At 44.1% G+C, this 230,523-nt stretch overlaps 5 protein-coding genes, 4 long non-coding RNA genes and 2 other non-coding genes across 71 annotated transcripts; 4 read left to right on the forward strand and 7 right to left on the reverse strand.

Annotated features, from left to right (window-relative positions):
* Window positions 1-10,982: 10,982 nt before the first annotated feature.
* On the reverse strand, window positions 10,983-12,623 carry LOC146405568 (uncharacterized). The gene is made up of 2 exons (XR_014838008.1): window positions 12,484-12,623; window positions 10,983-11,208 (listed from the first exon to the last, which is right to left on the reverse strand). It is a non-coding gene; the product is annotated as an uncharacterized LOC146405568 (long non-coding RNA).
* Window positions 12,624-13,123: 500 nt separating this feature from the next.
* MXD3 (MAX dimerization protein 3) lies at window positions 13,124-17,509 on the forward strand. Of its 4 annotated transcripts, XM_085009175.1 has the most exons (7): window positions 13,124-13,209; window positions 13,518-13,622; window positions 13,888-13,993; window positions 14,661-14,690; window positions 14,821-14,935; window positions 16,760-16,943; window positions 17,019-17,504. In XM_085009175.1, the coding sequence occupies exons 2-7, from the start codon at window positions 13,553-13,555 to the stop codon at window positions 17,132-17,134; spliced, it is 621 nt and encodes a 206-aa protein (XP_084865301.1). In that variant the 5' UTR covers window positions 13,124-13,209; window positions 13,518-13,552; the 3' UTR covers window positions 17,135-17,504. The 4 variants fall into 4 exon arrangements, with proteins under 4 accessions (XP_084865301.1, NP_001231033.1, XP_005661505.1 ...); NM_001244104.1 differs by having other exon boundaries at window positions 13,146-13,622; window positions 17,019-17,509; XM_005661448.2 differs by lacking the exon at window positions 13,124-13,209 and having other exon boundaries at window positions 13,486-13,622; window positions 14,661-14,935.
* Window positions 17,510-18,006: 497 nt separating this feature from the next.
* PRELID1 (PRELI domain containing 1) lies at window positions 18,007-22,553 on the reverse strand. Its single transcript, NM_001244208.1, has 5 exons — window positions 22,256-22,553; window positions 21,447-21,672; window positions 18,951-19,064; window positions 18,758-18,836; window positions 18,007-18,539 (listed from the first exon to the last, which is right to left on the reverse strand). Exons 1-5 carry the CDS (start codon window positions 22,345-22,347, stop codon window positions 18,391-18,393), a joined length of 660 nt encoding a protein of 219 aa, NP_001231137.1. The 5' UTR covers window positions 22,348-22,553; the 3' UTR covers window positions 18,007-18,390.
* Window positions 22,554-22,614: 61 nt separating this feature from the next.
* Window positions 22,615-27,656, forward strand: RAB24 (RAB24, member RAS oncogene family). Of its 5 annotated transcripts, none has more exons than XM_021078048.2 (9): window positions 22,615-22,714; window positions 22,984-23,132; window positions 23,216-23,284; window positions 23,487-23,565; window positions 23,671-23,738; window positions 23,825-23,924; window positions 24,148-24,198; window positions 24,310-24,372; window positions 24,491-27,656. In XM_021078048.2, exons 2-9 carry the CDS (start codon window positions 23,016-23,018, stop codon window positions 24,553-24,555), a joined length of 612 nt encoding a protein of 203 aa, XP_020933707.1. In that variant the 5' UTR covers window positions 22,615-22,714; window positions 22,984-23,015; the 3' UTR covers window positions 24,556-27,656. The 5 variants fall into 5 exon arrangements, 4 of the variants coding, with proteins under 4 accessions (XP_020933707.1, XP_005661504.1, XP_084865290.1 ...); XM_005661447.4 differs by having other exon boundaries at window positions 27,479-27,656; XR_002340069.2 differs by having other exon boundaries at window positions 23,825-24,198; window positions 24,491-24,839.
* Window positions 26,045-201,714, reverse strand: NSD1 (nuclear receptor binding SET domain protein 1). 49 transcript variants are annotated; one of them, XM_085013743.1, is made up of 25 exons: window positions 185,704-186,020; window positions 183,664-183,777; window positions 182,834-182,923; window positions 124,511-124,646; window positions 111,824-111,996; window positions 107,352-109,923; window positions 91,338-91,462; window positions 89,234-89,504; window positions 87,537-87,646; window positions 80,687-80,762; window positions 79,410-79,528; window positions 78,576-78,727; window positions 78,331-78,474; window positions 74,352-74,475; window positions 67,517-67,717; window positions 65,001-65,180; window positions 55,858-56,014; window positions 53,006-53,211; window positions 49,550-49,662; window positions 47,205-47,474; window positions 45,063-45,179; window positions 43,862-44,003; window positions 37,043-37,149; window positions 33,937-34,141; window positions 26,045-32,459 (listed from the first exon to the last, which is right to left on the reverse strand). In XM_085013743.1, exons 13-25 carry the CDS (start codon window positions 78,463-78,465, stop codon window positions 30,829-30,831), a joined length of 3,588 nt encoding a protein of 1,195 aa, XP_084869869.1. In that variant the 5' UTR covers window positions 78,466-78,474; window positions 78,576-78,727; window positions 79,410-79,528; window positions 80,687-80,762; window positions 87,537-87,646; window positions 89,234-89,504; window positions 91,338-91,462; window positions 107,352-109,923; window positions 111,824-111,996; window positions 124,511-124,646; window positions 182,834-182,923; window positions 183,664-183,777; window positions 185,704-186,020; the 3' UTR covers window positions 26,045-30,828. The 49 variants fall into 49 exon arrangements, with proteins under 49 accessions (XP_084869869.1, XP_084869871.1, XP_084869852.1 ...); XM_085013745.1 differs by lacking the exon at window positions 185,704-186,020 and adding an exon at window positions 185,224-185,256; XM_085013726.1 differs by lacking the exons at window positions 78,576-78,727; window positions 185,704-186,020 and adding exons at window positions 184,908-184,934; window positions 184,981-185,193.
* On the forward strand, window positions 92,122-96,429 carry LOC146405569 (uncharacterized). The gene is made up of 2 exons (XR_014838011.1): window positions 92,122-93,514; window positions 94,636-96,429. It is a non-coding gene; the product is annotated as an uncharacterized LOC146405569 (long non-coding RNA).
* LOC146405570 (uncharacterized) lies at window positions 151,462-172,968 on the reverse strand. The gene is made up of 4 exons (XR_014838009.1): window positions 172,860-172,968; window positions 167,696-169,081; window positions 161,189-161,516; window positions 151,462-152,069 (listed from the first exon to the last, which is right to left on the reverse strand). It is a non-coding gene; the product is annotated as an uncharacterized LOC146405570 (long non-coding RNA).
* On the forward strand, window positions 168,973-178,010 carry LOC146405571 (uncharacterized). Its single transcript, XR_014838010.1, has 2 exons — window positions 168,973-172,223; window positions 173,781-178,010. It is a non-coding gene; the product is annotated as an uncharacterized LOC146405571 (long non-coding RNA).
* LOC146405572 (U6 spliceosomal RNA) lies at window positions 191,623-191,724 on the reverse strand. Its single transcript, XR_014839300.1, has one exon. It is a non-coding gene; the product is annotated as a U6 spliceosomal RNA (small nuclear RNA).
* A 15,966-nt stretch (window positions 201,715-217,680) lies between the features above and the next one.
* FGFR4 (fibroblast growth factor receptor 4) lies at window positions 217,681-229,878 on the reverse strand. Of its 6 annotated transcripts, none has more exons than XM_085013757.1 (18): window positions 229,764-229,878; window positions 226,681-226,715; window positions 225,582-225,845; window positions 225,409-225,489; window positions 225,122-225,288; window positions 224,438-224,561; window positions 223,594-223,784; window positions 223,330-223,468; window positions 222,530-222,723; window positions 222,277-222,422; window positions 222,069-222,190; window positions 220,718-220,828; window positions 220,439-220,629; window positions 219,667-219,789; window positions 219,510-219,580; window positions 219,135-219,272; window positions 218,477-218,582; window positions 217,681-218,378 (listed from the first exon to the last, which is right to left on the reverse strand). In XM_085013757.1, the coding sequence occupies exons 3-18, from the start codon at window positions 225,616-225,618 to the stop codon at window positions 218,235-218,237; spliced, it is 2,085 nt and encodes a 694-aa protein (XP_084869883.1). In that variant the 5' UTR covers window positions 225,619-225,845; window positions 226,681-226,715; window positions 229,764-229,878; the 3' UTR covers window positions 217,681-218,234. The 6 variants fall into 6 exon arrangements, with proteins under 6 accessions (XP_084869883.1, XP_003123730.1, XP_084869884.1 ...); XM_003123682.6 differs by having other exon boundaries at window positions 226,572-226,715; XM_085013758.1 differs by having other exon boundaries at window positions 226,330-226,715.
* On the reverse strand, window positions 226,359-226,417 carry MIR7138 (microRNA mir-7138). The gene has a single exon (NR_128454.1). It is a non-coding gene; the product is annotated as a microRNA mir-7138 (primary transcript).
* Window positions 229,879-230,523: the final 645 nt, after the last annotated feature.

The following is a 230,523-nucleotide window of genomic DNA, read 5'->3' on the forward strand; positions in this document are numbered from 1 at the left end:
AGGAGGCAGAGAGAGGGAGGAAGAGGAGGAAGTGTTGGCAAGAGTCTTTATTGTGGTTTCTGCAGGAGGGAATGTGTGAGGCATGGTAATGAGGCTTAGAATTGGCTAATTGGAATAGTTTCATCGGGATATAGGGGCTGACCCAAGCTGTGTGGGAACTGGCTCTGGGGTGATTAGGATAGGGGGAGAGTGACCCAGATTGTGAGGGTGGTGGTGTGGGCTCTGGGTTGGTTGGAGTATGAAAAGTGTGCTGGTGGGTGAGTCACTTGCTGTCTCTGGGAATTGGATGAGCACGTGAGGTAAGATGAAGCTTTGATTCCTTCAGGGCCTTTGGGCTCACTATAGTGCAAAACTGCACTGTGATTTGTTACTGAAGGCAAAAGTCAATAATGAAATTTAGAAATGACAGAATCAGGAGTTCCTGTTTTGGCACAGTGGAAACGAATCCGACTGGGAACCATAAGGTTGCGGGTTAGCTCCCTGGCCTCGTTCAATGGGTTAAGGATCTGGCATTGCCACGAGCTGTGGTTTAGGTCACAGACTTGGCTCGGATCCTGTGTTGCTGTGGCTGTGGCTGTAGGCTGGAGCTCTGATTCGACATCTAGCCTGGGAACTTCCATATGCCTCAGGTGCGGCCTTAAAAAGCAGAAAGAAAAAAAAAAAAAAAAAAAAAGACAGAATCAGCTGCCAAGAAGTTGGTTCACTGGATGCATAAGGAAATTCAGAGTTATAAGAAGTAAGTAAAAGACATTCTCCCTTGGTTATTGTTATCTGTAACAGCTAAAATGAAAGCAAGAGAGCGGAGTTCCCATTGTGGCTCAGCAGTAACAAACCTGACTAGTATCTATGAGGATGCAGGTTTGATCCCAGGACCTTTCTCAGTGGGTTAAGGATACGGCATTGCCATGAGCTATGGTGTAGGTCGCAGATGTAGCTCGGATTCTGTGTTGCTGTGCCTGTGGCTGTGGCGTAGACCGGCGCTGTAGCTCTGATTCCACCCCTAGCCTGGGAACTTCCATATGCCATGGGTGTGGCCCTAAAAAGCAAACAAACAAACAAAAAACCAAGAGGGAATGTTGGGGCAGATCCTGAAGATCCTGAGATTGGGCCACACTTGGTCTATGCTAAACACTAGTCTCAGGGCCACTATGAAAGGGAAAAGTGATGCTGAAACAACAAACAGTGGAATGAGTCATGAGAGAGCAAGGGAAAGAAAAGGAGGATCGTGGGGCTCATTCCAGCGGCATGCAAATCTTTCCATGATTATTAAGAAATGGGGAGTTCCCATCGTGGCGCAGTGGTTAATGAATCCGACTAGGAACCATGAGGTTGCGGGTTCGGTCCCTGCCCTTGCTCAGTGGGTTAACGATCCGGCGTTGCCGTGAGCTGTGGTGTAGGTTGCAGACGCGGCTCAGATCCCGCGTTGCTGTGGCTCTGGCGTAGGCCGGTGGCTACAGCTCCGATTAGACCTCTAGCCTGGGAACCTCCATATGCTGCAGGGGCCCAAGAAATAGCAAAAAGACAAAAAAAAAACAAAACAACAACAACAAAAAAAACAAAAAAAAGAAATGGGATGGGGGTTCCCTTGTGGTGCAGTGGGTTAAGGATCTGGTGTCACAGCTGCGGCTCTGGTTACTGCTCTGGTGCAGGTTTGATTCCTGGCCCAGGAACCTCTTCATGTCGTGGATGTGGCCAAAAAAAGAAAAAGAAGAAATGGGGAGTTCCCGTCATGGCGCAGTGGTTAACGAATCCGACTAGGAACCATGAGGTTGCGGGTTTGGTCCCTGCCTTTGCTCAGTGGGTTAACGATCCGGCGCTGCCGTGAGCTGTGGTGTAGGTTGCAGACGCGGCTCGGATCCCGCGTTGCTGTGGCTCTGGCCTAGGCCGGTGGCTACATCTCCGATTCAACCCCTAGCCTGGGAACCTCCATATGTCGCGGGAGCGGCCCAAGAAATAGCAACAATAACAACAACAAAAGACAAAAGACAAAAAGACAAAAAAAAAAAAAAAAAAAAAAAAAGAAGAAATGGGATAATAAGGCAGACGTTTATGGGGTCAAAACATAGGTCATAATCCAGCACTCTTGGAAGTTTTGTGGACTGATGAGAATCCCAATATTGAAGGGCCCTCAGCAAGTCGATTTACCCTCATTTGGAGGAATTTAAAAAGCTGGAAGGCAAAGGTGGCTAGAGGCCTCTAGTTACTTGGGGCAATGGTCCTGCACTATAATCAAGATAAGGACAGACTACTACTGGGGACTTAAGGCCATGTGAACTTGAGTGAGTAAAATGGTCAGAGGATGCAGAAGAGACTTTGCTGGGACTCCTTGCTACAGGACCCCCATGCACCGTAATTCCAGAATCTGTACACGAAGTCCCAATGGTGCTACAGCTGGATTGGGAGGATATAGGAATGCAGGGGTCGACGGGATGAAGAAAGTTTGGATGAAAATTGGAAAGTTAGAACCAACTTTGTGAAGTGATTGCATCTGTTTTACCTGAATATATTGTGGGGGTGGACTTTGTGTCTGATTGGGGAAGGCTTCCCCATAAGCATTGTACAAGAGAAGGCGTGGAAGTCTGCCCTTCCAGTGCTGATTGGACGTGCTAGATGGGAACCAGTGAGATTGCCTGAGCCTGTACAGGTTAATTTGCTCTAGGACAGCCCGGTGTGGAGTGCAGACTGGAGCTGAAGGCAAAAGCCTGTGAGTGCCATCTAGTGGCAACTTCTGAGATATGAGACCAGAAAATTCTCTTTGAGAGAAAATGAGTACTAACCAGCTTGCTATTGGATTTTGAAAATTCCCCAGTGACTGAAAGACATAAAATAACTTTGAAAATGGAAGTACCCACAGTGCTATGAGTGATGTTGGAGAAATGCTGTGATCGGGAGGCTCGTGCCCAGGAGAGTGGAAATGGTTTATACAGGAATGTGCTACCTGTGAAGGAGTGGCAGTACTCATTCTTTTCCCCCAGGGCTAACTCTGGAACTATCTGAGGAGCTGCTGGATCCTGCAGCCACAGGGCTAATTGGGCAGGTGCCCTATGAACAGCTACCCACCCCCCCCCACCGCCTGGCCGATCAACAAAGAGCTGCTTGGTTAATGGACTGCAGTTCTGCAGGGAGTGGACAGACAGCTTCCTGTTTGGAAGCTTGCCACTCTGATAGGAGAAGGTAAAAACAAATCAGCTTAGGGGGCCAGATTGCATCTTTCCTAGCAGTCATGGAAGAATTGAACAATGGTTAAAAGCCCCTATAGGAATTTCCTGGTGGCCTATCAGTTAAGGACTTGGTGTTATCACTGCTGTGACTCTGGATACTGCTATGGCATGGGTTTGATCCCTGGCCCAGGGAACTTTTACATGCTCTGGGCATGGTCCCCCCCAAACCCCCTATATTTGGGTTTTTACCAATTCACAGACAGTGGCTAGTGGCCTAGCCATGTGGCCCAGCAGAGGGCAATAGAAAACTGGCCTGTGAACAGGATGCCTCTCTGGGGCACTGTGCTATGGAAACCACTGTGGGAATCTGAGGGGTGCATTTAAGGAAATGTGACACTCATCAGAAGAGTCCCTTCTAGATTTAGAAGAAGATTTGAATTAACGAGTAGGTTTCCTGGTTTTGCTCACCTGAGGTGGCCACCTGGGTATGTGAAACATGTGAACACTGGGGCTGCGGCCATGCAGAGCTGGGCTGTGTCTGCACTCAGTCCTTTTGCACCCTCTGGGGCACAGAATGCAAACCAGGACTGTCTGCCAACAGGAGAGACAGAGGCTAAAGACAAACTTCCCGGGGAGGCCTCATGTGTAGCTGTTAAGTCAGGCTGATGCGGGTAAACCTGGAATCGGGGGACAAACGGGTCCTGACAGGAGCAGACAGTTATTCTGCACTGAGCTCTGGAAATGCTCAGGCTATAATAAAAGGACTGAAACAGAAGATACTAGAATGATTTGGACTGCCAGGTCCCATGTCCTCAGACGAAGGAACACTTTTTTTTTTGGCTTTGTCCACAGCATGTGGAAGTTCTTTGGCCAAGGATCAAACTTGCACCACAGGAGTTCCCGTTGTGGCTCAGTGTTAACGAATCTGACTAGGAACCTTGAGGTTGCGGGTTTAATCCCTGGCCTCGCTTGGTGGATTAAGGATCCGGTGTTGCCACCAGCTGTGGTGTAGGTTGCAGGTGTGCCTTGGATCTGGCATTGCTGCAGCTCTGGCGTAGGCAGGCAGCTACAGCTCTGATTTGACCCCTAGCCTGGGAACCTCCATATGCTGCGGGTGAGGCCCTAGAAAAGACAAAACAAAACAAACAAACAAACAAAAAAACAACCTGCACCACAGCAGCAACCCGAGCCACTGCAATGACAACCCGCTGAGCCACACAGGAACTCCCAGGAACGCATTTTATAGCCCATAATGTCTAATAGTGGGCAGAGAACTACCATCCTCAGAGTTCCTTTGATGGAGAAATAGACAATTGAAACTTTTTTTAAATTGAACCTCAGTTGATTTACAATATTGTGTTAGTTTCAGGTGTACGGTAAAGTGGTTCAGTCATACACACACCTGTTCTTTTAAAAAATTCTTTTCTGTTATGGGTTATTACAAGATACTGAATGTAGTTCCCTGTGCTACACAGTAGGACCTTATTTATCTGTTTTATGTATAGTAGTGTATATTCCCAAACTCCTTTGTTTGTGTGTGCTTTTTAGGGCTGCACATGCAGCCAACCTATGGAGGTTCCCAGGCTAGGGGTCTAATGGGAGCTACAGCTGCCGGCCTACGCCACAGCCACAACAACTCCAGATCTAAGCCTTGTCTGCGACCTACACCACAGCTCATGGCAATGCCGATCCTTTAACCCACTGAATGAGGCCAGGGATCGAACCTGTGTCCTTATGGATGCTAGTCAGATTCGTTTCTGCTGAGCCACGATGGGAACTCCCCAAACTCCTAATTTATCCCTTCTCCCCTTCCCCTTTCATAACCATAAGTTTGTTTTCTCTGTCTTGTGAGTCTGTTTCTGTTTTATAAATAGGTTAGTTTGTAGCCTTTTTTAAGATTCCACATGTAAGTGATATCATATGATACTTGTCTTTCTCTTTCTGACTTACTTCATTAGTAGGATAATCTCTTAAGTTCATCCCTGGTGTTGCAAATGGCCTTATTTCATCTTTTTATGGCTGAGTAGGATTCTCTTGTACGTATATCCATTTTCTCTATCCAGTCCTCTGTCAGTGAACATTTAGGTTGCTTCCAGGTATTGGCTCTTGTAAATAATGCCGCAGTGAACATTGGGGGCGTGTGTGTCTTTTCATATTGGAGTTTTTGTCTTTTCTGGATAGATGCCCAGGAGTGGGATTGTTGGATCATATGGCTACTCTATTTTTAGTTGTTGAAGGAACCTCCATACTGTTCTCCATAGCAAGAGAATTTACATTCTCATCAACAGTGTAGGAAGTTCCCCTTTTTTCCACATCCTTTCCAGCATTTATTATTTGTAGACTTTTTGATGGTGGCCATTCTGACCAGTGTGTAGCGATACACATTGTAGTTTTGATTTGCTTTTTTCTCTCTTAATTAGCGGTGTGAAACCTTTTTTTTTTTTTTTTTTTTTTTGTCTAAAACGAAGAAAATAAAGGGTGAAGGGCTGGCTTACATGCCATCATGAATGTGTGTGCTCACTCTCAAATGAGGGGGCCAATGGATGGTGCTCATGAGATGAAGTCCTCTGCTTTGGGGAGTGGGTATTTGCAGTAGAGGGGTTGGGAAGGATGCTGGTATAACTATACTTTTTTCTCTTTCCTTCCATCACCTCAGCCTTTTGTGTCCCACCTGATGAGTTGGTCCTGGCACCAGGGCTGCACCTGCCGGTGCCAGAAGCAGGGATGATCCCTAAGAAACTGTAACTATACCTTCCAGGCTTTATGTCAGGCTTCCTAAGAGTCTGATGGGTTGGGGTTGTGGTTTTACCCCATCTGGCAGAACTTGGGCTGACAGTGGATGCAGCTCTATTGCTTAATGATCAGGACATCCCACCAGCTCTGCACCTATTTGTTTAACCCAACCCCTCAGAGGCCTGAGGGAGGGCAGGTGCTAGACTAGACATGTATTTCTATTGGCAGTCTGGGCCAGCACAGAGGCTGAACCCAGCACCCTTTGCCACAGTGGGAAAGCTAGAGTTAAGAATGGAGAGGAGGAATGGTAGCTGAGTGTAAAGTTGAATGGTTAATGCAGTGAGAGAAATCCATTGTTACACTGCTGCCTCCAGATAGGCTCTGAGTGAGAGGTTATTATCTCTTAGCTCCATTATACCAGAGGCCTGAAAGTGTGACAACATATGTTGTAGAGACCACTCCTGCTTTTGGAGCCTAAAAAAAACTGAACGGAAGTCTGCAAGCCTGAATGACATCATCACTCTGGGAGACATTTCTGCCACTGGACTAATTTTTTTTTTTTTTTTTTTGCTTTTTTAGGGCCACACCTGGGGCATATGGAGGTTCCCAGGCTAGGGGTGCAATTGGAGCTACAGCTGCTAGCCTATACCACAGCCACACAACGCCAGATCCGAGCCATGTCTGTGACCTATACCACAACTCACGGCAACACCAGATCCTTAACCCACTGAGTGAGGCGAGGGATTGAACCTGAAACCTCATGGTTCCTAGTTGGATTCATTTCTGTTCCTCCACGACGGGAACTCCTGGACTAATTGTTAATGGCTGAGTGGGGCTCTGGTCATGTGCCAGAGGCCTTCAGGTCTCCTCTCCTGCCACACTGCGATGGGGTGTAACACTGGTCTTGTTAAAATACTGATATTCATAGTCAGGTGTATTGGGAAGTTGAGGTAAAACTCCCTCAGGAAGTAAAACAGGTGGAAAATGACAGGCCTGAGGGAGAACTCGATTCACCCAATGATCAACTAATTTCTTTGCTAAATAGTTCTGCACAAGTTTATCATAAGATACAAAGGCGAGGAGTTCCTGCCATGGCACAGTGGATTAAGAATCTGACTACAGGAGTTCCCTTTGGGGCTCAGCAGTTAACAAACCCGACTAGGATCCATGAGGATGTGGGTTTGCTACCTGGCCTCACTCAGTGGTTTAAAGATCCAGCATTGCCATGAGCTGTAGTGTAGGTCTCAGACTTGGCTCTGATCTTGGTTGCTGTCGCTGTGGTATAGGCTGGCACCTGCAGCTCCAATTTGACCCCTGAACTGGGAATTTCCATATGCTGCAGGTGTGGCCCTAAAAAGACAGAAAAAAAAAAAAAAAAGAATTCGATTGCAGTGCTTGGGTTGCTCTAGAGGTGTGGGTGGGTTTGATTCCTGACCCAGGGCAGTGTGTTAAAGGTCTGGTGTTGCTGCAGTTGTGGCTCTGATTCAGTCCCTAGACTGGGAGCTTCCACATGTCATGGGTGTGGCCATAAAAAGGAAAAAAAAAAAAAAAGATGCAAAGGGGAAAATGAGTAATTGAATTAGTACACAAATATGAAAATGTATATACTGGCTTTATAAGACAGGTGAGTTTTTTTTTTAAGTCTCTCCCTACCTGGACACTGGCCCCTCCATTGTTGGGCAACAGGATCATTTTGCTTTAAGAGTCTTGGCCAAAGGCAAGAGGTGACCTGTGTCCTAAAGAATTTAACTTTGTGGAGTTCCAGTTGTGGCTCAGCGAGTTAAGAACTTGACATAGTGTCCTTGAGGATGTAGGTTCTATCCCTGGCCTTGCTTAGTGGGTTAAGGATCCAGCATTGCCCCAAGCTGCGGCTCAGATCTGGAGTAGCTGTGCCTGTGGTGTGGGTTGGCAACCGCAGCTCCAATTTGACCCCTAGCCTGGGAATCTCCATGTACCGTGGGTGCAGCTATAAAAAGAAAAAAAAAAAAAAAGAATTTAGCTTTGCCCCCAAAGAAGTCTGACTTTTGCCCTCAGGTCCTGGAGATGTTTTCCCTTGGGCTAGCCAGAGAATAAGGCACAATTTTGGGTGGGACCGCACCTTAGGGTGGGGACAGGTCACACCAGAATCACCACACAGGTGATTTAGGGTGAGGCTCTGGGTCATATCAGTTGACCTGGAAACTGAGCTCAACCAATCAATCATGTCTACATAATCGAGCCCCCAAAATGGAATACTGAGGCTCACAATAACCTCCTGGAGTTCCCACTGTGGTGCAGTGGGATCATTGGCATCTTGGGAGTGGATGCAGGTTCGATCCCTGGCCTGGTGTTGCTGCAGCTGTGGCTTTGGTCACAGCTGCGGCTGGGATCTGATCCCTGGCCCAGGAACTCCATAAGCCTCGAGGCAGCCAAAAAAAAAAAAAAAAAAAAAGATTAACCTTCCTAGTGTGCAGTACCCTGTGTACATTGTCACATGCTGATAGCAGGGAAGTGCCATGTTCTGACTACACAGGGAGAAGGAGCTGAGGTTCCGCTTTTCATACCAGACTCATCAACTTCTTCCCTTGGACAATCTTAATCTGTATTCTTTCCCTGTAAGAAACTGTATAATATAATTTATACAGCAGATGTAATGCTTTGAGTGGGTTCTGTGGTCTGAGCAAATTAACATCACTAACAGTGGTTTTGGAGAATCCCCTGAATTTGCAATTAGTGTCAGAAGTGACGGTGGTCTTGGGTGGACTGTATCCCTTCTAACTATATGGCTGGTTAAACTTCTCACAAAGCTCAGGTGAAGAGGAATCTGAATAAGCCTCTCCCTCTTATTACCAGATAGGTAAAGTCTTGGACTCTTAGGAAGATAAACAGAACAAAACAATATTACTTTGATATGGTTATACTCCATTATATTTCCCTTTCCTTTCCTTTCCTTTTTTTTTTTCCCCTGGCTAGGCCTGTGGCATGTGGAAGTTCCTGGGCCAGGGATCGAACCCACACCCCAGCAGTGATAATACCAGATCCTTAACCTCTGAGCTACCAGGGAGCTCCCTTCCCTCACTTTTATATTCTAGAATCAATAAAAAATTATAAGACATGAAAAGCAAGAAAATGTGCTTTATAAGAAAGAGAAGACAGGGAGTTCCCGGCGTGGCTCAGTGGTAATGAACCCGACTTGTATTCGTGAGGACGTGGGTTTGATCCCTGGCTTCCCTCACTGGGTTAAAGGATCTGGTGCTACCTCAAGCTGTGGTGTAGGTTGCAGACGTGGCTCAGATCTGGTGTTGCTGTGGCTGCAGCATAGGCCAGAAGCTGCAGCTCCAATTTGACCCCTAGCCTGGGAACCTACATATGCCGCCATGCGGCCCTAAAAAAATAAAAAAAAATTAAAAAAAAGCACCAGAGGCAGCTTACCACACAAAAGAAAGCCTTAGCTACCAACACTGTGAAAGGCACAGAAGCGAATTAGTGCTGGGGTATGAAAGGGACATCAGTACACTAACCATAAATATCTACAGCATTGCTGCGTTATGATGACGGCTGTACAACTATAAATATAATAAAATTCATTGAGTTAAAAGGAAGGAGTTCCTGTTGTGGCGCAGCAGAAACGAATCTGACTAGTAACCATGAGGTTGTGGGTTCGATCCCTGGCCTCACTTAGTGGGTTAAGGATCTGGAATTGCTGTGAGCTGTGGCGTAGGTAGGTCTCATACTTGGCTCGGATTTGATGTTGCTGTGGCTGTGGTGTAGGCCGGCAGCTGTAGCTCCGATTAGACTCCTAGCCTAGGAATCTCCATATGCCTCAAGAGCGGCCCTAAAAAGCAAAAAAAAAGAGAAAACAGAACCCATAGACGTGTCCCCCCCAAAAAAAACCCCCCATGTTGGAATTAACAAACAAGGACATACAACAACTATTATGATACAATTAATTATATATATATACAATTATATACAATTATATATACAATTATATATATATACAATTAATTATATATATATATATACAATTAATTATAAAACCAGGTCAGATTGAGCCCTAATCCAGTGACTGGTGTCCTTATGTGAAGAGGGAAGTTTGGGCATTCTTGTCATGGCTCAGCAGTAACAAATCCGACTAGTAACCTTGAGAATGCAGGTTCAATATCTAGCCTCGCTCAGCGGGTTAAGGATCTGGCATTGCCGTGAGCTGTGGTTTCGGTGGCAGATGTGGCGCAGATCCTTGCTTTTCCATTCGGCCCCAACTCCCACCTCCCCTCCCAGTGCAGCTCTCCCCTGCAGGGAAGAAGGTGAAAGGAATCTGGGGAACAGCAGGAGCCATCTCCTCAGGCATCTTGTTCACAGTGTGGGAGAGGATGGAGAGCCTGGGGCTGAACCGGGCAAGGTGGCTGGGTGGGGGACTCCCTTCTCCCCTCCCACTCAGGACAGATGCAGGCTCTGTCCCTCAGAGCCCAGTGGTTTCTGACAGAACCTGCACTGAAATGTAGGCAGCATACCCACAATGACTTTGGTGGGCAAGGCTGAGGGGTGGGGAGCCCGCAGGGAGTCTACAGGGCTTCAGCATGCAGCCTGGACCATGCAGGGCCTGGGGGTCTGGGACAGAGGTTCTCAGACTGCTCACTGCTGAGGGGGCAGGAGCACTGGAGGTCTCTGCCCAGTCCTGCCCCAATGGTGCCTTCTCAGCAGGGCCCAGAAGGGCATCCAAGGGCTTGGGCAGGAGCCCCATTTTCCCCACATGCCCTGCTCCCTGGGAGGGACTGCTTTCTCTTCCTCTGGCCAGGGCCCTGGCCCCATTTCATGGGAGGTCTGAGGCCATAATGGTTCCATAGCTTGACTCCTACCCTCCTAGGATGGAGTTGAAAGTCCTCAGCTCCCCCCCGCCCCACCGCCTCACTTCCACAACCTCCAGTTGGAACGGCTCTAACTCTTCAAGAGCTCCCTTCCTCCCTCTGCAGGGAACTCTCCTCCTTCAGAGTATCCACTCTCTGCATCCTGCCCCTACTCTGAGGCTGGGCTACCTGGATCCGGGTTTGTGCCTCCACTGTGTGGATGCTGCCTTTAGTGAAATAAAATTGGAAATTCATTCACAAGTCTTGTAACACCTTTCTTCAGGCATAATGAATTGGAGGTGGGGGTTTGGGGAACCCATCGGCCTGTTCTGGGCCCTGCCAGCCTCTCCAGTGTCAGCCTGCACCACGCTCTTGGATCGCTTTATACTGGCCACGTGCATCGGGCTTCTTTCCATCTGCACACATTCCTTTCAGCCTCAGGGCCTTGGCACCTGCTGTTCATGTATCTGGAAATCTTGTCGCTTGGCCTGTGTGCCGTGATCGTATAGTAGTTAGTACTCTGCATTGTGGAATGCTCCTCGGTTCCTCCTCCTCCTACTAAATGTAGGTAACTCCTACTCACCCACCTCCCCCAGAAAAACCTTCTCTGACCTTCCTGATTAGGTCAAATGCTCCTAAGGACATGCACTTACATTGTATTTTTCCTGTGAGGACCTGTCAAAGTGTATCTCTACTGTGTGATGACTGTGTCTCTTCCCCCCTCACCTATGAGCTCTGCAGAGGTGTGGACTATATCTGGTTGTGCCCATCCTTGTATTTTCTAGGCCTCAGTACAGTGCCTAGGGTCCAGCAAGTGCTTAGCAAATGTTTCATGAGTGAATGGGTGGGTGAAGGGGTGGACAGTCCCAAGCAGCAGTTCTTTGATCATATCAGTAATTCCTCTGGGAATGACCCTTAGAAACTCAAACGTTTTTTTCGTGGAGTTTCCATTGTGGCTCATTGGTAATGAAACTGACTGGTACCCACGAGGACTCAGGTTTGATCCCTGGCCCAGTAGGTTAAGGATGCGGCATTGCCAGAGATGTGGTGTAGATTGCAGATGAGGCCTGGATCCTGAGTTGCTGTGGCTGTGGTGTAGGCTGGCAGCCGCAGTTCCAATTCAATTTGATCCCTAGCCTGGGAACTTCCATATACCGCAGGTGTGGCCCTAAAAAGACAAAAAGTTTTTTTCTCAAGGATCTGAGGACTGACTGCCATGTGCTATGTGTTTACCCAGGACTGTCTCTTTTTAAAGAATCTAGGGATTTCCTGTTGTGGCTTAGCACTAAGGAGCCCAACTAGTATCCATGAGGACGCAAGTTCCATCCCTGACCTTGCTCAGTGGGTTAAGGATGCTGCCTTGCTGTGGCTGTGATGTAGGCCTCTAGCTATTGCTCTGATTTGACCCCTAGCCAGGGAACTTCCATAAGCCGCAGGTGTGGCCCTAAAAAGCAAAAAAAAAAAAAAAAAAAAAAAAAAAGAATCTAGTTCCTACTTCTCCATCCTCTCCTTTTCCGGGTCACAGACCCAGCCCCAGTCTGGCGGTAATGCTCCACCCTGTAACAGCTGCTTTCATCTTCAGGTCTCCACCCTTAGGCTTCACCGCCCCCTCAGGTGTGACGACACCTCGTGGTGCTACCCATAGAAGTCACTGCATCTTCTTCAGGAGGCTATAAAGTCACGTTAAAGAAGGGCCCATGGACTCCGAGTAAGACGACCAGGGGCCCTGTGGGAGGAAGAAGCCTGCATCAGGTTGCACCAACCTTAAGACACCAGGAGCTTCTACAAACTGCACACAGCATAGGCATGGGTTCAGATCCTTCAAAGACGCCGTCCCAAGGCTTCTCGATCCTACAGGAAGGAAGGCATTTTCCTGAGAAGTATTGGTGACAAGAAGAATTGGTGTCGGCTCCAGAACCCTAGCAAATCAGTTCTCAAGTTGGTACCCTTCTGATGTTTTCATAGCGACAGTAGCTTCCCTGCAGATGAGGGGTTGGAGGAGCCGGGAGACTATTCCCATCCGCCACAGTAGGAAGCTGAGGCCCAGTGGGCGTTACGGGGGCAGATGGCAAGCAGGCAAAGGTACAGACCCGGGAGCGCAGGAGCCAGATCCGCGCCCCTCTTCCCTGGCGCTTGCGCACTGCGGGCCCCATTCCCCGCTCAACTCCGCCCTCCTCGCTCGGGTTTTCAAATTTGAAACCTGCTCCTTTTCCCGCCCGAACATGTTGACCAGCGGCGGGAGAAGGCGGAACCGCGCGCAGCCAATGGTGCCTCAGAGGCCCCCCAGCCCCGCCCCAAGGTGAAGACAGCTGGCCGCAGGAGGCAATGGGCAAATGAGTGAGGGCGCCCGTCGGGCCCCGCCTCCGCCGTGCCCACGTGCAGCGGCGGAGCCAGGGGCCTCCTAGAGATCACCCGCCCCCAAAGCACCATTCTGTGTTCCGGCCTTTCGCCACCAGCACGGGGCTGGGAACTGAGGCCTAGAAACGCAAGTAACAGACGTGGAGTTGCTGAGCGAAGCTGTAGGACGCAGCAACCCTCCAGCCCAGGAGTTTGTCCAAGGGTCGGGCCTGGAGCCGAAGCTTGTAGCAGCCCTACAAGTCTGAGGGGGCGGGCGTGGTCGCGTGGGGTGGGCCGAGGTTCCCCGAGGTTCCCCGGCAAGTTTCAGGAGGGCGGGGCCAGGAGCTGGGCTGTCCCGGGGCGGGGCGGGGCGTCCTGGGGGGCGGGGCCGAGCGCCTGTGTTTGTTGCGCCGTGTCAGTTACATTGTAACAAAAGTGGTGCAGCCGCTCCTCCGGCCAGCACCGTAGGCCAGCCCGCCGCCAGCTGTCGCGGACATGGAACCCGTGGCCAGCAATATCCAAGTTCTGCTGCAGGCGGCCGAGTTCCTGGAGCGCCGCGAGAGAGGTGAGGAAGAACCCTTGGTTCTACTCGAGGCAGCGACCTCGTTGACATGGGCCTGGGCTGGACTTGGCTCCCAACTTGAAAGATGCATGGCTTTAGGGCAGTAGTTCTGGGGCACCCCTCCCTCACCTCAGAGGCGTCGGGCAGTGTGGTGGGAGGGCTTGGCGACATAGCCCTGTAGCCAGAAGGCCCTCCCTGATCCTACTGTGCCAGGGCCGCCCGCTGGTGTTAGCCCCAGCCTGACGCGGGCGGGGGTTCTCTCCCGCAGAGGCGGAGCATGGCTATGCGTCCCTGTTTCCGCACCGAAGTCCTGGCCCGGTCCACAGGAGGAGGCGGCGGTCCCCCCAAGATCCTGGCGCGCTGGACAGTGGGCGGTGAGGAAGGCTGGGGACAGCGGGGACCTGGGGTGGGGGATGGGCGCCGGCCCTCTTCGGGCCCCTCCACTGCCCACTTCATCCTTGTTGCTTGAATCGTCTGGGTCAGGTACCCTCCTCTGGAGGTATTCAGACTCCTCCTGCCGTTTCTCCCCTCCTCTCCCGCCCCTTAACACTCTTCGTTCAAGGACTCTTTCTCTGGTATGTTAGGAACTGTAAACCAGACACTTCTGGGTCTTGCGTCCCCTCACACTCTTACACTCCACACTCTTACGTCCCCAAGCTTACTCCTTTGCTGTCTTCTCAACCCTTTGCACATGCTGTTCCCCCCAGTTGGAATGCCTCTCTGTCCACTACCCATTTTGAATAACTTGTGTTGCTGGGCTTAGTTCAGTTGTCACCTGTGTCCAGGAAGCCCTTCCTGATTGCTGCTGGGGTTCTGATTTGGACCCCACAGTCACCTGGGCAGGCCTCTGTCAGCATTTGGCCTCCTTACTCTCTCTGCCTCTGCCTGGCGACTCAGGTGCCTGAAGCCAGTACGAGCTCCCCACAGCGGGCTGGTTTGGGGGACACATCTGTAGTGAATTTTGAGCCTCTGGGAGCCCTGGGAGTGAGGGTGTGGGCAGTAGCTGACGCCCCCTCACCCCATCCTCCCTGGCATTGGCAGGTCTGTGCATAACGAGTTGGAAAAGCGCAGGTGAGTCCCAACCCTGCCCTGACAGCACCAGGCCCCAGGAACTGCCTCCCTCTGGCCTTCCCTCCCCTGCTGTCCCTCATCTGGCCAGCAAGTCTGGGCTGGCACTGCCCTCTAGACCCCTTCCCCGCAGGAGGGCCCAGCTGAAGCGGTGCCTGGAGCAGCTGAAGCAGCAGATGCCCCTGGGGGCTGACTGTGCCCGATACACCACACTGAGCCTTCTGCGCAGGGCCAGGATGCACATCCAGGTAAGGAGCTACCCTGGCACCCTGGGGCCAGCTTGCCAGGATGTGTGAAGCAAGGCAGTCGGGAGGGGCCGGGTGGAACTGAGGAGAGAGGTCTGAGGTTGTGGCCCAGCTGTGAGACATGGGGCTGTTTTCTCTGTGCTTTTAGTTTCCAAATTTGTTAGGTAGGAAGAAAAATAGAAAATAATTCAGAGGATTGTTCTGAGGCTTTAAGCAAGTTCTTCCAATAAATGTTCACTTGTTATTATAGCAATTATTACTTGGATCCCAACTGTGGGACCCTGGACGAGTCACGTAGCCTCTCTGGGTTTCATTTCCTCCTCTGCATGGGAGGCATTCTGTGACGGGTCATGTGTAAGGGTCCCTCAGAAGGTAGAGAGCTGGTTCTCACTCTTCCTCTCCCCCATCCTTCAAGGCCTCCTGCTCTGGGCAGTCTTTCCTGACCCTGTTTTGGGAGGCAGCTCCAGGGGCTGGGAGGGTGAAAGCCCTGAGAGGACACCAGTGAACCATCCTCCAGGTGCCCTCGCTGCTGCCAGGACTGAGCTCAGCGCCCCCTAGTGGACGGGAGTGGAGTGTGCTGACTAGAGCACAAGGCAGCTCTGCATGGTGGGGACTAGAAGTGCCTGGGAAGCGATAGAGAGAGGCCTTTTCCAGCCCTCTTGGCTCTTATGACAGAGGGAGTAATGGAGGTGCAGCCGAACTGTTGAGAGGCAGAATCAGAACCCAAGCCTGGGTCTCCTGACTTGCATTTTTGCCTTCAACAAGTGAGCACCTGCTCTGCCAGCCCTGGCAGAGACAGATGGAAGTGCTGTGCAGCAAGTAAATCAGTGTGGGCCTAGATGCCCACATTCCCCTCATTGTGGCTGAAAAACACCGGGGCTGAGTAGCAGGCTCCAGTTTCTCATATGGAGTTTGCCTTGCTTGGTTCTCAGAGGGGCTGATGTGTGATGTGTACTTAGATGCTGGCTGGCCTGTGGGCAGGACCTAGGGATTGCTCCTTCCTTGAAGCCTTGTCACTCCTTTCCTGGACTCCCTGCTTCCTGTTTTGCCTCGACCTGGCCCTAGATTCTTTGCAGCACATAGTCTGACCAGGTCTATCTCCTGCTGAAAACTTTCCATGGCTTCTGACAGGACAGTTTCCGTTTATTGCTTCCTATGAAACTCAAGTCCCTTCACAACACAGGTCCTTGTCACTGGTTTGCTGTTTTGGTCTCATCTTTGTCCATTCTCCACCAAAAAAGCTGAACTCTCCATGTGCTTCCCATTTTCCCTCTGCCTGGATGCTTCTTCCTCCCCAGTTTTGCCTGGGCAGCTCTTACGTGTGGCCAAAAGTGAGATCTGAGGAGTTCCCTTGTGAGGCACTGGCTTAAGGACTTGACTTTGTCACTGTGGCTGCTGGGGTTGCTGCTGTGCAGCAGGTTTGGTCCCTGGCCTGAGAACTTCTACATGCTGCAGGCATGCCCTCCACAGGAGATCTGGCAGCAGTGGGCCTGTTTCTACGTGGCAGTAATTAGCTGGAAACTGGAGCAGCCACCAGTGCCTGTTGCTTGACACCAGCACTCTCCTTCTTCACATCACTTGACTGGGCCTGAGAGGCCTTTGAGATTGTGGTGCCCTCCCAGTCCCACCCATCTAGACAGAACTCCCTGGGCATTTATGTGGGACAGAAGGGCAGGAGGGTCCAGCTTCTTGCAGGATGTGGGGCCCAGATCTGGTGAGCCTGAATGGAGCAGGTGGTCACCACGCAGCCAGTCTGATGTTGAGTGGTGTTGGGGTGAGGCCTGAACCCCCAGGTAGCCAACCCCAGCCCCTAACTCCTGATTGCAGAAACTGGAGGAGCAGGAGCAGCGGGCCCGGCGGCTCAAGGAGAAGCTTCGAAGTAAGCAGCAGAGCCTGCGGCAGCAGCTGGAGCAGCTCAGGGGGCTTGCGGGGCCTGGTGAGCGTGAGCGGCTGCGGGCAGACAGCCTGGACTCCTCAGGCCTCTCCTCCGAGCGTTCTGACTCAGACCAAGGTAAGTGCCCTGAAGCGGAGGGGTGGAGCGGGCTGAGTAGCCCCTGGTCTCCTGACTGGCCCCCTCCCTGCACAGAGGAGCTGGAGGTGGATGTGGAGAGCCTGGTGTTCGGGGGCGAGGCTGAGCTGCTACGGGGCTTCAGCGCCGGCCAGGAGCACAGCTATTCACACGGTGGTGGCGTCTGGCTATGACCTTCGTTGCCGGAGGGGCCTCTATGCTCAGACCACCCTTGGCTCTGCCCAACTGGAGTCCTCGCCGAGCCTCCAGGGCTGCTGAGAGTCGCCTCCTGTTGGAATGGACTAAATGGACCTTGTGTGGAAACAGGTGCTCCCCCTACCCTGCTGCTGGCTGCCGGCAGCCCCTCCTAGGACAGAGAGCCCTGCGGGGCAGGTGGCTTGGGCCCAGGCTGCCCTTCCAGGCATTTTTAGTAGCACTTGGCTCTGCTGTCCATGGGGGCAGGGAGCCTTTTGGGCCCTCACGTTCCTTCCTAGACAAGGGCCCGCCCCTGGCCTTTGCCCCACATGTACTGTTCAGTGTTTTCATTAAAAGCCCCTTTCTTAACTTCCTGTCCATGGTCTTGCCTGATGAAGATGGGGGAACTCCTAGCCACAGACAAACCAGAAAAGAGGAAATGAGATCCGCAGCCACCAGACACTGCTGACCACACTGGGCAGTGTCCCTTTGCTCCTCACAGCTTGGAGGCTGCCTCTCCCCACTTCACAGTGGGAACAAGACTGAGTGATGTGACTTGCCTGAGTTTTCAAACCAGGAAACAGTGGATTCAAGAATCAAATCAGGAGTTCCCGTCTTGCAGTGGAAATGAATATTAGGAACCATGAGGTTGCGGGTTTAATCCCTGGCCTTGCTCAGTGGGTTAAGGATCTGGCGTTGCCGTGAGCTGTGGTGTAGGTCAGAGACGTGGCCTGGATCTGGTGTTGCTGTGGCTGTGGTATAGGCCGGCAGCAACAGCTCCAGTTGGACTCCTAGCCTGGGAACCTCCATATGCTGTGGTGCAGCCCTAAAAAGACAAAAGACAAAAAAAAAAAGCTTTCTGACTCCAGACTGGGGTTGATTAAATTCAACAGTATTTATTGAATGCCTGTTATGTGCTAGATTTTGTTCCAGGTATTTGGGACACAACAGAAAATAAAACAGGTCCCTGCCCTCATCGAACTTATAGTCTAGCATTTATGACTTCACCTGGACACCATGACCATGGGCCAAGTCACTGCGCCTCTGCCTTCAGCCACGTGATGCAGGAATAAGGAGGCCCAGCTCAGGTATGGGCAATTGGCCTGGTGCGTTGGAGATGCCAAATGGGACAACACCCCCTGCCCACCACCCAAACAGCCGGGCTGGAAGTTGACTTTTAATAAGTACAAGGGGGAGAGGGCACAGGGACTGGGGCCAGTGGTCTGCTGTGCTGTCGCCCCAGGGCCTGGGCTGGCTACACAAACTGCTGCTGCTGCTGCTGCTTCTTGGTGGCTGCCTTGCTGGCAAGGTCCTTGGCCTTCTCTGTAGCTGCCAGTGCCGTCTCTTTGGCCTTCTCCTTGGCTTCCTTGGCTGTTTCAACAAGGGTTTTGGGAGGGGCCTCACCTGGAGCAGAGGGTGGGGCTGGTTCAGAGAATGCCATGAAGACCTACCTAACCACCCCCGGGACATTCACCTCCTCTGCCTCAGGCCCTGCAGGAAATACTCAGGGTCCAGATGAGTTGCAGGCGGGGCTCAGAATAGGGTGTGACAGCCCCAGGCTCCAGCCCAGTCAGCGCAGCTAGGACTTGACCCTGGCCTCTGCCTGTGCCCAGAGCGCTCACCTTGCAGCTTGGCCAAGATGTATTCAAAACCCTTCATAGTCTTGGTCACGTTGCTTTTGAACCGGGCGAGACCAAATTCCTGGCAAAACATGAGAAGGGGAAGGCTTCTGGGCTGCCCAGTGACCCCTCAGCCCCAACCCTAGGTCAAATGCCCTGGCCCCCAGAGCCCTGGTCCCCCCACAACACTGCTCACCTGCACAGCTCTGGAGACACCAAATAAGCTAGAGGAGACCCAGGCTTCCCGGCGGATTTCGGTCCAGCTGTTGTTATCAGAGTTCACACGGTAAACACATCGTTCCTCCACCACCTGTACAGTCAAGTCAGTCACAATAGTGGGAGTCTTTCACTTTGCCAGCTCGCACATAAATCTGATCCCCATTTATTCCTGGGGAAGCAATAAAGTGAAAACTGATTCCCTTTCCTTACTGTATTCCCAAGCTGCACTTCAGAAAGAGAGTAAGATGATGAAAAAAGTAACTTTGCTCTCTAATATCTTCTCTGACACTTCAAACTAAAATATGGACTCTCGGGAGTTCACGTCCTGGTGCAGCGGAAACAAATCCGACTAGGAACCATGAGGTTATGGGTTTGATCCCTGGCCTCGCTCAGTGTGTTAAGGATCCAGCGCTGCCATGAGGTGTGGTGTAGGTTGCAGATGTGGCTCTGATTAGACCCCCTAGCCTGGGAACCTCCATGTGCTGGGATGCAGCCCTAAAAAAAAAAAAGAAAAGAAAATATGGATTCTTGAGTTCCCATTGTGGCACAGCAGAAGCAAATCTGACTAGGAAACACGAGGTTGCGGGTTCGATCCCTGGTCTCACTCAGTGGGTTAAGGATCTGGCATGGCTGTGGCTGTGGCCAGCAGCTACAGCTCCGATTTGACCCCTGGGAACCTCCCTATGCCACAGATGCGGCCCTAAAAAAAATAAAAAATACGGACTCTTGAAATCAGCAGAGGGCCTTCCAGCTCCACCCTGGCTCTTTGTCTTTTTTTTTTTTTCTTTTTTCTTTTTAGGGCTGAACCCGAGGCATATGGAGGTTCCCAGGCTAGGGGTTCAATAGGAACTACAGCTGATGGCCTATGCCAGCCACACGGGATCCAAGCAAGGTCTGCGACCTACACCTCAGCTCACGGTGAAACTCTTTTTTTCTGGTCTTTTTATCTTTGTCCTTTTACATCTAGATATGTGCAGTGTTTTTAGCCTGCCTTCCACTCACTTTGGCTCTTGAGCTCTTGGCACTTCAAATAAAAGTGAAAATCTGGCCATCACCACAGCTCTCATCATCAGAGGAGGAAGTGAACCTACACTTCCAAGAGAAACACTTAAAAAACATCGCTCACAGCTGGAATGACAGAGATTTCTCAGGGCTGGGTCTTGGTAATTTACAAAGCACAGAGATAGTGCCCTCCGGGCAGTCAGCTGTGAGGCCCACAGATAACTCTGGGGCAGAGAATTAAGGTGCCTCCTCACTCGGTGACTTTATAGGATACTTCCCCTCTCTGAACCTCACTTTCTCTTTGTGCAACAGACAGTAATACCCACCTCCGTGTGTCACTGTGAAAATTAGCTGAGAAAGAGAGAGTCCTCTGAAAGCTTCCAGGGTATTCACATGTAAGAAATTACTGTAAAGCTCCTTAAACTAAACCTCAGGTTTTGCAGACGAGGCTCAGATCCCTTGTGGCGCAGCAGAAACGAATCCAACTGGGAACCATAAGGTTGCAGGTTTGCTCCCTGGCCTTGTTGAGTGAGTGGGTTAAGGATCTGGTGTGGTGTGAGCTATAGTATAGGTCAAAGACATGGCTTGGATCCTGCATGGCTGTGGTGTAGGCCGGCAGCTGTAGCTCCCATGGACCCCTGGCCTGGGAACCTCCATATGCTGTGGGTGCCGCCCTGAAAAGACAAAAAAACAAAACAAGAACTCGGCTTTTCAAGCCTTTTTCTTTTCTATCATTTTAGGGGCCACACTTGCAGCATATGGAAGTTCCCCGGCTAGGGGTTTAATCAGAGCTATAGCTGCCGGCCTATACCACAGCCATAGCAACAAGGGATCTGAGCCTCGTCTGCAACCGACACCACAGCTCACGGCAATGCCGGATCCTTAACCCACTGAGTGAAGCCAGGGATCGAACCCACATCCTCATGGGTACTAGTCGGATTCATTTCCACTGTGCCACAATGGAACTTCCTTTTTTTTTTTTTTTTTTTTTAAACAAAGCAAGAGATCAAAAGTATGTGGAGCCCTCTTCTTCTGAAATCCCTTACATAAGATAGATAAAAGACTCCCCTAGTCAACGTGGGGCAAGAGCCCCAGGTCCTCTCCCCTCTGAGGCAGAGCCAAGCCAAGGCACCATTATGGTTTGATGGATTCCTGTTTGAAAACCCTGCCTCTCTCGCTCAGCATCACTCCTATGACCCAACCTATACACTTGTCAGAAACAGTATGAATGCTCTGCATTTAGTACTTGCAACAACTCTGTAAAACAGGTGCCCCTCCTCCACTGTATGAATGAGTCAAAAGGCAGGTCCAGAGGAGCTGACCAGCTCAAAAGACAATTTGAGTTTGCATTCTAGAGCCATCACTCCTCAGCAATCCATATCTACTTGGATTGCAGAAACTCCTTCGTGGCTCCCTAGTCACATGTACCTGCAGCTCTCTACTTTTGAGGGGACCGAGAGAGGGGTCTCACCATCAGCCGGGCGTGGTTGATGTTCCAGGTGAAGGTGGTCATGGTCTGGTTCTGTGGGTCCACGATAGAATCCTCCAGGATGTACACTGAGTGAGCAACATTGGCAGGAAACAGTCGCTCAGCCCAGCGGGGCATCCTGTTTGTCTTGGTCAGGAGTCGCCGGGACAGGAGCTTCTGGTCAGGGGTCACTTCCCGGTGCACTATGTCTTCCGTCAAGACATGTTTGCTGCAGGTGTCAGGGTGAAGGTGACCCTCAGAAGGCTGGCCCTAAGACACTGCTTGTTGGGGTTCCCATCTGGAGCCTCCAAGCCCAGAAACGCCATGCCTTTCCCCAGACCTGCTGTGTGACCTGTATTGTGGCTCAGACCTAACTATGAGCCTATCCCAGGGCAAATTCCAACTCCCGCCCCTTCGCTGACCTGGATTTCGGGGCCTCCCAACAGGGCTGGACTTCATGATTTATTGCACCACTGGAGAGAGTCACAGGCAGAGTAGAAGGCAAGCGCCCGGACTTCCAACCCCAAGATCCCTCCCCAACTCCTGTGCCGCCGCCTTTTCCTGTTTCACCATCCTGCGATGAGAGAACCTTAGACTTGAACCTCAAGTAAACCACTACCCAGACCCAGCCTTCTTCTAGTACCTTGCAGGCCTAGCCTAGCCGCTTCACCGATAGGGTCGTTTTGCCCTAAACATGGCCCCGGTTCCGGCGATGCCCCCACCTCAGACTCGAAGTCGAGTCTTTCCTGGCCCCCTACAATCCAATCTCCAAAAAGCAAGGTGGGAAGGTACCTCTTTATAGGGCCACGTACCTATAGGGATTCGGGTACCGCTGCCAGAAGGCAGCAAACACTTGGTCCCAGGAACTCCGGAGCACGCTCTGGCCCAGGAAATACTTCACCATCGTCCCGGCCGGGGCGGGCTCAGCACCCGCGCAGCATCAGCCGTGCGGCGCCCGGGGCGGGGGGCAAGCGGAGGCTAGGCTGGAGCTCTTTGCCCGGCTACCAGGCTAGGAGGTCAGTCACCACTGTGCCGCGCCCAACCAGCCACAGCCGCCGCCATGAGGAATTATCAGGCTGCGCGCCACTTCCGGCGCAGTCTCGCAGAATCCACCTCTTCCGGCGCCTGCCCATGTGACCCAGAGGTTCCGCCCCTACACCCCCTCCCACCCGGCGCCGGAATCGCGGCGCTGCGGGCTGGAGGCAGGTTGAAGGGTCTTCCAGCCTCCGTAGGGAATCCGTGCCCCAGCGGCCTTTAAGCCAGGCGGGCAAGTGAGTCGTAGCGCAATCGAGCGAGCTGGGCGGCGGCGTGGCGCCGTTGAGGGCGCTACCCCGCGCGCTCCTAGGCCGCCCCGGGTCCTGGGCTCCTCGAAGGAGGATCAGCGCCCGGGGCTGAAGAGCGGGGGCGTAGGGAGGCTCTGCCGTCGTTCAAGCTCGTAGCGGCGTCTGGAGCCGGAGGTTGGCGCCTGGGGTCGGGAACTGAGTCTTGGGCGCTGCTCGCCGGAGCGGAGATCCGGGTTTGCCCCCTGCCCCCCGCTCAGGACCGAGACGCGGGTGAGGCGACCCTGGGAGCATGAGCGGGCAGCGCGTGGACGTCAAGGTGGTGATGCTGGGAAAGGAGTACGTGGGCAAGACCAGCCTGGTGGAGCGATATGTGCACGACCGCTTCCTGGTGGGGCCCTATCAGAACGTGAGTGCGCCCGGCTGGGCCCCTGGCGGGTGGGAGGGGGCTAGCCCGCACCCACGTCCCTGATCGTTTCTTTCTGGTTGCAGACCATTGGGGCCGCCTTCGTGGCCAAGGTGATGTCCGTGGGGGACCGGACGGTGACTTTGGGTATTTGGGTAAGTTCTCTGGGCAAGTTGTTCTGGGAAAACCTATTCCTAAGGAGGCGTAGGTTCTGTCAGTAGACTGATTTGTAGCCTCTTAGAGGCCATTTCTCTTCTCTAGACCCCAGCTTAAAAACGGGGGTCTGGAGGATGTGGTATTAGTTTGCAGTCTTGATCAGTAACTCAGGCCAGCGCTGAGCCTCCCCCTGCCCTTCAGGACACAGCAGGCTCTGAGCGCTATGAGGCCATGAGCCGAATCTACTACCGGGGCGCCAAGGCTGCCATCGTCTGCTATGGTAAGGAGGGATTTGGCCTGTTTCTGGAATAAGGGGTGGGTGCCAAACTGGCCTTACAGAGCAGCCCCTGACCCTTGGTTGTGTTTTCCTGTGTCCCATACCAAGACCTGACAGACAGCAGCAGCTTTGAACGGGCAAAGTTTTGGGTGAAAGAACTGCGCAACCTAGAGGAGGTAGGTGCCTACACCTCACCAGACCAGGCAGGGGCTAGGGGCCTGGTGGTCCAGGGGAAGGACCCTGACCTTGTTTTCTGCTCCAGGGTTGTCAGATCTACTTATGTGGCACCAAGAGTGATCTGCTGGAGGAGGACAGAAGGCGTCGACGTGTGGACTTCCACGACGTCCAGGACTATGCAGACAGTAGCTGTTCCTTGGTTCCTTGGGTGTGGGGGAAGGAAGTGGCTGCTTGCTTGGGTCAAGAAAATAGGGGCTGCCTTGGCTACCAACAGCAAGATCCCTGTGGGAAGCCTTTCACTGACCTTGAATCTCTGGGGTCCAGAAGATTCCCTGTACTGCTGGCCTTCCCCTTTGTCAGTGCGCACCCAGTTCTCAGGTATGAAGCTTCAGTCACTTCTCTTTACAGATATCAAAGCTCAGCTCTTTGAAACATCCAGCAAGACAGGCCAAAGCGTGGGTGAGTGTTGGCCAGGACTCACAGCAAAACAGGCAGGGGCAACAAAGGAGGCAGAAAAGAGCCTAGAGTGCTGGGTTATTGGTCCTCAATGATCACTCTTTTTCCTGCCAGACGAGCTCTTCCAGAAAGTGGCAGAAGATTACGTCAGTGTGGCTGCCTTCCAGGTGATGACAGGTGTGTCATTCCCTAGCCCTGTGGAGACTTCCTCTAGGCCTACTGCATCTGGCCCCCTTCATGAGTTACCTGATCCCCCAAAAGAATGATGCTCAGCTGCCACCTCTCTCTTTGACAGAGGACAAGGGAGTGGACCTGGGCCAGAAGGCAAACCCCTACTTCTACAGCTGTTGTCACCACTGAGTCACCATTCACCTGGCCTGGGGGAATTAAAGGAACTCCCCCAGAGAGGCTGGACCTAGCTCTTGTCTGGGCTTGGGTGATCAAACGTCTGAGCTACCCCGGGGCCCCATGGCAGCAGAGGTGGCACCTGCCTGTGCTGGCCCATGGAAGAGAGGCAGCATTGGACTGACTGAGGGGCACAAGGAGGATAAGGGCTGATTTGGATCTCAGACTTCTGCCCTGGACGTGTCTACAGATTAAGTGGCTTCTGATTTGTAAATAAAATCAATGCACTGTGAATCACACTCAGCCCCCTTCCCTGCTGTGTGGATTGGGTGTCAAGACACCTAGCACTTTCTGGGGCCACCTGGCTGGCCTCACTTCCTATATTAAGGCTCATCCCGCTCTTATTTTCTTTTGTAATCCAAGTACCTTCACCCCAGGGTTGCAGCTGTGATAACGGAGAAACAAAATGGCCCTTTCCTATTCTTGGCAGCAGCAGGGGCGGGGTGGGGGTGACAAAGAGAAGCTGGGGTTGGGCAGTGCAAAGCTCCCAATTCCTTCTTCATCCTAAGAAGCATAAGGAAGGCACTGAAATGGTATTCAGAGATCAAAAGGTCAATCCCTTCTACCTCAGGCTCTGGCTGGCTCTCTGGCGTCCGTCATGACTAGGTCCATGAGGACTAGGCCCATGAGTCATCCCTGTGGCTCAGATCGTAAGATTCCCAGCAACACCCTACAATGTGGCTTAATAGTAGAAAAATCATAGGCTCTGCAAGACTTAGGAAGGTCTTATGGATCCAGATTGGGATCCAACACAGCTACTTAGAAAAGGGACTTAAATTTGGCCAGTGTTTCTGATCTGTAAAATGAGATGACCGCTACCCAGTTCAAAGACGGTAAAGATATGAATAAGAGTAACTGTACGCTAAACGCTTGTCTTCCCATACTCTTCCTTGGGACAACTGAGTTCAGGACTAAGTCAGAAGGGGAAACATACTCCCAGGGTTCCTTTAAAGCATATTTTTAGTACAAATACTTCTGAAGGATCAGATGTTATTGTAGACAGGGCTGACCCTTCCGGGTATGGGAGGCTCAGCCCTTGGCCTTTGCTTTCCCATTTTAGGCCTGGGCCAGGTCCTCTGCAGTAACCAGGACCTAACTTGGCCAAGACAGTCAGACTCGCACTCAGAGAGTACTTTGGTTCCACTTCCTTTTTAAAAACCAATTCCTCAAAATACCCTTCCTTCGTGGGTTATGGAGGCTTCCTGTGTAGGGACTGAAACTGACACCAGCCACTCCCCAAAGGAGGCAGACATTCTGACAGCTTTGGGCTACTGGAAGGTAACCCACACCACTCCCACTGGATGCTTGGAGGAAGAGCTCAGCTCTGTGTCCCCAACTGGGAACTACCTCAAGGAACGGCTTTTGCTCTCCTTCCAAACCCATCCTCCCTCATGTTAGGCTACATCTCCCACGGACAACAAAACAAAACACAGGGCAAGGGCCATAAGAGTAAAGTTAAACTTTACTTTACAGTAATTTTTTTCTATATACAAAGAATTACAGTACATGTTTATGGGGACTCCTAGCACAGGGCTCCCCTCTTTTTCACTAAGAGTTTCACTTACAGCTGACAATCTATGGGGATGGTGGGGGGGACAAAAGTGATGGACCTCAGCTCTAACCCCCTCCACCCCTTTCTGAAAAATATAAAGATCTTTATTGTCAGCTTGTTTCCTTGCCAAGACTTAAAAAGCTGCTCTTCCATGAGCTCCTGTGTGCTGCACTTGCCCATCTTAAACACTCTCACCTACCACGCACACACAGGCACAGCACCCACCTCAGACCTGGAGACCGCCTGTTCTCTGCCCCTACCCTGGAAGTCGAAAGCACCAAAACCACTTATTTCTGTTCCTACTCCCTGGGCTCACCTCCTGTCTGCAAAGCTTTGCCGGATTTCCAGGGTGTTAGACCTGAAGCCTCAATAGCCTGATGTTTTGAGTCATGGGAAAGTAGCTCTAGAGAGGGTACACAAAAAAGTTTAACCTGTGCTGTTTTTGCTTATGTTGATAGGAAACATTTCTTCCCAAGCTGTGGATTTCTACTTAAAATAAATTCTTTCCACTTCTTTAAGAAACATTACCCTTAATCTTCATAAGCAACAGAGGTGCTCCCATGAGAGTGGAAGAGGTAGAGAGGGGCAGAAGGTAGCCTAGGGAGACCCCACACCTGGAGCTCTCTACCAACTTGTTCAGGCAACGTGGACAGAGGCTATGGCCAACGTGACACCAGCCCTGAGAAACTCAATGTCCATCCTCATCTGGAAACAGTATCTCTCTTCCACCTCTGGACTGTGCTGTGCCACTTCAGGGTTGGGTGCAGGATACACCAAGGCTCTACCTTCCCCTCCTCTAAGAGAGCCTCAAGGAAACCGGTCTACATAAAATCTCCTCTTAAACGGGAACCTGGGTTTCTCAAGTCACCAGTCCCTCAACCCTTGGCAGTGCTTATTTATACCAGGAAATTAGCACCATCGTTACTTTTTGTGTGTGTGTACAAAGCAATTACCTATTCTTTTTTTCAGTTTATACTACAGCAACCTCTGGCCCTGCTGCACTAGCCCCATGAAGCTCAGCTGAGAGCTAATTGGCCACAGCCGATGAAAGTCTCATGCAGCAGCTACCCAGCTCTAAATGATCTGGAATGTCTAATGCATGGAACAGCCCAAATACCATTCAGCAGGAAATGGGACTTGTGACAGCTCCTTTCCTGTCATGATCTCAGAGAAGTCAGGATAATGGATTACTCTGACCTCTTGGCTGGCAAACCCCAAGAGGATGACAATATCCCCCCAAAAAAGCCTTAGGAGAAAACCCACTCTGTAGGAGCCGAGGGAAAAAAATCTATCCATGTTTAGTGCTCTCCTGATTCTTCTCCACAGGGGAAGCTGCCAGGACCAGACTTCCTTCCTGCCACTCTGTTCTCATGAGGCAACCTAGGAGTCCAGCTCCAGTGAGTAGACGCTGCCAAGCCTGGGAGAGGATCACTGATGCACTTCATGCCCTGACTGTAGTGTGAGGTGGAGGATGTGAAGAATAAAATAATTATTTTCATCAATACTAAAGATGTAGGTTTGGTAGTTGTTCAGAAGAGGATCAATATAGTGATTTAAATCACTTCAAACTGAGTAACTTCAGGAGGAAGCAGACATTTAAAACTTGGATGCTTTTGTAGCAATGACAACTATTTTGCTATCAGAATGAGTCTGCTCCACCAGAGAAGCAAATGAGGTTTGAATTCAAATTTCAGCAGTTTCTAGCTAGGAGAGATAATTAGTTCTCTAGCTACCTAAGGAAGCTATGGTTTCCCCCTCAGAAAGGCTTCCTGGGGAACTGCCTTAGAGGCAGACTCTCTTGAGATCCTGATTTCCAAGCCTTTGGTGAAATGCCAAAATACCATCTGACACAAAGATCAGGAGTTTCCAAATCTAAAAGTAAAGATTTCCTTTTAATTGCCAGTTCACACTCCCTGGAGAGAACCCCCTAAGGCTGGCAAGGTCACTACCCCACACATTGTCATGCAAGAGCCTCACTTCCCAGAAGTCCTTCTGACTCTGCATATGACTGTGCAGCGAGTGACTGCTTTCAGGATGTTAACAATCTAGTATCAGATGCTATCAGCAGACCCAAGAGCAGACCTTACAGGCAACCTAAGAGAGTCTTTCAATGGCCCTCATGAAAGCCTGGCTGTCTATCCATCCATTTAAATAAAGAACTACCTCCCTCCCCTAAACCAAGCACAGTTCAGAAGTTGTTTCCTAGGCAGGTCTGGAAGGAAGCTTCCAGTGAATGGTGGAGAACGGAGAAAGATTGAAATAAAACCACAAAGTGGCCCCACCTTTCCGTCACTTCTTCCTGTCCTGTGAGACACATCTAGAGTGGCTGTCAATCAATTACCTACCAAAGCCTACTTCAGGATCAAATTTCTCCATGTAAAAATTTTACATAGCCTGCACACCCTCCTGCAAAAAAATAAAAATAAAAAAAAAATTCACAGTTTATTTCATGAAACAAAGAGCTACGGTAATTTAACACACAACGTAGTGAAGAGATTCTGACAGTGCAGTGCGGATATCTTTTTCTGATCACAACTACAGATGATAGGAGAAAAAAGGGCACAGGACTGGCACCAAGCAAACCCTACTCATACAACCTAAGAGATTAGGGAAAGGGACCTACGAGCTGCAATTATATACTTATTATTCTCACACATGATAAATACTTAATATAATGAACTTTAATGTTCTGGGTGGATTTCTTTAAAAATATCTTTTCCATGGTTTAAAATTTTTTAAAAAGAAAATAAGATGCTTTGTTTTCTCTTCCTCTTGAACAAAGAGCTTTTCCTCTCTGATGCTGTGGGAAGAGAGGATGAAAGGGGAGAACTAGGCAGGTGGAATCTACAGAGGAGATTCCGAGGTCTAAGTGAGATGCAGGAATAAGGCCCCTAAACTTGGGGCAGCCCTGCCCAGCCTCATGCCTCTGCCTGAGTTCAAATGTCTCAACCCCAGAGACAGACTTTGGGAAATAAAAGCAAATTCTTTTTTAAATCTTTATATAAAGCGCAAATGCTTCTATAACAACTATTGTTCCCTCCTCAGAAGTGATGGGAGTATCCTCAATAGAAACTCACAAGGAGGAAACTGGGACAAATACAGCATCCTGTTGAGGGTGTAAAAGCCATAACTGAGACAGAATGGCCGGGAGACATTTAGGCCAGGAGATGGCCTATTGGCTAAAGCTGCTGGCTAAGTTGGCAAAGCAGAGAGGTAAACATGTTTGGTCTAGGGACAAAGGTGGGGGGGGGGGGGTGAATGGGAAGGAACTGGCCAAACAGGATTTCCTGTTGGCAGTCAGTGAGCTGGGTGAATGGTAGGGCAGGGTAGCACCAACAGATTTCCCAGCCCTTGGGCCCCAGCTCAGGGCAGCAGTAACAGATAATCAGCAGTTATGAGGAGTCATCTTTTGACTGGACATTGCTCTAAATGCCGTATCTTGCCAGTCACAGGGGAAGGGTTCTGGCTTGCCTTTTGAGCTCAGTCAGCAGGCAGGTGCTCTCAATACAGAGCAGAGCAATTCTCAGGGAGAGGGTGATAGAATCCTATCATAGGGAGATAGAGAAGAAAACTTCCTCCATTCAGGTAGGAGGGCAAAGGATCAGGAGAGAATTAATTTCTCATCAGGATCTGGCATTCTCCCTGAGCTGGTGATGGATCTAGCCCAGAGCTTGCCAGAGATTCCCTAGGTCTACTGCCCGAGACTCTGAAATCTGAAAGCACCTGAGTGTTTGGGGAACGGGCATGGGGTAGGTTGATGTAAAAGGAGGAAAATCTATAGAAAAGAAAGGTAAGCTTGCCAATTGCCTTCTTCACTGAGGGAAAGCTACATCCTCATAGAGCCCAGCCCTCCAACCAGCTACTCCACCAAAGACAGATCTTTGGACTTGGCATAACTCAGACAGAAGCACAGTGGCTTCCCAGCCAACAGCCCCACTTGGCTTTGATGCAGCCCCTTCCTGCCCATAGAGAGAACCTCTACATGAGCATACATGCACATGCACACAGGCACACTCGACCAGGAGACATCTCAAACCACCACTTCTGGGGCCACAAAGAACATTACAAAATGAGCCTGGAGCCCCAGGGCCCCTCAAACTTTCTGTTACTTCCTGGTCAAAGGTTCTTAAAAACAACCTGGGAACTCAGACAAGCATGTTAGGCTCACAGACAGCAGGTCTTATTTATCTCTGTGTCTCCTGCCAGTGACTAGCACCAGGCCTAGCAGACATGAATGCTCAATAAATCACCACTGGTTTGAATGGATATCATTTCCTCCCAAGGGTTCAGCAGGTACCCTCAGTGGGCCTCTGGGGGGCTAGAGAAATAGCTTTGAGGGCCCCTCTACCTTCCAACCTGACCAGCGGAATCGAATCCCATGCTTGACTCCAGAGTGGACTTTTTATTTCAAGTTCACCATGAGTAAAGGTTTGGGGAAAGAGATCCGAGTCTGTCTGTCTCCTCGGCTGGGGCCCACTGGATTTTCATACATGGTTCATACAACCACAAGCCCCCACTTGCTAATATCACAAGAGTTCTGAGTGTTGGGATATAAGTAAAGAATAACAGTGGAAAAGTGTTGTGGGGGGGAGGTGTCTGTTTTTTAAGAGGGAAAAACATTTCCCTTCCCCAAGAACCCTGGGGCAGCTGGTCTGGTCATGTGACATTTACTGGTATTATTTCTGTTCTGACTCTGCACACTTATGACTGGAAGGAGCCTGGTTAAGAGCTGGAAGTGTATTTTGCTCTGGTTTAGGGTCTTGCCCTCTTCCAAGGGACCAGCAAGTCTGTGCCAATGTCTGTGTGCTCCCAGAGGACCAGCAAGACTGTGCCAGTGTCTGTCCAGCCACCATGGGCCAAAGCCCTGGCCCTGGTGAGGCCTTTCCCAGGGCCCAGGGATTCTGCTCCGTGGTTGTCAATTTCTTCTCTTCAGTGGAGAGGGAGGATGGAGTTTTCCCAAGAGGCCTGAAGGACTGCCCACTCTTGGCAGCAAGTCCAGGTAGTTGCTGGCCTCCGACCAACTGCTTCACCTGCTTCACTAGGCCTGGTGCTTGGCTGGGAGGCCCTGTGGTCTGCTCAGCCCCTGCAGGTGCTCTTCCTGAGGCCTGAGTTGTTGGCTCATATAAAAAAGCCTTGGCAGGGGGCTGAGAAAGAAGTCTGGCCTGGGTGAGTGATTTAACAGCTTGCCAGGGGTGTTCCGGAGGGGCCGCTGCTTTGCTTGGTGGCAGAAGGACAGGATCTGATACACTGCTTCTCTCAACAGCTCGTGGCATCTGTCCCAGACATTTGCTGGCAGGCCACGAGGTCGACTCCAACACTGGCATCTTCTCATCGGCCTGGGGTATGATGTCATGGGGAGAAGCTGCCCGTTCCTTCTGGCGAGGAGTTAGGTCTATTAGATCCATCACCAAAGCAGCTCTATTTTTTGACTGAGTATTCTGGTCCACAGGCCTTAGTGCTTTTTCTTTTGCTACCAGGGTCTGGACCACAGCTGATAGTACTTTGTCAGGAGGTGGGAGTCTCTGGGACAAAGAGGCATGGGATTTGTCAGGGGGCCTGTCTGAAGACTGGGGTTTGGGACCGCTGGTGACTAGCAGTCTGTCTGGCGGTGGAAGTCTCAGGCCAGTAGGGACTGGGGTTTTCTCTAGTGACTGGGGCCTTGGGCTGGCAGCACCTATGGATTTATCCAGCCTTGGGTCAGCTGTCCCCAGGGGCCTTTCCAGTGGTTGGGACCTGACTGAGGGTGAGGAGCTTGGACTGGTCACTGGAGAGGGTTTGTCAGATAGTTGGGACCTTGGTCCTGCCAGGGCAGGTGGCCTGTCCAATGGCTTCTGGCTAGATACCAAGGATTGGGATTTGGTCCCAGACCCAGCAAGGTCCCGGACCCTATCAACAGGCTGGGGCCTGGAGTCAGTTCTGTCAGGAGGTCTTTCAGGCAGCGGTGGCCTCTGACAAGTCCCTGCCAGAGCTTTTTTGGACAGCGACAGTGTCTGGTTGGTGTCAGCAGATGGCTTGTCCGACATCTTAGGCCCCTGAGCAGCCACTCCTGACGATGGCTCTGCCAGGTGAGTGCTTGGGCCTGGAGGCAGCGGTACTGGGGGAGGTACATACTCACGGATCTCCCCAGGTTCCAGAGGGTTGGGCCCACATGGATCATGCTCAGTACAAGACAGACGCCCATCCAATTTGGAGATAAAGAGCATCCCTTCCCGATGCTGCTTGCAAAAGGAGCTGGGGCACATTTCACAGAAGGAGGCTGCTTCCTTTCCACAGATGTCACATTGATGCCAAGGACACTCCCATTTCCCTGAAAACACAGATATGAAACAAAAGCTTAGAAAAACAAGGCATGTATATGAAATGTGCCATGGCTCTGGAACCAAGGCAAAGGAGTGATTTCAAAAGGCTGCCTTCTACAGAGAGCTCATGCTACTCACCCACCTCCTCTACCCCAGGATCTGAGCTTCACCTTCAGCAAAATTCATAAAAATAACAGGGAATTATCAACTAACAACTGAGTAGCAATTTGAAAACAAGCAGGAGTAAATCCTGATTTTTATGACTATTTCCAACAAGAAGAAAAAACCCTCCAAAACACAAAGCCCCTCTTAGATATAATGTGAAGATACTTTAAATCTTCAACTCTAAGGGGAAAATCTCAGCCAATTAAACTGCTTATTTGGTTATTACTAGAAATAGAGAGCAGATACACAAAGGTGAAAAGTGGAAACAGATTTACCTTTACTAAATGTTAAGTCTGGAAACTAGCACAAACTACCTGTGCTGCTTACACTGAATCACCAGGAAAGACCCAAAGCCAACCAGAGTTGCTCTCTTTTATCCCCATTTCCTGATACTCAAGTCTCTGCCATGGACAGTGTTTCCATCCCAGCTCCTTCCAAGTAAACTATGCTACATCTTACTCCTGGCTCAGAAGCAAGATCAGTTCTATGGCAACTTGTGCCAGCTATGGCTTCTGAAACAATTCCCTGCTTCCATTTCCTGGCACTGAGGTCAGTGTTATGGCCTTGCCTGCACACTGCCTCAGTTTCTATTATTTCATTACCCTAGCAACCACATATTGAAGGAAAGCTAATTTGGGGACAAACTCCTCTCACTCCCATTCCAAAGTTCTCTATCTGCAATTCCTAGAAGCAGGCCACTAATGATGTATAACGCAGAATGTTTCTCACTTTTGTCTTTTAAAAAAGATGAGATTACCAAATCCTTAAACTTCCCTAATGTAAAATCACTACCCTGAAATCAGTGATGATTTCTCTAGCCATAAATTCCTGGGTACCATATTTATCCATACAGCTTCTCTTGATTTTACTGAAACAACTGCGTCTTGTTCAGAGGGGAGGGGGCTACAGTGACCGGAAACCTCCATTTTTTCTCAATCCATCTTTCTCTAGAGAACAAACAGGACTTAGTGGGCCTGAAGTCAGAAAACCTGGCTTTTGATAGATTTCCCCCATCTATATGCTCTAAAGTGACAAGTCAACTAAAAAAAAAACCTGACTCAGTTTCCTCATCTGTATCATGGGAAGGTAAAAAGTACTCATCTTTAGGGGTTTCCAGGAGGATAAAATAACATGAAATGCTTGACATGCAGCAAGTTAAGTTCCTGTTCCCTTCTCTATAACCTAGGATTCTTAGCCTTTGTTGTCATTTATTTAAACACGGACCATACCAGCCCTCAACACAATGCATGAGAAGATCTTAAAGGGCTCTAGAATTCTAGCAGAGAACAAGGAGCACAGCAAACGGATTTTGGCACCAACCTGCTGGTCGCTTGGTTAGATTGAGACAGTCTGCATGGTAAACTTTTGGGCAGCCTGGTTTCTTACAGGAGACGAGCTGGCCAGCATCCCCACAGCTGAAACACTCATCTTCTCGTTCTTTTGTGACTTCCCCCTGGGTCCTGCGCTTCCCCTGCTGCTTCTTCTTGAATTTCTTTGACTTTTCCTCTGTGGCAATGGGTTGATTCTAGAGGTCAAATATTGAGCAGTTTAGCATTTTGTCAACACATTAGTTGTATCATCATGACCAAGTTACCTATCCTCTCTGAGCTTCAGTCTCTCCGCTGGGCCAAGGCCTGAATCTAAGCTGCAACTGTGACCTAGGTGACACTGGCAGCAATGCTGAAACCTTTAACCCACTACACCAGGCCAAGGACCAAACCTGCACTTCCACAGCAACCCAAGCTGTTGCACTGCACTACATCAGAAACGCCAGTAAGTTTTATTTTTATTCTTTTTTTCTTTTTTTTTAGGGCTGCACCTGGGGCAAATGGAAGTTCCCAGGCTAGGGGTCGAATCGGAGCTACAGCTACCAGCCTACACCACAGCCACAGCAACGCCAGATCCAAGCCACGTCTGTGACCTACACCATAGCTCACAGCAACACCGGATCCTTACCCCACTGAATGAGGCCAGGGATCAATCCTACATCCTCATGGATACTACGTGGATTAATTCCACTGCACTGCAACAGGAACTCCAGTTTAATTCTTAGGTTTGTCTAATTTCAAAAATAAGGAAGACTTGTCTGGATGTGTTACACACATTTCTTTTTTTTAAATTTATTTTTAAATTATTGTTGCAAAGTTGTGCCGATTTCTGTTGTAACTCATTTAATTTATTCAATGAACCTTCACTGAACACTTAATATGAGCCAAGTGCTAGGAAGACACATAAAACTCATTTGTGGTCTATGACCATGACAAGCTAGGCATCTTTATCGAAGTCAGTTTAGGTTCATATCCACCACTCCTCAAGACAGACCCTGGTACAGCCAGCAGGTCTACTCTGTGCTCCTTGCAACCTACACTTAGTTACCAAACTTCATGGTTTTCTTTTCCTTTCTTTCTTCTTCTACTTCCTTTGTGTGTGTGCCCACACCTGTGACATGCAGAAGTTCCCAACCAGGGATCAAACTTGCGCCACAGAATTGACTATGCAATGGCAACATCAGATCCTTAACCCACTGAGCCACCAGGGAATTCCCCTCATGGTTTTCATCACATTATTTATCTTGAACTAGAAACAGCTAGAACTAATCCAATTTACTGTCAGCCCACAGGGATCTCTTCCCACTTCCAAATTTCTGCTCCTAAACTTCTGATTCATGTGTGAAATACTACACAGACCTTAAAAATATAGAAATTGGCATCCCCAGTGCACCTAATTCAATTAAAATCTGTTACTATTTTAACTTGAAAGGACTAAGTCAATTGGACATCTTATGGAACAAGACCATTTAACCAACTAACAAAACAAGCAAAAAACAATATAAATTTTCGTATTTAATAATTAGTGGGTATTCCTTATGTATTATTGCTCAAAATGATTGCCCTTTTGAACTATGGTTTCTATGCTAATTTGCATTTTCTTCAGTTCTTAATGTTGACTTAGAATCCAAAAAGCATGAGAAATACCCATTTGGAGTCACTATGTCGTATACTTTGCATAAAAATTAAATGTCAATGTTCAGGGTGCTATTACTTATGATAGATAAATCTCCCTTATAACACCCTTAAAATCTTAAATTCAATATCAGGTTCTCTGATACTTTAAAAATGCAAAGAGAGAGATCCCAGCTTGGCTCAGCAGTAACAAAACCGAATAAATCCCATGAGGTTGTGGGTTTGATCCCTGGACTAAGGGTTAAGGATCCAGTGTTGCCAGGAGCTATGGTGCGGGTGGCAGACTAGGCTCAGATCCAGCATGGCTGTGGCTGTGGTGTAGGTTGGCAGTTGGGAGCTCCAGTTTGACCCTTAGCCTGGGAACTTCCATATGCAGCAGATGTGGCCTAAAAGACACACACAAAAAAGGCAAAGAGAGGAAGTTCCCATGTGGCACAGTGGGTTAAGGGTTCTGCATTACCATAGCTGTGATGTACATCGCAACTGTGACAGGGGTTCAGTCCCTGGCCTGGGAACATCCACAGGCCACAAAGTGTGGCAAAAAAATAAAAAAGCAAGAGAAAGAGACTGAATAGCTTATTAGGAAATGTAAGATCAGCTGAGACCAACCTACTTTACAGCCTTTTTAGCTTGAAAGATGTCACCAAAGAAAAGTGAGACTGCCAACACTTTAGCAATACCTAAAGACCCTCTCTAGTGTAACCAAACTGATCATCAAGTGCTTCAACTGCCAGTGGCTCTACTGACAACTACAAAATGTCATTCTTTCTTTATTTTTTTTGTCTTTTTGCCTTTTCTAGGGTCACTCTCACGGCATATGGAGGTTCCCAGGCTAGGGGTTGAATCGGAGCTGTAGCCACCAGCCTATGCCAGCCAGAGCCACAGCAACGCAGGATCCGAGCCGCGTCTGCAACCTACACCACAGCTCACGGCAACCCACTGAGCAAGGGCAGGGATCGAACCCTCAAGCTCATGGTTCCTAGGCGGATTCGTTAACCACTGCGCCACAACGGGAACTCCCAGAATGTCATTATTTCAAAGAGACATCTTCTTGGGAGTTCCCATCGTGTCGCAGTGGTTAACAAATCCAACTAGGAACCATGAGGTTGCGGGTTCGGTCCCTGGCCTTGCTCAGTGGGTTAAGGACCCGTTGCCGTGAGCAGTGGTGTAGGTCGAATATGCGGCTCAGATCCCACGTTGCTGTGGCTCTGGCATAGGCTGGTGGCTACAGCTCCAATTAGACCCCTAGCCTGGGATCCTCCAAATGCCGAGGGAAGCGGCCCTAGAAAAGGCATAAAGACAAAAAACAAAAACAAAAATAAAACAAAAAACAAAACAAAACAAACAAACAAGAAAACCAGAAAACAAAGAGAAATCTTCTTAAAATGAAGACTCAGTCCTTAGCCACTGGTTAGCAAGGGAGGACCACCTCATTACCCGCAATGCAAATGTTTGGAAGGTACCTTTGGCCTTACACCCAAAAAGCCACTGCAGTTCGGGGCTCCACATTTGCAAACAGTCTTTCCATTTCCAAGACATTCTAGGTTGTAGTTGAAGGTAAGTTCAGTGCCTGCATAAGAGACAATGACAATATTAATATCTGTGATTTTAGCTACATTTCTGTATTAATCACAAAAGATACTGACTTATAAGAGAACAGATTAAATTTTTTTTTATTTATTTTTTGTCTTTTTGCCATTTCTTGGGCTGCTCCCACGGCATATGGAGGTTCCCAGGCTAGGGGTCGAATTGGAGCTGTAGCCACCGGCCTAGGCCAGAGTCACAGCCATGCTGGAATGAGCCTAGTCTGTGACCTACACCACAGCTCACGGCAACGCCGGATCCTTAACCCACTGAGCAAGGGCAGGGATCGAACCCGAAACCTCATGGTTCCTAGTCGGATTTGTTAACCACTGACCCACGATGGGAACTCCCCACATTAATTTTTAAAAGAATAAAAAGACATATTAACTCTAATCCTATCATATTAATAAAAAAATTTTTTTTTGGTTTTGTCTTTGTAGGGCTGCACCCGTGGCATAAGGATGGTCCCAGACCAGGGGGCTAATCGGAGCTGCAGCTGCCAGCCTGTGCCACAGCCACAGCTTTGCTAGATCTGAGCCTCATTTGCGACCTACGACCACAGCTCACAGCAACGCTGGATCCTAAACCCACTGAGCAAGGCCAAAGATCGAACCCGCAACCTCATGATTCTTAGTTGGATTCGTTTCTGCTATGCCACAATGGCAACTCCTTAATAAAATTCTTACATAAATAAATTCTAATCCTGCAATGTAGCCAGCTAATATAATTTAATAACATAAAAACTTATATGACTTAATATTTAAAGTAACTTTTTACTTTAGAGGTGTTAATTATCCTAAGCTATTTTTTCATTTTTTTCTAACCACTCAGATTCAAAATATATTCTTTCATAACCAAAAACCAACAACAGTATACTGTACATTGATGGGCCCAGGCACTGGGAAAGCAAGTATGAAGGAAACCTGTCAGTTTGTACCAAGGTAAGCACATCTTCCCAAGCAGCACTCAAGGAGATATCTCAATACAAAATAATACCAGAGAGTTCTAGACCATAGACCTAATAAGCCCTGGCTTTATATCCCAGTTACAATACAATCTGTGTGATGTGAGCCAAAGACTTCACTTGTTAAATGCAGAAATAACAATCTCACAAGCTTATTGAGAATGGCACAAAATGCACACAGCAATAATATGTAAACATTAACAGATGTACAAATTTAAGGTACAAAATGTTGGGAGTTCCCTGGTGGCCTAGTGGGTTAAAGATCTGGTATTGTTAGGGAGTTCCCGTCGTGGCGCAGTGGTTAACGAATCCGACTAGGAACCATGAGGTTGCGGGTTCGGTCCCTGGCCTTGCTCAGTGGGTTAATGATCCATCGTTGCCGTGAGCTGTGGTGTAGGTTGCAGACGCGGCTCGGATCCCGCGTTGCTGTGGCTCTGGCGTAGGCCGGTGGCTACAGCTCCGATTCAACCCCTAGCCTGGGAACCTCCATATGCCGCGGGAGCGGCCCAAGAAATAGAAACAATAACAACAACAACAACAAAAAAGACAAAAGACAAAAAAAAAAAAAAGGAGTTCCCGTCGTGGCGCAGTGGTTAATGAATCCGACTAGGAACCATGAGGTTGCGGGTTCGGTCCCTGCCCTTGCTCAGTGGGTTAACAATCCAGCGTTGCCGTGAGCTGTGGTGTAGGTTGCAGACGCGGCTCGGATCCCGTGTTGCTGTGGCTCTGGCGTAGGCCGGTGGCTACAGCTCCGATTCGACCCCTAGCCTGGGAACCTCCATATGCCGCGGGAGCGGCCCAAGAAATAGCAACAACAACAAAAGACAAAAGACAAAAAGACAAAAAAAAAAAAAAAAAAAAAAAGATCTGGTATTGTTAATGCTATGGCTTGGATTACTGCTACAGTGAGGTTTGACACTTCGCCTGAGAACTTGCAAATGCCGTGGATACAAAAAAAAAAAAAAAAAAAAAAGTCCCCCTTCTTTTTTTTAAGAGTCGCACCCATGGCATATGGAGGTTCCTATAGGGGCTAGGGGTTGAATTGGAGCTGTAGCCGCTGGCCTACACCACAGTCAAAGCAACACCAGATCCAAGCCACGTTGGCAACCTACACCCAGCTCATGGCAACGCTGGATCCTTAACTCACTGAGAGAAGCCAGGGATTGAACCTGCGTCCTCATGGATGCTAGTTGGATTTGCTTCTGCTAAGCCATGACAGGAACTCCCTAAAGTCCCCTTTCTGATACAAGTATATTCATCAAAATTGAGAGCAAATAAATCATATAAACATTCAAATTCAAAAAGTTAGGGATGCTGTATGTATAGCACTGGGAACTGTATCTAGTCACTTATGATGGAGCATGATGGAGGATAATGTGAGAAAAAGAAGGTATATATGTAGGTGTGACTGGGTCACTAAGCTGTAACAGTATAAAATTGACAGAATACTGTTAACCAACTATAATGGAAAAAATAAAAATCATTAAAAAAACTGCTCTAAAAAAAGAGAAACATAACATATAGAATTTTATACACGCATTCAAAGATGTCTCTGAGTGGGGGTAATGTTTACTGTTATAGTAAAAATGATAACAGAATGGAAGAAAATATTTGCAATAAAGTGACCAATAAGGGGTTAATCCCCAACATACACAGAGTTCATGAAGCTAAATTAAAACCAAAAAGACCCAAAAAATCACCAAGCTCATGTAAAACTTGGCCCATCTGCAATATGCCAGCAAGTATGCATCCAATTTCAGAGAAAACATAATCTAAGGTTTAAAAATCAAAAAATAAAAATCAGTAAGAAGGAGTTCCCGTTGTGGCACAGCAGAAACAAATCCTTTGGGAGTTCCCGTCGTGGCGCAGTGGTTAACGAATCCGACTAGGAACCATGAGGTTGCGGGTTCGGTCCCTGGCCTTGCTCAGTGGGTTAACGATCCGGCATTGCCGTGAGCTGTGGTGTAGGTTGCAGACTCAGCTCGGATCCCGCGTTGCTGTGGTTCTGGCGTAGGCCGGTGGCTACAGCTCCGATTCAACCCCTAGCCTGGGAACCTCCATATGCCGAGGGAGCGGCCCAATAAATAACAACAACAACAATAAAAAGACAAAAAGACAACAACTACAACAACAAAAAAAAAAAAAAAAAAGAAAAAAGAAAGAAACAAATCCTTGAGGATGTGGGTTCAATCCCTGGCCTCGCTGAGTGGGTAAAGGATCCAGCACTGCTGTGAGCTGTGGTGTAGATCGCAGATGTGGCTTGAATCCTGAGTTGCTATAGCTGTGGTACAGGCTGGAAGCTACAGCTCTGATTCGACCACTGGCCTGGGAATCCCCATATGCTGTGGGTGTAAGCCAAAAATAAAAAAAAATTAAATTAAAAAACCCCAACCCCAAAAAGGACAGACATCTAAGTAGACATTTCTCCAAAGACAACATGCTGATGGCCACAAGGAACATAGAAAGAAGTTGATCATTATTAGAGAAATGCAAATCAAAACTACAATGAGGAGTTCTGTCGTGGCTCAGTGGTTAACGAATCCGACTAGGAACCATGAGGTTGCGGGTTCGGTCCCTGGCCTTGCTCAGTGGGTTAACGATCCGGCATTGCCGTAAGCTGTGGTGTAGGTTGCAGACGCGGCTCGGATCCCGTGTTGCTGTGGCTCTGGCGTAGGCCAGTGACTACAGCTCCGATTCGACCCCTAGCCTGGGAACCTCCATATGCCGCGGGAGCGGCCCAAAGAAACAGCAAAAAGACCAAAAAAAAAAAAACCTACAATGAGGTACCACCTCACACCAATCATAATGGCCATCAACACAAAAAGTCCCCAATCAATAAATGAGGAGGACAATGTGGAGAAAAGAGAACCTCCCCTACACTGTTGGGAATGTAAATTGGTACAACCACTATGGAGAACAGTATGGAGGTTCCTCAGAAAACTGAATATAGAACTACCACATGATCCAGCAATCTCAATCCTAGGCATATATCCAGAGAAAGCCATTATTCAAAAAGGTACATGCACCCTAAAGTTCATTAGAGTACTATCTAAAAGAACCAAGACATGGAAGCAAGCTAAATGTCCACTGATGGAGGATTGAATAAAAAAGATATAGGACATATATATGATGGAATATCACTCAGCAATAAGAAAATAATGAAATAATGCCATTTGCAGCAACACAGATGAACCTAGGGATTATCAACTGAGTGAAGTCAGTCATGGTAAGACAAACATCATGTGATATCACTTACATGTAGAATCTAATAAAGAATGATATAAAGCCAAAAAACAGTGTACAAAGTGGTAACTGTCCAGTCAAAATTATAAAAACATGGAGTTCCCATTGTGGCACAGTGGAAATGAATCTGACTAGGAACCATAAGGTTGTGGGTTCAATCCCTGGCCTTGCTCAGTGGCTTAAGGATCTGGCGTTGCCATGAGCTGTGGCATAGGTCGCAGACGTGGCTTACATCCTGTGTTGCTGTGGCTGTGGCTGCAGGTGTAGCTCTGATTTGACCCCTAGCCTAGGAACCTCCATAAGCCACAGGTACGGCCCTAAAAAGCAAAAAAAAAACACAAAAAAACAAAAAAACTGTCAAAACCTGGCAAGATTTCCTACTGCAAAATGACATTATTTCTGTCTTTGAGACTAATCAATATATATAGTTTTCCATCTAATATTGTAAAGAGATTATTATTTATTTGCATAAGCAAATTATAAAGGAGCTGGCTTACATTTAGAGTTGATGGTACTAGAATCACTTGTGACCTGCCTGGTGAAAGGCTTACATTAGGAGGGGCCTACAGAAACCAAGACTAACTAACAGCAGGGTCATATCTCACCTGTAACACCCACTATGAACTTACTGGACTGAATGATGGATAATTCTATGTACATTAATTAATAGTATTTAAAAATTTATGAGCATAAGAGTTCCCATCGTGGCTTAGCAGTAACGAATGCAACTAGGATCCATGAGGATGCAGGTTGATCTCTAGTCTTGCTCCAGTGGGTTAAGATTTTGGCGTTGCCATGAGTTGTTGTGGTATAGGTTGCAGATGCAAGTCAAATCTGACATTGCTGTGGCTGTGGTGTAAGCCAGCAGCTGCAGCTCCCACTCAATTTCTGGCCTGGGAAGCTCCATATGCCTCACATGCAGCCCTAAAAAGACCAAAACAACAACAACAGCAAAAAAAACAGAGACAGAAGAATCAAAGAGATAGAATTGTGGTTGCCAGGGGCTGGAGGGAGGGGTAAATGAGGTACTGTTTAAAGAGTATCTTTAGTTGAGGAAAATAAAAAGTTCTGGAATGGACCTTGTGATGGTTGCAAAACAATGTGGATGGAGTTAATGCCATCAAAAAGTACACTTGAACAAACGGCTAGGAGTTCCCGACGTGGCGCAGCAGAAATGCATCCGACTAGGAACCATGACGTTTTGGGTTCGATCTCTGGCCTCGCTCAGTGGGTTGAGCAAGGATCCAGCTGTGGTGTAAGTCGCACATGCAGCTTGGATCCTGCATTACCGTGGCTGTGGATGTGGCTGCAGTTGTAGCTCTGATTAGACCCGCAGCCTGGGAACGTCCATATGCTTCGGGTGTGGCCCTAAAAAAGAAAAAAGAAAAAAAAATGGCTAGAATGATAAACTTTATGGGCAGAAGATCTAAACAGACAATTCTCCAAAGACACACAGATAAGCAAAAAACACATGAAAAGATGTTCAACATCACTAATTATTAGAGAAATGCAAATCAAAACTACTATGAGGTACCACCTTACGCCAGCCAGAATGGCCATCATCAAAGAGTCTACAAACATGGAGTTCCCGTTGTGGCTCAGTGGTTAATGAACCCTACTGGTATCCATGAGGATGTGGGTTTGATCCCTGGCCTTGCTCAGAAGGTTAAGGATCCAGTGTTGCTGTGGCATAGGTCAGCAGCTGTATTTCCATATGCCACGGGTAGAGCCCTAAAAAGACAAAATGACAAAAAAGTCTACAAACAATAAATGCTGGAGAGAGTGTGGAGAGAAGGGAACCACCCTCTTACATTGTTGGTGCAACCACTATGGAAAACAGTGTGGAGATTCCTCAGAAAACTAAAAACAGAATTACCATTTCATCCAACAATCCCACTCCTGGGTATCTATCCAGAGAAAACCACAATTCAAAAAGACATATGTACTCCAATGTTCAATTCAGCCACTATATACAATAGCCAAGACATGGAAGCAACTTAAATATCTGTCCATTATAATAGTATTTGCAGCAACATGGATGGACCAAGAAATTATCATGCTAAGTGAAGTTAGTCAGACTATGAGACACAAAAGTCATATGCTCTCACTTACATATAGAATCTTAAAGGGACAAAATGAACTTATTTGCACAACAGATCCTGATTCACACACTTTGAAAAACTTATGGTTACCAAAGCCATCGGTTGGGGGGTGGGGTGGGCTGGGCGTATAGGGTAGAAATGCTGTCAAATTGCGTCATGATGATCAGTGTATAACTATAAATATAATAAAATTTATTCAGTTAAAAAATGATAAACTTTGTTATGTATATTTTACATAACCTCAACAAAAAAATACCTAGTACATGCCACATACCACCTAAAAAGTCTTTTATGTATCCTTAGGAGTTTGTTAACTTCATTTTGGATTACAGAATATAATAAAATCTGAAATCCCATTCCTAGCTCCAGAATCCTTAAATGATTCTTACCTGCTTTAATGTCACTCAGAGCAAAAAGACCAACACGGGTATCTCCATTTACGGACCACTTCTGTGTTTCACAGTTGGGCTGGCAGCAATGATTCATGAACCGAGCATAGTTTCCTTTGGGACCAGCATCAATAATCCGGTCCTAGAATTCCAAGAGATGATGTTCATCAGACCTCCTAAGACTCCATTATTACTGATTAAAACTAGAGTATTCTCACTAACAAGCTGGAGTTCCTATTTGTATTTTATTTTCTTCTCTTTTTTCTTTGGAGTTCCTATTTGCCAAGTTTGACTCTCCCTGGAGTGGTTCTCAGCACTACTATCTTTGGAATAGCACCTTGGAATCTGTTAGAAATGCAAATTCTTGGGTTGCACTTCAGATATACTAAAGCAGAAACCCTAATTCTCAGAATGTTGTGTTATAATAAGCCCATTAGATAATTATGATATATGCTGAGGTTTGGGGACCACTGTCCTAGAAGCAGTAGCTTAGTTCTGAACCATCATAAATCATCTAAGATTTTTAATAATGATTTCAAGCCCTCATGCCAAACAAAGATAAGAATATCTTGAGGTAAGGATCTCACAAATCATAAAGATACAACTTGATAATTAAGTTTCATGCCAAGAAAGATCTATTATAAAAGCTAATGGGGTGTGGGGGACTTAGCAGAACCTAACATTCAGGTACAAAGAAGAAACTCAGTATACACAGAAGATAAACACATTAGGATGCTGGAATTAGAAAATAAATACTAATTCTAGACACCAATGAAATCCATCAGAAATTCCAAAGACTGGAAAGCTGAGTTCTATAGTCAACTTATATGCCCTTCTCAAGGAACTAATTAAATAATAACCAAAGTTTCTCAATCTGTAAAATAAAAAGTAAAAATTATTATTCATTTTTCTGGCTTCAAGTCTTAACCTGTAGAAATTACACTGAAAGACATAATGACTCACTTATGTTGGACAGTTGAAAAATGTTACCAAAAGCAGCTTTACTGCCTTCTGTCATGGATGTATAGCTAGAAATGAGCAACCTTATTACCTAACCTCCAAGTCCCTGATAAAGCATTTCCTATAAACATGGGAGAAAGACACTGTTTTGGGCAGTGTGTGACATGCCTAAAAACATAAAACTATGACAACACTAACTCACAATCTTACAACAGTGGAAAAAGCACTTTCTATTACTTACTTTGTCTAGAGTTAGCATGTAAAAATTAGTGATATCGTGTTCTTGGGCATATCGGATTCGAGCTCTGCACTCTTCTTCATCTATTAGCTCACCCACATATTCATTCACAAATTCACCCTGGAACAAGAAAAAGCTCTTGACTTAAATGGTAAAAAGTAAAACTGTGTTCACATTATACTTTATTTTTAAAAAATTAATGAAAATAACAGATCAAAAGCAATTCCTGTATATTTAACTAGTCACTTAAACAAAAGTTTATTCAAGAAATAATACAAACAACTATATGACAAGGAGAACATCTCCCAACTCCTACCAAAGCCAACAACAGAAAATGGGAAACACTTAAGATCAACCAAAATGGAAGTAAACTAATGCTCCACTATAAAGGGGATATGGATGGTTGATCACTTTATCTACCTAAGAACCTAAAAGTCAGTTCCTTTAAGCTATGTTCATTTTCCCTGGAGCATGCCCTGTCTACTGTCCTTCCACATATATCAAACCACTGTCCTCCTGACTCACTATAATATAACCATACTGGCTTCCAATCATGCTTTCCCTTCTACCTGTGGTTCCTGAACACTCAACTGGCCTAAACCAATGACTGTCTCTCTCTCTCATCTTTGTTTTATTTTTTGTCTTTTCAGGGCTGCCACGTGAGGCATATGGAGGTTCCCAGGCTAGGGGTTGAATCAGAGCTATAGCTGCCAGCATACACCATAGCCATAGCCACAGCCACGCCAGATCTGAGCTGCGTCTTCGACCTACACCACAAGTCATGGTAATGCCGGATCCTTAACCCACTGAGTGAGGCTAGGGATCGAACCTGCATCCTCATGGATTACCAGTTAGATTTGTTTCTGCTGAGCCACGACGGAAACTCCCCCTCTCTTTTTTTAATGGTGGCACCTGGGACATATGGAAGCTCCTGGGCCAGGGATTGAATCAGACCAACAGCTGCTGGTCTATGCCACAGGCTGTGGTAATACTGGATCCTTAACCCACTGAGCGAGGCAAGGGGTTGAACTTGCACCTTCATCGATACTAGTTAGATTCTTAACCCGCTGAGCCACAACAGGAACTCCAGTCTCAATTTAAAACATTCTCAGAGACAAGCTAGTTTCAGGCTTTTTGCCACGGTAGGTAATTATTCGATGTCTCTCCCCATATAGAATAAAAACTTTATGAAAGCATAGATTATATCTCTATTACTGAACACTGCATCTGCAGTGACATGCCAGGCACACAGTAGATAAAAAATAGCTACTTAGAAAATTTTACTGGAGTTACTGTTGTGGTGCAGTGGTTAACAAATCCGACTAGGAACCATGAGGTTGCGGGTTTGTTCTCTGGCCTTACTCAGTGGGTTAAGGATCTGGCTTTGCCATGAGCTGTGGTGTGGGTCACAGACGTGGTTCGGATCCCGAGTTGCTGTGGCTGTGGTGTAGGCCAGTGGCTATAGCTCCGATTAGACCCCTGGCCTGGGAACCTCCATGTGCTGCGGGAACGGCTCAAGAAAAGGCAAAAAGACCCAAAAAAAAAAAAAAAAAAAAAATTTTAAAGCAAACTTTAGTAAAATACTTCAAAAAGTATAACCAGAGTAAGATTTACACCATTAAAATGACAAGTATAATTTTTTTCTACTCAAAGACGATACAACATTAGAGAAGGCCTAATCCTCTTCCCCATCATGTTCCATGAACCCAAACCTTTGTTAATGCAGCAGCTTGGGTTCAGTGTCTGGCCTGGGAACTTCCACATGCCATGGGTGCAGCCAAAAAGTAAGAAAAAATTCAAAAAATAGATTTTATTTTATTAGTAAGTGATGAATATTTCTGTATCATGCTCTCTATCCTCTCTCAAATATAGGCTCTAGAATTTTCATGAAAGAGCAGACAAGGTCAAAGTATAAGAATTTCCTTCATTTTTTATCATTCTCCTATAGTAAACATGATCAATACTTGGGCTTTAGAAATAAAGGAGAGCCTCTAGATGAATATGGCAAGACATAATAAAGTTAATGGTTACATACCATGTTATTTCCCTCCCTGATCAATTTTCTCATATTCATCAAGAATTACTCATGTAAGCAATTGCAAAGAAATAGAAAAAATTCTGAAAATTAAGAAAAGTTTTCTTTACCTTTTTAATATCTGTTTTTGTCCTGAGACCCCAGCCCCTCTGTAATGTGCGAAAAATTTCAACCTCTGGATACTGGCGCTTAGTAAAGCACTGGTTTTGGCAGCGCCCTCCAGCAGGACATACTGTGGGGTGGCACTCATAGAGCAGCATGCGGTTGATGCACTCGGAATCTATCCCACAGGGGTTCTCATCAGTAGCTTTACAGTTGCAACGGGGAATTTCAGACAAGTCTGCAGTGAAGATCTGTACCCTGCCAATAGGACGGTTAACCTGGAGAAGAAACACAACATTATAGTATTGCAGGCAAGTCAACATAAGACAATTCAAGACCTGTGAAAGGCAGATTTCTATTCCTTAAAGTTGCATGCCACATTTTACATGATTTTGAACTACCAAGATTTAGCAGGATTATTTACAATAGCTAAAATGTGGTAAAATAATGGATTATGAAGCCAAAAAAGGGAAATTCTGACACATGATATACAACATGGATGAACCTAGGGGACATGATGTTAGAGGAAGTAAACCAGTCAATACAAATACTAATTTTTCTTATATAGAGAGAGAAAGTAGAATGATGGTTGTCAGGTGCTAATAGGAGGGAAAATGTGAAGTTATTGTTTAATGGGTATGGATTTCAGTTTTACAAAACGTAAAGAGTTCTAGAGATGGAAGGTGGCAAGGGTTGAATGCATTTAATACCTTTGAACTATATGCTTAACTAGGGTTGAGGTCAAAAATTTTATGTCTGTATTTTACAATTAAAAAATTACAGGCAATAAAGATTTAGCCAACTTGACATAAAGCCTCATCTGATAAGCAAAATACAAATACCACAAATTTTAAAAATATCATTTCCAAAAAACCTGTAATTTCAAAGCTGGTAGGCCAAGTAAATTGTAAACTGGGTTTCTCCTATTGCCACATGGTGGCGCCACGTTAGCTCTTACATTAAAATATAATAATAATCACCTTAAAAAAATTTTTTTTCTTTTTCTTTTTAGGGCTGTATCTACAGCACATGTAAGTTCCCAGGCCAGGGATCAAACCCACATCCTCACAGACACTATGTAAGGTTCCTAACCTGCTAAGTCAAAACAGAAATTCTTGAATCTGAATTTCAGATAAACAGTTTTTTTAGTTTAAGTATGTGCCATGGAATATTTGGCACATACTTAAACACACCAGACTCTAAAAATGGTGGCAAAATTGATCTCCAAGTGAAGACATCATTTTTTGTTTGTTTGCTTTTGTTTTTAGGCTGCATCTGTGGCATATGGAAGTTTTTAGGCTAGGGGTCAAATTGCAACTGCAGCTCCTGGCCTATGCCACAGCCACAGCAACATGGGATCCAAGCCACGTCTGTCACCTACACCACAGCTCATGGCAACACCAGATCTTTTACCCACTGAGCAAGGCCAGGGATCAAACCCGAATCCCCATGGATACTAGTCAGATTCTTAACCCATTGAGCCAAAAACAGCAACTTCGAAAACCTCAGATTTTAGAAACACAAGGGAAAAAAGTAAGTACACAAATAAAGCATCTAATGACAGAGAGAGAGACAGAAATACAGTCTTTGAATTAGGAATGATGTTGTAACAAACATTCTGCAACAAAAACTTGGATGATCTCATTTTGTTAATAGAGCTGAAAGTATTCTTTCATGTGGCCTGACACTTGAGCACCAAAAGCAACTTGAATAAAAGCTTTTTAAAAAGAGTTTTCAGTAAATACTAAAGTGTCTAATAAATTTATTCCTTACTATTTCTTTATCTTTACTTCTGTAAACTATTTATAAATATGACAATGTAAAAAATACAAAGGGCCTACTGGACTCAGATGATAAATAGTGATAACTCCTACCAGATACACAAGTGTTAGGTACACCTAACATGAATCCTTGTGACCTCAGGAATCCTAGTTATACTAGTCACCTAAAATATCTTTACTATCAGCCACTAGGAGAAGATTTACCATGTGTTGTATTGTTCACACTGCCTCAGGGACATTTATTATTTTTTATCATAGCTCTTTGGTCCCTTTCAAACCACAAGATGTTGACTCTGTGAAAAGAACCAATTCTAATCCACTTGTATGAAAAGACTTTCCAAAGAAAGCAACAAGAACAAGACTATATCAACAAACTACTGATTTTATAAAGTGCATACAAATGTACTGGAAATGTTGCTCTGGCACTTTCTTCTTAACTTCCTTTAAGCTCACACCTCAACTAAAAGCAAATGTGCTTGTGCTTCCAGTTCATCATGAACAGAGTGGCAAGCAGGCAAGCTTTCTGTATACAGGGTCTATCCGAGAGAGGGTCTCCTGAGGTCTTTTCTCACCTTTATATGTTTATAAGGTGGTGGCTTCTTGTCATTCTTTCGATCTTCCTGAAGCTGTCTCAGCTCTTTTTGGGCCTTTAACTCCTCAAACCTTGCTGCAGCTTCCTGAAGAGCTAATAAAACACACAGCAATATCATTTCATCTCTGGGTAGATATTTACTTCTCTTTTTTCTCCTTTAAAATTGGAGAAAATTCATATTTTAGACAAAAATCTAAGAAGTATATATGATTTCTATTTTCAAGTAAGTTGTAGTCCCCAGGGTATTCAGCTACAGCATTAAAATAACATATAATGGCACTATTCAGACTATCAGCTTCAGAGGAAAATTAAAAACAAAACAAAAAACCACACAGGACATCTCCTAACAAGACTGTATCTAATCAGCAAAATCACTGTCTTTAAGCCTGTATCTTTCCTCAGCCCTGAGTTTTCTGCTTCAACAAATAATGTACCTCCTACGTGTCCAGGAATAAGGTGGAAGAATTCAAAGTTGAAGTTTTCCTTCCCCTCTTGCCTTCTCTAGAGTACCTATGCCACTCTTGCTAAAATTCATTCTATAAATATCAACTATTAGCCTAATGATACAAAGACAGTTCTTCAAAGCTAATCTGCATTCAATTCATGCATTTTAAAAGATTCTTTTTTTTTTTGCTTTTTAGGGCTATACCCAAAGCGTATGTAGGTTCATAGGCTAGGGGTCCAATCGGAGCTATAGCTTCTGGCCTAAGCCACAGCCACACCAGATCCCAACCTTGTCTTTGACCTACACCACAGCTCACGGCAACGCTGAATCCTTAACCCACTGATTGGGGTCAGGGATTGACCCCACAACCTCACAGTTCCTAGTTGAATTTGTTTCCGCTGTGCCATGACGGGAACTCCTTAATTCATTAGTCTTGATTCAGGTTAAAAACTCTGAAAAGAGGGAGTTTCCGTTGCCGTGAGCCATGGTGTAGGTTGCAGACGTGGCTCCCATCTGGCGTTGCTATGGCTCTGGAGTAGTAGGCCAGCAGCAACAGCTTGGATTAGACCTCTACCCTGGGAACCTCCATATGCCGCAGGTGCGGCCCTCAAAAGACAAAAGACAAAAAACAAACAAACAAAAACTCTGAAAAGAACTCCAAATTTTCATTTTTCTCTGAGTCTTTCCCCATGCTCTGTTAATTCTTTAAAGAAAATCTCCCCTCTAATCCATCCTTTTTTCTCCATGTCCCTGTCACCATCTAGCGGAAATTATGTCGCCTGAAGCTGTTCTCTCCTTCCTTCATCCTATTATTGACTGTGCCCTACCCAGTTTATCTACTTAGTGTCTTTCTAGTACCCATCATCCTCTCCACACCATGCAGTTTCCTGTGAAAAGACTCATCATCTCTGCCTGGAGCTATTAAAAACATTCATCTCATTGACATTCCTTTCTACAGTCCTGATAGTCTACTCAAGTTGAGATTTCTAAAACTGCTCTGACCATGTAACTTACCTACCTATTCAGTAAAACAGTCCAGTGCTCCCCAAATGCCATGCTTTAAACTATACCAAATACTTGGAGATCACTAACTAATCATGTTAGATGTGTGTTTTCATATATACTATCTTCTTTTTCTTTCTTTTTAGGACTGAACCCATGGAATATGGCAGTTCCCACGCTACTGGTCAAACTGGGGCTGTAGCTGCTGGCCTACAGCAACATGGGATCCGAGCCACATCTATGACCTATACCACAGCTCATGGCAATGCCAGATCTCCAACCCCACTGAGTGAGGTCAGGGATCAAACCCAAATCCTCATGGATACTAGTCAGGTTTGTTACCACTGAGTTACCATGGAAACGCCCTATACTGTCCTCTTGTTACAACATTTTAAGCTATTAACTTCTTCACAGTCAGTGTAGGGATTAAGACTTTGGATTCTGGAGCCCAAACACTAGAGTTTGAAACCTTGCTCTATCACTTACTGGCACAGACACCTTAAGCAACAAATTTAATTTCTATATGCCTCAGTTTCCTCATTTACAAGATAAAGATCATGGTATCTAACTTAGAGGGTTGCCAAAAAAATTTTCGCAGAAAACAAACATTGAACAGGATCTCACAAACAGCAAATGGCAATTATTATTACTATGGGTCTTCTTCAAAGCATCACTTAAACAAGAAGCCATCCATGACCTCCAAACCTCAATACCCAGCACCATTTTGCTTCCTCATGGTCTGCTCCCATAGAATACCAAGCACACTCCTGCCACAACAGCAAAGAATGGCACTTCGACGACTATTATCTGTATCCAATGCTCCCACAAAAGCATGTGTTTCTTGAAGGCAGAGGCAGCCAGCCAGCCCAGGTTCAAGGTACACAAAGAACAGAATCCCAGTGCTTTAGCAAGCTCAGACTTGGAATATTCCCTGCACTCCACCTTCTCCCCCACTTGTGGTGTTGGCCATTTCTGAGCAGACAAAGAAGTTGATCATCTGGTCCCTGACCATCTAAGACTAGAAGACTCAAGATCCAAATTCCTATAGTATTAGTATTGATAGCTCACATCTGCACAGAAGAAAGCTCACTTACTGGTAATAGGTAAGTAAGGACCCTTGAAATAACATGAGGCAAAAAAAACCTCTGTTGAACTTATTCTTCACAGACATCATTCATATGCTCCATCCAGGAAGTTTTACTTGCTTAGAATCCTTTCAACTCAATCCATGCACAATAATATCTTATACTTCAATATTATCCAAATATATTCAAATTTGAAAGGTTTCCAAAGCAACCTTTACTCATTTTTATAGTAAGAGAAACTGAGGTTCATACATGACTCGACCCCTTCTGGCCTCAAATGTCCCTACTCTTTCATTGCTAGTCTAGCTTACAAAAACCTCTTTGATTCAGAACATTTATCCTCTGCCCTTCCCTATCTAACTTTGCTGTATAATTTTTCGGTTAATTTTATTTCTTCCCAAAAAAACTCAAAAAAAAAGAGAGAGAGAGAGAGAGAGAAAGAAAGAAGGGAGGAAGGAAGGAAAGAAAGACAAAAGAGAGAAAGAAAAAAGAAAAGAAAGAAAAGAAACAAACAAACAAACAAAAAACCCCAACATTCCCTGGAACAAATGTGCCTCTGTTAGAGATTATGGCCCTTGCCTAGCAAACTGCAATGTTTATTGTACAAAATAGTCCCAAAGCTCCAATACTTACTTGATGAGATGCTGAAAAAACAGAATTGATAAAACAAGAAATTTCCCTTAAGGAAATTCTAGTTAAGAAAAGGTTAGGTTCAAAAACAATGAATTACATGAGTTAATACCCACACAAAATCTTGTAGCTTCAGCAACATACTGCTCCCAGAGGGTAGAACAAAGCTGCTAATGGAGCGAATGTAAATACTAGAACATACAATTCTACCAGACAGCAGATACTCTGGCAACAGAGGCTGTGTTGGCCTGAGAAACAGAAAGGTTAAAGTTACCTTTTTTATATGTCCCGTCCACTCCTTTGCCCATTTTATCCTTGCTGCTCACATCTCCTTCCATGTAAGGAAAGACTCGGGCCTGGTGAGTCCACAGATAGTCATTAGACCCAAAGAAGAGCACAGGAAACTCTCCTACATCATGTCTCATCTTGTCAATATTGGAAGGTACAGCGCGAGGATGGCAGATCTCAGCTGGCCACCACCTGGAAAAGTTGAAAACAAAGAAGAGAACTTGTAGAAGGTTGCAAGGCATTAAAAAACACATTCTACTTTTGGGACAGGAATAAGGAATAACAATATATAACCCACACTGAAGTCTGACCCAGGGCATCTTACAATCTAGAGAAGAAACAAGACAAAAGCCTAAATTTGCCCACCCTCACAGACATGCTCACATATAGGCATACATTCCCTTGACTCAGTTATTCTACTTTAAGGAATATATAAAAGGAGATAATTAGAGATATGAACAAAGCTTTATGACCATAATGTCCATTGCAAAATTATCTATAAAAATGAAAACACGCGAGTTCCGTTGCGGCTCAGTGGTAACAAATTCGACTAGTATCCATGAGAACATAGGTTCAATCACTGGCCTTGCTCAATGGGTTAAGGATCCAGCATTGCCGGGGCTGTGGTATAGGTCACTGATGTGGCTTGGAACCCGAGCTGCTGTGGCGTGGGCAGGCAGCTATAGCTCCAATTTGACCCCTAGCCTGGGTACTTCCATATGCCTGGAGAGCAGTCCTTAAAAAGACACACACACACAAAAAGAATGGAAATCTAGAAGCAATTTCAATGCTCACATTAAGGGATACAAGTAGCTATGGTACACTACATGATGAACTACAAACTGGTCTTTAAGAAGGAAACCTATCAATAATTATTCAGGGTATAGAAAAATAACATGAAGAAATGACCTCTCAGGGGAAAAAAAAAAGAAAAAGAAATGACCTCCCCACTCCAACCTGCCTGGCAAAGCAAGTACATAAATTAGAACAACCACTTTTAGGAAGACAAACTGGCAATAGCTATGAAAGCTGGAAACCTCGACTAGTCTATTTGAGGACGCACTAGAGAAGCTCCTGTGCCTATACACCAAGAAACCCTGACAAAAATGTTCAAAGTCCAAACATGAGAATGGATAAGTAACTAAACCACATTTTATGATTATATAAAAGAATATTTTTTGGAGTTCCCGTCAGGGCTCAGCGGAAATGAATACAACTAGGAACCATGAGGCTGTGGGTTCGATCCCTGCCCTCGCTCAGTGGGTTAAGGATCCGGCATTGCCCTGAGCTGTGGTATAGGTCACAGATGCAGCTTAAGATCCTGCGTTGCTGTGGCTGTGGCATAGGCTGGCAGCTGTAGCTCCGAATGGACCCCTAGCTTGAGAATCTCAATATGCCACAAGTGTGGCCCTAAAAAAAATAATAATAATAAATTAAAAAAAAAAATTTTTAACAGTGAAGTATGAATGATGTAGAGCACTGCACTAACCATAATAAATGCAAAGAGCATAACAATGAATTAAAAAAGCAAGCTTTAGGAAAATACAACAATTCCTTTATTTAAAGGTCTAAATCATATAGAACATATATGTGGTAAACCTATTTAACTAGGCAAAGAAATAAAAAATACAAAATGCAGCACAGTGGTTACTTCTGAGGGTGGGAGAGAATTGATTCAGAAACAGTATAGAGGGAGCCTCAACGGTGGCAGTGAATTGCTATTTTTTTAATTGGGAGGTACACTCAGGGAGGTACATTTAAAATGCTACATATTATATCTTTTGTACATTCCATAGCCAATAAAAGTAATTTTAAAAATCAAAAGCAAGATACAAAACTGGATACAAACAATAATAAGGTCAACTATTTTGCTTTTTTTTCTTTCCCCATAGGGTTGCAACCACAGCATAAAGGAACTTCCCGCACCAAAGGTCAACTTGGAGCTGCGGATGCGGGCCTACTCCACAGCCACAGCAATGCCAGATCCAAGCTGCATCTGGTACCTACTTCACAGCTCAGGGCAATACGAGATCCTTAACCCACTGAGTGAGGCCAGGGTTCAAACCTACATCCTCATGGATACTAGCTGGGTTCATAACCCACTGAGCCACAACAGGGATGCTGGGCTAGCTATTTTGAAGGTACATGTATTGATATGTCTGTAAGTAAACATGCCAAAATGTTATCAATGTATCCTTGTGTGTGAGATTATGGGTTTTTCATTAATAAAACTTCTACAGACAATAAATATTATTCCTATAAGTATAAAACATAAAGCAAAGTTTTTTTTTTCTTTCATAATGGAAAATTAACAGGGGAGAGGGTGATGTTTGTATAATCAGTAATTTTTAAAAAAGTTGTAGTTCCAACAGGCAAAAGTAAATAAATAACCTATACATTTAACATTTAATCTGTCTGAGGCAGAATTTATATGTGTAGCCATTTCCTGAATTAGTTATATACTCATGGGAAGTCCCTTTTTCTTCCCTGTTATTCCTCATCTATAAAGTTGGAGAACTTGGAGTTTGAGTTGTGGATCAGCGGAAACAAACCCGACTAGTATCCATGAAAATTTGGGTTTGATCCTTAGCCTTGCTCAGGGGGTTAAGGATCGGTGTTGCAGTGAGCTGTGGTGTATGTCGAAGACGTGGCTTGGATCTGGCATTGCTGTGGATGTGGTATAGGCTGGAAGCTGCAGCTCTGACTCAACCCCTAACATGGGAACTTCCGTATGCCACAGGTGCTGCTCTATAAAGAAGGAAAAAAAAAAAAAAGTTAAGCACAAGAAACGGGGGCTGGTTAAACACTTGATTGCCAGTCTTCTTCATATTTACTCACCTGTATCGTCCAACTTTTACCCAGACAATTTCCCGGTAATGCGGCTTCTTGCCTGCCTTACAATCATTGCAATACCAGTTTCCTTCAGGGATATCAATGTTCAGGCATTCACGATGAAAAGCAGCAGGGCAAGAATCACAGCACAGAAGGCTGCCTCCTATGAGAACAAAAAATCTGCTCTTAGAATCATAAGGCTGTGTATAAGAACTCAGCTCAAATAGCTTTTGCTCAGTTCCTAACCAATTATTTATCTCCCTGTCAAGGGCTTAGTAATTTAATTAGTTATGCAGGAATACTTTTCTACAAGAGTATTCCCTCTCCAATGTACCTGAACCACATCCCTGGGGGTTTATTAGATGCAAAGCAAATCATGAGACTGACAAAATTATGATAGGGAAACACAGGCAGAAATAAACCTTTAAAAGTAGTGTATACATACACACACACACACACACACACACACACGCACGCATGTGCATACAATTCTTCCTCATCACTAAAATACAAAACTCTATAAATAAAGAGAATATCATGGAGTTCCCGTTGTGGCGCAGTGGTTAACGAATCCGACTAGGAACCATGAGGTTGCGGGTTCGATCCCTGCCCTTGCTCAGTGGGTTAACGATCCGGCGTTGCCGTGAGCTGTGGTGTAGGTTGCAGACGCGGCTCGGATCCTGCGTTGCTGTGGCTCTGGCGTAGGCCGGTGGCTACAGCTCCGATTCAACCCCTAGCCTGGGAACCTCCATATGCCGCGGGAGCGGCCCAAGAAATAGCAACAACAACAACAAAAGACAAAAGACAAAAAAAATAAAAAAATAAAGAGAATATCAATGATACATAATGACACCAGTATAAAGAGCACAAGCCTCAACTGATGTCAGATTTGAACTCAAAGATCATGTAATTTTAGGAAATTCACTTTCTGTTGCTAAGCTTTAATGTCTTCAGTGGTAATTGTTCTCTAAAATAAACAATAAATAAATAAGCAAAAAACTGCCTAGTAGTATACTTAATACATAAAAATATATCATACTAAAATGACTGAAATGTGAGAACAAGAAATTAGATACATGTTTCTTGGTAATGCACAAATAAGATTTAGCAGTAATAATGACAGCAAATGATACTACAGGATATAACAACTGTAACATTTGTGATGTTCACTGGTGACAAATATCATAGGTACCTGTGGCCTAAACTTCACTCAGATATTAAGATCGCCCCACTCAAAGTTTTCAGATATCAGGTGAACTATATATACTATGGTGATGATGAATTTTTCACTTCATAAGACATTATTCCTCAAAGTGACTCAATTTACATGTCTGAATTCTCATGGTTGCAGATAATAAAGAATTTCAGGTAAAGTGAATTTGGATTTGGAGTTCATTGGTGGCTTAGTGGTTGAGGATTCGACACTGTCACTGCTGTGGCATGGGGCCAGGGAATTTCTACATGCTAAGGCAAGAATAAAAATAAAGAAAACTCACATTAAAGGAATATAATAAGTGCCTTATTTATCTTATTCAAGAAATTAGCATGCTTCAAATGTGCTAGACCCAAGCACGTAAGATCCTAAAGAGTTAGTGAGAGATAAAGTCTTGAGGTATATGCCCATGTACATCCTGATCTCTTTTTCCTCGAAAAACCCTATGAAAAATATAATTTTGTGGGGAGTTCCCGTTGTGGCTCAGTGGTTAATGAATCTGTCTCAGGACCATGAGGTTGCAGGTTCGATCCCTGGCCTCACTCAGTGGGTTAAGGACCCGGTGTTACCAGGAGCTGGGGTGTAGGTTGCAGACTCGGCTTGGATCTGGCGTTGCTGTGGCTGTGGTGTAGGACGGGAGCTACAGCTCTGATTAGACCCCTAGCCTAGGAACCTCCATATGCTGAGGGAGCAGCCCTAGAAAAGGCAAAAAAAAAAAAAAAAAAAGCAAAAGAAAAAGAAAAAGAAAGAAAGAAAAAGAAAAAAGTAATCTTGTGATACTATCCTTCTACAATTTCTTTTATGTTTTTTTCTTTTTCCCCAATAGTCTAGAGAAGGCTCATAAAATAGGCTTTGGTGTATTTGTTCTGTTGGGGTCAGGGTTGTGCACTTGAGACCTAATTCATTCAACTAGGAGCTCTCCTTTCACCTCATGTGGTTATTTTTACACATTTTGTGGATGAGTCAAATAACCTTAGCATGAGACACTAACAGTGACATAAGTTTAACTGCCTCAATAATGGAATACCTTCTATAATATTCCTCTGCTTAGTTATCAGCTGAGTCACAATTTGATTGAGGACACAATGCCAAATACAGGGTTCAGGTAGAAAAATCCGCCTTTTTTTAAACCGCCATTCATAACAACTAATACATCATGTAAAATAGGACATGTGAATCAGGCCTTCAAAGAAGGCATGAAAAGAATGTGGTCAGAAGAATTACCAGTGAAGACAGGCTAACGGTGGCAAACACAAGAGTTTTGAGGGAAGAACATGATGGAATATGTGCTAAGGGAGAATATAAAGAAAGAAATCAGGGAGTTCCCATCATGGCTTAGCAGAAATGAATCTGACTAGTATTCAGGAGGACGCAGGTTTGATCCCTGACCTCACCCAGTGGGTTAAGGATCTGGCATTGCCATGAGCTGTGGTGCAGGTCAAAGACTGGGATCTGGTATTACTGTGGCTTATGCTAGCAGCTAAAACTCTGATTCTACCCTTAGCCTGGGAACTTTCATATGCCACGGCTGTGGCCCTAAAAAGACGACAAAATAAAACAAAATTGAAGTATAGTCAATTTACAGTGTTTCAGATACATAACAACATAATTTAATTATACATACATATACACACACATTTTTTCAGATTCTTTTCCATTATAGGATATTAATAAAAACCTGAGTATAGTTCATTCTCTTAGTCAATAGGTCCTTGTTGTTTATCTATTTTATATATATTAGAGTATATCTGTTATCCCCAAACTCCCAATTTATTTCTCTCCTCTTTCCTCTTTGATAACCATAAGCTTGTTTTCTATGTCAGTCTATCTCAATTTCATAAATAAGTTCATTTGTATCATTAAAAAATATTTCACATATAAGTGTTGTCATATGATATTTGTCTCTGGCTTACTGCATTTAGTATGATAATCTCTAAGTGAAACTATAATGGCATTATTTCATTCTTTTTTACGGCTGAGTAATGCTCCATTAACATATACATACCCCCCCACATTTTTTTATCTATTCATATGCTGATGGATATTTAGGTTGCATCCATTTACTCCTATAAATAGTGCTGCTATGAACACTGAGGTGCATGTGTCTTTTCAAATTAAGGTTTTCTTCTTCTCTGTAGGAAATCACAGGAGTGATATTGTTGGATCATACAACTATTTCCAGTTTTTTAAGGAATGTTCATACTGCTCCCCATAGTGGCTGCACCAATTTACATTAATACCAACAGTGGACAAGGGGGTTGCCTTTTCTCCACACCCTCTCAGCATTTATTATTTATAGACTTTTTAATGATGGCCACTCTAACTGGTATGAGAATGTGATTTAGGTTGCAAATTTTGAAGAAAAATTTTCCTCAATTTTATTAAGATACACTTGACATACAATATTGAATAAGTTTCAGGTGTACAATTTGTTCATTTAATACATTTAAATATTGTGAAATCGTCATTTGCAACCATATGATTAGCAAAAAACTGCATTATATAAGTATCATTTCTTCTTTGTGGGAAAAACACAGAGGATCTACTCTCCTAGTAACTTTCCAGTATATAGTACAGTGTTGTTAACTATAATCACTATGATGTACACTATTAGATTCTCAGAAATTACTCATCTTCTAACTAGACATTTATACCCTTTGACCAACATATCTTCATTTTCTCCAACCCCTGATAACTACCATATACTTTTTTTTTATGAGTTCGGCACTTAAAGACTCCATATAATTGAGATCATACAGTATTGTCTTGTTCTCTCTGAGATATTTCACTTAGTATGATGTGCCCAAGAACTGCCCATATTCACGCAAATTGGAGGATTTCCTTCTTCCTCGTGGCTGAATAATATTCCATTATGGGTTTGTTTATATATTATCACATATATACATAAATATCACATACTCTCTACCCATTCATCTACTTTTTAGAAAAACTAAAAAAATATTGACCTATAGCTGACTTAAACCTCATGTTAATTGCAGGCATATAGCACAGTGATGCAGTTATACATACATACATACATATGTGCATGTATATATATTCTTTTTCAGAATTGTTACACTATAGCTATTAGAAAAATACTGAGTATAGTTCTCTGTGCTATAGATAGTTAGGTCCTTGTTGTCTATTTTCTCCTTCTTCTTCTTGCTTATTAGGGCCACACCTGTGGCATATGGAAAGTTCCTGGGATGGGGTCAAATTGCACCTGCAGCTGCCGGCCCACACCACAGCCACAGCAATGCCATATCCGAGCTGCATCTGCAAACTACACCACAGCCCACGGAAAAACGGGATGCTTAACTCACAGAGCAGAGCCAGGAATTGAAGCTGTATCCTCATGGATACTAATCAGGATTGTAACCTGCAGAGTAACACCAGGAACTCCATTTATTCTTTTTTTAAAAACTTTTCCCATATTTCTAAAACTACAGTTGGTTTACAACGTTGTGCCAATATTTGCCATACAAGTCATACATACATAACATATTCTTTTTTTTTTTTTTTTGGTCTTTTCTAAGGCCACACTCATGGCACATGGAGGTTCCCAGGCTAGAGGTCAAATCGGAGCTATAGCCACCAGCCTACACCAGAGCCACAGCAACGTAGAATCTGAGCCGCGTCTGCAACCTACACCACAGCTCATGGCAATGCCGGATCCTTAACCCACTGAGTGAGGCCAGGGATTGAACCCGCAACCTCATGGTTCCTAGTCGGATTCGTTTCTGCTGTAACATGATGGGAACTCCATTATATGCATTTGGATATAGTTTCCTGTGCTATAAGGTAGGGAGGTCTTTGTAGATTGTCTATTTTATTTATTTATTTTTTGTCTTTTTTTTTTGTCTTTTTTGTTGTTGTTGTTATTGTTGCTATTTCTTGGGCCGCTCCCGCGGCATATGGAGGTTCCCAGGCTAGGGGTTGAATCGGAGCTGTAGCCACCGGCCTACGCCAGAGCCACAGCAACGCGGGATCCGAGCCGCGTCTGCAACCTACACCACAGCTCACGGCAACACCGGATCGTTAACCCACTGAGCAAGGGCAGGGATCGAACCCGCAACCTCATGGTTCCTAGTTGGATTCGTTAACCACTGCGCCACGAGATTGTCTATTTTATACATAGTAGTGTATATCTATTAACTCCAACCTCCAATTTAAACCTCTCCAATTCCTCTTTCCCTTTTTGGTGACCAGAAGATTGTTTTCTCTGTGAGTCTCTTTTGGAAATAAGTTCATTTGTTATTTTTTATTTTTATTTTTTTTTCTGCCTTTTTAGGGCTGCACCCGAGGCATATGGAGGTTCACAGGCTAGGGGTCCAGCAGGAGCTACAGCTGCCAGCCTACACCATAGCCACAGCAATGCAGGACCTGAGCCTTGTCTGTGACCTACACCACAGCTCATGGCATCCTTAACACACTGAGCAAGGGCAGGGATCAAACCCACAACCTCATGGTTCCTAGTCGGATTCGTTTCTGCTGCGCCACGATGGGAACGCCTGTTATTTATTTTTTAGATTCTACAAATAAGTGATATCACATATTTCTCCTTTGGCTTATTTCACTCAGTATGATAATCTGTAAATCCATCCATGTTGTCATAAATGCCATTATTTCATTCTTTTTAGGTCTGAATAATATTCTAATAATTTAATAACACCCCATTGTAATAATAATACTCCACTGTAATATTAAAATTGTTGTAATAATTCCATTGTAATACTAATATTCCATTGCTACATCTTCTTTCTTTTTTTTTTTTTTAATTTTTTTGTCTTTTTGCCTTTTCTAGGGCCACTCCTGCGGCATATGAAAGTTCCCAGGCTAGGGGTCGAATCGGAGCTGTAGCCACCGGCCTACGCCAGAGCCACAGCAATGCAGGATCCGAGCCGAGTTTGCAACCTACACCACAGCTTACGGCAATGCCAGATCCTTAACCCACCGAGCAAGGCCAGGGATCGAACCCGCAACCTCATGGTTCCTAGTCGGATTTTTTAACCACTGAGCCATGACGGGAACTACACTACATCTTCTTTAATCATTCAACTGTGGACGGATACTTAAGCTGCTTCCATATCTTGGCTATTATACACAGTGCTGCTATGAACACTGGGAACATTGTATCTTTTCGATTTATAGTTTTCTCCAGATACATGGCCTAGAGTAGGATTGTGAGATCATAAGGAAGCTGTACTTTTATTTTTATTTATTTATTTATTGCTTTTTAGGGCTACACACAGTGCATATGGAAGTTCCCAAGTTAGGGGTCGAATCAGAGCTGCAGCTGCTGCCCTATGCCACAGCAACCAGGGATCTGAGCTGTGTCTGCAACCTATACCACAGAACACAGCAACACTGAATCCTTAGCCCAATGAGTGAGGGCAGGAATCGAACCCACATCCTCATGGATACTAGTCGGGTTTGTGACCTGCTGAGCCATAAGAGGATCTCCTATTTTTAATTTTTAAAAGATACTACCCTTCATAGTAGCTGTACAAAGGTACATTCCCACCAACAGTGCAGGAGGCTTCCCTTTTCTCCACATCCTGTCCAGCATTTATTTGTAGGCTTTTTGATGATGGCTATTCTGACCAGTATGAAGTAAGTTTTAATTTGTATTTCTAGTTTTGATTTGTATTTCTCTAATAATTAGCAATGTTGAGCATCTTTCCATGTCCCTTATTGCCATCTGTCTTCTTTGGAGAAATGTCTCTTTAGATCTTCTGCCTATTTTTTGATTGGGTTGTTCATTTGTTTGTTTGTTTGTTTTTTGGGGGGGCATACTGAGCTGTTTGTATATTTTGGAGATTAATCTCTTGCCAGTTGCATTGTTTGCAAATATTTTTTCCCATTCTATGGGGTTGTCTTTCATTTTGTTTATGGTTTCAATTGTGCAAGGGCTTTCAACTTGGGTCTCACTTATTAATTTTTCCTTTTATTTCTAATACTCCAGGGGATGGAGCCAAAAAGATATTACTGTGATTTATATCAAAGAGTACCCTGCTTATGTTTTTCCTCTAGTTTTATGGTATCTGGTCTTAAATTTAGGTCTTTAATCCATTTTGAGTTTGTTTGTTTATTTATTTGTATGGTGTTAGAGAATTTCTACTTCATTAATTTCATTTCATTTAACCATTTTTGATAAAAACTCTCAAAAAAGTGGGCATAGAGGGAACCTATATAAAATAATAAAAGCTATATATTACAAACCCACAGAAACATCATACTCAATGGTGAAAGTATTTCCTTTAAGCTCAGGAATGAGACAAGGATGGCCTGTCTCTTTTTTCTTTCTTTCTTTTTTGGGTCTTTTTGACTTTTTCTAGGGCTGCACCGGCGGCATATGGAGGATCCTAAGCTAGGGGTCCAATCGGAGCTGTAGCCTCTGGCCTATGCCAGAGCCACAACAATGCCAGATCCGAGCCAGGACTGCAACCTACACCACAGCTCAGGGCAACGCCACTGATAGAGGCCAGGGATAGAACCGGCAACCTCATGGTTCCTAGTCAGATTCGTTAACCACTGTGCCATGACGGGAACTCCACCAGTCTTGCGCTTTTAATGGATCTTTTATGTATGCATGGTTTTCTTCTGTTTTTTTTCTTTGGCTATAACCACTCTATGCAGAAATTCCCAGGCCAGGGATAGAACCCATGCCACAGCAGAAACAGCGCTGGATCCTTAACCTCTGAGCCACCAGGGAATTCCAAGACAGATTCAGAGAGTGATTAAGATATCACTTAACATAAGATATAAGACAAAGTGGGAAGGTTGTACTTCACTTTCGGTTTATTATTTTTTACTGTTTTCCCCCAGCTTTGATTATATAATTAACATATAATATTGTGTAAATTCATCTTTTTTTTTTTTTTTTTTTTTTTTTTTGCCTTTTCTAGGGCCACACCTGCATGGCACATGGAGGTTCCCAGGCTAGGGGTCTAATCGGAACTGGAGCCGGAACTGGAGCCACCGGCCTATGCCAGAGCCACAGCAACGAGTCTGTGACCTACAGCACAGCTCACGGCAACGCCGGACCCTTAACCCACTGAGCAAGGCCAGGGATCGAACCCGCAACCTCATCGTTCCTAGTTGGATTTTTTTTTTTTGTCTTTTTGCTATTTCTTGGGCCGCTCCCGTGGCATATGGAGGTTCCCAGGCTAGGGGTCGAATCAGAGCTATAGCCACTGGCCTACGCCAGAGCCACAGCAACGCGGGATCCGAGCCGCATCTGCAGCCTACACCACAGCTCACGGCAACGCCGGATCGGAAACCCACTGAGCAAGGCCAGGGATCAAACCCGCAACTTCATGGTTCCTGGTCGGATTCGGTAACCACTGCGCCACAACAGGAACTCCCCTAGTCGGATTTTTTAACCACTGAGCCATGACAGAAACTCCAATATTATGTAAATTTAAAGTGTATAATATATATGTATTTGAGATATATATGTGAAATGATTACCAAAGCTAGATTAGGTAACACATTAAACAATGCACATTTACAATTTTGGGTGGAGGGTGAGAACATTTAAGATCTACTCTTCTAGCAACTTTTAAATATTTGATACAGTATTGTTAACTATAGTATATTATGACCTCCAAATTTACTCATCTTATAACTGCAAGTTTACACCATTTGACCATATTCCTCCATTTTCCAAGAAAGATCTTGTTTCCTTTCTCTTACCTTTTCTTTTAAATTGCTTCAATTATCACTTTATTAAAATTAAGTCATTCAAAATAACAAAAATTAAACCTCGCCATATTGTTTATTCCACAGTACTTCTATGTTATCAATAATTAAGGACATCACTTACCATTATTTCTTCTAGTGGCAATGTGAAGAAAATTATATTACTGTTGCAATTAAAATACTGTATTAATCTCTTTTTAGACTATTCACACATTAAGAAGTTATGTCTTACCTTCTGAGCATACAAAACACCAGCTAACATTAACATGCTCGTGGTTTCGGCAGCCTCGCCTGGGGGTAAAGTGATTAGGGCAGATGATACTATTAGATGCAAGAATCTTTGACCCAGCAGCCAGGCAAAAGTCATTAGCATGGTATGCCACTGGGCAGCGCACACAGCGCATCAGTCGACCTAAAAACATGACAAGCAGGAAAACCAGGAAGGGGCAAAGGAAAAAGATTAAATTTTGTATTAGTTATTCAAGTCTATTTGCTAGCACTGAGAAAAATGTCACAAATAAAAGGAAGCAATACTAGATTAAAAGATCTTAAAAACCCAATTGACTATGAGAAGCTTAGAGGGACGTGTGTGTGTGTGTGTGTGTGTGCAATACTAGATTAAGAGATCTTAAAAACCCAATTGACTATGAGAAGCTTAGACGGGACGTGTGTGTGTGTGTGTGTGTGTGTGTGTGTGTGTGTGTGTGTGTGTGAGACAAATGACCTTACGTGTGTGTGTGTGTGTGTGTGTGTGTGACAAATGACCTTAAGGAGTAAGATCCAACAACAGTAAGCAAGTCTGCCTCAACAAGGATAAGCCCTACTAAAACCATTCTCCTGAATCCTTAGAAAGTGGAATCAGATGCAGACTGGTGGTGGTGGTGGTGGTGGTGGTATGTGTTTAATATAAGCAGATTAAAAGACTAGAGACTTCCCTGATGGCCTATTGTTTAAAGGTCTGGAATTATCACTGCTGTAGCTTGGGTCACTGCTTCAGTGGGGGTTCAATTCCTGGCCTGGGAACTTCAACATTTCATGCCCCCACCCACCCCCAAAAAAGACTAGATGATAGAAAATACTTATGCTTGCTTTTGCTGGCTGGCATTCTGATTCTTAAAGCCTTTCAGGCGAATGAAGCTCTCTACTACCCTCCAACCTCCCATGAGATAGAGCTACTAATGTACTTTACCAACTAAAAACAATTACCAAACCATCTGAAAGCAATTAACAATATCAACTGAAAAGGGGAAGGTTGCTGATAGTTAAACTACAATTCTGATCAAGCAACTTACTATACTTAAGACTAACAAGATCTATAGGGCCAGGGAATCATCTTAAAGAAGGTACAGCTAGTCTGATTAAAAGAAAAGTCAACACTTCCACCTGCCACATTTTACCTGCTCAATCCCCTCTGGGAGAAGGGGGGCTTGTTGGGCATAAAATCATTTAATAGTAGAGACACAATATTTGGCTTTCAGTGAAATCTAAGAAACTCACTCTAACTGAAGAAAAAGAAATGATTGTTTTCATAATGGAAATGGGTTTATTAGAAACGAGTTTACCTGCACCCATAGACACTTCTGGAATCCTCAGCTATAACCCTTATTATGAAGCAGGAAAAAAAATTACAGGATAGAAGCTTCCATTTAAAAAATAAAACACGGAGTTCCTGCGTGAACAGTGGGTTAAGAATCCAACTGCTAGAGCTGGGGTTGCTGCAGAGGCACAGGTTTGATCCTGGCCTGGTGAAGCAGATTAAAGTATTCAGCACTGCTACAGCTGCAGCTCGGATTCAATCCCTGGCCCAGGAATTTCCATATGCTGCAGGTGCAGCCATAAAAAAACCCACAAACAAACAAAAAAACCCAAAGCAACGGAATGCCTGTTGAGGCTCAACAGGTTAGGGACCCAGTGTTGTCTCTGTGAGGATGTGGGTTCAATCCCTGGCCTCACTTAGTACATTAAAGATCTAGTGTTGCTGCAAGCTGGGGCATAAGTCGCAGATGTGGCTCAGATCTGGTGTTGCCATGGTTATGGCATAGGCTTTAGTAGCAGCTCCAATTTGACCCCTACCCCAGGAACAACCATATGCTGCAGGTGTGGCCATTAAAAAAAAATTTTAAATGAGGAGTTCCCGTCCTGGCGCACTGGAAACAAATCCGACTAGGAACCATAACGTTGTGGATTTGATCCCTGGCCTCGCTCAAAGTGTTAAGGATCCAAGTAGGTTGCAGATGGAGCTCAGATCTGGCATTGCTGTGGCACAGGCCAGGGGCTACACTCCAGTTGGACCCTCGCCTGGGAACCTCCATATGCCATGGGTGTGGACCTAAAATACAATAAATAAATAAATAATAAAACAAATCAGTATAAAACAAATCCCTCAATTCTGCCCCATATGCATGACTGAATGAGAGTACATCTGACAACCAAACAGAAAAGGGCCCAAAAGAGAATACACTCTGGTCTAGTGGAGGAAGACATCTGGCAGAACACCTTTTTATATTAAATCTGACGTGAATTCCAAATATTTAAAATTACCACACAATGCGAGAGAGCCATAAAGCACATGTAAAAATATATGGTGACTGCCAAACTTGTCCGTTACTTTTTTATTTATCATGTAAAATGCTAGTACCTTAACAAAAGTTAGAGGCTACGAAAAGACATGCCAGATTGCATTTGGAAATATCCACTGCCAATGAAAGTGAGGTTCTATAGTTAGATTGGACCCACAGAAACCCATACCTTTAGATGCAGAAACATTGGCCGGATTTGCAGCATGGCAGGTTATACATATGTGAAGGGAGCACCGGAAGCCCTTGTTCTGCATGACAGTAGGTGGGTACTTTTGGACACACTCTTCGTGGTAAAACTTTCCACATAAGGGCAGAAGGCACCTTTTAACATCTTCTCCACTCTGCTTGCATACAAAACAAGTATGTATTCCTGAGAAATAGAAAGAGTCAAATTAATACCAATTCAAGAATTCACTTAATACTAAAGCATTAAGATAAAAGTGAGTATACAGTTCTGAACCAAATTCCAACATGGGGAGGGGGGAGATCTCCCACACCAAAAAGCCATTCCCTGACACCAGCTGGTGTCCTACAATTCAACTCCATTCTGACACTATCTACCTGGAGATAATATCAGATCCCATGCTTTAAGTAAGGATTCAGTCCAGACTTTCAGATACTAGTTGTAAACTCAAGGTTGTCATCTGTACTTCTGACCGACTGGCTACATAGCAAAGGATCCCAAGACCACACACCACCTCCCCACCACCGGTTTGATTACCTTGCTAGAGTGGCTCAGAGAACTCAGAGAAACATTTTACTTATGAATCATCAGTTTATTATAAAAGGATATATAATTCAGGAACAGGAGTTTCCATCGTGGCGCAGTGGAAATGAATCCAACTAGGAACCATGAAGTTGAGGGTTCAATCCCTGGCCTTGCTCATTGGGTTAAGGATCCGGCATTGCCACGAGCTGTGGTGTAGGTCACAGACGCGGCTCAGATCTGGCAGTGCTGTGGCTCTGGCGTAGGCCGGCGGCAACAGCTCCGATTCGACCCCTAGCCTGGGAACCTCCATATGCCGCAAGAGTGGCCCTAAAAAGACAAAAAAAATACACACACACAGAAAAACACAATTATCACAATGAGGAACTTTATAACAGACTGATCATGCAGACATGACCCTACTGAACAATATTAATATCACGATAAAGTGGAAACAATATACACTTGATGATGTGATGTGAAAGGAAGTACACATCGACCACAGAGTATTCTTACTAAAAGAAAACTGACTTGACCAGATCCAGCCTCTAGAACTAACTGTAAGTTTCCAGGAAATACGCAGCATAGAGAAACAAGTTGAAGGGACCCATCAGGGATGCAATCAACCAAATTTAGAATCTATAATATTTAGTTGGACAAATGACCCAATGGTCTCAAGAAATAAGCAACATTAAAAATTTGGGTGAAAGGCCCATGAAATATGCGCAGCTATTTGGATTTATCTATGAGGTTTGTCACATAGAAGTGATAGGTAAGGTCTGGTTCAGCACAAGCCCAGAAGGGAAACCACATGCGGATACTGAGCACACAAAAAAAGTAAAATACTTTTCAAATTAACATATACTGACATATTTTGAATATGCTGAGTTAAATAAAACATGTTTTTTGTAATAAAAAAATTGGGTGAAAATAGTACTACAGATTAAGAGAAATTTAAGAGATGAATTTTTGGTTTGTTTCTTTTTTGTCTTTTTAGGGCTGCACCTGCAGCACATGGAGATTCCCAGGCCAGGGGTCTAATCGAAGCTGTAGCTCCTGGCCTAGGCCACAGCCACAGCAACAGCAATGCCAGATCCGAGTCACATCAGTGACCTGCACCACAGCTCATGGCAATGTCGGATCCTTAACCCGCTGAGCGAGGCCAGGGATCAAACCTGTGTCCTCATGGATGCCAGTCAGATTCGTTTCTGCTGAACCAAGATGGGAACTACTAAATTTTTTAAATTAAAAAAACCAAAACACTAAAATGATATATTTTGAGGCAAAGTGAGAAAATCTGAACGTGGGACTGAGTAGCTGATGACACATAGGAATTATTGTATTGCTACACACTGGATTTTTTTTTGTTTTTTCTTTTTAGGGCCACACCTGTGGGAAGGTTCCCAGGCTAGGGGTTGAACTGGAGCTGTAGCTGCTGGCCTATGCCACAGCCACATGGTAGCCGAGCCACATCTGTGACCTATACCACAACTCATAGCAACACCGGATCCTTAACCCACTGAGGAACACCAGGGATCAAACCCAAGTCCTCAGGAATACTAGTCGGGTTCATTAACCACTGAGCCACAACAGGAATTCCTAGATATTTTTTTAAAGTTGTAACTGTCAAACCTCTTGAAATAAACAGGTAAAATGAGGCAGAAACTTGATAATTATTGAAACTAAGTGATGGATACATTGAGATTCTTAACCCAGTTCTCTCCACTTTTGTATATGTCTGAGGATTTCTGTACTAAAGTTTATGAAATACTGTAAATCAACTATAATAGAAAAAAATTAAAATCTTACAAAAAAAAGTTTACGAGAAATAAAAAAAAAAAATCTACCTTTCTCTGAGAAGCAGTATGATGTAAGGGAAAGAGCCCAGGCATGAGAGACAGACAGACCTGAATGTGAATCCTGCCTTTGGCAGTTGCTGAAAATAGGAACTCATTAAAATAACTCAGCTCATCTTTATAAACAGTGAGATCAACCAGTTAATAATGATTTTAGGAAAAAAATTTACATATCTGAAAAGAAGCAATCTATTGCCTGATGCTGAATAACTGGCAGGCAACAATGAACTGGAATAACCTAAATTATGGTGTGGTCACCCTACTATAGAAATATACAGGGTGAGCCACAAAAACTAAGATATGACTCCTTTATTCTTTACTCATCTTTACTAAAACTAGGGTGAAATTTCCTAACCTTAAAAAAATAATAACCTCTCTTTACCTCATATGATAAAACTAATTCAATATGGATTATAAATCTAAACTGGAGGCCTAAATCTATAAACACAAAATCTTTGTGACATTGGGTTAAGCAAGACTTCACAATCAGTTCCCACTGTGGTGCAGTGGGTTAAGAATCTGATTGCAGGGAGGTCCCGTCATGGCACAATGGAAATGAATTCGACTAAGAACCATGAGGTTGTGGGTTCAATCCCTGGCCTCACTCAGTGGATTACGGATCGGGTGTTGCCATGAGCTGTGGTATAGGCCAACAGCTATAGCTCTGACTAGATCTCTCACCTGGGAACCTCCATATGCCACAGATGTGGCACTAAAAAAAAAGGTCAAAAAAAAAAAAAAAAAAAAAAAAAAGAATCTGACTGCAGGGAGTTCCTGCTGTGGCTCAAAAGGTAGCAAACCCGACTAGCATCCACAAGGATACAGGTTTGATCCCTGGCCTTGCTCAGTGGGTTAAGGATCTGGTGCTGCTGTGAGCTGTACTGTAGGTCATAGAAGCAGCTCGGATCTGGCGTTACTGTGGCTGTGGCAATGGCTGACAGCTGCAGCTCTGATCCAGTCCCTAGCCTGGGAACTTCCAAATGCCTCAGGTACAGCCCTAAAAAGCAAAAACCCAACCAAACAAAAAAGAATCTGGGGGTTCCAGACACTGTGGAGATGGGTTTGATCCTTGACTCAGTGCAGTGGGTTAAAGGACCTGGTGTTGCCACAGCTATGGCGTAGGATTCAATCTCTGGCCCCGGAATTTCCATATGCCACTGGAGTGGCTATAAGATAAAAAGAAAGAAAAAAGTGCAATATCATTCACCATTGGTGAAGTATTAAAAGCCACAATGACTTACCACTACACATCTGTCAGAATGATTAAAATTAAAAAGACTGATGATACCAAGTGTTAACGAAGATATAGAAGAATTAAAACTCATCCACTGCTGATGGGAATGTAAAATGGTACAAATGTTTTGGATGTTTCTTAAAAAAAGTTAACTCGACCATATTATAAAGCCATTCTACTATAAGATATTCACAAAAGAGAAAAGAAAATGAATCCATACAAAAGATTCACAGTGCTTTATTTATAATAGTCCAACCTAAGGACTATCCAAATGTACATCAAAAGAGGAAGGGAAAAACAAATTGCTATACAATGGAATACTACACAGAAAAAAAAAAAAAAAAAAAAAAAAAAAGAAACGAATTCTCAATATATTCAACAATGTGGTTGTATCTCAAAATAACTATGCTGAGTGATGGTATCAGAGGGGTAGGTACACACACACACACACACACACCCCTCAAAACTTATCAAATCACACATTTTGTGTAGTTTATGTCAATTACACCTCAATAAAGCTGTTTAAAGAAAGAACCTAACTACTGAAACAAACACATCAACACAGATGAATCTCAAAAACACAATGCTGAGCTAGACACAAAAAACAACACACAGTTGACTACATTATTGTTATTATTATTTTTGCTTTTCAGGGCTGCACCTGCGGCATGTGACGTTCCCAGGCTAGAGGTCAAATCTGAGGTACAGCTGCTGACCTATACCACAGCAACAGGGGATCTGAGCCTAGTCTGTGACCTACACTGTAGCTCACGGCAACACCGGATCCCTGACCCACTGATTGAGGCCTCACGGATACTAGTCAGATTTGTTTCCTCCGTACCACAACGGGAACTCCCAGTCGCTGGCATTTATATAAATAGGAGTGGGATTGCGAAAAGACTGACTGGGTCTAGTCACCAGGGAACATTCTGCACGATGGAAATGTTCAAAACCTTCACTTTACATGGTTACGTGGTTACATGGGTATATGTATTTTATTAAAATCTATCAAAATCCATATTACAAGGGGTATAGTTTATAGTAAATAAACTATACTTCAATGAAATTGATTTACAAAAATTCTTCTTCCTTAGATCAGCCTGATTCAGAGAATATTACATCATAATAAAGATGAGACTAGCACAAATGGAAAGAAGAACCAAGAAGATAAGGATATTAGAGATACGTACATATCTAAAATACCTAAAATTTGCTTCTAAATTTACAGGGCTGGATGTACTGTATGGCACATAATGATCAAAAGCCCAACTGTACAAAAGACAAAATAACCCCATAACCATCTTGTCTTACAACTTGATTCCTACACTGGTAGAAGTCATGGCAGAACTCAATCTGACATGGCTGTCTATTTACAGATACAAGTTAATTCTGTCTATTTCCCACAAGTGTGAGTCTAAACCTACACTGTTCCCTTAGAGTTATAAACAACTACCTTTTACCAAGCCAAGGAAAAGCATCTTCAGCATGCATCTCTCACCAAGCCAAGGAAAAGCATCTTCAGCATTCATCTCTCTCACAATTACAAGGTACATTCTTTTTATCTTGTCATCTCTTCAATATTATCCTCTCCCTTTTCTGTGACTATACTCCACCAATTATTCACCCTCCTGTTTACAGAGATTTATTTCCCCACACAATTAAATTTTAATCTTCAGCCTACAAACATTCAAGATGGTCTTCCTCCTGACCCTGGAACAGCCTCCCTTCAGCTACTGCTCTATTTTGCAATGAAGTCATGCTTCGGAAAGAAACAGTGTATCACCACCCACTCACCTTTCAGTCAGGTTTAGTATTGTACCTTCTAGTTGCCAAATACAATCTCCCTTTTTCACTCCAAAACCTCTGCTGATGTGCCTCTGCTGATGACACTCCATTCTCATGGCTTCATAGACATTCTCTTTTGACTACCTCTTCTTCACTCTCCAGTAGTGCCCCACTTTTTTGGCTATACACCCATACACCCAGCATTTGGAAATTCCCAGGCCAAAGATCAAACGCAGACCACAGCAGTGACAATAGCAGATCTTTAATCCACTAAACCACTAAAGAACTTCCAATAGCCCCTTTAAAGTCAGTATTCCTCTACTATTATCATTAGCCCTCTTTATACTCTACAGAAATTTTCTTTTTGGGCAGCATCATCCACAGCTAAGGTTTTAATGACTTATAAGATCTTTATTGCCAGTCCTCAATTTTTTTAAACTTTTAAAATAGTGTAACATCTACTCATTATTCTGAAAAAAAGAATAATTCCTTGGCATAACTGTGAGGTGTTTTACAGGCTGTGACCGTTTCTGATCAATGTGTATATTATAACTGTCATAAAACAGCTTTCTCTCTTTTTGGTAAATAGTTTTATTGCCATGTAATTTACACACAAAAGTGTACACTTTTTTTTTTTTTTTTTTTTGACTTTTTAGGGCTGCACCCATGGCATATGGAGGTTCCCAGGCTAGGGGTCTAATTGGAGCTGTAGCCGCCGGCCTATGCCGCCGGCTATGCCACAGCCGCAATGCCAGATCTGAACTGCAACAGCAACCTACACCACAGCTCACAGCAATGCTGGATCCTTAACACACTAAGCAAGGCCAGGGATTGAATCCGAAACCTCATGGTTCCTAGTCGGATGCGTTTTGGCTGTAACATGACGGGAACTCCAGAAAAGTGTAAACATTCTAAGTGAATAGTTGACAAATAATTATGAAGTGAACACACTTATGTAATCACCACTGAGATCAAGAAACATATGGTATTATCAGTAACCAAGAAGTCCTCCTTGTTACAATCTATCTATGCCTTGTCTCTTCCCTAAAATATCTTAAAGGCCAAACATTCTGACCAAAGCTTCCTACTCCCCCCACATATTTCATATTTTCTTTACTGGACCTTCTATCCTTCTCCTGCACACAACAATTTTTATTTCTCTCTTAAAGCCAAACTCATATACTTTCTTCTGTGCACTGATGCATCTTTGTTCACAAAGCATTTATGTTCATAACATTTTTTTCATGACATTATGCTGTACATTCATTATTCACTTGATCATGAGCTACAGAACACCTATCTCTGTGTCTGTGCGAACCAGCCCAGTACTGCCACAAAATTGTGCCTCCAATAAATGACTTTTTCCTAAAAAACTTGAAACTCAAATCTTCCCTGGAAGAAGACTTTTCTATATCTACTTTACCTGTGCGACATTCATTGCAGATAAATTTTCCTCTGGGCATTTCAGTTAATCCAAGGCACTCCAGGTGGAAAGCCCCACAGCACTGAGCCTCACATAATAGCAGCTCACCCAGTTTCTCACAGTTCTGTTAAGAGAAAGAAAACAGATCTGTCTAGAGAAAAGGATTTTAAAACTCTCAAGAAGCAAGATCCTCATTAAAAAGCAAAATTAAGAAGTAGCTTTCGCCAAAATTAAAAATGAAAAACAAAAATAAAATAAAAACAAGACAAAAGAAGTGGCTTTCCCAGAAACAAACAAAAATCCCACCCATCACACAGCCAATGTGTAATGATTACCTCCTCCTCTACGCCAAGTATCACAAGGCCCCTGACTCCCACCATTCTTATATTCTGAGGATACGAACATACACATAAATAATTAAAAAAACCTAAAGATATTAGACAATGTAAGTATTTAAAGAATTCAAATAGCAACTTTGGGTTGGGTGATTAGGAAAGGCCTCTTACACTGAGGTCTGAATGCCAAGTTAGCCATGAGATCTGTAAAAAGGACCAAGAAGGCAGAATCAAAAGAAAACCATTGTCATGAGAGTAAGGTAAACAAAGTCAGAAGTGGTAGAGATGAGGGAGTTCCCAACATGGCTCAGCGATAATGAACCCAACTAACATCCATGAGGATGAAGGTTTGATCCCTCGTCTCACTTGGTGGGTTAAGGATCCGGTGTTGTGGAGTTCCCGTCGTGGCGCAGTGGTTAACGAATCCGACTAGGAACCATGAGGTTGCGGGTTAGGTCCCTGGCCTTGCTCAGTGGGTTAACGATCCGGCGTTGCCGTGAGCTGTGATGTAGGTTGCAGACGCGGCTCGGATCCCGCACTGCTGTGGCTCTGGCGTAGGCCAGTGGCTACAGCTCTGATTCGACCCCTAGCTTGGGAACCTCCATATGCCTCGGGAGCGGCCCAAGAAATAGCAACAACAACAAAAAGACAAAAGACAAAAGACAAAAGACAAAAGACAAAAAAAAAAAAGAAAAAAGGATCCGGTGTTGCCATGAACCTGGGTGTAGGTCGCAGATGCAGCTCAGATCCTGAGTTGCTGTGGCTGTGGTGTAGGCCAGCAGCTACAGCTCCGACTCCATCCCTAGCCTGGGAACTTCCCTAAGCTGCGGGTGCAGCCCTAACATCCCCCCCCCCCCCAAAAAAAACCCCTATGAAGTGGTAGAGATGAGGTAAGAAAGAGGCAAGCAAGGGTCTGAGTGTGTGGCCTTATACACAGTTCAGATTTTACTCTAATTGCAAAGGTATGCCATTACAGAGCTATTACCAAGGGAACACTGAAATTAGGTATTCATCTAGAAACACGTACCTATGACTGCTACATAGGAAATGAATTCAACAGTAGAAATATGAAAAGAGAAGCAGAGATGATCAAGGAAGCTACTACAATGGTTCAAGCAAAAGATACTAGCCAACTGGAATTAAGTAATAACAATATAGAAGGGCTCTGATTAAGATCTGAACAATTATGGAAGAAAGAGCCTTAAGAAATAAAGATCTAGGTCTGCTGCGTTGAAAAGACTGTAAAATTTATGAAACTTCTGCAAATTCTCAACATTTGTTACTTTTCACCCCATAATATCCTGATTTATTTCCCCATAGTGATTTACCAGAAAAATGCTAAAAATGAAAAAAGTCTTGTTCTGTAAGACCAGAAAGGGAGAGAGAGGACTATGGAAGTCTAATAGCTTCAAGAACCTAAAGAAACAGAACAGGTCTTAGCCACTAACATCAAAGTCTAAATAAACAAGTAGGAGAACTTGGGGAATAAAAATCCAGAGGAGGCCAAGGTAATCTGAGCTACTTTTACGTTTGGCTCTATTATCTACTATTCATACATAAAAACTGACAAATGCCATAAGAGTTACATACATTGTTTTATAAATTCAGAATGCCAGTTATCTTGTTGTGGCTCAATGGAAACAAACCCAACTAGCATCCATGAAGATGTGGGTTCAATTCCTGGCCTCACTCACTGGGTTAAGGATCCCATGCTGCTATGGCGTAGGCTGGCAGCTATACCTCTGATTCAACCCCTAACCTGGGAACATCTACATGCCGTGGATGCGGACCTAAAAAGACAAAAAAGAAACAAAAACTTCACTCTAAAAAAAAAAAGAAAGAGAATGCCAGAGACATCAACTATCATGTAGAAACAAATTTACCTTCAGCACTGAAATAGAAAAATTGTAATTACAGTATACACTGAAGAATGATTTTTTTGGGGGGAGGGGTCTTCTCAGGGCCATATTCACTGCATATGGAAGTTCCCAGGCTAGGGGTCAAATCAGAGCTGAAGCTGCCAGCCTACACCACAGCCATAGCAGTGCTAGATTCAAGCCACATCTGTGATCTAAACCATAGCTCATGGCAACATTAGATTCCTAACCCACTGAGTGAGTCCAGGGATCGAACCTGAGTCCTCATAGATACTAGTTGGTTTTGTTACCACTGAGCCACAATTGGAACTCCATGAATAAATTTTTCAAATTAACCAAATGTTACAGACTATTTATTTGTCTTTTTAAGGTTGCACCTGTGGCATATGGAAGTTCCCAGGCTAGGGGTCAAATAGGAGCTGCAGCTGCCCACCAACGCCACAGCCACAGCAATGAGGGATCCAAGCTACATCTGTGATCTACATACACCACCTATGGCAACAATGAATCCTTAACCCACTGAGCAAGCCCCAGGGATTGAACCTGCGTTCTCATGGATACTAATCACATTCGTTTCTGCTGAGCCACAACAGGAACTCCCAGACCACCTCTCTCATTGGGATGACCATGTACTTCAGCCTTCAAACTGGGACACTTGAGAGTGGAAAGAGGCACTATTAATAAACTATACAAGCACAACAGATTTAAAAAGACTAACACTGTTTGGGAGCAGGTCTGAAAATGATCAACCTTCTTTATATAGTAGTGAAAGTGAATAGACAAAGAAACGGAGTTGAAATTACACTGAAATAACATTCTGGGCCAAGGGTAGTTTTTTTTGGTGGTTTCAATTAGGGGGGAAAAACCTAATATTTCCAACTCTTTATATTCCAGTTTTAAAGAATTTACAAAAGTAAATGAAACATGGAAAAAAAAGGAAAAACAAAAAACAACAAAACAAAATCAAAGCATCCATTTAACTGACTCTTCTCCCAAGCAAGATAAAAGCTCTTTAACCTAAGAGCCACATTTCACAGAGAAGCAAGACAACAAGTAATTAAGACTCTAAACCCACATCACCTCGGTTTGAATTCAGGCTTTACTGGGTGACTACACACTAGCTACTTAAATTTCCTGTGCCTTAATTTCCTTATCTATAAAATACAGATAATAATGGTAATCTATTTTATGAGATTATTATGATAACTGACATAATATTTACAAAGTGACTGGAAAAACATGTTATATATAGTAAAACACTGCATAAATGTTTATCAAATAAATAGAAAAATATAGGTGGTATGTTCTCTAAAGTCACTACTTTAAAGCAAAGGAGCACAAATCTTGATTCTCACACTATGAAAGATGCAGGAAAATTATCTTTTAATGAACAACCACAGATTCACCTCTTCCATTACAGACTTACTTCAAGGCATCTACCCATAGACAACAGTAAATTTCCCTTCTCTGTGGGGAGAGGGAAGAATTAAAATCTTTAAAGGGAAGTGATTCCACTGCAATCATCCAAGAGAATCTTATAATAGCCATGCCCATGGCATGCGGAAATTCTCAGTCTAGGGATTGAAACCGAGCCATAGCTGTAACCAGAGCCAGAGCGGTGACAGTGGCAGATCCTTAATACAGTGAGTCACTAGGGAACCCCAAGAATTTTTAATCTAACTATGATTGAGTCATCAAGAGATTGGAGAGGACATCTCTGAAAAGATAAGCATGAAATGAAAATGCAAGTGGGCAAACATTATCTACCTGACAAACATTCTCCTTGAGTGCAGCGCCTCCTCCTCGTTCACCCTGCAGTTTTTTGGATGCAGGCATCCCATGGTCATTTTCTACACCCTCCTCAATGGTCTCCTTGGGGCTTGCAGCTGTCCTGTGTGCCATCAGTTCTCCCTTGCAGAAAAAAAATAATATCCCACATCTGTATTATTGATGTCTCCTCCATTTGACCCCCTCCCTCTGAGCTGCTATTTGTCTAGCCATTAAGCACTTACAGATGTTCAGCCAATCACGCGGGCGGACTGCATGCAATGTTAGTTCTAACCCTGCTGTGATTGGGCGGGTAGTGGGCGCCTCATGCCCTGCCACTAACTGCTCTGAGGCTGTTCCACTGGAACTTTTTGAGCTGTTCCATTTTAAGGTTTCACTAAGGGAGAGAAAACATTCTTAAGTTTATTTGATTACTTATTTGTCCTTCCAAGATCAGTGTTTCCTAAATAATGCCCCCCTTGGGCATTCTATTCAAATTATCCTGGAAAGAAACACTCTGTATCATCGCTTGTGACGCTAACCTGACCTGTTCTAGTTCATTTTTAATCTGAGTTGGAAACCTAGGGATAGCATCAATGACTACACTGATGCTCTGCAAGGAAATGGCTGTAAATCTATCTTTGTTTCCTAAAAGTTGTTGTTTATAAACATTACTTTAAAATTAAGCAGTTGGTGGTCTCGATAAATAGGCAAATGAATTTTTCCCCTAATTGTAGCAGCCTCAAATTTTAAAGGGTACTATCCAAATTCATGTGGATCATATAATGCTCTCTGGCTTTAGAACAAATTTACTTCATAATGTAACAGTGATGTGTTTCATCTGATACCTAGAGCATGGGGTGTGACCTTTTAAAAAAGATCATACCCATAGATGCCATTCATGCTTTGACTTATTTCTACTAGAATCAGGGTCTCCTTTTTCTGCAGGATTCCGTATCACTACTAGCTGTTTCAATATAATACCATTTTAGGTAATCTTAAGGGAAAGAGGGATATGGACTCTACTATGAAAAGCAGCTTCACTTTGGAAGGTCGAAAGATGAAGAACTGAGTAATACCTCGGAGCTTGGAGGTTCTTTTGATGAGCTGTCATTTTTCACTTTTTTGCAATGCATCTTGACTGTAGCATGTCTCTGTCGTTTTCGCTTCCTTGGTTTATCAAATAGCTTGGTAGCACCTATGACAGGAATAAAGGTATTACCTGAAGGCTGATCATGCACATGTCCAATAACTCCTATCCTCAACTAAAAGGCATTTCATAGAATTACGGAATGTTAGAGTAAAAACCAATCTTAAAACCCATTTAACTCTCCAACTTTATTTTGTTTTTAGGGCTACAGGTGTGGCATATGCAAGTTCTCATGTTAGGGGACAAATCGGGAGATAGAGCTGCTGGCCTCTGCCACGACCACAGCAACCTGGGATCCAAGCCGCATCTGGGACCTAGACCACAGCTCATGGCAACGTCAGATCCTTAACCCACTGAGTGGAGCCAGGGATAGAACCCGAAAATTCATGGATATTAGTTGGGTTTGTTTCCACTAAGCCACAACAGGAACTCCTCATTCACCAACTCTATAGATGGGAAAACAAGGGCAGAGAAAAAAAGGGACTTACCCTGAGTATATAACTAGTTCAGGAAATGGTCACACATATAAAATCTGCCTCACACAGATTAAATGACAACTGTATAGGTTATTTATTTTTGGCTATGCCACAGCGTGGAGAAGTTCCTGGGCCAGGAATTAAACTCACACCATAGCAGATACCAAACTGACAGCAGTGACAACACCAGATCCTCAACTTAACCCACTAGGCTACCAGGAAGGTCTCTGTATAGGTTATTAAAGCAATTTCATTTCACATGAAATGAAAAATTTTTATATCACATGACTGAAATGAAAGACTTTCTAGTTCCAGGAAGAATTTCGATATCCTATAGATGAGGAGGAAATGCATTTAATAGTCAGGAAAAGACACTAAAACCTGGCCTAAAATTAAATACAATAAATTATATCACTTTCTGGCTTAAAGAAATAAAAACAGATTCAAAACCAAGAAGGCAATGATGTAGTTTAGAGAAATACCTAATAAGAAAATTGAGAAGCTCATTTTCCTCTATTGATCCTAACACTTTCTAATTTCAGCATAAATTTACGAATGAATTAATATAATTTTCTAATGTTGTGTAGTTTTAGGAAGCATATATTGGGCAAACAAGTCTTAGAATTTGCAATTTCACTGGTCACGCTTAGTAACTTTTCTTGTTAACTGACAAGGTATATGTAACACTTAGTTTTGCAATACATTTTTTTAAACTCTCAAAAATACTTACCTCCAGCAAACTCTTTAGAACGAGATGTAGCACATGATTCAGTAATGTCATTCTCCAAGTGACCAGCTTCATAACACTACAAATAAGTAAAATGCATCATGTTTTACAAAGGAATAGAAAATAAACCCTTCATATTATGTGCCAAAAGCTGTCTGTCTATTGTATACATAAGAATTTTGACTGATTTCAATAAAATGTCTTTTCCTCAAAGAGTAATATTCTTTATCATGACTGTAAATCAAAATTTAGTGGTAACGAAAATCAATATAATGGGTGCTGTTCTTGAAATGAAGTTCCCAAAGTTTGAGGTCAAAAAAAAGAAAATGCAGCTGTGAATCTGAGTGTTCATTATATACATTAATAAATCTTAAGACTACAGTTTCCTTACATTCAATGTAGATCAGAGTCTTAGAAAGTCAAATAAAATGAAGGAGCAAATATTAGGTATCTATTTAAATGGAACAAAAGACTAGTAGGCAAACCCACAAAAGAGATTCACATAATTTAAAGGAAAATACAATTTACTATATGTTTAGTCTCTTCAGGGCTGCACCAACGGCATACGGAGGTTCCTGGGCTAAGGGTCAAATTGGAGCTGTAGCTGCTGGCTTACGCCACAGGAATGTGGGATATGAGCCATGTCACCACAACTCACAGCAATGCCAGATCCTTAACCCACTGAGCAAGGCCAGGGATCGAACCTACGTTGTCATGGATGCTAGTCAGATTCATTTCCACTTAGGCACTGTGGGAACTCCCACCACCTTGGTTACTTAGATAACCAATTTATACGTCATTGTTTAACACTCACAGAAAAGCTGTGATGCAAAAACAGTAAGAATGTTTCTCAAACTAGGATTAGAGAACAATATAGAAAATATTCTCATTTCTGATGTCATCAATTTTCGTGAATTAAAATAGAAACAGTATACGTGCGTGCATGCACATACGCATACACACACACACACACACACACAGACACAGAAAAATCACACTACATGCATAGGAATCCATCTGCTCTGCCTGGAATTAAAAAGGACCGCAGAACATTGTAAGTGCCTTGGAACACATAACAAATATTACAGTAACTTAATTTTATGCGTAAGCTGGTATGAATATGCATTAAGCTAGTGCACTTTTTTTTTTTTCGCTTTTTTATTTAGGGCCACACCTACCACATGTGGAAACTGTGGGTCGAATTGGAGCTAACTACCTCAACAGAAAATCAATGATTAATCCACTTATAGACAGGGGGTGGCCTGCCCAGAATTCCATGAGTGTAATCCATCCCACAGATGGAGATGGAGTTGAATCATGGTTTCAACCTGATGACGGAATATACTTCAGAGTAACCAGGACTTTAGGGAGTCCCCATCATGGCTGGATGGTTAACAAATCCGACTAGCATCCACGAGGATGCAAGTTTGATCCCTGGCCTCACCCAGTAGGTTAAGATCCAGCATTGCCATAAGCTGTGGTATAGGTCACAGACACAGCTCGAATCCCGAATTATGTGGCTGTGGTGTGGCACAGGCCAGTGTTAACAGCTCCGATTCAACCCCTACCCTGGGAACCTCCGTATGCAGCAGGTACAGCCCTAAAACAAAACAAAACAAAACAAAACAAAACAGAGTAACCAGGACTTTAACTGTGAAGCTGACTAGATCAGATGGCAGAACTAACTTCTAAGACAGAAAAGAGGTCACTTTTCTCCAGTATGGATCTAGTTATTACCAATAATCCTGTTTTCTTCTAGTTCTAATGCCAAATCTAATGCCTAACTCTGTAGCAAAAAAAGCTAAAATTCTACAGTGGCTGAGTTATTAATTATACCTAATACTTAAAGCGACCAAAATTATGAGAGATAGAGAATTGGCACTGTTAGAGATCTCTGACAAATGGTGCTGAAACAATTGGACATCCACTTCAAAACTCTTATCTCAAAAACTCAAGATATATATATCAAATCCACACCAGATAACTCCTAAAAGAAAACATGGAAAGTACATCTCTGTGCCCATGCGGTAGGCAAATATTTCTTGACATGTATAAAATATAAATCACAAAGAAAAAAAACCTTTAAAAATTCCTTCACATTAAAGACATAACTAAGAAATGAATAGGTAAGCATCAGAGTGCGAACAATATCTGACAAAGGACTCATACCCCAAATATAAAAAGTACTCTTAAAAAAGAAATGATAAAAAAGATGAATAATCCAATAAAAAAACATAAGTGTGCTTAAATAGTTGTTTTACAAGATAAGATACATGAATGGCCAGTAAGCACATACATTAGGGAAAAGCAAATTAAAACCATAATTAAATGTTATTTCACATCCACCAGAATGGCTAAATTTAAAATGACTGACAGGAGTTCCTGCTGTGGAGCAGTGGGTTAAAAATCTGACTGCAGCAGTCTGAGTCACTGGAGAGGCATGGGTTCGATCCCTGGCCCAGTGCAGTGGGTTAAAAAGGATCTGGTGTTACTGAAACTGTGGCGTAGGTCACAGCTGCAGCTTGAATTCAATCCTTGACCCAGGAACTTCCATATGCCATGGGTGCGGTCGTAAAATTAAATGAATTAAATAAATATACATATATAATGACTGACAAACCAAGTGTTATTAAAGACATGGATCAACTGGAACTCTGATATACTGCTGGTGGAAATGTGAAGTTTCATAACCACTTCGGAGAAGTGTTTTGCTGTTTCTTTAAAAAGGAAATATTCATGAGCCAGCAATCCAACCCCTAAGTATATACTAAGAGAAACGAAAATATATGTACCCAAAAAGACTTAAGAGAGAATATCAACACCAGCCTTATGATTAACAGCCCAAAATGAAAAAAACTCAAAAATGCATCAAGGGGAGAAAGGACAAGCAGGTTGTACATGGAATACCATTCAGCAATAAAAGAAAATGAACTACTTAAAGTGCATCCTTTTGGATGTTTCTCAAATCCATGAGCTGAATAGAAGAAGCCAGTTAACAAAAACAATATACACAACATTCAAGAACAAGCAAAACGAGTTCCCATGTGGCTCAGCGGGTTAAGTAAGAACCCAACATAGTCCTTGAGGGTGTGGGTTCAATCCCTGGCCTCACTCAGTGGGTTTAGGATCTGGTGTTGCCATGGCTATGGCATAGGTCAGCAGCTGCAGTTTTGATTCTACCTCTAGCCCAGGAACTTCCATATGCCACAGGTTCAGGCATTTAAAAAAAAAAAAAAAAAAAAAAATTTTAAAAGAAGGAGTTCCTGTCATAGCTCAGCAGTTGACCAACCCAACTGGCATATGTGAGGATTCAGGTTTGATCCCTGGTCTTGCTCAGTGGGTTAAGGAACCAGCATGGCCATGAACTGTGGTGTAGATTACAGATCCCAAGATGCTGTGGCTCTGGCGTAGGCCAGTGGCTACAACTCTGATTGACCCCTAGCCTGGGACCCTCCATAGGCCTCGAGTGTGGCCCTAAAAAGACAAAACAACAAAAAAAAAACAAAACAAAACAAAACAAAAGGAGCTCCAGTCATGGCTCAGTGGAAACAAATCCGACCAGGAACCATGAAGTTTCAGGTTCGATCCCTAGCCTCATTCAGTGGGTTAAGGATTCTGGGCATTGCCGTGAGCTGTAGTGTAGACTGCAGACGAGGCTCGGATCTGGCGTTGCTGTGGCTGTGCTATAGGCCAACAACTATAGCTCTGATTTGACCCCTAGCCTGGGAACTTCCATATGCCGTAAGTGCGACCTTAAAATAAAAAAAGTTACAAAACAACAAGCAAAACTAATCTATAGTGACAAATGTTAGAAAGTTTTGCCTCTGGAAGAGAGGAGAATGGAAAACTGAATGAAAAGGACAGAAGAGAACTTTGGGGGGTGATGGATATAGTGCACACTTAGTTTGGGTGGTACCTATGTGGTATATACAATTGTCTAGAGCCATTAAACAGAACAATTAAGATTTGTGCATTTTGGAGTTTTCGTCGTGGTGCAGTGGTTAACGAATCCAACTAGGAACCATGAGGTTGCGGGTTCGATCCCTGCCCTTGCTCAGTGGGTTGGCGATCCAGCGTTGCCGTGAGCTGTGGTGTAGGTCACAGACACGGCTCGGATCCCACGTTGCTGTGGCTCTGGTGTAGGATGGCAGCTACAGCTCTGATTCGACCCCTAGACTGGGAACCTCCATATGCCGCGGGAGTGGCCCTAGAAAAGGCAAAAAAAAAAAAAAAAAAAAGATTTGTGCATTTTATTGGCACAATTTAAATCTCAACTTAAAAAGAGTTCTGGGATACAACTGCATATATAAACTAAAATTAAGTACATCTACTAAATCATGCTTTTTATCCCCTCAGGAAAAAAAATTAACCCACAAATGTGACAAATTAAATTTCACATTAGAGGAAGTTCCCGTTGTGGTGCAGCAGAAACAAATTTGACTAGGAACCATGAGGTTGCGGGTTCGATCCCTGGCCTCATTCAGTAGGTTAAGGATCCAGGCGTTGCCATGAGCTGTGGTGTAGGTCGCAGACGTGGCTCGATCTGGCGTTGTTGTGACTGTGGTGTAGGCTGACAGCTACAGCTGCAATTGGACCCCTAGCTTGGGAACCTCCATAGGCCTAGGGTGTGGTCCCAAAAAGACAAAAAGAAAAAAAAAAGAAAACTGCATTTGACAGAGCAAGGTTTTGCAAATTACCACTATCTAAAAAAATTTTTAATACAATTTTAAAAGGTTATACTCCATTTAGTTATTATAAAACAAATTAACCATTTTTTATATAGCCGAGTCTCAAAACATTGAAGACTCATCTTATTTCTTCAAATTATTCACTTACGTATGTCAATTAAAGCTCCATAAATCTGGGGAGGGGAAGAATCTTTCACTTACTTGACCTGAATTCTTACTTTTATTGAAATTTGGATTGTCTTCCCTCTAGCAGTAAGAACAACCAACCTCCCATGACCCACCCTGTACAATACCGCAAAATTTATCATCTGATTGCAAATGTCCCTTTCATGTACAAAACATTCAACTAAATCACAGCTTCCCTGGTTCTTTCCATCTACCTCTTTCAACAATATGCAGAGTGGCTAAGATCTGAATAGTACAAAGCCAGGAGAGAAAGTACTGCAGAAGATTATCACAGCCTTATTAGAGTGAATGTAAAGTACAATGAAAGGATAATGAGTTGGAGACATATTGTCACTGAAGGTTGTACAAACTGAAGACAGAATTCAGAGAATAAGAGATGAATCTAAGAACAACTGAAAGTCCATGTCATAAAACTGCTTTGAGAAGAATAAAAGGATTAAAGTACATAATGTGGCTTTTTAAATAAGGTAAAAAACTAATTAAATTTTACACTTACATAGAAATCCAGTTGTGTGAATATCTAACAAAGAAACTAGGGCCCTTAATATAGAATTAAAGAAGTTTGCTGGAGTTCCCATCATGGCGCAGTGGTTAACAAATCCGACTAGGAACCATGAGGTTGCGGGTTTGATCCCTGCCCTTGCTCAGTGGGTTAACAATCCTGCATTGCTGTGGCTCTGGCGTAGGCTGGCGGCTACAGCTCCAATTAGACCCCTAGCCTGGGAACCTCCATATGCCTCGGGATCAGCCCAAGAAATGGCAAAAAGACAAAAAAAAAAAAAAAAAAAAAAAAAAAGTTTGCTACAGCTAAGGAAATTTTCTAAATACTCAATTTTATTTCTGATATGATTACAATATGCATTTTTTCTTTAAAGAAAAAAGTATTTTTATTTTTTTTGTTGCTTTTTAGGGCTGTACCCAAGGCATACTGAAGTTTCCAGGCTAGGGGTTGAATCGGAACTGTAGCTGCCAGCCTATGCCACAGCCACAGCAACACCAGATCCAAGCAATGTCTGTGACCTACACAACAGCTCACGGCAAAGCCGGATCCCTGACCCAGGAGCGAGGCCAGGGATCTAACCCGCATCCTCAAGGATACTAGTCAGATTTTTTTCTGCTGCACCACAAGGGGAACTCTGAAAAAAGTGCTTTTAAATAGGAAATCTATGCAATGTACAACCTGAATTTCTAACATATGCCCTAAGTCACTCCTCAAAGATAGAAGTAGAATGTGTCTTAAGGTATCAATATCCAGCTATCACCCATTAGAGAAATAGAAAATAATTTTTTATTTCCAACCACAATTTAATGATGCCTTCTTGGGTAATTAAAACCATGACTGCAAAACTTAACAAATGTTTCTGCCTCAATTATTGCTGAGCTCAATTATTCCTGAGGTGTTATGCAGACAGGACCATGGTTTGTGGCTAAAAAGTAAAGTAGAAGTCATGTAAGGGGTTTTGAGCCCAGAAAAGAAATTATAACAATAACAAACTTTACTCAAACTCAAAAGCTTTTTTCAGTCTCCTTCTTAGGGCCACACCCACAGCATATGAAGTTTCCCCGGCTAGAGGTCAAATGGGAGCTACAGCTGCCAGCCTCCAGCACGGCCACAGCAATGCTGGATCCGAGCCACATCTGGGACTAAGCATCTGCTGAAGCTTGCAGCAATGCTGGAGAGCCTCAACCCACTACGTGAGGCCAGGATTCAAACCCACATCCTCATGGATACTAGTTGGAGTCTTAACTAGCGCGAACTACTTTTTTCATTTTCATTTAAAAAGAAAATCTAAAACCAACTGATAGACATGTCCACACAATGCAAAATGTAGGATCTCATAGATCAACCAAGTATACTCTGACATTTATAATTTCCACATATATGTGCATTCATGGTATAAGTATTAGTAAAAGATTTATTTTTAAAATCTCCTATTTATTGGTTCAACCCTATTTTAGAATTGACTAAAATAACATACCTTTTTAGGAAGGCCAAGATCCCCTTTCTTGGGCATAAATCCAGGGTCTAAATCATTGGATTCAAGAAGTTTCTTAGTTGGTTTTCTCTGACGCTTACTTTCATAATTTCCTGAAATGCATGTATCTTTTCATTAGATGATTTATAAACTGGGCATAAGCTAATTAAAAAAAAACACCTATATGGCACGCAAAAATTATTCATTATATTTTTTAAATGTTTTTCTCCTCATCTTATGGGGGGGAGGCACAGGGTAAAAATTTATTTACTCTAAAATATTAGTTAACAATAAACAAGAAAATAGCTCTCATTAGACATAAACTAATGTGAGGATATTCTTATGTCAGCATATACGTGTGTGTGTGTATATGTATTTATATAAACATACACACACACACACACACACACACACACACTCTCTCTCTCTCTCTCAAGGAGAAATCAAAAGGGCAAAACTGCCTTTAGAGGAACTAACTGGTGGTAAGAATTAAAGAAGAAGTGAAGTAAAGTAGAACCTGAATTCTGGGCATAAAATGGACCAGGATTAGAATTTTTGTTCTGCTCCTAAAGAAATAAAAGACATTTATTTTGTAGGACTGCTCTTAAGAATTATATAAAAGCGCCTAATAATAGAGTTTGGCGCATAATGGGCAATGAGATTATAAGTATTTTTATTATTCTTTTATTTTTCTTTATCAGCCATACCTGTGGCATATGGAAGTTCTTGGGCCAGGGATTGAATCCGAGCTGCAGCTGCAACCTATGCCACAGCTGAAGCAACGCGAGGTCCTTAACCCACTGTGTGGTACAGGGTATGGAACTCACAACACCAGAGACAATGCTAGATCCTTAACCCACTGCATCATAGTGGGAACTCCTCTTTATTATTCTTTTTGATTCTGCCTTATTTGATTACAAAATTGGGACACCTTTTGTCTTTTGGCCATGCCTGTGGCATGTGAAGTTCCCAGGCCAGGGATCAGACCCAAGCCACAGCAGTGACAATACCAGATCCTTAACCTACTGTACCACCAGGTAATTCCTGGGATACCTTTTTAAGAAATAACATCACAAGCTATTGTTGGGAATGTAAAAAAGTTATATCTGAAATTTTCCTTGGCTGACTACAATACTCAATAGTCAGAAGGTGAATCAGAGACAGTAACATTTAGATCCAGTTGTCACCAGGTGACATGTATACGAAGAATAGTAAAGTGGATTGGGGGAAGGTATTTAACTTCAAGGGAATATGTATACTTAGCTGCTTACTATCTATCAGGTAAATTTCATTATATATTACAATTTGCATTTTATACATGAGGAAACAGTGCAGAGGTTAAACAACCTTCCAAGTAACATACTGGTGAAGTAAGTATCTGAAGTATAACTTATGTGTTGACTTCACTAGTATGCAGTGCCCCTCCTCAAGACCCTGTTATCCTGTGTCTTGATTCACAGGCGTTGATTCAATCATGAAGAGCAATAACAGAATAAGGAGAATAGTTTCTTAAAAATATGTCTTAACAATGTACCACCAATTCATGGCTAGTAACTACATCCAATTAGCCAGTACTTTAGGGATTTCCCAGGATCAAAGTGGGGAGTTTTGTGCAGAGGTACACAATTGGCTTAACATACTAAAATCTCCTACTTCCTTTAATCATACCCACTACATACTGAGGCCCATCCCCATCTTACCTGGTGTTTTAACTAGCAATTCCTCAGACTCAAGGGCAGGCCGTGGAGAGACTTCCAGAGCCACAGGCACAGACAAGGTCAGCTGTGGCAACTCAGCATGTCCACCTCCAACTTCTGACTGAGCCAAAGGCCCTTCCAAAAACGGAGCCTCCCTTTCAAGAACTGGAGGCTCTTCTTTGGTTGAAATCAAAGAATTCTCCTCCACCTGTTTGTTCTGAGCACTAGATCGACATCGGGCTAAAAGGCTTTCCTCTTCACAGCGGGAACTTACCTAAGAGCAAAAAATAGAAATACAATCTGTAGGCCAAAGTTGCTTCAATGTAAGTGTCCAAAAGAATAATGCACTTAAAAAGGAATGAAATTCTGACAAATGCTACAAGTGGATAAAACGTGAAGACAATGTTAAGCTAATTGAAATAAATCAGACACAAAAGGATAAATACTGTATGATTCCACTTAGATGGGGTACCTAGAATAGTAAAATTCATAGAGACAGAAAACAGAATGGTGGTTGCCAAGAGCTAGGGATAGGGGGAAATGGGAAACTGTAAGTAGACTGAAGCTATAAAAATTAATTAATGCCATTGTGATAATCCAAAAAAGAAAAAAAAGACTCGCAATATGTCATCAATAAAAGCAGCTAATAATAAACTTCTGCTGTTGAGTTGATAAATTAATGGGAAAGAAATAAACTCTTATCATGACTTTCACGTATTTAGAACTATAAAATGAGAGACTGTAGATAATACAGGTAAAAGAAACAATAAAATCTGAGTCTTGTTAGTTAGACCGTTATAACTACCACTTAACAGCTTAGTGTCACCTATGACAAAGCAATTACACAAATCTAGAAGGTAGATAGGTCTAAAGGTGTCACTCTCACTGCTTTAATAGTTAAGGTCATGAAAAACGGACTGTCCAGGATTTAAAATGATTCAAGAAATGTAACAACCAGGAGTTCCTGCAGTGGCTCAGCGAAAATTTATCTGACTAGTATCCATGAGGACACAGGTTTGAACCCTGGCCTCATTCAGTGGGCTGAGGATCCGGCATTGCCAATTCAATCCCTAGCCTGGAAACCTCCATATCCCGTGGGACAAAGACAAAAAAGAAAAAAAGAAATATAACAACCAGATATAATGTGTAGTCCTAGACTGGTTATTGGCTTGAATGAACTAAATGAAAAGGTTAGGAAGTAACTGGGGAAATCTGAACATGGATTTGTTATTAGATAAAATGACCTATTAAATGTGACAATGATAAATTTGTTACAAAGAAAAATGTTCTGGAGTTCCCTTCATGGCTCAGCGGTTAACGAACCCAAATGGGATCCATAAGGTTGCCGGTTCGATTCCTGGCCTCGCTCAGCAGGATACAGTGTTGCTGTGAGCTGTGGTATACGCCAGCAGCTACAGCTCCTATTCAACCCCTAGCCTGGGAATCTCCATACGCCTCGGAGTCAGGCCTTAAAAAAAAAGAAAAGAAAAGAAAAATGTTCTGTTTTTTTACAGATGCATGTTATTTAGGGATATAAAGTCAAATATCTCTAATTTTCTTTAAAATATTTTGAGTTTAAAGAAACTGAATTTAAAAATAAAGCAAATAAGCTATTATAACATTTGTTTACATAACTAGGATCAGAATATTATTTTTTATACCCTGTATTTTTTTACTAAACATTTTTTGAGAGGCCATGCCTTGGGTTCCCAGACCAGAGATCAAACCTGTGCCATAGCAGTGACCCAAGCCACACCAGTGAAAATGCAGGATCCTAAACTCACTGACTCACCAGAGATTTCCTTTACTAAACATTTTATCATAGCAATATTCCTAAATTATTAAATATATTTTGAAAGCAAAGGGAGAAAATACTATATATATATATATATATATATGAATACTATATACAGACTCACTTACACATTTCCTATATAACTAGTATACGCTCAGTACTGTGTCAGAAAGAAAGTGGAGATAGAAAACTGGAAAACAAGATCCCAGTTAAGGAAATTATTATCCCATGAAGATAAAATTTAATACTGAAGGCAAAATTACAGAATCCTAAAAAGGACTGATGAAAAGTTGTTGAAATGTTGGAGTATACCTTGTGCACCTGTTCCTGTACCTTCTTTTGTTTTTTCTTAGGAGCAAAAATCTGATCATATTCTTCTGTATACTCCAGAAGCCACTTGCTTGGCTTCCTAAGGCGCTTCTTCTCTGACCGCACAGCTAAAAGAGGGAAGTTCAGTATTAACCAAAAATTAGAGGAAACCCAATGTTTTAATGCAACCACCCTGTACTCCCAAAGGTAGAAAAACAGGAAAATCTCAAAAAACACTCTGACTTAAGCTCCAAGAGACTAAAAATAATTTGCTATGGCTTATCCTACACAAAAAGTTGGGAGGAGGGATACCTTTGTTGCTCTATACACACATGAACAGCCCATCTGATCTTAAGGAAATTAAATTGAAACTAGTACCCTATGGTGACAGACAGAGCTAACATTAAAATATAAATTCTAAATTAGGTAAATACATTAAAAAACAACATGAATTAACATTTTAAATAACATCACTTTGTATTATGCAGAATACTTGATGAATATTCAGATAGAACATTTACCTAATCAACATTTACCTAATCAGCACTACCACATGAATTTCAAAAGCATTTTGCACACACTTCATATTACGGTTATAGTGAGTTTCACATTAGAAACATCAAAAATATTTATGGAGTTCCCATCATGGCACAGCAGAAATAAATCACTAGAAACCATGAAGTTGCGGGTTCGATCCGTGGCCTTGCTCAGTGGGTCAAGTGGCTCTGGCGTAGGCCAGCAGCTACAGCTCCAATTAGACCCCTAACCTGGGAACTCCATATGCTGTGGGTTTGGCCCTTAAAAAGACAAAAGACAAAAGACAAAAAAAAAAAAAAATTATGTATACTATTAACTCAGTAACATAAAAAGAATGTGTGCTATGCATGCCACAGACAGAAAAGATAAAAATATAAAATTCGGGGTACTTGCTTTAAAAAAAAAAAAAAACTTGCCATGTTTTATGTCAAAATAGTAATTTATCATGCCATTTTTCATTGAATTAATGGTGAAATATCTATTATAATTTCCCTATAAAACTTTGTCGTAGTTTTAATACACTTAACATGCTATAATCATTTTACTATACTGTAAATAATTTGGCTACAGAGGCTTATAATAACTATAGAACACAGGATACAGCCTACTCAAGAGGCCAGAGGTATTTCATGATATGATGACCTTAGAGAAAGTTATTCTTGCCTCATTTGAATGTGGCAATATTGTGCTCTCTCAATAAAAGGAACACAAAAATAGAGGCAAAAAGAAAATGTCATAGGTTCAGCAAGCTTGGCAAAAGCTCTTACTCCTTAGCCCCTATGGAAACAAGCCATAAAAACCTTCATTAGGACCAGATACAGAACAGAAGAGAATTTGTTTTTACTAATTCTAACTGATGTAATTTCATAATAGTAAATATTAGTAATATACCATTTATTTAAAGTTAATGTAAAATCTGAAAACTGAGATCCACACAAAAACCTGCATATATGGATTTTTTTTTAGGGCTGCACCTGTGGCATAAAGAAGTTCCCAAGCTACGGGCTGAATTGGGGCTACAGCTACTAGCCTATGCCTCAGCAACACAGGATCTGAGCTGCCTCTGTGACCTACACCACAGCTCACAGCAGTGTCAATCCTTAACCCAGTGAGCAAGGCCAGGGATTGAACCTGCATCTTCTTGGATCCTAGTCAGGTTCGTTAACCACTGAGCAAGAAGGGAACACTGGATTTTTTTTTTTTTAATGGCCACACCCACGGCATATGGAAGTTCTTGTGTCAGGGATGAATTTGAGCTACAGTGGCAACCTATGTGGGATCCTGAACCTGGCCAGGGATCAAAAGCATGCCTTTGCAGTGACCCAAGTCACTGTAGTAGGATTCTTAACCCACTGTGTCACAGTGGAAACTCCTGCACATAGATTTTTATAGCAGCTTTATTCAAACTATCAAAACCTGGAAGCAACCAAGATGTAGATGAATGGATAGATAAACTGTATGGTACATTTAGACAATGAATTATTATTAAGCACTAAAAATAAATGAGTTATCAGACCATAACAAAATAGATAGGACCTTTAAATGCATATTACCAACCAAGCCAATCCCTTTTTTTTTTTTTTTTTGTCTTTTTGCCATTTCTCGGGCCGCTTCCGCAGCATATGGAGGTTCCCAGGCTAGGGGTCGAATCGGAGCTGTAGCCACCGGCCTATGCCAGAGCCACGGGAACGCAGGATCTGAGCCACGTCTGCAACCTACACCACAGCTCATGGCAATGCTGGATCGTTAACCCACTGAGCAAGGGCAGGGACCGAACCTGCAACCTCATGGTTCCTAGTCGGATTCGTTAACCACTTCGCCACTATGGGAACTCCCAAATAAGCCAATCTTTAAAGTCCACATACTATAGGATTTGAATTACATGACATTCTGAAAAAGGCAAAACTAGTGGTTGCCAAACTAAGGTAAAGACTATCAGGAATGAAAGAATATGACCTTTTGGATACTGGAAGGAAATACTAAAAGATAAAAAACTACAAAAATCAATGGAATGAGTAATCAGGCAAACCTCATTTCATGGTATGCAGTAAATATGAAACTAAACAAGACTTAAGAGATACTACCACTAACTTTCTTGGCAAAGACACATCAATTCTAAACAGAACTATGACGTACTGTGCAGAATGGAGATAAATTGTTCATATGGGATAAGTCCAGCAACAGCTTTAGACTACAGAATGTAATATACACCAGCTAAAATGACAAAATACCCAAAAAGTTGAATCAACTCCAAATGTTCACCAAGTGATGAATGAAAAAGTAAAATATGGTTATCCAAACACTGGAATACACTAAACAATAAAAAAGGACAAAATAGGAGTTCCCTGATGGCCTAGTGTTTAAGAGCTCAGGGTTGTCATTGCCTAACCTGGGTTGCTGCTATGGCTCAGGTTCAATCCCTGGCCCAGAAACCTGCATATGCTGCAGGTGTAGCCAAAAAAGAAAACAAAAGAAAGTAATTTTTAAAAGATAAAAAAAGTTCTCACTGTGGCATAGCAGAAACAAATCTGACTAGTATCCATGAGGACACAGGTTTGATCCCTAGCCTCGCTCGGTGGGTTGGGGATCCAGCACTGCCATGAGCTGTGGTGTAGGTAGAAGATTCGGCTCAGACCCCCTACTGTTGTGGCTGTGGCATAGGTCGGCAGATATAGCTCCAATTAGACCCCTAGCCTAGGAACTTCTAGATGCCGCAGGTGTAGTTGTAAAAAGCAAAAAAACTAATTTTTTTTTTCATTTCTAGGGCCTCTCCCACAGCATATGGAGGTTCCCGGGCTAGGGGTCTAATCCGAGCTGTAGCTGCCGGCCTACGCCACAGCCACAGCAACGCGTGATCTGAGCCGCGTCTGCAAACTACACCACAACTCAAGGCAACACCAGATCCTTAACCCACTGAGCCACGACGGGAACTCCCCCAAAAATTAATTTTTTAAGAATAAGAAAAAAAAAGGACTCTATGTATCTTAAACTCCCTACCCTCAGCTCTTGTCTCACCTCATACATGTTAAAAGGTCTGGCCCAGCACTCAGGAACTAAAGACTAAGGCAGGACACCAAGGACCAAGGGCATTAGGCCTGAGGTAAAGGACTCAGAGCATTGGAGATAGTTAAGGTTGGAGGACTGCAACACCCAGGGTGGTCAGTGTGGGGTCCCAAGGCACTGGATGCAATAAAAGTAGGGCAAAGTTTGGAAGCAGAGGGGACAGATGAGCAGTGCCAGCCATGTCTGAGACCTGGGTGCCCAAGGAGTTAGGTGCACAGAAAAACAGGGTCCTCATGACATCGGGGGGGGGGGGGGGGCAGGAGCGGCAGTGTCAAACAGTGGGTGTGTTCTACGCACGAGGTACTCTGGGTGTGGGGTTTTCTGGCATGGGATACAAAGAAAGACGGGGTGCCCAGTTACAGGATACAGAGGACATGGGGCATGTCCTCCAAGGCACAAGGCACCCTTGGCGAGGATGTCTTGAAGTGCGATGTAGGATGAGAAAGCACCCTGGGAATAAGTATGACATCTGGGTCAGACATGGATATTGACCTGCATATGGTGCTAAAAACACAAGATACTCATACACTCCACAAAGGATTAACCACAGATACATTACATTAAAAGACCAAGACACAAAAGTTCTCATATGGTATAATTTCATTCATACGAGATGTCCACAAATGGATATAGACTAGCCGTTATCTGGGACTAAAAGTATAAACAAGGACTAACTATAAATGGCAGAGAGGGATCTCACAGGGGTGGTGTAAATACTCAAAAACTGACTTATGGAGATGGTTACACAACTCAGTGAATTTACTTGTACACTTAAAGGATGTGTATAACTGGGATACTTCCATATGCCACAGATATGGCCGAAAAGAAAAACAAAAAGCAATAACTACAAAAAACTACCTTAAAAGAGCAAAGCACTGAAAAAACTGTAAAGAAGTACAATACAAAGTAATGGAAAGTAGTAAGAAAATAAGTAGAACACAAACTGATTTCGTCCTAAGGGCCTTTGGGTGATTCAAGAGGGTGAGGCAGAAGTTTAAAGGAGACTAGACTTGGGCCCAAAGAGCTCCATCCTCAGATTTACAGGTGAATCAGAAGTAAACCATATCTTAATTAAACTCCAGGAGACCACCAGGAGAGGTGACTTGGAACAAAGCAGAAGGGGAGCAAAGTGGGTGAACAAGTCTTTGAGAAATTGTGACTGGTCCTTCTGTGGATTTGCAGCCTGGGGGCCTGGAAAATTCAAACCCTCATAAGAAAACTGTAGTTAATATATCATGTTAATAGAACAATGTTGAAATAAACAGGAATGATCATCTCGATAGGCTCTGAAAAACTAAATAAACTAGGTACAGAAGGGAACTTTCTTAACCTGAAAGGCCATCTATCAAAATCAGAGCTAACTGGTATTAAATGGTGAAAAAGCAGATGCTTTCTCCATAAAATCAGCAACCACACAGGGATGTCTGTTCACTCTACTTATCTTCAACAATGCACTGGAGGATCTAGCTAGGGCAATTAACCAAGAAAAAGAAAAGGCATCCAGATTAGAAAGGATGAAGTAGAACTATCTCTGTTGCCTGAAGACATGATCATGTACATTGAAAATCCTAAGGAATTCAAAATAAAATGACTAGAGCTTAAAAAAACGAGTTCAGCAAGGTTACAACATATAAAATCAATACAGAAACTCAATTATATTTCTACAAACTATCAATGATAAATCCAAGTATGAAATTAAAAGTTTTATTTATAACAGCATCAAAAAAGATAAAATACATAGGAATAAAATGAACAAAAGAAGCTCAAGACTTACACATTAAGAACTACAAAACATCACTGAAGGAGATGAAAGACAACCTAAATCAATGGAAAGTGTTCCCTTGTTCATAGTCTGGAAAACTTAACATTGTGACAATGGCAACACTGCCCAAACTGACCTACAGAATCAGCACAATCCCTAACAAAACCCCGTCTGGCTTTCTTGCAGAAATTATAAGTTGCCCCTACAATAAATACAGAAATGCAAAAATCTAGAAGAGTCAAAACAATCTTAAAACATAAAATTGGAGGACTTGCACTTTCCAATTTCAAAGCTACAATAATCATAAAGATAGATTACTATAAAGATAAAGATTTCATAGTCCTGGCATAATGGCAGACAAATGTATTAATAAAAAAAGAACAGAAAAAAGATCATCACATTTATGGTCAAAAATTTTTCAAATAGGGTGCCAAGATCACTCAACTGGGAAAGAACAGACCATAATTGGTGCTGAGACAATCAGATTAGGCAATGGTTATTTAGCTATGGCACCAAAAGCACAAGCAATCAAAGAAAAAACAGACAAACAAGATTACATAAAAATTAAGAATGTTTGTGCTTCAAAACGTATCATCAAGAAAGTAAAAGGCAGAGTTCCTGTTGTGGCTCAGTGGTAATGAAACTGACTAGTATTCACGAGGACTTGGGTTTGACCCCTGGCCAGGCTCAGTGTGTTAAGGATCTGGCATTGCCATGAGCTATGGTGTAGGTCAGCAGCTATAGATCTGATTCAATCCCTAGCCTGGGAACTTTCATATGCCGCGGGTGAGGCCTAAGATGACAAAAAAGAGAAAAAGAATGTACAAGGTGAGGGAATCCCCTGGTGGTCTAGTGGTTAGTCCTCAGAGCTTTCACCTCTGCAGTCTAGGTTCATCCATGGTCTGGGAACTGTAATCCATATCAAGCTGCTGCAAGCCATGGCCAAAGAGAAAGAAGGAAAAAAAAAAAGTAAAAGCAGATCCATAAAAAAGGCCCAAGTATGCAAATCATATCCAATAATGGACTATTATCTAGAATATATAAAGAATTCTTACAATTCAGGGAGTCCCTGTCATGGCCCAGCAGTTAATGAGCCCGACTAGCATCCATGAGGATGTGGGTTAAATCCCTGGTTTCTCTCAGTGGGTTAAGGATCCCGCATTGCCATGGGCTGTGGTGTAGGTCAAAGATGAGGCTCAGATTCTGTGCTGCTGTGGCTCTGGAGTAGGCCAGAGGCTATGGCTCCAATTGGACCCCCAGACAAGGTTCCTAGGTTCCTCCATATGCTGCGGGTGTGGCCCTAAAAAAAAAAAAAAAAAGAATTATTGCAATTAAAATAGCCCAATTAAAAAATAGGCAAAGGATCTATAGTCACATTTCTGCCAGATTTACAGCTGATCAATAAATATATGAAAAGATGTTCAACATCATTAGCCATCAGGGAAATGCAAATCAAATCCACAATAATGAGGGAGTTCCTCTGTGGCTCAGTGGGGTAAGGACCCAGTGTTGTTGCTGCAGCAGTTTGGGTCACTGCTATGGTGTGGGTTTGATCCCTTACCTGGGCACTTACATATACCAAGGGCACAGCCAAAAAGAGAAATAGCTAAAAAGAAAAAAAAAACAAAACAAAAACAAAAAAACGCCACAATAATGACACCTTTGCCAAATATTTTGCCAGAAATGTGGTTGTTTTATTCCAAAAAAAAAAACAAAAAAACACCACAATAATACACCTTTGCCAAACATTCTGGCAGTACCTCAAAACTTATATGTACCAAATAATCCAGGAATTCCACTCCTAGATATATATCCAGTAAAAATAAAAACATACCCACAAAAAACACTACACACAAATCTTTAGCACTAAGATGGATTAAAAGAGCCAATTCAGGAGTTCCTGTTGTGGCACAGTGGATTAAGAATCCAACTGCAGCAGCTCAGTTTGCTATGGAGGTGCAGGTTCAAACCCTGGCCCAGGAATTTCCATATGCTGTGGGTGCAGGGATAAAATACAAAAGAGCCAATTTATCTGTGATTACTACTCCCAAAGCAAGCACAGATGAGCTCCCCCTTAAGGCTGGAGGTTGGGGTGGGGTGACCAGCATTCCAGCTTTTCATAGGGCTACCCAAGGGGCAGGTTTCTGTCTAACCTGACTGTGGGCACTAACAGAACACAGATAGTTTGGACTCTTGGGGCACTAAAAAGAAAGGAGAGAGTGGGCAGCATGTTGTAGCATTAGAGGGCCTGCGACAATGCAGAGAGACTCCATCATGGCTTAGTAAGATTGGGAGATGGCACTCAACTGGCTTCTCTCTACAAAGTGAGAAAAGAGAATTGAGGGAGCATTTGGCAAGCCAGATACTTAGAAAACTGCCCAAGCGGCTGGTATCTGTCTTGTCTGCTTCCAGGAAGTGATGGAGAGCCAGCATGCTTCAAATGCCTGTGAGCCACAGAGAATTAAAGAGAATGAAGAAGCTTGTTGCAGGAACAGCTAACCTGCAGTACTGCAGAAAAACACTAGAGAAAGCAAGAAATTATGAGCTCCTGAAAAAGAACTGGACAATTATCTCTAAATAGGAAATAACAAAACACAAGCCCAGAGAAACTCATCCTCCAAAAATAGTTTCAGAGGTCTCCAAATCTGAATCTCTAGCCATGCTGATTGGTAAGTCTTCCTCTATATGAAGCCAGTCCATAAAGATCGAGAAATGTGGTTGTTTATTCCAATTCCAATGCACAGAAATCGGGGGGGGGGGGGGGATCGGGAAGCACATGAAGAAACAAGGAAACGTAGCCCAAAAGATCAAATCAAATCTCCAGAAACTAATCACAAAGTAACAGAGATCTATGATTATCAAAGAACCAAAAAAAATTGTATTAAGGAAGCTCAATGATCTACAAGAAAACACAGAAAACTAAAAGAAATCATCAAACAACATAAACACATAAGAATATCAACAAGATAGAATCTATAAAAAGGAACCAAATAAATTCTGGGGCTAAAGAATACAATAACTGAATGGAAAAATTCACTAGAGCAATTCAAAAACAGACTAAAGCACAGGACAAAACCCAACAAACTCAAACACAAATCATTTCAAATTATCAAGTCAGAGAAGCAAAAATAAAAAAGAACGAAGCAGACTAATACACACTTTATGGGAGTTGCAAAAGAATAGAGAATCTGAATAAGTTGTGGCCAAAAATATCCCAAATCTGAAAAAGTAAACAGGGATCCAAAATCAGAAGTTCGGGATCTCCAATCAGGATGAATTCAAAGAGGCCCACACTGAGACACGTTATACTGAAACTGTCAAAAGACAAAGACAAAAACTTTTTTATTTCGTTTTAGAGCCGCACCCGAGGAGTTCCATCATGGCGCAGTGGAAACAAATCCAACTAGGAACCATGAGTTGTGGGTTCAATCCCTGGCCTCGCTCAGTGGATTAAGGATCCGGCATTGCCATGAGCTGTGGTGTAGGTCGCAGACGCAACTTGGATCCCAAGTTGCTGTGGCTCTGGTATAGGCCGGCAGCTATAGCTCTGATTAAACCCCAAGCCTGGGAACCTTCAAATGCTGCAAGTGCAGCCCTAAATAAGACAAAAGACCAAAAAAAAAAAAAAAAAAAAAAAAAAAGCACATGGAGGTTCCCAGGCTAGGGGTCAAATGGGAGCTATAGCTGCTGGCCTACACCACAGCCACAGCCACACAGAATGCAACCTCTACCACAGCTCACAGTAATGCCAGATCCTTAATCCACTGAGCAAGGCCAGGGATCAAACTTGCATCCTCACAGATGCTAGTCAGATTTGTTAACAGCTGAGCCACGACAGGAACTCCGAGAAAATCTTAGAAGGGAGAAAAACAACTAGTCAAGGACAAGGGGGAACCTCAGGTTAGATTATCACTGGAAACCTTATAGGCCAGAGCAGAGTGGTATGAGGTATATTCAAAGAGCTAAAATTAAAAAAAAAAAAAAAAAAAAAAAAAAAAAAAAAAAACTTCCAACGAAAAATACTCTATCTGGAAAAACTGTCCTTCAAAAAAACATGAAGATGAAACAGACTTTCTAAAACAAAAGCTGAGTTGAGATCTATGATTATCAAAGAACCACTGCCTCTTACAAGAAATACCAAAGAGGGAGTTCCCGTCGTGGCGCAGTGGTTAACGAATCCGACTAGGAACCATGAGGTTGCGGGTTCGGTCCCTGTCCTTGCTCAGTGGGTTAACGATCCGGCGTTGCCGTGAGCTGTGGTGTAGGTTGCAGACGCGGCTCGGATCCCACGTTGCTGTGGCTCTGGCGTAGGCCGGTGGCTACAGCTCCGATTCAACCCCTAGCCTGGGAACCTCCATATGCCGCGGGAGCGGCCCAAGAACCAAGAGATAGCAACAATAACAACAACAAAAAGACAAAAAAATAAAAATAAATAAATAAATAAAAAAAAAAAAAAAAAAAGAAATACCAAAGAGCATTCAGCAAGTTGAAGCAAAAGGACATTAGGCAGTAATACCAAGGCATATAAAAAGAGCTTACAGAGATAAATATTTAGACCAACATAATACTGTTATACTATAATGGTGGTGTATAAAGCACTTTAAGTACTGTATTGAATTTAAAAGACAAACATATAAAAATTAACCATAAAACTATGTTAATGGATACATAATATATAAAGATGTAATTTGTGACACAAATCAGTAACAGTGGGAATGGGAAGATTTTGCAAAAGAGTAAAGTTTTTGTATACAATTGAAGTTACATTGTTACCAGCTTAAAACAGATTGCTGTACCTATAAAATGTTTCATGTAAGTCCCATGGTAACCACAAGGAAAATGTCTATAGAAGATAAAAATGAGAAAGGAATTCCCACTGTGGAACAACAGGATCAGCAGTGTCTATGCAGTGCCAGGATGCAGGTTCAATCCCTGTTTTGGTGCAGCAGGTGGATCTGGCATAGTGGCTACAGCGATGGCCTGGATCTGATCCTGGGCCTAGGAACTCCACATGCCATAGGGTGGCCAAAAGAAAGGTGGTTGGAGATGGGGAAATCAGTTTATCAATACAAAAAACAAAAACAAAAACAAAAACAAAGAAATACAAAGAAAGGCTGCAAGGAGGATGAAGAGGCACAAATTAGCTGCAAGACAGAAAACAGTATCATCAAGTCCTTCCCTGTCAACTACTTTAAATGTAATTGAGTTAAACTCCTCAATCAAAAGACAGGATGGCAAAATGGACTGAAAAAACAAGATGCAGGAGTTCCAACTGTAGCACAGTGGGTTAAGAATCCAATTGCAGCAGCTCATGTTGCTGCAGAGGTGCAAGTTCCATCCCTAGCCCAACCCAGCAGAGCAGGCCCAGTGTTGCCGCAGCTGCAGTAGCGAGGCAGATTCAATCCCTGGCCCAGGAACTTTCATATGCCCCAGGTTTGGCCTTAAAAAAAAAGAAAAGAGAAAGCAAGATGCAACTACACTGCACCTGTAAGGTATATCACCTTAGACGTAAACACATATATAGACTGAAACTGAAAGGATGAAATGGATATTATATGTAAATGAGAGTAGAAGTGGCCATACTTGAACAAAACAGACTTGAGCCAGAACTACAGACCAAAAAGGATATTATATAAAAGAATCAATTTGCCAGGAAAATAAATATTTATAAACACATTTTAGAAAATAATCATAAATAAAAAATAAACATGTATGTAACATTAAAGTATCCAAATATATAGTGCAGACACTGACAGAACTGACATTAGAAACAGACAGTAAAATAGTAATAGTAGAGTTTATTATTCAGCTTTTAATAATGAAGAGACCAGAAAAAGTTCAATATGAAAACAGAACTTGAACATCACTATAGCCCTCCTGACCTAACAGAAAAATATATATTAACACTCAACTTTAGCAGCAAAATACACATTCTTCTCAAGCACACAGGGAATAGTTTCCAGGATATATATCACATACTAGACCACAAAACAAGTCTTAACAAATTTGAAAATACTGAAATCATACCAAATATCCTCTAGTCACAATGGAATGAAATTAGAAATAAATAGCAATAGGAAAATCTAAAATTCACAAATATGTGAAAACTAACACTCTTGAACAACCAATGGGTCAGAGAGGAAATCTCTCCAAACGAGAACATATTCTAAGACAAATGGAAACAACAAAATATACCAAAACTTAGGGAATGCAGCAAAAGAAGTACTAAGAGATAAGTTTAGAGCAGGAAGCACATATATAAAGAAAAAAAGATCTCAAATCAACAGCTTAACATTACACTCAAAGAATAAGAAAAAGAACAAACTAAACACTAAGTCAGCAAAAGAAAGGAAGTAATAATTATTAGAACAGAAATAAAACAATTTTTAAAAATAAAAAAATAAAAATAATCAACAAAACTGAGTTTAAGATGAACAAAATTGACAAGCCCATAGCTAGATGAAGGGAGAGAAGGCACATATAACTAAAACTAGAAATTAGAGCAGACAGTTAACTGAAGCTACAGAAACAAAGAGAATCTTAAGAGACTATTATGATTATGTGCCAACAAGCTGGGTAACCTAGAAGAACTGGATAAATTTCTGGAAACATACAATCTACCCAGACTCAAGCACAAAAAACAAACAAACAAACAAACAAACAACAACAACAACAAAAAAACAGAAAACCTGAAGTAGTAAGGAGATTAAATCAGTAACCAAAAAAAAAAAAAAACTTCCCAAGAAAGAAAATTACAGGATCAGAATTAATGCCAAAACTTCTCAAAGTCTTCCAAAAAACTGAAGGAGGTGAGAGTGACCATTTCTCTGATACCAAAGCCAGACAACACACATTAAGGAAGAAAAAACAAAACAAAACAAAACAAAAAAAAACCCCACAACAGTATCACTCATGAAACTACTGCAAAAATTCTCAACAAATTAGCAAGCTGAATTCCAACAGCACCACATAAAAGAACTACATGCCATGACCAAGTGGGACTTATCCCTGAGGTGGTTCAACATAACAACAACAACAAAAATTTCAATAAATATAACACATTAAAAGATTGAAGGAACAGAATTCCCCAGTGGCTTAGCAGGTTAAGGATCTGGCATTGTCACTACTGTGGCTAGGGTTCAATCCCTGGTCCGGGAATTTCTGCATGTCACAGATAAGGTTGGGAAAAAAAAAAAAGGAAGAAAGAAGATCACCCGATCTGGACTTCCTGTTGTGGCTCAGCAGTAAAAAGAACCTGACTAGAATCCATGAGAATGCAGGTTCGATCCCTGGCCTTGCTCAGTGGGTTAAGGATTGAGTATTGCATTGAGCTGTGGTGTAGGTCTCAGATGCAGCTTGGATCCTGAGTTGCTATGGCTGTGCAGCTGCGACTCTGACTGGACCCCAACCTAGCCTAAGAACTTCCACAGCCACAAGTGAAGCCCTTTAAAAAAAATAAAGAAAGAAAGAAAAGAAAAGAACATGATCATCTCAGGTGATGAAGAAAGGGTTTGACAAAATTCAACAATATTTCCTGATAAACACACTCAAAAGGGAGTTTCCTGTTGAAAACTAGTGGTTTAATGGTTAGGACTTAGCACTTTCACCTCTGAATGTGTTCAATCTTGATCTGGGAACTGAGATCCTACACCAAGCCACCGCAGAGTGCAGGCAAAAAAACTCTTAAATAAAAAACAAAAACAGGAATTCCTGATGTGGCACAGTGGCTTAGGCACCTGGTGTTGTCTCTGTGGCAGCTCAAGTTCAATCCCTGGCCCAGGAACTTCCATATGCCATGGGTGTGGCCAAAACATTAAATATAAAACTAAAATAATAATAATAAAAAACACTCATAGGAAGTTCTCTTATGGTGCAGCAGGTTAAAGATCCAACATTATCACTGCTGTGGCTTGGGTTCAGTTATGGCCTAGGAAGTAACAAAGGCCAAGGGTGAAGCCAAAAGACACCAAACAAAACAAAACAAGGGAGTTCCGTCATGGCTCAGTGGTTAACAAATCCAAATAGGAACCAGGAGGTTGCGGGTTCGATCCATGGCCTGGCTCAGTGGGTTAAGGATTCGGCGTTGCCGTGAGCTGTGGTGTAGGTCGCAGACACGGCTTGGATCTGGGGTTGCTATGGCTGTGGCGAAGGCTGTCCGCAACAGCTCTGATTAGACCCCTAGCCTGGGAACTTCCATATGCCACAGATGCGGCCCTAAAAGGACAAAAGACCAAAAAACAAAAAACAAAAAACAAAAAACACAAAAATCAACAAACTACGAATAGAAGGAAATTAGCTAAAATAAAAGTCACATATGAAAATCCCGCAACTATAAAAAAGAACAACATAATGCCATTTGCAGCAACATGGATGGAACTAAAGACTCTCATACTGAGTGAAACAAGAAAGACAAATACCATATGATATTACTTATAACTGGAATCTAATATATAGCACAAATGAACGTTTCCACAGAAAAGAAAATCATAGACTTGGAGAATAGACTTGTGGCTGCCCGGGGGGGAGAGGGAGGAAGTGGGAAGGATCGGGAGCTTGGGGTTATTGGATACAACTTGGAATGGATTTACAAGGAGATCCTGCTGAGTAGCATTGAGAACTATGTCTTGATATTTATACTGCAACAGAACAAAAGGTGGGGGAAAAATGTATACAGGTAAGAGGAACTTGGTCCCCATGCTGTACAGTGGAAAAAAATTAATAAAACAAGAAAAAGAAAAAGAAACAAAAAATCAGCTGTTTCTACACACTAATAATGAACAAAAAGGAAATTAAGAAAACAATCCCACTCACAATAGCATAAAAAAAAACACTCAGAAATAAATTCAACCAAGTATGTGAAAGAGTTGGGTATTGAAACTATAAAACACTGCTGGAAGAAATTAAAGATATAAATAAATGGAAAGATATCCTGTGTTCATGGATTCAAGAACTAAATATCAACAAAATGTCTATACTATCCGAAAGTGATCTTCAGATTCACTGCTCTAATCAAAAAATCCCAATTTTTTGAAGAAATTAAAAAAAAAAAAAATCCTAAAATTCACATGACATCTCAAAGGACCAGGAATAGTCAAAACAATCTTGACAAAGAACAAAGACAGGAGTTCCCATCATGGCTCAGCAGAAACGAATCTGACAAGTATCCATTAGGATGCAGGTTTGATCTTTGGCCTCAATCTGTGAGTTAAGGAACCAGTGTTGCCATGAGCTGTGGTATAGGTCGCAGACGCAGCCTGAATCCCATGTTGCTGTGGCATAGGCCAGTGGCTACAGCTCCAATTTGATTCCTAGCCTGGGAACCTCCATATGCCATGAGTGCGGCCCTAAAAAGACAAAACAAAAAAACAAAAAAAGTACAAAGCGGCCTCACTCAATCCATTTTCAAAACATTACAAAGCTATAGAAATCAAAACAATATGGTATCACCATAAAAACAAATACATACATCAATGGAACAAAACAGATTTATCCTTACTTGGATGGGTCAAATTATCTTTGACAAGGGTGCTAAGACTATACAGTGGGAAAGGACAGCCTCTCAATAAATGGTGTACGACAATGTGCATATAGTTGATACTGTAATGTATAAACTTGTTCAGAGGATAAATTCATGTTTTTTTTAATCACAATAAAAACAAAGTGTTGATACTTGCTAAGTAAAAAAAAAACAAAAGGCCATATATTATATGATTCCATTTATATGAAATGTACAGAAAAGGCAAATCTATAGACTGGAGAGAAATGAAATGAGCCTGACAAAGGGTACAAGGTTTTCCCCCGGTGTGATGCAAACATTCCACAATTAATCATGTTTATGTTTGCACAATTCTCTAGGTATATGAAAATCCACTGAAGTATATGTACCTTTCAAAAGGTAAATTTTATGCTATGTAAACTATGTTTCAGTAAAGCTGTTAGAAAACAGAATCTCCTGTGGTGAACAACATTAAAAAAATCTTTCGTTCAAGGAAAGTCAGTTTTATCCTCAATAACAGTATTGTATAATACTTAGAATCTGGAAAGATTCCACTGTTTTCCTCCTGCCGCTAAGGTAGGATACACTGGTACTTCAGATTTTTAAAAATTTATTCTCAAAGCTCACTCCAGAAGTGATGCAAGACATCTAAGGCTTTTAAATAATTACTACAGAACATTTTCAGTTTTTCAAAAGCACATGTCCCCTTTGTCTACATAATAGGTGGATCTTCCTTAAGTTGTGGTCCAAGAGAGCTTAACATTCAATAAAATCTACTTGCTCTCTGTAAACTAACAACTAGATTTACATCTTAGTCTCACAGCATTTCAAATACCAACAATACCAAATTAAGTCCCCAAAAGTTCACAGATTTAAAAGGTAAGAAATGGAGAGCAGGAGCAAAATCTTCTTGAGACTTACTAAAGCAAAAGAAAAAAGAAAAGAGTTTCTTGATAAAGTATAATTTCTAAAAATATATGGAAGCCTGGTCTTCAAAATTCATACCCTCCTACATAAAGCCCTTTCTTCACTTCAAATGATAATCATTCCCTCCTGATTTACACTTACTTAGGTCTTTCATGAAAACAGACAAACTTCAGAAGAGCATCATTGTCATCACTTCTTCTAATCCCTTTCTTTCACCATCAGGAGTCCTTACCTGGTTCTGGGAGCTCAGGCTGAGGAGTCAAACTGGGTATTCCTGGCTCCTTTTCCATCTCTTCAATGCTGGCACTGGATTTATCACAAACATTCAACCTTGGCTCAGCTGAATCTAAGCAGTCAGCATGACTTGGATCTGTCAGGGCATCCTCTAGTATGTTTGCTGGAGGAGGAGGAGGTCTCTGATCTGGGAGAGCATCTCCCTTCTTTACAGGGTCAGCAGGAAGCAAGACCCCAAAGGCACCCTCAGAGTTTTCTTTCTCCCTAAATCTGTTAGTGCGCTTACGAGGTTTGATTCGCCTTTGGTTTAAACGTTGCCACCGCTTTTTAGGCACCGCTTGATTTACACAATTGAGTTCGTCATTCTCACTGTTCATTTCAGAGTCTAGCTCTGGGCCTTTTACGTTTTCAAAAGAGGGGCCTTTTTCAGGAATTTTACCAGGGTCAGAATGGTTGACTTTATTATCAAAACTAACACTGGAAAAATGGGCACCATCTTCACTTGTTAAATGGCCCTTTAATGGAAGGGGTTCTTCTTTACCAGGGCTTTCTGCCTCACCTCTGGAGGAGCCATTCTCTGAACCTCTACTCTCTCTCTCTCTCTGCAGTGCAGCCTCAAGAGTCACAGCTGGAAGCCGGTTCAGTTTTCTTTTGCGCTCTGTCTTTAAGGCTTTACGGTTCACTGTGTTCCTTCCCACCTGTGCTGAAAAACCATCTCGTAATTTGGATGGCTTTGATCGCCCACAGTTGCGCCTAGTAACACAGTTTGAACGACTTTTGCCAGAAGCAGGGAGGTCTCTCTTACCAGACACTAAGCCAGGTGGGGAGCCAGATAGCTCCCCAGACAGTGTAGAGTCACCCCCTGTAGGGCTAGGACGGACCGGATCCTGAGTGCTATCTCCATTTTTTTCTGAATTGTAAGTGGAGCCTCCTGAAACCAAGACTTTAGAAGCCCCCACAGGACTACTGGTAGAACAGTCCCCCAGACCAGGACTTCGATAAGAGACCAAGTTTTGAGCAGTCATTAATCGTTGTTCCTTGGTCTTACTATCATGCATATCTTTCAACATCATTAGCAACGTACTGAATTTGTAGTCCGGTTCAATAGGCATATGATTCTGACCAGAGGCAGAAGAAAAAAGTAATGGTTTTGATGGCTTTGATGTTCCAGAGTCACTGACATCTTCACTTAAGGATCTATAAGAGAGTTCTTTCAACTCTGATAGAACATGTTTCACCACTGCTGTTTCTATGTCATTAGAATCCCTGGTCTTCTCATGCATGTTGCTCAGTAGTTTTAGCCCATCCATTTTCCCACTTTTGGAAATGCTGGCCAAAGGAGAGCCTTTGGTATCAGAAGAGCAGCATTTCAAACTGCAGTCCTCATTTGCAACTGGAGGTTCTCCTACAACTGGGTTTTCTTTATGTTTGCACTTGATACTACGGATCTTGGGCTGTTTGCTTTTTGAATGTAAGAGAGCTTGATTTGTAGCCCCACCTTTTATTAGTGAGTTATCACCCGAAATGCTTGACGGTGTGTTGAATTTTGGAGAAAGACCATCATTTCTAAAATCTGATTGGGGTTTTCGGACAAGAGTTGACACTTTAAGATCAGCGATATTAACCTGAGACGTCTCAGTTCCAGGTTCTGCTATCTTGGTACAATCTGTTAAATGGTCTGTATGGGAGTTAGTAATGAGGGTCTTCTGCTTTGCTTTTACCTTAGTGTTTGTGGCAGGATACCTAGAATACTTTACCTTTTCATTTTTCTGCACAGGTAACATGTTCTCTGTTCTATCAAAAGTATCTGTAATTTCAAGGACACTGTTATCAGACTCTGAACTATGATCTATGGGATCCAGATCACTGCTTCCATCATCAGAAGTGGTACAGATACTAATGGAATCACTTCGTTTTTCTTCATCACCTGCTCCAATATAGCAGAGCTGCACTTTTGAACTACATACCAGACTTTGCTGAAGTTTCTTCTTCTCCCCAGAACGTTTAGAGATCAAGGCACCCTCAGACAAACCCAGTAAAGAGTCACAATTTGAAGTCTCAAATTCTTTCTTTGCAGTGTTTTTTGCACAAGAAGAAAATAGGAAACTTCCTGGGGCAGTACTGGACCCTGTGAGGCTATTTGCTATCCGGGAAAGTTCATTAGAGGCTTGCTTATCAGATACATCCCCAGAAATAAAGTTTAGGCCAAGGTTCTCTGGAATCTTTCCCCTCCGTTCTTCCTTATGTGCTTCAAATTGCATGTGGCCCTTTTTCACACTAGTCCTTTTTGGATTATCAGAACTCTTTCTGGCTCGAGATTTAACACAAGGCTTTTCCTTTTCATCTGCAGAATGTTCAGAGTCAAAAGCCAGAGATTTCAAGCACCCATTAAGCAACAGATCATGTTCTGACTCAGGATCATTTGTACAATCCTCAAATGGCATATCCTCCTCACTGTCCAACTTGATTGAACTGGTGATACATTTTCGGTTCTTCGACTCTTTGGGAACATCATACTGCTCAGCAAGACCAACACTGGCTTCCCATTTACTCAAAATTTTCTGAGGAACCTTAAAAAGAAAAAGATTATCACTTATCTAAGAAATTGAAGGGGAAACAAGGAGATAATCAGTGAAAACCTCACAAATCAGAAACTTTTTCAAGCCTCGTATTTCTCTGAGGCCCTTTTAAGGGACTGTCAGATGGTTAACACCCATAGCTAACCCAGAGCTTAGCTAATGGGGATTCCTCAACACTACTTCTACCACTAAAATCTATCACTGGAAAAAGGTCAATTCCATAAACCCTCCATTCTCCTTATCATTAAAGCACAAAAGAGTTGACCATAAATTAGACTACAACATTATATTACCAATCAACATTATATTTCTAGTTCAAAGAATAACCAGACCACTCTTACATACCCCTCCACACCTTAGAATAAAGATTTCCTTCCTGACTTATGAAGGCCAACCACTTCCTCAACTACATAAAGGAGAAAGCAAAAGACTAAAGAAGATGAATGTGGAAAAACTAGGACTGGAGAAACGACTAGGTCAGACGTACTCTAGAAGACCTGAAATTTGAAGCTCTGGTTAGCACCAGGGCCTTGGCTAATCAAGATTCTTCTATACATGTGATAATCTAGATTATAACCAAGCAGCCTTCTGGCTCAATCATGTAATCCAGGCACATCATTAGACCCTAGATATATAACAAATTACATATACTCTTTTCTTGATTCCACACAGAGGCTCTGAGAAATATACCTAATTTCAAGATTCTTATTTCCATCCCTGGCTTCATAAAACAGATGTTCATCAAGGTTCTAACTATCAGTTAATGTCCACAAATACTTTAATACTTGTGAAAGGGATGTTCTGCTGAGCCTGTAAAAATTTGGGTCGCTAGGTTGGTAGCCTTGTCTTATGACACAACAAATTGATCACCTGGCTCATTTTACACATACACACACACATTAATTCTCTGACTATAACCCTACTACATCAATGTTCTAGAATATGAAAGCCCAAGGAACACCTCTGAAAAGGGGGCTGGTCAATCTACATAATTAAAGGCTTGACACAAAAACTCTGAAACCACCCCACCACCAACTACGCAAAGTATTAGAAAGGATACAGTTAGCCTCCTTCATCCCAACAACAGCCCATATTAGATGTTTCAGAGCATCAACGTTATAACATATAAAATATTTATTTATAATCCTCACAAGAATGCTACAAGGTACATATTATCACATTAGCTTTAGAAATGAAGAAACTCAAATTGAAAATAAGGACTGTACACTGACTCTAAATTATTCTACTTGTGATTTTTATAAAATAGCCTAAAAGTATTTATACACAGAGAAGTATGAAACATCAATCGAAGAGGAACTGTATCCTCTTCTAGAATTGACTAGAATATCAAAAGAAATCAGCCAAAATTTTACAAAGCCAACTTTAACACAACATTCAACAAACGAAACAAAAATAAAAACAGCCAGGTTTGAAAATGCAATCTTAAGCATTAACAAATAACAACCACACACAAAAACTGAAACAACAAAACAAAAATGTTTAAAGCCTGGTCTTTTTTTTTCCTGATCTTTCTCATTTTTAAGAGAAATTAGTCCAGAGAGTGAAAAGTAGAACATTTCATTTTGATAATCATTTTCTTTTTATATCAGATGTACCCAAAGATGACTAGTCATGCATCTTGTATATAATATCTAAAGGACATAGCAAAAGTTAACTGAAATCATTTCTCAAAAATTTTAGTATAAATATTTGGAAGGCTCCATCTCATCCCTCCAAAAAACCATGCTTTCTGTCAATTTTCTCTACAACATCCTATTAACATAGAATGTAATAGGTTCCTTCGCTTGAACCCACTGATCTCCATTCCCTCCCTCCCTGACTACTCCTAGGAGAAGATAATTTGAGAGGCTTTAAAAAAAAAAAAAAATACCTTATGCCTATATCCTTTTTCTTTCTGCTTCCCTCTTCTTCTAAGGACAGGTAGCTCTTCAAATTGATGTCTGCCTTCGAACATGACAATTGCTTTTCCAGCCACCCAGGCTCTCTCAGAAGGGTCTCCAAAAGCCTCCACATAGTACTGTCGATAGGGCCTCCTGTTAGAAACTAAATAAATATAAAAACCACAGTCATTAATTTTAAAAGACGGCTATTTATCAAGAGAATACCCACATCACTGTTGCCAAAGAAACTTCTTTCACTCAAAAAATAAAAAATCAACAAGCTAAAAAAATCTACAGAAGAAACTTTGATATAGGTCAGACAAGAAGTAAATTTTAAATTTAAGTCATGAAACAAGAAAATGTTAAATGTTTAATGAAAGAATTCAATGGTTTGGTACACTGACATGCCATATATTCCAAGCTAGTTAGAGGTTGATTAGCTAATCACATAACAAATTCCTAGTAACAACCAAGTTCCTTTTACCATCAATCTATAAAGTTTTATACTACCATTTCCAGAAATTACAAAGGGCAGATAATAAGCTGCAGCACCACAAATGTAATAATCAACAAGAACCAACCACCAACTCTTAAAATATAAGAGAAAATATAAGGACGAAGAAATGTTTCAACACCATACCATGTATGATGTGCTAACCTTTATGACACAGTTACTTTGGGTAAGGCACTACACTAGGTGCTTTGCATGTATTCTTCACAACAACCAACTCTAAAAAGTAAGTAGTATGATCCCCATTTTATAGACACAGTAATCTCTAAGCCCAATAACTGCAGAGAGGGCAAATTCATAGTGAAACATGGGCTTTACAGGGAAAGTGGAACTTGATATTTCAAAACATAGAAATGAAGAAAAGAAGAAAAATAAAATCTCAACAGCAAAAGAAATCCAGTTATTTCAGTTTCTTTCTTTTTTATTTTTTGGCCATGCCTACAGCATGGATTAACTCCTGGGCCAGGGATCAAACACCAAGCAGCATAAGCTCCTACAGTGACAACACAGAATCGTTAACCCAATGCATCACAAGAGAACTCCTACTCTGTAGTTTCTTGCTTATCCAAAGTTCTAGGCATACAAATTACCAAAAATGAAAACCAAATACAAACCTCACTCAGGAAAAAATTATAATCAAATTTAACTAGTATATGCATCTTCTGTTACAAAAGAAGTAATAGTCAAGGCTACACAAGGTGTAATTATTATTGTCTCTTTTTAGAAAAGGAAATCATCTTATATAAAAATTCACTAATTCACACGGAATTGGTGTGAATTAAATTCATTGTACATTTTAAAAATAACTTCTATGAAAAAACTGAACTCCTTAGTCTCTACCTACTAAAATAAATGCTTCATTAGAAACCACTTATAGGAGTTCCCGTCATGGCGCAGTGGTTAACGAATCCAACTAGGAACCATGAGGTTGCGGGTTCCTGCCCTTGCTCAGTGGGTTAACAATGTGGTGTTGCCGTGAGCTGTGGTGTAGGTTGCAGACGTGGCTCCGATCCCGTGTTGCTGTAGCTCTGGCGTAGGTCGGTGGCTACAGCTCCGATTCGACCCCTAGCCTGGGAACCTCCATATGCCGCAGGAGCGGCCCAAAGAAATAGCAAAAAAAAAAAAAAAAAAAAAAAAGAAAGAAAAAGAAACCACTTATACGGGAGTTCCCATCATGGCAAAGCAGAAATGACTAGTATCCATGAAGATGTGGGTTTGATCCCTGGCCTTGCTCAGTGGGTTAAGGATACAGCATTGCTGTTAGCTATGGTATAGGTCATAGACATGGCTCAGATTTGATGTGGCTGTGGCTGTGGCATAGGCCTATGACTGTAGCTCAGATTTCACCCCCACACTGGGAACTTCCATATGCCGAGTATGTGGACCTAAAAAGTCAAAAAAGAAAAAAAATCACTTATAGGAGTTCTCTAGTGACTCAGGCGGTTAAGGATCCGGCTCCGGTCGCTGCTATGGCGTGGGTTCAATCCGGGCCCAGGAACTACGACATGCCAAGGATGTGGCTAAACATACACACACACATTTGAAAAGTAAATCATTCTCTCATAAATAAGTAAATTCAACTAACAAAGACTGAACATTTATGATGTGTCAGCACTATAAAGAAGACTGAAAATATCTCACTGCCTGGTAGGTAAGAGATACACAATATGAATAGATTACGGTAAAACAGCATGATAATTGCAGTAACATGAACATTCACTTTTTAAAAAGTGGAGATCATTCATTGGAGGACAAATGGGACACCAGAAAAAAATTTTAAACGTAAATAGTTTGTAGAGCAGAGAATTCCAGTATGAATGCCCAGAATCCTCAGGACATAAATGAATAAAACAAATGAAACAACTATTTCTAGTAGCTTAGAACACTAAATCATAAAGTGGAAGAAGAGGGACTCTAAGCAGGGTAAGCAACTGTCAGACGTAAAAGAGCTTGGATGCCATGTTAACAGCCTGACCATTATTATCCTATTCGTAAAGAACCTCATTTAATGTGAGGAACCATGAGATCAGTTTTGCATCTCAGAAAGATAAAATCTCCTTGACTTCTGAATATGAGAGGAAACTCAGGGGACCAGAGATAACCAAAATAGTGTATGCTCAAAGACGACTAGAACTTAAACGAAGGTAGTAGAGCAATGGGAATTAAAAGAATAAAATCTGAAGAGTTTCCACTGTGGTGTTGTGAGGTTAAGAATCAAACTGCAGGAGTTCCCGTCGTGGCGCAGTGGTTAACGAATCCGACTAGGAACCATGAAGTTGCGGGTTCCATCGCTGCCCTTTCTCAGTGGGTTAACGATCCGGCGTTGCCGTGAGCTGTGGACACGGCTCAGATCCCATGTTGCTGTGGCTCTGGTGTAGGCCGGCAGCTACAGCTCCGATTGGACCCTTAGCCTGGGAACCTCCATATGCCGCAGGAGCTGCCCAAGAAATGGCAAAAAGACAAAAAAAAAAAAAAAAAAAAAAAAAAGAATCAAACTGCAGGAGTTCCCGTCGTGGCGCAATGGTTAACAAATCTGACTAGGAATCATGAGGTTGTGGGTTCGGTCCCTGCGCTTGCTCAGTGGGTTAATGATCTGGCATTGCTGTGAGCTGTGGTGTAGGTTGCAGACGCGGCTCGGATCCCGCGTTGCTGTGGCTCTGGCGTAGGCCGGTGGCTACAGCTCCGAATCGACCCCTAGCCTGGGAACCTCCATATGCTGCAGGAGCGGCCCAAGAAATAGCAAAAAGACAAAAAAAAAAAAAAAAAAGAATCCAACTGCGGCAGCTTGGATCCCCTCAATCCCCATCCCAGTACACACAGTTAATGGAACCGGTGTTGCCACATCTACAGCTTGGACTTAATTTAATCCCTGGTCCAGGAACTTCTGAATGCCACAGGTGCAACCATTAAAAAAACAAACCAAAAACACTAGATATGGAGTTCCCACTGTAGCACAATGGGCTCAGTAGCATCTCTGGAGTACACTGGGAGGCACGTTCAATCCCCAGCTCAGCATAGTAGGTTAAGAATCTGCAACTGTGACATAGGTTGCAACTGGCTGGGAACTGATCCCTGACCTGGAAACCCCATATGCTGCAGGGTGGCCAAAAAAGAATAAAGGGTGGTGAGAAAGGACTTAGATACATAACAAAAAGTCAAACAGAAAAGACACCTAAGCACTAACCTTCACAGCAACATTATTCACAATAACCCAAAACATGGAAACAAAACCAAATGTCCATTGAAGAATGAATGGATGAACAAAACTTGATATACACACACACCCCCTAATGGAATGTGACCCTTAAAAATGAATGATATGTATAATACAAAAGAGAAGAACCTTAAAGATATTATGCTAGGTGAAACAAGCCAAAGATGGACAGAGACTATATGATACCACTTACACCAAGTACCCAGAATATTCAAATTCATAGAGAAATTACAATAGTGTTTACCAGGGACTGAAGATTACTGTTAAATGGGTACAGTTTCAGTTCAAAACTATGAAACAGTTCTGGAAATGAACAGTGGTAATAACTGCTTAAAAATGTGAATGCAAAACAAAAAGACCACTTACAAAATGAGACAAAAAACTTTCAAATGATGCAACTGACAAGGGCTTAATCTCTAACATATACAAACAACTTATACAACGCAACAGCAAAAAAGCCAACAACCCAATAGAAAAAAGGGCAAAAGACCTAAATAGACATTTCTCCAAAGATATACAGATAGCCAACAGACACATGAAAAAATGCTCAACATCACTGATTATTAGAGAAATGCAAATAAAAACTACTATGAGGTACCACTTCACACCTGTCAGAATGGCAAAAACACTACTTTGGAAAGATACTTACAGTATGGAGGTATTTCAGAGAACAAAAGGTAGTTCCCATCATGGCTCAGTAGTAAGGAACCTGACTAGTATCCATGAGGACTCGGGTTTGATCCCTGACCTTGCACAGTGGTTTAAGGATCCAGCATTGCTGTGAGTTCAGGTGTACATCACAGATGAGGCTCAGATCTGGTGTTGCTGTAGCTGTGGCTGTAGCGTAGGCCAGCAAATATAGCTCCGATTTGACCCCTAGTCTGGTAACTTCCATATGCTGTGGCTGTGGTCCTAAAAAGACAAAACAAAAACAAAAACCCAACTACCGTATGATCCAGCAATACCACTCCTAGGCATCTATCCAGACAAACTTTCAATGAAAAAGATACATGCGCCCCTATGTTCACTGCAGCACTATTCACAATAGCTAAAACATGGAAACAACCTAAAGGTCCATCGATAGATGAATGAATTATGAAGATGTGGTACTTATACACAATGAAGTACTACTCATCCATAATAAAGAACAAAATAATGCCATTTGGAGCAACATGGATGGAACTAGAGATTCTCATACTAAGTCAAGTAAAGTCAGAAAGAGGACAAATACCATATGATATCCCTTATAAATGGAATCCAAAATATGGCACAGATGAACCTATCTACAGAACAGAAAAGACTCACAGACATGGATAACAGACTTGTCATTGCCAAGGGGGAAGAGGAGGGAGTAGGATGGATTGGGAGTTTGGGATTAGTAGATACAAACTATTACACTTATGATGGCCACCCTCCTCTAGCACCCCCCCACCAAAACACTCACACATACAGAGATCAGATTAATAGTTACCAGATATTAGTAGGCTGTAGCCGTAGGCCAGCAAATATAGCTCCGATTTGAGTGAACTGAATACTAAAATCAAACCACTCAGTCATCGTCCCCACTGAATGACTGAGCTCCCAGAACATGAGAAGCCAGATTCTTATTCTCTAGGTAGGAGACAAGTGACTGTATGCTCTCTGAGGAGTCTCACCAAGCCAAGAAAAAAAATGGAGGAGGTACTGACAAGGAACTGGGAGGGGGTAAGTCACCCTACAAGGAAATTGCTCATATGCTCTTTAGTCCTCATTCTTGAACACTGATTTGAGGGAAGCTCAAACATAAGAAAATAAGGAACAAAGATACAAAAAGCAAAGATGAAAAGGTACCTGAAACAAACAGACTATGTATAAAGGAGAAAATATCTCAAACTGTATCACTGATATTCCCTGAAATACAAAAGATACTGTGCTCATGAAATAAGATGCAGGGAACAAAAAGGAATTCTTGGAAATTAAAGGCAGAATGGCATAAATGTAAAACTGGAAAAAAAAAAAAGGTATTGAAGACAAAGTCGGAGTTCCCACCTTGACTCAGCGGTTAATGAACCTGATTAGTATTCATGAGGACTTGCCAGAGCCACAACACGGGATCCAAGGCTCGTCTGCAACCTACAGCACAGCTCACGGCAACGCCGGATCCTTAACCCACTGAGCAAGGCCAGGGATCGAACCCACAACCTCATGGTTCCTAATCAGATTTGTTAGCCACGGAGCCACAATGGGAACTCCAAAATAATCTCATTTTAACAGAAACTCTAGATGCTAGAAGACAATGAAGCAATGCCTTCAGAATTCCAAGCAAAAATGATTTTCAGCCTAGTATTTTTTATAGCCAAACTGTGAAGTAAGTATGGGAAAAGAATAAAAGATATGTTCAAATAATGCAAGTCCTGAAAAAATTTACCCTCCAATACTTCCCTTTCAGGAAACCACTGAAGGACACACTATACATTTAAAATGAATAAACTAAAAACAAGGAAGAGGTGAAATTCAACACAAAAGAAAATCAAAGGCAATCCCCAAGATAACAGCTGTTCTCCAGGCACAGAAGGTAACTTACATAGATTGAAGGAACAGAAAAGGCTCTAGGTGATTCTTCCTCAAGATGATGAAAATGACAAATTGTGGATTAAACAGATCATGTGGAAGAATAAAAACTGGGAGAGTTTTACTATGAATCATTAATAAGTACACAGAATACTAGGAACCCTCTCCCTCATCAAAATACATACATACACACACACAAACACACACATGCACACACGCACTTACACAAAAACGGGGGAAAAAGTTATGAGGTCAAAATAAGCACAGGATACTACACAGTTAAGCTATTTATGGTGCCAACAGAATAATACACATGCTCAATTCTTAAGCAAATTACAACATGATAGGGAAGACAGGAGGATGCTGGAGGTGAGGGTGGCAGGCCAGGCAGTAATCCTTAAGGATACCACTCCAAGCCTCCAATCACAGCCACCTCATCCACCCCTAATGCTAACACTTGAAAGATACTGCTTTTCCCCTCCCAGGCCAGTTCCTCATTGTGATATGAATTCCATCTATCTCGTCCCTTCTCAGAATTCCTGTTATGTTTCCATCTTAGATCCTTTATTTCGCCTGTCTGCAGTCACTCAATTGTCACACAACTGTATGAATATCCCCATTTAAAAAAAATCCTCCTAGGAGTTCCTGTCGTGGTGCAGTGGTTAACGAACCCGACTAGGAACCATGAGGTTGCGGGTTCGATCCCTGGCCTTGCTCAGTGGGTTAAGGATCCAGCGTTGCCGTGAGCTGTGGTAAAGGCTGCAGATGCGGCTCGGATCTAGCATTGCTGTGGCTGTGGTGTAGGTCAGCGGCTACAGCTCCAATCTGACACCTAGCTTGGGAACCTCCATATGCTGTGGGAGTGGCCCAAGAAGTAGCAAAAAGACAAAAAAAAAAAAAAAAAAAAAAAATCCTTCTGAAACCTGGAGTTCCTATCCTGGTGCAGTAGAAACAAATCTGACTAGGAACCATGAGGTTTCAGGTTTGACTCCCGGCCTTGCTCAGTGGGTTAAAGATCCGGCGTTGCCATGAGCTATGGTATAGCTCACAGATGTGGCTCAGATCTGGAGCAGTTGTGGAGTAGGCCGGCAACGGTAGCTCCAATTAGACACCTAGCCTGGTAACCTGCATATGCCTCGGGTGCTCCCCCACTCCCAAAATGGCAAAAAAAAATCCTGAAATTTGTATCTCTCTCCAGTAGTATCTCTGCCTTTGTCTTTACTTCCTCAAACATGTCAAATCAAATTTCAGCCATAATAATACCACCATCTGATCTCTAGGCATCAACCAAATTAACAAATACTTCATTTGTAAAGTACTTTAGTCAGTAATACCATAATTCTCCTGATTTTTCTCTTTCGTCTCTGATTTGTTCCCATTTCTTTTGCAGGCTTAGTCCTCTCCACACACACTTACAATGTTTGTTGGCTTCTTCAGAGCCACTTTTTTTTCTGACTGTGTATTTTGTCCCAAGGCCATCTCATCCATGGTTTCAACTAATAACAATAACTACATGTCACCTCCAAGTTATAGATGTTCCAGTGCTCTCAGTAAATGGCAACACTATTAATGCACTGGTGAAGCTAAAAACTTGGGATCCATCCTCAGATACAGAAACCTCAGAGCCTTGCGATCTCCCTCATTCCCCATTTTCCATCCATTACCAAATCAGAGAGATTTTTATCTACAGAGTAGTTCTTTATTCCCTATTCACCACAATCACTGCCATGACCCTTTTAATTACCTCCTCAGATTTATTTGTGCCCACCCCCCAAGTCATTTTCCACACTGCACTCAGAGTGAACTTTAACAAACTGATCAGGAGTTCCTCCATGGCACAGTAGGTTAAGAATTCAACACAGCAGCCTGGGTCACTGAAGAGGTTGAGTTCAATCCCCAGCCCAGCACAGTAGATTAAAGGATCTGGGATTGCCACAACTTCTGCTCCCATGACATCCGCACCTTTGATTCAATTCCTGGCCCTAGTACTTCCATATGCTGCAGGTGAGGCCATTAAAAACAAACAAACAAACAAAAAAACTGGTAGTTCCCATTGTGGTGCAGAGAAACAACCTGACTAGCATCCATGAAGAAGTGGGTTCATTCCCTGGCCTCGCCCAGTGGATCAGGGATCTGACATTGCCGTGAACTGTGATCCACAGTAGGTCGCAGACGAGGTTCGGATCCCAAATTGCTGTGGCTGTGGTGCAGGCTGGCAAGAGTAGCTCCTATTTGACCCCTGCCCTGGGAATTTCCATATGCCCTGCGTGCGGCCCTAAAAAGCAAACAGCAAAACAAAACAAAACAAACAGGGGAGTTCCCGTCGTGGCGCAGTGGTTAACGAATCCGACTAGGAACCATGAGGTTGCGGGTTCGGTCCCTGCCCTTGCTCAGTGGGTTAACGATCCGGTGTTGCCGTGAGCTGTGGTGTAGGTTGCAGACGCGGCTGGGATCCTGCGTTGCTGTGCCTCTGGTGTAGGCCGGTGGCTACAGCTCCGATTCAACCCCTAGCCTGGGAACCTCCATATGCCGCGGGAGCGGCCCAAGAAATAGCAACAACAACAACAACAACAACAAAAGACAAAAAAAGACAAAAAAACAAAAAACAAAAAAAAACACCCCACACAGATCAGATCTCACACCTCCCTCTGTTCATGGCCCTTTAATGGTATCCTATTGTTCCTAGGAAAAAATACAAAATTTTAAATGAAATCTACAAAACCCTGAATGATGTGGCCCATATCTAGTTTTCTCCAGCCTCATACTATACCACCTTCCATCACTGTATGGGTTGCAGACCTCTCTGGGGTGCAGCATGTGTACTACTTTCTGTGCTTGGAACCATCTTCTTTTTTCCCTAGTTAATTCCTCCTACTCATTCTCTCAGGTCTCAGATCAAAGGTAATTTTACTAACAAAACCAGCCCTGACTACCCCTCACACCAGAAGTCCAGGTTAGTGTTTAGTCCACTAAATCACTATTGTACATCAATATTTACCCTTGAATATTTATCCTCAGACAAGTCACTATTTGTCTGGTTATCTGCTGGTGCCTTGTCTCTTTAACTGGATTCTAATTATACACAGAGGAAGCAAAAATGAAGTATTGCCAATTACTGGATGCCAATACCTAGCACACTACCTATAGAATGCACTTATTATTTGTTTTTTTATGTCTGTCTTTTGAGGTTCCCAGGCTAGGGGTCCAATCGGAGCTGTAACCTCTGGCCTATGCCAGAGCCACAGCAATGCCAGATCTGAGATGCACCTGTGACCTACACCACAGCCCACACCAACGCCTGATCCCCAACTGAGGGAGGCCAAGGATCGAACCCGCAACCTCATGGTTCCTAGTCGGATTCGTTTCCACTACGCCACGACAGGAACTCCTATTATTTGTTGATAATAAATGTTATATACCCAACTAAAGTGTTGATAATAAATGTTATATACCCAACTAAAGAACACCGTAATGAGTAAGAAACGAGTAGTCGCACAGGCATAGAAAAGTAGAGAGGGAGGACTAAAAGAATTCTCTTACTAGTAGAATTTAAATGTCCAAACAAGTCACAAAGTCAAATATGATTTTCTTTAAATAATGAGCTATATAGATCTTTAGGTTCTTAAGATACAAACTATTATATTTAGAATGGATAAGCACTGAGGTCCTGCTATATTGCACAGGAAACTATATCCAATCGCTTGTGACAGAACAAGATAGAAGATAATATGAGAAAAAGAATATGTATGTGTGTGTTTGTGTGTATATAAAAATATATATCTATTCAGGTGTGTGTGTGTGTGTGTATATATATGTATACATATATGATTGGGTGACTTTGCTGTACAGCAGAAATTGATAGAACACTTAATAAACTATAGTTTTTAAAAAGAATTATTTGGGCACTCTAATATTCAAAATATAAAATCAAATCCAGAATTCCACTGTGGTTAATTATCCTACAGACAGGAGTTCCCGTCATGGCGCAGTGGTTAACGAATCCGACTAGGAACCATGAGGTTTCGGGTTCGATCCCTGCCCTTGCTCAGTGGGTTAACGATCCGGCGTTGCCGTGAGCTGTGATGTAGGCTGTAGATGCGGCTCGGATCCCGCATTGCTGTGGCTCTGGCGTAGGCCGGTGGCTACAGCTCCGATTCGACCCCTAGCCTGGGAACCTCCATATGCCACGGGAGCGGCCCAAGAAATAGCTAAAAAGACAAAAAAAAAAAAAATTATCCTACAGACAGATATGTATACATGAAACAGTTATTCTTTAGAGCACTTTTATGTATGCACACAAACACATATGTATTTGTATACACAGCTTTTCAAACATAAGATTAGAAACAACCTAAACATCAGCAACGGGAGAATGGTTATATAAAGCATACCATATTCAACAAGTGGAAAACTAGGCAGCCATTAAAATAAGAAAAAAAAAAAAAAAAACAGGACATTTTCAATGCACCAATGTGGAAAACTCTCCAAGTGAAAAAATGGAAAAAACTGTACAATATGCTCTAAGCATGCTACTTTTATGTTAAAATCATGGTTCCTTTTTTTTTGTGTGGGGGGGTGTCTTTTTATCTTTTTAGGGCTGAACCCATGGCATATGGAGGTTCCCAAGCTAGGGGTCTAATGAGAGCTACAGCTGTTGGCCTACGCCAGAACCACAGAATGCCAGATCTGAGCTGCATCTGCGACCTACACCACAGTTCCTTAACCCACTGAGCAAGGCCAGGGATCAAACCCGCAACTTCATGGTTCCTAGTTGGATTTCTTTCCACCATGACCGGAACTCCTATGTTAAAATCAAAAGGGGTAGGTAGATGAAAATATATAGTTGGGTTTACATAAAGAAAGTCTAGGAAACCTTCCCCTGGCTCAACAAGTTAAGGATCCAGTGTTGCTACTGCAGCAGCCAGGGTCACTGCTGTGGCAAGGGTTTGATTCCTGGCCCAAGAACTCTGACATGCCAAGGGTGCAGCAAAAAACAAACAAACAAACAAAAAAAACCTATCTATAAAGAAACAATAATAACAATTGATTACTCTTTGAAAGGAGAGGTAAAGGAGTTCCCTTGTGGCACAGCCAGTTAAGAATCCAGCAATGTTACTGCTGCGGATCAGGTCACTGCTGTGGTATAAATTGGATTCCCAACCTAGGACTTCCACATGCCATGGGCACAATGGAAAAAAAAAATCCTCAAAATCTCCCCCTTGGAGTTCCCATTGCTGCTCAGCGGGTTACAAACCCAACAAGTATCCATGAGGATTCGGGTTCAATCCTTGCTTAGTGGCTCAGTGGATTAAGGAAGGATCTGGCGTTGCCGTGAGCTATTGTATAGGTTGCAGAGGCAGCTCGGATTCGACCCCTAGCCTGGGAACTTCCACATGCCGTGGGTACAGCCCTAAAAAAAAAGTTTCAATTAATTAATTATTTGAAAAGAGGTAAATGGGGCTGGTCAAAGAAAAGGCGGGAATAATTTGATTTTCTGAGTCTCAGGAATATATGACCTATACAAAAACTAAAATACATATATTAAAACTACAATAAAATCAGGAGTTCCCATCATGGCTCAGCGGTAATGAACCCAACTAGTATCCATGAGGACATGGGTCTGGTCCCTGGCCACGCTCAGTGGGTTGACATTGGTGTAAGCTATGGTGTACATCACAGATGCAGCTCAGATCCTGAGTTGCTATGGCTGCAGTGTAGGCTGGAAGCTACAGCTCTGATTTGACTCCTAGCCTGGGAACTTCCATGTGCCACAGGTGCGGTCCTAAAAAGACAAAAAAAAAAAAAAAAAAAAAAAGATTAAAAACTACAATAAAATCACAAACCTAAGATAGTTAAAACAGTTAGAAAAAAGGGAGCTCAAAATGAAGTTTCAGTCCCATTTTGCTATGTTTTAATGTTAAGACAAATAAACAGAAAAAATAAACATAAAATTCAAAGTGAAAAACCAAATAAGTAACAAACTATAAGTCACCAAAGATTTAAAATAACTTATAAGCCTTCTTTTCTTTTTGCTTTTAGTTTTTTATTTTTAATTTTTTATATGCATTCCTTATAACTGTTTCAGCTTTAAAACTTTTAAAAAATGATACAAACCTGAAGACTGATGTAGAAAAATATAAATATACTGAAAAGTTATTCTGGATAATGTAAACATTAGATAATCAGTCTAATACTTTCCTGGTATCTACAGATAGAATAGTTGAGAATTTTTAAGTCACAGAGTAAAATAAAACCTTTAAAAAAAATCCAAAAAGATAAAAAATGTTAATAACAATTATTCACAAAAATGTTCAAAGTTAATAAAGAATTATTACTAAAGGCAACTGCAAGTTTATAATTCCATAGTGTATTTTATCATGTATTATCACCTATAAGTATTACCTTTCATTTTTGAATGTGTATTAATCAATGGATCTGAACAAATCCTGCAGGGCCACCATGGACGTCTCTTGAATTTTGCCCAGATGAGATCTCCAACTTCATACTTCAATGGCGTAGCCTTTTTCTTGGGTTGACACTTTAGACAGACAAAACATGGGCATCAATAAAAATTAAAACTTTCTAAAACAACACATCATCTTCCCACTAGCCTTCCGAGAAACCATTACCTAAAGAATACTGGATGAAACACTCCAGCTTAGCAATTACAAAAGAAGTACAACTAAATTATTTTGTCTTAGCTGTTTATAACACAGCCCTTTATACAGTCAACAGTAGCTCTCAATTTATATTTCTTTTATGTAAGTAATCTACTTACACTTTGGGAAAATAAATAAGCTATTTCAATTTTTAAAGAGTTGAAAACTGAAATAACAGATAAATTGAATCATCAACAAGGAAAAGATGTATTTGCCCTACGTCCTTGGATCACAACACAACATAGAGGGATTATAAAAAGATATTTTAACAATGTCAAGAGACTGTGATCCCACTACAATGTTATATGTCAACTATTATCTCAATAAAACTGGGAAGGCAGGGGGAGACTGTGGTCCTTTCTATAGGTGATACTCCACAAACACAGACATTCCTATAAATTAACAATAATGGACCTAACAAAATACTGAAAACAACAGGCTAGATAGATTCTTGCATGTCAGTATAACTGGGCTAGATTTTACCCAGGACACTCAACAGAGGCTGCATCCAGAATAGTTCACTGCATATCTCTAAGGGACACCATTCGTGAATTCACACCAATACAGTATGAATCAAAGTCCCTGGACTTGTCCAATGCCCAGACACTGGCTGCATCTTTTCTCCAAAAATAATATACCTAATTGATCTGCAATCCAAAATCTTCCATCTCCGCTACACCCATGCTCATGCCTTTAACATCCAACATCCCATCAACAATAAAGTTCTCCTGCCCTGAGAGGAAGACAGCTTTGGGTTTAGTAGGACTGAGTTTCCCACTTGATAAACCACACAAAGGCAATCACATGCAATGAGCTATTTCTGGGTAGCTAAGGCAGAAGAAGAGGCACCTAAGTGGGAGTTCACTGTTGTAGCTCACCAGAAACCAATGTGACTAGCATCCATGAGGATGGAGGTTCAATCCCTAGCCTTGATCAGTGGGTTAAGGATCCTGTGTTGCTGTGGCTGTGGCGTAGGCCAGCAGCTACAGCTCCTATTCAACCCCTACCAAGGAACATACATATGCTGCAAGTACGGCCCTAAAAGGACCAAAAAAAAAAGAGGCACCTAGAGGAGTAGACCTCAGTGACCTCCTTGACCTCTCATTATTGTACCTCAACTTTCCCCTCTCCATTGACTTCTTCCCAAAAGCATTATATTCATTCGAGGATTTAAAGATTCAATTCCCAGGTATTTATCAAGCATCTTTGCTGCTTGAGTTCTAGACACTGATGACACAGCAGTGAATAAGTCCTAACCTCTTGATACTTCCATTCTAGACAGAAGGAACCAACCCTTACAAACAACATGATACAATTTCTAACCTCCAGAACGCTGAGACAAGTTTCTGTTATTTAAGCCAATCAGATGGTGGTACTTTATTATATCAGGCCCAGAAAACTAATACATATATATTACCTTGCTTAATCCTCACATTACTAAATTATATTGTATCTATTTCATAAGTTAAAAAAAAAATGAGTGTCAAAAAGGTTAAATTCCAATTGGAAAGACTGGATTCAGACCCACATCTAATGAATTCTAAAGACCACGTTTTTTGCACCACATCTCATTGTTTTTCTTTAAGTATGAGTAAGTATGGGCAGAATTTGTTTTCAAAGTGTTTAAATTAAATCTAAAAAGCAGTTCGAAGTTCACTGATGGCGAAGTGGGTTAAGGATTCAGGCAATGTCACTGTTGTAGCCCAGGTCAAAGCTTTGGCCCATGGACTCAACCCCTGGCCCCAGAACCTGTGCATGCAACAGGTGTAGCCAAAAACAAAAATAAATAAATAAAAAGCAACTAGGTTCAAAATCTCCTTTTTTTATTGACAGTAACATGTCATTTCATGTTAAATTCACCTATAAAAGCTTGTCACTGTCATTTTTAAAGGAGTGACACATCTCTACAATCACAATCAAAAACTGGTTCTTGAACCAAAAGATATGATTAAAAGACATTTCCAGTAAGATCTTTAAGTACTTTCACTAGGAGACCCCACTGTGGCATGGCCAGTTTAGGATCCAGCATTGTCTCTATGGCAGTTTGAGTTCAAATCTCCAGCCCAGTGCAGTAGGTTATAGATCAGGCAGTCTCAGCTGTGGCTCAGATTCGATCCCATGGCATTTCCATACAAGCTGGGGTGTAGCCAAATGGGAAAAGTACTTTCACTAATGAATTTCCATAAAAAGGTCCAAATCAGATCTTTAATGCATTTCATTCTTTCTTTTTTTTCCTTTTTGGCCATACCCACAGCATGTAAGTTCCCAGGCCAGGGATCGAATCTATGCCACAGCAGGGACCTGAGCAGTAACAACACTGGATCCATAACCTGCTAATAAGCCTATAAGAGAACTTCCTATAATGCATTTCTAAGATAAAACAAGCTCAGGCGGTGCAGGTATGTTCCTAAGTTGCATTCTATGTCAACTGAATTTTACCACAGGATAATTCTTGGATACCAGTATATTTTCTAGCATATACAAAAGTTACAGTTAAGTGAACTATTCAAAATCAGCGAAATCGAAAAAGAAAAAGAAAAAAAAAGGCAAGACATAGTAAAATAGTATTTTTTCCCTTTAATTTTTAAAAAATTTTGTGGTATGAAGTTCCTGTTATGGCTCAGCGGGTTATGAACCTGACTAGTATCCATGAGCGATGTGCGTTCAAGCCCTAGGCTCACTTAGAGGGTGAAGGATCCAGCACTGCCATGAAAAGTGGTATAGGTTGCAGACCCGGCTTGGATCCCACATTGCTGTGGCTGTGGTATAGGTTGCCGGCTGCAGCTCCAATGTGACCTCTAGCCATATGCAATAGGTACAGCCCTAAAAAGCAAAAAAATTTGTGCTAAAAACCTTTTAACTGAGATTATCCTTTTAACAAATTTAAAGCATATAACTGAGTTCCTCTGGTGGCTCAGTGGTTAATGAATCCAACTAGTACCCATGAGGACTCAGGTTCAATCCTTGGTCTTGCTCAGTGGGGTAAGGATCTGTTGTTGCTGTGAGCTGTGTGTAGGTCACAGACGTGGCTTGGATCTGGTGTTGCTGTGGCTGGCAACTGTAGCTCCAATTAGACCCCTAGCCTGGGAACTTACATATGCTGTGGGGTGTGGCACTAAGAGGACCAAAAAAAAAAAAAATGTACAGTGATATGGACCTTAGGTTAAAGAACCTAGGGTGTGGGGGCAATCTAGTACTTTCATGACAATTATCGGAGAACTTACTACAACTCTAAGACTCAGTTCTCATTTTAGTTAACAACAAATGGAGTTGCCTGGTGGCCTAGCAGTTAAGGATTGAGTGTTGTCTTTGTTGAGACCTGTGTTCAGTCTCTGGTCTGAGAATTTCTGCGTGCCAGTGACATGGCCAAAAAAAAACAATTATAATTGCAATAAAATTAAATTCACATAAAAAGACAAGGGCAATATACAAGACAAAAATGTATCTAAAAATGTATCAAGATAATGCTTGATTTATATGATATCTAAAAGCTACTCCTGGTAGTTCCCTTCTGGCACATGGGTTAAGGATCCAGCATTGTCATATCTGCAGTGCAGGCTGCAACTGTAGTGCAGGTTTGATTCCTGGCCTAGGAACTTTCACACGCCACAGGTGTGGCAGAAAGAAAGAAAGGAAGGAAGAAAGAGAAAGAGAGGAAGGAAGGAACAAACAAACAAGTGTTGGTAAGGATGTGAATAACTTAGAACCTCTGTGTACTGCTGGTGCAAAGGTAAAAATGGTACAGTCACCATGAAAAATGGTACGGCAGTACCTCAGCTGAAAAGAGAATTACCATATGATACAGAAACTCTACTTCTGGGTATATATTCAAAAAAAAGCAGGATATTGAAGAGATATTTGTACACACATGACTAAAGCAGAACTATTTCCAACAGCTAAAATGTGGAAACAATTCAAGTGTCCATCAACAGATTAATGGATAAACAAAATGTGGTTTAAAACATACAATGCAATAATATTCAGCCTTAAAAAAGAAAGTGACTCTGACATATACTATAATGTGGATTAACCTTGAGGATATTAGGAGTTCCCATCGTGGGACAGTGGAAACCAATCTGACTAGGAACCATGAGGTTGCGGGTTCAATCCCTGGCCTTGCTCGGTGGGTTAACAATCCGGCATTGCCGTGAGCTGTGGTGTAGGCTGCAGACGCGGCTTCGATCTGGCATTGCTGTGGTTCTGGCGTAGGCTGGCAGCTGTAGCTCTGATTAGACCCCTAGCCTGGGAACCTCCATATGCCGCAGGTACAGCTCTAGAAAAGGCAAAAGACAAAAAAAAAAAACTTGAGGACATTAGAGTAAGTGAAACAAGCCACTGTATGGAAGTTTCCCAAGGGTTTGGTAGATTAGTAGGTTAAGGAGCTGTCATTATCACTGCTGTGACACAGGTTTGATCCTTAGTCTGGGAACTTCCACATACAAATATATTCTTTTTTTGGCCATATCCACAGCATGTGGAAATCCCCAGGCCAGAGATCAAACCATGCCACAGCAGCAAGCCACTGCTGCAGTGACAACGAAAGATCCTTAACCCACTGGGACACAGGGGAAACTCCAAAAATAGAAAATCTGAAGAGACATTCCTCAAGTAAAGGCTGAAATAGAAGTCAAAAAACTGTCCACAGAGAAAAAGTCAGAGGTTTTTAGGTGTTCACTGGTGAATTCAACAAATACTGAAGGAAAATTAATACTAACACCTCACAAACTCTTCCAAAATTATCCTAACTCATTCTATGAGTACACTATAACCCCATTATCAAAATCAGACAAAGATATTATCCCCCCCAAAAAGACTAATATCCCTTAAGAATATAAACACAAAAAACTCTCAAATGAAATCTCCCAAAACACAAAAAGGATTATACAAGACCAAGTGGGATTTACCCTTGTTATACAATGTTAGTCGAATATATGAAAATTAATCAACATAATACACTATAAAATAGAATGATTTAAAAAAACACATGATCTCAATAAACACAGAAAAAGCACATGACAAAATATTTTATCAAAAATTCATGATAAAACCATTCTAAAACACAGAGATACAAAATCTGATATAGGACATATATGAAAAACGTACATGTAAGAACATACTTATTAATGGTGAAAGATTCAACGTTGTCTCCTAAGATCAGGATCAAAACAAGGATGTCCACTCTTGCCACTTCTTCTGAATATTGCCCAAATGTACCACAAATTTAAAATGAACTAAATGTTGGAGTCCATTTGACCAGAAAGGTAATTTTTTAAATGTTACATAAACTCTAGGAGTTCCCGCTGTGGTGCAGTGGGTTAAGAACCTGACTAATGAGTGGGAGTTCCCATCATTGCTCAGTGGTAATCTCTGACCCTCTCAGTGGGTTAAGAATCTGGTGTTTGATCTCTGACCCTCCCAGTGGGTTAAGGATTTGGTGTTTCCATGAGCTGTGGTGTAGGTCACAAACATGGCTCCGATCTAGCATTGCTGTGGCTGTGGCGTAGGCCAGCAGCTGCAGTTCCCGTTCTACCCCTAGCCTGGGAACTTCCATATGCCACAGGTGTGGCCCTAAAAGACAGAAAAAAGAAAACAAAAAGAATGTGACTAGTGTCCATAGGACATGGGTTCAATCCCTGGCCTTGCTCAGTGGGTTAAGGATCTAATGTTGCTGCCAGCTGCCATGCAGGTTGCAGATGTGGCTCGGATTCTGTGTTGCTGTGGCTGTGGTATAGGCCAGCAGCAGCAGCTCTGATATGAACCCTAGCCCGGGAATATCCATATGCCATACCTGTGGCCCTAAAAAGGAGAAGATTTGGAATTGCTGCAGGTGTGGCACAGGTCCACAACTGTGGCTCAGATCTGATACCTGGCCCACAAACTCCCTGTGTCTCAGGGCAGCCAAAAATGCGGGAAAAAAAAAGTTATGCCTCCAGTAACGTAGCCTCAAGATATAGAAAGCAAAAACTGACAAATGCAACAGAATTTTTCCAACAAAATTGTAACCATAATGAAGATAAACCTCTCTCAGTAATTAACAGAATAAGCAAAGAAAAAAAAAAACCACTAAAGATTTAACAAATTTCAATATCAAGAACAACAATCTTGGAGTTCCTGTCGTGGCTCAGTGGTTAACGAATTTGACTGGGGACCATGAAGTTGTGGGTTTGATCCCTGGCCTCACTCAGTGGGTTAAGGATGCCGCGTTGCTGTGGCTGTGGTGTAGGCCTGCAGCAACAGCTCCGATTAGACCCCTAGCCTGGGAACCTCCATATGCTGTGGGTGCAGCCCTAAAAAGCCAAAAAGCCGGGGGAAAAAAATAAATAAATAAGTAAATAACCCAAGAAACTTGAGGAGTTCCCTAGTGGCCTAGTGCTCAAGAATCTAGCATCATCACTTCTGCATGCCATGGGCATGGTCATAAATAAATTAACAAACAAGCAAATAAATAAATGTGACCTATTGCATACATATAAACTACTACACTCTAATTTTAGAATATACAGTTTTACAAGCACAGTGAATATTTAAAATATTCATGATTTATTAGGCCATAAAGTGTATCTCAACTGATCTGAAGGAATTAAACATCTGAAACATAACCTCTGCTCTATAATGTAATTAAGTCAGCTATTACAAAAAAAAAAAACAGAATTTTTCTATTTGGAAATTAAGAATTATATATTTTAAAATAATCCTTAATTCAAAGAATAAATTATAACAATTAGAAAACATTTTGAATTGAAATGTTTGATGATGAAAACTGAATGATGAAATACCACATCATAAACACCACAGAGAACTCAAGATCACTCCTTTATGCCTTAAATACTACAAAGATGGGAGTTTCCATTTATTAAAATGGAGAGGACTACAAGAGACACAGGTTTAGGGAATTTGGTTTTGAACAAGTTATTCATAAAACTCCAATTTTGGATTTCTCTTGTGGTGCAGTGGGCTAAGGATCTGTCATTTTCACTGGACCAGCTCAGGTCACTACTGTGGTGCAGGTTTGATCCCTGGCCTGGGAACTTCCACATGCAGCAGGCACAGCCAAAAAATTCTTTTAAGAAATCAAATTTCAAACTTCACAACCTAATGAAAGTGCCAAGAAAGCACATCCATATAAGATTCTGGAGTTCTGAAGATCAAGGATTGGGAATCATGATGATAAAAGACCAAGAAAGTGAGTACAGTAGAGAAAGGCACCTAAGAACTGAGTAGTGAGGAATAGATTTAGGTAAGGATTCCTTTTAAGCTTTGCTGGAATTGCTAGACCAACAGATTCCTCAAAACTCTTCATACTCTCTGTTGAGGGAAGGGAGAAAAAAAGGGACAGCAAAGTTCTTAGAAAAAACTTAACAGTGATACTAATCAATTTTAGTACTCCCTCTTGGGAAGCAACATGGCAAAACTTTGACACAATACTCAACATTCTCGGAATTCCATCCTAAGAAAATAATCCAAAAGAAGGAAAAAACTACAGGCTATAAACACACTTTCATTGTTTCTTTAACCACACAACAAAAGATAAAAACTAACTGAAATTATAAGATGCTAAGCAAACTTAGAATGACTTGTTGTTCTATTAAGCAGTCATTAAAGATTACTATGTGGGAGTTCTCCTGTGGCACAGCAAGTTAAGGATTAGGATTAGGCATTGTCACTGCTGTGGCTAAGGTTTAATCCCTGACCAGGAACTTCCACATGCCCACGCCATGGGTGCTGCCAAAACAAACAAACCCTATGGGAATCCAGAAAAATATGTTCAAAAAAAAATACAAAACCTTGGAAGTTCCTGTCGTGACTCAGTAGTTAACGAATCTGACTAAGAATCATGAGTTTGCGGGTTCGATTCCCGGCCTTGCTCAGTGGGTTAAAGATCTGGCATTACCGTGAGCTGTGGTGTAGGTTGCAGATGAGGCTCGGATCCCGAGCTGCTGTGGCTCTGGCGTAGGCCAGTGGCTACAGCTCCAATTCGACCCCTAGACTGGGAACCTCCATATGCTGTAGGAGCGGCCCTAGAAATGGCAAAAAGACAAAAAAAAAAAAAAAAACAAAAAAAAAAACTTTTAAGGATGTTATTACCACTTTAAAAAGGAAAGTATGCATAATAAAGGAATTTACAAATTTTAATTACTAGGTATAAAACTCTGGGGACTAGGTTTCCTTTTTAAATTTTCTCTAATCATGTAATTGTTTTATGCAAGTCAGTTAAAAATACATAAAAAGTAAAACCTGCCAAACAGGTTTTTAAATTTCTCCTATTGCTCCTCTAGTCATTTCAGGATATACTGTTTTAATAATACTAACAAAACATGGAGTTCTTGGGGCTAGCATCCATGAGGATGCGGGTTTGGCCTCACTCAGTGGGTTAAGGATCCGGCATTGCCATGAGCTGTCGTGTAGGTTGCAGATGTGGCTCAGATCTGGTGTTGCTGTGGTTCTGGTGTAGGCCGGCAGCTGTAGCTCTGATTAGACCCCTAGCCTGGGAACCTCTATATGACAGGGGTGCGGCCCTTAAAAAAAAAAAAAAAAAAAAAAAAAAACCCTCACACATCACAAAAATCACCTTTTAAAACCACTTAAAAGTACCCAATTCCATGGTTTTTAGTGTATCTTGCCAAATACTTTAAAATATATTTTAAGGAGTTCCCGTCGTGGCGCAGTGGTTAATGAATCTGACTGGGAACCATGAGGTTGCAGGTCGATCCCTGCCCTTGCTCAGTGGGTTAACGATCCGGCGTTGCCGTGAGCTGTGGTGTAGGTTGCAGACGCGGCTCGGATCCCGCGTTGCTGTGGCTCTGGTGTAGGCTGGCAGCTACAGCTCCGATTCGAACCCTAACCTGGGAACCTCCATATGCCGCAGGAGCGGCCCAAGAAACGGCAAAAAGACAAAAAAAAAAAAATATATATATATATATATATTTTTTTTTTAATACATAATTCTTTGTAGGTAAAGATAAAATGTATAGAAATGCACTAAGGGAGAATCTCCTAGCAATAGTGAGATAAGTGCATCCAAAAAAAGCACTATAATCCTGAGTTGCCTTGAAAAAAATGTGAAAGTATTTTATCTACTTGCCTCATTTGCATCATCTGTAAAATATGAACAATAACAGCGCCTACTCCATATTGCTACTAGAAGTACTAAATAAGCAAATATCCAAACATATTAATATATAAAATGCCAATTGCTGGTAATGTGCTAACACTGTGACTTACATGTCAAAGCTTGTTCTTCCTATTCTATTCAAGCCTGATTCTACCCACAGTTGCAACATTCTTTTTGGTGGGCCTGCAAAAGTTTCCAGGCGAGGGATCGAATCTAAGCGAGAACAGTAACCCGAGTAACAGCAGTGACAATGCTGGATCCTTAATCTACTAGACCACCAGGGAACCCATTTTACTTTTTTTTTTGGCCATACCTGTAGCATATCAACAGATGTTCATGGGCTAGTTATCAAATCTGAACCTGACAACACAGTTCCTTAACTCAATGCAGCAGGCCAGGGGATCAAACCACGAGATTGCAGAGACAATGCCAGACCCTTAACCCAATGCTCCACATCATTGCAGGAACTCCCCATTTTACTTTTTATCTTAATTATTAGTATGAAACTGTTATTTTGAGAGAGAGCATAGTGTAATGGTTAAAAACATAGGCTCTCTGAAATCATACTTCACAAAGTTATAGAGTGCCTAACATATAATTACAACTCAAAAAGCAGCTGCTGGACTTCCTGTCATGGTGCAGAGGAAACGAATCCTACTAGGAACCATGAGGTTGTGGGTTTGATCCTTGGCCTCGCTCAGGGGGTTAAGGATCCAGTGTTGTCGTAAGCTGTGATGTAGCTCGCAGACATGGCTAGGATCTGGCCTTGCTGTGGCTGTGGTGTGGGCTGGCAGCTGCAGCTCCAAGTAGACCCTTAGCCTGGGAGCCTCCACATTTCAATGGTGCCACCCTAAAAAGCAAACAAAAAAAGCAGTAGCTGTAACATTGTTACTGTATTTCTTTGAAAAGATACATTTTATTGCAATTACTTTAAGAATAAATATGAGCTCCTGTTGTGGCTCAGAGGGTTATGAAACTGACTAGTATCCGTGAGGATGAGAGTTCAATCTCTGGCCTCTCTCAGTGGGTTAAGGATGTGGCATTGCCATGAGCTATGGTGTAGGCTGCAGATGCAGCTCGGATCCCACGTTGCTGCAACTGTGGTGTAGACTGGCAGCTACAGCTTCAATTCAACCCCTAGCCTGGGAACTTCCACATCATGGGTGTGACCCTAAAAAGCAGAAAAAAAAATTTTTTTCATTACTTAATTTTTTAAAAAGAGAGGTAAAAATGAGGCAGATCAAAGAAAAGATGGGAATAATTTGATTTTTTGAATCTCATGCATATATGATCTATTCTAAAACTAAAATAGATATATTAAAACTACAATAAAATCATGAGTTCCCGTCATGGCTCAGTGGTAACGAACCCGACTAGTATCCATGAGGATGCAGGTTCAATCCCTGGCTTTGCTCAGTGGGTTAAGGATCCAGGATTGCCGTGAGCTGTAGCGTTAGTCACAGACAAGAGTTGCTATGGCTGTGGTATAGATCAGCAGCTGCAGCTCTGATTATACCCCTAGCCTGGGAACGTCCATATAACAAGGGTGTGGCCCTAAAAAGGCAAAAAGAAAAAGAAAAAAAAGAAAACACAATTAACAGAGACCCCTGGTGGTGCAGTGGGTTAAGGATATGGCATTGTCACTACCATGCCTCTGGTCACTGCTATGGCAGCGATCCTTGGACCAGGAATTTCCACAAGCTACGGGCACAGCCAAAAATAAAACAAAACTAAAAGCTGTGTCAAAATAGTCAGAGAGGAAAAAAAAGACTAATAGGACTTCCCTGTGGCACAGGATCTGGTGGTGTCACTGCAGCAGCTTGGGTCCCTGCTGTGGTACAGGTTCAATCCCTGGCCCAGGAACTTCCACATGCTGAGGGTACAGCCAAAAAAACAAAAACAAACCAAAAAAAGCAAAAACAAAAACAAAAAAACACACACCTCTGATGCTTATTAGTCAATCGAATCAAGCATCTATCACCTATCCAAACAGTATCCAAGGTCCTCCATAAATTGATTTCAATGTGCACACCCTACCTTACTTCCTACATAATCTTTTTTCCACACCTTCAAATCTAAATAGAGTGTAATTTGCACTACCTATTTCCTCATACTGAATTCCTCTTGCCTCAGGGTACCCTACAACTTCATTATGCCATGTCTAAATTGTCCTAGGCGTCCTTCAAGACCCAAGTTGAACAAACCCTTCCCTCCTCAAATAACCTATTTCCATAGCATCTTGCCCTTTGCAAAGCAAATTTGTTATCTTGCATGCTAACTACTTCAGAGACACAGCTATTGCCCCTGTTACTAAGGATTTATCTTGGATCACTTTTAAGGAAACTACAACATATGATAAGAAAATTTAGACACATAAAGTCAATTATCAAACCTCAAAAATACTTTCAGATCATTTCTTTTTCTTTTACGCTTAACTTTAACCTTTTTTTTTTTTTTTTTTTTTTTTTTTTAATGGATGCACCTATGGCACATGGAAGTTCCTAGGCCAGGAACTGAATCCAAGCTGCAGCTGTGACCTATGCCACAGGAACAGTAATTCCAGATACTTTAACCCAATGCACTGGGCCAGAGATCGCACCTGCACCTCTCCAGTGACTCAAGCCACTGCAGTTGGATTCTTTTTCTTTCCCCCTGTTATTAACTTTTATTTTAGTATAGTACATATATTTAACACAATAGGTGAATGCATTCAGATTCTTAACCCACTGCGCCATGGTGGGAACTCCCCTGCTTAAATCTATTAAGTTATAATATCATACAAATCATTTAAAAAATGAATGTCTTCTCTGAAGGATAAACTATTCCCAAACAGAATGTGAAAGACAAAGGGACCAAATGACTTGTCCAAGACTATGAGATAAGCACAGTAAGAAAATAAATATCTATACTATTCTGTGAATTTTTGGGGGAGGCACACCTGCGGCATATGGAAGTTCCCAGGCTAGGGGTCCAATTGGAGCTGCAGGTGCCAGCCTAAGCCACAGCCAGAGCAATGCGGAATCTGAGCTACGTCTGCAACCTACACCACAGCTCATGGCAACGCTGGCTCCTTAACCTACTGAGCAAGGCCAGGGATCAAACCTTGTCCTTATGGACACTAGCCAGGTTTATTACCACTGAGCCATGACAGGAACTCCCATTCTATGTACTTTTAATTCACTAAGTTTTTAGGTCTTAATTCCTCATATGCATTACATTACTTATAATTAAATGAGGAATTATGTAAATACAACCAATGCCAGCATAACAGAGAAGCTCTGTAATATACTAGAAATTCATGGGCTTAACTCGTACTATGCCCTTAACCATCCATGAAATTTTGGAAAGTTATTTTACCTCTCTGAGCTTGTTTCTTCGCCTGTAAAAGTAGAATACTGCCTCCAATTTTGTAGGAGATTATTTCTAACATTATTATCAATCTAGTACAAGACATCGAAAACAAATGATAATTATTTTTAGTCAGCAATTACAACAATTCTTCCACATTACAAGAATTGTGGTTTTCTTTCCCAGTCTCAACCCAAAAGTGCAAAGGAAATGTTCAACTCTGGTATGATAAAGTAAATTACTACTATAAGCATTTATATTACTCCCGCCTCATTCACAGCCATGTACACTCACATTGTCAAAGTTCTTTTAACATCCATTACATCAAATGAATCTCAAAAACTAGGTGACAGAGGCAACACAGATTTTTAGTATCCCATATTTACAGCAGACAAGGAAGTAGAAGCTCAAAGTGACCTTGTTGCAAGTCTAGAGGCCTTTAGCAAAGAGGAGGGATTTGAGGCCAGTATCTTCTGACCCCTAGTTGCCACACCAACCACAGAACAAAGACGTGAACTAGAGTACTTTGAAGTTTCCTCCCACCAAACCTCTCTACCTGGTAGATGGGAGTCAGAGCTCAGTCTTAACTTTCACTTTCAGTGAGAAGGAAAGCCAGATCTGAGACCCAGGAAAGAAAATCTAGCAAAGAGTAGATTTTCTGGCAGCATTACAATTTTAGCAATTTTAGCCTGCAGCAGTCTAAGACAAAAGATGAAAGATTATTGCATAAAACTTGTTACTGAGTTAAGAAATGACCCCTGTTTAATGGCTAGATCCCAGGAACAACACATCAAAGGACTCGAAGTCTTTCTTGGAAAAGGGTAGCAGCAGAAAAGCAGGGAATTGGTCCAATTAAAGCTGAAAAGCAGAACAGCTTCTATGTTGGTTGTGGAAACCAATAAACTGAAGATCACATCGTAAGGCTGAGGCTAGAGGGACTATCAAGTGGAAGCCCAGCCCAGACCAGCCATGAAGCTGCTCACAGAGGGCACCCTACTTAAGAGGTAGAACAGAAACATGCAGGTCAAGGCATTCCAGCTAGTCCAGGCCTTTGGCTTATGCCTTAAAAATTCTCAGACCCCATAGTTCCTGTTGTGGCTCAGCAGTAACGAATCCAACTAGTATCCACAATGTTGGTCCAATCACTGGCTTCCCTCAGTAGGTTAAGGATACACCATTGCCTTGAACTGTGGGGTAGGTCGCAAGACGTGGCTCAGATCTGGCATTGCAAAGACAGGCATCTGCAGCTCCAGATTTGACCCCAAGCCCAAACTTCCACATGCTGCACTGTGTACCTAAAAAATAAAAAATCTCAGACCCACAATAAAACAGGCTTGGTGAAGACAAGACAGTCATGAAAGGGTGCAGCCCTCTACAACATCAGGAGGCTTAAAAGAGGGAGGAGAGCTATACTCAGGCCTAACCCAACAGAAGAAATTGTTCTATACAGTTGTGACTATATGTAATATTGGAATGGAATGATTTAAACATTTGTTTGACCCGCAACCTCAGGTGCCTAATTGGATTGGTTTCTGCTGTGCCATGATGGGAACTCCCTGCCTTTTGCTTGTCAATGAACCATGCAACAAGATTGAGACAAGTCCTTGCAGCTAACAAAGATTAAAGCAACTGTGACAAGTTTTTGTGACTCCTTACCTCAGTACTTGTGAAGGCACCTGTCCTCTGACCAAAGCAGGAGTTTCTCTTCTCCCAGGACCTTGCCTGACACCTGTGCCACTGTCCCATGCAGTGTGTGGTGTCCAGAACAGCTCACTCAGCCCACGTACCTGTGGCCTTGCTGTTCTCAGGGTGCCTGACACAAGGGGCTTATACATTAGTGTCGTACAACCTGCTCACTTAGTGGCAGTCACCTTTAGGCTAAAGCATCCAAATTCTAGGGAATACTCATGTTAGTTGGTGGATGTTGGAAAGCATTGGAGGAAAACACCACAATTAGGATTATTGATGACTTATACACTGTTGGTAAGACTGATCTCAAAATATGTACATTTATCATAGCAATGATGATGGTGGTGGTTAGTGCCACATTCAAGTAAAAAGAGTTCTATACAGTATGTTCAATAAACAAACAAACATTAGTTCGGGGCTATCCTTGGGTTTTTAATCTGGAAAATTTCATTAACAATGACCATAGACATTTTCCCTACAACAGAATATCTAGGGCCCAACCACTGCAACATAAATCAATTTTATTCTGTATAGTCTTTCTGCCCATACATTTTTCTTTCAATGTCTGAGAACCTACTATGCACCCAGCAATTCTCATTTATTATTACATCATATAACTTGTTGGGTATGACCTGGGGCTTATCTGTCCTCTGACTTATGCTTTAGAGTCCGTGCCTTTTAGGGATTTTTTTCTGAGTGCTAGAAGAAGCAGATCAATAGTTCTCAGCCCTAACTGTACATCAGAATTACCTTGAGGAGTTACAAATGCATGAGAAAGTCTCACTCCCACAGGCCTAATGCAATTCTCCAGATTAAAAGCCTAAGGATAGCCCCAAACTAATGTGATTCAGTACACACGGGGTGAAGCTCTTAAAACCTAATTTTTCAAAAGCTCCATGGGTGATTCTGACGAACAGTGAAGGCTGAAAACAAATCTATCACGTAGCTAGTTAGTATGTGATTATAATTACAGGCCTAAGTGAGTTTGTTTTGGGGGAAGGGGTAGAAAGGATAAAATATGATAATCAAAAAAGAGGTATGATCCTGACACAAGCCAAGAAGTACCTGACCATACAATTCCAATGTAAGTCACACGGGAAAAAAGGAAGCATTTATTTGATAACCCAAGTATGAGAACTGCTAAGAGCATTCATATATTGTGTCTCTCTCCTAAAACTCATAGTGACAATTCCACAGTTATTAACTTCTACCTCCTTATTACAGGTGTAAAATCTGAGGCTCAGAAATTGGAAGTGAGCTGCCCAAATGCTGACAGCACTGTGTGTGTGCTCTGTTCAATTGTCTGTACTCTTTCCACTAAGTCACAACACAGAAAAACAAAATAAATACAGCCTTTAGTATTGGTAATTGTACACAATTAGTGACCTTACTCTCTGATTCAATGAGCGAATTCTACTTATAAACTCTCACTGGAGTTCCCGTCATTGCTCAGTGGTTAGCGAATCTGACTAGGAACCATGAGGTTGCAGGTTCGATCCCTGGCCTTGCTCAGTGGGTTAAGGATCCGGCGTTGTCCTGAGCTGTGGTGTAGGTCACAGATGCGGTTAGGATCCCACGTTGCTGCGGCTCTGGTGTAGGCCGGTGGCTGCATCTCCAATTAGACCCCTAGCCTGGGAACCTCCATATTCCACGGGAGCGGCCCTAGAAAAGGCAAAAAGACAAAAAACAAACAAACAAACAAACTCTCACCAAGCCAATGTTCCTCACACACCTTTACACTATAATTCAACTAACAGAATATGCCCCAATCTCTTCAAAAAAGACTCATACACATCTATGCTCCTTATAATACTTCTTTACCTGGGTCAAAACTAATCAATGCTGTTAAAAGGCAAGTCACCAATGGATAGCACTGAACTTGAGTCTAGAGTTAGGTTATGTTTAAAATAAAGATGACTTCAGGTGTTCCCGTTGTGGCACAGTGGAAACGAATCCGACTAGGAACCAGATTTCAGGTTTGATCCCTGGCCTCCCTCAGTGGGTTAAGGGTCCGGCATCGCCGTGAGCTGTGGTGTAGGTTGAAGATGTGGCTCAGATCCTGAGTTGCTGTGGCTGTGGTGTACACTGGTGGCTACAGCTCCCATTTGACCCCTAGCCCGGGAACCTCCATTTGCCGCAGGTATGGCCCTAAAAGGACAAAAGACCAAAAAAAAAAAAAAAAAAAAGATTCCTTCAGAAAAACATAGTAGAACAATTTGAATATAGCCTTTTGCAATTTAAAAAAAAGGAGCAATTTGGGGGAGTTCCTGCCATGGCGCAGTGGGTTAAGAACTTAACAGGAGCAGCTCAGGTTGCTGAAAAGGAGTGGGTTCTATCCCTGATCCCCCACCCAGTACAGTGGGTTAAAGGATCCCACATTGCGGCAGCTGCAATCTGCTGCTCGAATTCAATCCCTGGCCTAGGAATTTGTATATGCTACAGGTAATTAAAAACAAACAAAAAAAAAAGAGCAAATTTTTTTTTTTTGGTCTTTTTGCCATTTCTTGGGCCACTCCCGTGGCATATGGAGGTTCCCAGGCTAGGGGGCCAATCGGAGCTGCAGCTGCTGTCCTACACCAGAGCCACAACAACACGGGATCTGAGGCTCATCTGCAACCTACACCACAGCTCACGGCAACGCCGGATCCTTAACCTACTGAGCAAGGCCAGGGATTGAACCTGCAACCTCATGGTTCCTAGTCAGATTCAAGTTAACCACTAAGCCACAACGGGAACTCCCAAAGAGTAATTTTTTTTCATAGTAACCTAAACTTTTTTTTAGCTGTACCTGAGGCAAGTCAAAGTTCCCAGGCTAAGGATCAAATCCAAACCACAGCAATGACACCAGATCCTTAACCCACCAAGCCACCAGTGAACTCCACATAGAAACATGAACTTTACATGTACTTTTCTTTTTTTTTTTTAAAGGCCACACCTGTGGCATATGGAAGTTCCCAGGCTAGGGATCGAATCGGAGCTGCAGCTGCCTATGCCACAGACACAGCCATGCCAGATCCAAGCCGCATCTGTGATGTATGCCACAGACTGCATAAATGCCAGACCCTTAACCCACTAATCGAGGCCATGGATTGAACCCGCATTCTCACGGGTTCTTAACCCACTGAGCCACAACAGGAACTCTCTATATGTACCTTTTAAAAAAAAATGTTCTCCACACTGCAAGAAAACAAAAAGACTAGGACATCAGACCTTCTCTTCCTGCGTCTTTTCCCTATAGCCATGCTGTCTTCCCAGAATTAATGCTGCACACATCCCCATCCCTCTCAAACAATAGAGGCCCAGAACGATTTTGGTACAGGCTGTGCTGCTCTAAAAAACTAGATGTGATGAATTCTGATCCTAACACTTGCTATGAATTCTGATCCTAACACTTGCTAACTGTAAATTCAGACAAGTTACTTAACTTCCTGAACCTCTGGTCGTTAGTCCTTAATTTGTAAGACGGAGATAATATGTAGAAATAAATGTCTACTGGAACTGGCGCAGTTCCAGTATAAAAAAGGTGCCCCCCAAATGACTGACATATATTACTTCTTTTTCTTTTTTGACATATACTGCTTCTGAAATTCACCAACAACTCATGTTTCAAGTAACTATAACCTCAAGTCAAAAATAAGCTTTTGGAGTTCCTGTCGTGGCTCAGCAGTTAACGAATCTGACTAGGAACCATAAGGTTGCGAGTCTGATCCCTGGCCTCGCTCAGTGGATTAAGGATCCAATAAGTGAGGTATAGGTTGCTATGAGCGAGGTATAGGTTGCAGACGTGGCTCGGATCCCGCATTGCTGTGGCTCTGGCATAGGCCGGCAGCTACAGCTCCAATTAGACCCTTAGCCTGGGAATCTCCATATGCTGCAGGTGCAGCCCTAGAAACAACAACAAAAGACAAAAATAAGCTTTAGTTTTCCAGACAGTTGTGCCATTTCAAGGTCTCTGTGACTCACCTCTGCCAAGCCTCTGAAGTCCCTCCAGGGTAGCCTCAGCAGGGAGAATACAAGAAAATGACTCACAAGGACAAGAAGTTAGTTTATTTTTTGTACTGTTTTTTTTTCCCCTTTGAGGGAGTCCTCTTTGGAAACTATATAATAAACCTACAAAAATAGCACTTACATTTACTCATTCATTCACTCAAAAAATATTTACTGACCACTAGGCTAGGTAGGCCCTAAGGCTATAGACATGATTAAAACATAATATCTCCCTCAAAACACCAAGTCTAGCTCAAGATTTGAATCTGTTCTCCAACTACACAATAATATACCAGCCTTAATTCGAGTGGGATGGTCAAATATGGAGCTTGACCTTCAAATAAATAGTGATAAACAGCGATAAATAGTCCAGGTCCTCATAAGACTCTACAATAGTGTTCTTTCCCTAGCATCAGCAATTATGCAGTTAATTCCCTTCTAATTCATCCATAAAATGGTAATAATACCAACCTGATATTAGTTCTTAGTTAAGTTTTGTCGGAATTGATCTAAGTACTCAATATATACGTTGTACCACTTCAATCAAAATGCCAGTCAAATGAAGCCAGTTATCAGAACAATACTTCCTAATGAATTAAAACCAATTTCAAAGCAACCAAACTTAAGTTAATCTGTTTACCATGATTACTAATTACAGATTATGACTGAGAAATTAACTTGTTAATCACCTGAAGATATAAAATCATAATCACTCATATCCTTCTTCATAATTACCCCAAAATAATGGCTTAGTTTAAAAACATAATTAGGTATAACATTATACCTGGACATTTAAATAACTACTAAAAGAAGTATCCTTCTAAAAAAGCACTAGAGAAGTTCCCATCATGGCACAGAGGTTACAAACGGGAAGAGTATCCATGAGGACAAGGATTCGATCCCTGGCCTTGCTCAGTGGGTTAAGGATCCGGTGTTGCCGTCAGCTGTGGTGTAGGTATTAGACACCGATCAGATCCCTTATTGCTGTGGCCGTGGCGTAGGCCGGCAGCTGTAGCTCCGAATTGACCCCTAGCGCTGGGAACCTCCATGTGCCATGGGTGCAGCTTTAAAAAGACAAAAGAGAAAAAAAAAATAAAAGCATAAGGTATAACATTATACCTGGACATTTAAATAACTACTAAAAGAAGTATCCTTCTAAAAAAAGCTCTAGAGGAGTTCCTGTTGTGGCTCAGCAGGTTAAGAGCCCGACTAGTATCCATGAGGAGGAGGCAGCTTCAATCCCTGGTCTCACTCAGTGGGTTAAGGATCCAGCGTTGCCACAATTTGAAGAGTAGGTAAAAGATGCAGCTCAGATCTAGCGTTGCTGTGGCTGTGGCATAAGCTGGCAGCTGCAGCCAATTTGACCCCTAGCTTGGGAACCTCCATAGGCCCCAGTTACAGCTGTTTGTTTTTTTTTTTTAACCAAAAAAAAGGAAGAAAAGCACTAGAAAAATGATAGGACATTTTCACATATAGTTCGAAATTACAGTTGACCCTGACAGACGACAGGGGTCAAGGACACTGACCCTTGGAGGTATGTAGTTGAAAATCCATGTTTAACTTTACAGTCAGCCCCTCTATATCCATGGTTCTGTATCTGTGAATTCAACTGTGGACCGTGCAGTATTACAGTACATATTATTTATTGGGGGAAAAAAGTCCCTATTATAAGTGGATCCAGGAGTTCCAACCGTGGCATAACAGGATCAGCAGTATCTTGGGAGCACTGAGACACAGGTTCAATCTCCAGCCTGGCACAAAGGGTTAAGGATCTGGCATTGCCGCAGCTGCAGCATAAGTTGCAATTACGGCTGGGATCTGATCCCTGGCCCAGGAACTCCATGTGCTGCAGGGTGGCCAAAAATTAATAAATAAATGGATCTATACAGTTCAAACCCATTAACTCTTCAAACGCTTTTCTTCCAACTCTTATTGTTTAAGAATTAACCTTTTTTTTTTTTTTTTGCCTTTTCTAGGGCCGCTCCCGTAGCATATGGAGGTTCCCAGGCTAGGGGTCCAATCAGAGCTGTAGCCACCGGCCTACGCCAGAGCCACAGCAACTCAGGATCCAAGCCGCGTCTGCGACCTACACCACAGCTCATGACAACACCGGATCGTTAACCCACTGAGCAAGGCCAGGGATAGAACCAGCAACCTCATGGTTACTAGTCAGATTCGTTAACCACTGCACCACAACTGGAACTCTGAGAATTAGCCATATAATTTTAAACACATTTAAAAATATATAGCTCACAGTGGTTAACGAATCTGACTAGGAACCATGAGGTTGCACGTTTGACCCCTGGCTTTCCTCAGTGGGTTAAGGATCCAGCATTGCCATGAGCTGTGGTGCAGGTCGCAGACGCGGCTTGGATCCTGAGTTGCTGTGGCTCTGGTGTAGGCTGGCGGCTACAGCTCCCATTGGACCCCTAGCCTGGGAACCTCCATATGCCATGGGAGCGGCCCTAGAAAAGGCAAATAAATAGCTCAATCTAAGCGCTAATTTTCTGATTCATAATTAACAATCAGTAAAATAATAATTTTCCACTTAGTCTATCCTCAGGAATTTTTCTTAAAAATTTTTATGGAAAATGTCAAATATATATAAAAGGAAGAGTACAAGGAATTCCTATACAATCATTATGCAGCTTCAACAAACATTGGTTTATTTTGTCCATTCATAACCTCATCTATTTCCTACCTATTTCCATCCCTCAGCCCTCATACCTGGATTATTCTGAAGCAAATCCAGATGTCATACTATTTTATTCATAATGTTCTAGTATGTATCTCTAAAGGAATTTTTAATTAATATCAATTATTTATTAATAGACTATTCTAAAAAACAAGAATAATTTCAGAACAGCCCAAACACAGATGATTCACTTTCTATCCCCCTTGCTCTCCTCCACATGTGAGGTCACGTTTTGTCCCCCTCTAACAATGTTTGGTTTTCTTTTTTAGCTGCACCCACAGCATGCAAAAGCTCTGAGGACAGGAATAAACTCGCACCACAGCAGTGACCTGAACCACTGCAGTGACAATGCCAGATCCTTAACCAGTTGAGCCACAGAAGAACTCCATCTAACAACGTATTTTACATTTATTGGTTTAGGTAATCTCTGCGGACTTGTCAAACAAAATTTTATGGAAACTCCATCCCAGAAGTAGTTCCAATTGTGTTCCTCAGAGAGAGTGTTCTGGAGAGTCCTTCTGGGGCTGCCCAATCAAGTGAGAAGAAAACCTGCCTGCTCTCTATCCCAAATTAAAGCAGCTCCATCTTTTTTCTGTTCTATACTGGTGTTCTATAGTATGAGAATTCATTTGAAGCTAAAAAGTAAAAAACACAAAATCAAGTCCAAGTTCTTAAGCTAACAAAACAAATTTCTTCCTGATTTGACCCCTATTCACCTGCATCATACAATTTTTTTCTTTTTTAGGCCACAACCGTAACATATGGAATTTCCTGGGCCAGGGATGGAACACAAGCTACAGCTGCAACCAAGGCCATAGCTAAGGCAATGCTAGATCCTTAATCTGCTGCACCACAGTGGGAGCTCCTGCCTCATATAATTTATACTTTGCAGTTACATAAATCTCATGCTGTCATACCTCCCAGGCCTCAATTCTGCTTGTCCATTTATGTCTCCTTCCCTCTTCTGGCTGATATTTACTCACACCAAGATTTGGCCCTACTCTTCTTGAGTTTACATTATCCCCACTTATTAAGCGTCTGCATTCCCCTGTGCAGATGCTTAATAAGTAGAGGTAATGTAAACTTATTACTTCAGACATTGTATTGATTTTAATCTCTAACAGTCTCAAGGACAAGGACAATATCTTATTTCCATTCTTTTTTCTGTCATTCATTTTTTTAAACTCCAGCACTTATTAGGTATTCAAAAAAAGTCTACTCAGGAGTTTCTGCACAGTGGATTAAGAATCCAACTGCAGGAATTCCTGTCGTGGCTCAGTGGAAACAAATCCAAATAGGAACCATGAGGTTGCAGGTTCAATCCCTGGCCTTGCTCAGCAGGTTAAAGATCCGGCATTGCCGTGAGCTGTGGTATAGGTCGAAGACACGGCTTGGATCTGGGAGCTGCTGTGGCTCTGGTGTAGGCCGGTGGCTACAGCTCCGATTGGACCCCTAGCCGGGGAACTTCCACATGCCGCTAGCACAGCCCTAAAAAGCAAAAAAAAAAAAAAAAAAAAAAAAAAAAAATCAACTTCAGTGGCTTGGGTGGCTGTGGAGGTGTGGGTTCCATTCCCAGCCCAGTGTGGAGGGTTAAAAGATCAGCCATTATTGCAGCTCCGTAGGTGGCAACTGCAGCTGGGATTTAATACCTGGCCTGGGAACTTCCGTATGCCATGCGTGTGGCCATTAAAAAAAAAAAAAACTCTACTCTGGAGTTCCCGTTGTGGCTCAGTGGTTAATGAATCCAACTAAGAACCATGAGGTTTCGGGTTCGATCCCTGCCCTTGCTCAGTGGGTCAAGGGTCCGGTGTTGCCATGAGCTGTGGTGCAGGTTGCAGACACGGCTCGGATCCCGAGTTGCTGTGGCTCTGGCATAGCCTTGGCAGCCACAGCTCCAATTAGACCCCTAGCCTGGGAACCTCCATATGCCACGGGTGCGGCCCTAGAAAAGGCAAAAAGACAAAACAAAACAAAACGTCTACTCAAACACATTCATCAATAAAACTTAAGACAATACAGAAGCTCAGTAAGTATTTGTTAAAACTAATAATTTATCCTACAGACAGACATACTCAATTATGGAATGTGGTATACACAAAGTTAACTGCTACAATAGTATTTATAACAGCAAAAGATCAGGAAACAAATTAAACATCCATCACTAAGGGAGAAAATTAGGACATATGCATACAATGATCTATACTGTACCCATAAAAATGAATGAGGCAATTCTTTATGTACATATACAGAATGATTTTACAACAGGTGGAAAAAAGTACGGTGCAAAAGTAGTATAGCCTGTTACCGTAATTTTATATAAAAATGAGGGTGGAGACATATGCATTTGTTTGCATATGTATAAAATATCTCAAAGGATAACACACAAGAACCATAACTGATTACCAGGGAGGGGAACTGGCTGATTAAAAGACTTTTCACTACAAAGCTTTTAAAATGTAAGGCATATAAGTATTATAAATTTAATACATGGAGTTCCCGTCGTGGCGCAGTGGTTAACGAATCCCACTAGGAACCATGAGGTTGCGGGTTCAGTCCCTGCCCTTGCTCAGTGGGTTAACGATCTGGCGTTGCCATGAGCTGTGGTGTAGGTTGCAGATACGGCTCGGATCCTGCGTTGCTGTGGCTCTGGCGTAGACCGGAGGCTACAGCTCCGATTCGACCTCTAGCCTGGGAACCTCCATATGCCGCGGGAGCGGCCCAAAGAAACAGCAAAAAGACAAAAAAAAAAAAAAATTTAATACATAACATCATTTAAGCAGGAAACAAAAAAACACTGCTCTAAAAATCTTAACTGAAATAAGTATTTCTTTAGAAGACATCTTGAGAGAGAGTGAGTCTAATTAGAGCAGACAAGAAAATCTGAGCATTGGCATAATGAGTTTTCTCTTGAGACCACTGTTGGTGCAGTGGGTTAAGAATCCGACTGCAGCAGCTCAGGTCACTTGGGAAGTATTGCTTCGATCCCCAGCCTAGCACAGTGTGTAAAAAGGACTTGGTGTTGCTGCAGCTGCAGCTGCAGCTCAGAATCAATCCCTGGCCTATGAACTTCCATATGTTTCCTCTTACCCTGGTCAGTCTAATACTGAATTTAAAAAAGAAAGGAAAAGAAATCTGAATGGCAAAACCTCAGGATGCCCAGGATTTAATCATAAGCTCATAGACTTTTGTGAAGTTACTGAAACTACTCTGGCTTCCTTTAACCTTTACTCAAGCCTGTTGTTCTGCTGCCTAAAATGCTCTTTCAATTCCTTTCTCACATACTCACCACCACCCTCCCAGCTCCTTTATCTGTACATCGCTTTCTTAGGGAACACCCCTAAGTACCAAACTAGATCAGGTCTCCCCATGATGTATGCTCAAAGTTCCCCACACTTTTCCTAAATGTCAGTTTAACTGCAGTTACTACGTATTGTGGAGTATCTTGTTTAACGTTTGTCTCTCCCACTGGACTGGGAGATGCATAAGGGCAGATCATGCACGTTTTGCTCATCACTGTATTCCCAACACTTAAAATAGCGCCTGGCACATTGTTAATGCTCATATTTGTAAGCAATAAATGAATAATGAAAGACCAAAAAAATAACTTAATGAGATATTGTAAAAGTTTTTATCTTCCACTTCAGTCCTCACAACACGAGGCAACTTTAAATACTAAGTACGTGTGGGTAGGAAAAGAGAACATTCAATGCAAAGGGAACCCTTGGATGCACAAAGGTGCAAAGCATCTGCACAAGTGTCACGCATATTTATAAACTACAGCCAATGGGCACTTAGTCCTGCATTTGCCAGTAGTGTACTATGAATATCCTAGAAATTTAACTAGTCTCCTTCAGTGGTATATGATTTGATTCCCACACAGAAGCAGGAATGTCAAAATACAAAGAGCAAAGAAAGCTAGCTATAGTATGTGCTAAGAGGCTCCTGATACAAATATGTAGAGACCAGAAAAAAGTTTCACAGTTTATCCAAGTTTCTTAGATTCTCACCCAAGCTTATTGGATTTATGGAAATTCTGTATCCAAAGCTTCTGGTGAACAAAAATAGGCTCAAACAACATTTTGAAGGATGAAGAGCCAAAAGGTCTTAAGTCTTCTGAGTCAATTAAGTATACTAAGCTAAATGACGACATATATAACTTGAAAACCCAATGTTTGTGGGCTAGTGCTTGAATTTTTAAAGTAAAATCTTGACAATTTAAAATTTGGGATCAGGCTTAATCTCAGGTCTAGAGGAAAAAAATACTTCTCAGAACTTGCTATGAGCCAAGCCGTTTCACATACAGTATGAGAGAATCACAAAAATGGTTCATAGGAGGGTACTACCTCCATATACTACTGAGAAACCCAAAACAGAAAATTTCCAATGGGACACTATTAATTCCTGAGCTCTATTCTGACTGATCCCCAAAGTCTGGGTATCCACTATCTTGCTTGCTCCAAAAAGTTGGGCCTGGGCTCCGGACTAAGTTTTAGAGTTAAAGAATCATGAGGTCACAATCAAAGGGATTTTCTCTATTATGATTTTGGCTGCCCCCAAGCCATGCAGAAATTCTTGGGTCAGGGATTGAACCCATGCCACACCTGTAACCAGAGCCACAGCAACGACAACGGCCAAATCCTTAACCCATTGAGTCATGAGGGAACTCCCCAACACAATCTTTTTAGATTTCGACTATAGTAATCAGGAAAAGTAATGACAAAACAAGCCTAATTTAAACATTTCAGGAGTTCTCCTGTGGCACAGCAGGTTAAGAATCCTGTGTCGTCACTTCAGCCGCTCAGATCGCTGCTTCGGCACGGGTTTGAGCCCTGGCCCAGGAATTTCCACATGCCATACACATAGCCAAAAAAAATAAAAGATAAATAGGAGCTCCCCAGTAACAAATCTGACTAGTATCCATGAGAATGCAGGTTCATCCCAAGCCTCACTGAGTGGGTTAAGGATCTAGCATTGCTGTGAGCTGTGGTGTAGGTCCCAAGTGCAGCCTGGATCTGGCATTGCTGTTGCAAAATCCAGCAGCTGCAGCTCCGTTTCAGCCCCTAGCCTGGGAACGTCCAAAAGCCACGGGTGTGGCCCTAAATAAATAAATAAATTTTGGGTAAATGCAAACAGTATTTTTGATTTGCAATCATAAAAACTAATAGAATAATTTAGATTTTTAACATTGTGATTTTCAAGACACTGAAATGAAAAGATAGAATTTTCTAATTTGAATGTTCACATCACAAATAAGCTTTGCTATAAAAAGCAGACAAGATATATCACTTGCCATTCTGGAAATTAATTTTTAAACTTTATCCTGCATGTTATTATTTTAAATGACATACAAAGTATCCTTTTCCATGTGGTTTAAATGATACACTACCTAGTACAGTCAAAGCTTTAACCTTCCAAGAATAATCTCTGAAGGAGACTTTTATTTTAATGCCATTATTTTCTTTAAGTCATACGCAGTCAAAGTACTTTCTATTCACCACAGAAAACTAACCCTCACAGTTGATGACACAGCCCCAAAACAAAATCAATAAATAATAAATATGTACAAGCTATACTTGGAGGAATCAAAGGCAAATAACTGTTTTGGGCAGTGGAGCCCTGAGTATGTAACAATTTCCTACAACTGATTCAGTACTTGCCAAGTCCCTACTTATTTTAATATACATCTCTAAAACAGAAATCTCGCTTTCCTCTCTCTGGAAGAGGACCAGCACAAGAAATGACATACATATTTCTCTAACAGAATATTCATTCTTTCCTCCTAAAAATATTTGTTGCTTACCTACTTATCAGAAACTATGGTAGGCCTCAGTGATACAAAAATAAAGACAACACAATCCCAAGCTTGAAGTTGTAAGTTTACTGGGGGATACAGGACAGAAAAAATAATCAAAACATATTATGAAAAATGCTATAACAGTATAATAGGAACACAGAACTTTTTACCCACTTTTCTGAAAACCAAGAGTATTAAGAGAACAAGAAATGCTAACCAAATGACAATATGAGTATCAAACTACCTGTAAACATCCTTCCCATTAACCATAAAAGTTTTTTGTAGTTAACTACTAAATTACTGTTTTCATTCACTAAAACTTAAAATACTATATGCGCTTATGAACAAAATAACGCTTTTAATTACACAGCAGAACTTGGATAAATAAGTATTTTCCTTACAAGGTCATTTAGTAACTCTTGGGATAACATACATAGGAGAGTAATAAAATTTTTTCTTTTAAGAGCCAAATAGTAAGTATTTTAGACTCTAAGACACATTCCTTTTCCCAACTAGTCAACTCTGCCATTATAGACGAAAGTAGCCATAGACAGCAAATAAAAGAGCCAAGTTCCAAAAGAAATTTATATATGGTCACTGAAGTCTTCATTTCATATTTTTTTTTTTTTTTTTTTTTGGTCTTTTTGGTCTTTTTGCTATTTCTTGGTCTTGGGCCGCTCCCGCGGCATATGGAGGTTCCCAGGCTAGGGGTCCAATCGGAGCTGTAGCCACCGGCCTACACCAGAGCCACAGCAACGCAGGATCCGAGCCGCGTCTGCAACCTACACCACAGCTCACGGCAACGCCGGATCGTTAACCCACTGAGCAAGGGCAGGGATCGAACCCGCAACCTCATGGTTCCTAGTCGGATTCGTTAACCACTGCGCCACGACGGGAACTCCCATTTCATATTATTTTAACATGTTATAAAATATTTTCCTTTTGATTTTGTCTTACCCATTCAAAAATGTAAAAAATATTCTTGGCTCATGGGCTGTAACAAACACAGGTGGTAGTCAGATTCAGCTGCAGTTTGTCAGAAACTGCCACTAAGAAGTTAACTCTATACATACCACAAAATAAAAACCATTCATATTAACTCCAAGTCACAGGTAAACCTAAACCCTTATCTTCTAATTTACCTTGTTTACTAAATTCAATCATTACTTGATTTTACCTAAGAAAGGCAAGATCTGAAGACAATTATATAAAATAAACTCTAAAAATATTTTGAGCAAAGGCTGTCAGAATCAAACATTTCTAGAGCAATATCAGAAAAAAATGAGGGAATAGGGAATTTCAAGGGCAAGTCTCTCCATAAAAATAGCACATGAACAGGTGAAAAACTATTACAAGCAACTCAGACCTAAAGAAACTACTAAAAAGGTCTATAGGAACCAGGCAAATGCTTAATCAAGAAAAGAACAAGGTCAAAAAAAAAAAAAAAAAAAAAAAAAAAAAAAAAAAAAAAGAAAGAAAAGAACAAGGTACCTTGGAAAGGTAAACATAAATAGCACATGATCTAGCAACTCCACTCCTGAGTAACACCCAAAAGAACTAAAAGCACGGACTCAAACAGCTATTTGTACACACACTGCAGAAAGGTAAAAATAACCCAAATGTCCATCACAGATAAATGGACAAATAAAATACAGTATATCCATATACTGGATGATTATTTAGCTATAAAAAGGAATAAAGTTCCGAATATGTTACAACATGGATAAACCTTCAAAGTATTATGCTAAGTGTAATAAGCAAAACACAGACACAAATGTTTTATGTTTCCACTTACATGAGGTATCTAGTAGAGAAAAATTCATAGTGAACTCTCAATAACAGAATAGAGCTTACCAGGGGCTGAAGAGAGAGAACAATTAGACTTAACTGTTTAAAGGGTACAGAGCTTAAGCTGGAAATGATGAAAAAGTTTTCAGTATAGATAATGATGATGGTTACACAACATTATGCATGTAATTAAAACCACTGAATTGTATTCTCATATATGAATAATAAATTCTTTTATAACAAAGGGTCTCCACCCCCTAAAAAAAATCAATGTAATACACAACAACAACAACAACAACAAAAAAGCATTTAACAAAATCCAACACCGTTGGAGTTCCCATCGTGGCACAGCAGAAACAAATCCGATTAGGAACCATGAGGTTGCAGGTTCAGTCCCGAGCCTCACTCAGTGGGTTAAGGATCTTTTGTTGCCCTGAGTTGTGGTGTAGGTCGCAGACGTGGCTGTGGTATAGGCTGGAAGCTACAGCTCCGATTGGACCCCTAGCCTGGGAACCTCCATATGCCACGGGTGCGGCCCTAAAAAGACCAAAACAAACAAACAAACAAAAAAAAAACACAATCCAACACCCTTTCATAATAAAAATTCCTAACAAACTAAGACTAGAGGTAACCTCCTTAACCTAATACAAGACAACTGTGAAAAAACACAGTTAACATCATATTTGATGGTGAATGACAGACCAAAAACTTTCCCCTTAAGATCAGGAACAAGGTCAAAACATCTTTTTTTTTTTTTTTTTGTCTTTTTGCTATTTCTTGGGCCACTCCCGCGGCATATGGAGGTTCCCAGGCTAGGGGTCAAATCAGAGCTGTAGCCACCGGCCTACGCCGGAGCCACAGCAACGCGGGATCCGAGCCGCGTCTGCAACCTACACCACAGCTCACGGCAACGCCGGATCGTTAACCCACTGAGCAAGGGCAGGGACCAAACCCGCAACCTCATGGTTCCTAGTCGGATTCGTTAACCACTGCGCCACGATGGGAACTCCTCTTTTTTTTTTTTTTTTTCAAAACATCTTCACAAATGCTATTCAACACTGTACTTCAAGTTCTGGTCAGAGCAATAAAGCAAGAAAAGAAAAAAAGGCATCCATTTGGAAAGGCAGGAGTAAAACTACCTCAATTTGCAAATGACATTAATTCTACACACAGAAAATTCCTTAGGAATTCTCTCACACACACACACACACACACACACACACACACACACACACAATACTAGAGCTAATAAACAAATTTAGCAAAGGAAGTTCCTGCGTTAAGAATCTATGCTATCACCAATGTGGCAGAGATTTAATCCCTGGCCCAGGAGCTTCCATATACCACCAACCAGGTACCTCCTCAAACCAAAAAAAATTCACAGGGTACAAGATCAACCCCTAACCCCTTAACTATTACTTTTGTTTTTATACAAGAGCAATGATGTTGAAAAAAAGAAAATGGAAAAAATTCTACTTTTCAATAACATCCAAAGGAATAACAGTGAAAGAATTGTACATTAAAAACAAAAGACTGCTAAAAATAAAGACCTAAATGAAAAGACATCAATGTTTACTGATCAAAATTCTTAATTTTGTTCAATACTCTCCAAAGTAACCAACATATCCTATGCACTCCCTATGAAAATTCCAAAAGCTTCTTTGAAGAAATGGAAAAGCCAACTCTCAAATTCACAAGGAGCTACAAGTAAATAGACTATCCAAAACAATACTGGAAAAAAAGAGTAGAAAGACTCAAGCATCCTGATTTCAAAACTTAATACAAAGCTAAAGCAATCGGAATAATGTGATGCTGGTATAAGAACAGAAATATAGATCAATGAAATAAAATTGAGAGTCCAGAAATAAACTATCACAAATATGGTCAACAGATCTAAAAATAGCACCAACACCATTCAAGGAAAAGGAATAGCCTATTCAACAAATGATACTGGAGTTCTCATCGTGGCTCAGCGGTAACGAACCCAACTAATACCCCTAAGAATTCGGGTTCGATCTCTGGCTGCTCAGTAGGTTAAGGATCCAGTGTTGCTGTAGCTGTGACATAGGCCAGCAGCTGCAACTTCCATATGCCTCCAGCGTGGGCCTAAAAAGGAGGAAAAAAAAAAAAAAAAAAAAATAGCACTGAGACAACTGGATCATCACATGCAAAAGAATGAAGTTGGACTCCTTCCTCACTCCATATACAAAAATTATCTCAAAGTGCATCATAGCCTAAATATAAGAACTAAAACCATAAAACTTAGAAGAAAACATAGAGTTAGTAAGTCTTCATGACCTCAGATTTGGTAAAGGATTCTTAGATTTGATACCAAAAGGACAAGCAGCAACAAAAAATAGACAAATAAGACTTCATCAAAATTAACTTCTGTGGGAGTTCCCACTGCAGCTCAGCAGTAATGAACCCAACTAGTGTCCATAGGATATGGGTTCAATCCCTGGCCCTGATCAGTGGGTTAAGGATGCAGCGTTGCTGAAGGCTGTGGTATAGGTTGCATATGCGGCTTGGATCTGGCATTACTGTGGCTGTGGCGAAGGCCGGCAGCTGCAGCTCCAATTTGACCCCAGCCTGAGAACTACAATATGCCTTGGGTTTGGACCTTACAAAAAAATGAAAACTTTTGTGAATCAAGTAACAATATTAAGAATGTGAAAAGACAACACGTCAACTGAGATAACATATTCACAATTCCTAACTGGTAAGGGCTTAATATCCATTACAGATACAGAACTCAATCAAAAGGGCAACCCTGATATTAAAATGAGCAAAGGACGTGAACAGACACTTCTACAATGAAGATATGCAAATGGCCAAAAAGCACATGGAAAGATGGTTACCTTATATGAGCGAAGAATGCAAATCAATACAAGACACCATTTCACAGCCATTAGGATGGCCTTAATCCAAAAAACGGAAAACAGGGGGTTCCCATCATGGCTCAGTGGTAACGGACCCAACTGGTATCCATGAGGATGTGGGTTCAATCCCTGGCCTTGCTCAGTGGGTTAAGGATCCTGGGTTGCCATGACCAGCAATGTAGGCTGGCAGCTATGGCTCTGATTCAACCCCTAGCCTGGGAACTTCATATGCCATGGGTGTGGACCTAAAAAGACAAAAAAAAAAAGATAAAAAGAAAAAGAAAAGAAAGCATCAGATAGGTGAGAATATGGACAAATAAGAACTTTAGAACATTGTTGGTGGGGATTTAAGATGATGTAGCAACTGAAGAAGAGTTTGGCAGTGCCTCAACAAGATAAACATAAAATTACCACGTGCCCCAAAAATTCTACTGCTAGGTATATAGTGAAAGGTAATATGAGGATATAGCTACAAAGAGACTAGTACACATATAGTGACATTATTCACAAAACCCAAAAAGAGGGAAGAAACCAATGTCTATCAATCAATGAATGAACAAAAATGTGGTATATTAATACAATGGAAAATTCTTCAGCCATAAAAAGGAATGAAGTACATACTATATGGATGAACTATGAAAACATTATGCTAAGTGAAACAGGCCAGATACAAAAGGCCATATATTATATGACTTCATCTATATGAAAATCCAGTAGAAGCAAATATAGAAACAGAAAGCAAACTGATGAGTGCCAGGGGGTAAGGTGAGAGGTATATGGGAAGGGACTGCTTAATGGGTTTGGGGTACTCACTTTATTTGACGTGATGAAAATGCTTTGGAACTAGATAGAGGCAGCAGGTGCACAGTATCATGAATATACTAAATGCCAATGACACTTGAAAATGGTTAATTTTTGCATGTGAATTTACGTCAATTTTTATAAAAAGCAGAGGGAGAATATTGGGAGTATGCAAGAAAGCAGGCCTAAGTTCAGAAATCATGATTTTGTATCTTAGTTCTAATATTTAATTTTAAAACTTTAAATAACATTAAATGTGGATTCAAGATAGGTATATACCCAAGAGAAAAGAAAACATACATCCACACAAAAAATTTTATATGAATCTTAATTCTAGCATTCATAATAGTCAAAATGCAGAAACAAACCAAAGGTCCACCAATTGATGAATGGATAGCAGAATGTGGAATATACCCATGCAATGGGATATTAAATCACAAAAGAATGGAGTACTGGAGTTCCCGTTGTGGTGCAGTGGTTAACAAATCCGACTAGGAACCATGAGGTTGCGGGTTCGGTCCCTGCCCTTGCTCAGTGGGTTGATGATCCGGCGTTGCCATGAGCTGCGGTGTAGGTTGCAGACGCGGCTCGGATCCCGAGTTGCTGTGGCTCTGGCGTAGGCCAGAGGCTACAGCTCCAATTCGACCCCTAGCCTGGGAACCTCCATATGCTGCGGGAGCAGCCCAAATAAATAGAAAAAAGACACAAAAAATAAATTAAAAAAAAAAAAAAAAAAGAACGGAGTACTGACATTTGCTATGGCATGGATGAACCTTGAAAATATTATGCTAAGTTAAAGAACTCAATCACAAAAGACCACACATTATATGACTTTACTTATATGAAATGTCTAGAATAGGAAAATGCTCAGAGAAAACATAAACTGGCAACTACCTAGGGCTGAGGAGAGTGACTGCTAATGGAGTAATGAAAATTTTTTACAGTCAGATTGTGGTGATAAATGTGGTTTATCTTTGATAAAGATATCGAAGAGCTAAACATAAGAGCTGAAACCATGAAAATCTTAGAAAAAACACATCAGTAAATCTTCATGGCCTAAGATTTGGCAATGGATTCATGGGAAGAACACCAAAAGCACAAGCAAAAAAATAGGTAAAGTAGACATCACCAAAATTAAAACTCTTGGAAGGTTCCCAAAAGGATCTGGCATTGCCACTGTCTGCATCCCTTTTTTTTTTTTTCAGGGCCGCACCTGTGGCATATGGAAGCTCCTGGATTGGTCTAGGCTAGGGGTTGAATGGTAGCTGCAACTGCCAGCATATGCCACAACCACAGCATTGCAGGATCCGAACCTCATCAGCAACATACAACACAGCTCATGGCAATGCCAGACAGATCTTTTAACCCACTGAGCAAAGCCAGGGATTGAACCTGCATCCTCATGGATACCAGTTGGATTTTTAACCTGCTGAGTCACAACGGGAACTCTGACACTTGTCCTTCTATTAATGTTTTCAGGACAAATTAACATGTAGACTTGAGAAAAATTATCAAATTTCTCTCATTTTTAATCTCCCACTCACGAGAGTCCACTAAAAATACATTGTGTAATGAACAGTACCTTTAGTCCTTTGCAACAGGGGAGGCAGCATAACAGAGAGAAAATGCTCGCAAGCCAGATGGTCTTGACTGGAATACCAGCCCCATCACTTGGGAAACCACTTAAATTTCTCTAAGCTTCCATTTCCTAATGTTCCAATTTTAGTATATGTGATACCAAAGCAAGCACTCCATTTCCTAATGTGTAAAACTGAAATAAGCAACTCTGTGGTCTTGGTCTGAGGATTAAATGAGATCACACTTATTAAGTGCTTAGTACAGAGCCTTGCTGCCCAGCATATGGTACTCAATATATGTTAACTATATTAACAATAGCAACAAATACCAGCCATGTGCTAGGAGTTAATTTCCAAAACATCTTATAGATTAAGAAACTGAGATTGGCGTGACTCAGTGGAAATGAATCTGACTAGCATCCATGAGGACGCAGGTTCGATCCCTGGCCTCGCTCAATGGGTTAAGAATCCAGTGTTGCTGTGAGCTGTGGTGTAGGTTACAGACGCAGCTCAGATCTGGTGGTGCTGTGGGTGTGGCATAGGCCAGTGGCTACACCTCTGATTCAACCCCTAGCCTGGGAACCTCCACATGCTGCAGGTGCAGCCCTTAAAAAAGAAAGAAAGAAAGAAAGGAACTGAGGTTGAGGAGTCTGCTTGCAGCCAAGCAGTTGATTGGTATTGCCACTGCCGTGGCACAGGTTTGATCCCTGGCCCAGGAAATTCTGCCAAAGGCCCCCTCCTCCGGCCCCCCAAAAAGAAAAAGTAGAGAAACTGAGTTTGAAAGGTAAGGTCACTTGTCCAAGGTATACAAAGGAGTCAAGTCTGGCCTCAATTGGAGATCTTCCAACTGCAAAGTCCACATTCTTTCTACAAACCCAAACTGCCTTTCCATATACGGATTCTTATAATTACTTTTAATGGGATTTAATCTATGCTATTCCTAGTGAGTAGCAGCCAAAATTAAAAATCAGTAACAGGTTAATAAGAGATATAAAATTCAGAGTTCACCATCAAATACAAGCAGAAAAAAAAAGGAGTTCTCATGGTGGCACAATGGAAACAAATCTGACTAGGAACCATGAGGTTTCGGGTTCAATTCCTGGCCTCACTCAGTGGGTTAAGGATCCAGCATTGCCGTGAGCTGTGGTGTAGGTCCCAGATGCGGCTCAGATCTGGCGCTACTGTGGCTCTGGTGAAGGCCAGAGGCTACAGCTCCAATTAGACCTCTAGCCTGGGAACCTCCATATGCCGTGTGGATGCGGCCCTAAAAAGACAAAAGACAAAAAACAAAAAGAAAAAAATATCATTTCAATCTTTAAAACAAAAATATTTAGGAAATGGCCTAGACTTTAACCACCTCCGTCAATGTTATCCCTCCCTACCCCCTCCTACCAGCCTACTCATGCCATATAGACTCCTTATTCTTCCCAAAACAGCAGCTATTTCATCCTTGGAATCCTAAATCATACTCCTCTCAGCATAGCACACTTTGCCCTGCCTTAACTTCCACCATATTCCCACCTTATGAATGCCTGGCACATAAAAAAATAACTGGGTGATGAATGAAGAATGTCTCAACTGTTTCAATGTTAGCAATTTCCAAGTTGCGAAGTTTAAACTGTACCTTTAAAGTCACTTTTAACTGATAATTTAAAAGGAACTATTATGAAAATAATCACACAGAAAATGAAGTGAAACTCATTCATTCTATTAGAATAGTATTACTTGATACAAAAATCAGAAAAAGACATAAGAAAACTACAGACTAGTATCCCTTATGCATAAAGATACAAAAATTCCCAAGAAAATATTAGCAACCCTAATATACCAACAAATAAAAAATATTTTATACCATGTACAAGTAGAATTTATCCTAGGAATGTAAGGATGGTTCAACATACAAAAAGTCAACTAATGTAACACTTCATACTAAGGAATGGAGGGGAGAGAATTCCTATTGTGGCTTAGCAGTAGCGAACCCGACTAGTAACCATGAGGATACAAGTTCAATCCCTGGCCTCACTCAGTGAGCTAAGAATCCGATGTTGCCATGAACTGTGGTGTAGGTCACAGATGCAGCTTGGATCTGGCACTGCTGTGGCTATGGTATAGGCCAGCAGCTAGAGCTCCAATCAGAGCTCTAGCCTGGGAACCTCCATATGCTGCTGGTACCACTCTAAAAAACAACAACAAACAAACAAACAAAAACTATGAGATCAGCAAGACTGCAAGATACAAGATCAACATACAAAAATCCATTGTATTGGAGTTCCCGTCGTGGCGCAGTGGTTAACGAATCCGACTAGGAACCATGAGGTTGCGGGTTCGGTCCCTGCCCTTGCTCAGTGGGTTAATGATCCGGCGTTGCCGTGAGCTGTGGTGTAGGTCGCAGATGCGGCTCGGATCCCGCGTTACTGTGGCTCTGGCGTAGGCCGGTGGCTACAGCTCCGATTCAACCCCTGGCCTGGGAACCTCCATATGCCGAGGGAGCGGCCCAAGAAATAGCAACAATAACAACAACAACAACAACAACAACAACAACAACAAAGACAAAAAAGACAAAAAAAAAAAAAAAAATCCATTGTATTGCTATACACTAACAATGCACCATCCAAAAACAACAATTTCATTATAATAGCATAAAAAAAAAAAAAAAAACCTTTAGGAATGTTTAAAAAGGAGTATAAGAACTGTACACGGAAAACTATAGAACACCAATGAAAGATAATAAGGAAAACCTAATCAGGCCACTCTCAGCTTCTGAAGAGGACTGCATTCTGCCTATGGAACATATACCTCTCTAAACCTTTCACTTAAAAATTTTTTTTAAAAAAGACTTAAATGAATGAAGAAATGCTCCATCATCACAGACTGGAGACAATATTACTAAGATAATGATAAACCACAAAATCATCTACAGATTCAACAAAATATCAAAATCCCAGTTCCTTTTTTACAGAAATTGACAAGATAACCTTAAAATTTGTATGAAAATGCAAAGAATGCAGAATATCCAAAACAACCTTGAAAATAAAGAGCAAATTTAAAGACTCACACTTTTTTTTTTAAATCTTTCGTCCTTTCAGGGATGCACCCACAGCATATGGAGGCTCCCAAGGCTAGGGATCTGATCGGAGCTGTTGCAGCTGGCCTATGCCACAGCCACAGCAACACCAGATCCAAGCCACATCTGGGACCTACACCACAGCTCACAGCAATGCCGGATCCTTAACTGACTGAGTGAGGCCAGGGATCGAACCCGCAACCTCATGGTTCCTAGTCGGATTCATTTCCACCACGCCACTACGGGAACACCATGGACTCACACTTATTGCAAAACACTTATTTCAAAACTTATTGCAAAACTATATCAATCAAAAATGTGTGGTGCTGACATAAGGATACATTATATAAACCTGCAGAGGAAGAACAGAATTTGCAGAACAGAATTAAGAGTCCAGAAATAAATCTGTATATATTTTCAACTAGGATGCCAAGACCATTCAATAGGAAAAGAGTAGTCTTTTCAACAAATGGTACTGAGACAACTGGATACCCACATGAAAAAGAAGCTGAGACCCTACCTCACATCATTTACAAAAATTCAAAATGGATCAAAATTCATTAAAAAAAAAATGGATCAGGCGTTCCCGTCGTGGCTCAGTGGTTAATGAATCTGACTAGGAACCATGAGGTTGCGGGTTCGATCCCTGGCCTTGCTCAGTGGGTTAAGGATCGGCGTTGCCGTGAGCCTCGGTGTAGGCTGCAGACGCAGCTGGGATCCCACGTTGCTGTGGCTCTGGCGTAGGCCGGTGGCTACAGCTCCGATTAGACCCCTAGCCTGGGAATCTCCATATGCCTCGGGAGGGGCCCTAGAAAAGGCAAAAAGACCAAAAAAAAAAAAAAGGATCAAAGTGTTGTTTTTTTTTTTTTTTTGTCTTTTTGCTATTTCTTGGGCCGCTCCCACAGCATATGGAGGTTCCCAGGCTAGGGGTCTAATAGGAGCTGCAGCCACCGGCCTACGCCAGAGCCACAGCAACGTGGGATCCGAGCCACGTCTGCAACCTACACCACAGCTCACGGCAACGCCGGATCGTTAACCCACTGAGCAAGGGCAGGGACCGAACCCGCAACCTCATGGTTCCTAGTCGGATTCGTTAACCACTGCGCCACGACAGGAACTCCCAGGATCAAAGATCTAAATGTAAAAAATTAAAAAAATACAAAACCCTAAGGAAAAAACAAAGGAGTAAATCTTCCTGATCTTAGATTAGGAAATAGTTTCTTAAATCCTATACCAAAAACATAGGCCCCTCCAAAAAAGCTATATTGGGCTTCATCAAGATTAAAAACCTTTGGGAAGGTCCCACTGGGGCTCAGTAGTAACAAACCTGACTAGTATCCATGAGGATGCAGGTTCAATCCCTGGCCCCACTCAGTGGGTTAAGGATCCAGCGTTGCCATAGCTGTGGTGTAAGTCGAAGATGCAGCTCAGATCTGGCATTGCTGTGGCTCTGGTGTAGACTGGCAGCTACAGTCCCAATTCTACCCCTGGCCTGGGAACTTACGTACACCGTGGGTGTGGCCCTAAAAATAAAAAAACTTTTTTTAAAAAAGATTAAAAACCTTTGTGCTTCAAGGATGCCACCAAGAAATCGGAAAAAAAAAAAAAAAAAAAACCCTAAGAATGGCAGAAAATATTTGCAAATCATTATCTGATACAGGATTTATACCCAGAATACATAAGGAACTATAACAACTCAACAATAAAAAAGACAGCCGATTATTTTTGTACTCAAAGCATGTGGAAGTTCCCAGCCAGAGACTGAACCCTCACAACAGCAGTGACCCGAGCCACTGCACTGACAATACTAGATCCTTAACCCACTGCACCACAGGGAAACTCTAAAGACAGCTAATTTTATTTTATTTTTTTTAAGGGCCACACCTGCAGCATATGGAAGTTACCAGGTTAGGAGGAGTTGAATCAGAGCTGCAGCTGCTGGCCTATGCCACAGCCACAGCCAAGCCAGATCTGAGCTGAGTCTGCAACCTACACCACAGCTCACTTCACTGCCAGATCCTTAATCCACTGAGAGGGGCCAGGGATCGAACCGACATCTTCCTGAATACCAGTTGGGTTCATTACCGCTGAGCCACAAGGGAACTCCTAGAGACAGCCAATTAAAAAAATAATAATTATAAAAATAAAGACAATTTTTTAAAATATAGGCAAAAGACTTAGAACCTAGACTCTACAAAGTAATTATACAAATGATCAATAAGCACATAAAACAATGTTCAACATTATAAATTTAAATCAAAACCACAATGAGATAACACATCACTCACTAGGATGGCTAAAATTAAAAAAAAAAAAAAAAAAAAAAAAAAAGTTGGGAGTTCCATCATAGCTCACCAGAAACGAACCGGACTAGTATCCATGAGGATGCAGGTTTGATCCCTGTCCCCACTCAGCAGGTTAAGCATCTGGGGTTGCTGTGAGCTGTTGTGTAGATAGCAGACAGGGCTCTGATCCCCCATTGCTATAGCTGTGACATAAGCTGGCAGGTGAAGCTCCAATTTGAGCCGTAGCCTGGGGACTTGTATATGCCACAGGTGCAGCCCTTAAAAAAAAAAAAGTTGGAGTTCCTTGTTGGCTCACCAGGTTAAGGATTCAGCATTGTCACTTCTGTGGCACAGGCTGGATCTCTGGCCCAAGAACTTTCAAAAACCACAGGAGTGGCCGAAAACTAAATAATTTTTTTTTAAATACCAAGTATTGGCAAGAACTTGAAGAAATTACAACCATCATACATCACTAGCAGTACTATAAAAGGATACAGGACAGCAGAGTGGTTTCTCAAAATGTTAAAGAAATCACCGGGAGTTCCTGCCATGGCTCAGTGGTTAACGAACCTGACTAGCAGCCATGAGGTTGCGGGTTCAATCCCTGGCCTCGCTCAGTGGATTAAGGATCCAGCTTTGCTGTGAGCTGTGGTATAGGTCGTAGACGCAGCTCAGATCCCATGTTGCTGTGGCCCTGGCTCGGGGTGGCAGCTGTAGCTCCACTTCAACCCCTAGCCTGGGAACCTCCATATGCCGCAGGTATGGCCCTAGACAAAGACAGAAGGAAAAAAAAAAAAAAAAAAAAAAAGGAATCATCAAATGACCCAGCAATACCACTCCTAGGAATACACCCAAGAGAACTGAAAACACATGACCATACAAAAAAACCTGCATGCAATTGTTCCTAACAGCATTACTCCTAACAGGCAAGAAAGTGGGAAGAAACAAACCTCATTTAAAAAAAAAAAAAAAGTTCCCACTGTGGCACGGTAGGTTAAGGATCTGGCATCATCTCTGTGAAAAGTGCAGGTTAGATCCCTGGCCTGACACAGTGCATTAAGGATCAATCCACAATTGCTGGACCTGGGGCACATGTCATATTCAATCCCTGGCCAGGAACTTCCCCCATGGCACATGTGCCCCCCCAAAAAACCCCACAAAACAAAAATGCTCATCAACTGATGAATGGATAAACAAAAGATGGTATATAACATAATGCAATATTATTTGGCAATAAAATAGAACCAAATATTTTACAGTAATACAACAACATGGATAAACCTGAAAACATTATGCTAAATGAAAGTCAGACACAAAAGGCCACAAACTGAATGTTTCCATTTATATGAAATACATATCCAGAAAATAAACACATATCCAGATAAATTCAGCAACTGAATGTGGTTGCCAAGGACCAGGGGATGGGAAAATAAGGGGTGATTGTTGGCTAGTGTTTCTTTCTAGGTAATGAAATGTTTTAGAATTAGATAGCAGTTTTGATCATTCAACTCTGTAAGTACCGTAAAGCCACACTCAGTCGTACCCTTGTTTTTTTATTTTTTTTATTTTTTTGTCTTTTTGTCATTTCTTGGGCCGCTCCAGCGGCATACAGAGTTTCCCAGGCTAGGGGTCTAACCGGAGCTGTAGCTGCCAGCCTTTGCCAGAGCCACAGCAACACGGGATCCAAGCCACGTCTGCGACCTACACCACAGCTCACAGCAACATCAGATCTGCGCTGCATCTGCAACCTACACCACAGCTCACGGCAACACCGGATCGTTAACCCACTGAGCAAGGGCAGGGATCGAACCCGCAACCTCATGGTTCCTAGTCGGATTTGTTAACCACTGCGCCATGACGGGAACTCCCGTAACCTTGATTTTTAAAATGTAGTACTATGCTTTTTAAATTTATAAGTAATACAGATATTCAACGTTGAAATACTGAAAAAAATTCTACATGATATAAGTATAAGATGTTAAGATTGATTTTTCAAAGTCCATGCTTTAAACAACCAAAAATACCTTTGGAAATAAAGGAAGGGAAAGGAGAAAGGAGGGAGGAAAGAAGAAAAGAAAAAAGATTTCCCAAATTCTACATTATTTAGGTACGAAATAAATGTTTACTATTCCTTTTCCCCCTCAGAAGAAATAACTTCATTTAAAATCCCCACTGATGGAGTTTCTGTCATGGCTCAGTGGAAACAAACCTGACTAGTATCCATGAGGATGCTGGTTCAATCCCTGGCCTCACTCAGCATGCCAAGGATCCAGCACTGCCTTGAGCTGTGGTGTAGGTCACAGACACGGCTTGGATCCATCATCGCTGTGGCTGTGGTATAAACACATTTGCAGCTCCAACAGGACCCCTAGCGTGGGTACTTCCATATGCTGCAGGTGCGGCCCTAAAATAAAAAATAAAAAGAAATTTAAAAAAAAAAAAAAGAAAAAAAAAAAAAAAAAAGAATCCCCACTGAGGAGTTCCCTTGTGCCACAGTGGGTTAAATATCTGGTAATGTCACTTCAGGCAGCCCAGGTTGCTGCCACGGCACAGAGTCAATCCCTAGCCTGGGAACTTCCGCTTGCTGTGGGTGCAGAAAAAACAACAAAAAGAATCCAGGAGTTCCCGTCATGTCGCAGTGGTTAACGAATCCAACTAGGAACCATGAGGTTGCGGGTTCGGTCCTTGCCCTTGCTCAGTGGGTTAACGATCCGGCGTTGCCGTGAGCTGTGGTGTAGGTTGCAGACGCAGCTCGGATCCCGCGTTGCTGTGGCTCTGGCGTAGGCCGGTGGCTACAGCTCCGATTCGACCCCTGGCCTGGGAACCTCCATATGCCGTGAGAGCGACCCAAAGAAATAGCAAAAAAAAAAAAAGAATCCACACTCATGTTCCATGTCAGCATAATTCACTATGACCAAAAGGTGGCTATCAACTGATGAATGGATAAAGAAAACGTCGTATATACATACAACAGAACATCTTTTAAAAGGAAGAAAATTCAGTTCTTGTTTGGCTCAGTGGGGTGAGGACCCAACAGTGTCTCTGTAAGGATACAGGTTCGATCCCTGGCCTCACTCAGTGGTTTGGGGATCCAGTGTTGCCACAAGTAGCAGCACAGGTCACAGGCGTGACTCAGATCTAGTGTTGCTGTGGCTGTGGCATAGGCCTACAGCTGTAGCTCTGATTCAACCCTAGCTTAGGAACTTCCATATCCCCTGGGCACTGCCAAAAAAGGGAAAAAAAGGAGTTCCTGCTGTGGCTCAGTGGTAACAAACCTGACTAGGATCTGTGAGGATGTGGGGTTTGATCCATGGCCTTGCCCAGTGGGTTAAGGATTCAGCATTGCTATGACCTCTGGTGGAGGTCGCAGACGTGGCTTGGATCTGGCATTGCTGTGGCTGTGGTGAAGGCCAGCAGCTGCAGTTCTGATTCAATCCCTAGCCTGTGAACTTCAATATGCCACAGATTCGGCCCTAAAAAGAAAATATAGGAAGAAAATTCTTTTTCTTCCTACAACTGCAGCCACAGCCACAGAAGTTCCCAGGCCAGGGATCAAACTGCACAATAGGAGTTCCTGTTGTGGCACAGTGGACTAGGAACCATAAGGTTGCGGGTTTGATCCCCGGCCTTGCCAGTGGGTTAAGGATCTGGTGTTGCCGTGAGCTGTGGTGTAGGTCGCAGACACAACTTGGATCTGGCATTGCTGTGACTCTGGAGTAGGCCGGTGGCTACAGCTCCGATTAGACCCCAGCCTGGGAACCTCCATATGCCGTGGGAGCGGCCCAAGGGAAAAGCAAAAATACAAAAAAAAAAAACAAACCTGCACCGTAACAGCAACACCACAGCAGCACTTGCGGCCAGATCCTGGGCAACAAGGAAACTCCAAGGAAGAAAATTCTGACAGGCTACAACATGGATGAACTTGAAGACATTACACTATGTGAAATAAGGCAATCACACAAAGATAAATACTGTATAATTCCATTTACACGAGGTATCTAGACAGATCAAATTCAGAGACAGAAAGCAGAATGGTAGTTACCAGGGGCTGGGAGGAAGAGAAAGTATCAAGTTGTTTTAACAAGTTTAAATTTTCCAAGATGGAAAGAGTTCTGGAGAATGGTTGCACAAAATGTGAATACATTTAATATTACTCAACTATACACTTCACAACAGTTAGGATGGTAAATTTTATACTATATATATTTTACCAAAATTAAAAAGTGACACAAAGAATCCTCACTAGATAACCCTCTGTGGCTCAGGGGGTTAAAAATCTGACTGTAGTAGCTCATGTCACTGCAGAGGCAAGGCTTCCATCCCTGGCCCAGTGCAGTGCATTAAGAATCCCATTGTTGCCACAGCTGGGGCTTGGATTCAATCCCTGACCTGGGAACTTCACTATGCCACAGCTGCAGCCATCAAATTTAAAAAAAAAAAAAAAAAAGAATCTTGACTGAAATAGGCACATTCACATATTGCTGGTTGGGAGTACAGATACATATACTCTTTTGGTAGTATTGGCAGTATTTCTCAAAATTATAAATATATTTGACACACAATTTCCATACCGGAGATTTACCTTACAGATTTACATGCATACATTCAAAACGACTTATTATGTATAGTCATTCACTTTCAGCAAGAGTATTTATTTGAATGGAAAACGCCCATACACTCATACAATAAAATACTATCTAGGTGTAAAAAAGAATGAGAAAGGAGTTCCTGCTATGGCACAGTGGGTTGAGAATCCAAATGCAGCAGCTAGGGTCTCTGAAGAGACTGTCCCCAGCCCAGCACAGTGTTTTAAAAGGATCCAGCATTGCTGCAGCATGCCCCAACTGTGGCTCAGATTCAATCCCGGCCCCAGGAACTTCCATGTGCCACTAAAGAATGAGAAAACAATGTTCAAAAATGGAAAGATTTCAACAACATATTAAGTAGAAAAGCAATATTAAGTGTGCACAATCTGCTATCTCTGTCATTAAAAAAGGAGGGAAGAGCCAAAGGAATTGAAAGAGTCAAGTGAGCAGATAGGTACAAGGGTACTTCATTAGTTATCTTTCTATATTTTTCAATCATATACCTAATTCAAAAATTCAATTTGAAAAAACAAGGTCTATTAGCTTAGCTTAAAAGTAAAATAAAGTGTATTTTATACTTTGTAAACTTAAGCTTTCTCCTTTTTTTTTTTTTTTCGGTCTTTTTGCCTTTTCTAGAGCTGCTTCCCTCGGCACATGGAGGTTCCCAGGCAACGCGGGATCCGAGCCGAATCTGCAACCTACACCACAGCTCACAGCAATGCCAGATCTTTAACCCACTGAGCAAGGCCAGGGATCAAACCCGCAACCTCATGGTTCCAAGTCAGATTCATTAACCACCGCACCACAACGGGAACTCCATCTGTTTTTAATTAAAACTATTCATTTCTTGTTGTGTGGGCATGGTAACCAGCCACCCTAGATGGCCCCCAACGATCCATGTTTCAATATATTCCCCTCCAAAACTATATCCCTTGGATCTTCTTATTAGGTCTCTCCTCTCTTGGATCACTCACTCTAGCGGAAGCCAGCTACATACTGTGAGCAGCCCTATGAAGGGGCTTACAGGGCAAGGAACTGAGACCTCCCATGAACACCCAATAACCATGAGTGAGCCATCTTGGATGAGGATTCTACAGCCTTCAAATGACTGCAGCCATGATGGACATCTTGCTTATCATCTCGTGAAAGACTAAGCCAGAACCATCTAACTAAGCCACTCCCTGATTCCTAATGCTACATGAGAGACTGCTAAATTTGAGGGTAATCTGTTAGGCAGAAGAGATAACTAATACAAAGGCAAACATTCCTTATAAGAATTCTTTATAAGAATGTGTTTTCAAGAAAGATATTAAAGACACTATAAAAATTATCATCAGCATTGTGCTGGATATTAAAATCTCTATTAGATCTATAAGACTAGAAGACAGGATTTCTTCATTAGAACAAGTGTGCAAAGTTGGTTTATCAAATAGGCAAATGCAAAATAAGCTTCAGGTTTCCTCCAAAACACAAATTTGGTAATATGAAAAATGAAACCAGCTCTACAGCTATAGAAAATCATTAACTAAAATGAAAAACAGATTGAGAATATTTATACCCAATAATATAAACAGACAACAGCTATAAAACACTACAACCAGACAGATAAGTCAGCAAAGGATATAACACAAAGGCCATAAAAGCAAACAAAGAAATCGTTTTCAACAATAAAGTTGTATTCAATCAATCCTGTGGTAGCTTTATGCATCTATTAAATAAAGTAAAAACTTACAACACCAATGCTACCAAAGTTGGCTTGCTATCAAAGGGAGGAAAATACTATTCATATATTATTTAGAATTGTGTAAAATAATACAATACTTTTGGAAAGCTATACATAAGTAGGTATATACATCTGAGACAAAAAAAAATTCAGCCCACTGCCCTGATAATTACACTATCAGCAGCTTATCCTAAGGAGATAATTCCACAGACAGTACTAAGAAATTAATAAGGTACCTATCAAGACTTTACTTACAACTCTAATATCTACTCCACCAAAAAACTAATTTTGGTAGTTTAATTACCTTCTGCCCCACAGCTCTACTATGTTAAAAAAAAAAAAAAAAAAAAAAGTACTTTAAATGTAGAACTGTATTACCTCTCAGCCAACTGCTCCGCAATTCTTTAAAGATCATGGCACCATGGAAGTGCTTTCACTTGATATGATAATTATAAAAACAGAGTCGGAGTTCCTGTCAGGGCACAGCGGAAACGAATCCAACTAGGAACCATGAGGTTGTGGGTTCGATCGCTGGCCTCACTCAGTGGGTTAAGAATCCGGCATTACCACGAGTTGTGGTATAGGTCGCCGACACAGTTTGGATCTGGCGATGCTGTGGCTCTGGCATAGGCCGGTAGCTGTAGGTCCAATTGGACCCCTAGCCTGGGAACCTCCATTTGCCGCTGGTGCAGCTCTAAAAGGAAGAAAGACAAAAAAAAAAAAAAAAAAAAAAAACAACAATACATTGTCAATTGAACCAACTACAATGTTAAAGAAATGCCTTTCGAGTTTCCACGTGACACAATGGAACAGGCAGCATCTTGGGAACACTATGTCGCAGGTTCGATCCCAGCACAGTGGGTTGTGGATCCCATGTTGCAACAGATGTGGCATAGGTCATGACTGTGGCTCAGATCTGATCCCTGGCCCAGAACCCACATGCCACGGGATGACCAAAAATCAAAAGGAAAAAAAAAAAAAAAGAAAGAAATGATTTTCAATACAAAATTCCAATAACAATTAGCAAGCATTAATGCCTATTATTTTTACTGGGTACAGATATAACTTGCACATTGCCTACTTTCACCAGGGATCCCAAACAGCTCCAATTACTGCATCAAGAGAAATTAGAGATGACAAGGGGAATACACCCTCATAATTTACAAAGAAAGACTACCTTCAGATTCTTCCTGGTATATGAGGGGATATCATATAACCAATAATTATTTTTAATTTAATCTAATGTGTAAATATACTTCTTCTTGCTCCAAAATGGAATTTATCTTTCCAGCAATCTTTAACACAGTATTATGGCATTTTATGTAAGGTCACTGGAGATGTGAAAAGAACTTTAGAAGCCTTAATAAAGTAATTTCATCTTGTAACAGTAACAAACACTAAAATCTGTTCTGATTTATTAAGGGGAAACCACCAATGTATGTGATTTTACTTTCTCTAGTAAGTAATCCAAAAGTAGAAGCAATACTTAAAAATTATGGTTTGTATAAGGCATTACAAAGAATATAGATCATCTAGAAAAAAATTAAAAATAAAAAAACCTAAAATAAAGAATGTAGATCATCTAGTATACATAAAGAACTCTCAAAACTCAAAAAATTTTTTTAAAAAATCAAATAATCCAATTAGAAAATGGGGAAAAGACATGAATACACTTCACCAAAAAAGATATACAGCCAGCAAATAAGCATGCAAAAAAGATGTTCAATGTCATTAACTATCAGGGAAATGCAAATTAAAACCATAACAAGATATCATTACATAACTCTCAAAATGGTTAGAACAAAGATAGTGACAACACCAAATAATGGTGAGGATGAAGAGAAGCTAGATCACTTATTCACCACTGGTGAGAAAGTAAATAGCACAATCACTGTGGAAATCGACTTGGTAGTTTCTTATAAAAGTAAACTTGCCAGTATCTCATAATTCAGCAAATACACTCTTAAGCATTTATCCCAGAGAAATGAAAACTTATGTTCACACAAAATCTGTATATGAATGTTCATAGCACTTTTACTTCTAAGAGCCAAAAGCTAGAATCAACCCAGATGTCCTTTTTATTTCTTCTTTTTTTTTTTTTTTAGGGCCGCACCTGTGGCACATGGAGGTTCCCAGGCCAGGGGTCAAATCAGAGATACAGCTGCCGGCCTATACCACAGCCACAGCAATGCCAGATCTGAGCCTGTCTGCGACCTACACCATAGCTCACGGCAACGCCGGATCCTTAACCCACTGTGTGAGGCCAGGGATCGAACCAGCAACCTAATGGTTCATGTTGGATTCGTTTCCGCTGTGCCACAAGGGAACTCCAACCCAGATGTCCTTTAACAGGTGAATGATTAAACAAACCATGGTATATACATATCATAGAACACTACTTAGTAATAAAAAGGAACAAAATATTGACATACTCAACAACTTGGAACAATCTCCAAGGAATTACACTAAGTGAAAAAACCCAATCCCAAAGGCTATATACATATACCGTATGATTCCATTTACATTTTTGAAATAACAAAATTTTAAAAACAAAGGACAGATTAGCCGTTGGCAAAGTTTGGAGAAGGAGCTACCAGGAAGATGAGTATAGGATAAAAGGGTCTCAGGAGAGATCCCTGTGGCACTGAAACTGTTCCACAATTTGACTGTGGTAGTGCATATGCAAACCCACAGAGGTAATAAAAATGTAGAGGACTTGGGGGAGTTTCCTGGTGGTCTACTGGTTAAGACCCAGTACTTTCACCATTGCAGCCCAGGTTCAATTCCTGATCTGGGACTAAAATCCCACATCAAGCCGCTGTAAGCCTTGGACAATAAATTAAAAAAAAATTTAAGTGCAGAGAACTTAATATAGTACATACACACAAACAAGTACAAGTAAAACCAGAGACATCTGGAATACATCCTTATGTAGATGTATAGAATTTTCTTTTGAAACATTAAAAAAAAAAAAAAAACTGAGCTCATCTAAATAAGATTGGTAGATTATATCATTGTCACTATCCTGCTTGTGGTATTAGATGTTTTGTAAAACATTACCATTGCAAAACCATGCAAAATATTCATGGTATCTCTCTGCATTATTTCTTATAACTAACTGCATGTAAGTTTACACTGATTTCAAGTTTTTAAAAAATGGAGATTTACCTACATGCTCATATGAATATATGTCCTTAACTTAATAACCAAGGTATTCAATAATATGTATATCAGGCCACTTGCATTACCAAATGGTTAAAAAAAAAGTATACAGACACAAAGAAAATTCTAATACAATATTAAGAGTGATAATGAAGGAGGATATAGGGATGACAGAAATAAAGTTCCTTTTTGTTAATGTTTCATTTTTAACTTTTCTTTTATCATGAATTTTTACTACTTTTCTAACTAAAAAGATCCATAGCAACTTCTTTAAAAGGTTATAAAGTTTTGGGAGTTCCTGTCATGGTGTAGCAGAAACAAATGCAACTAGGAACCATGAGGTTGTGGGTTTGATCCCTGGCCTCGCTCAGTGAGTTAAGGATCCGGTGTTGCCATGAGCTGTGGTGTAGGTAGCAGATGTAGCTTGAATCTGGCATTGCCGTGGCTCTGGCATAGACCAGTGGCTGCAGCTCCGATTTGACCCCTAGCCTGGGAACCTCCATGTGCCGCTGATGTGGCCCAGAAAAAAAAGACAAAAAAAAAAAAAGGTTATAAAGTTTCAAAAATTGGAGTAGCCTCATGGCCCAGAGGGTTAAGGACCTGATGTTGTCACTGCTGTGGCTATGGTTCAAGCCCTGTCCCAGGAACTTCCACATATTGCAGGCACAGCCAAAAATAAATAAAAGTTAGAATGACCAACCAATGAAAATAAAACCTGAAAAGAGGTGGGATCTCCTTTCATTAGGCTCCCTGAAAAACCATGGAAATGAAACATTTTTATTTATGACAAAGGACAACCAAAGTTACACTACCTAATAGTTGGGATACAGAAAAGATACTGATTCTAAGGCCCAAATTAAATTCTCTTGATTACCAAATAAAAAATAGATCAAATTCTCTTGACTATTAAATAAATATAGAACGGTCAAAAAAGTAGTTAATGCCTTTATCTTACCAACTAAGCAAGAAGAGTTTGGAAGGAAAAAAAAAGCAAAAATGCAAAGATAGGATGCCCAAAATTCACAACTAACTTTCCAAATGTGCATTTAACTCTTGACATATAATAAAACTAGGCATCATATGCTCAGCACCTACTTCAGAACTAGCACTGTGCTGGCCACTTCATATAATTTTACCTTGTAACATCTCAGTCGTGCGAGGCTGCACAGTATTCACTCCATTTAGAGATGAAGAACTGGGTCTCAGAGATTAAAGGTACTTCTACTAAATAGGTAGCAAAATACACTCTCAAAGAGATCTATCCAACTTAAAAGTATTATGATTTAATATCCTTAATTAAGAGATTAAAGGAAAATGAGAGAAAAATGAATGTCTGAGATAAAGGGATCACAAATTCAAAGCTCTTAGAAACTCAATGTATGAGGAGATAAAATCTCTTTAAGTTTTAAAACTTGGTACACTGAGCTCACATCCTCCCTACCTAAAATTTACTCCCCTCCCCAACTTCTATCTCTGTATTAACGCTGTTTTTCTTTCTTTCACTCCATAAATATGTAAGTGTAATATAAGGAAGACACCAGGCTACACACTGTTAAGATGCAAAAAGATGAATCAGACCAGAAAGAGAAAGGCATGAGCCAGGGGAGGGTAAGGCAAGGCTCCACTAACAGTTCAGTTTGGCCGAACCCCACGAGGATGTCTTGGGTTTAACAAGAGATTTGGGAAGGTCAGGATGAGGTCTTATCAAAAAGGCTTTATTTGTTAGTCAAATGGGGTGAGAAAGAGACACTGAAAGTAAAGCTTTAACCAGAAACCTAGTATTTGTCTTTTTGGAAGCCAGAGGAAATATTGTCTGTCTCTCCAGAGAGACTGGAGAGAAAGACTTTATGAACACCAGTGATAAAAACATCATAGTAAAATGGAAATGAAGAAATTAAAAAGGGAGTTCCCATTGTGGCTCAGTGGTTAATGAACTCAACTAGTGTCCATGAGAACACTGGTTTGATCCCTGGCCCCACTCAGTGGGTTAAGGATCCAGCATTGCCATGAGCTGTGGTGTAGGCAGCAGACAAGGCTTGGATCCCATGTTCAGGTGGCTATGGTGTAGGCCAGCAGCTACAGGTCCAATTCAGCCTGGGAACCTCCATATGCCAGCAGAGTGCGACCCTAAAAAGACAAAAGACAGAAAAAGAAAAAAAGAAAAAAGAAAAAAACAAGCAATTTGTACAATTTAGAAATAGCATAAAAATTCAACTCTAGGAGTTCCTGTTGTGACACAGAGGTTAACGAATCAGACTAGGAACCATGAGGTTGCAGGTTTGTTCCCTGGCCTTGCTCAGTGGGTTAAGGATCCGGCGTTGCAATGAGCTTGTGGTATGGGTTGCAGACACGGCTCAGATCCGGCGTTGCTGTGGCTCTAGCATAGGCCGGCAGCTACAGCTCCAATTCAACCTCTAGCCTGGGAACCTACATATGCCAAGAGTGAGGCCCTAAAAGGACAAAAGACGAAAGACCAAAAAAAATTCAACTCTACCTACCAGACCATGTGGTATTTGGTATTGCCATTGTTTACACTTGTCTAACCCACAAAGTAAAGTTCCTCAAAAATGGATGGAGTACCCATCATGGCTCAGCGGTTAACAAATCTAACTAGCATCCAAGAAGACAGAGGTTGGATCCCTGGCCTTGCTCAGTGGCTTAAGGACCTAGCGTTGCCGTGAACTGTGCTGTAGGCCGCAGACAGAGCTCTGATCTGGCATTGCTGTGGCTGTGGCATAGGCCAGAAGCTACAGCTCCGATTTGACCCCGAGCCTGGGAACCTCCATACTTTGCGAGTGCGCCCCCCAGCCCCCCAAAAAAGCAGACTATGTCTTTCCACAGGAGGCACTCAAATGCATTTTGAAAAAAATAACTCAAAGGTTTCCAGCCATGAGCAAAACTGGAGGATGATACCATTAAGATGGAAGGAAGAGCATGTTTGACAATAAAAGATAGGGGTTAAAGGTAAGTATGATACAAGTGGAAGAGGAACTTAGTTGGCAATTTGAGTTTCTTAGTCTGAAGCTCAGAAGTCATGTTAAGAAAGTTTTCACACAGAAGAGAAGCAATAAAGTGGATCAATGAAAGCAGAGACTCCGGGGAATGAAGAAGAAGAGAACAAGCAGTCAAAAAAGGACTGTTTAAAGGAGTGATGGTCAAGAGTTCTGATGTGGCTTGGTGGGTTAAGGATCCAGCAGCCAGGGTCACTGCTGTGATACAGGTTTGATCCCTGGCTCGGAAACTTCCGTATGCCGTGGGTGCAGTCAAAAAAAAATTTAAGGAGTTCCCGTCGTGGCACAGTGGTTCACAAATCCGACTGGGAACCGAGAGGTTGCGGGTTCAATCCCTGCCCTTGCTCAGTGGGTTGACGATCCGGCGTTGCCATGAGCTGTGGTGTAGGTGGCGGATGCGGCTCGGATCCCGAGTTGCTGTGGCTCTGGCGTGGGCCGGTGGCTACAGCTCCAATTGGACCCCTAGCCTGGGAACCTCCATATGCCGAGGGAGCGGCCCAAGAAATGGCAAAAAGACAAAAATAAATAAATAAATAAATAATAAAAACTTAATTAAAAAAAAATTTTAAGAAAAAAATAAGGGAGTGGTGGTTAAAACACTACACATCTGGTAGGATAAGTATAGAGATGTCATTTGTGACTTTTGAAAAGATTAGAGAAGCCAATCAATCCACAGAGCTTTAAGGATATAAACAAGGAGTCTCAGTGTGGCTCAGCGACTTAAAGATCCAGCATTGTCACTGCGGTAGCTCTGGCTCAGGTTCAATCCCTGGCCAGGAAATTTCGCATGCCACGGGCTCAGCCAAAAAAAGAGAGAGAGAAAGTAGGTAACTCTTGAAAGAAATTCACCAGTAAAAAGTAAAGAAACTGAAGGGGTTGCAGGATAGAGAAAGATAGGCAGATGTCACCCTGGTTTTAGGAGAACAAGTGATTCAATGAAGGTTGAAAATAAAGATCCTGGAGGGAAAGTGGAAAGAGTAATGAATAGAACCAGGGCCTCCAGTAAGATGGACAGAGTCAGATAAAGTGCAGCAACTGAGAAATGTGAAGATAGGAGGGAGTAGAGAGTTGCTAGGATGAGGAGGGAAAAGGAGAGATTCCCCTGAGGAATCATTTGTCTCAGGCACAACACAACAAGCCTTGGACATCATGTGCACTTATTTAACTCTCTCCTTCATTCCCAAAATCCAACCTCTAATTTTGCCTCCTATCCAGGCAACCCTAAAAGGGCTGCCAATTTCCCTCCTGTGAAACAATCTTTTGGATTTATCCCCTTTCTACTGCTGACTTTGCTAATTCTAATTTTTAGTTACTACTACAACAGATTCCTACATCCTAACATTGCCTCTACTCTCTCCCAGCCAGTTTTCCAAACAGATTTCATCATTATCATTTCTCAACTAAAAATCCTTACTGGCTCCCAGTTTCTGTCACATAAATACCAGTGTCACAGTCTAGATTTTTAGGCTTTATTACTTGAGGACAGCCATCCTATCCAACCTTCTGAAAATACTATGTTCAGGAGTTCCTGTCATGGTGCGGCGGAAACAAATCCTACTAGGAACCATGAGGCTGCAGGTTCAATCTCTGGCCTTGCTCAGTGGGTTAAGGATCCAGCATTGCTGTGAGCTATGGTGTAGGTTGCAGATGCGGCTTGGATCCCGTGTTGCTGTGGCTCTGGCGTAGGCTGGTGGCTACAGCTCTGATGAGACCCCTAACCTGGGAACCTCCATATGCCGCAGGTGCGGCCCTAAAAAGACAAAAGACAAAAAACAAAACAAGAAAATACTGTGTTCATTTAATTCTCTTTATCCAAAGTACCCTTCTAAAGCTAACCAAACTCAACCCAGTCGACGTCAATTCAAGTCCCACTTTTTTTTTTGGTCTTTTTTTAGGGCCACACTCTCAGCATACGGAAGTTCCCAAGGTAGGGGTCAAATTGGAGCTGCAGCTGTTGTCCTATGCCACAGCCACAGCCATGCCAGATCTGAGCCATGTCTGCAATTAATACCACAGCTTACAGTAATGTCAAATCTTTAATCCACAGAGAGGCCAGGGATCGAACCGCATCCTTATGGATACTAGTAGGGTTCTTAACCCACAGAGCCACAACAGGAACCTGTAAGATATCTTTTTTTTTTTTGTCTTTTTGCCATTTCTTGGGCCGCTCCTGTGGCATATGGAGGTTCCCAGGCTAGGGGTCTAATTGGAGCTGTAGCCGCTGGCCTACGCCAGAGACACAGCAATGCCAGATCCGAGCCGAGTCTGCGACCTACAGCACAGCTCACGGCAACGCCAGCAATGCCGAATCCTTACCCACTGAGCAAGGCCAGGGATCAAACCCGAAACCTCATGGTTCCTAGTCAGATTCATTAACCACTAAGCCAGGAGGGGAACTTCAAGATATGTTTTTAAATGGCCAAAAATCTCTACTGAAACATCCATCTCATGGACAACATGTCTGTCTCCACCCAAGGAAGCACTAACTAGTATTATAGTGCAAATCAATCACAAGGTAAAAGTACAAACAAATCTGGCAAAAAGAGGCCGTTTTTCTTAAAGTCTATGCAAATAATAAAGACAAACCACCCCAATTACATGTTAGGGAAAACTCTCATCTAGGTCAACCATTAGACGTGACAACTGACAAGGACAGCAGAACAGAAGCTCCAAAGAGTGATGTGATGAACATCAAAGGATTAAGAAATGTTAGTGAGTGACACAGTGAAGGGAAGTTAAAATAAGTCTGCCAATATTATGAACACATATGGTGTCTAATACCTCAACCTTAATAGAATGCTAAATTAAAGTATTAAAAACAAAACAAGATTGGGAGTTCCTGTTGCGGCGCAGTAGAAATGAATCTGACTAGTATCCATGAGGATGTGGGTTCGATCCCTGGCCTCGTTCAGTGTGTCGGGGATCCAGCATTGCCATGAGCTGTGGTGTAGGTCACAGATACAGCTCAAATCTGGCACTGCTGTGCCTGGGGTAGGCCGGCATCTGTAGCTCCGACTGACTCCTAGCCTAAGAACTTACCTATGCTGTGGGTGTGGCCCTAAAAAGCAAAAAAAAAAAAAAAAAAGTTGGCAAAATATCTTAATTCTTGAAGCTAGGTAAGGAGTACACGGAAATTCAATTATTTTCTCTTCTTTGGAATTTGTCTGAAATTTTCTGGTGGATATTTTTTAAAAGAGAACCCTTAACACAACACTGCAAATCAACTATACTTTAATCTTTTAAAATTAAAAGAGAACTCTAATAAGACTAAGTAAGTCTTTAAATAGTTTTACAAAAATTTATCCTCCTTATGACCATGACAAGAAAATGAAGCAAAATAAAGTATGGCATCTCCCTATCGATTCTGCTGGCCAAAATTTTTTTTTTGATCATGCTCACAGCATGTGGAAGTTCCCGAGCCAGGAATCAAACATGTGCCGCTGCAATGACAACACTGGATCCTCAACCTGCTGAGCCACACAGGAACTTACAAATTTTTTAAAAATCTATTTGATTCTTACATTATAACAAATAGCTGCCATCATAATCAAAATTTTAATAAAGATTTAAAACATTTCATAATTCTTAATTTTACTCTTCAATACAAAATCCTAAGTAAACCTTTCTCTCCTTATGAAATTTTAGTTCTCATTTTAAGTGTATTCATTTTTAGTTGTCCTCTTTAGATAAAAGATGTATAACATGTACATCGACCATGATGGAGGCTGGCTACATTTGGATCCCCAAATTCAGGAATACTGCCATAACATAAATTATCTATCTTCATATTTATCTCCATAAAATAAGTGAAGAAGAGTAAAAAACAACTGCTACAAATCAGCCTAGTGAAAAAAATAGGAGTCACTTCAGACCCAGGCAAGAGTGTTGGAGACCTTCAAAAGTCACTAAAGAAAACCAAGAGTACTCATAATTCTATGGCTTCATGGGTTTCAGTCTTGTCTCCAATAATCTCAAATGCCTTAAAGGTTGATCTATGTCTTTTATGGCATCTGTTTTTACTACAGAGCTATGAAGACCCAATGAGACAATACAGACCAAAACACTTAATAAACTGTAAGTTATTGCTTGTTTTAACTTGGAGCTCTGGGGACCAATCTTCCTTCAAGATTTTTTTCAAGCACCTACAATGTACAAATCACCGTATATGTACATTGCCCGAAATTAGACAGTATCAACCTAAATAAATATAAAAGCACCAGGTCAGGATTATGACCTATGATGACAACCATTTCACATTACTGTATGCAGAAAAAAATAACTGAAGCGTATAGGGAAAACTGAAGAGCCTGCTCATTTATGACAGAGGACAAAGTCTGCTGGTAGCTAGATGTACAAAACAACTAGCGATGTGATGCTGAATTATGTGTATTTCTCTAACTCCAGAGGGCTTAAAACCCTAATATAACTACTTTTACTCTCACCAAAAAAATCTTTTTCTATCACGATATTACTAACAGAAAAAAATACAAACAGCATTTGTTAAAGGTTTTCTAAAATTTCTAGCCCTGAGCATAGGAGCAAATACAGAGTTTAAGTGCTCTATACCTTCTGCATCAACTAATCAACCATGAAAAGTCTGAATACATCAATAGTGTGTGGCTACACAGCTTTTTTTTTTTTTTTTTCTTTTCCGCTGTCTAGGGCAGCACCCATGGCATGTGGAAGTTCCCAGGCTAGCAGCTATAGCTGCTGGCCTACACCACAGCCATAGCAACACCAGATCCAAGCCACATCTGCGACCTATACCACAACATGTGGCAATGCCAGATCCTTAACCCACTGAGCGAGGCCAGGGATCAACCCCATCCTCATGGTTACTAGCCAGGTTCATTACCACTGAGCCACAATGGGAACTCCCTGTATTATTTTTAATTAAATCTTTCCCAAGCTTAGTCAACTAAATTTGCGTCTTGCAATTGACTTCACTTTAAATCCTCAGCTAAAAAATATCAAAGGCAAAAATCAAAGCTATAGATTTTATTCACAACCTTGAATTAAAGTCTTAAAAGAATAAATTAAGGAAGGATACTTGCTTCTACAAGCCCATAATCTTTGAACAATTTAGTTTTCCTACCTGAAACAACTTCTTCTACATGTATACAAGGTAACTCCCACTTCAGATGCACAACATACCTTCAAAAGACTCCAGTATTTTCAACTGTTCTTAATAGAACCAATACTCCACTGACATCTTTGATAGGAACCAGATAAATTAATTTATATCTGCATGCTTCTAGAGAAACATCTATCTCCACTGTCAGATCTAAGTTTTTATGTAGATACAAAGACAAAACTATATACATGTAAAATAAATTTCAATGTGAATCCAAGAAGGATTTGTCTGAGTTGCCAATAGACTGCCGACAAAACCCATTTACCCTAAAAAAATATCTAGGACAATACACTCAAGATAACTACCAAAACAAAATTTTAAAATCTGCAACTGCCAAGCTAAGAAATCAAGGAGTACATTTAAGATATGAATCAACAGAAACAAAAGTGACACACCCACATTCTCACTCTAAAGAACAGCAGGGCCGTATGATAAAATGAAGGTTTAATGCAATCAAAAAGATCACCACACGCCATAAATTGTTTCTGATTAAATCATAGTATTTCAGAGGCACTGTTAAGGGGTAAAGGGGTCCTCTGTGATGACAATACAGGTGACCATGACAATATTTCTGGGCAGAAACAAAACCAGAATCAAACATTTAAAGCTGAAAGGAATCTTTTGACAATCGAGTTGGTTCAGATTTTAAAGGTGATGAAAGTGAAGCTAAGAAAAGTTACCTCTGTCATTTGGCTAACTAGGGAGACTCAAATTCTGCTTAAGATCAAATTGAAAAAAAACTTAATCATTTACCGCAATCTAACAATAGTATTATTGAGTAACTCAAATTACATTTTTTTTTCCACTTCTATAACACATACTATACATATATATACAAAACTAAAAACTACAAAAGGTCCAAGACTTCCTGATGGTGGCAGTTATCTGTACAACAGGTAGTTCAGAAAAATTACTGATGTCCAAGAAGGCCTTCTCAGCTACTTTGAATGTGTACCCCAAAGGCACTGCAACCTGTAGCAAGGATCACCCCAACAACTAAAAAATACATGCCATGCCTTATGCAGAAACAGGACTCCAAAATAACTGGTTCACCTGTACTCATGACACCAGTAAGCCAAAGCCAAGCCCCCCCCTTTAAAAAAAAAAAAAAAAAAAGCTAAACAAATGTATACCTCCATCTATCTTGAAAATTTAAATCTGAACTCAATCAAACGCCCTTAAAGGTTTAACTCTTAGCCAGTCCTCAATGGAGTTAACTGGGAAAATCAGAAAAGGACCAAACTCACACAAGAAATTCAAAAATCTAAGTAAAAATTTCCCAAAGAGCTTATCATTAGCAGTAAGCTTTCCAAAAACCAATTAGTTATTAGCAACCAAAAACCAATTATTATTGGTTTTTATAACTTCCCTTTAAGTTGCCTGTATATATACATTTATGTATATATTTAAGTTGTACCAAAAACTGCTTACAAATGGCAATTCCTGTGAAGTAGATGATGATGAAGTTCCAGGTAATTCTAGCATGTTTCCTAATGTACTGGTACTGGAGTCTGGATCATCCTGAAAAGATAAATTTATTGAGTTTAATTGCTCTTCTATGGTAACCTTTGCATCTCCTAGTGAAAAGGGGGCTGGGAGAAGGGATGCTTTTTCATTGCTGCCGTCCACTTCATTTCTTTGCTTATTTTTCTGTGTTTCAGTTTGAGGAGCTAATGCCAAGAATGGCGGTTTGACTGCACCGTGTCTACTCTCTGGTGTGCTGTCTTGTTCATTTCCCATGGCCACGTCTACACCATTCTCTGATTTAGGCTCATAATTGCAGGTGGCATTGGTCTGAGTTTCCTCAAAGATCTCCTCTATACTCTCATCCTCTGTGACTGGCTGTTCTGGGTCCATTTCAGAATCTATATCTGCATCGTCCACACAAGTAAAATTCTCAAAGTGCAGAAAGCCATTCTTGACAGTCTTTGTTACTTTTACCTGGAGTTCAGGGGAGTTATTACAAGAGGGTTCCTGTTTCATAGCAAGTGCTGTTGGACCACCAGGACTCAAGGAAGTGCAAACAACTGGCGACTGAGCTCTTGAATCACTTTTTTCAGGGTCTTGAAAGGATTCTGATCCATCAGCAGACCCATTTAAATACTCTACATTGATCATGGAGGCCAAATCCTGTAGTCTCCGCAGTGGAATGTAACAAGATGGAGAATCTTGTCCATAAGCATTTTGGGATGTTCCACTGGCAGTCGACAACTGCATAGTACACCCATTAAGTGGCTCAGAAAAATTGGATTGACCATTACCGAAAGGGCTGTCCTTGTCTTCAGGGGCATCTAAATTCACTGGATTGGAAAAGGGCAGCAGACAATTTCTTCTAGATAGTTCACAGGTCTGATCCATCCTGGGCCAGCATCAACCTGGAATCCAAAAACACGGCAATTAATCTGAGTTTACAAGCCATTGACTCTTATCTTCAAAATGGCAGCCACTTCTCAAGGCCTAGTGGCCTCGATGCCATTCTTGCTGCACTTCATGGGCGGAAAAAGTTCCCCAGCTGACGATGGAAAAATGGCTTCGGGTGAGCCTCCGCAAACTCCATCTTCCCGGAGCTGGGGAGATCTTGCCACATGGAAACAGCCCGTCCCTTTTCCCTGCACTGCAGATTGGTGGACAATTGGGCTGATCTAAAATTAAAATCCCTTTGGCAGTAGAAATTTCCAAATCTCAAAGTAGAATCGTCCTCCCCTCCCCCGTTGGGGGTCCAACGGCAGGATCTCCCGAAGGGAGGGGGGCTGTAGGGATCGAGTGGGGGCTCCCGGAGGCTACACAAAAAGGTTATTACCCCCCCATCCTTCCTGACTCGCTCGGGCGCAGCGGTCACAATAGCGCTGCACCCTGCGCCCCAGCCGGCGCCGGAGCCTTTGCAGCGGCCGTGCTGAGGCCGTAGGCAAGTCGGCCGAAGCGGGTGCACAACGAAGCTCGCCTTCCTAACGGCAGGCCTGCTCGGTGCACGGCTGCAGGGCCCAGAGGTCGGAACGCGGCAGGGGGAGAAACGGAGGCAGCGGGTGAAGCCGAGTCAGGGCAGCAGCAGCTGCTACAGCTTGACAAACATGGCTGCTGCCGACGCCGCCGCCGCCTGCCCGGGCCGCGCTCCTTCCCGCAGGGCCGGCAGCACCTCCTGGCCGAGCCGATCGCACTCATCAATATTCAGCAGCAAGCAAAGTTTGCTGCAGGAGAGCAGCCGGCCCCGTGCCCCCAAGCCGGCTACCTGAGGGGAGGCGCAGGCCGAGGTGCGCGCGGGAGGCCGGTGGGGCACAGGCCGCGCGGGGAGGAAGTTCGCGGCGGCCCGGCCGGCTAGGCCTGAGCCCCGCTGGTAGTGATGGAGGGGGAGGGGGCCTGCGGCCGCAATGCCGCCGGCCACCAACCCTGAGCCGCACCCGGCCCTCCCCCGCGCCCCTCACCTCACGGCCACCACCATCTTCCCCGCCCGGCCGCCTCCTCCCTCCTGCTCGCGCCTGCCCGCCACCCACCCCAGCGCACTAGTTACCGTGCCCCGCGCCCCCTCCCGGGCCGGCTGGGGGGAGGGGGTGACCCTCATTACACTGGGGCGCAAGCGGAGCGGTGGGGAGAGCGCGGAGCCGCTCGCCGCACCCCCCTCCCCCCCGCGTCTCTCTTCAGGGTAGAAAGCAGCTAGCGCGACCTGCCCCGGCCTATTCCGCCGCCGCCTCCTCCTCCTCACACCCCCACCGCGCGCGCCCCCGCGGCGGCGCGTGCGACCGAGCGCCTCGCGCCGGCCCGCGTGCGGCTGGGGCCCCGAGTGCGCGCGCACCCCTTCCCCCACGGCGCGCGCTCCCTCGCCTCACTCTTCGGGGTTCAGGGCGGGTGAAGTCGGGCTCGCGAGCGCGTCGCCCAATCAGCGGAGCCGCCGCTGCCGCCCCCTCCCCTCCCCCTGCGCGCCCGCTTGCGGCCCGGGCCTACGGGCCGGCCCGGCTGTCCGGGCGGGGCCTGAGGCGGGTTCCCCAGAGGCCTCGCGCGCCTCCCCAGAGTGTCCGGGCCTGCGGGCGTCGTGGGTGGCACTCCAGTGCCCTCACCTACCTCGGGGCGCTGCGCGGGCCCCGGGCTGCATACAACTCTAGCACCCTACCGGTCTCGAGCCCAGCCCCGGCGGCACCTGGCCGGGCTGGGGCCTGTCTGACCGCCCCGCCAGACCCGCTCGGGCCCGCGTCAGTCCCGGCCTCCATCTTAGGTTACAGCCCGGGTTCCCCATCCACTGGGCACCTGCCCTCAGCCCGCTCGGCTCGGCCCGAGGCCAAAGCAACCCCCCCTCCTGCCGCAGGGCTCACCTGGGGGGTTGGGATGGGGTCTTCGAGGCCTCAAACCCCGAACAGGCGCGGCCGCAGGTGAACCCCCTGCCCGGCCGCACCCCAAGCCCACACCACCACCACCACAGACCAAGCTGAGCAGGAAACAAAATGGAGGCAGTAGCTCGGGTCTGCCTCCCCGAGCCAAGCCTGTACAGCCCCAGGGCTCCCTCCTGCCGCAGGCCCGACGCCCGCGAGGCAGGGGGCTGGCTCGTCTGGGGCTCCAAAGGCAGCCGCCCTAGAGCTGCGCAGACAGGCCGGGGACTCGGCCCTGCGGTCCCCACGGCCCCTCACCCACCACTCCTTCCCTTCCCCCTCCTCCCCATTCCTCTCCCTCCCCCTGCCCGGCCGTGCGGGGTGAGCGGCTCCCGGGAGCCGGGTCGGGTCGGGTTACCCGCCCGGGCACTGCCCGCCCGGCCGTGGCCTCGGCGGGGGAATGAGGCCGGGCGACCCCCGCGCTGAGCCCACCCCCCCGCACCCGAGCCGGGCAGCAGCCTGACAGCTCTCCCGCACCTCGGCCTGCCGCCGTACGGCCCCCTCCCAGTGAGGCCAAGTCCCCAGCCTGGGCACCGCCAGCACGAAGCTCCCTCACCACCCCGGGGCCCAGGGGTCCTCGCTGCCTCGGGCGGGGCAAGGGGAGCGCTGGGGGAGGGGTCCACTAATCCCTGCACCGCCTCCGGTGCCTAGTCCCGGTCTAGGCCTGGCACTGGGACCGGGACTCGGTCCGGGGGTGCGAGCCAGCGTGGGTAGGTGCGTGCGCACGGGGCAGAGGACGGAGGCTGGGGGCCCAGAGGGGCCGCGCCTCGCACCGCAGACGCTGCAGTTCTCTGCACCAAGGCAGATGGCCCTCTCGTGGCACCTCCGCCCGGCGCAGGCCGTCTGCTTCACAGCCCTGCTCCCGGGAGAGCGCGCGCCTCGCCCCTGCGGGCCGGGCATCGCGACCCCGGCGGAACAGCGCTGGGAGGTCAGACGCCGGGTTGGCCCTGCCAAGCCTTGTGGCCTAATCCCTGGCCTGGGGCGCTCTGCTCTCGGGCGCCTGGCACCTCGAGGCCTGCACCCAGCGTCCGGAGCCCCGCAGCACTGTCCTAGCGCTGCTGCAGCGCGTACAATCACCAAAGACCTGCAGTGGCAGGTGAGGGAACCCCAACAGCTAGGTCCCGCGCGCCGGCCCCCCCAGGCCCTTCCCCCAAACCGATCCAACCCTATCGCCCCCTGGGCTTGCTCCCTGACAAAAAGCTCACCTCGGGACCTATCAGGTCCCTAGAGTGCTAAGCTCATCCTTGCTGTTCAGAGAAAACCACAATCAACTGCCATAAAAATTCCACCTCCTCCAGAAAGCCTTCTGTGATTAGAGTTAACTCCATCTCAAGGCTGAGGGCGCCGCCCTCGAGAGCCACGTGACTACCATTCCTCCCTGGGCTTAGTAAATGTGCATAATTATTGCCCCAGTGGAGTGTTTACCTGCAGTCTCTTTCTATCTGTTAACCATGAGCCCACCTGGGAGAAAGGCCACTTTTGGCACTGCCCTGCGCTGTACTGGTTTTGGCACAGGGCTCCATAAATTCCATCCTTCAGCCTTACCCAACCTTCACCCTGAAACCCGGCACCAGTAAGCTTGGAGTTCAGGATGCCCCTTGCCTCCTGCTCTCCAAGGCCCACAGACCAGCCACGGAGGTACACAAGAAAACAGGTCCTTACCACGCCTAATTGCTGAGATGCAAAACCTGCCAAGAGAGCAAGCAGGCTTTCTCAGAGGGAAGCTGCCCCTGGAACCAGAGTGAGAAGGAGAGCACTGTGACCCCAGAAGGACTGCCTTCTGTTGAAGACTGAAGTAGCCAGGTGCAAAGTCAGGTTGGCAGTGTTCTGTGAGCTAGGACCAGCCTAAGAGCTGGGTCAAACCCCCAGGGTCCCACCCTAGAGACCCACCCTTCTGCTAAGGAGTGATTCCTGATAATCCCTTCTAGGCAGTTCAGTGGGGGAGCTCCGACTGGTTCGTCTTCACACCTAATTTGAGCCAATCATTTCTGACAATTACCCCCTGCCAATTGCCCCAATTCATCCAGGTTACTCTCCACTCTTTACTTTCCCACAACCATCCTGACTGTGGGAGCTGACACTTGAGCCAGTTGATTAACAGCCCCAAGCCTTGGTTTCCTGAGGCTTCTAATGCAAAAAGGTGCTCTGAGGATCCTGCAAGGTAAAGGTAAGGGTTAGGAGCCTGTACAGCACTTGATGAATGCTGAAATGTACTTCACTGCTTCATTCAGCAACCATTTCCTGCATTGCCAGGCAGTATTGCTGGGTGCTAGGGAAACAAAAAAAGAGAGGTGCCTGCTTTAAGAAGCCCCATGCCTTAGGAAATAAATAAAGGTGCTAAAGTGTGAAGAGGGGCAGCAACAGTAGTTCCTCCCAGAGCTGACCTCTAGACATCACTACCCTATAGGAACCCCTCTTCCAACAGCCCAGGCCCCATGGCAGAGAAATAGGGATTAAAAGCGTACAACAGCTGGAGATGAACAGCTTACTGACAGATCTCATGGAAAAGACTGGAATCCCAGGGAAAGCCTCTTGGACTTTCCTGGGTGACCTCAGAGGTTCCTTCCTGCCTCTTAGAGTAGAATTTAGCTGCAGAGGTCCCATCCACAGCAGCCCTCTGTAGAGCCTCCTCATCCAGCAGGCCCTGGCCAAGCACTTCGTGTGTGCCAGCACTGGGCTGAGAGGACCCAGAGGGCCCCATCTTCTCATAAAGACATCGGCTCCTGAAGTGGGGGTAGAAGGGATAGGGCTGTGGCCTGCCCTCCTTGTCTCAGCACAGGGAACTTTTCTGGGTCTCTGCCTCCCATCTTTAACACAGCGATTAGAATCAGTAAATGCTTGCTTAGTCTATGCTGTGTCCTAGACAACATGCTGGGCACTTGACAGGCATGAGTTCCTTTAACCCTTTGGTAGCCCTATGAAGAAATGAGGTTCAAAAGATTAAGCCCTTCAGCAAGGTCTCAGACCCCTGTCACCTGTTGTGATCACCCACATATCCCTTGCTCTTAGCCAGCACACCTTCCAGATACTGTCTGTGAGAAGGCCCAGTACAGTATCTTGTCTACCAGGGCTCAGGAATTTGAGTGGCAGGCAAAGTGAGATTACTCTAGCCTCAGTTTCCTCATCTGTAAATTACCATGACTGATAATTCCTACACTGCTGAGGAAGATTCAATGTACAGTAACTCCGTTTTTCTTAGAACTGCCCCCCTTTCATTCGTTAATTCAGCAGATATGTATTGAGTTTTCCCTCGGAGCCTTGTGGGAAAGTCGAAGTCCAAACAAAGTAGAGAGTTAAGCACTAACAGAGAAGCCAGAGGTGCTGGGGGAGATTGGGGGGGTGGGCTTCAGGGACAGTCGGGGAGGCCTTCCACAGAAGTGACATAAAGACAGAGTCCAGAAGGGAAAAGCTTGGAGAGGAGAGGATGAGGTAGAGTTTCCAACCAAGGAGTCCAGAGAAATACCAGGCTTTGGAGGAACTGCCCCCAGTTCATGGTGGCCAGAGACTAGTACAAGGAGGGAGTGGCAGAGGTGATGAGTGCAATCATAGGCCTCAGAAGATGAGGGAAGCTTCTTTTTTTTTTTTTTTTTTTTTTGGTCTTTTTTGCCATTTATTGGGCTGCTCCCACGGCATATGGAATTCCCAGGCTAGGGGTCTAATTGGAGCTGTAGCCACTGGCCTACGCCAGAGCCACAGCAATGCCAGATCCGAGCCGCATCTGCAACCTACACCACAGCTCATGGCAACGCCGGATCGTTAACCCACTGAGCAAGGGCAGGGATCGAACCCGCAACCTCATGGTTCCTAGTCGGATTTGTTAACCACTGCGCCACGACAGGAACTCCAAGATGGGGGAAGCTTCTTGATCAAGTTGAAGAATTCAGGCTTTATGTGGAGGGCAGCAGGGAGCCACAGGAGGTTAAGAAGGGTTACTCTGGCAGCAGTGTCCAGAAGAGACTGCTACTTTCTCTAGAAATACAAGGGTCAGGAGTTCCCGTCGTGGCTCAGCAGTTAACAAATCCGACTAGCATCCATGAAGACGCAGGTTCTATCCCTGGCCTCACTCAGTGGGTTAAGGATCTGGCATTGCCGTGAGCTGTGGTGTGGGTTAAAGACACAGCTCTGATCCAGTGCTGCTGCGGCTGTGGTGTAGGCTGGCAGTTGTAGCTCCAATTCAACTCCTAGCCTGGAAACCTCCATATGCCTCAGGTGCAGCCCTTAAAAGACAAAAAAAAAAAAAAAAAAAAAGAAAGAAAGAAAGAAAGAAACACAAGGGGCTTGCCTTGAATATGCTAGGACTGTCTTGTTCTAGTAACAGTTGTGGTTTCTCTTCTTTTGTGCCCTTCTTCCCCACTGGACAGGAGCAGTATCTGCTTTCTAATGAAACAGCCAGGTTTGGAGGACATATTGAGATCTTTGGTGCTTGGTCCCAAATACTGCTGTAAACAGCACAACCATCCCTTATGATGGGTCCCGGAATTGTTTCTTTTCTGTTACCCATTACTCACAGCAATACCAGATCCTTAACCCACTAAGCAGGTCAGGGAGTGAACCCACAACCTCATGGTTCCTAGTGGGATTCATTAACCACTGAGCCAAGACGGGAACTCCCAAGACCAGCACTTCTGACAGCCTTGATTCCCAGGGGAGGAGTGGGAAGTGGAAGAATGCTGGGCCCTGGGGGGATGCAGTCTGAGGAAGGGGAAGGTCTGCAGCCTGTGGCCAAGACAGTGGCTGTACCTTCTGCCTGAATAAGGGTCACAATTTTACTTCCACCCACCCATTGTCTCCCTGTAAAAAGAGTATATTATCCTCTATTTCTCAGATGAAAACAAAGACTGAGAAAGAAGCAGGGCTTGTGAAAAGTCTGGCAAGTGGTAGTAGAAAGGCTCAGACTTTATACTCAGTAGTCAAATACGAAAAGGAAGTCAGGTGAGATAAAGACAGAGATGAGACTCTGGGGCAAGGGTTTAGTAAAGTGGATGGTCTGGAAAAAAAAAAAAAAAATTTTTTTTTGGCTGCACCCATGGCATGCAGAAGTTTGTGGGCCAGGGAGCTAACCTGTTCCACAGCAGGGACCTGAGCCACTGCAGTGACAATGCCAGATCCTTAACCTGATGAGCCACATGGGAACTCTAATCTTCCAAAATTTTTTTATCAAGTACCCCTTTAAAGAATTTCAAGGAACTCCTGGGTGGCTTAGAGGGTCAAGGATCTGCCATTGTCACTGCAGTGACCTAGGTCGCTGCTGTGGAACAGGTTCGATCCCTGGCCTGGGAACTTCTGCATGCCTCAAGTGCAGCCCCCTCGCCCCAAAAAAAAAGAATTTTCAGAGAGAACATATATAACCCACTCACATTTGAAAGTTGGCATCTAATTGTCAATAATATATTACAAATAATTAATTTTTGGTGTACTCTATGTATGCTTTATTTTTTATTTATTTATTTATTTTTTTTGTCTTTTTGGCATTTCTTGGGCCGCTCCCATGGCATATGGAGGTTCCCAGGCTAGGGGTCTAATCAGAGCTGTAGCCACCAGCCTATGCCAGAGCCACAGCAACGCAGGATCCGAGCCGCATCTGCAACCTACACCACAGCTCACGGCAACACCAGATCGTTAACCCACTGAGCAAGGGCAGGGATCGAACCCGCAACCTCATGATTCCTATTCAGATTCGTTAACCACTGCGCCACGGCGGGAACTCCATATGTATGCTTTAAACACATCTTAACCAAAACCTTGAGGCTGTAGATTCAGCCCTATCAATTTAAAGGAAACATCTCTCATGTGTCTAAAATGGCAAAGCCAGGCCCCCATCACCAAATCCTTCGGCCAAATCAAACTCCCTTTTTTAAAAAAATATAGTATATGAAACGCTTTAGGAATTTGCTTATCATCCTTGCCCAAGGACCGTTCTAATCTTCTCCACGGGTTCTAATTTTAGTATATGTGCTGCTGAAGCAGGCAGTCAAACTGACTTCCAATTGGAAAAGATTTAACTCCACTTCTCAATTAAAACCAGCAGGTTCACATGTGTCCCCATGATAACCATCCCCCTGCCAGGTTGATTCTAGGACTGACAGACAAGGCCAAAGCCTTGCCCTGAGCTTACTGAAGCGGGTGAGTCCTTGGGAAGCTCTGAGGTGCCCCACCCAGGGAGATTCATCTGCGTGAGACTGGCTTTTCTCTCAGGAGTGGGAAGCCTCTGAAAGAAGAACTGGAGAGAGGCGTTTTCTCAGGCAGATCAAGGAGTTGAGATGGAAGTTAAAGGTCTGGGAACTTGCACCCTTAACTCAGACTATGTTTGGAATAATCTGGAAAGTCTTCACATCCCCCAGCTGAAGACCTGAGGCAAAAATCCATGATTGTAAAAACAACCATGCTCAGAATAGTCCAGAAAATCTTCACATCCTCCAGCTGAAGACCTTAGGCAAAAAAATCATAACTTGAAAACATGTGGCTATGTAGAAGAGGACACAGCAGATGCTAGAGACTGGCTAGGAGGCCTTTTTCTAAAGGCAGAAGAGACTCCAATATTGTGTAAACCATTCCCCCTCAGGGCCTGTGTTCCTGGGTCTGGAAGACTCCACTCCCAGCTCCACCAGAACTTTTTTTTTTTGGCTTTTTAGGGCCACACCTGGGGTACATGGAAGTTCCCAGGCTAGGGGTCAAATCAGAGTTGCAGCTGCCGGTCTACACCACAGCCACAGCAACAAAAGATCCAAGCCTCATCTGTGACCTACACCACAGCTCACGGCAATGCCAGATCCTTAACCCACTGTACCACAAGGGAATTCCTATTCTTTTTTTTTTCCCAGCTACTTTGACACAGCTTTTACTTTTGTAAAAGGGAACACGAGTATATGGTCTGTTTCGTCTGGTTTGTTTCACTGAGCATGTTTTCCAGGTTCATCCATGTTGTGGCACGTACTGGTACTGAATTCCTTTTCATGGCTAAATAATACTCCATGCTGTGGCCCACATTTCCTTTTATAGTTGATGCTTTATCATGATGGTTTCACTTTGGGACTATTACAAACAATACAAACATTCCTGTACAAATTTTCATGCAGACTTATGCCTTCACTTATTTGGGGTATATAATTAGGATTGGAATTCCGGAATTGCTGAGTCAAATGGTAACTCCATAATTAACTTTTTCAGGAATTTTATTTTTTTTTAGCTGTGCCCCACAGCATGTAGAAATTCCCAGGCCAGGGATCCAACTCACACCACAGCAGCGACCCAGGCTGCTGCAGTGACAATGCCGGATCCTTAACCTGCTATTCCACATGGGAATCCCTAAGGATATATATATAGGGTTTGTTTGTTTGTTTGTTTGTTTTTGTCTTTTTAGGGCCACACCTGTAGCATATGGAAGTTCCCAGACTAGGGGTCCAATAGGAGCTACAGCTGCTGGCCTACACCACAGCCACAGCAACACCATATCCAAGCCACATCTGCAATCTGCACTGCAGCTCAAGGCAACGCCAGATTCTTAACCCACTGATAGGGGCCAGGGATAGAACCAGTTGGGTTCGACTAGTTCGATCCTCATGGATACTAGTCAGGTTCGTTACCGCTGAGCCAAGATGGGAACTCCCTAAGGATATTTTTTTAATGTCTATCCAGATTCTTTGCACTTTATTTATTTATTTATTTATTTATTTGCTTTTTGTTTAGGGCCACACCCATGGTGGCATATGGAAGTTCCCAGGCTGGGGATCGAATCAGAGCTACAAATGCTGGCCTATACCACAGCCACAGCAATGTGGGATCCGAGACACATCTGCGACCTACACCACAGCTCATGGTGACACCAGATCCTTAGCCCACTGAGCAAGGCCAGGGATTGAACCCTCATCCTCATGGATGCTAGTTAGTTTCATTACTGCCGAGCTACAACAGGAACTCCCTGCACATTTTAAAAATTGAGTAGTTGTGGAGTTCCCATGTGGCTCAGTGGGTTAAGAACCTGATATCGTGCCTGTGAGGATGTGGGTTTGATCCATGGCCTCACTCTAGGGATTAAGGATCCTGCATTACCATCATCTGTAGTGTAGGCCAGCAGCTGCAACTCTGATTCAACCCTTAGCTTGGGAACTTCCACATGCACAGGTTCAGCCCTAAAAAGCAAAAAACAAAAACAAGGAGCTCCCGATGTGGTGCGGTAGTTAACGAATCTGACTAGGAACCATGAAGTTGCGGGTTCGATCCCTGCCCTTGCTCAGTGGATTAAGGATCCAGCGTTGCCATGAGCTGTGGCATAGGTTGCAGACAAGGCTTGGATCCCGCATTGGTGTGGCTCTGGTGTAGGCCTGTGGCTACAGCTCCGGTCAGACCCCTAGCCTGGGAATCTCCATATGCCACGGGATTGGCCCCAGAAAAGGCAAAAAGACCAAAAAAAAAAAAAAAAACCTTGAGTAGTTTATCTTTTTTGTTGTTGAGTTATAAAGGTTCTTATGTATTCTGGATACAAGTCCTTTTTTGGATATAAGATTTGCAAATATTTTTTCTCATTCTATGGGTTATCTCTTCACTTTATTTATTTATTTATTTATTGTCTTTTGTCTTTTTAGGGCTGCACACATGGCATATGGAGGTCCCCAGGCCAAGGGTCAAATCGGAGTTGTAGCTGCTGGCCTACAGCACAGCCACAGCAACACAGGATCCAAGTCGTGTCTTCGAACTATACTACAGCTCAGGGCAGCAATGGATCCTTAACCCACCAAGTAAGACCAGGGATGAAACCTGTATCCTCAGAGATACTAGCCGTATTCATTAACCATTGAGCCACGATGGAAACCTCTTTTCACTTTCTTGATAGTATCCTTTGAAGTACAAAAGCTTTTATTTTTTTAATTTTTATTTTATTTTTTATTTTTTGTCCTTTTAGGGCCACACCCACGGCATATGGAGGTTCCCAGGCTAGGGGTCTAATTGGAGCTGTTGCTGCTGGCCAATGCCAGATCCAAGCCGAGTCTGTGATCTACACCACAGCTCATGGCAACGCCGGATCCTTAACACACTGAGCAAGGCCAGGAATGGAACCCACAACCTCATGGTTCCTAATTGGATTTGTTTCCGCTGGGCCACAATGGGAACTTCGAAATACAAAAGCTTTTAATTTGATGAAGTCCAATTTTTCTTTTGTTGCTCTGCTTTTGGTAATATCTAAGAAACCAGGTCTAATCCCAATCAAGAAAATTTATCCCTGTTTTCTCTTAAGATTTTTAAAGTTTTGGCCCTTACATTTAGGACTTTGATACATTTTGAGATAATTTACTATAGTGTGAGGAGGTAGGGATTCAACTTAATTCTTTTGCTTGTGGATATCCAGTTGTCCCAGAACCATTTATTTTTTCTTTGAGGGCCATAACCATGGCATGTGGAAGTTCCCAGGCCAGCCTCTAGCACAGCCACTGCAACACCGGATCCAAGCTGCGTCTTCGACCTATACCACAGCTCATGACAACACTGGATCCTGAACCCACAGAGCAGGGCCAGGGATCCAGTCCACAACCTCATGGATACTAGTCGGGTTAGTTATCACTGAGCCATGATGGGAACTCCCCAGTACCATTTTTTTAAGAGACTGTCTTTTCCCATTAAATAATGGTCTTGGCACCCTACTTGAAAAATCAATTGACCATCGAAGTGTGGGTTAATTTTTGAATTCTCAATCGATTCCATTAATCAATTGGTCTATCTTTATGCCAGTATATACAGTCTTAATTGTCTGGGTTTTTTTGTTTGTTTGTTTGTTTTTTGTTTTTTTTTTTGTCTACACCCCCATCTTTCTCACTGTCTAGAATGGAACTAACAAGAGGTTAGAACTTATTCACTGCTGGGTCCTCAATGCCTAGAACTCAAGCAGAATAGATGCTTGATAAATACTTGTGGATTGAATGAATAAATCCTCGAATGAGCATAATGCTTTTGAGAAGAAGTCAATGGAGAGGGGAAAGCTGAGGGTACAATAATGAGAGGTGACTGAAGTCAGGAGGTACAGGGTATATGAATGGGGTCACAGGTGGATGGATGGGTCACAGAGCAAAGGAGAAACCCCTTATCCTTTGAGACACGTTGGGAAAGGTAAGGGACCTCAGCTATGTTTTTTTTGTTGTTGTTGTCTTTTTGCCTTTTATAGGGCTGCTCCTGTGGCATATGGAGGTTCCCAGGCTAGGGGTCTAATTGGAGCTATAGCTGCCGGCCTACACCACAGCCACAGCAATGCCAGATCCAAGCTGTGTCTGTAACCTACACCACAGCTCATGGCAATGCCGGATCCTTCACCCACTGAGCAAAGCCAGGGATCAAATCCACAACCTCGTTGTTCCTAGTTGGATTCGTTAACCACTGAGCCACGACGGGAATTCCCCCAACTATGTTTTAAGTGGGAAGGGAAGGAAATTGGGAGAGGTTCCACCCAGTACCTCTGTTTTCTCCAGAGATAGGAAGTGAGAGGGAAGGGAGGGGCCACAGGCTCAAGGAAGTGGAGGACAGCTGGGTGACCTTGCAGCCCGAGCCCAGGGTACGGCCTAACCAATGGGCACAATCCACTCATGACTAGATCCCCTCTAGGGTTCTAAGGCAAAAAGCTTACCAGAAAAGGGTCAAGGGGTAAGGTTCTAGAGAGAGTGCATATGAAGTCATGGCCTTGGGGCCCAGGCTGGTAGAGGCAGGAAAGAAGCCATAGCACAGGGCCCCTGACCATAACGACATTTCCTAAACCGTAAGTGCCAGCCACCACTGGACACACATAGGATAGTGTGGAGTGTTGAGGGGAGGTCAGGCAACACTACCTCCTGTGGGTGACTTCTCAAGCTAAAATGACCTGAGGCAGGTCACTGGGCCAGTATGGTTGGGGTCAGGGCAAAGGCAACCCAAGAAAACAGTTTGGGGGTTCACGTGAGGCCCAACTAAGTGAACCCTCATGCCTGGCCCCCTCAGTGAATTTGGCTGGTCTCTAGACTTGTCTACACATTTTTTTTTTTTAATCTTTTTTTAGGGCTGTATTTGGGACATATGGAGGTCCTCAGGCTAGGGGCTGAATCAGAGCTCTAGCCACCGGCCTACATCACAGCCACAGCAACTCAGGATCTGAGCCGTGTTTTCGACCTATACCACAGCTCACAGCAACAATGGATCACTAACCCACTGAGTGAGGCCAGGTATTGAAACCATGTACCCATGGATACTAGTCGAGTTCATTAACCTCTGAGTCATGACGTTTTTATCTCAGATTTGTATGTTCTTGAGTTTTCAGAAGGTCTTGGGAGATTTTTTTTTTGTAATTCCTTATATTTTTTATTTTAAACTTATGTAAAGAGCTCTTTTAGATCTATTTACTCATAGTTTTAAGAAGATCATACATCAGGAGTTCCCTGGTGGCCCAGCAGTTAAGAACTCAGCATTGTTACTGCTGTGGCTCTGGTTAATGCTATGGAGCAGGTTTGATCCCTGACCTGGGAACTTCAGCATGTCATGGGTGTGGCTTAAAAAATCATATATCATTTTTGTGCATTCATAAACAGAAAAATAATAGTGAAATAAATTGAGTATTATTCTTTTTTTTTTTTTTTTTTTGCTTTTTAGGGCCGCAGATGTAGCAGCATATGGAGATTCCCAGGCTAGGGGTCGAATCAGAGCTACAGCTGCTGACCTAACCCAAAGCCACAACAATGCCACATCTGAGACCTATACCACAGCTCACAGCAACGCCAGATCCTTAAACCACTGAGTGGGGCCAGGAATCGAACCTGCATCTTCATGGATACTAGTTGGGTCCATTACCACTGAGCCACAACAAGAACCCCTAAAACTTCTTTACATTTAAATGTAGACTACTGAATCACTTTTTGGTTCAGAATTGTTGACGTCCATGTTAACTTGCTCAATACTGTTCCTTATGTCATCAGGATCACTTGTGATTATGGCCTTTCTTAAGGGTGCTTTACTGGGAGCTCCCGTTGTGGCACAGTGGAAACAAATCCAACTAGTAACTGTGAGGATGCAGGTTTGATTCCTGGCCTCGCTCAGGGGGCTGAGGATCCGGCGTTCCCAAGAGCTGTGGCATAGGTCACAGATGTGGCCCAGATCCTGAGTTGCTGTGGCTGTGGTGTAGGCAGGCAGGTGTAGCTCTAATTTGACCCCTAGCCTGGGAACTTCCATACGCCATGGGTGCAGGAGCCCTAAAAAGCAAAAAAAAAAAAAAAAAAAAGCTTTACTGTTGTTTCCAGGATTTTAATTCAAACCACTGACACCCATTCTCTAATGTGGCTACTTTCTTATTTGATGAAGCTCATACATTATTTTTTCCTCAGTAGAATGCCTTAATTGCATAGGATTGATTTTTTATTTTTATTTTGGAAGTTATATTTTTATTTATATTTATTATATATATATTATATTTTATTTATATATTATACTTATATATATATTTATTATATTTTTATTTGGGAAGTTATATTATATTTGGAAGCATGTGGAAGTTCCTGGGGCTAGGAATCAAACCCATGCCATGGCAGAGACCCAAGGTGCTAAAATGACAATGCTGGGTCCTTAACCCTCTGAGGACAGACTTTTTTAATAGCAAGGTCTTCAAACATGCTTTTATGAATTTGGCTTTTCTGTTTTCTAACAGTATGTCAAATTGAACTCATAGCTTTTCAGTTTTTGTTTTTTTCCTCAAGGCTCAGTTCTTAGAAGATATTCTTGGAGGATATAAAGGGACTATGCTACAAAGCCACAGTCATCAAAACAGTATGGTATTGGCACAAAAACAGAACTAGAGATCAATGGAACAGAAGAGAAAGCCTGTAAATAAACCCACACATCTATGGTCAACTAATCTATGACAATGAAGACAAGAATATACAATGGAGAAAAGACAGTCTCTTCAATAAGTAGTGCTGGGGAAAATGTACAGCTATATATAAAAGAATGAAATTAGGACACTCTCTACCATACACAAAAATACTCTCAAAATGGATTAAATGCATAAAAATAAACTCAAAACAGTCTAAATATAAGACTGGATACTATAAAACTCTTAGAGGAAAACAGGCTGAACACTCTTTGGCATAAACCGCAGTAATACCTTCTCAGATTCACCCCTAGAGTAGTGAAAATAAAAACAAAAATAAACAAATGGGACCTAAATAAACTTAAAAGTTTTTGCACAGCAAAGGAAACCATAAACAAAATGAAAAGACAACCCACAGAATGGGAGAAAATACTTGCAAATGAAGTGACGGACAAGGTATTATTTCCAAAATATACAAACCTACTGCAGCACAATTAAAAAAAAAAAAAAAAAAAAAAACAGGAGTTCCCATTGTGGCTCAGCAGGTTAAGAACCCAGCTAGTATCCATGAGGCTGCGGGTTCGACCCCTGGCCTTGCTCAGTGGGTTAAAGGATCCAGTGTTGCCATGAGCTGTGGTGTAGGTTGCAGATGCAGCTCGGATCCAGTGTTGCTGTGGTGTAGGCCAGCAGCTGCAGCTCTGATTGAACCCCTAGCCCAGGAACTTCCACACGCTGTTCCTGTGACTCTAACCCACCCCCCAAAAAAAACAAAAAAACCCAAACAACCCAATCAAAAAATGAGCAGAAGATCTAAATAAGCATTTCTCCAAAGAAGACATACAGATAGCCAAAAACCACATGAAAAGATACTCAACATCACTAATTACTAGAGAAATGCAAATCAAAACTACTACAAGTTACCATCTTACACCAGCCAGAATGGTCATCATCAAAAACCCTACAAACAGGAGTTCCCATTGTGGTTCAGCAGGTTAAGAATCCAACTAGAGGAGTTCCCGTCGTGGCGCAGTGGTTAACGAATCTGACTAGGAACCATGAGGTTGCGGGTTTGATCCCTGGCATTGCTTAGTGGGTTAAAGATCCGGCGTTGCTGTGAGCTGTAGTGTAGGTTGCAGACGCGGCTCGGATCCAGCATTGCTGTGGCTCTGGTGTAGGCTGGCGGCTACAGCTCCAATTAGACCCCTAGCCTGGGAACCTCCATATGCCTCGGGAGCGGCCCAAGATTATGGCAAAAAGACAAAAAAAAAAAAAAAAAAAAAAAAAAGAATCCAACTAGAATCCTAGAGGATGTGGGTTGAATCCATGGCCTTGCTCAGTGAGTTAAACATTGCTATGAGCTGCAGCATAAGTTGCAACACAGCCCATGTTGCTGTGGCTGTGGCGTGGGCCAACAGCTACAGCGCCAACTCCACCCCTAGCCTGGGAACTTCCATATGCTGCAGGTGTGGCCCTAAAAAGCCAAAAAACAAAAACAAAACAAAACAAAAAAAACTGCAATCTAAAAATAGAACTACCAGGAGTTCCTGTGGTGGCTCGGTGGTTAAGGAATCCAACTAAGAACCATGAGGTCGTGGGTTCGATCCCTGCCCTTGCTCAGTGGGTTAAGGATTCAGCGTTGCTGAGAGCTGTGGTGTAGGTCGCAGACACGGCTCAGATCCCAAGTTGCTGTGGCTCTGGCGTAGGCTGGCAGCTACAGCTTCGATTCGACCCCTAGCCTAGGAACCTCCACATGCCACAGGAGCGGCCCTAGAAAAGGCAATAAATAAATAAATAAATAAAATTTAAAAAATAGAACTACCATCTGATCCAGCAATCCCACTCCTGAACATCTATCAGGAGAAAACCGTAATTCAGAAAGATACCTGTACGCCAAAGTTCACTGCAGCACTATTTATAATAGCCAAGACCTGGAAGGAACCTAAATGCTCATTGAAAGAGGAATGGATGAAGAAGATGTGGTACATATAATACAGTGGAGTATTAGCCGTAAAAAAGAATGAAATAAAGCCATTTGCAGCAACATGGATGGACCTGGAGATTGTCATACTAATTGAAGTTAGACAGTGAAAGACAAACATCATATGATATCATTTACATGTGGAATCTTAAAAAGGATACAAATGAACTCGTTTGCAGAAGGGGACAGGTGGGAGGCAGGGAGGGAGGGACTGGGGGTTTGGGATTAGCATATGGGCACCGAGGTATATGGAATGATTAGCCAATGGGGACCTACTGTATAGCACAGAGGACTCTACCCAATATCTTGTGATAATCTAGGTGGTAAAAGAATCTGAAAGAGAACTGATGTGTATGCATGTATAACTGAATCACTCTGTTGTACAGCACAAAGAATCACAACGCTGTAAATCAACTAAAGTAAAACTTTAAAAAAATGGGGAAAAAAAATCCCTACCTAACTATTAAGACTCTGCATGCTGTAAATCCCACGATTTTGTATACTCTGTCCTTCCACGGTTTCTATAGGTTAAATTTACCCTGATCAGACCAAGAGGAGGGATCAAGGAGTTGGAAGACTAAAAAAAGCATACAGGCACATTCCTGTGGACAAGAAGTTTACATTCTAGTAAGAGAACAGGAATAAAAAGTAGCCTTAACACAACGCCCTGTGAAATGAGGGATGTGAGTTCCTCAAGGGTAGCTATATCGACAACTGTAAAAAATGTAACCAATGTTTTTGGGAGCTCACCACGTACCAGACACTGGGCTTTACAATCCTCACAAAAACACCGCAGTAGGGATTAGTAGTCCTATTTTACAGATGAGGCTGAACAGTATTAAACACCTGTCGTAGGTCACATGATGCCTGGAACTTGGATCTGTCTTCCTCCAAATCACCACTTTAGACCAGTCAAGATCAAGGGACAAGGATGAACACACCCTAGCGGAGCTGCAGAAGCCAAGAAGGAGATTTAGCAAAAGGACTCCAGGTCGTGGCAGCGGGTAGGCAGGAGCCGGGCGGGGTTGGGGGAGGTCGGGCCTCAGCCTCCGAGTTCCGCAGATTGTTCCGCAGGGGCCGAGAGCCGTTGTACCCAGGCCGCCAGCACTGCCGCCAGACCCCTAGGCAACTCAGGCTTCCGCTCTGGGCCACACGTGGGGCCCCGTTCCTGGGAGAGAGCATCTGATTGGTCCGCTCGGTCAGGTGGCTCCCGCAGGCCAATCAGCAGCAGCCAAGCCGTGGACCGCGCGAGCTGTTCTGCCCGCGTGGAGCTTCGGAAATGGTGATTTTATGCGCTGGGCAGCGCTAGGAAAAGGCCACCCATACCTGGTAATATCTGGCTTGCCCCAGATGTCTCCAGGGTTTGCACTGGCCTTTTGCGCCTATTTGTCTGAATTCGCCATTAGCCTGGCCCCGTTGCTCAGAGATAGAAAAGAGGACTGGGCCGGCCCTCCTCTTGGGCCCTGAGTCCCGCCTTAATGCTTCCTTCAGCTTTTGTGCATCTTTCTCATTTCATTCCTCTGGAGCTGCAATACTTCCTGTCTTCTTACGCCTTCCCGGCAGCCTACAAACGGTGCACTTTCTCCCTCTATTAAAAGAAAGATCTGGAGTTCCCATCGTGGCTCGGTGGTTAATGAACCCCACCAGCGTCCATGAGGGCGTAGGTTCAATCCCTGGCCTCGCTCAGTGGGTTAAGGATCTGGCGTTGCCGGTGGCTACAGCTCCAATTCAACCCCTAGCCTGGGAACCTCCATATGCGGGAGGTGCAGCCCTAAAAGACAAAAAGAAAGACAGAAAAGTCTTTCAGCTCAGCCCTGCCTCTTCTCTCCTCTGCTCACCATGGCCTCCCTTTCTCATCTCTTCACTGGTCCCATTGGCTTCAGATCACCAGCAGTCCCACTCTCTGGTGGCATTTCAAAACCTTTTCTGCTCCACTTTGCAGCATGTGACTCTGTTGACCCTTTGGAACCAACAGGGTTTCCAGAAGCCCCCACTTTTTTCCCCCCTTCTTTCTTTTGGCCACCCTGCAGCCTGTGGAGTTCCCAGGCTAGAGATCAGATCCAAGCCACAGCTGCTACTTAAATCACAGGTGCAGCAATGCAGGATCCTTCACCCACTGTGCTGGGCCAGGAATTGAACCTGCAGTCTGGCGCTGCTAACGCCGATCCCTTTGTGCCACAGCAGGAACTCCCAGAAGCACCACCCGACACACTCTTGTCTAGTCCCTTCCTACCTCTTTCCCAAGCCCTTCTACATCCTGCCCTATCATAAGCATGCCTCCCATTTTTCCTGTCTGGCAGACAGAGGCTCAGTTTGTTGATTGTTTGCCCAGACTCCCTGAGGATCTCGTCTGGCCACTGGCACCCCCTAAATGCCAGTAATTTCTGAACCTCAATCTAGCTGAAAAGAGCTCCAGACTCACTATCTGCATGTCTTATGTGTACTTAAGGTAGATATTTCATTCATTAAATACTTATTAAGGAGATCCCTTGGTGGCTCAGTGGAAACCAATCCAACTAGGAATCATGAGGTTTTGGGTTCGAGCCCTAGTCTCACTCAGTGGGTTGAGGATCTGGCATTGCTGAGAGCTGTAGTGTAGGTCGTAGACGCAGCTCAGATTCTGCCTTGCTGTGGCTGTGGTGTAGGCCAGCAGGTGTAGCTCTGATTGGACCCCTAGCCTGGGAACCTCTAAATGCTGCAGGTACTGTTCTAAAAAGAAAAAAAAATGCTTATTAAGCTATACGGGCTTATTTACAGCATAAGTATTTTATGCTTTTTTTTTTAGCCAGGCTATGACATGTGGAAGTTCCCAGGCTAGGGGTTGAACATGTGCCACAGCAGCAATCCAAGCCACTGCAGTGACAATGCCAGGTCCTTAACCTGCTGAGCCACAGGGGAACTCCTATAGTGTATTTTAAAACACATATTTATATATAAAGTAAGTATATAAGCTTATTGCTGTGTGCCATAAGCTTGGGAGTACTGTGTCACCTGTGACCAGCACACAGTGGCTGCCTCATTACTATGTGCTGAATTCGCGTAGGAACAAATGTCAGCATAGTGCCTGGTACAGAGGGGGTGCTCACAGTTAGCTGCCTCACCCGTCAGCCCAGCTCCTCTCTACTCCAGGGCTGGGAACTGTCCTATTACCTCACCTCCAATGCACAAGTGACATTAGTGAGGTAAATGAGAAAGAAGAGGTGGGAGATCCCTTCTTGACTCAGCAGTTAACAAACCCAACTAAGATCCATGAGGATGCAGGTTTGATCCCTGGCCTTGCTCAATGGGTGAAGGATCCAGAGTTGCCATGAGCTGTGCCATAGGTTGAAAACGCAGCTCAGATCCCACGTTGCTGTAGCTGTGGCATAGGCCAGGAGCTGTAGCTATTTGACCCCTAGCCTGGGAATTTCCATATGCTGTGGGTGCAGCCCTAAAAAGCCAAAAAAAAAAAAAAAAAGAAAAAAAAGAAAGAAAGAAAGAAAAAAAAGAAAGAAGAGGAATTCCCACTGTGGCACAACGGGATCAGGGGCGTCTGCAGCACAGGGATGCAGATTCAGTCCCCAGCCTAGCACAGTCAGTTAAGGATCTGGTGTTGCCACAGCTGTGGCATACGTCACAACTATGGCTCACATCTGATTTCTGGCCCAGGAACTCCATATACCGTGGAGCGGGCAAAAAAGAACTCCCAGGGCAGTCTAATCTATCTACTCCACAAGGCAGTGCTGCACAGGAATAGGGAAAGAGAACCAGGAGCTGCCTTCTAGAACAGGCAGCTGCCACAGCCAGAAAGGGAGACATACAGACCATGTGATGATATGGGTCCAATTGGGCTTCTGTGGGCCCACATTTCCACCTTAAGTTGGAGATATGAATAGAGCCTATGTCATAGAAATTTGTAAGGATTCTCCCTCAAGCTCTTACAGGCACCTAACAAGCACTGGTACTTGGCCATTTTTTGGCTGCAAGACAACCGGTAAACAGGACTTTCCTGGTGATGCACTATGCCACCATGTGACTAGATGGGGAATTACACAAGGGAGAGGTTTTAGGGCTGGAGAAGGGCCCTAGATTTGAGTTTTCTGAAACCTGAGTATTTGCTCCCTGCTGCTCTGCTGTCTAGGCTCCCTCCAGCCTCTAAGGTCAGTGCTGTCACCTGTGGAGGGGAAATCATCCCACCCTTGGTTTAGGGGACTGGCTGCATCTTCTCTGACTCTAGAATTTTAGTGGTTCCTACCTGTGTCCTTTAAGGCTTTTCGGAGTTGGTGCCCTTGACACTTGCTCTGTGCTTGGAACTCAGGGCTCCAGACCTGCTTCGAGATGCTCTCTCTGTTTTCTCCTCCCTTCTCATCCCCTCTGGAGCTCCCTTTGTCCTCCCCCTGATTCAGGACCCTGGGGCACATTTCCCCAATGGGCATGTTAAAATTGCTGGGACTGTATTCATGTGACAGCAACCATTTATTGATCACTTACTGTGTGCCTGGTGCTGGGGCCCTTATGTGCATTTATTCCATATACTCTTCACACATCCTGCTGTGGTTGCTATGGTTACCCCTATTTTGTACAAGAGGACACTGAGGCAGAGAAAGGTAAAGTGACCCACCCATCAGGTGATAGAATCCTGCCTTTAACTGCTAGGACACTTAGGATGGTGGAGAAGGCAGACAGACCTTAGTTCAAATCCCATCTCCGCTACTCACTACTTACTTCCCAACTTTGAGCCCGAGCATCCTGTCTTCCTCTAAAGTGAGAGGCAGCTCCCACCAGGCACAGGTGCTGGCTTCAGGATGCAGGTAGTGTTTGGGATGAGTAATGAAGAGGGTATTGCAGCCAGCAGTCAGAACTGATATGAAATATGCTGGGGTAAGTCTGGGTCCCTTCAAGGAGGCTAAAGCCAATGACTGAGAGCCCTGAGGCCTCAGGGGTCCAAGCTCCCATCAACTCTCACTTTTTTTTTTGTTTTTTGACCTTGCTCACAGCATGCAGATGTTCCTTGGCCTGGGTTTGAATCCTCACCATAGCAGTGATGATGCCGGATCCTTAACCTGCTAAGCCACCAGGGAACTGCCATTGACTTTCACCTGTGTAGCCCCTCCTGTTCTCCCCACTCTAGCCTCACAGTGCGTTTCTCACTTGGCAACCTCATGGGGGCCTTTCCAAATACACATTTGATTGTGTCCTTTGCTGCTGAAAATCGTGTCCTCCCACTGCTCACTGGACACTCAGCCCGTCACCAGTGCCCATGAGCCATGTGTGGTCAGTTGCCATAGCCCTGCCATCTCTGTCACCTTTTCTGGCCTCTGGTCCCCTCCCATCTCCTTGATGCCACCTTAGACCTTTGCACATACTGTTCCCATGGACTGAAACACTCTTCTCTCCCCTCTTTGCCTAGTTAATGTCAAGGTGCTAGAAGGTCTCCTTAAGCAGGGGGGGGGGTAGTTTTAAGAGCTGAAAGAGGAATAACTTCTGGGAAATCAACTGGTGGGGGTGGGGAGAGTGTTCCAAAAAAGAGAACAACCTGTGCAAAGGGATGGAGGTGCACTTCTGGGAGGAGGGGGGACAGGTAGGGATTGAAACTAATAGAAACAATGTGTGCCTAAGGCCAAGGCGAAATCCTTCTGTGCTTTGTGCTTTGCTAAGGAGTTTGGAGTCAATCCAGAGGGAAGTGGGAGGGTTTTGAGCCAGGGTAGTTACAGCGATTCCCCTGGAAAGGGTGGAGACGGCATATCAGCATCGCTCTGAAAAACAGAGTACCAGGAACTGAGCCGGCGTCCAGGACCTCTCTTCACAGGATCCCTGCCCACAACCGCTATGCCTCCAGCCGGAGACATCCCCTATGCCCCCTGGAGAGGCTAAAGCAAGACGCTGCATTTCTTGTGGCTTCCAAAAGGTGGCACCATCGCCCAAGCGTATACCCTCTACTCTGCTCCCGGTGCTGGAGACCCCCCTCTCAGGATGCAATTACAGGGCAGTGACCAGAGAGGAAAGAGTGAAGAAAGTAGAGGAGCGGGCCGAGGAACCAAGGCACAGGATGGGTGTAGGGGTGGTGCTGGCTCTCTGTTGATTTTTTTCAGGGTCAAGCAGAGTATGTTGGTCTTAGATTTTCACCGTTGTGTGCCCCACCCTCCTCCTTGCAGCCCCTCCTCAGGCCTCTGAAACACTCACAGGGACCCAGCCAGTTCACCCAACTCCTGGCCATTGCCCAAGAACCTCCAAGTTCTTGAACACTGTCCCCTCCCTCCCGCTCCCCCCACCCCCATCGCCTGACCACAATGGGGGCCTGCAATGCAGCTTGTGGTGCAGGATGGTGCTGGTTCCAGACCAGAGGATGGGAGAGGAAGTGGACTGTGGGTCGATGTTCATTATTTCTCTCACCTGGGGAGAGCATGTGTCTACTTTGGAGGTGCTGTCTCAGTTCCCAGCTCTAACCAGACCCTGCAACAGTCCCCCGTCTCCCCACATCTACACTAGCAGCACCTGACTCTCTGGTCTCTTCACTCCCCTGGGAATGAAATCTGCAGCCTGCAAGGCACTCAGTGGTGTGGCCTAATCTGGCTCCCTGTTCTCCCTCACTCTGTATGTGCTCAGATTCTCCCCACTCTTGCCTACCTCCAGACCTTTGCTAGACTGTTCCCTCTGCCTGGAATGCTTTTCCTCCCACTCACCACAAAGTTGAGCACGCCCCTCCTTCAATTCGAATATCACTGCCTCTTGGGGCCCTGCCCTAGGTAGGATCAGAGTCCATTTTGATCCCCCTTGTAGACACAGCTGCAGCCAGTCAACCTTCAGAGTCTGTGTTGATTATAGTCAGCGCTTTCTTGGGTGTTTATTTAATGTCATCTGTCCCCAACTCTAGATTTCCAGCTCCTCAGAGCAGGGGCTTGTCTTCATCACAGGGTATAACCACCGACTAGAAGACTAGAATGGTACCTGGAATATAATAGGTACTTGATAAATGTTTGTTGTTTTAGTGTGCCTTCCAGCCCTTTTCTGTCTGGTTTCTTCTTCAGCTTGAGCACCCACGTCATCACCTCCTCCAGAAAGCATCACTGACTCCTACCCCGGGTGCACACTGCTCCTGGCCTTCATGCCTTTGTTTTCTTTTCAATTCTCTCTGAGCCTCTTCCCCACTCATATCACCCCGCCTCCCAGGCTGCCACACTAATGATTTTTGTGTGTGTTCTTGTAACGTGTGTTTCTCTGTGTCATCATTTCTTTCATGCAAATGGCTTTGTGCTTCAGAGCTCATTCCATTTGTTTTTTTTTTTAAAGTAGTGTTGTTTGGAGTTCCCGTTATGGCTTGGCGGTGACGAACCAGGCTAATATCCATGAGGACGTGGGTACGATCCCTGGCCATACTCATTGGGTTAAGGATCCAGTATTGCCATGAGCTTCAGCATAGGTCACAGATGTGGCTTGGATCCCACATTGCTCTGACTGTGGCGTAGACTGGCAGCTACAGCTCTGAACTTCCATATGCCTCAGGTATGGCCCTAAAAAGACAAAAAAAAAAAAAAAAAAAAGAGTTGATTTACAATGTTTTATTTCTTACCCTTTCCACTCAGCACTAGGTTTTTGAGGGTCCTCCACACACGTAATCCATCCACCTGCCAGTGATGGACTCCAGATTGCCTTGATCCCCTTCTCCATCCTTTCCCATGTGGTCATGTATGAAGATTTGGGCAGGGGGGACTGACATATTATATTCAGGATAGAATTGTTAGATCATAGAGTATGTGTTTATATAATTAGCTGAAAACTCCTAGGTGGCTCTGTGAGAGCTGTTCCCACAGTCCACGTGGGTCCCCCACATCCCTGCCGGCACTTGACATTCTCCAGCTCACTGACTTTTGCCAGTCGGATAAGTGCAAAATGAGAGCATCTCTTGCCTTATTCTTGAGTTTTAGGGTCTCCTCATAAGCTTGCTAACCTCTGATTTCTTTGTTTTTTGGTTCTTTTGTCTGTTCTTTTTTTTTTTTTTTTTTTTTGGTCTTTTTGTCTTTCTAGGGCCACACCCACGGCATATAGAGGTTCCCAGGCTAGGGGTTGATTGGAGCTGTAGTCGCCGGCCTATGCCACAGCCACAGCCAGCCAGCCAGATCTGAGCTGCATCTGCAACCTACACCATAGCTCATGGCAACGCCAGATCCTTAACCCACTGAGCAAGGCCAGGGATGGAACCCGCAACCTCATGGTTCCTAGTCGGATTTATTTCCGCTGCACCACGATGGGAACTCCTGTTTGTTCTTTTTTATGTCCACACCTACAGCATATGGAAGGTCCTAGGCTAGAGGCTGAATTGGAGCTGCAGCTGAGGTCTATGCCACAGCCATAGCAATGACGGATCTGAGCCGTGTCTGCAAACTACACTCTAGCTTGTGGCAATGACGGATCTAAGGTGAGGCCAGGGATCATACTCAAGTACTCATAGAGACAACATTTGGTCCTTAACCCACTAAGCCGTTAAGAGAACTCCTGGTTCCCTTGTTAATCGCCTCATCATTACCATCTCTGCTGCCTTTTTTTTTTTTTTTTCTTTTTAGGGCTGTGCCTGCGCTACATGGAGGTTACCAGGCTATGGGTCCAATGGGAGCTGTAGCTGCCGGCCTACACCACACCCACAGCAATGCTCTATCCAAGCCACATCTGCAACCTAACCACAGCTCACGGCAACGCTGGATCCTTAGCCCACTTAGCAAGGCCAGTGATTGAACCCACGTCCTCATGGATATTAGTCGGGTTCATTAACCACTGAGCCACAATGGGAACTCCTCCCTGTAGCATTTTGAGATGTCATTTTCCTGTGGGTTTGCAGGCCCTCCTTAGATGCCCCATGCTGTCCTTGACAGTGTGGGAGAATGCTGGCTTACAGGCGGATGCCCGGAGCCTAGGTGCTCTAAGGGTAGTCCTGGTCCTAAGTCTCCCACCTCCCAGGTTCCCAGCCCCACATTAATGGCTATCCCTTGGTGGACACTGTGGTGGTCATCACTATTGTCCTCTTGGGAGGCTCTGTGTGTATTTTGGGGGGACTGTCCCAGCTCTTATCCGAGCTGGGAAGCTTCTTTGAGATAACCTCTCCAGCCTGGAATATGAATTTTGAATCTGGGAAATTCATTCAACGTGTGTTCATTCTGCAAACATCTAGGGAGCACTTACTGTGCACCAGACCCCGTTGTCCAACATGCAGGTACAACGGTGAACAGGACCACCCTTCAGCTTCTCAGTTCCCTTCACCAGGTGGCATCCAGTAACGAGTGAGCAAATAAGATAATTACAGAGCAAAGCAAACAAGGGGCTAAAAGATGGAATAACGGAAGGAGGACTTTAGCCAGGGTGGTCAGGAGAGGCCACTCTTAGGAGATGACCTTTGTTCTGACAGCCATCCAGAAGAACCAGGGGCCAGCATTCTAGGCAGAGTCCCAAAAGTGCAAAGGCCCTGAGGGTCTCATGAGCTTGCGGTGGTGGAGAAACAGAAAGAAGGTCACTGGGGCTGGAGACTAGATGGGGGAGGGGTTTGTGAGGCATCTGGGCAGTGGGCAGGGGTCTGTTGAGGGGCCTGGGTTCAGCCTGCACTGGTGTGTGAAGCAGTGGGAGGGCATAGGGGGGCAGCGTGAGAGGGGACATGGTGAAGAAGGGGTTGGCCTTCCAGCTCTGAAACCAGCTCTGGTACAGCTCTGAAACTGGCTCTAGGGCAGCCTGAGGTTTGGGCCAGGCAGGCTTGGAAGCTGGTGAGTCCTCAGAGAGGATACTTCTCTTCTCTGGTATTTTTTCTTTTCTTTTTTTTAGAAAAAAAAAAATTCAGTATTCAATTTTTGTGGATAAATAATGCATGTATTGGGTACAAAAATCAAAAGAAACAAAGGTCCCCTCTCTCCTTTGACCCCAACCACCTGGTTCTTCTCCCCAGAAACAGCTATGGTGACCACTTGCCCATCCTTCCCAAGCAATCGCTTTCCTACCAACTCTGAGTGTGTTTCATGTGGATTTGTTTCGAATTTTCCCCTCAGCAAATATGAGGTGGAGCAAATTCCTGGTCAGGCCACTTAGAGCAGCCCCTTTGTGAAGGCTCTAGAACTGTCCTGTCAACACACAGCGATTTATTTATTTATTTATTTTAGGGCCACACCCGCGGCATATGGAGTTCCCAGGCTAGGGGTCCAATCAGAGCTGTAGCCACTGGCCTACACCACGGCCGCAGCAACGTGGGTTCAGAGCAGCATCTGCGACCTACACCATAGCTCAAGCAATGTTGGATCCTCAATCCACTGAGCGAGGCCAGGGATCAAACTCACATTCTCATGGATACTAGTCAGATTCATTTCCGCTGCACCACAAAGGGAATTCCTACACAGCAATTTAAACTTTAAACTTATTTTAAGTAATTAAAATAATGTAATCACTCCCTCAGTCACGTGAGCCACATTTCAAATGCTCAATAATCATCGTGAGTCACGTGGCTATTGTGTTGGACAGATAGACAGGTCCCCTGCACAGTGCTGCTCTAGAGAATTCCGTGCTATCCATCATTTATCTCTAGCCTGTCTGCCTTCAGGGGTGGCTTAGAAGGGGCCACGCCCATAGAGGCAGATGCTCCTCTGTGTAAGTGCAGTGGGTCCCCAAAATGATAATAATCTCAGTCCCCCAGGATACCCCAGGATCCAATAATCTCAGTCCCCTTTTGCAGAGTCGTAGAGTTTGCTGTCCAATATGGATCCTCGTGTCACAGCCCTGCCAGCCAACCTTCCTCTCCTGAGACCAGATTTCTGAGGGGCCTCAGCTGTTAAAGCAAAGAACCTCCTTGACCAGAAGCCTCATCATCATCCATACCAGGTCATTCAGTAATTTGACAAACCTTAGGCCTGCCCTGCACTGGATCTGACTTAGAAGTGGAGCCCATGAGGCCCCTGGCCTCAGTGATATAGAGAGAGCCATAATGGGTCATTCTAGTTGTGCATAGAGGCAGAATGCCCTGGCTGTGCTGTGAGATTGGCATGAGCTTCCTGGAGGAGGTGATAGCTGAGCCCATGTCTGAAGGGAACTAGGGTGGCCTGGAGGTTCCAAGAGCTGCAACAAGCCCACAGCCATATGCCACAGGGCCAGCGGGTGCGATCAACAGGAACAGGTCAGGCTGAGCGCCAAAGACCAGCACAAGAACATGAGGCTGGCATTGGGGGGCCCGGAAGGGGCTGACGCTGTGGAATGTCAGTGGTGACTGGGTTGCAGAGGATGCGGGGAAAGGCTGGGTGAGTTCAGCTGTTGGCGATTTCACGCCACCTCCTCAGCCACTTCTTGGGGACAAGCCCCGGCCCTGGGGCCCAGGTGCCAATGAAGGTCAGATTTCGGTAGCAAGAGAATAAAAGATTTCCTCCCAAGGTGGGGGGGGGGGGCTCTCTCCACCAGAGAGAGCTGCAGCTGCCTCACACACATACTCTGGGATTAGGCTAAATCCTACAGCAGGTGGAGGGCTGGAGGGGTCTCCCAGCTAGGGTCCTGGAGTGTGGGAAGGGGCAGGCAGTGGCTGCATACACCTGAGTGTGTCTGTACCAGGGAATGGGTCCTCTGTCCCTTCACACATCATTGTTGTGCCTCAGTTCTGGGAGGTGCTGTCCTGGGTGGGAGTTGGGGGGCGGGGCAAGGAGAGTAACCACTAAACTGGATCAAGGGCTGCACGGACACAGGGAAGGGGTGATGCAAGAAGACTCAGAAAATGGGGGTAGTTTCCCCTGGGGAGCAGAGAGAGTGGGTACAAGGGGTTAGTTTTTCATTGAAATGTGTGCTGTTGAAGTTTTTGTTTCAATTACTTAAACCATGAACATGTAATGCATCTTTATTTTTTATTTTTCCTTCTTCAGCTGCACCCACAGCATATGAAAGTTCCCGGGGCCTCCAGATCCTTAACCCATGGTGCCACAATGGCAACTCCTGTAATGCCTCTTTAAAACACGATTTCCAGGAGTTCCTGTCGTGGCTCAGTGGTTAACAAATCTAACTAAGGGCCATGAGGTTGAGGGTTCGATCCCTGACCTCACTCAGTGGGTTAAGGATCCGGCGTTGCCCTAAGCTGTGGTGTAGGTCACAGATGTGGCTCAGATCTGGTGTTGCTGTGGCTCTGGCATAGACAGGTGGCTACAGCTCTGATTGGATCCCTGGCCTGGGAACTTCCATATGCCGCGGGTTTATGGCATACAGCAGGATTTACCTCAAATCTACCAAATAAATTCTGGGGCGGGAACCCAAGCACCCCCCCCCCGCCGGCAATTCTGAAACATGGTATAATTTTAGGACTACTGACCTAAAAACTATCAAAGCAGGAGTTGCCATCGTGGTGCAGCAGAAACAAATCCGATAGGAACTATGAGGCTTTGGTTTTGATCCCTGGCCTCACTCAGTGGATTAAGGATCTGGTGTTGCTGTGAGCTGTGGTGTAGGTTGCAGATGTGGTTCAGCTCCTGCATTGCTGTACCTGTGGTATAGGCCAGCAGCTACAGCTCCAATTCGACCCCTAGCCTGGGAACCTCCATATGCCACAAGCGCGGCCCGAAAAAGCAAAAAAAGCAAAAAAAAAAACAAAAAAAAAAACAAAAAAAACAAAACTATCAAAGCAGGGCTTGCCTCCTGGGGATCAACAGGTTGTGGGAAGGTGACTTTTGTGAACATCCTTCTCTACAGCAATGAGGGGCTCAGCATGAAGGAGGGCCCAACTAGAAATGAGGTCTAAGTGAGATTGAAAGGGTGGGTGGGGGAGGTCCCCTGTCGGATAGATGGTGTTTCTACAGCACTAGGTTCAATTCCTAGCCCAGCACAGCAGGTCACAACTGCAGCTCAGATCTGAGTCCTCACCTAGAAACTCCATAGGCTTCAGGGCAGCCAAAAAATAAAAAATGATAAAGGGTGAATGGGGCTTGGCCAGGTGAGAGGGGAAGAGGAGACTCCCCAGGAAGGAACAGTCTGAGTGAGGGCCCTGAGATGTCAGGGATGAAGGCCATAGGGCTGGAGCTCAAAGTGCTGGGCATCTGCACTTAGGTATCATGAATGCACTTCTGTGCATGGACATTCCATTAGCGGATGTCTCCTGCTTGGTGGAGATCCAGAGTCTCTTTTGGCCCTCAGAGGGGGCTCTAGGAATGAGCTCTGTAGTGGGAACCCCTATGTAGCCAGTCACTTCCTCCTTCTGAGCCTCAGTGTCCTCATCTGGGCATTGGGGGCAAGAACGCCTTCCTGGGAAGGCAAGGAATGAGATCATGGCAACCCAGCCCTGGGGGCCATTCCCTCTTAAACCCCATGCAATAATAATAATAGCCAATTTGTTTTTGTTTTTTGGGAGAGAGCCGCACCCTCAGCATATAGAGATTCCCAGGCTAGGGGTCTAATCGGAACTACAGCTGCCAGCCTTCAACACAGCCACAGCCACAGCCATGCCAGATCTGAGCCACGTCTTCGACCTACACCACAAGTCATGGCAACACCGGATCCTTAACCCACTGAGCGAGGCCAGAATTGAACCCACATCCTCATGGTTCCTAGTCGGGTTTGTTTCTGCTGCGTCCCGATGGGAACTCCAATAATAGCCTCTTTTTTTTTTTTTTTTTTTTTTTTTTTTGTCTTTTTTTGCCATTTCTTGGGCCGCCCCCACGGCATATGGAGGTTCCCAGGCTAGGGGTCTAATTTGAGCTGTAGCCACTGGCCTACGCCAGAGCCACAGCAATGCAGGATCCGAACTGCGTCTGCGACCTACACCACAGCTCACGGCAACATCGGATCCTTAACCCACTGAGCAAGGCCAGGGACGGAACCCGCAACCCCATGGTTCCTAGTCGGATTCGTTAACTACTGCGCCACGACGGGAACTCCCCTGACTGATCTTTTATAATCACTCTCCAAAGCATGTTGTCCTGCCTGTGAGGGGCTCAGAGAGGATAACTTTGGTCACAGTACACCCCCCCACCCCCATGAACACTCACACACACACTTTGTGGCCAGCCTGCCCCTCCCCCCCAGGCCCTGATTCCCTCCTGTTTCTTGGCTCCAGCTTACCAGACCTGAATTGCTGTCTGTTGCTCTCACCAGATCCCTGACTGGCAGAGTCCAGAGGTGACCCAGTGCTTTTTCTACAGTCTCCCAAGGCCAGTGTCATGGCCTAAGAAGACAAAATGAGAGGGTCAGGCCCCAGATGCTGCCATACTGTCCAGAGCAGGCTTGGGAGAGGGGAGATGGAACAGCAAGCAGCAAAATTGCATGAGGGAATTAGTAGCATCTGTCCCATTCTGACATGGGACATCAGGAATGTGGAAAGGGCCCAGCAAGCACGTGCCTGCCAGGGACGCTGGCAGGGAGGGGGCACAGGGTGGGCAGCTGAGCCCCTCTTGGTCCCCAAGACCTACCAGGCAGCAGCTGCTCCTGTCACTCTGATGAGTCTCGCATGCACACAGAAATGGCCAGGAACCTGAGTTGGAGGGTGGTCAACTCAGCTCTTTCCTTAGACTCCATTCCTTGTGACCCTTGGCCCATCACATCGTCAGTTTCTTTACCATTGAATTGGGGAGTTCTCTGGTGGCATAGCAGGTTAAAGGTCTGACGTTGTCACTGCTGTGGCTCAGGTCGCTGCTGTGGCACAGGTTTGATCCCTGGCCCTAAAACTTCTGCATGCCATGGCATGGCCAAAAAAAAAAAAAAATTGGGAAACTAATTTTTATCTGGCGAGGTTGTGGTGTGAGAGAGTGGTGGGTGGGTGAGCCTGGCAGGGCAGTGGGCTCATGGTGGGAAAGTGGAAAATGATCATCTCCTTGTCCTCACACACGACTCTAGCCTCCTAGCTCTTTACTTCCCCAGGGAGCCTCTGAGGGATCTGCTGCCTCTCCCATGATCAGCTAGACTAGTAGAAACGTTCATTGGCCAGTGATTCCAGTGGGAGACTGGAGCTCAGTCAGAAAGTTAGAGAGAAAAAAAAAATATATATATATATATATAAGGAGTTTCCATCATGACACAGCAGAAATGAATCCGACTAGGAACCATGAGGTTGCAGGTTCAATCCCTGGCTTCGCTCAGTGGGTTAAGGATCTGGCGTTGCTGTGGGCTGTGGTGTAGGTCACAGATGCGGCTCAGATCCCACGTTGCTGTGGCTCTGGCCTAGGCTGGTAGTCACAGCTCCGATTAGACCCCTAGCCTGGGAAACTCCATATGCCGTAGGTGCAGTCCTGAAAAGACAAAAAGACCAAAAAAAAAAAAAAAAAAGAAAGTTAGAGGGGCTCCAGGGAGCCAGAGGGTGTTCTTTTTTTTTTTTTTTTTTTTTTTTTTTTAGCCATGCCTGCAGCATGTGAATATTCCTGGGCCAGGGACTGAAACTAAATCACAGCAGTGACTATGCCGGATCCTGCTGGGCTACCAGAGAACTCCCAGAGGGGGTTCTTGAGTGCAGAAGCATAAGCCAAGAGCTGATTATTATTATTATTACTATTTGCTTTTAGGGCCGTGCTCATGGCATATGGAGGTTCCCAGGCTAGGGGTCCATTCGGAGCTGTAGCCACAGTTGGAGCCTACGCCACAGCCACAGCAACGTGGGATCTGAGCTACGTCTGCGACTGACACCACAGCACACGGCAACGCTGGATCCTTAACCTGCTGAGCAAGGCCAGGGATTGAACCTAAAACCTTATGGTTCCTAGTTGGATTCGGTTCCACTGCACCACAACAGGAACTCCAGGCAAGAGCAGATTTTGGAAGCTGCCTGTGGAGTCACCTGCAAGGGCCTGGGTGGGAAGGGAATGGAGGAGATCTTGAGCAAAGAGAGGGACACTCAGGGCCGCTGCAGAGGCCAAGCACAGCTCTCAGATAAACAGTCAGCATAACCCACATGAACTCCACAGGGCGTCCTTCTGCAAGCATGTGCTCATCCAAGACTCAGTTCATCCTAAACCCTAAGTCCTGGGAGGTAGGCACCCCACTCGTATAGGTAAAGAAAGGAATGATCAGAGAAGTGAGAGCACAGGCCTTGGGACACTGGAAGTGGCAGGCTTTGAACTTCCCGGCTCCAAGTCCACTGTTCTCTTCAGTCATTAGGGAATAGGGCTCCTGAGAGAAAGGAAGTGACCTCTTGGGTTTTGGCTTGGTGCCTTCTTTTGAGATGGGGGTCCTGAAGGAGGTGCAATTTTGGGGAAAGAAGAGTAGTTCAATATGGGACATGGTGAGTCAGAGAGGGCACAGTGGGTGTGCCAAGAGAACTGGCGTAGGAAGAGAAGCATGGCCACAAGCTGCTTCTCCATCTTTCAGGGTGGCCCCAGTTCCAAATCCTTAGAGCCAATCCTTTCTGCCTGGAATGTTCTTTCGGCCGCCCAAGGCTATGGGGGCCATGCAGGCAGCCACAGAGGGTCTGTCCTCCAGGACAAGGCAGGAGAGAGCACCAGGCACTGGGTCAGGTACCTCCTCCTTGTGGTTCACAGCCTGAAGAGCAGCAGTAACCGCTGGGATAGAGACGGGGAAGGTTCCAGGCTCAGAGCCCTGGAAAGCTGATCCCTCTGCCCCTCCCCCCCCCCCCAGAGGGGTGTTTGAGAAGAGGGCTATGATGGCCTCCCCAGGGGAGGACCAGGCAGGCAGAGACAGCTGCAGCCCAACCAGGCGGCAACCAGCTGCTGCCTGGGAGACTGGCCAGGGTGGGGCGGGGCGGGCACAGCCCCCGCAAGCCCCCTGGCCTAAGCGGCAGAGCGTGGGAGCGGGCAGCAGCAGCCTCGAAGCTGTTTCAGGCTTTCACACTGTGTTAACGGTCAGCTTGGTTAATGCTGAGCAGATGGGGGAGGGGTGCTGCCAGCTCCCTTGGGGACAGTCCCAGGGCACGTACACACATAAGCATGTGCAGAGGGTACAGGAGTCCCACCCAGGGGATGGTGCCGTGGGGACGACTCTGCCTGTGAGCACTCGTTCACACCATCATGTACACAAGATGGTGCCGGTAAGACGGACCAAGACAGAGGTGCACACAGGCTCCTGGCCTCCTGCCTCCGCTGCCCTGGAGGTGGATGTAAACCCAGGGCCTGGCATGGACCCCTTAGTCTGTGTCGCTCAGGCAAAACTCCCAGCTCTGGGATCTCTCCACCCTGTTCCACCTTCATCCGCTGCAGGGAAGACACCAGGCGCACAGAGGTTTATTTCAAAAAAATAATTTATAAAAGGCTATTTGCTTCTGTGTTTTTGGCAGGCTTCCAGCCTCTCGGCTAGCACAGGGGCCAATGCTCCTCCACCAAGATGCTGGCACAAGCAGCAGAGGGGAGGCTGGGGAGGCTGGGGAGGCCTGGGGAAATAGGGTTCAGAGGCCAGGACTTCTCTTGATGTAGGGAAGCAGGGAGATTTAGGACAACCCTGCAGCCAGGACCAACGGAAGCCCTGGAACAAGGACGAAGCATCAAGGCCCATGAGGCCAAGCAGAACCTCAAAAGCCAATAGAACACTACGACCATGACTCTAAGGCAAGGGCAGGGCCTTGAGACGACTTGAATTCTGGCTTGAGAAGCTGAGGCCGGAGCAGGAAGTCTCAACTAGGGAGCCCAGGACCAGAGACGGACCTCCCCAAAGCGGAACCAGAAATCTGGGACAGTACCCTTAAGTCAGGACCTGGGGCTGCCAAGGTCACCAGGTTGTGGCTGAGCCGGGAGACCCAAGGCTGCCAACTGGCCTACTGGTACAACCTGGTGCCACCGCTCACGTCTGCACCCCAGGGAAGAAGGAGCTGGGTCCCAGGGGCAGGGGCTCATGGCTGAAGACCGAGTCGCTGGAGGAGCAGGAGCTGCTGGCGTCCCCACCGGCGGGGGAGTAGGGTCCAAAGGTTAAGCGGAGGTCAAGGTACTATGGGGAACAGTGCTGGTTAGCCCTGGTAGTCAGGTTGCAAGAGGCCCAGAGGGCAATGGGCTGAGGGAGGTCAGGGGATAAGAGGGGAGCAGTACCTCTTCAGAGACAGCCAGCAGGACCTTGTCCAGTGCCTCCACCAGCTGCTTGAAAGTGGGCCTCTGAGAGGGTGCTGCGTGCCAACACTCACGCATCAGCCCATACCTGGGAGAGGTTGGGGGAAAGGTCAAAAGGAGCCCCAGGCTTGGGTGAGGGGAAGACCTCACAGTCCTGAGTGGGAGGCGTGATGAAGAGGTGGGGTTTGAGGAGTTCCCCTTGTGGCTCAGAGGGTTAAGAACTTGACTAATATCCATGAGGATGTGGGTTCATTCCCTGGCCTGGATCAGTGGGTTAAGGATCCAGCATTGCTGTGAGCTGCTGCATAGGTCGCAGATACAGCTTGGATCCCGTGTTGCTCTGGCTATGGTGCAGGATGGCAGCTACAGCTCTGATTCAACCCCTAGCCTGGGAACGTCCATATGCCACAAGGTGTGGCCCTAAAGAAAAATAATAATAAAATAAAGTGCTTTGATGCAGGCTAAGTGAGGCCATTCCATGGAAGGGTGTAGAAGCCAGGCCGGGAACTTTCTCGCTGAGCTGAGGAGGAGGCGGTGAGAGTGAGTTGGTGCTGACTACTCCCTACGGCCAGACCCTGAGGCCAAGGTCAGGGCAGAGGATGAGGACTGGAAAGTGGGGGAGAATGGGGTGAGGTCTCACAACTCTGGAGGGCAGTGTGGGGGCCGGTCCATCCGATGGCCCTCCCGTAGCAGCGAGAACAGCTCCTCCACGGGGATGCCAGGGTACGGGGAGCCCCCGAGGGTAAAGATCTCCCACAGCAGGATCCCAAATGACCACCTGGAGGCAGAATTCGGGCTCAGCGGGGCACAGCTTCACTCCCTACCTCTGGGACTAGGGTGGGGACCCCATACGTATGATCCACCACGGGGGTGGGGATTAGGGGTTCATTTTTAGAGTCTGGACCCATTCAGGTCTGTCCCAGGGCTGTGTGACCCCGGGCAAGTGCTTTGCCCTTTTTGTGGGGCAGGACAACGATGGCTGGCAGACACCCCCTCCAGCTTCTAGGAGACTCACACGTCACTCTGGTGTGTGTAGACTCTGTCAAACAAGGCCTCAGGTGCCATCCACTTGACAGGCAGGCGGCCCTGGCGGGGAGAAGGCACATTGCTGCTGAGCCTCACAGGTGCCGGTGATGCCCCGCCCCACCCAGCTCTGCCCAGTCTCCCCTCACGTTGCTTGTTTTCTTGTAGTAGTCAATATGGTGGATGCCTCGGGCCAGCCCAAAGTCAGCGATCTTCATCACATTGTCCTCAGTCACCAGCACGTTGCGGGCAGCCAGGTCCCGGTGGATGCACTGAGGGCAGGGCAGGGGACTTCGGCTTAGGGATCACCCACCCATTTTACAGATAAGGACATCAAGATTTAGAGAGGGGAAAAGTTCCCTGGCGATCTACTGGTGAGGATTTGATTTCACCACTGTGGCCTGGGTTCAGTCCCTGGTCTGGGAACTGAGATCCCATATCAAGCAACTGCACGCCATGGCCCCCCACCAAAAAAACAAAAAACAAACCAAAGCAGAAAAGAAAAAACCAAAGAGGTGAAACCTAGGCCAACTAACTTCAGGGCCCACACCCTCTGTCTTGCATTGTCTCTTCCTGCCTATAGGGTAGAGAGCATGTGAAGAAGGAATGGGAACACACAGTGACAACTGCATAGATGAGGGAGACAGAAGGACCTAGGGACACTTCCGGTAGCAAAAAAGAGACAAGAGGAAGAAGTTGGGCATGAGGAGTTCCCTTGTGGTGCAGTGGGTTAAGGATCTGGCACTGTCACCGCAGCAACTGGGGTCGCTGCTACAGCTTGGGTTTGATCCCTGGCCTGGGAACTTCCACATGCCGAGGGCGAGACCAAAAAGGAAAAAAAAAAAAAAAAAAAAAAATGCAGGGCATGAAAGGGTGGCAATGGAGCAGTTGGAGTGGCCGAGAGCCTTGCACTGACTGTACCTTTTGTGACTCCAGGTACTGCATGCCTCGGGCCACCTGATATGCGCAGGAGACCAGGGCAGGGAAGGAAAGTGGTCCCTCACTGCTCCGAGGCCCATCAGGGCTGAGGTCAGGGCCTGGGGGGCGGCGGGCCCGCAGGAACTCCCGCAGGTTTCCCTTGGCAGCACACTCCACAATCACGTACAGGGGCCCTATGGAGGCAAGGAGGGGAGAGGGACACTGCTGAGGCTGTGGTTCCCGGCTCCAACCATCCCTGCCCCTAGCCCTGCCCCGCCCCACCTTCCTGGGTGCAGACTCCCAGCAGATTGATGATGTTCTTGTGTCGGCCAATCAGCTTCATCACCTCCATCTCAGAGACTAGGTCAGCCAAGTCCTTGTCAGAAGCATTGTCTGCAAGGATGACAGCCAGAGTGACTATGAAAGGGAGGCTTTGGGTTGATGATAGGACGTGGAGTCCTGGACAGGAGTCAAAAAGATCTGGGTCTTGAGTTCCCTGGTGGCCCAGGGGATTAAGGATTTGACATTGCCACTGCTGTGGCATAGGTTCTGTCCCTAGCTTGGGAACTTCTGCAGGCCTCAGGTGTGGCCAAAAAAAAAAAAAAAAAAATCTAGGCCTGAATCCCTGCTGGGCTGTGTGGTCTTGTAAAAGTCTCTTAACCTCATCTTTGAACCTCAGAATCTTCTCATATGACATGGGACAGTGGATCGGGCCCTACTCTCACAGTGGATCGGCAAGAATGCAACGAGATCAAGGATCTAGAAGTGGTAGGCCTGCCAGTGAGTGGGGGCAGGAAATAGGAGAAAGGGGGAAGATTTCTGAATAGGAAGGAAGCCCTGTCTGGAGGGCTTGGCGTTCGTCCCTGCGTGGGGTGAGAGCTCCTGGGGGCGGGAAGCAGGCTGGCGCCCTAAGGTCTGTCTGACCAGGGCCTGGCGTCCATCAAGCCTGGGAATTTAGGGAGCTGTCAGTGGGGGCACAGCTCGGGGAGGCCAGGAAGAAGCTGTTCTGTTCCAGCTTCTCTTGAGAAGGGGCTGAGGACCAGGGGCTGAGCCCCCGGACCTGACCTGTGGCCCCAAGTCAATGACATACCCTCCCCACCAGAACTTGCAATGCACATTTCTCAATCGCTGCCTCCCAGAAAGTGCCAGGTGGCCCCAGCTGTGCAGAGAAGAGTGGCTGGGGAAGCAGAACAGCAGTTCAGGCCGTTTTTACAGAGGGGGCTGGGAGACAGCAATGGATCTCAGGTGTGTCCTGAGAACTTGGGGGGCTGCTGCCTGGGCTTGTGGACACAGGGGACCAGGAGGAAGCTGAGGATGTAACTTGCGGGGGAGATTGTGGGGGAATGAGGTGGAGGCCTTCAAGGCTAACAAGGTTTCTTGAGGTCAAGGCTGACATGGGGTATGAAACCCATCACCCCAAACCCTTGTAGTCATCACCATCCCAGTGGTGATGACTTTATGCACCAGGCACTTTGCATGAACCTCAGGCTGGGAGGCAGGGACCATTATTTACCCCATGTGATACATGAGGAAACTGAAACTCAGAAGTGACTTGTCAGGGTCTGCAGTAGAGTTGGGCCCTGTCCATTAGTCCCAAGGCCACAGTGTCTCTCCCCCAAGCTGCCATACTCACCCTTAAGCATCTTGACAGCCACGGTGCTGGCTTGATCGGGCCGGGTGGGGTCCATGCCAAAGGCCTCTGCACACACCACCTGCCCGAAGCAGCCCTCACCCAGGGGCTTTCCGAGCACCAGCCTGGAGATGAGAGAGATGAGGCCTCCATCACCAGGGCAACATTCCTGCCCAGAGTCTGATCCCTATCCTCAGCCTGCACGGCATACCTGTCCCGGGGGAACTCCCACAGTGGGTCGAGAGGTAGGTCTAGACTCACGAGGCCAGCGAGCAATGGGGGGCCGCTGGAGGAGAGACGGACACCCCGCACCAGAGACGAGCTTGACTTGGCTGAGGAGCCCGACTCCAGGGAGAACTGCAAAGTGAGAGAGTCGGTGGGTCTGCTGAAGCCTGGCTGAGGGTGGAAAGCAGGCCAAGAGCCTGCCTACAGAGACAGGAGGTGGGGGACAGGATGGCCAGTACCTGTCGTGCCAAGGGGAAGCGGGAGAGTTTCTGCACGGTGGCGGGCTGCCGGGGGTGCCGGCCGTGGAGCACCTGCCGGCGATAGAGCCCAGCCAGCAGCAGAAGCACAAGCAAAGCCAGAGAGCCTGATGCGTACAGGATGACATCCGTGTACCTAGCCTCGGGCCCTGCTGCCGTCCACGTGAGGTCCTCTTCTGCCCACAGACAGATACACAAAGACAGATACCTAACCAGTCAGTGGTCAGATGGCTGACCCACCCCCTCCCACCGAGACCCTCATAGCTTCCAACACACAGAGACACACACCAAGAAAACTGCATTTAGGGAGTTCCCGCTGTAGCTCAGCAGTAATTAACCCGACTGGTATCCATGAGGATGCAGGTACCATCCCTGGCCTTGCTCAGTGGGTTACGGATCCGGAGTTGCCGTAAGCTGTGGCTGGGATCTGCCGTTGCTATGGCTATGGCGGGCAGCTGCAGGTCCAATGGACCCCTAACCTGGGAACTTCCATATGCTGCAGATGTGGCCCTAAAAAACAAAAACAAAAACAAAAACAAAAAAAGAAAGAGAAAAAAGAAAATTGCATTTATACCCAATCCCACATACCCACACCCCAGAGGGTCACACAGTCACCTGTGAACATGCCCAGAGGGACTGCTATGCGCAGAATCAAACTAACAAATCCACACGCCACATCCCAAACCCAGACCCCACAGGCCAAGGAAGACCAACGGGTTCACAGACCAGTGCCAGACCACAGCAGAATCCCGCAGCCTCTCCTGGCCCCCGCAGAAACTCACCTGGCAACACTGTGAGCCAAGCTGACTGGTAGGAAAGGCCGATAGAGTTGCCTGCCAGACAGGTGTATTCACCTGCGTCCTCGGCAGACACATTCCGAAGGTATAGGACCTCCACCTCTGAGCTATTGATGTCTGCTGTCTGGGGGACATATTCAGGGGTCACAGCAGGGTCTGGGGCCACACTGTGGCTGGAAAGGGAGCTGGGGACCACCACCCACTCCCCACAGGAGAATGGTAGGGCTCAGGTGCTGGTAGGGACTGGACCTTTAAGACTTGCACATAGGGGAAGCCGTCGGCACCAAAGCTGCTGCCGTTGATGACAATGTGCTTCAGCCACTGGATGTGAGGCTGGGCATCGCTGTACACCTTGCATAACAGCTCCACGTCGCTGCCCACCACGGCTGTGGTATTGGCTGGGAGCCCCGCCTGCAGGATGGGCCGGTGCGGGGACCGCTCTGGGGGCCAGGCCGGGATGTCAGCCCTGACTGGTGGCACCACTTCCAGCCTCCCCACAGCTCAAGAGAGGGACCTTCCTGATACTCAGCTCAGACCTTGTTCCTCCCCTTCTTACCCTGTTTAAACCTTCCATGATTCTCCACTGCCTTTGCTGTCAAGGACAACTTTTTCGTCTATCACTCAAAAACCCTCTAGGCTTGGCTCCCTGCTTAAATGCCATACCCCAAGCTCTACCTGCTCACAACTGTGTTGTATTCTCCTTTTTTTCTTTTTGGCTGTACCCACAGCACACGAAACTTCTCAGACCAGGGATCGAACTTATGCCACGGCAGCAACCTGAGCCACAGCAGTGACAACACCAGATCCTTAACCCACTGAGCCATAAGGTAACTCCTGCATTGTATTCTTTACGTCTAGGGCCTTTACCCAGTCTGTGCCCTCTGCCTGGTATCTTTATCACTTTCCCTCTCAACGACCCTTGCTCTTCCAGGTGTGCATGACCCCCCTGTGCTTCTTTGGACCCATCTGGGCACTTTGAGGAGCTTGAATGCGTCATCTAAGACTAAATCCATCTTGTCTGTCAGACTGGGTCCCATCTGAGGGCAGGGCAGGACTCCCACCCCCACACCGCCTCGCCCCCTCGCCCGCTCACCCAGTACATCCAGCAGATAGCTGTAGCGGATGCTGCCCAAAGAGTTCTCCACGAGGCAGGTGTATGTGCCACGGTCCGATGGCACCACGCTTTCCATCACCAGGCTCCAGTGCTGGTGGCGCAGCTGGGGGCAGGGGAAGTGTCCACAAAGAGCCACTGAACCATGCCCATCCAGGGGACCAGGGCGTGAGGAGGCTAAATCCTGCCCACAGGGGTCTTTGAAAGCTCTCTGGGCTCTGGAGAGGCCAGGTCAAGGCCAGGGACTTTGGGACAAAGAAGGCTCCAAGAAGTATCTAAGCCCTGGGTTTAAGTCTTTGAGTTTTAGCTTTACTTCTTCCAAGCTGTGCCACCTTGAACCAGCCTTTGCTCTCTCTGAGTCTCTTCCTCTGAGACTACAACCTAGAGCTGACCCTGCAGGGTCTCTTCATGAGGATGAGTTGCTAAAACATACCAATACCTGCCAATCAGTGATCTTTCCCACTATATAAATGGAGTCACTAAAGGTGAGAGGTTAAGTCACTTGCAGGAGAGTGGCAGCTCTGGTGGACAACCAGAGCTGTCCAAGTCCACAGTCTAGTGCTCCTTCTGGGGCCCCACAGGTGCCTTCCTCATTAGGGAAAGAAGTGCGGGTTTGATTTGAGGGGACCGATGGAGAGCAGATGGTCTTGGCACCCAGAGACTCACCCTAATGCCTCCAATGCGATTCTCCCCATGGAAGTCCTGTCCATCCTTAAGCCAGCGGATGGTGGGCATGGGGTTGCCTGCCGCTGGACAGCGAAACTTGACAGTGTTCCCAGCAGGCACTGCATGCAGTTTCTTCTCCATGCGCTGGGGGTGTGTCCAGTAGGGTGCTGGAGAGGAGGAGAAGGGAGAGCTCAGGGTCCCCAGGAGGACCACTTGTTTCTACACAGGTCGCCTCTCAGTGACTAGCCAGGAGGTAGGGAAATGAGTGCTTGAAGACTCATACTGACCTTGCTGGGGGTAAATGTGCCCATTCGAGGGGCCACTGTGGGTCCCGGGGTCCTCATCACCGTTGCTGGAGATCATGGAGTCTATGTCAGGGACAGAGGGAGGCAATTTGAGGTCCAAGGGAGACAGTCTCTCTCCCCAGCTCTCTCCCTTAGCCCCTGCCAGACCCTCTTACCATCCATAACCAAGGTGACATTGTGCAGGACAAGCATGGAGCCTCGTGCCAGGCAGAAGTATCGGCCAGCATCCTCGGGTAGGAAGCTGGCAATCTCCAAGCGGCCTCTCCAGCCTCGTACTCGGCCAGCAGGTGCCAGGCGACTACCCTCCTTGTACCAGTGGCCACTACGTTCAGCCCGCCCACAGCATAACCGCACAGACTGCCCAAGGACCACAGTCAGCTCCCGCTCTTGCTCCTCCGGGCTGGGGGCCAGGCAGGGCTCTGTGGGCCCAGGACAGAGGTCAGTGAGCCCTGTAGCCCTGGCTGAGTCAGCCCCCTGCATACAGAGAACATGCTGCACACACTGGGCACAAGCACCCTTCGACATGCTGGACACCCAGTGCTCCTTGACCTTCACACAACCACATGCTACAGGTGCTACACGCAGGGCTAATGCCACACCTCTGGTGTATATCACACACACAGTGCGTAGCACACATGCTGGACAGCACATGCCACTGCCCAAGAAACACACACACACACACACACACACACACACACACACACACACACACACACAAGGCACATGCTATAACTGCTCTATGCATAGCTATAGCTATGTATAGGGCACACGCCACCCCTCTGGAGCACATCTCACTCACTGTGCATACACCACACATGCTGCCTGGGCCTTCCAAGCCACACACCTAGTGCACAGAACATATACACACACCTACACACCCACACACACAGCCAAGGGGCTCACCGCCAGCTCTGCAGCCCAGTTCAGGGCCTGCACCCTGCAAGGCCAGTCCTCTCTTATGGACACAGAGATGGATGGACACTTGCTGGGAGCCAGCCACTGAGACTCAATGGTTGGGTCCTGCCCCGCTGCCACCTCCTCAGGGCCTGGGCCAGGATCCTCTCCAGCTTTGCTCAGCCAGCAGTCCCCTCCTGATGCCCACTCTTTTCCACCCCTGCCACCCTCTCCTGTTTTCGAGGCCATACCCAGCTCCGTTTCCTCAGAGGCCTCAAGAGACAAAGCTGGAGCCCCAGGCACTGCCAGCAGGACCCCCAACAGGGCCAGCAGCAGCTGCATCTCCTTCCTGCTACTCACAGGGACCCAGGCTGGGCCTCCCGCCGACTGCCTTCCTGAAACAGAGAAGGCAAAGAACTCCTGCTAGATGTGCACCTTTGCTGGTGCTATGCCCCTGTTTTGCAGGTGAGGAAACTGAGACAGGAAATGGCCTGAAGGCTTGTCCAAGCCCCCAACCAGGCAACAACAGGGCAGAGACTAGAACCAGCTCTGCTACTGCCAGAACCCAAGGTTCCCCACAGTAGGTTGTGCTGGGGAGGGGTGGGGATGGGGGGCATCTGCGCTTCCTGCTCTCCCTGGGTCCTGCTGAGACCTTGGCACAAGTTCACAGAAAGGGCAGTTTTGGGATTCTTTCCTTAGAGGGAAGCAGAGAACTGAGATATATCTTCTGCTCCCTCTCAGCACACATAATTTATTTTTTGCTGAATAAATGAATTTATTACTGAAGAGCCAAAAAAAAAAAATCTGAAATATAATACAAGGCCAAATATCAGCATCTGGATGTTATCTGATCTGATCCCCACTCTTTAGCGCATTGCTGACATTTCCATGACCAGCTTTGGACACCTCCAGTGGCAGGGCACTCACTACTAACAAGGCAGTACGTTTTATGGCAAGTGGAAGCTCTCTCTCTTTTTTTTTTTTGTCTTTTTAGGGCCACACCCATGGCATATGGAAATTCCCAGGCTAGGGGTCGAATCAGAGCTACAGCTGCAGGCCTACACCACAGCTCACAACAAAGCCAGATCCTTAACCCACTGAGTGAGGTTACGGATCAAACCCAAGTCCTCCTGCATACTATAGTCAGGTTTGTTACCGCTGAGCCATGACAGGAACTCCTCCCCCCCGCCCCTTTTAAGGCCACACCTGTGGCATATGAAAGTTCCTGGGCTAGGGGTTAAATCCAGGGCTAGGGGCCACAGCCATAGCAACACCGGATCCGAGCTGCATCTGTGACCTATGCTGCAGCTTGTGGCAACAGCAGACTCTTAATCTACTAAGCAAGGCCAGGGATCAAACCTGCATCCTTGCCGACACTCAATATGTCGGGTTCTTAACCCACTAAACTACAAAAGAAGTCCTCTCTCCTGCAAGGCATGCAGAAGTTTCCGGATCAGGGATCAAAGCTAAGCCAGAGCAGCAGCAATGCTGAATCCTTAACCCTCTGAGCCACCAGGGAACTCTCAGAAGTTCTTTCACACTCTGAACCAAAACTGCATTCTGGAGATACTTCTGTTTTCTGTGCTTCCACAACTCCATCTGAGGCAACACAAGCTCTTGTAAAGGATGTACACTCTAGTGTCTGACAGAGCCAGGATCAAATCCTGACTCTTACCAACTTGCAAGTCCCTGTCCCTCTCTGGGCCACTCTCCTCCCAGGACTACTTTGAGGATAAAAGAGAATGTATGTAGGAGGTGGGCACACATAATGTTGGAATGTTCTCTTCTCCATCTGCCTCCCCATGATTGTCACCCTGGGTCTGCCCTTGGCCAGGGAAGTCACCTCTCTCTGTGGTGCTACTCACCTCAAGTGTGATGTACACACACACACCCCATCCAATTACCCTCCTCCAAATGCTACCAAGGATGTCTCCATCCCCCAAGAGGAACACTCAAAACCGAACCTCAGCCAGGGCAAAGGAAGAGGGTGACCAGTGTAGTTCCAGGGGCCTACCAGCTATCACTTGGGGCTGGGTAACAGGTGGTGCTGGTGTTTCTGGATCTACCTTGCCCAGGAGTCCCATCGCACCCTCTCTACTTAGCCTCTTTTCCCTCTTCAGCTCTGCTTCTGAGGCAAGTGGCACTCGGTGTGTCCTGGCCAAAGTTATTATCTCCCGCTTCAAACTGCTCCTTCCCTGAGTTGCCTCCAACTGGGGCATCACTTTCCAAACGCCTCTCCAGTCCATCCCTCTTCCCCTGCTTGAATCTAGAGCATGCCACGGTCATCTCTAGCTTGGACCTTTGCAAACATCTCTCTGGGTTCTCCAGCAGGGCTTCAAAAATGACAAGTCTGGGAAGTTCCCTGGTGTCCTAGTGGTTAGGACTCTGTGCTTTTCACCAGTGTGGTCCAGAGTTCAATCCCTAGTCTGGGAACTGAGATCCCACATCAAGCTGATTAAAAAAAAAAAAAAAAGTCTGTCCCACCCCAGCTTACAAGCCCTTAATGGCTGTCTATGTGCAGCAGGACCCAGTCCACACTGTTTATCCAGCATCCTAGGCCTCCCTCCATGCCCTTGTCCCTATCTTTGGCTGCACATTCTGCTACTTCAGTACTGTTAAACCATTAGTTTTCAAAACTGCACGTCTTCTCTCTTGCCTATACCTCCATGCTCCCCATTTCTCTTTTCCACATAGCTCAGAAGACACAATTTCCACTATCTCTGTGCCCATCACTGGCTTCCATTGCCCTTCCTCTGTGAAATCCCCTCACCCTGCTCTGCTCTGCAGAAAGGGCGGCTCTCTAGGTTGGGAGTGGAGTGGGAGGCCCAGGGATTTTTATCCCACCCCCAGGCTACCCTGACCTCAGAACCTTAGTCGGGTCACAAGGGGCCGCTGACCGACGGCCCAGCACGTGGGGCCGAAGGGCCTGACTCTGGCACAAGTAGTCTTGTGTTCTCCAGCCTCTCGCACCCAAGCGCTGGGGGACCCTGGACAAATGACTGCACCTCTCAGAGCCACAGCCTCCTTATCTCTACTCGGAGCCCGCACACGGTCGGGGACAGAGGGACCAGGGCGCTCTTCCTCCTCCACCCCAACCCAGCCTCGCTGGGGGCAAATGCCAGTCACGGGTCCTGAAGGAGAGCTGCAGAGACAGCCGGCCCGCCCCCGCCCCGGTGGGCAATGAGTAACCAGCTCCGCGGCCCGGGTGCTCTTTGGACAGAGCGGGACAAAAGGCCCTGTGTGCGCTGCGGGTTACTGATTTACCGTCCCCATCAACCCCCCCCGCCCCCCCACCGGCTGAGCGGACGCCTAGGTCCTCAGTGCTGGGAGGGGTCAGCTCCCAGTCCCGCCGCCGCTCGCCCCCTGGCGGCTGGGAGCGCAGCCTGGTCCCGGCTCACCTCGAACCTCCGTGGACCCGCTTCCAGCACAGGGTTCCGACTCACCTGGGTCCTCTGCAGCCCGGCTCCCAGCTTCCACCAGCCCCGACCCCTGCGCCCAGCGGGGATGGCAGGCTCAGCCCGGGAGCTGCTCAGCCCCGGGCGGGAGAGCCAGGAATGCACCCGCGACAGCGGCGTGGCCGCGGGGCGGCCCAGCGCCCCGCCCACCTCGAGTTTCGCCTACTTTGGGCTCCTCCCCTCCTGGACCAGCTCTGTCCTGACAGAGACTGGGCCGGGAACAGCCCAGTGCCCCGCCCATCTCGGGCCTGGCCCCTCCTGGACCAGCTCCTGACAGCGGGTGGCATAGCGTCCCGCCCACCTGGAGACCAGTCCTCGAACCCATCAGCGCCCCGCGGCCTACGGGGCGGGGGAACGGGGGGGGGCGGGGGGGCAATCCTAGCTGGCACATCCCTTCCGATTCTGCCTTTATTTGCCTCACCCAGGCCAGGCTTCCAAGTTCTAGTCCATTGCTCCACCTCCTGCACTTCATCCCTCTGGGGACAAGACCCAGCAGTCCTGACCCGCCATTTCCGTAGACTCTGGCTTAGTCTGGCTCCTTTGTCTTCTGCGCAATTGTCATACAGTAGCTAGTAGACCTACCCAGCTTGTACCCCCATCCGTTCTCTGAACAACTTTCAGAGTGATTTTTTTTCCTTTTTGGCCGCCTCCGGCCTGTGGAAATTCCTGGTCCAGGGATCGAATCCATGCCACAGCAGCGACCCAAGTCACTGCAGTGACAACGCAGGATCCTTAACCCGTTGTGCCA

This window comes from Sus scrofa, chromosome 2 (assembly GCF_054392235.1).
Source record: "Sus scrofa isolate SSC_HxYL_T2T_F1_AM1 chromosome 2, Sscrofa_HxYL_maternal_Yorkshire_Landrace_v2.0, whole genome shotgun sequence".
Classification (NCBI taxonomy): Eukaryota; Metazoa; Chordata; class Mammalia; order Artiodactyla; family Suidae; genus Sus; species Sus scrofa.

Bases quoted from the DNA above. Each gene is read 5' to 3' on its own strand.
- MXD3 (XM_005661448.2), top strand. From the start codon at position 13,897: ATGGCTATGCGTCCCTGTTTCCGCACCGAAGTCCTGGCCCGGTCCACA. The intron at 14,936-16,759 runs GTAAGGAGCTAC...TCCTGATTGCAG, and splicing joins GGGCCAGGATGCACATCCAG to AAACTGGAGGAGCAGGAGCA. The intron at 16,944-17,018 runs GTAAGTGCCCTG...CTCCCTGCACAG, and splicing joins GCGTTCTGACTCAGACCAAG to AGGAGCTGGAGGTGGATGTG.
- PRELID1 (NM_001244208.1), bottom strand. From the start codon at position 22,347: ATGGTGAAGTATTTCCTGGGCCAGAGCGTGCTCCGGAGTTCCTGGGAC. The intron at 19,065-21,446 runs GTGAGACCCCTC...TTGACTGTACAG, and splicing joins TCAACCACGCCCGGCTGATG to GTGGTGGAGGAACGATGTGT. The intron at 18,540-18,757 runs GTGAGCGCTCTG...CCTCTGCTCCAG, and splicing joins CATCTTGGCCAAGCTGCAAG to GTGAGGCCCCTCCCAAAACC.
- RAB24 (XM_005661447.4), top strand. From the start codon at position 23,016: ATGAGCGGGCAGCGCGTGGACGTCAAGGTGGTGATGCTGGGAAAGGAG. The intron at 23,566-23,670 runs GTAAGGAGGGAT...TCCCATACCAAG, and splicing joins GGCTGCCATCGTCTGCTATG to ACCTGACAGACAGCAGCAGC. The intron at 24,373-27,478 runs GTGTGTCATTCC...TCTTCTCCACAG, and splicing joins TGCCTTCCAGGTGATGACAG to GGGAAGCTGCCAGGACCAGA.
- NSD1 (XM_085013714.1), bottom strand. From the start codon at position 183,760: ATGGATCAGACCTGTGAACTATCTAGAAGAAATTGTCTGCTGCCCTTT. The intron at 111,997-124,510 runs GTAATACTTATA...ATATTTATTTAG, and splicing joins TACACATTCAAAAATGAAAG to TTTCTAACAGGAGGCCCTAT. The intron at 49,663-53,005 runs GTAACTTTAACC...GTGTTTTATTAG, and splicing joins GGACGGGACATATAAAAAAG to CTCTTCAGGAAGCTGCAGCA.
- FGFR4 (XM_003123682.6), bottom strand. From the start codon at position 226,662: ATGCAGCTGCTGCTGGCCCTGTTGGGGGTCCTGCTGGCAGTGCCTGGG. The intron at 220,829-222,068 runs GTGAGTATGGCA...TCATCCTTGCAG, and splicing joins GGCTGTCAAGATGCTTAAGG to ACAATGCTTCTGACAAGGAC. The intron at 218,583-219,134 runs GTGAGACCTCAC...AACCTCTCCCAG, and splicing joins CCACACTGCCCTCCAGAGTT to GTATGGGCTGATGCGTGAGT.